Here is a 217,236-nt window from a genome sequence, read left to right on the forward strand (position 1 = left end):
CAGTGCTTCAGGATTTTTTCCTAGTTGGGAAGCACGACCTAGCCTCTTCCCAAGTCAAAATAAGCCCACCCCATCAGTAAGTGTGATTTTGAAATGTTATATCTTGAGATCACACTGGTGATACAGAAGCTTTCATTGGACAAAACATCATTAGTTTTGCATATATTACTGATTTTATGATATGAAAGATGGTCAGTGGAGCACAACTTTCAGAAGGTTACATCAGAGAAGAAATGTTGAACTTACAAAGCACAAACTCAGCAGGATGCATTTCAGCAATCTTCAGGATGTAACATAAGAGGCTGTGTCAAATCCAGGCTCAGTAGCCTCTAGAGTGCAAGCATAGCAAGTGATGAAGCAGTAGATGCGAGGATATCCCCATCCATTTTTAAACACTGCACGTTATTGCTCTCTACATTTTAGGAAACACATTTATAAACAGCAGTATTCATTCCACATTATTTAAACAGGGACATTTATGAATCTGCCAAATACTCCTTTAAGATACTATAGTAAGGAGTTTTTAAAAGATCTATTGGACAGGGAATGATTCAAAGTATGAAGTGAACGACTTACTGAGAATCCCATACCTCTCCTAAACCATACTATCTGAGCAGTTTCTGGGATAAGACCCAGAAAATATCCATGAGCTCCTGTATAATGCAAACAGCACTAATAGAGTAACTTAACTAAAAATGCACTGTTTTACATTACACCTCTCATGCAAGAAAGCCTTTGTGCACGTGAATCAAGCACTGAAAAAAAATACTTCTCTTCATACATGTCCACAAATGAGCAAATATACCTGCATGAACACACATTCTGTCATCCAAAGGAAAGCACTAGAAGAACATTATTTTAACATGAAAATGAAAGTTAATGTTCTTACTAGTTCCAGAACTCAAAATTGACTGATCCCAGGCAAAATGAGAGTTAAGACATTTTAGACAAAATCCAGTTGATAGTTTTGAGTTCTGTCTGCATGAAGAAACTCAAACTATTTTTTTTCTCTATCACCACCATTCATATCTTTCAAAGAGTGTCTTTTAAGATTTCTGGGAGCTTAACAACAGAGAAATACATGCTTCTTCCTGATTACCAAAAAGAAAAATAGGGAGCAGGCTGTCATTCAAGTCTTGATATAGCTATAAAACAATTATTGAGCCCATTTTACATAAAAATATTCTTGTATATCAGTTCAAAGTGTTTCATTAGTAAACTGAGAAGATCCAAGACACCATTCACTCCAGGACCAAGGTAAACTCAATTTGTTTACACTGAAAATATTCCAGTAGAAAGGAAAATGTAGCATATAAAGAAAGAAAAGGAAATAGTAACTTATGCACAAATGTTTATCTGGAAAAGATGTATTAGCTGAATTAAAGAAAGTGCCCTGGGAGAAGGAGACACAAAGACAATCAACTGAAAAACAAACATCACAAATCAAACATTCACCTGAGCTTAATTTTTTTTTTTTCAATTCTGATAACTGTTTTAGAAGACCTAAACTATGTCATGTGCAGTTTACACAGCCTCTTTGAGGTTACAGAATTAGAATTGACAGGTTATACTGTTCCTATATGGGAGTTCTCAGGTTCTTGCATTCTTTCCTATTGTGCAAATACTGCACATGAACTTTAAAACTAAGTGATAGGAGAGACATTTTTCTGAACTTCCAAAGTTCTGTGATTTCAGGTAGTTGGTTACAGCTATGGTCTGTAATCAATCTAGGACCTGCAGCTTAAATCCCAAAGTTATAATCATAAATAAAAGTCCTGACAATGCTATCATTGCCAATATCAGATTTATCAAAAATAAGCAAAGTTATCTAAATTAAATGGTATTATATACATACTGGTCTCCTCAGTGTGCATGACTAAATTAGACAAAGCTATTTGTTGCCTTAGTACTGTATTCAGCATGACATAGCTTATTAATACAGAGCAGGATTTCCATCTTTTCCACTAATTGCTCCTAGAAATTTAAATCTAATAAGTGAGCTAGCAAGCCCAACTTTTTTTTTTTTTTTTTTAAATTTGGAACCCAAAATACAGACTTCTAAGAAATTCAGGTTGAATTCTGAGACAGTTTTTTTTTTTTTACTATAGAGTGCCTGTGAAAATGCTATTGAGTACACTGGACTTTTCTAATTTAATTATTTCACTACACATTCACATAAAGTGATACAGACTAGTATTAATAACAGCATTTAATACATATAACAAGATAAATACATGAATACAACATATTGCTCTGGAGTTATTGCTATTAGGTGATTTTCTAACACTGAAAGTGATTTTGCTCCTCTTTGGCATGCACAGTGCCACAGCAAGTCCAACCAATTAACCATCTCTGCTGACAAGCAGAAAGTCTCCATGCCTATTATCCTCTGCTAGCTTTTCCAACCACTTAATTTATTAATTCTTGGGGATGTTTTAGTTCATTTACATAAATACATCCTCCCCTCCTATTATGCTATTACACGCACTAGATTTTTTTTCTACAAAGCACTACTGAGAATTGTTAACAGCCAGCAGATAGAGTTCATAATGCCTTTCCATACCATCCAAACACAGTCAGTCTCACAGCACCCTCTTCTAACAACTTCCTTAATCAGATTTACGTTTGCATTCACACTGAAAGGACAGCAAGCCACTGCTTGTCACCCAAGACACACAACCAGCTAAGGAGAGGAGGGTCTCAAAATGGAGAGTGCTTGCATTCTTTGTCTCTGGGTATAGGTAGGCAACAAAACACTCTGCCATTATGGAGCTGATACTAAAGGTACCAGCAGAACACAGTTGTGAAATCTGGGAAACCAAGACAATTATGGAAAAAGCTGGGGACCCATGAAAAAGGTTGTTTGCATCTGACTGGTTTCCAGACCTTCCCTTCATGAGACTACAGTGCTATGAGGAGATATACTGGAGCACCACGACCACACTCTTGACTTTGCATTTTGTATCAGAAGAAAGCCAGAGGCAAAACCCTAAAACAAGGGTTCAATTGCAAATGACAGACCTGAGGTCACATTCTGCAGAAATTTTACCTGTACTGCTCTATTGGAGGTCCCTTACTTCAAGTACCTATAGATAAGTTTTACTTATTTTCTCACCCAATATCCCCATAGTTTTGCAGCATTTGTATTCCTCTAGCTTTTCACATAACTTCTGTATTTATTGCCTTCTACTATACACACAAAGGTAGTGCAAATAGTGTGAAGTAAAATATTTGACTTAATTCAGTACATTTTTCACCCTGTCATTTCCTGGTAGTTACTGACAGCATTCATAGAGCTGCCTGCAGACACCCCTCCTGTGTCCATGTGTAGGTCCTTTGCTTGCTTTCCCATACTGAAGTCTTTAAGGATCACAGTTTTCCAGTTTGAATATTTTTACCCAAAATAAAAACCAGAGCATGCTACTAAGGATTTTCTGATGTATGCATCTGCCTTGCTTGTTCCCTCTTTCATAGGATTAAACTATGAATGAATATAGTTGCCTGGCTGATTTGTCTTTTCTTCCACTACTTCTAAAAATAGCACCCAGAAGATAGCAAAGGAATTGGGAATTTACACAAGGACAGGATACCTCTTGGGCTTTTTAATCCTTTAAGCATTATTTAGCAGCGATTACAGATTTGAGACTGACATCTCAATACAATGAAACTCTCAATTTATCCATGCTATCAGCAAGGCTCCAGTTATTGAACAATTCTATAGCTATGGAGTTTGTTGCCGTTAATCACTATTCTATAGGATAGAATTAATTCAATCTCAGCTTCTGTTGTTTCAAACAGATGTTTCTAGCCACACAATGACAAAGATCTACTTAAATACATGAGCAGAGTATAAATAATGTCTTCCTGAGTCTGCAGAACAACCTGAAAAAAAGTTAATGGAGGTCTGTTTCACCCTAATCATCTCAAACAGTTGTCAAGCCTGGAACTAAAAGATAAGTTAAAATGTTGCCTTCAATAATAATTCCTATATGGAGAATTTCAGCAGAAGCATCCAGCTTTTGTTCTTAACCTCCAGTCCAAAGCTGCCCATTTGGTGGAAAAATTAATAAAAAAATTAATATCCTAAAGGAATTCATTCCCATTATGAAACACTTTCATATTTAACTTCAAATGTCTCTTGACTTTAATTAAGCTACTGTAGATCCCATTTCTTTTGTTACTTTAGTGCTATAGCAAACTCTGTATAAAACATAGGTCCAACTTGCTAAACAGCTTTTAGCCTTCTGGGCACCAGGCTCCTGTGTATATGTGCTACAGCAAAACACAGCTTCACCAATCAGCAAAAGACTGGCTTTGGTAGGAATTATTTGCACTACCTTACTGAAACCTCTAAGAATACAAGACATTAATCATGCTCTTTTCCAGCTGAACCTGGTGACTGCTACTGGTATCAGCAGTTCAGAATAAGATTTAACCCATCATTTGCTCTATAGGCACACTCTGTGACAGGTGCAGCTGATGAACTGGATTGTAATGTCTACTTGTGCCAGCCAATTGGAGATCTACACAACACAAATCATGCCAACAAAGCAGCAAAGTAGCATGGATGTCTGCTCCACACTTTGGAGTCTTGCACTTCATTCATAGCTCTGACTAATGCACATCAGGCATCCAAAAGACAATATACATACATGAAAAATGTAAAGACTGAAGCCTTAAGGCTCATGAGGTTCTGTTAGAAATACACTTCTCTAGAAGTAGAGTAGTGGAGGACTACAGTTGACTATGGAAGCAGCTTTATACAGCTAAGACTTCACACGTACTTCCCACAGCAACAGTTAATTAGAACAAAGAACAAAATGCAAGAGAGTAAAATAGGAGTTTATGAACATAGAAAATACCCTAAAACCAGACATGGAAAAGTCTTGGCCCAAAGATACAGCCCATCCACCCAAACCACCTTATCTTGTGGAGAGAATGGACCACTGAGTTTTGGGGCACTATGCTTTGTTTATAACATTTTATGCAGTTTTTCAGGTCATTAAGGACACTATCAAGGTCTTTCACTGTAGGAATACACAATTCCCACTGAAGTAACTTCACTGAGAAGAGAGTGAACTGTACAGTCTCAGAAATATGCCAAGCCTTTAGCACATGTTCCTTATTCAGTACCAAGCTACATACAGTAAATACTGCAGAGGGCATAGGACTCCTGACCAGCTCCTTTCTGAACCCCATCCTGCAGCTGCATTAAAGGGGAGAAATTTCAGCAGAATCAGCAACAAGTTTGATTTTGTATTGGTGCAATATTCACCAAGTGCCTTTAGTGCATAGTGTAACAGGCAGCTCTGTTGCCAGTGACCTTAATACTACTGATTTCCATGCAGTTTGTTGAGTAAGCACTGCATAAGTGAGCAAGTGAGAAGCACATCCACTGAATAAAGATAACACCACATCAATATGTCATTGTTAAGCTTACGTTAATCCAAAAATATTTGTTAAACTAAAAGAAATTTCTTTCATTTGCACTATGTGAACCCTCTTCCATTTCAGCATTAAGGCAAATAATCTCTACAGAGCAAGCTCATGATCAAAGACTGCAGAATCATACAAGCAACAAGGAAGCTAAGTTTGCATATATGCTTAATTATAGTTCACTGAGTATTAGGGACTGTCTTGAAGAGCATTTCCTTCACAGAGCCAAAGATTTGCTATCAATACCTGAACAGATGACTTTCAGCATGCAAGTGCTGATTTCAACAACTCTAATGTAATCACAAAAAAATCTTTTGTGCACATTACTATTCCCAGGTTGTAATTTGTATACACAGAACTAATGGTCTAATGTGACCTAAATAGGGAATGCCACTTTCTGTTTGTTGAAAATGCAAATAGTTAAGGACCTTGAAAATAGTGGTTGCAGAGGTCACCTCACTGATCTGTTATCAAAGCTTGCATAATTAAGTGGATGCCACAGCCATTAACTTGCATATGGGTTTGTATATGTCAGAGCAAGCCAGCTTAATCTAAAGGTGAATTCAATAATGTTATGCTGAATTGCAGTCCACAAAGCCTATGATTAAGGGTCAGCACACCTGGCTTCTGATTTGATGTCAGCTGCTAACCTTTCTTTGACCTTACTCCCTGCAGACTTTAACTGACTATCACTATGGATATTTTACAATGTCATTCTGCTGATTCTCACAATGCAGCATGAAATATCACATAGCCTCACCTTTACTAAGTTAATTTCAAGACCTTCTCAGTGTTCACAGAAAACTAGCAATTTCCTAAAACAGCAGTGAGTTGTCATCTCACATAGGGAGGACTTGAAAAGAAATTACAGGAAAGCTTATTTTTCCTTTTTCAAAATAACCAATATATCCATTAGCCAGTGTGATCTGTAGAATTTGCATGCTTTTCATATCAGCACTGGTGACTAAAATTCATTCTTCCTTAGTGTAGCAGTGTGAAACAAACAGCAGAAAATTTTGCTTACACTATGTAGGATATCATTCACACCACCTGAGATTTCCTACTTTACTGACTTTTCTTGTTCTTCCATTTATTCATTTCCCTATATTTGGCAGGTTAGCATCTCATTTTTTTGTTGATAAGCTGAAGCTTCATGCCCTTGAGTAGGACAGCCCAAAAACAAACCAAGTCTGTTGTGACCTACAGCTGTCTGCATGTAAAAGAAAAAAAACTCTCAACTTGGCTTTTCATTTGCATCAGAAAATCTGTTCATTAGGAACCATTCCTAATCTTAAATGGTTCTCTAAGCTCCATACCGACTGATTCTCCTCAAAAGCAAACAAAAAAAATTTACAATTCAGGGAGATCAAAAGGTGGATAATTACACTCATACACCACATTATTATATCATTTCCAAAAACACACAGGGATCATTAGGATTTACTCCATATCAGAAAAAGACACGTGGAGAATTTGATACCTGTGTATTTCAGGAATACTGACCAGTTAGAATACTGGATGGAATAGTCTACAGAATACTCAACTGTTATTTCACGTGAACAATATACTATAGGCTGATTTACAGGAAAAAATGAAGTATTCCAAATATAGTAACATTCATACACAGGCATTTTGTTTATGTTTAGGTTCACAAAAGCATCAAGAAGTATCTTTTGCATTAAAATACACAAAATGAAATGTTTCTTTTAGATTACCAGTTATCAAATCCCACCTTTCCTGCACATACAGGGAAACAGGGCTTAATTATGGAAGCTGGCAGCCTCATAAAATGTATTAACAGTACCAGGAGACTGTGAACCCATTTGATGTTCCTAATCCAATGAAGCAGTATAACAATTCTACCTCCACTTACAGTGTACATATCATAATCTACAAACAACTACATGCTACATCACTGTATAACAGACAAAGCCTATTGGGAAGCAGCTGAAACTAGTATGAATTTAGAGCTATACCATCTACAGCAGCAGCTGCAAATCCTAAGCAAGGACTGGGGTTGCTGTTTGCATGACAGACACAGTGAGGCTTTATGTCTTGGAATCTGGATGTTTTGTTTGGAGGCCGTTCATAACTGCTTTTCCAGTTACAGTTAGGCCCACTAAGAAAGGCATTATTTCCACACCTCACTGGAGGAGGGCTCATACCTCCTAGCTCTGTGTAATTGTTTTGCAAGCCCTACCGGCACATACAGGTGAAATTACTGATCTTCTCTATCATAGTTCTGCACCCAGCAGGTAAAGGGGAGTAGTCTCCAACAAGGGATAAAGAAACAGCTGAGGCAGAAAAGGGATCAAGCATCTGAGGGCTGGCACAGCTGCAGCCAGAGGGGGAAAGTGAGGCTTCCCAATTCCTCAGGCTGAGCACCTCACAGTCCCCAGGGTGCCCAGGTCCCTTCCCCAGCACCCTCTCCTCCCAGGGAACCCCATGATGCTCCAGCTTGACTCTCAGGGCTTACTTTCTGTGCAGTCTTTTCTTCCATCTTCACTCATTCTTCCAATCAATTCTTGCTCATCTTTATTTCCTTTTTTTCCTGTCTGTTAAAAAGAAAAGCAACTGTCAAACAGACCTAGTACAGTCCCGCAAAGCCCAACAGATACTTTTCTCTCTAATAATATTCTCAACCAAAATAGGCAAACCATAATATAAAGCCCACCTGGTTCTCAAAACAGGGCTTAACACCTGTGCTGGCTCTCTACAAAAGAGAGAATGTAGCCCTTCTTCAGTCACTTCTGCTAGATTGCCTTTGCTATCCAGTCTATCCATCTCACTAGAAAAAACTACCCAAAGCAGAGGACTTTCCATATAAGGCATAGAGAAGGTACAGACATTTGCTGGATGCCACACAACCATTCTCTCCTACATCCATATCCATAACATAAGCCTTCTAATAGCATCAGCAACTGTCTATGCACAAAGTACACACTGCATTTGCTTCCCATGCAGGTTCTCATTGGCACGTACAGCAGTCTCATTTTGCTTGTGTGGAACTTTCATATTTTTTCCACATTATGAGTCCCAACAGCCCAGATTGATAGCAGACCCAGCTGTCCTTTATAATTACATTTTAATGACTTAGGATAGTTGTTTGCATTTTGGCAACTTGTTTAATAGTGATGACATTTAAATTGTCACAACTAGACTTCAAAGTTATCAATTTATTAGATGATCAGGAAACTTCACACCCATTGTGGGTACTATTTTGGCTGCAAATTCAGTAATCCATCAGCACACTGATTTATGTAATGAAGGTTATTTCATAGGGATATGCTTTAGTTAATTCAGCCCTTACATGCAGCAACTTGCACAAATTAAGAAGGTTCTGATTACCTGTTTACTATGGCTACAGATTGACAGATACTCTAAAAGCAGACATGTTTTATCTTCTGCTACTTTCTTCATTTCAGTGTACTGAATATTCTGAAGTTGTGATTACTTCAGAGAAACTTTCCTTTCACACACCAATAGATACTCCAATACAGCATAGATTACATATGTGGAATGTTGTGTTTTTTGTTTTTTTTTTTTTTTTGCTATTTCACCTCTCCCAACCTAATACTGCATAAGAACATGTGTTTAACTTCTTATAAAACAGTAGAAATTATGAGTAGCAGACACTTAGCTCTACCAGCACATTCTCAACACATCACTTGGCTACTCCTCCCCCTCCCTGCTTCCTATTTCCAACCTAATGGTCTCAAGTCTTTCTGATGTCTTCCTGACCAGCTGCCTGGAAGAGAAACACCACATGGCACAGGCCTGTAAAGCTGTGTCCTTACTCACAAAGCTGCTGATACACTGGGTATCGTGACCACTACATGCAGGAGCCACAGGCAGCTGCAGGAAGTGGTGGTTCTGCCCATAAGCAACGCACAGTTCTGGCAGGTGCAACTGAAATGGGTTCATTGATTCAAAAATTAATGTGAGAGGCTAATGTATAGGTAGAATTGCCACACATTCATTTCTTCAGAAAATGAAATTGAATACATGTTCATATATAGCTGATGACCGATATAAACATGGGTACATCAGCCATCTCTGATGAGAGCAATGCTGACAGGAGCAGGAAGGGGAATAACACTTGCTGCCAAGCTCCCAGCATCACAAGTGCCTCCACTGCAAGGTACTATGTGCATGCAAACTCACATCCTTTGAGCTCCAACCTACTTCAGGGACATAGCCCAGTAAGAGGATCTGCCAAGTCTTCCTCAAAGAGGAACAGTGAAAAATTCTAACATACTTTTTTTTAAACACTTTTGACTGACTTTTCCTCCTTATTATGGGCATCACCTTCAAGCAAGCAATCATTAAGTAAACAGATTTAAAAGAGAAGTCATTTCAAATACAGATTTCTTCTGCTAAATTCCCTTGAGTGCTCACTCTGTAGCCCTTGGGCAAACTCCAGCAAGAATTATCTCAAGAAGAGGCCAATGCTCATTAATCAAGCAGAGGCCTGGCTGAAATATTCACAAGCAGCTGTGCAGAATGCTGAGTCACCTCATTGCAACTGATCTTGGTACTTCACAATGCCAAAAGCTGCCAGAGACCATTATTTTACAGATTGAAAGCTAGTAAAGAAAAAAATAATTAAATATATTTCTCAAGTTCATTGGACAGAAATCAAAATTAAAAAGCAATGAAGAACTAAAGTAAGTGTGACAGGTAGCAGAAAAATACATATTACACAGCTGCTGAAAGAAAAAGCTGCAAATGCCCACATGTATTTTGGTAGGGGAGGAAGAGATTCCCAGGGGAATCACCAAGGAAATCCTTAGAGTCTCCAGGAAGTAGGAGGGTTTGTCTCTCTGGAACACCTGAAAAACCTGCTCTTCTACCTAGAAAGCAAGAAGATCCCCAGAAACCTGAACAAGTTCACATCAGCACCCACACAGAAGGCCAAGCACTATCAGTATTCCCTTGCTAGAGCCCATTCCATACCAATTACATGTTCTCCATTGCAGCCTGTGCTTTGTTCTAGAGATTGCCTTTCCCTGCTTTCAAGATGGTCTGTGGAACAGGTAATACAACCCCGGGCTGCAGTGCCTATTTGCACTCAGCTGCATCACAGCAGGCCGTTTCTCAGCCTCAACTGCACGCCATGACAGGCAGGCACAGGTACAACACTGAAGTAGCTCCCACTGCTGTTCTAGGTGCAGAAGACTTCTACTCAAATTCGCTGGTTCTGCCAACAAGCAGCACTACACACTTCTGTCTCTGTCCTTAGAATGCGATGGCTACAGCAGCAGTACAACAGAAAGGGGGGGTGAAACTTGTTTGTATTTAGGTTAGTTTCAAACAACATCTACTTCCTATGAACACAGATGAGAAAGGATCGCCTCCAGTGGATTCAGTAGCTGCTGCCACTCTACTGCTGTGCACAACTTCCAGAACACTCCAAAGTTAATCAAGAAAAACCTCCCTCAGTTTGTATTTAACTTTGAAGTCTGCTGTTTCTATTTTAGAGTTGAATAAGGCCTCCTGTGCCTGAAAGTTCTTTGTTACTTCTTATCTTCCAGCTGATCAGATGAAATATATTACATTTGCCAGAATTTTTTTTTTTTTTTTGCCAGGCATGGCTGAAATCTCTCTTGACTGCAATCTGAGAGCTACAACCTACAGAAACAATGCAACTCTCTGATTTGGCAATATTCAATAGTTTTACAGTATTTGATTATAATCCTTACAATATTGCCTACGTTAAAAAGACTTAAATGGGCCATAAAATCCATTTGATCTTCATTTCAAATACCTTTCTCCTTTGTACTACAGCTTTATAGTTTCTGCTGAGTGCTTTAAAAACCTGAACTAAAGGAAAAGGAAGTGTCTGGCACTGATCTTAAATGGGGATCCTGGGCAGTGGGTTTGGGGACCCAGGTGGGGCTGGTTAGGGCAATTGAGGCTTATGGGTACACCCCCCATGACTTAAAGACAATCCTAGAAAGTTAAAAGCAAACTAAAACAAGCAAGTTAGCAATTCCCAATTCAATTGTGAATATAACACTCAAGGGATTCAAGCTTTTAAGGGAAATAGTTTTTTTTCAATGTACAAAAATCAGAAAAAAAGTCAGACTGAGTCACAAGGTAAAACTTCAGGTCACCTTTTAGAGACCAAAGGGCAGCAGCTCCTCCTCCCAATGCTTCCTGAACCTCTCTGCAGGGACACACTATGTGGATATGCTGTAGAAGTGACATTAGTATAAAAAGATAAAAGCACAAAGAACACAAGTTCTCTACCTATATCCATGAGAATACAGAGCAGAAAGAGACTTCTAAAGAGAGGCTTACTGTAATTCCTGGAGAAATTCCTTACTATCTTTGACAAATCCATCTTATAAGGAATGCCAGATAAAGCCCTTCAGTATTGCCGCCAGATTAACTCAACTTTCAGAGCCAAGAACTTGAGAGTACTGAAAATTGATGTTTCCTTGCCCTGCAGAAACACTGCTCCAGTTGTCCTTGCACAGTACAGGCCAGCAGAACACAGAACATCACCAGATTACTGATACAGCCTTGCAACAAAGCAGTTAAAAATTCTTTAAAAAAATAGAATTGGATCAGACCCCATGTTTTCATAAAAAAAAGCAAAGAAAAAAACCCATGGTATTACAAGTTTTCACAGCTACGGTATTAACAAAGATTCTCTACTAGTAGCAGAATATAGCTTCATTTTGCAATTCATAGCAACTATAAACAACAAGGTGCAAGTTACCTTGCACCTGAAAAAGAACTACTCAATAGAATACTTTCTACATATAGTATTATTACAGTAAACAACATACAGGCTGTTTTGTTATAATGATTGTTAAAAGTCCCCAGTCAAGTAAAACAAATAGAAGTATCTACATATTCATTTGCAGCATTTGAGCAGACCAATACAATGAGAAAAGCATTACAACAAAGTAAGATGACAGAAGGAGCAGCAGAAAAGAAAGGCGCTAAGAAGGAAAGAAAGAAGACTGCTTACTCATATCAGAAAATTCTGTTTGCAAAGGAAAACTTCACCAAAAAGGGATCTCCAAAAAGAGACCCTTCCCCAGTAGGGGTCAGCCCTTAAATGAGGTCTAAGAGAGGTACAGCCAGGCTCCACCCCTTTCACTCACTCAGCTGAACTGCCTTCACCTGTGCTCCCAGGGCTGACTGGGTCCTTTCCCCAAGTGCTCAACAGTTACTGTACACTCATTGCTTATTTTTAAATCAATTTTAAGGGATAGCAGTTTTCTGTCTTACTGTTCTATAACCAACAAGTATTTGCGTTACAGATTGTTTTCCCCAGCTACCTTAAGTTATATTCTCTTTGGTTTTGATACCTTTTTTTTTGAAAACTCTTTAGTTGAGTAGAGAGAGCACCTGGTACCATCCTCCTGGCATATTTTACACATTTATTTCCTTAGCATTGTCTTTTGGTTTATTCTGTTCTTCATAGGTGACATACAACAAGTTAGGACTTTGAGAATGAAAATGCTTCGGTTTAACTGGTTCCTCAATGTAGCGTAGAACTATCAGGTTAAACAGGAGGTGACTAGATGACAAAAGCCCCTTTGGCTATAAGCATTATGAAAACTTTCTGATGTTAGTCCATTTTTTCCAGGCCATGTTCAGATTAATAGACTACTTTACTTTTTAACAAATGTTTCTTCTTTTCCTTCGGGAAGAATACATGAACAAGAACCTGCAGGATGATTCATTTTAACACTACACTCTGGAAACAAAGAATCTACAGCCTTCAGTATGAAGGTTCTGTTAGTGATGTGACAACTGAACTTGGATAAGGTACATGACAAACTAAAGAAAAGTTAGTATGAGTGGGCTGTGTGACAAATACAAAGTTAATTTCACATCGAAGACTCAAAGAAATTAAGCCCCGAATTCATACAAAAAATGTACTATCAGGTATTTCAATATCTATCTCTCTGAATGACTTGCTTCCACAATTTCCAAAGCATTATGTTATTTTCAGAGTTAGAATGGTAGCAGAGGTAAAACAGTTGTATATAAACTAATTATGTATTTAAATCAATCCTGAAATCATCAATATTATGTTAGTTTTCAGACAGATGCATCACATCCTCATGTATCAAACTTTGGGTTACTATTTCTCCTTCTGTTTGTAAATATCTGTATAGTAACCGTTGAGTCACACCACTGATTGAGCACCTGGGCAAAGGACCCAGTCAGCCCTGGGAGTACAGGTGAAGGCAATTCAGCTGTGTGACCAGAAGGGGTGGAGCCTGAGTGCACCTCTCTAAGAGCTCATTTAAGGGCTGACTGCCCCTAGGGAGGAATCTCTTTCTAGAGATCTGTCCTTGGTGAAGCTTTTCCCTGCATACTTAGATACGGGTAAGCAATCTTCTTTCCTTCCTTTATAGCACCTTTTTATTGTGCCACTCCCTCTGTTATCACACCTTTTCTATAGTATTGACCTGTCCAATTGCTACAATGCCACTACATACTGACTGCCCAGGAAATCCATACCTCCTTTCCCATAACTACACTTATGCATTCTTCTAACGTTTCTGAGCTAGTCCTACCTAGTTTCTTCATAATTAACATCAACGGTGTTTCAATTATGCTGCTGTCAAATTTCCAGCATTAATTAAAAAAAACAAAAAAACTTAAATACGGATTTAATCAGTATCCATGCATTCCATAGCAAGCTGTTCCTTCCCATTTATTTCATGATGAAAAACCTCTGCATGTATCTCAGAAAAATGAGGCCTGTTTTACTGACTCTAAAACCTGTTTAAACCTTGTGCCATGAAGCAAGAGAAAGATTTCAATGTCACTTTTTTATTACTGGTCAACACATGACTAAGCTGTATGTTTACAGTGATAATAGGTGTAATATAAATATTTACATGGATTATATAGCTAGCAGTAAGGCGTAAGCAGCCTTAACTGAATGCGTCACTGCTGTGCTAACTGTACGTGGGACATGAAAATGCTATTTTTATTTTTTATTTTCTTTCAAAGTATTGAATTCTCTTCTTAATCAGCTCAGGTGTATATAGGAAACAGAACCTATACTGTTAATAGCTGCTTAATTAGACAGTGAAATTGTTGTACGTGTTGTACTTTTTAGGTGCCGGCTCTTCAGCCTAGCTAAATTGCTCTTCTTACTCAAAAATGTCTTTCAGGGCATCTTAAGAAAAACTGGGTGATCTCACGTATAGGAAATCTATGAGCATGGCTAAATAAATCAATGTAATCATGTTTTAAAACTAACCATACAAAAGTTGTGGAGTGTAAAACAGTATTTTCTATTTTTTTAATAAGAAAAACAACTTTCAGACAAAAAGGTGGAAGAAATCCATGAGGTAAATAATAGCATGAGATCAGAGAAAGAGAGAAACAGGCTATTTATGTAAGTAAAAAGCATAAGTTCTGTGAGTTTTTTAGTAAAGTTTTTGAAAATGTGGAGGGGGGAAAAAAAAAAAGCTTAATGCAGTATTGTAATCCTGCACAAAGTACAAGAACACACACAGCCCATGAGTCGCAGCACCTGAATGCATCATTCACTTTAGCCTACAATTGTTCCTGTGACTCCTATTATTTGGGTTTTATAAAAAATATAAGACAGAAAATATACGATTGAACAGGTTAACACAGGATGTTAAGAATGTAGGGCTTCCAGGTCCCAGAAAGCTATGACCTCAAGTCTCGTGCATCCAGTAATAAGATCTGAGCCTACACTCAGGCAGTAAATACTGCGTGGTCAAGAATACAAACTGGAGTTATAGCTGCATGAAACTAGAGTAGGCTATTACAGAAAATGGTGCCAATCATAGAAAACCTGGTGTATGTTAGAAAATCTATCGTTCTGGCATTCCTAACTCCCACATCCTGTGATTTCTATGAATTATGACGATTAGCATTAATTGAGGTAACAGATCTCAATGTGCCAAAACTGAAGAGCTTAGCATAAGGTGTCTGGATGGTGGCACTGGACTTGCCCTCCTCTTTTGGCTTCTGCTCACTCCTGGAAGAGAGCAGAATGCTGCAGTTGCTTGTTTTGGCACGGCCTGCTCCTTTAACTCCATCCCCACCCTGTTTCTAGGAATTCAGCCCCTTTCACGCCTGCCAGCCTGCTGAGCTGTGCGCTGTTTTTGGAAGGGCCGATTACAATCTGCACGTAAATTCAGTGACGTACTCGTGTGAATGGCCAACGTGTTCTATGAAACCTGCCGCAGAGCTGACAGCAAAGCAGGGCCGTTTACAAGTAGCTTTGGCTACGGTCTTGGTATGACTCACTTCTCGTACTTGTGCCACCGGCCCGCCAGCCGCCGTGACAACGTCCTTCGCGGTGCCCGTTTCGCTCGGCGGTTCCCGCTGAGAGCGCGGCCGGCGGGAACGGTGCTTAACGCAGCGACTCGCACGGCGCACCGCTTCGACCGCTGTGTTCCTCTCAGAATCCCTGGCGCCTGACTAAAAAGCTGAAGGAGCCGAACTGTTACACTCGCATAACTCATTACGGGCCGTCGCGTCGCCGCCCCTCAGCCCATCCGCGCCCTTTCGGCTCTACGTTAAGGGCAGCGCGCAGAGCACGGCCGCGCTTTCCCGCCGCGGGGCGGAGCCGCTCTCGCGCGTGCGCGGCTGAAGGGAGCGCGGCGGGCGGGACTCGAATCCCCGGCCTGGAGGCCGCGTCACGTGGTGCGGCGCCGGGGTCGGGGCCGCCGCTGCGCAGAGAACGTGAGTGCTGGGGCGGGGCGGCACGGGGGGAGGGGGCGCCCGCGCCGCCGTCTGGTGGCGGACGAATCCCGCCGCCCCCCCGCGCACTGCGGCTCTCGGCCGCTCGCAGGAGGGGCGGCGCGGCGCTGCTTCCCAGCCGCCTTCTCGCTCTTCCTCCTCCTCCAGCCCCGAGGAGCCGTCGGCGTTTGCGCCCCGCCGTACGGGGCCCGCCGGCCCGCCCGGCCGTGCTTGGCAGCGTCGGCTCCTTTCCCCTCCCGGCCCGCCGGGTTCCCCCTGCGGCCGGGGCGGCCGCCGCGCGCTGCCTCACCCGCTGTTGGCGGGCAGCGAAGTGAGTTCCGGCCTCTGCGTTCTGCTCCGCAGCGGCTCCTCCTCGGTGGGCTTTTGTTCAGGGCAGCGCTGCGGCCGTGTCAGCCCTGATAGCGCTTATCGGCGGCACGCAGCTCCTGCGCTCGTCTTGGCGAAATGTATAGAAATAACGAAATGACTTCTTACTTTTTACCAGAACTGCATCCGCTTTTTTTTTTTTGTTGTTCCTTAAAGCAGTGAGATGGTTAAGAAAAGTAACGACAGCCTGGATGCTCAACCCAGAAGGGCTTTCGTGCTGGAGGAGGTGGGGAAATGCTGGTTGTTTCATTTTAATTACGTCGAAGAGTTCTTAGGTAAACACGGGAGGATGATCCTCTGCTGTGGTGATGCAGTTGTAGGATTATACTGGTGTGAGAATTGCAGTCAAGTGCAAACAACGTGCAATCTTAGTGGAAGCAATTAAACGTCTGTGAAATTAAGAATCAAGCTGGGGCCTATTCTGAAATCTACTTTGTTTTGATTTGGAACTATAGATATCCATATATATTTACAGCTGGTGTTCCTTCAGCAGTCCAGTCGCACAGCTGGCAATGTTTACAAAAGCTCACTTCACTTACGTACCTTATGAACGTTTAGATGTATCTTAGCTGTTAGAAGGGTAATTACTTACTACCAGTTAAGAGACAGGATAGTAAAAACATTTATCACATCTTGTATTGCTTTGTTCCACAAAAGTGGAAAGGAACTTAATATATCCATTGTTTCCCCCCAGAAGGATATCTTGCTGGTATGTGGTTCTGACTGGCTTGTCACAGAGGTCCAAAAAGAGCTGATGTTTCGGAGATTATCTGCTGATTTGTTTTTCTTCCTTGATCAAAAATGCTTCATCTGTTTGACCACATATGGCATATAAATTTAGGAATACAAAGAAAATGGTTTCTGTGTTGCTTTTAGTATTTCTATGTGATGAAACCAACAGTAGCACGTGACTGTCACGTGGCTCCTGAATGAATTTGGCACAGATTTTTTCCAGTGAAGGAAAACACCGAGTTCATTAATTTCTAATGAATGTGAATTCTAAGGAGAGATACTAAAAGGTAGCCTTCCATAAAAATCTGTGAAGGTTTCTGCTAGAGTGTCTGCTCTACACTACAATTGTAGCAGAATATCTATTACATGAATTTATATAAGCCAAAACGGCTCTTTTTGATGGTAAGCCTGACTTGAATAATCTGCACCCATGAGAAGAGCGTGTGTGTGTAAATGCTCTTCTCTGTACGTATAAATATACCCACACAAAGGCAATACATAATAGAAATATTAGGTTGTTCCAACTGGGGAGCTGATTTATACTGCACTACAAGAAGTGAAGTGACTTTTGTCTCCAGAGAAGGAAATAGTGGGTCTTATTAATGTACACCTTACCAGTAAATCCTTTTCACCATAGATCTGGCCTTGGTCTTGAGGCACAAGAGCATAGTGCCTCTTCCCACGGTGACTGCCTATGAAAGCGAATGTACAGACAGAAGGATCAGGAAGGAATGATTTCAGTGGTAGACACAGAGTTTTATGCAGTCATTGTATTCAGCGTTTCAAAGCTTCTTGTAGCTGACCTTTTCCTTGCATACATATTAAATAAAAGCAGGATGGTTCACTATGCTTAAGATGTTTGTGCTTTTTCTTGCATTTTGTTTCGTTTTGTTTATTCTGCTTCCTTGGTCCCCTTCAAAGTCTGAGGCCAATGTAAGTGCATTTTGCTGATGCTTCCTTTGAGGAACTCCTTTTGCCTTAAAACCAGTTTCTGTTCTGTTCTTTGCTTGAATACAAGGCTTTGTACTGAGTTTGTATCTTCATAGATGAATAGTGTGGGTCTGCTGGGCTTTATCTGCAGTCTGAAACAGTTTATGCTCAGGATCTGATGTTTGCTCTTTTCATCCTTTACATGTTTCTAGCGGTGTGGCTTTGGTTTTGTGTTTTGACCTAGCTTCAGTCTGGATCTGTGGGCTGAATGCTCAGGTTTTTCTTTTGGAGTGCGTCTCCTTCTCCTGCTTTAGTTTCATCTGAAAAGAGAAGAAAACACTGTGGCCACTCCAGAGAACTGCAGTGACATCAGTGGGAGTGATGGAGAGTTTCACTTCAAAATCACACTCCCAATCTAAAGTGAATTGCTAACCCTGGGGTATCTTCTGTCAGCAGGGTGTTGTATAGTGCTAAGGTTCCTCCGTACAAATGGGTCTTGGAAAGCATGAGGAGAACTAAACAGTGCTAGAGAGAAGGTTGCTGACAGACCTTCCTGGTGGGATGTGCCATGCAGGTAGATGACAGCTGTGCTTACCCTCAGTGGAAATGAGATGCATTTCTCTTGTTAGTTTTTATAAACTAAGATCCGGGCTTACCTCGCAGTGCGGTTCTTGAGGAGCAGGGCGATGGGCTGGGTTTTGTTCACGTCAACATGCATCACAATTTTAGAGTGAACTTTTAGAAGTTTAGAGGGAAATGAGGGTTTAAGGAGAATCTTCAAACTATAGCTGTAGTAGGAAAAGACAGTAATGTTTCATTTGAACTACAATTTACTAAAATATTTACTTATTGGCATGACTTTCCAGTAATCCGAACTCATAATATTTTATGGCTGCCAAGCCAGCCAGAGAGTTTGTCACAGTAAAAATGAAAGCTTATGTGCTTTGCACTTGATTAGTACTGAAACACTAGATTCCGAGGATGTTTAGTTCAGACCTTTTTCTTGAGTAGGTGACAAAAATGCAGACACGTGGCAGCCGAGGAGCAACACAAACGTCCTCTTCAGGTCCCTGCTGGAAATTTGTACATTTTGAAGTGGGTGGCATATTTAAAAAAAAAAATAAATAAATAAATGTTTCATTGTTTTAAGTCTTGTTAGGCTTCTAGAGAGCAGAGTAGAGGCTGAGAAAGAATGTTCAAACAGCTGAAAGCTCTCTATATTTTAAGTGAATTACATTAACTAATTAAATAACTAATTTGTTTCCTTTCTTTATATATTTGTCCTTTATAATCAGATGTGTGATGTGTTTTTGGCACCCGTTCCTGGTTGCTCCCAATAATAGGAAGGATTTACAGTACCTAGCATTACTGCAGTTGTGGGGTAAAGTCTTCCCACTCTCACATGGTTATGGTGCAGAAATGTGCTGCCTGCAGGTTGTTTTTCCTTGGTGTGTATATGTTAAAAGTATGAAAACTGGAAAATAAAGACTGTCAGAGCGAAAGCTTTAAGAAGTGAGAGTATGTACTATTTGGCAATCTGAACAATGTGGTATGGCAAGAAGTTGGGGTTTCCACGTAGCCTGTGTTTAAATTGGGTTGGCTTTTAAATTCTAATAGTTTTTGTCAGCTGTTTTGTGGTGGGGAAAAATATAGCTGTGTCAGTGGCAAAAAAGAAAAGTCAAAGGTTTGGGCTCATGAACGTAAGAATATTTGGAAATGGTGATACCAACATTGTGACCTGACATGTTTTGAATGATGACATTACTTAGATAATCAAAAGTTTCAGTTACTTCTTTGAAATATAATTTTGACATTAAAACAAAAAACAACAACAACAACAACAAAACTGTCAAAGACTAACATTTGATTATCATTTACAACAACCATTTTGTAAGAGGTTTTAGCTCAGCTGTGTAGTTAAATTAGGAGGATTAGAATCTGTTTCTTAAAGGTCCCAGCACAGCTGAGTTCTGTACTTATGGGCCTGGAACAGAGTGGGTTTCTGCTGCTGCTGCACTCTGCCTCAGACCAAACTTAGACCATGGGAAAAATGTAGTGAATTTCCTTTTGTTGTAGCAGATGAGTTTATTGTGTTCTGTTCTGTTGGAGTTGCTTTGAGAATACAAGCATGTTCTTCATCAAGTGCTATGCTGAACATAAATGCAATTTAACAAGAAATCCAGAGATTACAGCATCGTAAATTTGATTTGATCAGTTGTTTAATGCCACTTATTGTCAAGTGTGAACTGCCATAGTGGTATCTGCTGCTTTTGCTGATGTTTAAGGAGAGTCTGGGCTGTAGGTGGACTTTTCTTCGGCTCAGCCCTCTGCAGGTTTTGTTCCTTTTGCTCATGCAAGATCACACAGTTCAGAGGTGATTTCCCTGACTTTTCCATGTGTTTGCTTACTTTGGTGCAGTCCCATCAATTTATTAATGATACTCTGAATACCTAATGAGAACTGCTTGCAGAGAGCAGCTGTCTGTAGAAATGCAGGATCTAGAATCCCAATAGGCATCACATGGAATGTTAAGCTTTGCATTTTGAGCTGTTGTCCTGATGATGAAGGTATCCACTCTGCCATCTCTGTGTCACTTTGTGCTGTATTCTCTCTGTGCAGGTGCCTCCCGCCTCTATGGACCTGCAGAAGTTACTTTGGAGTGCTTTCTCAGCTTGCCATCGCAACCCTGTTTCTAGCTAGATCTACTACTCTATATCTCTTTTTTTTGTCCTACATTTTATCTGTCGTAAATAGAACAGAGAAGAGATGAATATTTTGATGCAGTTTTCTGTTGGTTTTCTTTTTTTTTGGTATTGTTCTAACATATGCTTTCCTCCTACAACATTTTCCCCACTGCAAGCTTTGAAACTAAAATTTTAATTTTAATCTATAAAAGCAAGAGCCATTTTCAAAGTGCGTGTGTAGAAGCCCTTAGTTGTGTCTCTTACTTGTTGAAACAGCAGCTTGGAATTTTCATTCTCGACTTACTCTGAGTATGTGGAGAAGTTGGGGAAAAAATCCTGAAAGCAATACATGTAGCAAAGATGAGAGGCCTGAGAACCAAGTCTCTATCCAGGTTTCTTTTGTTGCTTTTCAAAGGTTTTCTGCCTGAAAGTTTAATGACTGTAAGTGAATCAGGATATTAGTGAGAAGATGCCTAGAACACTCAGGAATTTTATATAAGAAATAGTCTGTCCAGGGCCATGGGAGGGAGGTTGCAGACTCCTGCTTCTCATTATGCTTGTCTGGATTATCCATAGAAGTCCTTTTTTTTTTTTTTTTTTTCTTAGACCAGATTAAAATTGTCTTTTTTTCTCATTTCAGTTGCTCAGCTTGAAGAATTTGCTTTGTTGTTGTTGTTGTTGTTATTGTTTTAAAAGAGCCTAAAAACATGATAGTATGTGTATTATAATGCATTATATTGTTTTTTTCTTTCAGTGTTTCCAAAACGTGTATGGTGTTGGATTTGAACAAGAATAGAAGTAGAGTGAACTTCACATTTCTTTGAGTAAGAAGCAATAATGCATCGAAGGCAGGGAAGAGTCAATGCTGGACTGCTTTTGCTGCTTTACCAGATTTCTCAAGTTGGACTTCAGAACATTCCTTCTGTTACCCTCGCAGTGCTCGTACTGAATGTTTTTTTCTTCCTGAATCCCGTGAGGCCGCTGCATGAGGCGTGTATCAGTGTGAGGGAAGCTTTCTACAGACAGAATTGGCAGCGTTTACTGCTTTCACCTGTCCACCATGTTGATGACTGGCATTTATATTATAACATGATTTCCATGCTTTGGAAGGGAATAATGTTGGAAAGGAAACTTGGGTGTGTGTGGTTTGCGTACATAATTGCAGTATTTTCAGTGCTGACTGGAGTTGTCTATGTGCTGCTGGAACTCATGCTTGTGAAGATTCTGAACGATCCTTCGTATGAAATGAGTTGTGCTGTAGGCTTCTCGGGTAAGTTGGTCCAATTTAAATGCAAAAATAAGTAACTATGGATAAAATATAATGTTTGTTGAATGAAGTAAATGGACAGGTGTACATCCAGATGCATCTGTGTACGTTATGTCACTGAAGTAATCACTTCTGAAATTTAAAGCATGTACTCCTTGTGTGTTGAGTTCTTGTGAGCAGCAGCCTATGTGCACGTGCTCTGTTCAGCCAGTAGGTTAAAGTAGCTCTGACAGACTTACTGTCTGTAGTTGATCTTCCTAAACCTTCAGCATTCTCAACATGACCTTCAACATATGTAATTTCAGTCAGAGCAAGTGTCATACATGTGGAGCAGATGTTAAAAAAGAAATGAGTATTTTCCTGGCAATAACTGTTTAAGAGCCAGATTGTATGCATATTTATGACCCATTCATTTTTCATCTCGTAAGAGTTTTAGAATGCCTGAATTTATTTCCTTATTTTGCAACTGGATGAAATGGACCAGGCTCTTTTTCCCATAGCAGGAACCTGACAGTACAGCAGACCTTTCAATAGGTAGTTACACCTCAAAAATAATAATAAAAATTGAAGCTATACATAGAATATTCTGGTGAGCCAAGGGAGGATTGGATAGAGAAAACTCCTCAACTGTGTGCTGCTATCAAATATTTCTGCTCTCAAGTAAATGTATAGTTTCTGAATAAGGTCTGTCAGCAGCAATAAATGTAAGCATGAGGTGTTCGAAGGAACATTTGTCTGTGTTATGCTAAAATAAGAATACTTACCTCACTGGACAGAAAAAGGAGTTTTGCTGTCTTGTGTTCTTCATGATGTTAGAAGAGGGGGAAACCTTTGTCATGTTTTTTAATTTAGTATATCTTGGTTCATGTTCAACTTGACTGTCTTTTCCATACTTAAGTATGCCACTTTCCCAATTTTTTTTTTCAAGTGATTGCATTTTCTCCTGAGAATTTCATAACCTTTCTTGGATGTTCTGATAAATAATGCAAATTCATTCTGTCATATTGGCTTTTTATTTGCATGATAAAACAGTTGCAATCAATTAGAAATAAATTATTGTGATTAAAGGCGGTTTATCTTTTTTTTTTTTTTTTTTTTTGCAGAAACAAGTGATTCTGGAGTATATGTAAGATGATTTTTCCATTAATTCAGAATTTTTGAGCGTATTGCTGAGCTTCACACATGCATTTGTCTTGTCAGTTGTGGCTTTTCTCAGCTCAGTGAATGTTTTGAGTTTGTTAAGTTTGTCCATTATTATGACTGGAGCTCCCATTTTCAAATTGTTGTATTTTGAACAGCTACAATAAATAGCTGTTTTTAATTTAAAAAGGAGCTTTGAATTGGCTACATTACACAAATATGTAATTTCAATCCTTAAGTGACTGAAAAGTATCCCTGAAAAACAACAAAACCAAAAATAACCATTGTTCTGACATGCAACAATATTGCTTTCTGGTGCTGTGAAACTGCATGATGTGATATTCCAGTTTTAATAGCTGTCATTTCAGCAGTTAAGTCATAATAATTATTAATTTCTTTATTATCTGGACACAAATGCTTCTCTCCTGATGTTATTTATTCTTGTTTGCAGGAGTCTTGTTTGCTCTGAAAGTTCTTAACAACCATTACAACCCAGGAAGAGTTAGCAGTGTCCTTGGATTGCAGATATCCAGCAAGTATGCTTGTTGGGCGGAGCTGGTGGCAATTCATTTCATTTCCCCTGGGTAAGTTCATGTAGTACTTCAAAGTTGGTAGATGAGATTTGGGTTACCTGAAGTAGTTTGAAATGTCTATGAGGGAGGTGTAAGGAGCGTGAGCTAGTACCCAAACTGTGTTGGGGCTACAGTTCGGTACTGAGGCTTTTTCCTTAACACCACTGTCAAAATGAAGAACTGGAGTATTGTGTCTCAAAAGTATGGCAAAGTTTTGGAATGAAGATGTGAAGTTCGTGGGCACTGGGAAGGGATATTCACTTTATGCGAAATAGCTGAACCTGGGATAGCGTTCTGCTGCTTTGCTTTTTATTTTTCTCCTGGTACCTTCTGTCAATTTCTTCTAGGCACTGCTCTAGTTTACCATTAAACTGTCATCCAGTATTTTATTTGCTTTTTCTCTCTTTTTTTTTTTTTTTTTTTTTTTTAAATCTAGGGTTATCTGGATAAAATTCATAGTTCACTGTCCTGCAGTCTTGCTGATTGCCTCCCTTAGTTTTCCTTTGTGCTCAGCTATGCCAGCACAATTTTTCCTTTGTCTGCAGTTAATTTCTGGAGTTGTAGTTGCAAATCATCTATTCTCTTACATAATATTTTATAATTTATAACTGTCAATGGTATTGGAGAATGTATGTGAAAGAAACCCACAAAATTTACTAACTGCCAAATTGCAGTTCATAAACAATTTGCTGCTTTTCAGAAAGATTAAAGAGAGGAACAAGACTGACATACTAATCATCAGATGCTATGATGTGGCAGGTAGAACGTTTCCCAGACCAGAATGAAAATTCAAATTCTACTTATTTTAAGCAGTATTTATACTGCTTTATCTTTTACTGCCTGACTGACTGAAACAAGGAATCTCAAGTTTAAAAGACAAAAGAACAGCGGAGCTGTTTTTTTGTTTTTTCAAATGTGATTTGAATTGTCAGCTAAGAGATCACTTGCATGATATTAAACCTCAGAAGTTTTGGTGTATTCATTTTGTTCTTCTGATAAACAAAATGTTGTTTTAGCAATAGATAGTTTTTACTTGATACATTAATAGTAAAAAATGTTATTTAAAGAACAGTGGAAAAAAAAAGTGAAAATTATCTGAAGTGAAACCACGAGCATATCACATACCCAACTGGTGGAAGAAGAATCATGAGTTTAGTGGTTGGATGCAGTTGGGTTTTTAATTTTTTTTCCCAGTTGTGTTATTGCAGATGTATTCTGGAGGTAGAAAGTAAATATAAGGTATAGAAATAATGTTAAAAATGTCTTCATAATTTGCATAGAAGCTTAGGCTGCTGCCTTGTCTTAGGTATCAGAATTGAATGTAATTAGGGGTTGCTTAGACAATTTCACAGCACTTACATATTAACAGAGGCCACAGAAAGCAAGGAGCAGGCTACAGAAATTAATGTCTCAGAACATAATATGTTTAATTAGTAACTGGCAAGTGCCTTGAAATGAACCACAGTAATTGGCTCTCGGGGCAGTACTGCTACATCCTCTTCTGCATGCTCAAGGCATGTTACAATTTTTGAGGTGCCTGATTAAATGGTGTTCTTTTGTAGATCAGGGTGTGACATTTTGTTCTGAATAATAAGAGGTCAGTAGGGGCAGGGTTCTGTCCCACCAGACACAAGGTGTGTTTGTGCAGTCTTTAGTGGAATGATATATCACAGGGTCATCCATAACCAATGAAGTATTGAGAATTAATACAGAGCCTGTTGAAAACTATTTTTTCCTTCCAGGTCTGTGACAGCTATTGTAGTTCAGAAAATATACATTTCTTAGTTAAAAATTTACTAAATTAGTTCTAACCTTTAGTTCTGTTCTACATTTCTGTTTGTAATTGTTTCTAAATAAATGTTGGACTGAGCCAATTTAATAGACTTATTTTTGGCAAGTTAAGGTGCTCGTTAGAGTTAATACAAAAAAAAAAAAAAAAGAGATGACCTTGCAAACTGGGAACCAGCCCAGCTGGAGAACAGCAGCACAGGAGTGAATCTACATTCTGTCACAGAGATGCAGATCTCTGTAATACACATTCATAGCTGACAATTGAAAACAAAATCGCAGCATACAACTATGAGTATTAGTTGCTTCCTTTCTCATGGGGTCAAGGATCTGCAGGAACACAGCTTCAAAGCAAATCACAGTCAGAAGAAGTCAACATAATACAATTGTTGAGCTCTCCATTAAAAGGAAACAAATAAAATCTTTGTATATTTGAAAATACTGGAATATATTTTGACAAATTTTGTTTGAAATTTTAATTTTTTTCTTCCACTTTCACCTCTCTGTTTTAACTCTGGTGCAGCCTCTAGCATGACTACAAATATTTTGCTTTGTTCTGTTATTTTTCACCACAAGAGATCTTTTCTTATGTTCCTATTTTCTTATCTAGTCTGCTTCTTTAATTGTGGATGTGTTTAATGCTTAAGGATATCACTGAGTCATTGCTGGTTATTGATTGGGTTTACTGTTGATCTGTGTTGCTGATGAGAATGTTCCTCATGAACAAGAGAGCATGGAAGAGAAACAAACAAAACCGCACATGCACCCAAAAAAGCACAAGAAATTTGACAGGGATGACATTAGTGGTGAAAACCATGCTCTAACATCTTGTTTTGTCAATTTTTTACTTTTCTCTGTATTACATAGTAACAAATTTCCACTTTCCAGTCAAAGATGAAGTGCTGCACACGAGTGTGTAAAACAAGTTAGCTTTTACTTATTCAATGAGTTTGATCTAATCTGCATTCGGGTAGTTTCATTAGCACTGGAAAATTGACTGTGTGCCTTTCTTTCTAAGCAAGTGTCTTAGTTTCATCTGGTATAGAATCGTTTACTTCAGTGTCTGATATGATACTCTGTTTTTGGTTCTAGGAGAAAAATGTGCTGCTAACATAGTCATGTTTATAGTTGCCTGCTAAGCCAAGGCCATTTGCAGTGAAGGGCCCAAGGAGCTGGGAGGGAATGGAATTAGGACAGCTGTCTTGAGCTGACCAAAGGGATATTCCATACCATATGACATCAAGCAGAAGGAGTTTTGAAGGAGGTGAGAGTTCATCTCTCACTCTCTTCAGCTGCTCAGGGGTTTAGCTGGGGATCAGTCAGGGGATGGTGAGCAATTACTTGTGCATCACTTGTTGTATGCTTTCAGATGTACATATATAGCCATAACTACTTTCCTTTTCCTTTTCTCTTCCACAGTGAATAGTTTTATCTCAGCTCATGAGTTCTACTTTGTTTTTCCCTTCTTCTCTTCCCCATCCCACTGGGAAGGGGAGGAGTGAGTGAACACCTGTAAGGTGCTGAACCATTCACTGGGTTAAATCACTACAGCAAGATTAAATTTTGAAGCAGAGGCTGTAAACTCATGTGCATGTGACAACATGCTTGAGTTAATTTTGAAATAAATTGTTATTATAAATAATAAGGTTCATCCCATTATCTGAAAATATCCATTATTTTTTTTCAAAATAAAGTTGGTCTGGATTTTTGTAGTGTGTCCCATTATTTATTTCTTTGTTGAGTGAACGTATACTTCTTAGTGTAGCATCAGAGTAGGAGATGCATGAAAATAAGTTCTTGTCACAGAAGGCTGCAGCAGTGGCTAAGGACATGCCTTTGATGCTAAATAAGTGGCTTTATTCTGTGCATGAATGATAATTCCAACCAGTCTTTCAGGTTTGCTGTTAGGAGGAAATTACAGACGTGAAGTGATACAGGCTTCCTTGTTCTTCTTTCGTGTGCTCTGTCAGGTGAGTGATGCCACAGAGTGGAAACTAGTCAGGATAAATGTGCCAGCAGCGAGGAGATAACTTGGATTCTGCATGAGAATACTGGGACAGTATTCATTTTAAAAGATAATATTGTGAGAGGCTTGTAAGCATTGTGTCAGAACTGGATAGCTGAAGAGTAAATGTTGTCATATGGTTTTCATTTTAATGACACTGATTTTCATGGCAACTACACAGACAAATGAAGAAGTATAATTAATTCTGTTTGGAAGATTTTTCTTGAGTAAAGTGCACATCAACTTGATGGCAAATTTCTTCAGGAAATGGCATTTAGACATATTGCATAATCATCATTAGTATGAAGTGAATGGTTTAAATAGTATCTCTGGGGAGATCCACATTTTCTAACAAAAATTACATGAGGCTTCATTTGAATTTCTTTGTATCAAAGAGAATATTAGTTAATATTGATAAAAGCTTGTTGACATTTAGAGGGAAAAAAATGTGTTTTAAAAAGCCAAGAGCCCCATTTTTATTTCCATTCAAATTTCAGTTTGTATTTATACAAAGTGAAGTTGTAACACAAAATAAATCTGTCAGTTTTTCTGAACCAGAAGGAGAAAAGACAATAGTTTATCTTGTTCCTGCAATCAGGAGAATATTTTTGTCTAACAGTATAATAAGTCAACTTATAAAAATAGACATTGAAGTCAACAATATTCCCATGTTCTTGGGAATAATGTGAAAATACTCTTTTGGAATCATATGACAGCAGAGGTTGCTTTATGGCTGATAATATATCCAAAATTATATTCGTTATTCAAAAAGTAGAACATAGGAGTACCCTCAATTTTCTGAATTTGATATGAGAGCAGTGGAATTTATAATACAAGTGAAAGGAGTGTGTTTGGAGAAGACCTTCCTACAACTTTTGTGCTTTTAATAAATTGTATTTGTGTCTTTCAGCCAAAATGGCATTTAATTCTACAATGTGCCTATAGTTCTGCCATGTGAAAACAGTTACAATTTTGTCATTAATTTCAATGTCAGCAGATAAAACTTGTAGAAAGAAGAAATATATTATGCAAATTTCTTAAAAAGGCAATCTACTTGTAGTGGAAATGCTGAGTCAAAGCTTGAAGCAGTGATTGAGCACCTGGTGGGCAGGCAGAGCCAACCCAGGGGAGCTCAGGTGCATGCAATGTACCAGAGTGATTGGAAGGGGAGGAGCCAGAATCCACCCCTTCCCAGACCTCATTTAAGAGTTGGCAGTGGGGACAAGAAGGTCTTGCTGGAGATCCCTCCTAACCTGAGGTCTTCTAAAAGTAAGCAGCTTTTCTTCCTTTGTTTCTGTGTCGATGGCTGCTGCGTTTGTTTCCTGTTAGCGTTTTGTTTCCTGTTGTTGTTCTTTTTGCTCCGTCTGCAGAAACTGAATTTCCATCTGAGTAGGTTTTGTTTTACTTTCATACAGTGCTTCTGTATATTTCCAGTAGAATACTTGTCTTTCCTGTAGTGGCCCATTGATCTGTGTTTTACCATCTGACTCACTGTGTGTGTTGGGCTCTGTCCTGAAGCTCTCTTACTAGCTGGTCCCTTCCAGTTTGTACAGGCACTGATTTCTGTGATGCATCCGGAACTCCCTACTTGTCTTTACTGTATCCTATCCTGTCTTTTTCTGTCACTGTGTCTGGGTTGCTTTAAGTTGTAATGCTGTCTCTTGTAACTCTTGCAGCCTCTCTCAGCTTGTTGTTATTCACAAATAATATTTGATACTGAAAATATGGAAATCCATTCAATTCATCTCCTTAGTTTGGTAACAAATCACTGATAAGCATTAAGCCAGGTTTTCTATTTGGTTGTGTATCTGCTTAGTGTAGTTCATACTGCTCAGGGTTTTAAACCTTCTTTGAGAAATGCTGTGAAGCAGTGCTGTGTTCCTACAACATGCCATCTGCTGTTTCTCATTCTGGGGAGGCCTTTTACCTCCTTGATAAAGGAGGAACTTGGTTAATTTGTGGTATTTCTTTGTGACCATTTTCTGCTTTTGATGTTCCTACCTACTTGAGTATAGAAAATCTTTACCTGGTGTATTAGCTTCTGCAGATTCACAGTAGAGCCTATTTAAACTCTTTCAGTGAACTCCTAAGTTGAGTGCAGAGAATTGGTTTGTAAACTTATCGAAACACAGTATTTATGGAGATACTTGGAGCAAATCTCTGGATTTACCCCATACGTAATGCTTCTGTGTTGAAGACTTCAGTCTTTTCATTCTATATACAAATGGGCAATGAACGTATTTTTAAAGTAAACAGGTATGTTTAGGAAATAATATGGATTTCAGTTTTTTTACTTGCTGCTCTTTTAATTTTGAATGCACTGTAGTACAAACATTTCAGAACAGGTCTGCATTTAGGGATTGTAGAATAATATGAGTTGCGAGGGACCCTTAATGGCCATCTAGTGCACCCTCCTCCAATGAATGCAGATACCTATGCCTCTATCAGGTGCTCCTGAGCCTGGTGTGACCTGGCCTTGGACATCTCCAGGGATGGGACTTCCATTTCATAGTAGGATTGAACTGATAGTACAGTGAAAAAGTGCTGTACTTATGCTTTCATTTGAAACCGTAGTGAGTTTTGGTAGCTCCTACTAGGATGTTTCAATGTAATTTGATGGATCTAAGTTTTACAGATTAAAATGAGTTTTCTGCCTTAGGAAGACTTCACTTTAAATGCTTGTAGGGAATCAATATTCTGTCCTTTACACAAGCAATTGAAGTGATCTCTCCTGTTAGCTTCCAGCTTCTTCAAGATATGTTGCATATTTGTCTGTAAGTGTATACGCACTGATGTTAGGATATTTCTAAGGAAAGAAAGAAAACACTGCACTTCAGTTCAAATTGATACGTTGCTCAGTTCAATTTGATCATGTACAATGTTTTCTTAGAAATCATGAAATGAGGAAATTAATTTTGGTAAGGATTTCTGTAAGTTGGAATTCTATAAACTGCACATCTGGGTTTAAAAGAATAATTAACACTCATTAAAAAATAGATTGATAGAAGTCAGAGCAGAAATTAATAAGCATTTGCATTACCCTATGTCATTGTCACTTTTCTATGCTTGGTCACATAAGGACTTCCTGGATTACGATGCCTGCACTTCAGGTTTCCTACCCAAGAAGCCTGTCTTTCTATCGCTCATGAGATTTTATTTTTTTTCCCATAGGACTTCTTTTGCTGGCCATCTGGCAGGGATTCTTGTTGGACTGATGTACACAATGGGTCCTCTGAAAAAGATCATGAAAGCCTGTGCAGGTAGCCTGTTTTGGTTTGTAAAATCTGCATGAGACATTGGTGCTCTGAAAAATCAGTACATCTTGTGTACGATTGCAGATGTCTGTGCAGTTCCAGCAGATTTTTAGGGAACTAAAAATAGAGTGAAGAAGAGCAGAAGAAAAGCTCACCTTCTTGTTTTACTCCTTCTTATCCATATTAAAGGTGTCTTTCAGGTGTAATGTTTTTGCTGCAAGGAATACATTTTTACCATTCTTTTAAAACTATGTATTTGAGGTAAAATGTTCCATGTAAGATGTCATTCTAAATGGAGTGCAAAGCAATAGAGATATGCCAGAACACAGTATATTTCTGTGTTGGTTTTCTGTTGCTTGTATTGCTTCATGTGGAAATCTTCAAATTTAGAAAAAGTTGAGGGATGCTTGAGAAAGTGTTACAAGGTTCCTTGAGCTTTGTGACACTGAATTGATACAGGTTTTTATGCTGTGGAAACAGTTTTATGAGGTGGTAACTTTCAATGTATTTATATACTAACATCTATTTTTAAATACAGCTGTGCTAACTGTTATGTGAGCATGCCTTTAAACTTCAGTTTTACTTAGAAGTCTACCTGTTGCAACCGTGTGCTAGGCTTGGTTGTCACAGTACCTGTCTGTTACCTCATAGGTAGGGTAACTTAAGACTTTATTCTAATTGTATATGTGTTATTCTTCTTTCTAGGTGGCTTTTCTTCATTCACAGACCCTGATAGGCCAAGGAACTACTACTCAGGTTATTCAGGTAAATGTTCTCATCCGCTTACCTAAAAATTTATTTTGGTTTTACAAATACGAGTGTAATTTTTGCTAGTAATAGAAAACATGCAGAAGAGCTGACCAAATGGAAAATTTTGCCCTTGAGTATTTCAAAAGTATTTGATTTGTAATTCCTAATAACCAAATATCCCAGTGTATTTTCCTTACAAATAACGGCAAGGGTAGTTGTAACTTAGATGTTTATTTATCCAGGATTTTTATTAATCCAGTTCTCAAATTAAAGGTATAACGTTTGACCTAAAGACCAATAAAAAATAAAATAAATTGTTCAATAAAATAAGATGTAGACATAGGAGATGTATGGTGCATGAGCTACCTGCTTCCAGCTGGCATTCTCAGACCAGCTATGAATGTTCACCTAGGTACAGTTTCTGTTCATCTGCATTACTCTGTGTTCTGTGTTAATAGTGACCAAACCTTCCTTCAGTACACCAGTATAGCAGCATGTGTGGAAAATCAAATGGTTGATATTGGAAAAGACAATTTAATTTGCTAATGAAGATAAGAACTTGCACTTGATATTTAAATTCTCTAATCTGTTGCAGCCATCGTACAGACACCAGATGCTCAGGGTGGGGGTTAAAGACAAACTTTGTGAAACAGATCTTGAACTGTTCTGTACTTCTTTTCCAGCTCTTCCTAACCAGCAACAGTATTTCACGTAGTATAGAATGACACAGGGGACTACATAGCACCTGAGAAGAAGTTGTAGGGCACTGGCAAAAAGGAAGTCTGGTTCTTGTTGTATGGCTTGAGCAGTCCCCATAGCAACCAAAGTGGTGCTGCTTTGAGTTGGTGTTCATGGAAGGGAACTGAAGGAGTGAGGTTAATATGAATTATCCCATCTTCCAAGCTTGGCTTTAGATATAACAATTTTTTTTAGTAAATTCTCTTCTGTAAACTGAATTATAAAATAAGCATATTTATATATATATATTTTTTTCCCTATGTATATTCTTCATAATTATCTTTCATCCTACTTACAGGAGTCTTCAAGGAAGAGTTCACCTTTTGCTTGTTGTATGATATAGTAATACATTTGGCCATATAGTAATACACTCTCTGTAGTGTTGCAGGTTCACCATATACATACAGTACAACCTTATTTTTTTTTGTATTGCTGAATTATTGCTGCCCAACTTTAAATATTAATTGAAATAAAAAATGGATAATCAGAATGGATTTATGAAACAGTACAAAGAAAGAGCTTTAGAAGGAAAAAAAAATATTTCAGCTGTAATTTTAACACAGTAATTGGTGACTGAATTAGGTTTACTCCAAAGACAGTTCATGAATAAAATATTAGGATGCTTATTGGGATTAATAGGAACACCTTGAACATGTCGATGTTACTCAATTGTTTCTCATCATAAAACAGAAGATTACAGCTTTGTCAGCACTTACAATTCGAGGACAGTGTACAGTATCACATTTACCATATTTTACGGTCAACTTAAAAGACAGCATCCTTCTTTTATCAGATAAAACCAGGATTTTTATAGTCTTCATGCAGGCAGTTTTGAAGCCTCCAGAAAATAAATTTGTAGCTGAGAAGACATTCATTCAGATTAACATAATGTAGAGGGGAATAAGAGGAATGCATAAAGATTGCATCCAAAATGTGTGTGTCAACTAAGTGGTATCTTGCAGTTGGTTTTATGTTTTTCTGCAGAATTGTCTCTTAAATCTAGCCACTGTGACTGAAAAGCTTTTCAAGCTTGTTAAAAATGACTAATTTATAGAGATTTAAAAATACATGTTCATCATTTTCTAAGCGGAGGAATAGCAGATAATTGAAAAATGGCAGAAGTTCAGGTTGCAGGAGGACAACACCAAATCTTTGCTGCACTTTTATGAAAATTTATCCCAATGTCAGTTGTTGTTGTCTGTTCCCAAAAGAGCAGGATTGCATTTTTATGTCCACCTATATTGTGTGTATGCTCATATAAAACCATGTGCACACACGCGTATGAAATCAATTTCATCTCAGTTTGTAGTCTGTGCTTGTTAAGTCTTCCTTATAGAAATTCCACGTGGAATCTGTAACTAGCGAGGTAATATGTGACTATTACTGAAGCTAATTATCTGAAGATAAAAAGAGCTGGCATGCTGTACTTGTTTAATGCAGAAATATTTCCATTATTTCTTTCATTTTGTGCTTTGGTTCTTCCAAATCTAATGTCTGGTTGTCTGGAAGAGAAGTGAAATTATCCGAAGTTTTATATTCTGAAAATACATTTGGAAAACAAATTGCTCATTAGTTTTTCTCAGGTTGGGTTTTCTGTGTTCAGGCAGGATTAGGTTCTGTTAAATCAAGCCTCATTCCATTCTTCAGCCAGGTTGTTTTCTTCTCTTTTAAATCGCACGTTTGGATGGATGATGATTTTTCCATGCTTGTTTTTGACTGACTTTGTTCATGGACGGAAATGTTTGGTACAGGAAAATACAGTGGTTGCAGATGAGATCTGCAGGCTGTGTTGGCTTTTTTTAGAGCAGGCATAGCACAGTACTGTACATATTCCCACAAAAGAAATGCAGAATTCTTTAGATGTGTTCTAGGTTCAAATGTGATTTGCACTTAGGATGACACGTTGTTTATGGGGTGAGGTGAGGCACACATGGAAAAGCCTGAAGCCCATGTGGTTGTCTTGTTGCTGTTGGGTGATTGAAGGCCCAGGACTGGAAGTTACGTGCTGGGGGGAGCTGATGAAAACTATTTCCATTTATTTGAAACGTGAAATAATGGTAATGCTATGACATCTGTAACAATGCTGCAAAGCTGGAGATCCTTGCTATATCTTCAGTGTTACTGTTTTTCTCACCCCGCTTCTCCTGACTCCTAATCATATTTTTTTCTTTTCCAAATTAAACTGATTTGTGGAAGAAAGACAATGTAAAGGTAACATCTGCTTTCACTCCTCTCCCACTGTGTAGCAGCTGATTATTTTCTTTGGTTTCACTTTACAGAGTATTACAGATATCCAGATGATCAATACAGAACACCAAGGAACTATTATGATTATACAGGTGGGCTCAGTGAAGAGGAACAGCTTGAAAGGGCAGTGCTAAACAGTCTGAATGAAAGAAGTAAGAATTTCATTACATGTCATCTTTCAGATCATGGTTTGTGTTGAGATGGGAGGAATAGGAAGGCTGTGTTGTCCAAATCCTGAACGTAAATAATGAACATCTCTTCAGAAATGACCAGATGTTTCCAGGTAGAATTTTCAGAGAACAAACGTGAGGATGCAGCGTCATTCTCACATAACTGCGTGTGTTAGTAATTACGTATTGTTAATTGCTGCTACTACAGGAAAAGAAATGCTTTTATGACAAACAAACCTTTAAATAAACAAAGTTGCTGTGCCAAAGACAAACAAACCACCTCTCATTCTCAACTGTAATATGAAGCAGTATAACAGAGGAACATTGATGTTGCTGATATTTAAACTTCCTGCTGATTGTTTTATATATGTATTGGAGGAGTAGTGTAACAATTTCTTGATGTTGTTCTCTTTCACCGTGAAGAAAGTTTATACGAGAGCTAGCTGAAAGATGGGGGGAAAAGTAATTTAGGAATAAAAATGCTTTTTGTTTTAATTGCAATTTATCAGTTGAATTAATATAGAATATATTAATTGAGATATATTTTACTTTTGTTATAATTCAAATAAGTCAAGAGGGAAAGAAAAACCATCTTGGGATATACTTCTCAGCTTCTGAAAACAGACGTGAAGGAAATATGCCTAGTAGGCTAACAGTACATTATTGGAGCATCGTGTGTAAAATTTACATCAGTTGTGCTCATAAAAAGACTTCTTTATGGCTGTTAGAAATTTCAGGCAAAATAGGAAAATGAATAGCTTCACAAATCATCATCACTAACTCACAACTGCTGTGATGCTATTTGTTATGAAGAACATCACTTATCTACAACATTTTCAACAAGGCAGCAGACAAGGCAACATTGTGCTATGGAAAGGCTTTTTCAGCTTGAATATTTGGTTAACTTCTTTAAGTAAAGGCAGCTTTTTGCTTTGTTGCATCAGTTGTGGGAAGTCAGCTTGGAGACAGACGTTCAGTCTTGGAGGAATAGTAGTAATAAAAGTATTTTTTTTCTAGTTGTCTTTGCTTTTGTGTGCTCACCTTTGTTCTCTCATGGAATTTGCTCCTAACTGCCCGTGAATACTGTAAAACCAGGAACTTGAAAAAACAGGAAAACCCACTCTGACTTCTGCAGCAAAATTGTCACTGATACGGTTAGAAATTACAGTAATCTGAGCAGTTCCCTTAAAACCACACTGCACTGAAAATCTTGGTACTTGGTGAGGGGTTTATCTTTCAAGGAAATGAATAAAATAGCATCTGGTTCATCTGTTCTGTCAGCACAAGTCGATATGTTTGATATCATTGTTGTCTTAGGAATTTTAAAAATAAAACACCAAATAATATCAGTATTTTGTCCTACATAAATATAAGTTTTTGGGAAGGAATATGCCTAAAATAAGCTTTATTAGAAGGGACACTTTTTCCTGGTGTTTTAGATGATGTTTTACAACATTTTTTAACTGATTGAGAAAAATCTTTTAGAAAATTTCAAGATCAGTATTTTGCCATGTGTTATGCTGCAAGAGTATGAGGCATGTTTGTGGTCATTTGGTTTTTTAAACCATCAAGGGAATACACCAGATCTTTTTTTTTTTTTTTGCTTATTTTTCCAAGCAGTCAGTGTACAGAGTCCTGCTCTTACGGGTCCTTTGGTCTGTAACAGCTGAGTGCCTGTGGCTGCTGAGTTTTTGGAGCATAGTCATGTAATGGCTGCGTTGTGACTTGGGGTGAAGGGTGGTTTAGATGCAGCCTTGAAACAATTGGCTCTCATTTTGAAGCCTTAAGTCACGCTATAGAAGAAAAAGCTGTAAGTTTTTATTGGAGTCTCAAGTATCCAAAGATGTCAAATTCTGAGCTGACTGTGGAAGGGATTTGCACATAGGAGCTGATATTACAATAAAAGAAAGTGATGATATTTTCACTGCCATAGAATGAAATGATGTAATAACAAGGACAAAATTGATCATATAAATTATTGGACATATTGCATCTCAGTCTTTCATACATCAATGTGGAACACCTGCACCTTTCTTCTGTAGCCTTTAAATTATTTATGTTACTGTAGGTGAGTGTTCTTTCTGTTCGTATTTTGGAGTTCCATGCAGCATTTGGACAAAGATAAGAGGAAATGTATTCTTATTTGGAGGATGCTCTATGAAACCTGAGAAAGAATTAACTTACCATCTCTAGCTAACTGGATAGCTGGTGTGCCAAGTTACAGGTTTAACTACAGTTTGAGACAGCAGCACTTCTGATGTCTGTGGTCATGTTTGTTTTCCGTGCTGGTTAGAGCTTTTGGACCATGCAGATAAGTGGGAACATGTATCATATTGTGTGGTGTTTGCAGTGACGTTCCTACAGATGTTGTTTTCAGTGCTTTTGAGCAGTGTTTTAGCTTTGCATCGCTTTTCCCTACTTGCCGTTTCAGTTTGGAAAATATTTGAGAGCTCAATTTTAAAAATATTTCATAAAACAAGTTACTTGATGTTCATCTTACCTACAGATACAGGTCATATTTCCAAAATAAAGTAATACAGGGTTTGTAATTGATTGTACCTGCACTAGAATGGCACAAAGGGTGAGATGAATTTTTTGTGCTAATGAGCAAATAGAATATTCTTCCATGTCAGTATGAAAAGTAATTAGCTTCAGTGAGTACTGCCCTTTCAACAGAAGATGCTTGCGTGACGTTCGCTGTAGCCTGCAATTATATGGATGATGAAACAGGTACTTAACGCAACTAAAAATTACATGAAATAATGTGAAGCAGACACGTAAATGGATGTAAACACAGGTACCAAGACCAAAATTCAGGGTATTCTTCTGATTCATCATCTTTTCCAGCTGTGACATTTAAACCATCATAGTTGCTCTGTAACTTGGCTGAACAAAGGACAGTGGTAATTTTTTTCTTAGTTAGACATATGCCTTTACGAGGGTTTTTAGGCCACAAAATGTATCATTAGATTTGGAATGTAGATGTGTTCTAGCAAATTGCTGTGTTAGTATCCTGCCAGGCTAGTACAGCCATCTGTGGCACAGTCCAGAATGTCCTGTTATTGTCCACAACTGCAGACTAATTTGTATCAAGGTGTTCATCAAGTTCATTCCCAGTAATTTTTTATATAATCCCACCATGCATGAGTTATCTAAGCCCAGCATAAAGGCACTGCATTTCTGCTTGCTCTATAGCTGAGCTGTATGGTTTTACTGTGGAGCTAGAGTGCATGGCTTTCTGTTCTGGTTTAATCCTCATATTAGCAGCTGTCTTTAATGTAACCCCAGTATGCCCTATCTCTTCTCTGTTGTTTCCTTTATATTCTGCTTGGAAGAATATCTTGATTGGTGTGGGATGTGGGTTTGCATTTTTGTGGTGGTGGGCGCTGGGTTGTTTTTGTGAGCTGAACTTCCAAGTTTGTGGTTTTCAGTCTCAAGAATGTTAAGAATCTCTTGCAAATTTGTGTCTCTGCACAAAGGAATTTTCCTCTTAAGTTATTAAACGTGTAGGTGATGGTCTTTGTATTCTGTGGTTAAAGTGAAATGCCTATAAGTATGTGTATGTAGATAGTCCTCTTATGTTACAAAACACATTTCTAGATGTGCGTTTCTTTTATTCTGATTTAAATTAAGAAAGAGTTTGTGGCCCAGCACAGGCTCACCTTAGGTACATCTGCCATGTGGTTATGAAGTATGTAGGCTTGTCAGTTCTCTGAATTTTAGTTTAGAGTTCCTATTTCTGTTTCCTTGAATTGAGATGGGACGTTTTAATAGTACCCTATGAAATGTGCTAAGTCCATTGAAGATTGCAAGAATTATGAAGCAGAAATGCTGTATAATTCCATCTTTCTTCAGAGTTATCTTCCCCATTTGTTACTGCAGGAATGCTAGTCATTGTATTTGACTTGACTGATGGCTTTCTGTAGAAATGTCTTTAAATTATATGTTCAAATGTTCAATGCATGATACCAGACTGAAATAGATTTCAAAATACCCATGCTAAGATTGGTGTCTTGATTCTTTAAGTCCAACTTTTTGTTCTTTAGGTGCTGTTTGGTCTTAGGTGCCCAGCAATGTGTTCTGGATGGAAAGTTCTCCTGCTTCTAACACAGCTTTCTCAGCAGCTTCCTGGAACTGCATCTGTGGTCTGTGTTCCTGACCACCAGTGCTCTGCTGGGGCAGATCTCCAGGAAACTGATTTTGCTCGCTTCTCTCTAATTTGCCCTGGATGCAGTGCTGTGCTAAGGTTACTAATTGCAGTATTTGACATCTGGGGATGACGACACTCGTGGTGCAGCTCATCCTGTGTTCCTTTCATCAAACCTTGATACTGTAGCTGGTATTTCTGGAAATGCTGCCTTGTGTGGCTGACTTCCTTTGGACTTTAGGCAACAAGTTGACAGTGACAGGGTAGTGTCCAGGTTCTGGTTATTGCTACAAAAGATTTGATCATATAGAAATCTCAGTAACTTATCTTTGCACTTAATATATATACTATTTCTGACACAAAGTAGCAATATAGGTCTTCATGCTAAAAAGTATACAGAATACTGCCTTTTTCTCTGGTATATGAGAACGTTTTTGAACTAATGCGACTTTCTTCTGGATTCTTTCCTTCACACAAGTTTTGACTGACAAGGAAAACAGCAAGAAAACATTTTATTAAAGAAATAGTTAAACCTTTGTGGCTAGAAATGTTTTCCTTACATTCATGCTACTTCTGTTACGAAAGCTGGATCTACATATGGAGATAGTCTGTTCTTGGCATTTTGATCCAAGACTCAGTGATACAAATGTGAGCTTTTTTATTGACTTCAGTGGTCTCTGGACTCTTTTTTCTTTATTAACTTTTTTGTAGAGGAAGAAATGTTCCTTCCTTCCACAGTGGGTTTGGCAGGGTCACCTTGCTGGAGAACAGGCCCTTCTGCTGAACAGCTGTGGATGTAATTAGAAGAAGCTGTGTGGGGCTACATAAAAGTGCTTTCTTCCACTCTGGAGAAAGTGGGAGTTGCTGCATAGTGGCTTCAGTCGTCATTGGTGTTTCAATCCATCTGTCTGGGATTCTTGTTCTTGGCTCTGGGAAGAGGATATTGTTTAGAATTTCTTTGTTGGGTCTTAGTTATGCATGCAGAAATGCGCTAGAAGAAGAACAGTTTTTTTTCCAAACATGATTTTAAGTATATTAAATTTCTTGAGAACATGAATGAACCTAGTTTACCACTAAAAGCTTCTCCAGACTAAGATCTGTGGATAATCCTAATCTTGGAGTTACCCATTAATCTACTATTTTATTCTTGTTATTTTAACATTGGATTAATTCTACAGATGAGTGTAACTTTGCACTTTGTTGGGACTGTCTCAAAAATGCTCTCAATCTTTTCCTGATGTCTGACTACATAAATAAGTATTTTCTAGTAGTTTTGTGGAAAGCATAAATCTCCTTTTGTCTTGTTGGCCAAAATCCCAGTGATGTCCTTACAGTCCTAAGACTGGTTTGCATCTCTTCTATATTTTTTTTCTATTGAGAGTCTGTACCTTGCATTTAAAAAAAAAAAACAAAAAAAAAAAACAAAAGCACAAGTATCTATATAGGTATATATAGGTATAGATCACATAGGTATCTCTATACTTGTTACATGTATAGTAACTACACAAACATTCCCTGCTGTTCCTGCTGTTGTCAGTGTGCAGCAGCATACAAAACAACTTTCTCTTTGATATTCAATCTTCCTGATGCTTTTGGAAGCTCTTGAAAATCCTGCTGCCTTACCTAAAACTGAGGCCATTACCTCAGAGAGCAGGAGATTTGAGGCAGTATTTCTGTGGTAGGTACAAAAGGTAGAATGAAAACTCTACATGGTGATTCTTATTTTTCTTCCTTATACCACATTTAATGCAGAGGAGAAAAATGAACACTTCAGACATCTTATGGCTTTTTATTATTATTATACTGACAGGATGTCATGTTTCAAGTTGTACTTAGATCTGATTTCGTTTAGAGAATAATGTGTAGGTGAACAGTAACCAAATGGCCTCTTGCACTGTCAGCTGGCCCATTGGGTTTGGCTTTGCTGCTAGAGGCAGCTGCTGCACACCTTGATCAACACCTCCAGAGTTTGTGGGAAATCTGTGTGCTCTCTTGTGGAGTGGTCTGGTTGCTTTGTGTTTGCAGTGTGTGTGGTTGGAGGTTCACATTCACGTATCATTCAACGGATAAATGTTCTTCTGAATAACTAGAAATTGTGATATGGGCTATTCCTTGTCCAGTACAGTAGTGTCCATTGACATGTATTCAGGGAAAATAATTAGCCTGCACTAACTGTGCTTCCTATAAACCTTGCAGTTCCTCAGCAAGTTCTTCCTTTCTTGCACAAATCTCAGTCACAGGAAAACAAAGATAAGGCAGATATAGTGATCCTTAAGCCTTGTGGAAGCATATATTAAGGTGTCAGAGTCATAGACTACCCTGATTCAGAAGGGACCCACAAGGATCCTCAAGTCCAACCCTGGTTCCGCACAGGACCACCCAAACCCTATCTCTGAGAGCAATACAGATTTAGTTAGACTAGTTGCACTTACAGTCATTCTGTTCTATTTTTGGTCCTATAACTGTAAACTTCAGCAACAAAAAAAACTCTCAGAGTAAGAGTATTCTCCTTATGCACAGAAGACAATTCTCATTCACAGTAAAATTAATTTTGAAATATGGTATGCAAGGGTTTAGTGCTGTGCTCTAATTTCTGTGCTATATCCTTTGTTTTGTCTCTCTGCTGTTACTGTGATTTTTTTAAATACTATAAATGCAGTCTTGAAGCCCATTAGTCTTGAAGTTTTTTGCTGATGTGTCAAAAAAAGATTACATTCTCTTGTGCAGTTGTGGCCTAATTACCATTTCTGAACAACGTGGCCTATAAATATTTTGGTTAGGTAAAGTTACTTCATTAATATTTCTGTTGTAATTAAAAGGGGTGGCAGAACTATTTTGGGTAATGGGGTAATTTAGGTATATGCAGTTATATATTTATGTTCCTATTTTAAAACTCACTGAAACATCTTCACTCATCAGCGTGTTGTTTGATGTACAAAAATATCTTCTCAGGAAGGTTTTGAAATACGTTGCTCTTCTTATTTTGGTGTCAGCAGATAAAGGAGTGTTTTGCATCCTTGTTATAAAATCTTGTTCTGTTTCTAGTGGTTATTGGAGCTCTTTATATTTAATGAATTGAGCGGATACTGGGGCACTCTGCCAGAACTTGTCTTAATTTGCAAATGGTATCTGCTTTCTAAAGTAAAACCTGGCCACAGGTGCTACATAGAAAAATCCACAACTTCATGAGACTCCTTGGTATTTCATGGACAGTGGCATGATGGAAGATACTTTTTTTTTAATTGAAATGTTTTCATGATGATTTAAAAAAAAAAAACAAAAATCAGCATTACGGTGCTGTTTTGATGCTGTACAGTACAGCAATTTGAAGGATTTACAGTCATGACTGTATTACTCTTCATATGTCAAAAGTCATAATTTAAGACTGATCAGTCTTAACTTACTGATTATTTTCTATTTAACCCAGGTGTAACATAGCAATTAAAAAAAGAACCAAGAATTGCAATGATTGATCTTTATGAAACTTTCATGCACTGACATAAACATCACTACTGAGAATACTGTAACAAATTCAGTGTTTAGTGGTTTACTTGCAGATAAAATAGTATTCCAGTATGTTTCACAATATGAGGCATTCACAAATGTTGGTGTTAAAAGATTTGTTGGGCATTCTTGGGCCTTTTTTCCCCTTTGTACTATTGTGGAAGGGTCTGATGTCTGCTTACCATTTTGCTTCCTGCTTTTCAATGTGGAGTTATGGGGCTTTTTCACTTCAGGAAGAATGTTCATTGGGTGATGGAACATTTCAAGATCATGTCTCTCAGTTTGTGCTCATAGGATACAGTTAAACAACGGTGTTTTTGTTTCCAAACACACATTCTATGTATAAGGAAGTAAAATGAGGGAAAATAAATATAGTGAATGAACATTCAAAAAAAAAAAAAAAGCTGAATCTTTTTAATTAATGAAACCCATTCTGCTCATGCTGCACGTCAAGTGCACTGATTTGTTGTAGACAATGGGATTACTCTTGGATTTAAAGTGAAAAACAGAACTAACCAGTGATGGGACCTGTGCTAAGCTGTAGGGTTTCCAGTGCACATCAGGTTTATGTAGTACTCTGATCATTATCTTCTAATTCCCATCTGCACTTGCTGCCACACATGTATATTCATAATTGTCACAGCATTAAGATAGCCATTGAAATGCATTCAAAATGAGATAACAGTAGTTCCTCACTTAAATTTGATGAATTTCCTAGCATGGCATGCTGTTTTGCTATGGAGAATAATGCATCTACATGGGGTAAGTGATGGTAAGTTCCAGGGAGTTCATGTCACATTTGTCAAACAATGAAGTACCCTTTCCAGACACACAAACAGCTTAAATTTATTTTCGGGTTTGTCTCTGGTAGTTAAAACAGAGGGACAAACTGAAGATAAAATACTAAAATACACATTAATTTTGTGTATTAATGGATTTAAAAAATACTTTCACACAATGCTTCTCGTTTCCTAAATGCTGATGCTGTTGTTGCTGCATGCCAGTGTTTGGGCAGCTATTGTTATCTCTGGATACATTTTCCCACAGCTTCCCTACTTGGCAAGTGCAAAAGAAATTCTGACCACGTGTTGGTATTTTTCACAAAATGCTGCATTAGGTGAGTGCTCTACAAATTAAAATGCTCTGCTAAATGAATAAGAAATTAGAAGAACCCCTTTGTAAATTGGACTTTCTGTTAAAACCCAGTGTAAACAGGTCTCACCTGCTCACTCCAAACTGCAATTAAAAATCTATTTTGAAAATGAGCGTGATAGCGTACTTGCCTTTGGTTTTCAGCACTTGTACTGATATGAGATCCTGAGGTGGAGGTTTAAGAAATACCAGCTATCACAAAGACTTTTGCATTATCTTTAAGGCTAATTAGTTTATCCTGAACACTCTTCATTAGCTCAGAGAATGTTTTTGTTTCCCAAGGCCCATTGGTTGAGGCTGTGTGCAACCACAACCTTTTAATCTTCTCTTTGCTCTGTAACTTAATGTGAATTTGGAGCAGTTGCTTTGCTTTGTTTTCCATTGCGTGCATTGTTTTCTCTTGTGATGCCAGAGCAGAGAACCTTCCTTCAGTCTTGGTGAGATATTTCCGTTCACTTTAACTTACAGTTCTCTCTAGCTGACGTGCCAACTTTAGTTTATTTCCAAAACTGCTTGCTGCCAACTGAATATGGAGCCGTTTGTGCATCTGGTATGGGTCAGCATGTTGGACTGCTATTATATATCAAATACAGAAGCTTGTTTTGCCAGAAGTAGCTAGTGAGGATGTCTAAATATTTTAACAATCTGGAGTTTACTGTATGAAGTAGAGATTGTGAAAAATGCGTACTCCCAAGTTAATACACACTAGACTTCTGGGTGTGGGAATGTTCTTGCTGTTATTTTCCATTTCAGAGTTTTAAGAGGATTTGTTGGAAATGGATAGTCCTGAAGCCATTGGAATTGAAAACATTCAATGCCTTGCTTCCTTTGTGTTGTGATGTTTTGGATTACAGGGTATATGTGCATTTTTTTCAAATTACAGAACAAAATAACAATTGTTTTTCATTGTCTTTTAGGTTTTGGTGGAGAAACATACAATAATGAGCGGCGACCCTACGGTTTTTGGTTCCCCCCTGAGCACCATTCAGAAGAGGAAATGCGAAGGCAGAGGCTTCGTAGATTTTGGAGACAATGACAGTGGTAGGCGTTGATGTAAACTGTGAAGTGATATTCAGAATTAACAAAATATTTGCAATTTTATTTATTTGGGTTTCTTTTTTCTTTTTTACTACTATTTGCAAAACTGCAGAAGATTTTGTGCGCTTAGGCTCAAAAATTGGATAAAAATGAGTTGGGAATTAAAATGTGATCTTTGTCATTCCATTTTGATGCATCTTAAAGATGAGAGAGAACTGTTTTTTACCAAACTTTTTTTCCCTGAAGTTCTGTGTAGCCTGGCTCTTTGACTGCTAGTATTCTCAGACAACAGGTTTTCTTCATCCATTACAAAGGAAAAAAAACACAAAAAACAATAAACCCTTTTAAAACGTAATTTTAAAACTATGCAATTCTTTTTTTTACTTATTTTTGGTATGAGATGAACAACTCTTCTGGGATTGGGATGTCAATTGTCACTTGAAAAGACTGCCATGAGGACAACGGCTGGATCGCACGAGTCTAGGCTTGGACTTTTCATGGAAAGGAAGATGCATAAGCCATACAAGGAATAGATTTAGTTGTTAACTTATACTTTTTTAGAAATACCTGTCTTCCTTTTTAAGAGGATTTGGAAATTATATTGAATTATATTGTGCATAAGCTGTTTATAGAGCTATAGAAATTCAGCTGTTCAACTCTATATGTATCTCATTTGAGGTCCAGTCAGCAGAGGTAATAGTTTGCAGACTGGTGGAGGTCTTGCCTTAATACAGTGAACTTGGAATTCTTCATTTTCTATAACGCGTTCCTGGACTCAATTCCGGAATAGCTGACAGCAGAGCTGGGAGCTTGGCTGTCCCTGTGCACAGGTCATCTATTCACTGCCCTGCTGGTGGCATATCTGTCTGTTCAGAGATGTTAACTAACAAACCTAATGCTTTTTTTGAGGATCGTTCTGAAAAACCATTCATTGCCTAGACTTATTTTTCTTGTTTATGGGAAAAAAATCTTCTGAAAGATACTCCTATAACTATTTTAGACCTGAAGAGATGTGACTGAACAAAAATGATTTAATTTTTGTCTTTTGGCACAGAATTGTTTGCAACTCTTTAGCACTCACTTAACGTGGTGCTAGGATGAGCAGTTTAATGATTTCTTTTCAGAGAGATGATCACCAACCTGTGTTACATGAAGTCTGTCTCTATGAAGTTACAGATCGAGTGTAAAAGAGGGAAAAAAAATTACGTGGTTTAAATAGAATTGATTATGTGGTTTAAATAGAGTATACCTCCTGCTATTAATGTATGTTGGGGAAGTTTATATTTGCTGCAAAACACGTAAGCTGTTCTCCCACTAATGTGCCATTCTCTTTCACCTTCCTACCTATTCCTGGTTGTACGCCCAGCAGCTGCACACTGTTATACTGGATATAAGGTTCAAGGGTCTGAGATCCCAAAGGCATGAATGAACTTTGGATGTAATTGTTTAGGTGATATAAAAACGCTGTTGATATTATGCACAGTGTTTTCTGTCAGATTCTAAAACAAAGGATAAGTAATGGTGAATTATTGTGTTCTTTGTCTTGGTTTTTTTCCTGATGTGTGTGCCTTGGTTGTTTTTCAGTATATTCAGTAGCTGCAGAATAAAAAAGCAGATACTCATACCTTACTGTAGGCTAACTTTCTGATATTTAGTTAAATATCAAAAAAAATGCATAGTTTGCACATTTTGCTCAGTGTGTAATGATGTGTAAAGGAGGAAGTAGGAGAACTGTTTCCTCAGACAAAATGTAACACACTGGTCAAATGCTTGTGCAATTTACTGTCTATTATTTTAATTAAAAGCACTGCACTTCAGTAGTTAGTTGGAAGAAGTAAAGCAAAAACCAAGATGAAGAATGTGATTACAACCACGTGAGTAACACAGGACGTTCCTCATGCTTACATTTTGTTGAATGTTTGCCATTAAATTCTTAAGAAAACCTCTCAGTACTAATAGCTGTTCAGCTGTTTTCATTTTTTGTGTAAAAAAATTGAAATAAAGTTTGTTTATATTTCATGGTGTCTGTTTCTCATTATATTAATTAAAGCATATATTTCAAATAGAGCTGCCATAATACTGTTAGAAGTGAAGAATGGTGATACTGAGGGGGCAGATTAATTGTGTTGGGACTATTCCTGCTTCTTTTGAACTTAGTGAAAGTTTGGGGATTGGATTACTGGAAAGTTCCCATATTAACAGTGTTTTGGAAACTTTTAGAGTGATTCCCTAGCAGGGACTTACATCCACTGAGGCTGGTAGATGAAAGTCACAGGTGAATTCCTAACATTCACGTGTACTGCTGTCTCTTCAAGGGCTGAAATTCAGGACAGCGTATGCGAATGGATAATTCTACACTGATTATTTTTTGTTCAGTGGCTGACAATTTCTACATAAGATTAGGATTTAAAAGAAAAGAACAGTTCTGATTAAAAAAAAAACAACGAAAACCCCACAAGCACACAGCAACAACAAACAACACAAAGCACCAACACTTTTGACACCTAAAGTTTGTTTCCTTTGTTTCAGATGCTGTGTTTTCTTGTAAATATTTCACGCTTTTTCCAACCTCAGTCATCAGCTACCATGTAAGAAATCTTACACCATTAATCAATCCCAATCAGCAGGCTTGTTAACAGGCCTCTTCTTGAAACCTAATAATTCAGTGACCTAGCATCTTACTGCTTATAAATATGGGTATATTTCAGTCCCAAATTAAGATGTGATTAAAAAGCAGTGTTTAACTTAAAGTTTTTTTTTCCCCCCGCTTCTGTTTTGTCTTTAAGCAAAGGCAAAGCATATATTTGTGTGAGTTGTTTTTTCCAAGCAGCACTGCTTCTCCTCAGGGTGAAAGTGCCCTAAAATACGCTGTCAAAATGGTACATCACCACAGCAGGAGAGATTGTTCTAGAGTGTCACTGCTGATACTGTTCTCAATACAGGCTGCAAATTAGGTCAAAATCTACCTTGCTTCCCTTCTGTTGTTGTCACCTTAAATCAGGTAAGTGGATGTTAATGATTTTCAGCTTTCAGTTGTAGCAGAACTGTTTATAAAGGAAACGTACTCTTCCTAAAGGGTATAAATCTTGTATCTCATGTAAGTTAGCTCAGAGGTGAGAAAGTTGAGAATGGGAACTTTCAGTAACATTTCATCTAGTGTGGGTATTTTTATTTATATTCACCTGTGTCATCTGAAGATTAGAGCAATAGGGGTTAGTAAGACACAAGATTGAGATACTGCTAACAGTCTTCTGCTGTATGAGAACAGAGTTAAGTTCATGTCTTTTGTTTGTTTTTACAAGAAGAAATTGTGTAATGTGCAGCAAATGAATGTGAGTGAAGGCTTTCTAACTAGTGGAGCTTTGTAATAAGCTAACGTATATTCTGCAGTCACCTTCTGTAGTTTTTATGGGGCAGGTTAGACAAATATCTGAGTTTAACATTTACTGTTTACTTGCTCTTGCGTTATTGGAGGATGTTTGATTAAGTCCGTCACCAAAGCATTCATTACAAAGATCGTTTCAGAGGCGTTGATGGGAAGACCAGCAATTTGTCTTTTCCCTCTGTATGTAGTGATCTAAGGAATGGTTCCTAAATCTGTACAATTTTAATGAGTGTGGGGTGACCTTTTTTGCTGATTCCTTAAAACCAGTTCCAGTGTATACATCCAGCATCTGAGAACGCTGTTATGTTCTTTTGTCTGATCAACAGGTGGACCGAGTGCAACTCATCTGGTTTTGGTAAAATTTTGTTCATTTGCATTGGAGCAAATTGTAATTCAGCAGTGTCTGACAGTCTTTGAAACACACGGTGTGCAGAGGTCGGACTTCCCACTGCCAACTCTGCCTGGAGTTTTGAAGAACTGAAGTCAGAGTGGCTGTTGTGGAAAAATGGCTTGAGTATCTGAAACAGTGATATTTGTTGTAACTGCATGGAAGACTAAATTCTGTAGAAGATCTTGATTTTTTTTTTTTTTTTTTTGTAGCAAAGTTTTATTTTACCAAGCTGAACACGATGTAGTTTTGGGGCTTGAATACTTTATTCTAAATCTTTCTGTAAATGATGAGGTGGTAGTGCATGGTGGTGGTTCTCTGCTTGGCATCCCTAACCAGAGGAGTTGATTTGTGTCAGGCTGTGTATGTTTCTTTAGAAATCAGTATTAATTTTTCTTTTGCATCGTCTTTTGCTTCACTTATAGCTGTGGAAAACAAAGCATTTAACAGACTTGTTTCCTACTGAGAAGCAGCCAAGCACTGTGCTGGTTGAAAAGGTGAGATTTGCTCAGAGGTGTTCTTAGATGCTGAAGGCTGTCTACATTGTGCTAGGGAACCATGTGTTTATATAAATTCCAGAGTGATGTGGAGCTGTTTTTCCATTTAACACTTACAGAATTTCACCTCTAATTGAACTTCCAATACCTTTTGGACCCTCTAGATGAAGTGGATAGAAAGGTACAAACACAGCAATATCTGTTTGAACGTTGTGGACAGGATTCCCCTGCTTTGCTTGTTTTCCAGCTGGTTGTGGTGGGCAGAACTTCAAACATTTACTTTTTTAAAATGCTGATTTTTGAAATAGTATCCAGCCATGAAATAGATGCTCATTCTGGGGAAGTAATTCCCTTACTTGCTGAAGTTTTTACCAAAACAATTGTGTAACAGTTTTTATCATTTCAGAGGCAAGGCAGATCCTTTCCTGACTGTTCTTCACAACTGATTTTTGAGTAATCCTTTTTCTTGCAAACAGCTGTTCCCCGTTACTTTTAATTGACCCATCTTCCCTGTGATTTTGAATGATTTTTTTTTTCTTTCTTGCCCAGACAGCTGATTCCAGAGGGCATGTAAAGCACTAAACAGAAGTCCTCATTTGCAGCCTTTCTTTAAAGTGTGGCAGACTAAATTCAATTAAAAGTTATTTTGGGATTGCTTGTGCAAGATCTTACAAGACCAGGCTTCAGTCTGTAGAGTGATCTCATTTACAGCAGTCTGCATGGAACTCCAGAAAGAAAACTGCCCGAATGGACTTGGTTTGTTTCCTGAATTTGGATACTGGCAGTACTTACAGAATTGATGAGGGTTAATGATACAGTCTCATGCTAGATTGCTTGCAATCATAGTAAACCGACTATGTTCAGCTGTATGTTGAAGTGGAAAGTGATGGAATCAGATCAACTCTGTTTTCCCCTCAATTACTCAAGTACTTGTGTACCTTAATGCTGTTTTCAAAATAAGATAGAAGTGTAGACTACCAGATTTTTTTGACTGTTTTAATACTTGTTGTTGTTTCACTGGTGCTTACAATACAGCCAAAGGAAGAAAGAGTTGTTTTGGTTAAGAGTTTATCTGGAAAAATTCCTGGAAGGCTTTTGCCTGAATTTGTTGCATGTTATAAATGTGGTTCTGGGAATAACTCTCTAAGTTGTTTTCTGATCTGGAAATACTCTACTGTTGCTCCATTCCCTCTCACTGATAGCCTGATGAAGCTCTATCTGCTGTTGCTGCCCTGTGCCAGTAAGTTCTCAGTGAGTTTTTCAGGAAGAACAGCTGTGCTGTCACTGCTTGCTCAGGCTCACATCAGTCATGTGCCTAGGAACAAGTTCCATATAGGCAACTTCGTTGGCACTTCCACACATCCATAGTTGAACTACTGAATGCAATAGGACATTTGTATTCCCCAAGGGCTGGGGCTTCCATCCAGATGGAATCCTGAATGGCTGTAATGCCAACAACCAGAAAGCCCAGCCAGCAGAATACTTCGGTGTTGCTATTAATATCTTCCTTCCGCGTAGGAAAATCTTTGCTGCTTTGTGGGGCATACACAAAATTCAGACTTCTTGAATGCAATGGTGCTTGGGCCATAAGGACTAGCACAGGGATATTGCCTTAAAACTGTTCTAACGCTTAAGAATTATTTCAGCTATACCTTTTTACATTTAATTTCGTAATTAGATCCCATATGAATAATTTACCTAATTATTTTTTGTGTACACTCACTGGACAAATGATTGCAGAATTAGAGTACATCTGCTTTGTAATTTAGTATGTCTTATTTGCTTAATAATATTAAGCGCTTCATCTGCAACTTCATTTTGAATTAAATCTGATATTTGACAAATGCCTCTGTCAGCTAAATGCAAGACAGAAACCTACGTAGCTATTAGACATTCAAAGCTATCAGTGGTAGATTAAATGTACATCTCCAATGCTTTCATAGGAAACAGATGTAGCTGACAGGTGCAAAAACTTTGTTTCAAAATAGTAGAATGCAATTGTTTTAGATCATTTAAAATTGAACATGACCAAAACAGTAGAGTACCTTGAAATGGCTGATTTAGATGCTGGGTGCTGTCCTTGTGCTATAATGGCCTCATGCAGTAGTACAGGCTGGGAGGGGAGAGGAGAGGCTAAAAAGTCACCAGCAGAATAGGTCCCAGGGGTGCTGGTCACAGCCAGCTGAACAGGAGCTGCAGTGTGCCCAGGTGGGCAAGGAGGCCAACAGCATATGGCCTGCATCAGGGAGTGGTCAGCAGGAGCAGTGAGGGGATTGTTCTCTTGTATGCAGTGGTGGTGAGACTGTACCTTAAGTGCTGCATTCAGTTTGACCTCTCAGCACAAGAAAGTTATTGAGCTGCTGGAACACGTTCAGAGAAGAGCAACAAAGCTGGTGAAGAAACTAGAAAATGACACATGAGGGAGTGGGTGAGGGAACTGGGCTGTGTGGGCTGGAGAAGAGAAATTCTTCCAGATGTCCGGTGGTAAGGCAATGGAAGGGACGGCCCAGGGCAGTGGTGGAATTGCCCCAGATATTTTTAAGAGATGTGTGGATGTGGTGCTAAGGGACATGGTTTTAGTGGTGAGCTTTTAGTGTTAGGTTGATGGTTGGATTTCATGTTAAGGGTTTTTTTTCCAAACTAAATAATTCTATGATTGTAGATTATCGTTTTTTGATCCTTACAGATGTTTTTAAGACTTTTCTGCATACTTGCTTCAAGTTGGATGAACAGCAGTCCAACTCCCTTTCCTTCCATCTTATGTTTTCATCAAAGACAAAGTTTTCAGTGGTGTACTATATAAGGATTTCTTCATTATTTTACCTAAATGCAGATATTACCACAAGCCACACTGTAAATACTCGTAACAAAATGCCAGAGAGTGTCTAACCTGAAAAGAAGCTGCACGTGTGTAACAGAGAAGGTGGTGAATGCTGTCTTGTGAGACCTAAATGTGGAATCCTCTAAGTCCAAGAAGGAAATAGGGACCTCACTGAGAAAAACAAATAGGGTATTCAGCTACTACTGAACATAAGCTGAAACTGATTTGGTGTGGTTTTAGATTAGGCCTTGGAAATCCAGGCTGCACACCTCAAAGGGGAGGTGAGACATGGTGCTCCCCTTTACGTGCTGCTTTCCTCTCACCACAACAAATGCTGAGGTTCCTCAACACCTTGGAGGGTCACAACCCCACTCCTTACTTCACAACCAGAAAGCTGGTATTGTGCATGTGGGATGCTCTCTGAAGCAGGAAAAAATTAAATTTGAAAAATCAGTCCCTTCTCAAAAAAAAAAAAAAAAAAGATATGTTATATTTGAAAGGAAGAACATGCAGCTATGGTCACTGAGCAGTGAACTGAGGGTTCTGTGCCAGTGAGAAGATAGGATTCCAAAGGGAAATGTGTCCCATGACAGGTGGCTACAGGGATGTGTCCCAAGTAGGCTCTGTTTCCTGGGTGAGAGTGTAGGAGCCAACCATGTCAGCACAGCAGATCAGTATGGCTTGGTGGTTTTGTCAGAAAGCAATCTGATGTTTTTACACTTGAGTGGAGTTACTCTGACTGCTTTATTTTCCCTTGGCTGAGGCTGGACTGTGTTTTTCCTGCTTTTTGGCTTTGTGCATCCACATTGGAAGCTGGCTGATCAGATGATTGCGGTGGCTTTAGAGGGAGTTCTCCTTTAATTGTTGGGTCTTTTGGATTTGCATCTCAGTCTGAAAATCCTTCTGCTTGTGTTCTCTTAGTGAACACACTGAAATTAAAAGTGCTGGAAAAATGTTTTATTCTTCCCTAGTAAGTGGTAAAAGGAGCATTTTTGGTCCTTCTGGACAAGATGAATTCTCCATGTGCCATCAGTGGCTTTTCAGTAGTTTCATCAACATTTAAATGTGCTGAATGAAAAAGGAATAGGTCCTTTTTTTTTTCCAGAAAGTGACTTGTGCTTAAGCTTATAAAATTTTTCATTATCAATGCTTTCAGTAATAAAAAGTGTATCTAGATAGAGTCATTCTATAATACTCTGAAAGGTGATGAATTTTCCTGTGGTGTATTTCCAAAAATAATAATTTTAAAAAAGCCTCCCCCCAAAACGATAGTTAATAACATTTTACAAATGCTTCTTATATTCCTCACTTAGGTTCATCAGCATGCTACGATTTCTTTTCAATTAGCATTAAAAACTGCTTTGTTGTCTCCTGCTACTTGGATTAAAGCTTAATAATTTTACTTACTTCTTCTCATGAAATTCATCACTAATATAAATATAGCTTTTTAAGGCTTCATTATCTCATCTAATTTTATTTTCTTGCAAATCCATTTGACAACAGATTATGTAACTTATTGTTACTTATGAAATCTCAATTAAGTTCTTTCACAGTTTTGTTAGGTACTGCAGCAGTAAGACTTTGATCTTTGTTGCTTTTATTATGTGTAATCATGTGGTTTTAACAATTACATTTTCCCCTTCCCTCAGAAACAGCATGGGAAAGTTTCTTTTAGCTTGGGAAATTCAGCTGTAGGACTTCAAGACATTTGACTCTTTGCATATCTGTACCTATGTACTTTTTAAGAGACAGTTCTTTATAATATGCCATATTCTAAATGCCACTTTTAACAGGAAATCTACTGTCTTGCATAATCATGCACTGTATTCTTGGTATTCCAGACTGAATTCAACCCTGCATGTTCAGCTTGTTACCTGTATGTTATGGTAGCAGACTCCAGTAGTTTATACTGGATTTTACTACCTGTAGATATGTGCACATGGGTGGATGAAACTGAATAGATGCATCTTTCCATCTTATATATCCACTCAAGCAAAAAGAGTTACACATTTTAAAACATATTTACACATTAAATACTATTTAAGTCTTTAGCATGTTTTTTGTTTTACTCTAGCTATTAATTTGTTTCACTTGTTAATCATGCTTCAGGCATACCTGACATCTACTGATTTTTTTCCTCTGCTCTTGTCCTTCTTTAAGAGTTCCTGACAAAGGAGCTGATGCAAACTGCAAGTCAGGCATCACTGTTGTTAGCCAGAAGCTGTATTCATTAGCAAAAAACTGACAAGTTCCCCGCTGACCCTGGCATTCAATGAATGGTGCTGATCTGAAGTCTTCTAAGCAGCTTCCTGGTGACATAAGGGACTGCCCACCTCCCTGATCACCAGATCCAGTGTGCTGGAAGGAACAATGAAAAAACTTGTTAACTGTGTGTGAAAAACATGTAAGTGAAGTTAATTTTTCTTTTCCTTTAACTGCTTTCAATTTTTTTGTCAGTCACCTTCCACTGTTGGATAAAATCTCTAATCTCTCATTTTTGTAGTACTTCACAAGCTGAAGAAAAGAGTAATCCAAATGGATTCTAAATGATGTTCTTCAATCTAATGCTTCTAATGTGACTAGAGGACAGCACTGAAAAGACCTGGACTTCTAATCCACAGAATCATAGAATGTTTGGAGTTGAAAGAGACCTCAAAGATTTAACTCCACTCCCCCCTGCTATGGGCACAGATATGTTCCAGCATACCAGGTTGCTCAAAGCCCCATCCAGCCTGGCCTTTCAACATTTCCTGGGATGGTGCATCCACAGCTCCTCGGGGCAGCCTGTTCTGGTCCCTCACCACCCTCTGAGTAAGGAGTTTCTTCCTTGTATCTAAATCTACCTTTTTTTAATTTAAAACCATTATTCCTTGTCCTTGCTACACTGTCCTGAAGTGTCTTTGTACATGAGAATTCCATTGTTTATGGGACAAGCACACAAAAATCTTGGCAATTTTAAGGAACGTACAGCTCAAAGCTATGACTTTAGCATAATATATATACAGTTACAGACAGGTTTTGAAACTGACCCTCGTTTTGTGAAGTTTTTTTCTGAATTTTTCTTTGTACCATTTGCTAGACATTTGTTAGCTTGCTTTTGCTTCAGAGCTGAACTGTTTGAATCTTTAGAACACCAAAGCTGTATGAAAGAAATCATGTGCCCAGAAACTTACCATCAGAAAAGAATATCCTATCCAAAGACTTCTCCAGTTCATTGGGCAGGGAGGAATTGACTGATCTTGGCTGTGAACTGCTACTGCTTGAGCTGGAGCCTCACATACAGCACATCTGCTTATGTATGGTTGTATTTCTTCTTCAGAAAGTGGTGTCATTGGCAAGGGAGCAGCACTTGACAACCAGTAGGACTTATCGTTTCGGCTGGCGTAGTAACAAACTTGGTTGATGTTACAGTAAGCAAAGGGCATGGTATTAAACACAGGAAGACAAGATCCTGCCAGACCTGAAAATAGTAAGAATGGAAAACAACAACAAAAAGATGAAAACTTGAAAATTTTGTCACTTCTTTTTAGGTATGTTGATAACAATCTTCTGACCAACATTGCAGCAAAACGACAGGTCTTGACAGAGGTTATGTCTTCAAGTATTTTAAACCTCCCAGGCTTCCTACAAGAAGTTATATTATATTATAATATTAGTTATATTGTAAACAAACTATTTTTAACCAATCTGAACCTTCTTTTCTTCAATAACGTTGAATAGTGTTGCAATCTAGCATTTAAACGTGATGCAGTTTCTTACCATGGGAAACAAGTATAACAAATTTTGTAGCTGTGCCAACACTGAAAAATAAATTGGGCAGGAGGTGGCAGCTGGCTTAAGAGGAGATCAAAACTCATCAGAAGCAGTAGGGGAAAAAAAAGCTAATTCTGATAGATAGAAAACTTTTGTGAAGTATGACAACCTTTGCTACCAGTGCATTAAGCTGAAATCTCAGCAGTTGTTTAACTTCGTTCTGACAAAGTTTCACAGACTCTCAAAGTGAAACTCTCCTAGAATTCAATTAAGAATAGTTTTGTGATGACCTATGTAGTTAACACTGCAGTTCTCTTGTGTCCTGATCTTTGTATGAGGTAGTATTTTTCTCATGCCCAAAAATACTAATGTCTTTTTTTTAACAGAAGTGATGTTTCTATACAGAAGCCAATTTTGTTTACCACTGGTAATATTCCATACTAGTAATAATACATGATCTAGAATACCCTGAGTATGAAAAATGCCTGAGAAAAGAACCCACTGCTCACAGGGAACAAGGACTTTATTTTATTTGGATCATATTCTTACTGTTTTTATAAGACATTTTGTTACCAACTGTGGTTATCCTAGGGATTGCCAAACATCTAATAGTGAAAGTGACACTGCTATAGTAAAATAAATAAATAAGAAATGTTCTTTTAACTCTTAAATATTTTTTTGTTCAGCCAGTAAGGATGATCTTTTCTCCTAGTAGATTCTTTAGCTCTTGCAGAACAAGATTACAACAATTTAGAAAATTACTTCTATATGAACTACAGCCAATCAGTTTTTTAGGTATATTTAGTTAACCCTAGTCTGAATTGTTTATGCAGAAGAAATGTCTCAAAATTCCAGAAATAACTATCCTTGGCAGACATCTGGTTTTTTTTGAAAGCAAAGAGATAAAAAATTAGACTCGAGAACAAAATTCTGCTGTATATGATAAATAATTTTATTTGCAAAGTTTATTTATGCTAACTACAACCATCTAACCTAAGCAGCTATTTTTCCCAAGATGCTCCTGATCTAGGAGAATCTCTCCAGTGAGCCCAAAGACAGCCCCAAATGGCTAGCCAGGATGGGTGAAGCAAACCACTACTAATTTTGGAATGGTTCCGTGTTGCAGAAAATAATTAATTTTTTTACTGTGCTCTATTTGAGTTGTCTTCCACTGTGTAGATCATACCATCCCTAGATCTTATCCAGAGAGAAATTATCATATTACTACAATACATACCAAGATCTTGGTTATGAGCTTTCTCTTGTCCTTCCAGGTACAGCAGACTATAGCCAGTCCATAATTTTGGCATCCCCTGTGGACAAAGTGGTTCTCTGTCTGACTGACTATGAAGGACGAGCAAGAATCCACTTGAAGATCTAATATGGGGCCCTGGTGGTCCTGGGATACCAGTCTGGCCAGGTGGACCTTTTTGTACATAGAAGAAAAGGTAAAGTGAATTTGTTTGCAGGAATATGTAGCTAGAATGTTTCTCTTTTACTGTATTTTAGTGTTCAACAAGGGGTTTCTGGCTGAATCTAATACTAATTTCAGAGATTGTCACGGGCAATAGAGACACCAGTAGACTCATGTTATCCTTGTTATCAGAGAGAAAAGAACTAAATTGTACAGAATGTTTCACAGCTGGCTTTTCTACTGTGTCTGTCTTGTACTGCATGGATCTTTGCCTAGGAAGAAATGATCTGAGGTGGTCAATGATCTTCCAGACTTAGTCATGTGGATTGCTTTGTCTGGACTGAACTGAAATCCCTGCAGTAACAGTCTGTGCATTTTCCTCACATGTTAAGCTGGTAACTTATTAGACAGTTGTCACAGCAGAAATACAATTTCAATTTCTCGGACAATTGCGCTCGTAGCCCTGACTCAGAGTTGCATACCTACTGATAAATGACATTTAAGCATGTGTGGTTGATTGCCTGATTGATCACAGATGCTAAGATAAATATTCTTTCAAGAGGCATTTCTTGTGTTATGGTGATAACCAGAAATGTCACTATCAGTGCTTGAACTGAGGCAGAAAGAAGTGTCAGTTTCTTGGATTAGAGGTGGATGTGTCAATGTGTGAACTAGTGGAGTAAGGAGAACCTACTCTGTGCATCCTGCATATCTCCCCCCAAAAAATAATGTGACTGGGTAGCTGCAGCAATAGCATGGATAGGAAATCCAACACTTCTTGAGCTGCAACTCCTGCTGAGTCTTTAGAAGTTTTCTTAATTGGAGCCACCACTATCAAAGAACATCAGCGAAGTTATTTTCAAAATGAAGTTGACGTATCTGCTTATCCCATTCCATGGCAGTACATGGACAAGAAAAAGAAACCATTTTTACCTTGTGGTCCAGCGTATCCTTGCTCTCCCACATGCCCTTGGTCACCTGGTGGTCCAGGTGCTCCTGGTAAGCCATCTTGACCTGGCAGGCCACATGACCCTTCTTCACCTTTCCTTCCTAATAAATATGAAGTATGTACTCTCCCTTAATATAACTCCTTTTAATGTTAGTATGTTGTTCAAACATAAACAGTATGCAAAAGGTCAGTAAAGTGTTATAACTCTTACTGGCAGGCCTTCATCTTTTAGGACTTGATTCAAAGCCTTTAAACTTACTGAACTTCCTGTGAAGCAATGCATGTATTCAAGTATTAATAGAAAAGAAAGAGACAGTTGAACTGGATTACATCCAGTGGGGAAGAGCAAAGGCTTTTCTATATTTCTCACATACAAAAACATTTGTACTCATTAGCAGATAATAAAGCGTGGTCAAACAGTAATAGATACCTCATACGTAGGGCACAGGTAACAATACTCCTCTGACTACTTTAAATGCAGTCTCAACTTGTCAGATGTTGTTGCAATTGACAGTGTTTTTCCAATTTTTGTGAAAAACTGTTTTCTATCACAGGAGTTGGTTATAATTAATAGTGCATGCTTTATTCCTTGCACACTATACTATTTAACCTGCAGACTGGTTTTTGAAGCTGCTATACAGCATTTAACCATTCCCCATGTTACCTTTTTGTTATGAAAATTGGAAACAATTGAACAGCTTTTCAATTTCTGTGTCATGGCTGTTTTACCAAGGTTCAAGTGCACGGAAGTTTTAGTAATATACCCTGATTCTGCCAGTAAAATCTCTGTTTCTGATCTATGTAGCTTTCTCAGCAGGGACGTTTCAAATTCTGCTGTGTTAATGAAAGAAAAAGCATTACTAAGTGGTTTTCGTACAAACCAGTGCAAATACATATCATTGCACTGTCTGATTTTACAGAAACTGTTTTAAGGATGTATAGAATGAAAACAGCAATTCAACTTAGAAACACCTTCTGGTTGGCAAATCAATTAAGCTGTATAAAATGATATAGTTCACTGAAAACTGCCTTATGCTCACTTTCATGAGAGCAATGACCCCTGCAGGGAATCTATTGGGAGCACATGATGGATTTTTTTCCCCTCTTGGAGACATGGTATGTTCAGTGCAGTTACAACAGCAAACTTGCCCAAGTAAAAAAAAAGTCTCAAACTGTAGGGGGGATTCTACTACCTAAATTGCGGGCATTACATTTAGATACAACCTATACTGAAGACACCACACAGATTTGCTACAGTTTTTCTGTGGAGATGGTAACTGTTGGAATCATTGGTACATCTTTTTAGGACTTTGGTTAGTGTAGCATGGTTTATGAATCTGTGTTTTTCTAAAATTTAAAGATGTGTTTAACATCTGAATATAACCTGTCTGGGCCAAACCACCAGTTAATATTAAATGGTAGTGGGGGTTCTAGGCACTGCTTTTTATTTGTTGGTAAAAGGAAAAATACCATCTGAAGAATTTGTTTTTCTTAGCAGTTTGTGATGTTTTGCTTTCTGTGGCCTAGGAAAAGAGGAATGTAGTGTAGGCAGACTCAAGTAGCCTGGTTTAGCCATGTTGGTCTATCATACTCAGCATTAACCAACACACTACCTCTTTCTGCAGACCATTTAAACCTTACCTTTTAAGGATAAAAGGTAGAGAAGGTGCAGTGACCCTTTCCAATTCCCCATCTAAATAGCTGAAAATAGGCGTCTAAGATTTTAAAACACAAGCTTACCTGGGGGTCCAGGGTGACCTATTGGCCCTGGTAATCCAACTGAACCATCATCTCCTCTATGTCCTGCTTCCCCAGGAGGCCCTGGGATTGCAGGACACGAGTCATCCGTTTTTCCTGGTTCACCAGGATCACCTATTGTGTGCAATATGAAAGTAAATTAGACTAAATGACATTAAAATGACAACTACAAAAAAAAAGTAATAGCTCCCATGTAAAAAATCAACATACCTGTTAGTTGTTTTTGATATTCAAGTGCATGCTTTAATATTCTAAAACATTGACCTATGCTCCCTGCTTTTAATTTTAGTCTTTAAAGAATGGCATTTAACAGCATAGCATGGCAAACGTGTTAGCAGGTGTATGCTAACTGATATGTTTCAAATATTTGGTGTGCAGTTTGTCTTAATGTGACCCAAACTGATCTGAGTTGAAGTATCAAGTCTACTTAACTTCAGCTCAAATACCTTAGCACATGTAAACATTTACAGTACTTTGCTTATTCTGTGACTGTAAAACCCTCAACAAGGAGGCAAGAGGAAGAGAGCTCACTCTTCTAGCCCACAATCTCCATTTATAGTAGTAAGAAAGAATTGACACGTTTATCTATTGAAAGTTACCAGAAGCTATTGGCTATAGCTCCTGGTATTTTGGAACAAAATCAGTTGTGTTGGTTTAGGCAGATTAAGAGCTCAGTTTCTATCCATACTGATTCAGTCTAGGATTCCAGGTTTTGGTTAGAAAGTATCTAGTGTGGTATACCCCTCCAAAAAAAAAAAAAGTACAACTAAAAATGTGTTTAATTTGAAGCAAAGGTATTTTGCATGTTTAACTGACATCATGGCACAAGGCTTCTTCTCAGTGTAGTATTATCACGATATACTTGGAAGCACAAACTGTTTATGTGAAAAATCTATTAGCACTATGTTGTTGTGGCATTATCTACTCTTCCTAGCAGCCAAGCCAAAAAATACTTTCTTATAAGCGTATAACACACCTATACACAAGGAAATCCTTATGAACTATAACCAATAGTCATCAACTTACCTATGAACCCTGAGGGATGTGAAAAATGGAATGCAGATTTCAGCCATTGCAGTGCAAGTGGAATCAAATTTCAGACATGCAAATAGAGTAAAGAGTGGAATGAGAACTGAAATCATTTATATGAGGTGACAAATACAAAATTCAGAAATCTTTACACAGCTCAAAATAAAGAATGAAATGAGAACTGAAATCACTTATATGAAGTAACAAATTCAGAAGTCTTTACATAGCTCAAATGAAAAATCATTTAGATTTTTTTTGAGTTTGCTTAAATTGTATATATACAAATAAAAATTAGTAAGATTGTTTTATGTATGAATACAAAGATCACAAGTTTCAATTGAGTGGCAATGAGGAACAAGACTGTAAGTACCCGTGGGACCTTTAGGACCAGGTTTTCCTTGAAAACCTTGGTCTCCTGGTTGTCCTACAGCACCAGGTGGACCCCGCGAGCCATGGATTCCCATTGGACCTGGAAAGAAAACAGTTGTGCAGATGTGTAGTTGCATTCCAAGGTGAACATATAAATAAGATGTCTGGCTGCTTGAGTAACAAAAAAATGCTTGAGACAGCTCAACTCTGTTGTCTTGAAAAAAGTAATGCACCCTTTATCTCCCTAGTCTTGAAGTGAAGTAAAGTTTGACTTTCCTTCTAGCAGAGATTGGAAGGGATTTGTGTAAGTAGGGTTTCTTTGTGTGGAGGAAGCAGAATATTTAGAACCTGCTTTTGAACTTTTAAGGAATCTGTTGAGAGCCCTAAACTACTGCTATGGGAAAGCTGTGAGACACCTAGTTCAGACACATTTGCAGCTAGATTTCTCTAGACCCCTGTAAACAGAGACAAGGCTTGCTTTATCTTGGAGACTCAGGTTTTAGTTCAGAATCAAAGGTTGGTAGGGGAGTCTTTCAGAAAGTTGCTGGAAATAATCTATATGAATCTGGCTACTCTAGCCTTTTTCCACTGCTCTATCTTATCTGTAGGTAAAAGGGCAGAGCTAAGAAATTTCCAGTATACCCTTGGCTACAGCAGAGTCTCCAATGGCAATCCCAAGGCTTCATGTATAAGGCTCAGTTGCACAGAGCTGGCTATAAATACACCTGCTAGTTAAAAACATCTCAGATCATACCCTTTGGACCTTCTCTTCCTTGATTTCCTGGAAGACCTCTGGCTCCTTGTAGCCCTCGGTGCCCAGGAATGCCTGGTGCCCCTTGAATACCGATGTCACCTGGATCTCCTCGCACAAAGACAGTCTCTCCAGGAGGACCAGGATTCCCAGGCTGACCTTTGGTAAAACATAAAAATAAATTCTTACATACACAAAGCATAAACATCTAATAACAGTTACTTTCCACTGCTATCTACATTTATTTTTATTTTTTTCCACTGGAATATAGGACAATCCTTGTGTGTTTTTAGAAATATTGGCATTGGTCTTTCTCCAAAGTGCTGTAAAGAAAACATAATACAAATAGCTCCCAATACTGGATTCTGTTCCAACAAAAGGTGGCAAGTTGATACCTATATTGAGATGATGTTTATTTTTCTCTATTATAGTGTCACTTATCCTTCCATCTCTTCTCCTATTTTAGAATAGGAAGTAAGGCTTTGGACTAGGTAAGGAATGGGTCAGAAGAACTGAAAAAAGCACTACTTGAGGACCATGGTCTATAGGAAGAAGTGAGGTCTGTATAAATTCTTACAAATGAGTTGCCAGTTTTAGCTTTTGCAAGGCTGGATTTAGGCCGGAAAGTTTTTCACAACATATGTGAAAAATAGGCGGGCCTCATAACATAGAACAATGACTTCTATGCTTTTTCCTTGAAAGAGATGCCAGTAATCTTACTGGTTTGCTTCTGTGGAAATCAAGATATGCTGTAGCAATAGGACTTCTATGGAGTTACAAAAACACACCAGAAAACTGAATGTGGAGATCTGTATTCTTGCTCTGGGGATCTATCCAGTGTTCACTTCTGTTTATTCACTGAAGCATTGATTAATTTCTTTGTTCCTCATGTGCTTTTATATGTTTATCCACAGGAAACAAATCAGTGACTCGTAACAGACTGAGGGGCTTTTTACATTAATAAATATGAAATTTTTGGCTTTAAGTACCTCTGATGCCATCTAAACCAGGTGGTCCTTGATCACCTGGAAGACCAGGAGGAGCGCTACTGGGAGATGGTCCCCTAGGTCCAATGGGTCCAACAGGTCCTCTTCTACCTACAGATCATGTTAAAACAATCACACAACAGCAAGGGTTTCTTTTAAGATTACAGAGATAAGTTACTAACCAAAGGAATGATGATATGTGATGTCAGAGACATAGAAGTTGTGTATGCTCTCACTTGTGTATTGAATATACCTGTGATTGGGAAGACATTTTGTGTCAGAAAATATTTTATCTTCACGAACTTTTAATGCTTTCTATTGAATCTACTTAACTAAAGAGCACACTTACATATGGGCATATTGCCACAAATAAGCTTTGCTCTTGAGTGCTAACAATCAAGGAAATGATAAAAATGTAAGATAATGGAGGACTAAAAAATCACTCTGCCTAGCAGCAGGATAAGTAGTCCCAGATTGTACCTAACAAAAATGAGTTCAGCCTTTTTCTAAAAATTTTAGTGAACAAAATAAAGTTTCTGGACGTAAACCTATTTTTTTCATGTGTAATCTGAATTTTTGCAAATTAAGTGCCCTCATATGCGGCAGGCAGGAAAGGTTGTTACCATCCTCTGCATAACACTTCTGTAAACTAGCAGGTGATGTGCATGTGTTGTACTCTGCTGCCTTATCTTTTCTAAATAATAATTTGGTTTCTTCTATTCTGTGTTTTGACTCCACCCTTCCATTTACTCTTAAATTACTTTATACAAAATAAACTTTAAAATAAAATTGTCAAAGCAGTTATGCTATGGGAGTTATGCTATGTGAGGCCTTGACAATTTCATGTCAAGCAGTGTAATATATCTTAGAATGAAACTTGTCTCTTTTTTTCAACCATTCTGTTCACAAACAGATTGAATTAAGAAAAATGACTGTATTCACTTTGTCAGAATTCATATCAGTTAGATTTTTTTTGATACCATGCCAAGGTTTGGTAGAACAAAACTGATGTTTTTCATCATGGAATTGTGGAAGCTGGAATGGGGCTCTGGAGATTTTCTAGTCCCACTCCTTCCTCAAAGCAGGGTTGGCTAGAGCAGCCTTCACAGGACTGTGTCCAGCTAGGTTCTGAATGTGTCTTTTGCACAATTTTTTCTTATTTCCATGCAATTCCTCCATCACCAAGCTCTTGAATACTCATAGCAGACTTGTGATACAGTTCCATCTTGCATTTACATTGGAATAGATTTGCTTTATTTCTCTGACTACCAGCTGTTCTGCACTCTTTCTTTAGGTACTTTTTTTTCCCTGGGAGGCAGCTCCACCTAGCAGTTTCCTGAGTCTGTCCAAGTCAATCATCTTTTGTTCTCCTTCTTTCCTCTCCTGTAATATAAATGCTCCTAATAGGAATTACATTAGTGAGACAATCTCCTTGCATGTATTTGTGTTCGTGCTAATCAGGGGAAGAGCTTGTATGAGCTTCACTTCATCTCTGCAAGGCACCACTGAGGAGAAAATCTTTTCTTACCTGGGAATCCTGGGAATCCCCTTTCTCCAGGGGTGCCTGGAATGGAAATACCAGGCCATCCAGGTTCACCTCTCTCTCCTTTTGGTCCAGGTTCTCCTGAGTATCCTGGGCGCCCTGTTTCACTTTGACCTTTATAGGAAAAGAGTTATGTACATAAAGCCTACAGTGACTACAAATACAGTTGTGCAGAACAGAAACACCATGTGCAGATGTTCCTCTATGCAAGGATTGCCTAGCATTGTTTTGCTGGTTTTCTCTTGGCCAAGATGGAGTTTTGTTGAATCTAGTCCTTATTCATCTATTTCAAAGAAAGTAATATTTGCTTTATGGCTCTTCTTCAGGATTTATTTTATATAGCATCATTGTTACCTATAATTTGAAATATAAATGGGTTACAGAGTCCTACATTTTAGTTTTCTCTTAGTATAAAGCCATAAGTATTTTCTGTTCTACGTGGCTATTTCCATTCTTTACCTGGAGCTCCTGCAGAACCTTTTTGACCTTTTAGTCCATGCAAGCCATCCAGTCCAGGCAGTCCAGGAAGACCTAAAGAGGTATGACAGGAATGAAGGGGTACCACAGCAATTAAAAGTTATATATTTTTTGCTGATATGTTCTGGACCAAAGCAGGACATTTCCTGAGTTTGATTCCTATTGGCAACTGAAGGAATCACATTTCACCTCAGTGCAATCATCATGGAAAGGAAAGAGTAAAAAGCCTGAAAATAAGCACCCATATATCAAAACAATCAGAAAACATACACTTTTATCCTATTTCTATACTGCAGCTAGCAGCATGAAACTCCTGTAAACTGGAACTTCTTTACATCTTCTTTCCAAATATAAATTCAATTTAACCTAGCTGCATGAAAAAGAAGCAAAATTTTTACCTGTCTTATTTTTTTCTGGTCCTGCAGATTTCACACAGGAAATCATGCTGCTTTATATCATGCTACTGCAAAAGTTCTTCAAACAGCACAAAGTCTTTGAAAACAACAGAATTTAGACATCTGTAATTAAGGTTTGGGTATGTGATAGCATTCAGCATCTTTGTTGCTATCAGTGTTAACTAGATGAGCAGATCATAAGCTGACTATTTGTACTAGTTGAAAATATTTTTTTCATTATGATCAGAGCTTTTTTGAAAATTGATAAAAACACAGTGAGTAAAGAATACAGATAGCATCTTAATCTTTTTGTTTCATTATTGACCGAATTTGAGATTGTTAACTTCTTGCAGCGGAAGGTAAAAAATCTCCATGTCATCAGCATTTTATTGTTTCCTAAGTTGCATATATGAAGTCTCAAATAAGAAGATGTACACTTATCAAATACAACCTGCAGACTTGTCTTACAATGCCACGCTGTCTCAACTTCAAACCATAAATATCTGTAGGTGCACTTCACTTAATCTTAGTTAATTCATGGTTCATTGACAGGCACTCTCATAAACTGTCAAAAAGTTGAAATTTTATTTTGTGCAAACACTGCTGAAGGCCAGTCAAGTTATTTGCCTGTTTTATTGTAAATTCTGTAGAACTGAGTAAAAAAGTCTGATTAAAAGTCCTTTCTCATCCTGATTACTATAGTGTTGTTTCTTGAGAAATAAATGATGTCATAATGCTCTTATCCAGGCAAAACCAGAATTTGAAACTGCACTACTATTTAAACCTGGAGCTATCATAAATTAGAAAACACAGTGAAATCAATTGTATCCTGTAAGTTTCTAACTTAAAATTGCTGAATACTGTGATCTTTGATGTTTTCTTATTATACTTTGCTTTTTGTTTAAAACTTATGGGGCGAGGGAGAAAGTAGGGGGATCCTATCAGCTGGATATTCACCTGAGAAATGAGAGTGCAATATTTAGGTCTCTTAATCATGCTAAGGATGTACCTGGTGATAGGAACTGATTAGACAATGGGTTTCAAATACTTCAGACAGGAATAGAATTGGGATGCTTTTCCCTCCAGAGCAGGACAGCCTAGAGTGAATATTGGTCTTCAAGCAATTGGACAGTACTGTTAGAATTCCTGACAGTTTTCCACCTCTACTGATTCATCTCCCTATAAGGTACGACTCTCAATCCTGTTTCAGTGGTGTTTTTTTTTCTGCAACTCTGAATTATATTTTTCTGTCTGCTTTTTCCTGTTTAGCCACTTCCTGGCTTAGAGGATGGAGGTTCTGTTTCAGTTCCTGTGTCTGATCCCAGCATGTCCCACAGCACACACATCTGCTGTATATCCAGAGCATGAATCATAGAATTTATTGCTTTACTATAGACATACAAATGGAATTATCTCTAAATTTCTAAGACAGTCAAATGTTTCAGGGACAATTCACCACAGGAACAGTGTCAGGAATGCCCTTCATCAAATAGTTCACCTGCCAAAAGTGAACATCCTTAGTTCAAGTAGGTCACCAGGGTTCTTAAACACACCATAAATAATAATCCATATCTTTGTTCTCAGAAAGAACGTTCAATTACTTTTGTAAACTTTAACAAAGGAGTGGGGAAGAAAACAAAACAAGCAAACACCAGTCTGGAAAAATTTAAGTTCAGAAGGTTTAAAAACCTGCGAGACATGGGTAATGCAATCCATTTATTAGTATGGGATACTACTAATCCCACCTGTAGTACATCCTGTGCCCTTAATCCATTGCTCTTTAACTTTTCATGAAATTTTAACTTTCAATCCTGTCTTCTGTAGCCTGTTTTTATCTTGAGGACGTTCCCATTTTTCAAATTTATGTGAGAATTGTATTTCAATCTGGGGGATTTAATAGCAGTGTTTTAAAACAATTATGAACTACTAACGCCGTTTGGAACCCAGGCCACCATTTAAAATTTTTTGATCTTTAGTTTTATTCAGTCACGATGGATGGCTTGGCTTACTTGCTTTCCAGGGAATTTCTGGCACCTTTGCCAACAATCCATTATAATATCAGCACTTGTATTTCTAGCTTTTTGGATTGCCGTTGTTGCACACTTCTAGGTGCAGCTGAATTGGCTGACCTATGTATGAACCACCACTTCTGCATTTTACAGCCCAAATCAACTTTTACTTACACAAGTAATTCTGCTCGTGTTCTTAATATTGCTTGCTTTGTAAAGGATTACTCATACAAGTAAGGCTTGCCATACTGAACCCTTAACCTGTAAAACTATGTCTGTAATAAAAAAAAATGTTATGCTTTGGTAGAAGCCCTTTAACTAAATGTTTTAATCTAAAAGCTCTTCAGGCACAAGACAATTAATATAAATGAGAGACAATTATACTAACAAGGCTGTGTCCTTAACAGTGAACAGCCAATTAACCATTTCACTTCTAATACTCCCCATATTAATAAAAATAGCGTATGATCTATGTTTTCTAGTTGAAGTGGAATACCTATTTTATTCAGTTTTCATTACTGAGTATAATTTCAAAGGTATTTTTGACTTTAATGGCAATATTTGGGATTCTAAGGCAGGCAACTTGTTGTCTAATTAATTTCTATTTGGAACAAAACTTTTCCCTCTGCAGCATGTGTTTATTTATGTTTCCTTTGCAGGACTTGGGATAACTTCCATACAACAGAAAAGTCTCTGAGCTCTTATGGCAGGAAGAGTCCATCCATTACCAAGAAGTTTACAGCTTTTTTCTCTCAATTTAGATATCCCTGTGATTGCAGACTTTTGCCTTATAGAAAATATGGTTTGCAGCAATTAAATGCCCCTTTGCAGATTAAACACTAGCAAGAAATCTGTCACAACAGTTTAAACCAGCTCTGCAAATAATCAAAAATTTCCATTTTTCACTTAATTTTCCAGTATTTTGAAGGAAACCTCAATATCATCTTAGCCTGAATTTGTAGTGAATCTGTTTAGCCATTTATCAGTCTCATGTTATTTCTGTGTATCTGTATAAGCATCACTAATGTTCCTCTTGCTCTGAAATTGGTTATGAACTAAATTATTACATAGTGCAGAGAATGTGCAAAGTTGATTATCTTTCTTTATAATGTATTACTGTAATCTATAACTTCAATATTAATATTTACTATCCTCAGAATGACATAATGGTCTGCCACAGAAAACACTGTATAGATGAATGTCTGTTCAATCTAGAACTAATGACCATTGTGAAAAGCATAATATAGAATCTGGGGAAACCTTTTCTATGTAAAATCCCCCCCCCAAAAAAAAAACAAATAAACAGTTTTTAGGAAATCAAAAGAAAACCAAATTATCTTATGATTACAATTTGATGTAGACAAAACTGCCCACAGCAGTTTGCTGTTTTTGTTAGAGTAACAGTGGCACTCCATGGTGAAAAGGCAGAACACAACTGAAGCAAAAGCGGAACACCTGAACCAATGCAAACACCTTTTTCTTTCCTTAACTCCCACTATTGGTTTCATCAGCAGAGCCAGAATCTGTTTCTACTTTCTTCCTTATTCATTTTAATGTTCAGTCTAATTTTGTGAGGCCACATCTGTTTTTTTTTTAAAGGTCCCCAAAACTGGCTTAATATTTTTAGTTATTTAGGGGAATGCAGAACCAAAACATGCTTGTGTTAGACCTTTTCCATTTTCATGCTAAAAGAGTAGCAATATACGATCCTGTCCTATAACCAATAGGTTCTGTATGCTATTTACCTTTTCTACCTTGTGACCCAGTTAATCCTTGCAGCCCTGGAGGTCCCAAAATCCCATGTTTCCCTTTTTCTCCAGGTTCTCCTGGCAATCCTGGAGGACCTGTAGCTCCTGAGGAAAAGAAAATATGTATCCTTGACTACAAAGTCATTAAATGAAGATTTTTTTTCCTTAAACTATTCAGCACGCTACATTGTTCACAGGTACCTGAAAGCATGTGGGAATATCTGAATAACTGATGGATCTTGCTCTCAGGCTCTGAGCAAACTCTACTGGCACTGTCCAGATATACTGAAAGACCCTTCAGTACAAACTTCCATACCACCTATAGCCTCCTCCTGCCTCTTCAGCTGTGCTTTCTTGATCCCTACCTCTTTTGAGCCCTTATGTCATGCCATTTTTTTTTTTTTTTTTTTAAACATTGGCTTTACCTGGAAATCCAGGTATTCCTGGGTATCCAGGCTCGCCCTTGGATCCTGGTCTTCCAGGTTGTCCTTGGATACCTGGTGAACCTTTCTCACCTGGGAATCCACAGAATCCTTAAAAAACAAAATAATAATAAAATCTTGAAGTCTCATGTATCAAGTTACCCAATTCTTCATCTTGTGGTATGCTAAAAAAAAAATAATATCTAAATGTTTGGTAAGATTTTCCTGAAATAGAAAAGCGTTTTCTCCTATTGTATAAGATTGTTATATCTATTTAGCAGCAATAAGTTATGCAGCTCTCTCTGATATCTGAAAGAGTAGAAACGGTGAGTAAGAAGCAGACAAGTATTCTGGAAGGTTTCAGGATATTCATCAGTGTTGTACTAGACCATACCAGACTACACCTCTTATGTTTGTGATAGCTGTGTTACACATTGTGGTGCTTCTCCATTCCCTGGGTTTATAACTCTGGAAAATATGCTTTGTACAGAAAGCAGGGCTCTCTCTCCACTAACAAAGCTTATAGAAAGTTTCTCATGTTCAACTTTTTTTTTTTTTTTTAAATTAGAAAGAAGTTACCTGGTAATCCTAGATCTCCAGGAGACCCTTTTCGACCTTGTGTACCAAGCAGAAGAGTTGGGTCACCTCTCTTTCCTGTTAAGGTACAGTGACTTTCATGTGGTACAAATATTTTCATCTATGAAAACAATGCTGAACAGTTTTGTAAAATCAGATCATTTACTTATACATTATGTATCTGTTATTATTAGTTATGATTATTAGTTATAACTATAAAAGGGAATGAGAGAACACAATGAAAAATGCTTTGGCAAATGGAAATTATCTGACAGCTCAGCCTATCTTGAAGTACAAATTCATTTGTGTTTGATAATTGCTGCCAATGTTCATGTAAATTTCCCACTATGGGAAAGGAAAAAAAAAGAGAACTTTTCCAATACTGACAGCATATACTGAATATGAAAGATATTTCCCTATAATACTTTATTAAAAACAAAGAGCTCCTTACATATGTTTGTGAGGATTTGCATAATCAATGCAGCATGAGTCCATTTATAAACACCATTTAATGGGGTCTTTAAGCTAGCACAGTTACTTCTGTGCTAAAACTCACATTTAGCACAGTTCTATCCTTGCAATTCTGTAATATCTGTACAGATTGTTCTTTTTTTGGGGGGGGCGGAGTGGAGAAATGAGTGATATAAAAGTAATTGTGAATCCCTCTGTACTATTTTTAAAAACTACATATCTGTCTAATAACAAATAATTGCAATTTGTCTTATTTGATTTGACTAGTATTGAAGATGCACATATGTTTTTACTTGCCTTTTTATGGACTTTTGAAACTCTATGAAACTTGACATAGATTTATCTTCTAAATTAATGAACTATCTTATAATGAACAAGCTGTTAAAGAAGTAACGTGTCGAAATGCAAGTTTTGCCTTTCAGGCATGTCAGATTTCTCTCTAATTATATTTATGTTTGAATTATGTTCACTTCTGTCTTCTATTCCTGTGTCTAGTAATTCCTTTCCATATATCAAAGCATATATATCACAACAGTATGTTTTTTTTCAAAAGCATATTTATATCAACTCATTACCTTTAGGTCCTTTGGGGCCTGTCATTCCTGGGTTTCCAGACATTCCTGGTAAGCCAGCATCACCCTGAATTTTTTTTTTTTTAAGAGCAAACAACAAAAAAAAAGTTTGGCTTGATGTATGACACATGTAATAAGAATTATCTGTAAGAACATTTAGTTCTTTTACACTGGTAAACAGATTGGGAATCAATATGAACAGCAAAACTGTATCTTAAACTCAACAGAAAAGCATCCTGTCTTCATTACATGTCTAACACTGACCATTAACACTTCCAAAAAACTGTACATTAGAATTACTAACAATTTTGAAATTGTTTATGCTAATGCTTGGCTTTGCTTTAACATCTTAAATTCCCCACAGGTGGTTTGAGTAATTTAATTTAAAAGGTTCTGCAATGGTGTACCAAATATCATTGTACTTTACCCCCACTTTACTACAAACATTAACCAGAAATCTGTCATGATGTAACAATCAAAATATAAGGATCTATTTATTTTTCCTTTTAAATAATCAGTAAAACAGATTCTCTCTTCAAAGAAACATAATAAAGGGCAAGACAAGCGAAGATATGTCCTTGTACCAAACAGCAACTTCAAGTACAATATGAGTATCCACTGTCTTATTTCTTGGAGTTGGGAGAAATATACATAAAGTCCAGGACTGTCATTTCACTGTCACTGTCACAGACCAGTCACTGTCACTTCAATTTACCTGGTCACCTGGTAGTCCTTTGAGACCTGTAATTCCTTTAGAGCCCTTCAGTCCTGGGAAACCACGGGATCCTGGAAATCCCATCAGTCCAATGTCACCATGGTCACCTGGAAGTCCTGGGGCACCGTTGTGCCCTGGAAATCCTGGGGCACCTCTGAAACCTGTATTTCCTTTTTCACCTGAAGTTAATTGCAGAATAAGATAATGACAAATATAGTCAAACCATATTTTGAATATGGCTCTGCTTTCACACTTTGTATATTGCCTTAGTAACTGCTCAAAGAAACTAGCCTGCTAGGGTCAGAGTCTATAAAAACAGTAAGGTAGCTAGATACTACTGCAACTGTAAATCCAAACCTACGAAAAACATCAGTCAATTATGTAATGTACAATGTATGTTTGTGTGCACAGCTTTATTTTATGAACTTACCTCTTTCACCTCTAAATCCATTTTCACCAGGAAACCCTGGTTCCCCCTTTTGTCCTTTCTCAAGCCGAATGTTAATGCTGCCACCATCTCCTGGAAGCCCTCTTTCACCTTTGAGCCAAATATACGTAATATAAGTAAATCCTTTTGTGTTACAGGACCTAAAAATTAATTTTAGCAAAGTCTTCTTTACTTCTGAAAGCCTTTGAATACTAATGCAGACTCCAGTTATTTGAGAAGGCTCACAGCTAATTTTCTTTTGCTTGTTTTTTAGTTAAATCAGTAGTAATACAGCTCATGTTAAATCAGAATTATTCCCTACTTGTCTGAAATAAGGAAGATGGCAAATATACTGTCTATTCTACAACGTACTGTCTGTGACCAAGTACACTTTGGAGATTGCTGTTCTTTCTCCTGCATTAATATGCAGATAATATGACATAAAATTTGAAAAATCTAAAAGTTTCAGATATGTACAGGAGAAAATTCAAGGCTTGTTTATATGAGTTATCTTTATGTATCATTTGATTTACTGCTGTGAATGAATCTTTGACATTAATTTTTCTCCAGTCAGTTTTCATGCACACATAAGGACGAAGAGTGGATTTAGTATCTCTGAGAACAAGTTAAAAAAACACTTACAAAAACAGAAAATATAAATCTATACTAAACATGGTCTTAACAAATACTAGTCGTAGTAGTAACAAAATTATAGAGTGAAGCAGATTTGTACAAACCTTTCATTCCCATATCCCCACATTCTCCACTAGGCCCAGGTGGACCCATGTTTCCTTCTTCCCCTTTTACACCAGAGATTCCCATTGGGCCTTGTGTTCCTGGGAGTCCAGGGAATCCTTGGGGTCCTTGAATCCCTTTGCTTCCTGGTAATATTAAATATTTTATTTACAGACTCACTCTGCTATATTGTTGCCATCACATTCTAAAGAAGAGTATAAAGCAAAAGGTAGAAGGTTTACAAGGATTCCTTAGGAAATCAGCAAAGCTAGAGAGCCAATAATTGGAGCATAGCTTTGTGCCAAGATTAAACTTGTCAGGAAATCTAGATTGCCTTGAAACAAACATATTTCCCTTCCCAGCCACCATCTTCATACTTAGCATACTTAGTATGCCTACTACTACAGAAGCTAACCCTCAAGGTAACTGATACTGCAAGTTGGACTACTTATGTTTTTTTTCCTTTGCTTTTAATATTCTGTGACATCTAGCCTTATTTTAAATCTAATTTTACCTTTTAATCTGCACTTGTCTAACTAGGTTAGTCTCGCCTTAGTGCACTTAGAATTCTGGACTGAGTATTTTTCTGTGAATGGTAAACAACATTTTGATCTAAAATGAATGTAAATTTGTTATTTTCATACCAAAGTAGTTTTCAGGGTTTTGGTTTTTTTTGGCACAATTTCTCACATTTTCAGAAGGGCTAGACATAATGTGAAACTATTTATTCACTCACTTATGAGAATATGTTCTAGATACAGAATACAGTCCCAGACTGCATTAGTAAAGGAGATAGTCTGCATGCAATAAAAACATTGTTCTCATTATGACATATTTAGCAACAAACTATCAAAAATAGCAAATTATACACCAAAATATGTCAGTGTTGTTTAACAAACAAGGTGCCACAATGCATCAAAGTGCATCTTTCCTCTACTCCTTTGTTTTTATTTTAATAGAAAGAGCGAAGGATGCTATTATTACTGCCTCTACCTTGCTGCAGGGTCTTATTCTAGAAGCTGGAAAGGGAAGAGGATGCAAAGTGTCTCATATCTTCAAAAGCAGTTGAGATAGCTTCCCAAACGAGAAATGTTATGGATGAAGTGATGTGCGGATGTTTAACGTACCTGTTTGACCTGGGAAGCCAGGCTGTCCTTTATTGCCTGGAAGTCCTGGAATGCCTCGGGACCCTGGAGGACCTGGGGGGCCCTGTGAGCCAGGAGAGCCCTTGAGACCTTTGGTTCCAGGTGGTCCAGCTAGGCCCCTGTCTCCCTTCTGACCTTTATAGCCTGGTAAGCCTGTGAAGAAAATATTTACTCTATAAGCATAAATGCTTGTAGAAAGAATTCAGCAATTGTATTTTAACAGTATAACTCTAGAGTATAAATTTGAAATCATCAAACATGGCAAAATGACTTAGAAACTTTGCCACCATGCCGGAGTCCTGCCTTTGCCTAAATTTTCACTTGGAATATTTTGTTTTCTTATACTTTTTAGGAAAGAGAGATAGAGCTAGAAGCTCCCTGCGAAAAATCTCAACTTTTTGAGAATTTTGAGTATTTTGAGAATGCCAAGATCCCTAAGGACTTTTGACACACGTCTACTAGTTCACCTTAACTAGCACTTCAGCTTAAGGGTGAAGAAGATAACTTTATCTCAGCAATGCCAGGAGCTCAGCTAAGCTACTCAGGACAACAGAATAAAAGTCAATTAACTTTTCTGTTTATTATTTGACAGTGAACACATTAATATTTGGCTAGTTAAGGTATTTAATAAAGTAAAAAGTTAAAAGTATTTATGAGAAAGAAAGAAAAGTTGTGAGAAATCTGAGATGAACATTATACACTCCTTGAATTACAGGAAATGTACAAAATAATGTACACACCCACTGATGAGCAGCTGTCAGGGAAGTATTTGTCATGCTAGTCACAAAAATCATGTTAAATCCACTACAAAAGATGTGTAAAGCTTACAAAAGTGAGGCAACCTGATGAATGTCAAATACCTTGAGAACCTGGCAGGCCTATGACACCTCTGAGTCCAGGTGGCCCTGGTAATCTTGTGTCACATGGTGGACCAGGGGTGCCTGGACAGCCTGGTGCTCCGATATCACCTTCTGGGCCCCTAAAACCTTTAGCACCTGGAAATCCTGGGGTCCCAGGGTGCCCTGGAAACAAACAAAAATAAAAACACTGTAAAGTCTTTCAATTCCATTACTTGTTATCCATAATAATTTCTACTTTAATTTTGAAATAATATGTTGTTATTGGAATCTCTTACTTATCCTACAGCTTTTGCACAGTTTGTGTAAAGTGATGTTTATCTGCAATTTAGAATAGGCTGCTGTGGAGTGCTTCTTTCTTTAAGAGTAAATACTAATTCAGCTCTCACCTACAGGTGAGTAGGGCCTTTATGCTGCAAAAGCTATCTGTCTGATGTGTAGAGTAGTATGAAGGGAGCTTACTGGCATGCAGCAGCAACATGGTCACCATTATGAATGCAGGTAAGAATAAGGTATCAGTGCTGATCTTACACAGACTTTTATATTTGAATACATGGAAATGCTTCAGAAAAACTCTTTCATACCTTGAAGCCCAGGAATGCCTGGATCACCCCTTGCTCCTTGTGCACCAGGAGGTCCTGGCAGTCCCCTGTTGCCTGGGATTCCTGGAGGGCCATATGTAGTATCACCTGGAACACCCTTCTGGCCATCTATGCCAGGTGGACCTGGAGCACCATTTTTACCATCAATGGTAGGTCCTCTTTCACCTTCTTCACCAGGATCACCAGCTGTGCCTCGAAAGCCTGTTGGTAAGATTTTTAAATTCAGATAGGGCAGAAGTAGTATATTTTTTAATTCTAACACTCTGGAATATTATAAATCATATTTAACCAGAATTACATTATCACTTTGCCAGGAAAAGTAATATTACATAGTAATTTTCAGATTTCTCAGAAAGGGACAATGCTTTTCTCAAGGGCAGCATCTATCTTGTGTACTGTCATTCTTATCAAGATCAATTCCTTTGCTATAACGGCTCTAGTTAGTCTCAGTTTTCTATGAGAATTTATATAAACCAAAATCATTTCCTCCCTGTACATTGAACTTTGGGTTGCTGCAGTACTTGCTGGAGGAAAGAGTGAACATTGGTAAATATGCCCCTTCTATTAGCTTTACTTGAAATATACTTCTGTTTTACACAGTAGCTACTTTACCCTGTCTGTATGTATTACAGCTTGACCAACAGCTATCCTCAACTGAGAAAAGTAAATTCACCTTCTGGTCCAGGGATTCCTGCTCCTGGCCTGCCTTGCTGGCCTTTTGGCCCATCAAAGCCACTTCGTCCAGGAAGACCAGGGAGTCCTTTTAAACCCTTTGGCCCTGGAAACAGGAAGAAAAGATGTAAAAATCCAATAGAACTCTAAAATTTGTAATCTAAGGGAACAGTATTTTGTTTCTATCTTGTGCTAAAATATGTACTTGGAAAACAAGAAGACTCATAAACCTTTCAAGCAAAAGTTGCCAACCAAGTCACAAACAAATCTATGGCTTCTGTTTTTTCAAATGGACTTGTACCCTATTACATTAACAGCAGACTTCAAATTACCCAAGTAACTTGTGTAGGAAAATAATATATAATATTTTAATAGCACAGGACATCAACCTAGTGAGTTACAGTTGTCAATGCAAATTCTTCTGTGCTATACACTTCTGGAATGGCACAGTTGAACTCAATATGCTAATCTGTGTTGTCTCATATCATTTCCTGTGTGCAGTTAGTTACCATTCACTGTACTCACATCAGGGAGTTGTGTGCTGAAGTGATAGCTTGAAAATCCAGTATCCCTGTTTGTTCTGATCATGATTTTCTGTGGTGTCTCAAATGGTTTAAAGTTATCAAAAGCAACACTTGGCCAGTTCCTGGATGAGTTATTTGAATTTAAATTAAGTTGAACAAGGAAAGTAATAAGGGCTCAAGTGCAACATGTTCTGAACTATGTCATCTTAGAAATTACAGCCTTGAAGCATATTTTTGCCTGGTATACATTTTTTCCTGTTATCTAGATGCGGATATTCCAAGTTCTATTGAGTCTAGCCTTTATTCACTTATGTGTCTCATGTCGTTTAAGTGAAGCAGGACAGAGTTTCAAGGTACCTTCATTTAGTTGCTCCTATGAAAACAGTCTGGATACCTTTTGATCATGCAAACTGGAGCTTTCCAGCCCTTGGTTGTAATAGATAACTATGTATCTGTACATTTGCAGTTCTACATTTTGAGATATGTATCTGCTGAAAAACTAGAGTGCTTAGTGTATCTTTGTAGGATAGCTTCTTTGTTTTTTTAATTACAAACTCCATTTTTAGTTAAAAACTCAATTTCAACTAAAGATAAGATTCCTCCATCTGTAAACATACCTTGAACACCTTTAAAACCTGGGGGACCTGGGTTTCCAGGGTATGGTGATGTTATACACACAGTGTCACCTGAAGCAAAGAGAAGAAAGAAAATGGCCTATTTGATTTTAAAATAAATGTAGTCTGGACATTTACAGAAACATTTCTGTGGTACTAGCCAAGTGAGCAAAGGTAAAGAGAGAGGGTTTTTTTTACGTACATCACTACTGCCATATTATTAAGGTATGATGAAGAATCTTAGTGCATTTTTCTTGCCAATTATTTTGTACAGAATATTGTTAATGATTCTAATCATTACAACACAGTTGTATTCTGTAGGCAGATTTTTGTTTTTCACTTTTGTATTGGCAGAAAGGTTTCTTTACACTAGCCTCTATTGTAAGAAAGAAATTATATGTACGTTTGATTTATACATATTGATATCAGTGAAGATTTCTTTGGTAGGGAACACACAAACAGACCATGTCTTAAGTATGAGTTGTCTTTCCTGTTCCTTTAGAAAGAAGCATGGTCCTGTAAATCCTTATAAATAGGAGTATTCTTCACTCCAGAAAGTAATTCCTCTGGTAGTGTACAAGTAGCACACTGCAGGCTCAAGCCCCCTTTAGATTCATATTCTTACCAGTACTTGCTGGTAAGTATGTGACCACTGAGCTTACCAAAATATTTAGCTGTAAATGACTTACACTGTATATAATGCATCTGAAACTGTAATGGATGGTACCAAACATGTATTTAGTTGCTTAGTTCTTAATGTAAATATTTAAAATTACCTTTCTGACCCTTTGGACCAGGCAGCCCAATGTTACCATCATCACCAAAGTCTCCAGGGGTACCTCTGACTCCTGGAGGGCCAGGAAACCCCAAACCAGGCAATCCCATTGGTCCTCTTACTCCGGGGAGTCCTGGAACTCCAGGAAATCCTTTATCACCTGGTACTGGTACTCCAGAATCACCCTAAAAGAAAACAGCTGTTGACAAGAAATAGCATGGCCTAACTCCTTTCCTCTCTTTGATTATCGAAAGCCACAGTAGAAAATTATCTGAGAAAACACTGTTCTACAGTCAAGAAACTACATGGGCGACGTTATTAGTTTAAATAATGAAAAACAATAGGAACAGAAGGTAGACTTATTCTTCCTAATCCCATGATATTGATCCAGTATATGCATTAGATATATCCAGAAGTAACAAAATAAGCAGTAGTACTTCCAAAGAAATTTTTTCAGTGATACTATGATTTTTAATCTAGGCTAATAGAAAATGATAAAAGTGATTAATCTGCTATGAATTTGGAGTAAGATTACACTTTTCATTAAGATATAGTCCCTTCTTAAGACAAAATGTTAATCCATGTAGAAAAAAATCCTGAGAAAGTCAAACGTACCTCGGCTCCTTTTTCCCCAGGCAATCCTAAATCCCCATCTCTGCCATCATTACCTTTTTGGCCTGGAAATCCTGGAACCCCAGTAGGACCTCTTTCACCTTTTATTCCTTAAAATAATTTAAAAAAGGAAGTATAGTATATACAGTGTGTTTTCCTTTTTATTATCTGCTTAGGTAAATACTGGATAACCATTCATTCTATCCAGCTCTGTGTGATATTTTTCACTTCTTGAATTTAGATTTCCTGAATGTGGTAGTTTGGGTTTAGGAAGGCAGCACGTAGTTGGATGCCTCATGAAACAAATTTGTTTCTTTAAAAGATGTGTTTACAGGCATCACTAGAATGTGCTTCTGTGCATATTATATACAGACTGAAAACACTGCACTATTTGAAATCAGTTTTATCCTTGATTTCAGTCAATTCAGGATATAGTAATGCCATACAATGCAGAATAATTGTACCAATGTTTCTGAAAGGTCTTCACTGTTTTCTTACTTTTCCCCCTAGATTTCTCTTCTACTGACATTTATGAAAATGCAATTTTTGAATAAAAGACAATAAAACTATTCTAACCCAGGGATTAATTTTGCTACATCAAGAAATTCTTTGTAAGCAAACAGCAAATGTTTTGCCCTGCTCTAATGTCTGTAAATAAAGAGAGACCATCCTTAGCTAAACTAACCTTCTCAAACAATAAGATGGATGTCGTCTTTTCTGAATAATTAAAGTATAATTTGTAACTCAGCTTTATCATCAGATTACTGTAATTTGTTTGTCTGTCTTTTCTGGTTTTGCAGATCATACCGTAACTGACATATGATTCTTCAGGAGGTGACTTTTATATAATAATATTTCTTCTTACTTTCACAATAATTGTTTTTGCAATACAGGCCTCTGTAAGACCTTGGTTAGCAATCACAAGACATTGAAAAAGCATGAGTAATAACAAGTTTTTAAATTAATAACAACCTGTTTTTTGGCTCAACTATAAAGTAAAAAGTGTAAAAAAAATTGCATTGACCTTGTGTTGAGTAAGAAGAAAATGAAAGAGTTTTTATCAAGAAAGCAGTCTGGATATACATGACCTCTAGGCCTCTATAACTTGCCAAATTAATGACTTGAAGATTAGATTAATGTGTTTGTCTTGCTCTACTGCCTAAGTATTGTATAGGAAACAAAAAGGCTAAAGATAAAATATATATTTACCTTTTATTGAAACTCTTCCTTGGTCACCCTTCTCTCCTTTTTCACCATGTTGTCCCCCAGGACCAGGTGTCCCCTTACCAATGACAATCCAGATCCCAAAAAAGAAAAGAAAAAAAGAAAAAAGAAGGAAAGTTGTAAGTTAATCTCCAGAAAAGAAGTAATGAGGGAATTGAAAGGAAATCGGATATTCTCTTGTTCTTGCATTGTTTTTGCCCCAAAAAAAGGCCAATTAATGTAAGACACCGATAACAAAAACTGTTGTATCTTTTTTGATATCAGTAAAGGGTGACCTCATTGCAGCCTTTCAGTACCTAAAGGGAGCCTACAAAGAGGAGGGGAATCAACTCTTTGAAAGGGTGAGTGACAGCAGGACAAGGGGAAATGGTTTTAAGCTGAGGGAAGGGAGATTTAGGTTGGACGTCAGGGGGAAATTCTTTACAGAAGGAGTGGTGAGGTACTGGAACAGGCTGCCCAGAGAGGTTGTGGATGCCTCGTCCCTGGAGGTGTTCAAAGCCAGATTGGATGGGGCCCTGGGCAGTCTGGTCTAGCACTAGGTGGAATGGTTGGTGGCCCTGCGTGTGGCAGGGGGGTTGGAGATTCATGATCCTTGAGGTCCCTTCCAACCCTGGCAATTCTGTGATTCTGATTCTGTGATTCTGTACGTGAATGGTGCTTGGCCTTTTCATTCAGCCTGACTGCCAAATGCATGAAGATACTCCTATGAATGTAAGTACCGATAGCCCATGTTTCATTCAGCTGTGAACATAAGTGTGAAAATACTAAAATGCAAACAGTTCACAAACTCTTCCTATTGCAGACTTTGTCCCATGATCCACCAAGTCTACAGAGGAAGTGAATTTCTCTAGAATGTTGTGACTGCTGGATGAGGTTACCCTCCCAGAACTGAATGCAGCAGTAAGTGATTTTTTCTTTTTTAACTAAATGAAAGCCCAGAAGGCTGTCAGTATAACATTTTATCTGCATCTAGTTTAATACCTGGTATCTTTTAACACACTATGACTTGATAGGTTTAGAAGTAGGAAAAAAATGCTTTTCTGTATTTTTACTCTGATTTGTGCTCTCAGTTCTCCAATCTAGTTTGCACGTCATGCGTGTGTGATTCTGACCTTGAAACAATATATGTAAATGTAAAATATATGTAAATGTAAAATTTGGTAACATGAAAAACTGATGTTATATCCTGATGACAAATAATTCTAGTCCACAAAACCTTTACCACTAAAAAATTCATTCAGTTTTCTTTCATGAAGAATTTGAAATGAAATTGTTATATCGCAAGGAAGCTATTCAAACAAACTAGAAGTCTTTATTTTGAGGATTATCATAGTTTTTCTTTCTAAGGACTGGGCAAAATGTTGATTCCACTTTAGCTTAATAGCCAAGAAGCACATCACAAAGAGACAAGGTTTGCCTATAGTGGCTGATCCAAGTGAGGAACAAACTTCAGCTGAGTAGTGACTGAAAATAGGAGATTGAAAAGTAACACAGAAGAATGAAGGGATAAACACAACAACAAAAAAATAGCACTGCCTTTCAGACTTCATGGGAGTGAAAGACTATATTTTGTTAGGCTGCTGCATGAAATAAATTAAGCACAACAAGTTAAGCATTTCAATTAATTTCTAAAAAAAGAAAAAAAAAAGGAACAAAGAAAATGACTTGAAATGCTTGAATAAAAACACACAGATGTTGACATAAAATACATCTCAGCCTGATGACATCATGCAATTTTGTCTTGATAAAATTTTGCTGAAAACACTTCCATTTAAACTAACTGAGAAAATCATCTTCAGTTAACTGATGCATCCATATTAAAAAAAAAAACAAACAACAAACACTGGGTGTTTACAACTAAAAGTTGTAACAACAACAAAAAAAATAATACATGAACAGACACTATCTTTACTAAGCCTCCTGATGACACTGTCTACACAGAATTGAGTTCCGTCCATCAGTATATAACTTCTCCCACTGCTGCAAGGGAAATCAGATAAAAACTAATAAAATGCATCCTCCTACAAGACTGAAAATAGCAGAAGTAAATAAAACTTTTACATTGCTTTCCAGGCCAGTTCCTTCACCACTCCTCTAAAATGCCTCCTGTGTGAGTGTTCAGTTAATGTTATTTACTTAGTGAAGCTCGTGAAAACTACTCACAGGGAGCCCTGGTGATCCCACTGCACCAGAAAAGCCTGAATCACCCTTTTCTCCATGTCTTCCAGGGTAACCCATTTGTCCTTTCTTCCCTTGAGTACCTGGAGGTCCTTGTATACCACGGGGACCAGGAGGACCAGCAGTACATGAGCAGAGGCCTTGATTTCCTATAAATGTATCAAAATTACATTGAAACAGCTGCATAATACATTTTAAAAATACTGTCCTTTTTCTTTCATGTATGTGTAGTGCACAGACCATTTTATATCTCATTACGCCCTTCAGAAGAGTAAAGCTTATCAATATATTTTTGCAGTGCTGAATAATTGCTGTAGTGTTATGACTCTAACTTAAAAGCTGCAATACCAACAGCCATCTAACTATACGTTTTGATGCTTCTGATTATCCAACTTGCCATAAATTTCTGTTTGCAAATTTAGGACTGAAGTGATAATTTGGCAAAGGCCTCATATTCAAATTATTGCTGTCCAGGTATACCTACCTTTTTCTCCTTTTTCACCTTTTCTACCTGGAAGGCCTATCTGACCTTTTGCTCCAGGTTCTCCAGGAATCCCTCTCTCAGTACAAATTACACCTTTGAAAAAAAAAACAAAGCTTAGGTCATGTGTTCTCTCCCTTATGTCATTATCCTTGCATGAAAATCTAGAGATCTTACAAAATACTTCACAAGTTATTGCTTACAGATCACACTACACAAGTAAGTCTGGCTAGATTTGATGTCGCAAGTGTTCTTTTCATTGCTACTACTTTTTTCTTATTCCACTGTAAAATTTTACAACTTGTTTCTTTACTAAAGGATTGTAATTTGGGTTTCCCCCCCAGTCTACTGTGTTTTTAACTTCAGCTGATACATCTTTAGGAACTTTACTTATGTTTTATTTTGTGGATTTAAGTCACCCAGGAAGTTAAAATGTTGACATCTTCCTGACTGACAATTAATGGGAAACACATTTCCTACATCACATGTAAAATTTAATATTTCTATCAAAAGGCAGCTCTCAGATTTTTGTAGAACCAACAAAAGCAATGCATCTATGAATGATATTCTCACAACATAAATTGCTGTTGAACGTACTAGGTAGTCCAGGTAAGCCTTGTCTTCCTGGCTGTCCTGGTAGTCCAGGTGGTCCAGGAAATCCAGGTCTTCCTGGAATTGCTTCACCTGTTCCAGGTGAACCAGGGTCACCTTGAAAACCTTGAGGTCCTGGTGCCCCACTTATTCCTGGCAGGCCAGGCAGACCTGTAAAGTAATGACACAGACAATTCAGAATGGTCGTGCAGAAGAGACCCTGTACAATAAATAAGACTTAAATCTAAATATTTATGTTTTCTTTCCTAGGAAAAAAAGTGGCTTCTGCTTTGTACCTTCAAATCCCTCTTCTCCTTCTCATTATCTCCTGTGCAGACATCATAGTTTATTTAGTTGGTCCTTATACAGAGCAAAGTTGTCTATATCACTCTCCTTTACAACTTTCTGAAGTTGGGAACAGGATTTCTGAGCACAGTGTTACAGATACAGTACACCATGGATATACAGTACATGGCAGAATTTTCTGCTTTGCCTTCTGTTCATTTTCTAGCAATTCCTAATGATCTATTTGGAACATTCTAGTTCTTTTTTGAGTATGATTAAGTATTGGGATAATATATTTTTTTTTCACCGTCTGTAGACCCAAAATCCATATTGTTGGTGACTTGCATGAAACAAGAACAAAGAGTTTTCTTTTAGTTTTCTCTTACTATAGAGTTCTTATTTTATTCCCAAAATCTCTTACTTGTTCCATCATCTCCTGGTCTTCCTAGCAGACCCACAGGGCCAGAAGGTCCAACTGACCCCATGTCACCCGCAGGACCTGGAAATCCAGGATCTCCTGGTGGGCCTGCACAGAATTATGAAGAGTTATGAAATGAACATCTCATGCAATTGACAGTTTAAATAAAACTGCAACTGAAATTACAATTCAAGAACAACAAAGTAAGACAGTGATCTCTCCTTCTTTATCTGTTATAAAACTGCTATAAAACAGTTTTAAATGTGTGACAAATTTTGAAGTGGGAGGATTTGGTTACTTTTCTATGGATTCCTGCCCATTTCACAGACACACAAATTTTGTCACTCAGTAGTAGTATCTTTGCTAAACATTTCAGAACACTGAGAGAAGTGCTTGTCCCAAATAAATACATGTAGCATTTAAAATAGACGTGCATCTGGTGTGTATCTGACTGTGCTCGCAAGCAGGTCATTTCAGGATCATCCTACCGGAAATTACCCAAATTTTAAAAAGTTTATTTTCAAAATTGCTATCATAAATACATATGTTTTTGTAATTAATTAGTGATAAAGAAAACTTAAATCAGAAATGAAGGGCTAAATGAAATTGAATGAATAATGAAAATAACAAAAAGCAAAATGTTGGCATTCTGTTTTCAAACAATTCTGATAAATGACATTTTCTCTGAAGAATATAAGAATACTTCAGTATCTACTCACATATCATGCACATAATTAACATTAAAAATTACTTAAGATTCTAGAATTAAGCATGGGCTTAAACCCCTTTGCTGCATGAGCTGGAAAAGCATAGAAACCAATGGAAGACAATTTCAGTTGATTTTTGTTGAAGCTCCTATCTAGTGGGGAGGTTCTGCTGAACCGTGATTATGTTGTGATTTATTTTGCTGTTCATAATCAGCACTTGTGCACTAGAAATACAGTTTATGGGAAGTTCTTTGTTAAAATGTTCCTCCCATACAGGTTCTCTTTGAGATGCCAAAACAAATTGCTTCCATGCAGCATGCTTGGCTGCTCCCCACTGTCTCCTGCTGTGTAGGAAGTAAGAACTTCCACACATTATTGCCAATTAGATAATAAAGATGTGAAAAAGAGAGAAGATTTAAAATCACAGCCTTAGGTTTTGGTAGGAAGGCAATAAGATTGAGTGGTATTCTATTGAGAGTACTAATTGTAGGCAAGTAGGGAAAAGATGCCAGGAAGTTGGAGGAAGGAAAAGATGATACATATGTTCCTTCCTGCAAGTGATTACCAGCTGGTGTTAACTGATAATACACACCAGATACAATTGCAGATGTTAGGCATAGCCAGGCAAATTGGGAATGTGTATTTTAAAATCTTAACATTATAGATTGTATTAATGAGCGATAATATACTGCTAAGGTGGAAATAAAGTATGTTGATAATCTTTTTTGCAGCCAACTGTAGTTTGGCTGTGCTTTTTTATACAAATAATGTAAATTTGTTGCTTCTAGGAATCATAGGAACTAGTACATTTACAGATTATGTAGCATGCACAGCAGCTTCAGTACTTTCTAAAATCTTTGGTTCTTCTGGATGTGTTGTACAACAACAGAAGACATGCTCTCACTGTCTAGAAAATCTAGATTTTTTAACAGATCATCTTGCACTGCCATATACATACAATTTAGCTCGAGAAATGTATAAAAACTGGTTTCTCTGCATCTGTCTATAATAGATTTGTAAGAAAAAAATGCATATTTGGGAAATAGTGGGGGAAATTATGGCTTATGAAACTCTGAAATATTCTATCTTTTTATGTTTGCAGTACTGGATAAAACAGTGACACAAAATGAGAATAACCTGGAAATGCAGTGTTCAGTGACTTCAGTGGACTTCAGTGATGAAATCCTGATGGAATTAGCTTTCCCCAAACTCATGAACCAGGATTTCACCCCTGCTGTGCACTAAGAGGCTTAACTGAAGTCTAAAATATGTGTGTTTTGGCAATTCTGAACACAGGATTTCTGAACTACAATGTGAAGCCTGATTTTCTTGTTTGTCTCCATTACCCAGCATGGGCTTATTTTTCAGAGCGCTTTCCTAAATAAGCCATGGCCCAATAACTAGGGACAGTCTAGCAGATCTAACTGTGGCTGTATGCATAAAGATCTTTCAAGTAACATTTAATTTGAAATAAGTATATTTAACGTAGTTCCATTAAGATCAGTGAGGCATAAACAAAACTAGAAGATAATGTTCAGGATTTGTCCCTAGCGATTACTTTCTAACACCTTAGCAAAATAGGTCTTTATAAACTTTATACGGCAGAAACAGTAATTAATACTAGCTTTAACCTTTCACAGGAAGCAGTGGAGTTCCAATAGCTCCAGGAGGACCTGGGGGCCCTTTTTCTCCAAGATCCCCCTGTAAGAATCCAACAGCAAATTTCACTGGTAGACATAAACATGCAATGCCCTAGCATGCAACTAAAAATTTCAAAAATGTTGAAGTATGAAAAGAATGTAACATCTTCATATCACCTGGGCAACAAGATATAAAATAATTATCTTTCAGAATACCAGTGACTTCACATACCTATCACACTTATCTATTTGGCATTTTAGAACTTGCAACTTCTTGCATCTGACTCAACTTTACAATATATGACAGAATTCAAACGCAGTATAATCTCACCGTGTTTGAGATGTTTTGATTTAACAATCAAGATGTAAATATTAAAATTTAAAATTCTATATTAGAATTTAGAAATTACTTTTATGATGACAGATAAGCACTAAGAAAAGAGGTTTGAATTTGACAGATATTACCAATGATAAAAGATGCTCAAAGTTTTAATAAGAAATTTAAAACATCTGGATCAGGGAAACATAAGTGTCTACTATCTGCAAGGAAAATCACTTCTGCTTGGAGGATTTCTAAATTAGCCTGGATTCTGATATTTAGAATTGCAGCTGAAGTGGACTTTAAGGAAGCCTTTTATGTGGCAAATTGTATTATACTTTTTGCTTTGGTGTAGATTAGGAATTGACCCTTCTGTCTGCAGCAAATGGGAACTGAGAAAATAAGAATGTGAATCTGGGAACTGCATAGTTATGTAGCATTCCTCAGGCTGGAGCTCAGGGCATTTTAGGACATGGGCAAGGAGAACTGAGACTGCAAGACTAGGTGCACATCCTTGTATAAGTAAAACCAAGCAGTCTATGCCTCCCTATGTACTTCCCCTTTTTTAAAATTGTATTTCTATGATTTTTATACAGTACTGGCGGTGTCAGTTGTTGGCTTCTTAAACTTTTAGCCTTTTGTCTGAGCTTTTCCATTTGACTGTATCTTACTGAAAGAGATAACATAACTGTGTACTTTTGGGCTATTTTAAACAGGAATGTATACTTGTCTTCCCTAATAGTATTAAAAAAAAAAAAGTCTTTTTTTGTAGCAGGAAAGGGAAATTAAAACCTAAAAATTTCCTCCTCTGATAAGCTTGTGAAACATTTTGAGATTTAAAAATTAATGTAATGATGATAAAAGTAACAAAGATTTGTACAATGGGTGCATATTACCCATGTCTTGCATGACTCGCATGCTTAGCATAGGCAAAAGACAAGAAAGAATTGAAGAGTTGCTAAGCCAAGATCAAAAATGTCAGTTCTTGGCTGATATCCCCATTAAGCATTAAACACTATTCTGGAAGTTTCAATAGCCAGCTTTCTATTGTTCTAAACTGCCTATAAAGACCATTCATTATTTCAATAAAACTCACACAAACTAGTCCATCAATTTGACTCAAAGTTTGCAGCCTCATTTTGTGCCATGGTCCAAATTTTACAGGATCATACAGCTACCTAAATAGCAGGTTCCTTTATCTGTATACTACTCTCAGGATCTTAACCATAAACAACTTTCATAGCACTATAATTCATGGATTAGATGGCTACACAGGTACAGTTAAGGGTATAAATAACCTAAACTGCTGCTAAAACTAGAGTTGTATAAAAATCAATCCATGGAATTCTCAGTCCCGCATGCATCAAGCTGAAATCTTTACTCTTTGCTATTTATTACCTTTGTTACGAGTGTCTTGAAGACAGTAAATCTTAGAAGCAATTATGTTTGTAGAAAAGGTGATGATCTAATAAGTGGGTAGATTTAGGGAATCATTAGCATTTATATAGGGAAGTGTGTATGTGTTATATGTGTTGTATGTGTTTTATTCGTTGTTCTTTGTTTGTTTGTTTGTTTGATTTTTACCTTGATGCCTGGATATCCAGGTCTCCCAGGAAAACCAGCAACACCCATTTCTCCCTGGAAAGGATCATAAACACTGTCTGTTTATACATTAATATAATTAATTGAAAAAAAGTCAATGAAACAGTTATGCAATACTGTTAACTTATAATAGCTTTCACAGTTGTTTGTTTTATTCCAGAGAAATTCACTGGTTTTGTACAAGAGATTACATGTTTCATAGAATCTCCTCTGTAATTATTTTTTTAATTTAAAAATCTATACCAGTTATTTATATAGCAGTCAGTTGGTTCAGTGTAGCTGAGGCACTGAACTAGCTGGAACACGTACTAGAAAATTCTGTTTAATACAGTTGAAATTGGCTTGCTGCCTACTTGAATTATATCAGTTGAGTCACAGCCTGAACCACTGATTGAGCACTTGGACAAAGGACCCAGTCAGCCTTGGGAGTACAGGTGAAGGCAATTCACGAGTGTGACCAGAAGGGGTGAAACCTGGCTGCACCTCTCTAAGAGCTCATTTTAGGGCTGACTGCCATGAAGGAAGGGTCTCTAGTTGCAGGTCCCTTCCTTGTAGAGTCTTCTGTGTGAGCCTAGATCTTCAGAGTTGGGTGAGCAGTCTCTTTTTCACTTTGTAACACCTTTTACATCATGCTAGTCCCTTTGTTATTATACCTCCTGTATCACCATTGCAACGCGTTGATCTTTCTGATTGTCACACTGCTGAACAACCCTCTTTTATTTACTATTACTTCATGAAAATCAGCTGCTTATCAGTTCCTCTTTTATGATTTTCTGATGTATTTATTCATCCTGTATTCAAACCCTTTAGATCAACAGCGGTGAAAAACAGAGTAAAAAGCCATTTTGCAGATGAAAGTCACCTGAAACGTAATTTGAGATGCAAGTATCTACAAATTAATGTGGTTCAGGAATATAATGATCGTTACCTTAACTAGATTTGGAAGTAAGCTGGAGAGAGGGAAAAGACACACATCTGTATAACTACACCTGTTATGCTTCAATTCAAGAAGATGTTAGAAGCTCATAACTGCCCCTGGCATTTTTTTGAGATGGAAGGCTAAACAAAGCACGCATTTAACACAAAATGACAGAAACAAGAGCATGGCAACGAAAGTTACCGTGCTGTGTAACTTTTCTATCATGCAATCTGCATGCCCACTGGCTTCCTTTCCTACTTATGACTTTGGCTCCAAATTCAGTCAAATTTTAGAGGGTAGCAGAAACTCAGCAACACAGTTCATAGAACTTTTGTGGCAACAGGAGGAAAAGGAAGTTAGGTGATGTGAGCTATCAAGCATGAGGAAATTGCAAATCTGCACAAATCAACAGAAAATCAAACCTCACTGATGTTGCTGTAAAGTGAGCTGCTGTAATTTGTCATCTTACCTTTATTCCAGGAAAGCCTGCAGGTCCGTCAGAACCAGGGCTACCCTGATAAAAACAATGTGAGTTAAAACAATAAAAACTTATTCAAGTTAGACCTGTATGGTATTGCTAAGCAGTTAATATTCCTTACATATTTACTACTTGGGATCATATCTACCAATAGCTAACACTCGTGAAGTTTTTGCAAATATTTTATGAGAAGTGGGCATGAATTTTGAACTATTGCTCAAAGTAAACCAGATGAGTATTTATTTATTTTTATTGTATTACAGCAAATATAGTAATGAATATATTGCTCCATGTATGTACTGTTATGCATGTCATGAACAAGCTGCTGACAAAAAAGCTGCCATTGTCAGGTATGGAATAGATTAAAATTGGTACATTAGAACTGAGCTACTTCTAAGAATTTATACAGCACTAAATATTTAAAAGGTAACCATACAGATTTGCTTTATTTCCAAGCAAGGAAAGAGCGTGTGTACAAGTCTGTGACACAGTGACTCCCAGAGCAGAACTGCAAAATATTCTATATAGAAAGTACAACAAATTAGTTTAAAAGAAACCTTGAAATCTTGTTTGGAAATGCACAGTTAAATCACTAGATATTTTCTGAGGGTAATTGTAGTGAACTTGTGAACTTCCTTACCCGCAATCCAGGGAATCCAGGAATGCCTTTTTCACCCTTTTCTCCTTTACCAGGTACTCCCTGTAGTATTCAAAACATTCTGTTTGTTTAAACTGATAAAGTTTGCCATAAGTTTTATTCTATGTGCATGTCTATTATGTTTGTATATTACAGATCTTGTTTCGCTTAGTAGGGTCAAACACTGGGGGCTTACTTCATCAAGCACTACTAGCAGTGCCTACATATCTTCAGTTATTCAAGAAAGCTGTTATGATCTCTGCTCCAACTGGAAACAATACTGACCTTTCACAACCAGGCAACATTCAGTAGGTAGGTATAAAACAGGTTTTCCATAGAGTTTTGAAATATTTTTGCTTTCATATTGTTATAGGCGGTAATTAAGTTCCAATGCACAAGTGCTGTTATTTCTTCTATCATCTTGTGCTTTGAAAGATTAACTTAATAACAACAGAAGCAACACGGAAGAAGAAAATCACATTACTTACTTTAGGTCCATGTGGCCCCCTGTATCCTGGTATCCCAGGTAGTCCTTTTTGGCCCTACACATACAGGAAAAGTGTTTACTATGCAGGACATACTGATGTGTTGTTTAACATTTCAAAGTCCTAGTCTGAATTACTGGGGATTTTCCCCTGAGTGTACAAGGCAGTTGAAAATAAGAAAAATCATTAAGTGCTGATTTTTTTTCTTCTGTTAACACTGTCAAACTAGCACAATGACTGTGGATTGAGTTAGATATATCTTTTCATTTGTAGAGATTTACTAACTGGGGCTTTGTTCCTACAAATGTATGTGAAAATAGTTATTTTTTTGTCTGTGGTTCGAATAGTTTGAAACAAGGATTTACATGTATAAATTCATGCTTTTGCACACAGCCTCAATCTGAATGGGATGCATGATAGATTACATAAACATGCCACTAGTCACACAAAACAGTAACGTGGAGTTTATGTACGTTCTTGTGGTTCTTTCCCTCACCCTTGTATGGCTGTACATAGTGGCCATTTCCATAATGAAAGCCTGAGATTCAGTACTTGAAGGCTATCAGCTCCCTGGATTGATGCTGCAGGGCTGGCAATGCCAAAATTTGTGTTGTCATTTCTGTATTTTTGCAAATCAGGCTTGAGAAACACAGGGATTACACTATAGGTTTCTCCATAACATAAGTTTCATAACTCTTTTATCAAAAATTATCACACTTTGAAGTATACGATTCTGGCTACTGTGGGTGTGTCACTGAAGAAATACAGTAAACAGGATCTTGCATTAAAAACAGACAACAAAACCACTTATTTTGTCTATCAATAGAGCACAGAGTAGAAAGATTAGGGTTGACTGTTCAAAACATTACGCTGGAGAAATCTTAAAAAGAAAAAATGCTAAAGATCTGAAAAATAGAAGTCATACTGAAAAGCCACATAAGATACTAAATTAATGATGAAAATTAATGAACACTAAAGTAAAAGATTTGTCTTGTTTATTTCATCCTTAGCAAAAATGGTATCGCTTGCCAATTCAAGCACAGTTAAATGTGAAAACAGATTAAAACCTTTTCTCCTTTGAACAGCTGAGCTCCAGGAGGTCCAACTAACAGTGGTGACCCAGGTGGTCCGGGAAGTCCAACATCACCCTGTGGAAACCAGAGGAACAACAGAAAGATGTTCTGTTCCATGCAGCATTTCAGTGAGATATGGACCGTTTTTCTGTTGCGCTACAGCAGTATGTATTTTTGTCCCTGCTGAGCAAGTACTTGTACTAATACTTATATAGAATCTTGTTTTTGTAAGATAAACTTTCTGTTCTTTATACTATAGAATTATATTTATTTCTTTTCCTTACCGGCTCTCCTTTTTGTCCATCCACTCCAATACCTGGATTTCCCTAATTGACAGAAGAATGTATATAGTTTGAAGATTATTAGAAAATGTTGATATGAGAATTTAATCAAGTAACTTTAAATCAAGTAAATTTAGTAACAAGTAGTCATAAAGGACATTTCAAATATTTGAGTAAATTAACCTATTATTTCACTAAATACTTCAGGAAAAGACATTGCCTACCTGTTCACCTGGCAAACCAGGGTAACCTGGAATACCCTTTAAAAGAGAACGAGAACAAGTTAAGGTGATGTGTCTGATTTAGAGACAGAACTTTGAGAATTACCTCCACTTGTCAAAACCACCTAGATGCAGAATTTCCTCGAGTTCTACCTATCAAAAGTGCAATTTACTTAGCATGGCCACTGCTTTCAGCAGGACTGAACTCTGGATCTACATCTGCCTGGTTTCACAAAGTGGCCTCAGGGAAGGGGAATAAGGAGAAGTCATCCTGGCAGTCCATGGGAACACTGCTGGTGCTGTGTTTTCACAGGTATGGGAAGAAGCAACATATGCTCTAATTCTAACTAAGGCAAAAATCTCTATTTACTGTATGCCTCAAAAATTACATGTAGGCTTTGATTCACATTAAGGCAATTTCTAAAATCGGTGTGCATATCCTGAAAATGAAAGACTGAGAAACTGTGGTAATCTTACAGGCATGCCTGGTTGGCCTGGGTATCCAGGTGGGCCTGTTGTACCTGTCGATCCTCTAGGTCCCTGAAAAAAGACAACAAATGGCCTGTTTCTGAAGATATCAAGAGATTACAATTTTTTTTTTTTTCGTACAAAACTAGTTTATCTGAATGCCTGCACCACTTGAACTCAGTTTACTGGTATTTCACTTATATATGCCTCTCTTATAGCTTATTACCATACCAGAAAACTCACAGCCATTACAGCAGTTCGGTTTCTGGATAACTGTGTACTGATACTGTTCAATGCAGTTATATTTTATGAATGAATTGAAAGAATACTTTATTAGTAACTGTACTACAGTATGGGGACTTTAAGAATTTCATCAGCTAATATCTTTTTGACCAGCAATATGAACTGAAGTCATACAAGTCTGTAAGAGCCCAGTGGTGAAATTAAACTCTCTTCTTCTTAAAGGCTTTTACAGGAAAAAAAAAAAAAAAGGTAGTTGTTATATATTCTAGGGAGACTCAGCAGATACTGTTGAAGAAGCTGTCAAATCTCTACATATTTACTGACAAATCTTGAATTTCACAGGACAAATATTCTGTGTTTCTGAATACATAAGGAGCAATGACTGCTTGATGCAGAGTCACTGCCTGCATGCAAACCACAATGCAGGTCGGTTTGCAGTCTGTTTCTGTGCCTTTCTGCAGCAAAGAACTGGTTATGGAGGCAGATAATGGGAACTTCATTTTTGTTGGCCTTTATCCTGGAATTTTGCTAGTAAGGCAGGCAGGGAGAAACCGTAATATTACCTTATTTTATGAAGAATTAAAACTAGAAAGATCTCCTAGACAAAAAGCAAGTATAGAACCCACTGGCTGTACTTACAGGCATGCCACGGGGGCCAGGATCACCTCTGTCTCCCTGTAAAGACAGAAATTTAGCAAAGGATACATCAGAAGCTTTGATTTTAAATAGTTGTTGGAATTTTCTAGTGTTATATCTGTTAAGACTTCAAGCTGTCTGTTCTAGTTGTATATTTGCTTTTAATTTTTTAATGCACCAAGTTTTATTAAACAGTGAGGACATATGAGAACAATTAAATTAGCTATATGTTTTTCCTACAAAATATTATTTTTTCTCAATCAGACACTTACTGGGGGTCCTTTTCCAAAATACGAAACATACACTGAATTTCCTTTTTCTCCTTTTTGCCCTGGGTTTCCCTATGAAGAAAAAAAAGTATATTAAAACATTGTGATCCACTTATTGATATCCTATGCTTCTACATAGACTGAATGATAATTTCTTAGATTGTACTACTAGTGCCCATGTATTGCTAGGTAATCCACTAGAATCAGCATAACTGCATTAGCATATTGTAGTTCTTTTGTCTAATAAGATCCTTATATGTGAAGATGCCTTCTTTACAGTTGAGCAAAACAGCTCCTCACAGGCTCTGAGTCCTGCTCTGACATGTTCCTTAGCTCTTCAGTATTTCAATATTCCACCATCTTCACAAATCTTGCCTGTAGTATCAACACATCAATATGCCTACCTTTCCTTTCCATGAGTTAGCAGCTTTAAGTATTACACACTCCACCTTCTCCAGAAGTTCATAGTATGATGTAGAACAACCTAGTACAATTCTGCATACAATTAAAAAGCTGAAAGTATCAACTGTGACATAGATTTCAACCTATTAGTAAAAATATTTCACAGTCTATCACTATTAATAAATCTGATGCATACAGGCCCTGCTTATTTTAAAAAATTAAATTCCTTTGTGCTTCTTTTTGTGGAGTCCTTTATATAACTTTGCCTATCATAGGGCCCTCAAAACCTCAGTCTGACTTAGCAGAAAAAGTTAATTACTTTAGTAAATTTTAAATTGTTGAATTGATGTCTAAAAGCATGATACATAAGAACACAAGAACACACATTAAGATATTTCAGAAATATTCTCATTTGAAATCCTGACGCACAGGGTATAACTTAACTGAAGCCTGCAACAGCTATTGATTTCAATAAACTGGGGTACTGTTTTGGAATTTAACCACTTTAAAACTTCACTGATTTCTTGATATTATAACACCAGCTATTCAAATCCTGAAGTCAGAATGAAACTGAGAAAGTAGTTATTCCTGGTATGATGCGGTAAGAGCTACAGCTGCCTGCAGCTGGATATACCTACAGTAAACTTGATACAGTTTACAAGTCAGACAGGAGCTGCTAGGAAACACATTAAGCATACAAAAAGTTATATTTGTACATTGTTATTTTACATGTGAATTTGTGTAGTAAGAGAGATTTATTAGATTCAATTACATGACTAAAGTAAAGGCTTTCAAATAGAAACTAATTTCTAATTCATTAGTGAGGCAAATGAAGTAAAGGGGAGGAATATGCACACTTAGAAAAATTATGCAGGAAAATATTACAAATAAGAAGAAACTTAAAAATGTTAGTAATATAAGTCAGCATTTGGTGCAACAAATTGATTTAAAAATAGGCAACCCATGTAGAGGTTATAGCAGCATTCTTGCACACAAGCAAATATGTTTACTATGTCTTGTTTTTCTGAGTAGCTAAATTAATTTGCACTGGATTTTTGTGTAGATATCCAAGGCTACATGCCTATTGTAGCCTTTCTTTGTATGTTGCAAATACTAGGCCTGACAAAGAGCATGCTCCTGGAACTGGGAGGACGTATGCTGCAATTTGTCCCATGTCTCATTTTTATTTTACATTATTCAGCTAAATATTAAAGGTAGAACTCCACTTTGGCAGCCATAAAATGTAAGAAAAAAAGATAAACTTAATATCTTGAAACTAAGCCATTTTACCATTTAGAGGGTAATAGGTTGCCATGAGAGGTATAACCTAATGATCTATACCACAGGAGGTGTAATAAATTAGTAAGTATTTTATCTGGTTTTATGACAGCATCTATTACACATCCAAGACTTGAGTTGTATGCTTTTTGTATTTGCTGTATTTTGATAGTGTCTTCTCACTCTCCATCATTGATTGCCTATGATTGAATCAGCATCTCATTTAGCTTCTATTAGACACAATTGTCTTTTCATGTACATTGTAGTTGTTTAATTTTTTTATTTAGAAAATTCCAGGGAAGGTCTTAGATCAACTAATAAGTTATTACTAATCATCGACAACTAAAAATTGTTTCCACAAGAAGTCAAAGACTGGGGAAAAGAACAGTTCAACACAATTTCTTTGCAGCTATGGTAATGCATATCCCTTACTGATACTAATTTGTGTTTTATTTTCATTAGAAGCACTGCTAAGCTAATTATTTAAATACTTTTAAAAATGCTTTCAATTTTAACAGGAAAAATAAACAATATCAAAATGATCATTTAAAATATTTTAGCTGAAATTATCTCTGTGTTTATAGATAAACAGTAAGGCGAGTTTAAGTATGCACAGAGCAATCATGAGAAGCTATTCAAAAAGTGGCATATGAAACTAATGCCATTGTTTTGGAAGAGACTTGCTAATATATTTGTGTGATACTTCACTAAAAATCTTCATGTTACAGAAATTGATGAAACTTGTTGAAAATTCCAGTTGTTGCTAATTCATCTCAGGTATGTTCCTACTAGTCAGGCTTTTAAGTTTCAAGTAATGATAAATTATATGTTGGTTTCAAGCTACCTCTATAATATGCTCTTAGATTTGGTGTGGTTATGCACTGGTGAAACAAAGCAGAATTTAACTCTCCAGTTATACACATATACTTAATGGCCATATGAACTTCACATTCAAACTCAATCATACTCTGCAAAGTGTTCTTCAATCACATTAACCTTAGCAAAAACAGAAGGTGCTTGGAACTTCACTGTGAAGTGTAAAGCTAGTGCAATAGTCTAAAAATCCTTTCATTTAAGACACTGTCAGCTTGAAGGGAAAATGTAGATATATATTATTACTAGACAATAGCAATGTCTTCAACATACATAAGGACCTCTTGGTCCAATATATCCATTTTCGCCTGGAAATCCTGGATCTCCTCTTGAGCCATTGCAGCCATCTACACCGTGCTTGCCCCTGGGTCCTTCACTTCCTGGTAATCCCTGAAAGGCAGTTTAACATTTATTAGAGATGCACCATAGAAAATTACATAGAAAATTAGTTTTTAAATTAATGAAACAGTTCAGAAACAAATATCACAGAGCTGAAGACCATCTCACAATGGTCCCAGCTTTACATCCCTGCACTAGAAATATCTTCTATTGTGATCAGTATTTATTTCTGATGTGAAGAATTGCAACCATGTATTTTTAATATGTTTTTCTTTGATACATAGTAAATATACTGGGGGCAGCACTGAGTAGAGGGCCAGACTGAGCTCTCATTTGAGTCAGTAATGGGCTATTTTCTCAGGAAAAGCAGATTGGCTCTCTAGCTATAATCTTTCTTATGGCTGTAATGAAAAGCTGTTTTCTCTTTACTGCTTCTGAAGGACATACGGGAAGATCATCTAAAGCAGCCTTGTAGTTTTTAATTAATGAGATAAAATGGTAGAACACAACTTGACTCAAGCACACAGTAATCACAGAGAAAGACTGTACGTTCCAGAATTGAGAAAGTTTCCAAATAACAAAAATTAACCAATGTACAGATAAGGCATAGTTCTACTTCAAATTAGATACTAGATAAAGAAGCAATTTTTTTTATTCTGAAAAATCATCAGGAAAGCATCCTGTCCACTTGCCAGAGATGTTCTTGTCCGTTTAACTTTCTTTAATTTAAAGCTCTTCACCGCAATTTGAGGATACACTTTTTGGTTATCTGTTTCTCAGGAGCATTTTGTTCCTTGTGCAAAATTTTGGCCCTATGAATTCTGCATTATGTAGACATTCTGGACAAAGTCCCACTGTCAAATGTGGACAATAGATGCTAAGATACCCACTCCATTTCTGGTTCTGTTTTTGCTTTCAAAATTCAACATTTTAACTTTATTTGATCTGTATGAAACCAATAACAGGAATAAATAAATAAATAAATAAATAAAGTTTTTTTTCAATATACTGCATCTAAGAGATACTCTTTGTTTGGTTTTTTTACCACACTGATTTCCACACTAAAAACCACATTCACAAACATGTACAATCACATGCTTCTACACTTAGGACTGACTTCTTCAGTCCTAATTCACGCAAAAGTCAATGGTTGCTTATTTTTTTTTCTTCCTGCAAAAGAACTACAGGCAAAATAATTTTTAAAATTGAATAAAAAAACAATACATGATTTGAGACAACTTTCAGAGATGTGAAGAATGCATCAAAATATATTCTGCTGTAGAGCCTAAGACAATAAATTTTTAATCCTAGCACTGGACACATGCTGCAAGGACTAAAGCTTGTCTCTACCTTCACTGCCCCACTTCCCCATGAAAATGATGTGACTATTTTCCAGGGATTTTGTGGAGTTTTTTATAAATCATAAACACAGTTGAAATTAGCTAATTTATATTTTTTGCAATACAAATAATTATGTAGTTGGCACAATAACTACAGGTATAAAAACAAACAACATATTAAGTGTTTTATTCTATTAGAAGACTTGTTTTGACTTTAAAGAAACTGTATTTTTTATAAAGCAATATTCATTCAATACGTACAGGAACACCATCTAAACCAGGAAATCCTGGGACTCCAGTTGGGCCCTAAAAACAGATAACATGAAAAAACAAAGCTGCTGAGGTCATTAACCCTTAAAAAGAATGAAAAATAAGAATACATAATACTATATAGTGACAAACAAGCATACTCTTGTTTGAAAAATAAATTAAAACCATAATTTTATCAGAAATAAATATCTGACGAAAGTTAATGGGTTCAGTAAGAAACTAAGGTCAATAGCTACTCGTGGTAAAAGGACAAATGTCAAATTTCTAATTTCACTGATTCTCCAGTGACTAGAAAAGTATAGAGAAGTTGCCTATAACTTAATATATTATTCTATGCATAATTTTTACAACCCTGGCCCTATTTTGATGATAGAAGGAGCAGTTTCTATTTACAGAACTTATATTTCACGTATATTAGACATTTGCTTTAAAGATCTCAGTTATCCACTGAGATTAGTGAAATTAGATAATTAAAATTAATATAAAATAGCAAGAGCTAATTACAGGGATTGTACAGCTACGTAAGACATAAACTTGAACTGCAAGTTTTAATCTTGAAGTGGTAATAATGGCACTATAATACTCCTTGCAGCTCCACATTCCTCCCACAGTCTTCTCCTAGTTTAAGGAGGATTACATGGTATAAATTAATCAGAGACTGGTCCCTGTTGTTTTTTGTTCCCTGATTATTCTAATTTTGCAACCCAAAGGAAAAAAACAAACAAACACTGAAACACGTTTTCTAAAGAAAGCTGTAATTGATTTCTGGGTGAGCTAGAGGATAGTTCAGCAAATGCTTTCTAATCATGAAAACAGGTTCATTTCATTGACTAATACTTTACATTATATAATGCACACACCCAATAGAGCTGCCTGTGATGTTTCCTACCTTATCACCTTTTTCTCCAGCTGGCCCAGGCTGCCCATTCTCACCTCTCTGTCCTTTTTCCCCTGGCAGACCAGCTGGTCCTATAGATCCCAAGGATCCAATTGGTCCTTGAGCTCCCAGCTCACCAGGTTGACCCTGAAAAGAGTCCAAAGAGGTAAGTGAATACTACTGTAAACCTTGAAGTAGGTAGTGTATTAGAGATGGTTGTACAGATAAAACAAGTCTTAAAATGTATACGTATTTATTATTCAAAACAGCTTGCTGTACAGGCAGCAGATCTATTCCATGTGTTAGATGCTATTAAACACAACTTTAAATATTAACAATTCGATTAAGGCAGTAATTTCTTTTCATCTTCAGCAGGTCTCCAGCAGTCAAGCTGACTATAATAAATTCCAAGTCCTCCTGGCTCTATCAATGTAAGTAACGCTTGTAAGAATAAGGCTCCATGTTTCTGCCACCAGGAAAGACGTGGTGGCTCATTTTAGAGAAAAGGCCATTGTAGACATTAGAACAAATCAAGAGAATTCCCTTTTTCTTGTAATTATATTACATTCTTATTATCTTAAGTTTTCCTAGGTCATGTATCTTCTGTCATCACTCTCAGATTTTAGTGCCTTTTAATGGAAAAGGTGTGAGGTTTCATATAGGAAAAAAAAAACATTAGCTGTTATCAAACACACAGAGTATCAATTTGAATAGATTGTGTTGAAAGGATTTAGGAGGCTTTAGAATGTCATTTATCTATATGTCACTCTGAATTCTGCATCTGCACCTACAACACAATACAGTTTGTCTTTATGCATTTCTACAAAGCTTTCCAAGATCACCCTTATTGTCAAGTAAGAATACTTTGTGACAAAGAACAAGTGGATTTTTCAATCTATAGTATTGGTGTGGATTTGTTTGGGTTTGGTAGCAGTTTTTGTCCTGTATTGCTAAATTATGATTAAATCATAGATTTTAGATATCAGCTGTCTACACTTTACCCTACAAAGCTTACATTACACCACACTATCAAAAAAGAGAGCAATATGGAGCCAAATGCCTGTCAGAGAAAGTGTGTCTTAAACACCACAGGAGGGCAGTAAAGGATATTTCAGTACAATGTCCATTCACAGAAATGACAGGCCATACATTACTTTCTATGAATGGATTCAAGAAAAAGAACAGAAATCAAAAATGACTGTAGACATATTCATTAGCTCCAAGTATCAAATTATGCTGAAATGATAGAACTAAATTCCATTCTATCGAGTGTAAACATTTCAACAGACTGAATCTGTCTAAACAAAATATTTTCTCAAAAATTGGAAGCAGAGCCTTAAATTTTTTTTTTTTTTTCTTTTCTTTAAAGCTGAAGGTCCTACTAGAAGAGCAGAGGACTACCTGGAAAAGAATCCTTGTTCAACTCATTTTCCATTTGCCTGTACTAGCACCCCCACTTAAATCTTATTGTTGCTTCCAGTGAAGTCACTAGCAAAATTTTCAGGGCAAAATCAGCATTCTGTCTTCAGCAACAATTATAGTTTTCTTGATAGTATAATTTAAAGTGTAAAACACTACAGAAATTCATGGCTACTAGTAGGAAAATGTGCTGATTCTGCATCCTTTTTAACACTGAATGGATAGTTAGAATTCCGGGTGTTATTTGAGTATTTGCTGGTATGAACAATTGCAGCTTATCTACTGGCAGAGCTTTCTACCTCCTCTGTTGAAAAAATGATTTTATTAATTGATGGACTTTTAAAGAAGCTATTACAGACTCTAATAGCTTGATTTAAAAAAGACTGGACAACCATTTTGATTAAAGATTCATTTTGAATATTAGAAAAGTGAAACAAATTAGGCAAATAAAATAATAAAATGCAAATATTTGAACTACCCACTCCTGGAAGCAGCACTTTTTTCTTAGTACATGGAACTAGCTGTTGCCATGCAAAATATAAGTCACCAGTGGAAGGGGAGGGGAAGACAAGATAATTCTCAGTAATGCTCAAATGCCTTGATGTTAACAAAGCATCTTCTTGACAAATTTCTGCAGTGACTTTAATATTTTTATTGATGTGTACACTCTGCATCCAATAGCTGACAGCGAATTTTTTTTTCCAATTATGGACATGCGGCCCTTCGTGCTGATAAAAATGTCTTTAGTTGCTACTCTGTTAATTTAATTGACTCCACGGTTTGTGTCTTCAGCAGGAGGTAGTGAAGTCATAAAACAGAATCACTGAATCCAGAATTCACAATAGGTTTGACAGCTGATACAACTTTAGAATGCCATGTGAAGCTGGTGGATTGTCTCTCTTTCTTTCAGCTCAAAGACTGATAATGACTGGGAGCTTTGTTAAGACCAAACTGATACCATGTCATAACATCTATTATCACATCTATTATTTGTGCCCATCCAATGTGACTACCACAGCACTGCAGTCTCAGGACAGCTGTACAAATAAAGAGGATGAAGGTAGTCATGTCATGTTCATGTAGAAATGACAAATTAGCTCAGTTAAAATGGACTGAATATTATGCCTCCTCTGCCATCTAATGTCAATAAATTCATTTAGGTTTTCATGGCCTTGCTAACTGTCTAGGTAAAGAACCACCCATGTCAAAACTATGGTCTGTCATTTTAGCATATCCTGGGCTTGATCTGCAGTAAGAAACTTCTGACAAAACAAGACCACTTTTCTTGGATCAAGTATGTTTCCTGCAACTAAGACTGCAAATAATTCAGAATTGCGCAGCAAAGCACTTACTATAATTTAGAAAAGACAATGGTCAAGATTCTTCGGAATGACTTCTTTTGCTTGCCTGAGACATTGAAGAACACCTGATTTTTAGAGCACTCTGGGCATTAATTCCTTGAAAAATTGACATTTTAGAGTAGTCTTAATTGGAAATAAAGCAAACAAACAAACAACTTGTTGATGTTATCAGAGTGAATTCTATGCCTCACTTCTCATTATTAGTGAAGTCAAAAGACCACCAGTTATTAGCTTTGATTAGAACAGTACCTATGTGATATGCAGTGTGGAAGCATTGGGGATTCATGAAATGCATTTACTTTCTGCTCATATACGCAAAACCAAAAACTCACAGCAACTGCACAGAGTCAGACCATAGGCAAATAACGTAGTACTCTTTTCATTCTTCACTTGACTCTGGTATGTAACCAGTACTTATTGTTTCACCAGGGATAGGATGGAGAAAGGGAGGGAGGGAAACAGAATAGTCTAGAGTGGAGGAGTGCACACAAAGCCATTTGCAGACAGATGTTTTCTTTTGTAATTTGCTTGTTGAGGTGGAAGCATCTGCAGCTACTCTTAAGCTCCACCCATGCTCTCTCCCTTTTTGGAACTCAAGCCATAGCTTTCAGGCCTTGTAGGAGTTTAGGAGTATTCTGGGAGGTTTTTACTCCCTCACGCTACTTGTGTAGTACAGGGACCAAAACCATTTCTACTGTAAGTTAAGACTTCCGAATCAACTTTCTAACTGCTAACATGATCAAGACAATATTTCAAGAAAAATCTTTATTTGATTGAAAAATATATGGAATGGAATTAATTGTGAGTTTGCTCAGAAACAACAGATGAGATAGTGACTTTTAAGTATGATGTAGCTTCTTTTTATAGTCATATTTTGAGCCAATTAAATTCAGTAGTAACCTGTAGTGATTGACTTGTCTCAGCATCTTGATCATGCTGCAATCTTTTAGGATATTCTGTGTTCTTTTATAATATTTTGTGATGATCCAATATGCTATGGGAATGTAGTAGTTGGGAATGGATCTGCAGACGTCCTTTCTAGCTCCTACAATTCTGTGATTTTGTGTGCAACCTACTCTAGGGAACCTGCTTTAGCAGCGGAGTTGGACTAGATTAACTCCAGTGCTCCATTCCAACCCCTATGACTGTAATCTTCACAGTGATGTTTTGTTGAAATACAACAAATCACAGTGAAAAGCTAAAAAAAAAAAACCTCAACATGTACTTTGTTTTTCTTTTTTTTTAACGTGAAAAACCATGAAAAGAGGCATCCAATAAGCCAGTGGGTGTCACTATTGCATAAAAGAAATACTAAATGAAAAACATTGGTGCTGAAATGCTAAGATTGTTAACAGTTGAAAGCAAAGAGTTACAAATAGAGTATTTTAGACTACAAATCATTAACATCAAATTAGCTAATAAAACAAAATTAACTTTTGCTCTAATGTTCAAGATCAAGTTGGATGGAGCTCTGAACATGCTAATATACTGAAAGGTATTTCTGGCCTTGGCAACTGAGGTTGGAAATAAATGAGTTTTAGGGTCCCTTCCAACCCAAACCATTCTATGATTCATTTTTTTTAAGTGGTTCACTTATTGGTAATATTTGGTTGATCCAAATCTATGAAAAAAAATAAAAATTGTAGAGTTTTATAATACCTCAAATTGTCTTTATCAGTAAGGAAAAGGTCAACAATCTGAAACTGATAAAAAAACACTACTTATAGTATGGTGGGTCAGGAGAACAAAAACAAATAAGGAAATAAAGTCCTCAAGAATAAAAGAAAAGATAATTTATGAAGTTTAAAATTTTTGGAAAAAAATAGAAACATACCTAATATGAATAATGCTATTTTGCAGATACTGTGGACGTATTTTTTTGTACAAAGAACAGTCACAAGTAGCCTTCATTGTGAGGAGAGCAAAGTGATCCTTTTCTATTCTGCGTTCTGGTGAGTAGGTTCCTACTATCTCAGGAATCTTCTATTTTAAAACTATAGTGCAGCTGATATACTGAGAAAAAAATGATCAACAAGTATTAAGCAAAAAAGTGAGACAGATCTGGGTTTCCACAAATGCTAGCATGTATCTCTGATAATGGATTCGACTAAGCACATATATTTTGAGATCAAATCAATGGATTTTATATATTTGCTTCATCAGTATGCAGCTTGAAAATTCAAATATAACTTCTAGACACTCTATGTGAATGACAGACTGCCATTATTTATGCTATGTATATCCATCAAAACACTATGTAAAAAAATGTGGTTTTAAAAATACCCCTTAGGCACAAAAAACTCAGAATTTCCTGTTTCCAGTTAGCAAATCTTACATATGTTTATGCTGCTGTAAATTGGACTTGGTTAACCCGCAGGATCTACAAAGGAAACATGATAACCCACAGGATCCATTAGGGAGATGTGACAAGAATAGCAACATCAGGGGACAGACCTACCATAGAATTAGATTTCACCATCAGTATCTTACAGTCTTGAAATACTCATGAGCTGACTTTTTGACTTTGGCAACAAATTTAGTATTCCTCAGAAATGCTTATTTCCTATACCTCATATGCAAGAAAATGTGAGACCTTCTTAGATACCCGCTTACTAAGTTCCCTCTTAAACTACTATGAATATAGGCCAGTTGCTTCATCTACAGAAGAACAAACGTTGGTCTTGCTGAGTTATATTTGTTGTTCTCTTGGCTCCAGGCATTTCACATGACCTCATGGAAGCTTGATCAGGTTGGGTCATGAATAGATGCTTGCTTTCTAAATCTACTTAACTCTATAAACAAAGCCAAAGGAATTGAATGGGATCAAACTCTGGGGTTGGCACAGGACAGGTTTACGAGTGGTCAGTGCTAACAGCAAACTTTTTTTTCTTTTCAACTATCAAATTTTTTTTTAGAGCAGCCAGCATTTTTTAGGCCTCTGATGCAATTCTGCAAGAATTATGTAGGACGTAACTTCCCATGGTAGAGAAAGAGGGGCAAATGAAGGAAGAGTTTCACTTGGACGTATCAGGAACAAATTAAAATCAAGAATTTTATGGAATAAAAAAAAGAATATTAAAAAAATACCAATGAAGTTGCCATTTGCCTCTAATAAAATACATTGATGTCTGCTGCTTCCTTAAAGACTACACATCTTGATTGGGAGAGAAAAGGAAGAAGAAATTCCAAGTTGATCAGGACTGACCAAAAATTGGCTATTTTCTTAGTCTTTTCTTCCAACTTGCCCACTTTGCTCATGTATAGTCATGGCACTTTGTTTCTCTTATTCCTATGGTCACCATATCTCTAGCTGAAACCTCAATTATCTTGTTCTCTCACAACGTAGAAGACTTTCTATTTTGACATTTAGAAGCTTTTTAAAGAGGCACAATAGCAATGTCTCAGTTCCTATTGTATTCAAATTTTGGCTGCACCTTTTCTTTTCTTTTTTTTAACATTTAACTAATCATACTTCTGCATTAAAAAAAAAATGGGTAGAAAGAAAGCTTATTGTGTACGGTGCCAAAGACCATAGGGCAACATTTTAGGTCCTACTTTCCTCTGGAAACTTCAGAAAATAACACAGTCCTGATAGCCATTCCTCAATTCAGACACCTAAATACATTCAGGAGTTTAATTTTAGGCATCTGTTCTCTTATTATCCAAATTGTTAGCTATGTTAGGAGAGAGCTGAGGGCTACTGTTAGGTCATAAAAGAACTTAAATGGTTTTATCTTTACAAAACGTAAATACGTGTCAATTTGCATTGGTGATTGTAAACAAACAAAGTTGATTTATATCAGCTCTAAAACTCATATTCTACTTCAGTTTTAGTAGAAATCTATTCATTGACTACCAGTCTATTCCAAACATAGAAACAATGTATTTGTTCATTTTAGTAGCTAAACTTCCAATGGGTAATGCTTTCACTGAAAGGCTAAAAAGAAAAGTAACATTCTAAAATCTGCATAATGGCAATGTCATCAAATACCCTTCATAGCGTCAACAATAATCCCTCAAATGAAACTTGCCACGATATTTTTTTTCACAGTTTGCTGACAAAGTGAAACCCTTAACAGATGGGCACACCTTAATCATGAAACTAGACAACAGCTTTTTATAAACACATAGAAAGATATTCTAACTTCTTTAAAAATACTCTTTTCATCAGCACGTGGAGAAGGACATAGAGAATGACCACTAGCAATGCATGAAAGAAGCTGTTTAGACTCCTATTCAGACATCAATCTATCACTTGTAAGTTGGCCCTATGATGTCTGTCTAGCAAAAAATCTGCATGATGATACTGTCATCATCTTTTTGATGGCTTCAGCCAGTTGTATTATAAATAACACATTTGACTTCATAGTTTCTACACAGCACACTTTTAAAGGGGGATAAAGCATTGTATACTAATTATAAGCCACCTTTAAACCTGGTTAACAGACACTTTCCCTTGAAACTGTACCTCTACTTGGAAGTACTCATCCAACAACAAAGATGAAGAATAACAGACGAGTGAGTATTCATGTTCCAGCTAGTCTAAAGAAGGATTTTTTTTTCAGGCCTTGGAAGAGTTTGGATAAGATGATTAATCATAATAGGTTTGACCTCGTGTGATCCTAATATATGTGATAATTACATATGTTACAATAATGAGACAATTTGCCTTTGCTCCCATATGACTCTTAGATTGCAATGTTTAACAGAACATCATGAAAAGAATGTCGTACATCTCTCTCCTTGATGCAAAAGAATTCAAAAATAAATAACAAGCAACAAAACAGAACTGAAGGTGGTGTAGGCTACACATGCCAATGTAATTCAGTACACATACTGTATATGTAGCTCACTTAGACGCTGCCAATCTCCTTCAGTGTTTGCAAAAGCCCCCCATATGGCAGTTCCTTTAGCACAGCTGAATGAAGATCTGCTAACTCTAGAAGTTGCTGTAAGGCTGGCTTTCCAGCTGGTCTGGATGGGATTATTGTTCCATTGCCTTTTGCCCAGCAAATCCATGAATTTCCTTTAATATTTTTGTATCTTCTGCAAATGTTTGCTGAGGAGGCTAGCTCACCCTTATTTTTGACATCTAGCTTGTTCTAAATAAGTAAAAAAAAGAAAAAAAAATACAGCACTAAGAAACCGAATGCACACTGTTGATTTTCCCTCTACTTCTTTATAGAGAAAGATTATTTAATAAACAGAACACTTCTGAAATTTTAGACTTGCATACTGTGCAATGCCAAAGGCTTTCAATGATCATTCACTTCTTGCAATTTAAAAACAAGACTAAGATTAGACTCAAATGCCTGGGAGCAGAGCTCAGACTGAGAAGAAGATAAAGCATGATGTTTTGCTTTCTAGGAAACTAACAATAAGATAAATAAGTTTTTTATTTTGTAATGACTAGTATCTACAAAGGCTAGGAAAACAAAGTTTGTGTGTCAAAGTGTAAAGGCAGAACACAGCAGAGCTTAGAAATCAACTGGATTGTAGACTGAGAAAAAGATTAAATAATCCTATATAAAAGAGTCAATCACTGTGCATTAGAAAATACTTGCAACAATCTATCTGAAGTGATGCTTACTTAAGTTATTTTTCACATAATGGCTTTATCAGCTATACCTCAACTTCTTACTTACCTATGACTAGAAATCATTGTATGGCATATAAATTCATGTTACACTGGAGGGACCGTACTTGTCAGTGTGTGTATTTCATAGCTGTTTTAGGGAATGGTACAATTCTGGTTTAAATTTGCATAATGATGTTGAATTTATTTCATACTGTTTATTTTTCCATTGCACTTCTGTTAGCCACTTTGATCTAGACCTTTAAGCATTTAGAAAACTAACTGCAGATGCATAAGTCATGGTTCTTTTTACCTGTGGAGAAATACAAAACCCTAGTCACTATGGTATTGACTGATTATAGTCAATGTAATTCAGGTACGTAATTCAGAATCTCTAAGCTAGTGAGAGAATTAGAATCAGGGGAAATTTCATCATCTTTTCCTTTTCCTCTAGTTTCAAAGTTTAATTGCTTTTAAATGATACTTCAGATCAGGTTTTTGGTATCTAAATCAGCCTATTCAGTAGCACTGTGAGACACTGCAATGCTGCTAGTCAAAATACTCTCCCTGGGATGTCCCTTTGTTAACAGTGTTACAGAGATAGACACATCCTAGGCCCCTATTATGAAAATTCTACAGTATGGGGTACTCTTGTATAGACATAATCCTGAGGATTAGGATAGGATCCAAGGACACCAGGGCAGCAATCATGACACAGCAAAGCGTGCAGCTGACTGCAGAAGCACAGTAAGGGAAAGGTGTGCCTTATTTTTGTGGCTTCTCAGGCTGTGCAAACAGGGCACAAGGCTCCACTACTTAAGTTTTTTAAGATCAAAACTTAAGCACTTGTGCTTTGAAAGAAAACTATTTCATTCATGGTCAATTTTTCAGTTGTTCACTAATCAGAGAATGTATCTATATAAGTCTTTTCCTTGTTTAACATTGTAATTATTTTTACTAGCTATATGTAGCTATATATTTTAAGAAAAAATGGCTAAGATAACAAACTAGTTATCACTGGACCACATTTCATCTAACAAATAAAAATATCCACACACTTTTAAGAGATGACCTTTAAAAATTGGAAATCACCTACTAAGTATCAAAAGAGAGGATGTGCAAGTTACTAATTTTAGTGTACAATATGAAAATGTCTAGACTTCATTTCATTTTTATTTATTTATATACTGATTATTAATAAGGCAAAGACCATTCAGATTTTTTTATACATAGTGCATTAAGTTAGTAAAATAAAAACCCTGCAAGCTTTTTTCAGAATCACCTAACCAAAATAAGAAAAAATTTCCCACAAAACCAGTAAATGGCATAGGCATTCTCTTTTAACAAGTTCTTAGGAGAAAACAAGCACAGATTTCTAAACTTAACACATCTAAAGAATGGTCTTTGTCTAACTAACAGGCAGATCTCAAAGAATCCTTACCAAAATGAAAAGGCAACGAGATTATTACAAACTTGGTTGCAATCAAAGCTGTTCAGATTCTTCTTTCAATGACAATTGTACTTCATACCAGTGATAGAATTATGCTAGCTTGCTGTATTCAGACTTGTTTATGATCACCAGCCACAATGACTTCAGAATAGCAACATGCACAAAATGAACAGTATTTGCAACAGCAGTTCTCATTAGTTCTATTTATCACTTACTCTTGATCCTTTTTCCGGAAAGCACCGACAAACTGAACAATCCTGTCCCCCACATGGGTCAATATAGGCATATCCTCCCTGAAAATTAAAAGGTTATGAATTTATTAACATACAACTGACAGTAGTCATTTTATCATAAGACATAGCACTTTATTTTAAACATATATTTTTTAATGCCTGGGTTTTCCTATAAGGGTAAAATACTAGGAAGAAATTGCTGTGTAAGCAAGCCTGTCCAGCTCTAAAGTACAGAACAAAATTTGTGGATTCTCTGTTAAAATGTTACTAAAAATAAGAATCTACTATTTATTCTGATTTAAATAAGTGATAAAGATTTTGATTTGTACACATATTGTCCAATTAGACAATTTTAAGGCAAAAAATTTGGCTGCTGCTGTACATTTTGTTATACCCACCAGGCAATATCCTGCTGTAGAAGAATCTTGACAGTAAACATCAGAATAAATTGTAGCTCTTCAACTTAATGCAGAAAAGCAAGGATGCTTTTGATTTTGCAGAAGATTTGTTATTTTAGGGGAATGATGCCCACACTTAAGCTGGTGAACCTACTGCTTTACTTAAGCAACTATAATTCCCACACGTGCTGCAATTAGGGACAAGGCATTGGTCTGTGCTGCATCCCAAATTCTGTGGCTTCATTTGGAAAGAAAAATAGATGTATAGGTATAGTCAGGTCTATATTAGACTTTTATACACCCTGCGTTCAAGCAGAGGGTAACTCTGGGACCACAGGGCTCAAGACATGCACTCCTGAATTCAGGATGTGGCTAGATGGCTGGCTGAAAGACCATGGCAAACACAGCAGTTACACAATTGATGTTCGAGGTAGGGTCTGGCACTGCAAAACACTACTAGAGTCTAAAAGGTTTTCTTACACAACAAGCTTCTTTTACATTCAGAAGTCACTGGGCAAGGTGAAAGTCTCAGAGGGATGTTAATATCAGAAGCATGTGATCCACATCTGATCATTTCTAACACTTTATATTAGTGACACGAAAGAAGCAGCAGATCTTTGAAATTTTTCTTCTCGGAAGACTGACAAATGGTGAAGCCTCACCACCTTCAGAGGTAATCCACAAGTTACATTTGTCTGTAAGTATCATAGGAACCTTTCCCAATGTTTCATTAATAGAATACATAAGTCAGTATTACATATAAAATCCTCCTGAAGTTCTTGGACCTCTCATTAGCACAAACATGCTGGCAAAGTAGAAACAATAAGCAAAATATTAATTAATTAATTTAATACTACTGCTGTACAAGGTGAAAGATATTACCTACAATCTATGTTGATCAGTACTAAATATTAGTAAGTAAGTAATATAAGTAAGTAAATAGGCTGCATTTAGAAATATTTCAACTGTCATAATTTTAATTTGTAACAATTTTGAATTTATAAACTATCCCATTAGGAGACTGTTTAACTAAGATTACACAACAGAAGACAAAACAGGCTGAATACAATCCATACAATCCTTTAATTTTTGTCTATGAAATGGAAAGAAGTACTATATACACCGTATTGTTATGCATTGTATATCATTAGTTTACTTAGTTCTTTGCATCAAAATCTTCTCTTGTTGTCTTCTTAGCACCAAAGGAAGAGACTTCCTTTTCATCAAATTGAAATGAAGAAAAAAAGCATATTTTAGGAGAAATTAAAGTAACACAAAATGTAATCTCATTAGATTTATTGTCATAACTGAAGATTTTTATCATTCTTTTACATTTCCCAATGTGTAATATCAAATATATGCCAATTATACACACCACATGCACTTACAAACTTACTCAAGTGGTTAGAATGTTTATTAAGTCACATTATTCAATAACATTAAGTGTTTAAGTGGTGAGTGTGGCTCTGAACAGGATGGCAAGGACTTAAAAGATTTAAAAACAACTTAGGTAAACAAGTAAACAGTGATAACATGAAAAATATTTGCTTAGTTTGGATTTGTCTTTTATCAAGGTCAAAAGCATTTTGTTACTCATTTTAACGATCAACAGAACACAATAGGTTTGTACTTCTGTTTTTCAAGGAGAAAACACTGATAAATATTAGATAACAAGGAAAAATTCTGTTCCTTTTTTTCTACAATATTTTTAGAATATCTGGTACTCCCAAGCCTCAGAACAAGGTGGTATGATAGCCTCTCTCACAGACTGTTTCTCTTTCACAACTTCCCATGAAATTACCAACCTACTTTATGCTAGTCTTTAACCTAGTTGTTAACAACTTGACTCCACTGGAATGTCAATGGAATGCAAATTTGTAATAACATGTAAGCCGTTTCCCTTTGTTCTATTTTTTAAAAAAATAATTCTATCTTAATATTTAAACCAAAAAAGGGTGACTAGAAAAAAAAAAAATAAACAAGAAAAGTTTTTAATATTTATTTGCAGGAAACAAAGAGGAGGAACTCAAAAAAGTTTCACTGAGGGCATTACAAAGATGAGGTAAATACAGTACTGAGAGGAAAATATGGTAGATATTAAGACTGTATTATATGTGAAGTTTTTACTTCAAAGAGGTGAAAAGTACAGATGGATAGAGGTCAGTTGTAGCATACAGAATAAGCACGATACACGCTATAGGGCTGTGAAGATTATCGCAGGTCTGGAGCGACTCTCTTAGGAAGACACTGAGGGAGGTGGGCTTGTTTAGCTTGGAGAAGAGAAGGCTCTGGGGAAACCTTGTTTTAGCCTTCCAATACTTGAAGAGAGCTTAGAAACAAGAGGGGAGAGCAGCTCTTAAAAAGAGGGAAAATTTAGGCAAGATCTCAGGCAGAAATTCTTTACTCAGAGAGTGGTAAGGTACTGGAACCATCTGCTCAGAAAAGCTGTGGATGCCCCATCCCTGGAGGTGTTCAAGGCCAGGTTGGATGGGGCTGTGGCAACCCTGCGAATGGCGTGGGGTTGGAACTAGATGGTCTTTAAGATCCCTTCCAACCCAAACTATTCTATTATTCTGACAATGTAGGCCACTAAAGTGACTTGATGGGAAAGGATACAGAATCAGCACATTGCAATGTTTTTTCAAATGCAGCTTTTAAAAAGCACTTAAAGATGCCAAAGTTAGAATGTAGGAGAATAAAAGGAGAAAATCACAAAATAGTTAAGCTGAGAAATCTAAAGGAGAGAATTGCAGAAATACTGAAAGAAACATCACCATTTTCCCACAGAGCTGTAGGTCATTTTGGTGTATACAGTATTCTTTTAACTATACCAGCTTATTTACCAACTGTTCAAAGTATAAATTGTCACTTACCCCATCAATTTCTTGTGCTGAAAAAACGATCAGCAGCCACCTGATTTAAGAGATGGAGAAAGCTAGTTTACAACTAAATTTCCAATATCCAACCTTCACAAAAACGTTACCTCTGAAAATAGAAAGTGTATACACATGGTTGGGGTGATTATTTGGTAAACGTGTATTTTTAAAGGAAGTGCATCATCACAAAATGGTCAATGCACCCTATGTAATTTTATCCTTTTAGATGCATGGGACTGAGTATTAACAAATAGAGATGAGTAAGCAATGCAAAATGATTCTGGGGCAGGCATGAGTATGAGTTTGACATCATTTTCACTTCTACAAATAAGTTATTATTTGATTATAGGAACATCTTTCCTTCTAAAACAGATTCAGAATTAGAGTTCCTGTTTTCTACTGTTTAAATAGCGTAGTACCTGAAATTTAAACGGTCTCAATTTACACACAAATAAAAATCTAATACAGTAAATTACCTGATATGCTTATCAAGTTTATGACAGACTACAGATCATTTAACTGGTGATTACTGTTCAATTGACAGCTAAGAATGTATCATAGTGATTCTAGTTAAAGATTTTAGTGATCTGTAAAACTTACCAGGCAGTTCTGATAAGCCACTTAATTCGTTCAAATGAATCCTTTGTTAACGCCATTTACACTGATTGATGGACATGCAGCACTTTTTTCTCTGTTTTATAAACAAACCAGCAGCTCTCCTGTTTTCTTCTGTTTGTGAATGGTCTATAGACACCACTCCATTCTGTTGTTGTTTTCTCCTCTGAACCTGTTTCACATATATAGCTGATATCCAATTTTACACAAAAAATTACTGGAAAACCAAAATATGTCACTCATTTAAATATATCAGAATGCACAGCTTTATATTGTCACTACATTATACTGTCCCTTTACAAGCAGCCTTTTATCAGCTATCCATTTATTTTGAGAGATCCATATACAGATCAACAAGGGAAGGGTACAAGATTTCACTCCAGAAAAAAAGTAAGTCTTCTTCCATAGTAATGAACAAAAAGCATCCTGCATAATTATTTTTTAAAAAACACTCATACCCACTGATTCTGCTAAAAACTTTAGAAATAAGATGTGACACATTTCCACAAGGATCTAATGAACTTCAAAAGTGTATATATTTCTATATATATTGTCTGCACTTTCATGACCAGATTTAGCAGTATCTTCTGCAAATTGGGCTGGAGTAGGCATCTGTATGTGAGAGGCTGGGCTTTTCCTATGGTCCCACCGATTTTCAGTCTTTTTTCGGAGCTGTCTTCTAAATCTGGGGAGGTTAATTTTGAGGACATTGAACACTGCCTAAACAGACACTTCCTTTGGAGAAGTCCCCTGAGTAAGAAAAGGCAATCAGTTACTGAGAAGGGAGCAAGGATCTGAACCTGCAACAAGAGGCTGCTCTCTTTTAGCTGCTCAATAGCTGTATGTTCTTTGTAAAAGCAGTGAGTTTGCAAATACTGAAACATTACTTTCTTGCTTTCTATAATTCAGTGTAACAGCTCTCTAACTAGAACTAATCTGTGGATAATATGGACTCCTATGTGTATGCACAGTATATCCACATCCCATAGTATGAAAAAGAGATTTTGTAAACAACCAGGCACTAACTAATGAATGAACAGCCTAAGGCAACCAGTCCGTGCTGCAAGATTACACTCTACATGTACTGAGCAGCTCTCCATTCATCTGCTAAATTCGTACTCTCTTTCTGTGCTCCAGTTTTCTATCTGGAACCCCAAAGTGTGATATGCAAGTGTCACCAAAACCCAACTCATGTAATTCTCAAAAACCTGGGGCAAGGGAAGATGGAGAAAGCTTGCACTGTAATGTAACTGTGATTTTTTAGTCTCCAGAAAACAACCAAGAAGGAAGACAATTTTATAGTTATGGACTCTGATGAGATACGACCTCAGCTCCCTTGTGAGCATTTTCCCATTTTCACTTGAAAGCTGACTTATTTTTCAGAAGTTTCCACATGGATTTTCACCATTTAAAAACTGACTCAGTAGCTTTGTATTATGGCGAAATTTCATTCACTAGATCCTCTGCATATATTTATGTATTTCTTTTCATAATGTTTTTTCTGCTTTCTTCTACTTCTGTTTCTTCCAATTCTTTTTTCCTTGTATTCAAGAGCCTCCCTCTCCTCTTTAACCAGACCTACACTGCTCATCCTGTGCATGAACTTGTGCTATTTCTGAGTACTGACAGCTCTCTTCCACTGTCCTCTCATTTGCTTTTCCCTGACCTTTCTGTCCCAGACAACATCGTATCTTCTGACTTCTGTGAGACTCTATACTACCTTCTCTGACTAATACCAGGTTAAATGTAAAGTGATATATTCAGGCATTTGTAAAGCGGAGGTGCCTTTGGCTTATGAACAAGTCCAGGCCACATTTTTATCCTTATGACGTTTTTTTTTTTCTTTCTTTTTTTTTTTTCTTAACCTATTTCCATATAACATTCCTGCATGAAAAGCATAGCACAGTTGACAGGTTTAGTAATCTCACATATAAAAATGGGAAAATTTACTAATTCCTTCCCTGAGATATGATTTTCTCACTGTGTTCACCACCTATCTGGCTTGCAAAACATCTTATTTTTTCCTCCCAGTTTATCTGTACCTGCCAGCTTGCTCTCACTATGCTTGGGATTTGAGAATGAAGGTGACTGCATCTGTTGTGATGCACAAGGTCTCTGGCATTCTGCTCTGTTCCTCCAGCACCAGCAGCAGAGACACATTTCTGCTGCTAGTCTCAAACTCTTGGGAGAAGCAGCTTCAATAACTGGCTTTCATGGCAGACTTCACAGAGGCTGACAGTACCTTCTCTGAATGGAGATCTGGTTCTGCTGCCCTCATGCCCACACAAGCAGCTGTTCTGCAGAACTTAGTGGACGCTTTGTGCTCCTGAAAGACTCTGGATTTCTATCTCACCAGTAGTCCTAATCAACTTTTATGTACCTACTGTTATATAGCGAGGCTTTTATGTATCGCTTGCAGTGCTTTTTGAGGCCTCTGATGCAGGATGCCCTGTACAGTACTCAAGAACACCACAAGTAAGTGTGATGGCTGTGGCCTTGCCAGCTCTTCTCTAGTTCGCTATCTCTGAACAGCACTCAGGTCGGATGCCACATTGTACACGCAGCATTTTTGTCAATATTTAAAATATGATAAAGTTTCCATCTTGCCAACACTCTACAAATCACTTATCAATTGAGAAAACCTTTCCATTACTGTAAGAGAAAGCCCGGGAAGAAACACTTCTCACTGGCTCACGTTCATGCAGCGTATTTCTCTCGTTAGCCGCCTCACCAGCAGCACTTCCTCACGGAGGAAGGCGGCAGCGCCGTCGGAGGGCGAACACTCCCGCAGGGCAGCAGCAGCGGCCGGCGGCGGTGCCCGGGCGCGGCGCCGAGTCCCGCGGTGCCGCCGCTCCGCTTCGCGCTTTCCCCTCCGCCCGCGCTCCTGCCCCGCTGCCACCTGCCCTCCCCTGCGGGGCGCTACGGCGACCCCGCTCCGGTCCCGCGCCCGCCGCCACGGCGAAGCGAGGAGGGGAGACGAGGCGCGGTGCCCCGAGCCGCCCGCCGTGCCCCGCGGCAAGCTGACTGCTCGGCGCGCTGCCCGGCGCTGCGGGGTGCCGCGGCCAGGCGGGACGGCCTCAGGTAGGGCCGCCCGGGGCCGCCCCTCCGCCGCTCACCTCAGTTCCAGGCGGGGAAGCCCCGGGCTCCTCGCTCGCGCTGCGCCCGCTCAGGGCGGGCGGACGGACGGACGACGGCTGCCCGCGGTGCCCCGGGCTGGAGACACGCGGGGCGGGGGTGGGGGGGCAGGAGAGGGGCGGCCCGAACGGCCCCGCCCCGGCCAGCCCCGTGCCCGTCCCCACCCCAGGGAGCGGGGAGCGGCGAGGAGGGTGCGAGGCGGCAGCCCCGGGGCCAAAAGCCGCGGGCGGGCCGGGGCCGGAGTTCGGGTGCGGGGCCGGAGTTCGGGTGCGGGGCCGAGCTCCGCGGGACGCCGCGCGAGCAGCGGGATGGCGGGCGGGGGCTGCCCGCCGCGCCTGGCGCTGCTGCTGCTGCTCGCCCTGCCGTGGCCGGGCCGCGCGGCGGCTGAGGTGAGTGCGCGGGACGGGGCGGTGGCGCGAGCTCCCGCGGAGCAGAGCGGTGCCCCTCGGCATCGCAGCGGTCGCGAGGGAGAACGTGTTGCGCGGTGAAATGATGCACCGCAGCCGCGCGAGGCGCGTCTCGCCCTGAGCATCGCCCTCAGTACCGTTACCTCGCACGGCGGCTGGGGCCGACGGGGCTCTCGGTCGCGGCCTCTCCCGGGCGCGAAGCAGCGGTCGTCCCGGAGCCGCAGCCGGGCACGGCCCGCTCCGCCCCGCCGCCCGACGGCTCCCTGCGGCGCTCCCCGGGGCTCGCGGCGGGCGCGGGGCGCCGTGTGGGTGGGGCGGCCCCGAGGGAACCGCGAGGCAGCGCCTTCCGTCTGCAGCACCTGCGAATGCTCTGCTGCGAACTCGCCTTAGAGCGCGGTTTGTCGCTGAGCTCTGATGCACCTGCACCACTGTCGGTCCGTTTGTTCTCCTTCAGTCCTCGCTGAGCCTTTCTCCTCTGTTGGGCTGTAAGACTTAGATAGGTGTTCCCAACCGGAGATGAGCGGGTAGCTATAGGGCAAACAGGGCAGTGTGGCATTTCAGGTACATGTCCTCCAGAAATCTGCTGGTTACAGAAGATTTCAAGTTCTCTTTTTGCCAAACAATTTTCAACAGTATTGATTTCTCCCTGCATGTGGAAACACTGTCAGTCACCTTTATAAGAAAACATTCAGATGATCTACTCAGCTGCTGCTAGATAGAGCCAATTGTTGCTTCTGATGTAAAGATTAACCAAAGCAAAGTAATTAGTAATGATATTTCTTTTAAGATGTTGCAGCTATTCCATTCACTTAGCGTGGGTAAGGAGAAACAGAACGAGCACCTCGATACCATGTGTTCTTTCATGGTACTCTGTAATTAACTCTCAGACAAGTTTAGTCATTTAACAATGATCCAATTGTTTTGTTTATGAAGGAATTAAAATACCTCTTGGTTCTTATGTAGAACAGACGCACTGGATATTTTTGCCATTTCAGTAAATTACTAATTTTGTACAAAGTTTTTTCAGGTCTGGGTAGAAAGCAAGATGAATAAACTGAGCGTCTCTCTGTCTTTCACCTAGTTTGCTCTTCTTGATTCCATTCTCCTCCTTTGCTGGTACCTCTCATGACCCTAACTGCTCCTAGGACGTGAATATCATCATATACGCTTCTGGATGGCTTGTAAGAGCATAGGCTGCCTACCAGGAACTCCTCCCACTGCACACACTTTCTCTAAGCTTTTATTCTGGCTACGTAGATCTGTGTTGGGTTTTTATCTACCAGGGAAGGGAAAAGGAGGTGTACTGTGCAGAGATCACATATTTCTAAGTAAAGCACTTCACCATTTTCTAGCAGGCACAGTATTATTCTGGAGTATTTGCCAGTCTTTCAGCCTTTTCGCCAAGGGTAAATCATGAAGCTCCCAGCTTTCTGGAACACTGTCCCAAGCAGATCCTTGTTTACACTTCCATCTTAAGGGCTGGATATGGGATGGTAAGAAGTGTCTGCACTTCAAGGTTTCTACCAGTTTTGCGATTTAAGTAAAGCTTGACTGCAAGGTACTGATTCAGTGATGCCCTGACAATTCAGGGGATTTCAGATGTTGTCTAAGATCAGTTAAAACTAGATTTACAACAGAAAACCGAGATCAGTTTATAATTCAGCTGTCACAGTTTCTGGGTTGGGTATTTTGGTACAAAGATGCTGATATTTTCAGAGGGAAAATTCTGTTCTAAGAATTTTTTTTCTAGATGATGGAGGAAATTAGTATTTTAAAACAAGCAGTTTCATTTGACCTCCTAGTTTATGGCTAATGCTAACTGGTATAAAGTGATCTATTATCGTAGCTGAATCACTGCATCTGGAATGGAGTGTTTTTACAAAGAAAGAGTGTTTATGTTTTAAAATTGTCTACGCATTCATACAAAATAAATTGATATCTGACAAGTAATTATTACTTTTGCTGCGTGCATATGTTGTAAGATGTCTTAAGATAGGCACATTTTTAGTGTATGTTTTTTAATAACTCAATAAGTAATTTATTCCCAAATACAAGAAATAAAATTATTAATTCATGCCTGCTGCTGTTTATATGGTACGATATAAAAATTTATATTTTGGTCTTCACAATCATGACTTCTCTGTCCCTAGCAGCTTGAATTTTCTGGCACATAGTAGGGAGTATTATTATCTGCATTCCTGGCCACTGGCATGCTCTAATCACATCTTCTGAAAACTCAGCAGAAGTAGCATCTTCCCATGTCAAAGGCTTTCAGCTTATTTAATGTATTCCTTCACTCCAAATACTGATGTTATAATCCTTCGGATTTTCCCACTGTTCTTATAAATACTTTAGAATAATAGGAGAAAAACAAATCATTTTTTACTCAGGGAACAAGATCTTTCTAATTCCTCTAATATATTTTATTCCTCTCAGAAAAAAAATGAAGAGATTTTATTTTCCACTATTTCATTTTAACAGCAGCTGAAGCTGGTACTATCTTGACAGAAGTGTATAATCCAATTCTCTCTGTTGATACCATTCATGCTTTTCTTTCATGGTTTAGAGTGATGAATATCTTGAAATGAAACATGAATCTAAACAGTGTTCCTTGAAATTTGCTGTAGCAAATAACACTAATAAGAAAAATACATTGGTCAAAGTCATTAATTCTGAATCAGTGCTGCTTCTTAGTGGCATCGTTCATTTTTATGATAACACTGTGTCGTTCAGGAGAAAAGAAGGTTTCTACTTGAACAACATTAATTGGTTGCAAGATGCTCATCACCTCACATTACCTGTATTTTTATTGTAACACAATTATTGTATTAGCTCACAGGATGAAGGCAAGTTTTGTGTATTTTGTACTTACAGCAATCATTATTCTTTGCATTTTTTTTCACCGTTGCAAGGGAGGACAGAGAGCAAATTTAGTGACTACAAAGCTTGAGAAGATCCTTTTTTCCATCCTCTTTCTCCCTTTTGTTTGCAACCTGTGACCAGGCACAATCTGTATACTCCACAGTTAAATTTCTTTTTTCCATGGTTAGAATTCACAGGCAAATACTTGTAAGCTTTTCTACTTCTTGCAATATTTTTTATCTGTTTGTTTGATTGCTTTCCTAATTATATGCAAACAGTATTACTATCAGAAATAGATCTTGATGTATGGTTCTGGGAGTGAACAATACAATGTTCTAGCTCAGACATGAGCATCTCTAAGCCTGCTAAGAATGGGATGCAGGCTGACTGGCTTTGTGTAGCTGGGGATCAGAATGCTAGAAGGACAAAGCAGTGTCACGGTGAGAGTGTTCCTTTTCTACCTCCTTTGGAAGCACCCAGGCTCTCTGTTGCACAGAGCAGCTGAGAGGGGAAGACATGCACCTGAATATACAAAAGAGAGTTCACTGAGCATGTTAGAAAAACAAGTTCTTTGTGAAGTGCTCTCTTTGACTTGGTTCATATGATCCCAAGGCTGAAGTCAATGGGGGTGTTACTTTGATAATTGGGCCTAATTTATACTAGACTATTCTGATCCTGATTGCATCTGTAATTAGTTGTTACGCAGCCATCATCTCCATAGAGAAACAGGCCAGTGTCAGAGTGCTGCCGAGCTGTTTTTCTCACTGGGCCGCGATCAGAGTTAGCATAAATTGGCACAGTTGCCTTCATGTTAGTGCATCAAAACTGGAGAAGTTCTGCTCACTTACGCCACGTGTGAGCTTGCTCTGTTGGCCAAGAAAAGTGAAGTGTTCTGTTTAGAGCTGTATGCCTCAGCATACAGTTGAAAGATGCTGAACCTCACGAGGGGTTCCTTGTAAAACACTTATGAAACATGAACTGCTAACACTTACTGTGTTGCTTTTTCTAACAAATCTGCAAAGCAAGTACACAAACAAACAAAACTGTATAATTCAAGTTATATTGCTGACTGAATAATATTAAAATGATCAAAGTAAGCAGGTAAACTGGTTCTTTCTTCATTGCTTTGCATTTCTTATAGAAGTAACAGCATTTTATTTTGAGGTCTTTGCTAGTCATCTGTTCAGCAATACCTAGAGCTGGTTTATCATAACAGGTCTGTGAAACAAAATACTTTGCTATTAAGGGCAGCTAGTATGGGATGTCCGGTCATCTGTTTTACTGTCACATTCTCACCCTGCTGCCTAACAAAGTAACAGTAGAAGGCTCAGTGTGTTGGCATGGATTACAGGAGCCTAGGAGGAAGGTGAAATACAAAAAGGCTTTTTTCTTCTTAACTGTTTACAGGCCCTGCCTCTCTTGTGCACAGAAAAGTTTCTATTTTGCCACACCGAGTATTCTTAGCTTTATTTTCTTTGCTTATCCTCTATTTTAACTTAGCAGTTTTATGGTAGAATACGAGACTCACAGGTTTAGAGGTGTTCCATTTGGCTTGGTTCAGTGAAGGCTTTTTAATTGGGGCTTTAAGCTGCATTTTTTCCACAATTTGTTTTGGAGGAAGCTGCAAGAAAAAGCAACCTTTCTTGTGTGTGGGTTTTTGTTTTTTGTGTTTTAAATCTGTGAAATCACAAAGCCTTTTAAAAAGGAAAAACCAAAGCATGTGCAAAGCTTTCTGTGAGCAAGCCACTGTTGCTTTCATAGCTATTTGCACCACTTAACAGAAGATGCACACCAGGAATTCTATGAATATACAAATATACAGGCCTGAGGAGACAACATTTATGGTGAATACCATTCCCACACTTAACAGCTGGGAAGAAATACAGTGTGTGATATAACACTGATCATATTAAAATAGCTAGTTAAATTATCTGAATTATTTATTAGATTACTTATTTGAGATGACTCTCTCTTAGAAAGGAAGAACACGGATGAATAAGCTATTCAACACCCTTAAGATTTTGCTGCACAGAAAATTCTGTGACTTGAGTTGCCTAATCTTTTTTTCCCCATGGAAAAAAAGAATATTTGTTTGTGTTGTCCCTTTGTTCCGTTCAAGATTAGAAGAAAAAAAAAAAAACACAAAACAACAAAGCACAGGGATGGCGTTTATGCGACAGCCTGGGAAGGTTTTACCAGTTTGAATATAATATGAGCAGTTAGCTCCAGTTTCTGATTGGCCTCATCACACTCTAGGGAAATTGTGAAGTAAGATGTTGGTCACTGGAAGTATCAAAAATTCCTGCGTTCTAGCAGAAAAAAAGAAAACTGAGATTCTTTCTATTTAAAGAGGGAATAATTTTGTATCCTCTTCATAGAGCAAAAGCAACACAGGAAAAAAACCAACCCACTATAGATTAATTGGGCAGTTTCAATTGCACCCAAAATGTTACAGAGACACTGCGTAATTGAGGCAGCTTCTACAGCACAGGCCTCAGTGGTCATCACTGAGCTCACAAATTTTGACTGGTAAAAACTCACTGGTGCTTTTCTTCTAAATGACAACATTTTACTTGTTTTACACTGAATAGAGAAATATAGTAGAAAATTTGCAGGTATTTTAAGTGATTTATTTTCAAACACGTAATTTACCTCACTTAAACACAGACAAAAGATACCAGAAGTGTAATGAAAATTTTGTATCCGTTTCACTGTTCCATGTAAAGCTTTTGTTGTTGGCTTGTTTCTTGTGATAAATATGAATATTTATAATGAATGTATTTGGCCAACTGTATAAAACTGTCATTAAGCAAAGTTCTTATGCAACGTTTTTTTTAGTTTTAAAAGGGATTCAGTTTTCAAAACTGTTTAAAAAATTCTGAAGTGAAAAGAGTTTTCATACACATGTGCCCATAATATCATAGAAAGTTGCCTGATTGTTAATTTACAGCAGCATCTCCTGTTTATCCATATCAGTGTTTTAACATAAGTTTTCAGTTGGCTTTCAAATGCAATTATGAACATATCTTTGTATTATATAAAAGAACAGATCCTTCCTGAAAGAATTCCAGACAGCTTTAAATTGAGAACAGAAAGTAAAGAGGTTCTTATCAAATACAGATAGGTGCATGTTGGATGTTCATTGATCACAATTGTGTATTTGTTAATTATACACAAAATAATGCTTTTCTGAAATGATATTAACATATTTTTCTGTGATCATAAATGCTTAGGACTTCCCTTTTGTACCTCATACTGACAGCCACCCAACGTTCTAAGGTCCATTATACTGAGAAGGAGTATTGATTCAGTAACTATTCCCTGTGCAAAGTTCCCAAAACAAGTGTTTAATGGAGCTTATTTAATAACAGTGACTGTGGTTTCAGTTGTCTTCCACAGCATCCCCTGAGGTCAGCTCTCCCTGCATAAAATATTATTGAGTTGTTTATTAATTGAAGTTGCAGCTTTATTTCTTTGTAATGGAATGTGAAAAACAATATAATTTTTTCAGGTTCGAGGCATTCGTCTGGTAGGCAAAATGCTATGAATTCTGATAGCATTCATTACTGCTAACAGGAATCTTCTAAGGTAGGAATGTCTGGCTGCCTTTCAGTTCACAAGTGACTACACAATATTTCAGGGTTTGGGAACTGACATATTTTCCTTCATCTGATCATCTCCTATTTCTGTTCTATGTTGTCTATACTTATTGAAGTCTTAATAATTTGGTTTTGTTGTACTGGTGCAGCAATCACTAAAAAAACACAAAGTTCTTCGTGGTCTTTGATAATTTTAATGAATTCATGTTTGATGCTTAGAATGCATGAAAAACTTTTAGTATACAGATAGCAATTGTGAGAGTGGTATTTTGTTTTGAATAGCAGTGTTTTGGAGCGAGCGGACTTCATTCTCCAGAACCTTGTAGGCTACATGATGATTTACATTTGTACAGCATGAGGAACACACTGCCAAGGTCACGTATCTACTAACCGTGCCTAGATAGAATTACTAACTGTGTTAGTCTAGCTAAGTATTTTAATACAAGCGCATCTTAGACTCAGAAAAAAGATTGTTCTTATATAGCTTTTCCAGTAAGAACTTTATTCTGGACAGCTGTGTTCTCAGAGTGTCTGCTTGGGCAGGTTAGGAGAAATTGTTAAAAATGTGATTGTGTCCAAGCCAGAAGCTTTACCTAATGCATAGTTCTCTTCAGAAAGTGCTGTGTCTCTGAGCAGCGTACATCCCCCAGCACAAGTCTGTTGTGCAGATAATTGCTAAAGCAAAATTTCCCACTTAATACAAACATTTTACAACCATTTTTATTAGATGTAACAAAAAACACATGGTAGAGATCATCAGAGAAATGGGCCTTTTGTAGTTTTAAACGTTATGAACATCAACTATTTAAGCAGTATTATTCTGTATGCTCAGTTGTGGTTTATAGACACAGCTGGAATGTGTAAAGTGATTGCTTTGCACTGAGACAGCTCAAGAGGAATCTCTGTGTGTCAGCAGTCTTGAAAATTCATAATCAGGGCTCTTTAAGGAGTTGGCTCACTGATACATAATTTTTAATTACTATTAAATCTAAGAGAATCTAAGAAGAAATCTAAGAGAAAATATATAGAAAACTGGAAACTAGCAGATAATTTATTGCTACTTAAAAAGGATTATTATGATGACCTGCAAAATTATAGACAGCTCAGGATACTGTTATTGAGCAGAAAAGTTGGGAAAGCAAATGAAAAATAAAAGGCAAATAAAGAAGAGGAGAAGAAAAAGTATTATCACTCAAAAAAAAAAAAAAAAAATTTTGTCCAACAAACCTGGTTTCATGTTTCAGTGGTTTCAGTGGTGTTCTTCTTTAGAGATCCTTGAAGTTAGAAGATAAAAACCCGATGACAGGATAGCTGAGATACGAATAAAAATGAAATTTAAATAAAAATCAGACTACAGTTTTAATAATGAGCATGATAAGCTGCTAGAGCCACCAGTGAAGGAAAGTGAGATCTTCACTACACACTTGAGAAAAGACACCTGGGCTATTTTTACTGTCTGGTGTAATTAAGGATGTCATTTGCACTGCTCTTAATTCATGTTGAAATTCCTCACGTTGAACAGTCATCTTTAATTTGCATTAACCAGGACTTACCTCTGGAACCAGGGGTGTTCACTCATGAAATTAAGGACCAGTTGGGCCCAAAATACAAATTTAAGCCTTTCTTCAACAGAATTACTATATTCCTAAGGAACACGTTTAATTTCATCTCACTCTGAATGCCTTTATTACTCATCTTGTGTGGTTTTGATAGAGACTTCATCTGAAGTCTACTTACAGTACATGATACCTGATCTTGCCACAACACACTTTGCTGCATCTTTATTTTTTGGTGCAGGTTTGCTTATTTGTGTTGTGTTTTTTTGTTTTTGTTTTTTTTCTTTTTAAATATATGTATATATTTAAATTATAGCTGACCTACTCAACTCTTCTCCAGATCTAGAAAAACAAACACTCTGCCTCCTCTGTCATCCTAGATGTCTTTATAGAATGGCATGTAAGGAGAAATATTGGCTCATCATGCTTTCCTCAACAACACAGTGTTTTTCTGCATGTTTTGTTGTTGTTGGCATTGTTTGTTTGTTCATTGTTTTTTAACATTTTGATTCACTGCTTAATTCATTTGATTTGTTGTTCATAGAGGGACTTTGCTTTGTTCTTTGGCCTAGATTTTTGGATTGGAAATCTAGTTCCATCTTCCTGTCTACTTGTTTGAAATAAATTGAGTCAATTACTACAAGTTACGGAACTGAAAAACATGCAGCCAACATGTGGCTGCAGTAATGCATGTACTTATGAAGACGTTGTGAGAAATAATGTTTTAATAACTAATATTAAATGCCTCCATTGTATAACTTGACTATGTACTATAGTTGTGTTATGATCCTTTGATAAAGAAGCTGCAGGCATCTTATAAGGCTGTGAAGACATCCAGGCAACATCAGTGGTGTAAGTGAGCAATGATTTCTTGGTTCACAGCTCCTTTACAGAAGGCGTAATCCAATCTTATGTAAAAATCATATGCCAAAACATTTAGTGTTATCCAGCTGTCTGTCTGTGTAATGTAAAATCATCTTTGGTCTTTTCAGTTTAGCTTAAAGTTATATGTGTTCAAAAAGAGACCTAAATTGATCTGAAAGCTAGCTAACGGCAAATCAAGCACATTCTAGGCATTCTCACTTTTTGAAGAAGAAAGGCTCTTTTTCTTCAAAGAGTTGAATAACATTGATTAGTTATGTAGCATCATAAACTTTTGCATGTTCCTGCATTTCATAATCTGTGATTATAAGTTGAAAGAAAAAGTTTCTTCTCTACCCATACATACTATTTTTCCACAGATTGTATCCATTGTGGAAGAATAATTTCTCTTGCTTATTTTTCTCCATGTCCTGAAAACTCTATTTTGCGTATAAGTTCTGTAATAAACCTGCTTTTGATATTACTTTTGTGATTAGAAATAAGGTGCAACTTCACTGAGGTCTATAGAGATATAATAGCAAGTAGCCAATACTGGCAATAATAGAAAGTGATGTCTATTTGTCAGGAAAGCTCAGTGTGGTCAGTAAGGATGTGCTCCTGGTTACACTGAATAAGTCAGGAGAAATTGGAATACTTCAGGCACTTTTTCTGAGTAAGCAGCACCTTTCCTGGGCTGATGTGTCTACTAAACTTGTAAGCTACAACTTTGCTTTAGCAATTGAGTTTGCTGAGTAATTGGTCTCATAGGTTTTGCAGTTAATTTACAACTTGCATATGCAAGCCTTAAGGATGTGGTAGCTTGAGTCACTCACCAGCTCTGTACAGCAGTAACGTGTGGGGCCTGTATTTGAAAACTACCTTTATTGCTGTATGTTTACATCTTTCCTTTGTAAGATGAACACTGATCAGGTTCCAGTTTTATACTGCTTATCAGACATGTACCAAAAATGTGTCAGTAAGATGTACTATTTTGAAGAAAATAATTATTGGTGTTGGAAGGCACTGATATTGAATAGGAAACAAGAATGTTGATTGTCATGTAGACTGTTTTCAGTTCATTTTGAGATGTCTGTAACTTTATACTTGTGTATTTATACTTAAAGTGTCCTTCAAGATTTAAATAGAAATTTTATATCATACTATCTTAAAGGCTTTAATCCCATTAGAAATAGAATTATTCAATTTTTTCTGAATTTTATGCAACTTGTAAAAATGCTCTTAAAACCGATACAGGATATTTGTTACTTTCCTATTGTTTGGACCTGTACCATAGTATAAGTAATTGTGATAAATATATGTATTAAAATGAGACGGTAACCTGAAAAATAACCTTCTTTCTAAAGGGATACTACTGAAAAAGTCATTCAGCAAAAGCTTCAAAAGCAAAGGAAAGAGTTTAAGCATACAAAGAAAGACAATAAATACAGTGTACTCTACCTCTGTATGAGATACATAGCTTCAATAATCCTAACAATGTTTTAATATGTAAAAAAATTACATTAAGATTATTTTACTACACTGAGATAGGATATGTCTACCTGAGCATTGAGAAGTCTTCTGCAGAGTCATCCCAGATGGACTAGGCTAGCTCAGGTCCTGACTGCATGATAGCTGTAGCAGAAACAGGGCATAGGGAGGTTAACTCATAGTCCCCAGGGGATCTCAGATGTGTTTTGCAGCTCTGCTTGAGCTCCCAGCTCAAACTGAGTACGTGAGTAGTTATACTTTCTATCAAGTTACTTACACTGCACTGAGCAATAATGAACTATATTCTTCTGTTGGGAATTGCCACTCTTCATGAACATTTTTTTAAGTTATTATCTTAAAAACAAACAAAAAAAACAGTTCTCATTTATCCTTCACCAAGAAACACGATGAGGAAAATGATTTTGTTATATAAATTGTCTTTTTTTTTCCAGAACTGTGTATGCAAAGGTAAAAGCCCCTGCTTTTGTGATAGCGTGAAAGGCAATAAGGTAAGAGCAAATATATATTACCTAGGATTAGTTTATAGTGGAAAATGAATAATGCATTAGTTGAGTTGATACAGCAAGTGAATTTATTTTGTGCTGGTATTCTGTCAGTGAGGTCTATGGTGAATTGTAAAGGCAATACGTTATCCCACCAAAAAAAGGTTAAAATAATCTGGACACTGATTAAGAATTTAAAATATATTTATTAATCAATTTATATTTATTAATGTTAATTAATTAATACTTGTTTACAGTTTTGTGTGATGTTTGGTTAGGTTCCTGTTATAAATTCCTAGCAAATGCTTTCAGTTCTCACTATCTTGGCAGCATCAGCTCTCCTGTTGCAAATTTCATAATGGCATCTTGTTCATTGTACCCTTTTTCTACCTCTGGACCTTGCCTACCTGCACCCACCACTGACCTCACCTTTTCCAGTTCCTGAAGGGAAGATTCATGCTCTGGTATCAAACAGAGAAATCTGCAGACCGAGATGAGTTTCTGGGTCCTGATCACAAACACCTTGTCAGGAACAGGACAACAGTGTCAAGTCTATCAAAAGCAACAGAACTGCAACTCTGCCTGTTGCCAATAGTAGCTTGGCAGAGGCTCAGTGTGCTTTAGACAAACCTGAATTACACAAATGCCAAAAATTCTTTCAAACTCTTTCTTGTAGTTTGAAAAACAACTGATTCACAATGAAAGGGGCATTATTAGAGAAGTCATGGTTGTACTTCAGGGTAACTGTGGGACACAGTGTTTGCTGTACTAAACCTTAACAATAAGTTTCAGATGTGTACATGCCATGATCTCAATATACACTTAGGGTTGTGATTGTTCCCACTGATCGATACATCTGGTTCGTAAAGAATTACTCTTGACTTCTGTAATTGTGTATGAAGTATGTCATACTGCTATTCTTACCCTTAGGAAGCTTAGTTTTGGTGGTGGAGAGAAGTTCTCTCATAATAAAATGTGAAAAGTAAGAAAAAAAAAATAATAAGCTGGCCACTAAGAGAGAAATATTGATGAGTGAACACCCACTTGTCTTCATCAGTTCCCTTTTAAATCTACTGAGCAATTAGTAGGTAACACTGCTGAAGCTAAGGACAATTTACATTCATTGGTACATTTTCACAACTGTTCAACATTAATTCTCCAACCTGAAAGATCTTGATATTTTTGATCTGTCAAGAAGAAAGTGTGGGTAAAACTGCAGGTGCAGAATGGAGATGAGTGGTGAGGCAAACACATTTCTCCTCTGCAGCTGATGTGCATCCCACACCTCGCTGCAGTGTGTTGTTCAGTAGTTTCAGAATTACTTTCGTTTTGTATGGGATAGTACCGCACCCCCTCCAGTGGCACATCTTGGTACAACATTTCCTTTTTGCCTTTCTTGGGGCGGCACTGACTGAAAAAAATGATTTGTTTTAAAAAGCTGTTCCTGTTTGTGATACGGATCTCAGAGACGCTTTGTAATGCCATCTTCATCCTTTATGTGTGATTAAATATTCTGGGATTATTTTCTGTGTTTATATATATATATACATTCACAATTCAGATGATATTTAAAATCTGAGGTTTTGAGAGGTGAGAATTGGTGGAGAGACAAGCCAAGGTATTTTCAGGTCCTCAAGTCTTTTTTTGCAGGCTGTCTTGTACATTGAATACTAAGATACCAGTAAGATAACTTATGCACAGCAGAATTGCAAATGCTTTTTGTATGCAAGTCCCCTCTGATAAAATAGTAGGAAAATAGACTCCAAAGGAGTTGATAACCCCATCCTCTCTCTTCCATCTCACACTGTGATATAAACAGTCCTGAATAATTAACTCTTCAATGAAGTCATACAATCATAGAGTGGTTAGAAGAAGTAAAAGGGATCATGCTAAACTGCTTCTATCTAAAGAGTTGAATCTTTTCTATGAGTCCCTAGGCTTTTATTTTAACTGGGATAAAACTTGCATGTTTGTTATATTTAACTAAAAAACTGAGAGTGCCATTCCTTATCTAAGTTCACCTTCCTTTTTCTACTTGGCTAACTTCAGTCTTCTGTGTTTCCTTCACATGGTTTGATTATTTGGACTTAGCCTTTAAAAAAGGACATAAAAATATAAAAATATAATTGGATGGCTTAATCTTTGAGACACAGTAAAATGTTAAAATGCTGTAACTTAAACTTATTTTTATTCTATCTGAACAGTTTTACTACATTTTCACTTTCACTGATTCTTCCTGTGGCTTTCACGAAGAAAGGTATTGATGGTGTGGAACTGGCCTTGCTGTGTAACAGCAGTCATTGTGTTTGTCAATCAGAAATTAGGAGTGCTATGGTGATTTCAAATCTGTGTTTCTTGTTCAGGCTAAACATGGGAAAGAAATATTAAGAAGAAATATGTATCAACTACTTTCCTAAACTTTTCATGCTGCCAGTTAAATTCTGTACTCTGTGAAAACTTGAATACTCATGTCTTCTGATATCTTCATAATTAGCATGTTCCTTTAGTGATATTATGCAGGCTAGGCAGAGCTCAGGTCAGTATGGGCAAGGGTAATCTATCTGCCACGGTAGTAGACACGAATGTAGAAGTTCAGAGGTACTAAAAATAATGAATGTCTTACAAATCAGTTATCAAAAAGAGAAATCAGCAATATTGTTAAGACTTCTTAACATTTACAGGGTGAAAAAGGCTTCCCTGGTGTTCCGGGACCACCTGGTCATAGAGGCTTTCCAGGTCCAGAAGGGCCTCCAGGGCCACAGGGACCAAAGGTAGGTTTCAGTGGTGAGAGAAAGACACTAGGTTTGTGCTTGAATGTGGAACTAAGATATGCCTGGAAAAATAACTATTTTAAAAAAGAACAGGAAAAACAACAACAACAAAACCATGTGTTCAGGAATCTCCCATTTAGTGATTGATGTTATGTGGTCAGAAGCTGCAATGTTCAGGTTTGAATGACTAGAAGTAGGTCATATGAATATAAGTTTTTGTGCTAAAGCACTTGGACTGACCTGCCAGAGGCAAGGAACATATATCTAAATATGTTTCAGTAGCATAACTGCAATTTTGTCTAAACTGTGTTCTGACATCTGTTGCTAGAAAGAGTGGAAACAAGCTGTTACTGAGGCAAATAATGGAAAATAGATTTAAGAAAAATTGAAGCAAAATATGTTTTTTCAGTTAAATCTTGTTCTGTCTAGGAAATGCCTTATATTTACCTGAACTCTGGGGAGAATGACTTTGATGACTTAGTCTTACTTGCCAACATGCCAAAAATTCAGTCAAAGTATGAATTTTCAGTAATTTTTGAATGAGCCAGAAAAAAAGAAATTGCTGATTAAATAAAAAAATAAAAAAATCCAAACATATTATTTATATTTGTCTTGACATTCCTGCTGTCATCAATAAAATCACTCTTTGCTGAATAAGCTATTTGTAAGTATGGCCTAAACTCTGACATAGTGTAAGTTAGGAAGAAAGACTGACAGCACTGCCATAGTCACGCTACAACTAGGGCCTCCATCCTGTGGCTTCCCCCTTTATCTACACCTTTAAATAAATGTTTCTTTATAATTTTAATTTGTTTGGGTGTTGTTGCATTATTTTCTGATTTCTCTCTTCTATTTTGCTGAACTATACTTATGGGAAATCTTGTAGATGTTGATGAGCTGTTTATGTAAACTCATTGAATACAAAAAAAGTATTCAGTCATGCACTTCCCTTGTAATAAGTGATAATAACTTCTGCAGAATAGCAAAAAGTAAGAATTATTTATCTAGTGAGGACATCTCTGTTTGCCTGAATATCATATATTGTAGTATATTTGTGTTAGCTTTTACTAATCCAATGCACGTGATTTTTATCTTAAATCAACTGTCGGGCAGGATTTTGAGAGCTCTGTGGTTCTGTACATTCCCCATTTCCTTTCAAGGTAGAGTAAAAGTTGTCTCATCAATAATGCTCTAAATATCTTGCAGTAATTCTAGCAGTTTCTGTCTAGATTGTGCTGTGACAGGTTCTGCTGTCTTTCTTTCAGCACACTCTCTGTGTAGCTCTCTTTCAACCTGCTCCTAGGTTTCCTTTCTAGACAAAACAGTGCAGGTTAGAGTGGCTGGTACCTGAATACAGCCAATCATTACATTGACATCATTAATGCCTAGGAGGTGGAAAACTCTTGAATACTGATGAGGCTTCCAGCTCTTTCCTCACAGAGAGGTCCTCACAGTTTGAACAGATCTATAGGAACTGCTTTCTTAAGATGCTGACAGTTATTTTTTGAGCTATGATGAGGTATATCTCCTATAAACACTGAAAGGTAGGGCAGAATGACACCGCGTATAGAAGCTGGATTAAATGTTTGTTTCTTTTAGTGTTTGTAGTAGATAAATCCTATATATATTTATATAGTTGCATATGCACACATTGGTACTAATATTAAAAAATATTGTATACCCTGTTTTGCATTTGCTCTATTATACTGAAATATGAAGTTGTTCATTTCTGGTTTAGGGTTCACCAGGGCCTATGGGCTTAGCAGGACCCAAAGGTATACGAGTAAGTACTTTTGTTTTAAACAAGCTTGTATGTATTAAATATCCTGTTTAAAGCTAACAGTAATTTGTGAAAAATGAATTTATATGACAGAAGGAAGGGATGGTATCCAAAGTGATCTGGACAAGCTTGAAAAGCGGGTTCACGTGAACCTTAGAGGTTCAGCAAGGCCAAGTGCAAGGTACCACACCTTGGTCGGTGCAATCCCAGATGCATCTGCAGACTGGGAGAAGAACTTATGGAGAATAGCCCTGCAGTAAAGGACTTGGGTGCTCTGATAGACGAGAAGCTGGGCATGAGCCATCAGTGTGTGCTCGCAGCTCAGAAGATCAACTGTATCCTGAACTGCATCAAAAGAGGGGTGGTCAGCAGTAGGAGGGGAAGTGATTTTCCCACCCACTCTGCCCTTATGAGGCCCCATCTGGAGTACTGAGTCCAGGCCTGGGGCCACAAGCAGAAGACATAGAGCTTTTGGACCAGGTCCAGAAGAGGGCAACAAAGGTGATCAGAGGGCTGCTGGTTGAGGGAGCTGGGCTTGTTCAGCCTGGAAAAGAGAAGGCATCAGAGAGACCTCATGATGGCCTTGCAGCACTTAAAGAGCGCTTATAACTACGAGGGAGACCAACTGTTTACAAGTGCAGGTAGTGATAGGACAAGGGGGAATAACTTTAGAGGAGAGATTTAGGTTACACAGAAATTCTTTACCCAGATTGTGGTGAGACACTGGCATATGCTGCCTGGAGGAGCTGTGTGTGTGCCGCATCCCTGAAGGTGTTCAAGGCCAGGCTGAGTGGGTCCCTGGGCAGCCTGGTCTAGTGGATAGCAACCCTGCTCATGGTGACAACCCAAGCCATTCTATGCCTTCAAAGTATTTTTAAAATTTATGTCGTGGAATGTATCATTCTATTTATGAATATGACAAAAAGGAAAACTGCATGATAAGATCTTCTTTAATATTAGTGATGTTGTTCTACTGTTTTTGTATGATTAGGGAGTCCCAGGAATACCTGGATTTTCAGGTCCCCCAGGCCTTCCAGTAAGTAAAAATGAATCTGACTTATCAAGTTTTTCTCTTAAAATACTCTTCAGTACTCGAGTAGTCTCAACCCAGCATACTCACTCCAGTGTCAACATCTGAGTTGTCTGTCAATTAACCTCATCTTAGCATTAGCAATTCTTACTCACTGTAATGATTTCAGTCCGCTTTGTAATCTACGAAGTCTTGTGAAACACTGTTCCAAACTGTTTCAGTGTTGCTGTAGGGTAATATGAATGTGCAAAAACAAAGTTTGTGTCAATTTTGCACATGTTTTTTAGGGTGAACCAGGAATTGCTGGCCACCCTGGGCGCTCAGGTGTTCCAGGTTGCAACGGCACAAAGGTACAAACCAAGCTGGTTGTGATTGTGATTGGCTATGTTTGGGAATGGCCAAAGCATTCTTATTTTTTCCCCCAGTATACAACGATTTTGGTTTGTTTTGGTTTGTGATTTTATAGACTAGAAAAAAAATTGAATCATGACTGTTAATAATGGAAGGAAAAGCACTGTCTTTATGCATAAGAATAATTAAATAAAAGTTAGTTCTGTGCTGTTAAGAATTATGTTTGTTATTTTGACAGAAAAAAATCATTTTGCTTAAAGTCCAGAAGATGTAATCAGCTTTGCTCAACCAGTCCTTCTTTTAGCATGGGTAATGGAAGAGGAAATTCGTTCATTTTGATTTACCTGTATCTAGCTTGCAGCTGGCAATTCATAAATCCCAAGGGCAACTAATAGAAAAAATTTAATATTAAGAAAGAATTCAATCTGAAAGAGGGAGTCAGAAGAATGCCTTTTATGGAAAATCATACCTTTTATAGAAAAACAGAAAACTGGTCTGACATAGCTAATAAATCCTGATATCTGGCCTATAAGGTCAGGCTATGCCACTTCTTTTAATGTGATAGTAATCCAAATCATAATTATAGTGTGGTAACATAAAAAAAACTCTTTGTATCTTTTGCCATAATAATAATAATATGATGCATTAACGATTGCTCTTAATTTCAGGGTGATCGAGGTTTCCCAGGTCCTCCAGGTAGAAGAGGTGCTCCAGGCGTTCCAGTAGGTGTCTGTGAAGTTCATGATTGTATACATTTTTACTGCATACAGACACTCAGTGAAGGAGTTTTGTGTAAAGCCTTGTATTAGCTGGTATTGACAACATTTGAAATATATAGGTATTCCCAATTTATTAACAATGAATAAAGTGCTGTAAAGAAATAAAGTTTAAAAGTGATGCTTAATCTGCTACATGTTAGGCCTCAACTTTTTAGGCAGTGAATGTGTGAATTCATTATCTGATATTAGCTCTAGAATGACTTAAGGCATACTCATGAAAATTTAACATTTACATCTCTAAAGGTGTACAGGATGTGTTTAAATAGATTCCATTTTCATTTCATGCCTAAATACCACTGAGGATACAGCTTACTTAAGCCAATAACAGAACTAGGAATTAAAGCCAAGACTTTTATTGTGGCTGCATTGTTTTTACCCTTTTTTTTTTTCTATGTAGAAATTTGTTTTTTATAAAAGCTTACAGACAACAAATAAGAAAGGAATGCTACCTGTCAAGTTCTAGTGGCTTCAAATCAGATAATTTCTAAACATGATCTTTATTGTGCCAACTCTCCTGTTGCTTTATATGAAATTTTTTTAAGATCTGACCTCAAGACTGTTCTGTTTGCATGTGTAGAATTGCAACAGTGTGTCTGGACTACTTTTTGATAGTATGTAATTTTTTTCCTAGGTTGAAATCAGGTGCAGCAAATGTGTACCTGGCTATAGACTGTGTTTGTGAAAATAAACCACTTTAAGAGCACTGAGTTTAATGAATATTTATAACGTGTCCTTTCACCGTTGTTGCTTGCTTTTCTGTTTTAGTAATGTGATTGTTCATCTCTGTAGGGTATTGCTGGCATCAAAGGAGATAAGGTCAGTCATTTACACCATATTATCTGAAATACCTGTTGGAAATCAAGACTTAATATTCGCATTTGCTACTGAAAATGAATATTTGATGTCATCATTCACAGAAAACAGGTTTATTTTCCAGAATACAACAAATATTTGTGCATGGTCTGTACTCATTCTGAGAAACAAAATTATATATATTTTTTTTCAATTCCTTTAACTACAGTTGTTGCTTGTTCAGAATTTGTCTTTCAAGTATGCAAAGAATTAAGTCCCTCCTCAAATAGCTTATGGAATTCATATAGAAACCTACAGCTGCACTAGGGAGTAGTTAAAGATGAAAAAAAGTACAGAAAAATTGAAAAAAAAAAAAAAATGTTCAGGACTGTGGATAAGAAAACAAAGTAGATCTAAAATGATGACTACTCCTAATACAGAGAACTTGGATGCCTGAAAAAGTTATATTCTGTTTAATTAAATCATTTTTTAAGATATAAATGTCCACTACAGATAGTTCTCATCGTCTTGCAGTTCTGATATTGCTTATTTCCCCACATACTCTGTTAGAAGATTTGAACCCTAAGATCCATGAAAAAATTCTGCAAGCATATTTTTCTGTCTGATTTCTGTTGGATTGTCCAGGGGTGCCCTGCAGATGGATATGACCAAGGATATGGTGCAAAAGGTGATCCTGGATTGCCAGGAATGCCTGGGCTTCAGGTAATGAATAGTTAACTCTTACTGTGAGATCTAAGCACATATATACCTATAGTTGTATGTATATACGTGTGTCCATATAATAGATTATTTTTATGTACTATTTATAGATCTGTAGTATTTTTTACAATTACTCATTTCTAAACCAGAAAATGACCATATTTAAGAATTTTTAACTTCATATAATCTGACAAATATAGTTTATCAGAAGCTTTTTTTCTGACTTTTCAACAGAGTACAGCAGAATAGTAGTAATTATTTTGTCATCAGAACCAGCAGTCTTCATTATCTATTAGTTAAATAGAAATGAGAAAGTCAGGTTGCACACAAGAAAAATTACTTTAGAAATGGTGAAAAGTTCCCCATGAAGTAAAATTGGTTCAACTTCTCCAGAGTTGTTAACAAAAAACAATGTGATCCATATTTTTTCTAAAAAACATCAAGATTAATAGAAGAAAGCAGAGTAGACATTTATTTTGACTGTTAGTATAAATGAAGAACATTGAGTTAAACTGAAAAGCAGTATTTTAAATTTCCCATTTCTTCAAAAATGAATCTTTAAAATATAGGATTTATTGCACAGAATATTTCAAAGCTTGCAGGCTTACTTTGTCTAACAGTAGGGCTACATGGATAATTAGAATGTCCTGTTGCATTAAACAGGACTTATACCCTAGAGTAGTTCAGTTTTAGAACAGATATGTATTCTATGTTTCAAAACACAGTTACACTTCTACATTCTCTTGAGACATAAAAAGGAAATCAAGAGACAGTGTTGCTCCTCTGTTATTCAGTTGGATGAACTTAGCATTATGATTTTCTCACCATCTTGCCAGGACATTTATTCCTGTTATGTTTGGTTTGTTGTTTTTTGTTTGTTTTAATGTGCAGGGTGCTCAGGGTGTTCAAGGATATCCTGGGGAAACTGGACCACGGGGCCTTCCAGGAACTTCCGTGAGTATGATCTTAAATATCACATGTTACTTTAACCTTTGATTTTTAAAGTAATCTATGGACTTACCTGACGCTCAGATTTGTTTGAGAGTTAGAGACTTGAATTTGTGAAATCCATACCTTTCTGCATACATCTGATTTTTTTTTTTTTTTTTCTGTTTATGTTTGAGAACATGGAAATTATCATGCATTAGACATGACTTTGTCTAAGTAAGCATAAATTTTTATTTTAAAACAACTACCCATAAATTAACATCAAACTCTAATGTAAATAACTATAACAGAGGTATGTGTGTGCAGTCAGACCGTGTAATCTCTACTGTATCTTCACCTCACAACAAATGCCAGTGGTAATGGTGAGAAAAGAAATGAAAAAAAGTAATATAACTCAGGTGAAAGCTGGGCACTTCAGGGCTCCTATATTGGTGTGAATATCATATTTTTTTTTACATAGTGGGTTGTTTTTTCCTCTTTTTTTTTGTAGGGAGTACCAGGGAGACCAGGACCTCCTGGACCTAAGGTAGTCTCAGATTGGTAATGAAAATGAAAACTTTCTAATATGTGTAGCATCTATTTGCATATTCTATGGGTGTTAATAAAATAAATTTTGTAAAAAGCTCCAAACTGTTTGTTTTTATAGGGTCTTATGGGAATGAAAGTAATAGGAACCAAAGGAAGAAAGGTATTTGCATGCAATGCTTAAAATGTTTTTAAGTTTTGTTTCTATTATACTATGGTGAAATGTTTGGAAAAGTAGGTACTGTGAATAAAAATTCTCAGTGTATGTGTGGAAGTCTTTTACTGGAAGATGGAAACATGGCATTATATAAGGACAAACTCTTTTTTCATAAAAGTTGAAGAAACAAACTTATGGTAGAAGAGTAGAAACCCAAGAGGAGATAGCAGTTAATATTTACTAACACATCACATTTATATATCATTTATATTCCTAACTGCTTATCCAAGCATGTAAACACTGGTAAATTTAGAGCATCTGTAGACTCACAATCTCTTATGGCCAACATCTTTTTTGTTTCAGCCCTTGTGATGCTAGAAAACCTCCTAGATTTTGAGGAAAAAAGTGGATGATTCATCTTGGTCTTACTTTGCCATAAAAATTACACTCATAGAAATGACAAAGAATATGACCTCAGCCTGCAGTTGGAGGACCAGTGTAGTCAGTCTGAAAGCCCTTACAGCATCATTTTAAGAACGTGGGTCATCTTAGAGTTAGGCTAATGGATCCACACGGGTTCAGCTGTGGTCTGAAACATCACTGACAGTGGGATTGATTTTAATTTTGTAATTACTACTAGGAGCATGCTAGAAGTTTCCTGGCATAATGTTTAGAAATACGATTGATTATTAAGGAAGCATTCCTTGCTGTTACAGTGCAAGTACTTGCAAAGGCTTTTCCTTGGCTTAAAATTGCTTAAAATCATGGATAATGTTTTGTTGAGCTCTGTGGGAAAGAGAGGAATTTCCCTGTTTTAAAAGATCCTCTGTGCAAAGTATACTGTGATATTAGTGTTTAGATCAAGAGCACAAAAACTGATTTTACCTGTCAGTAATATAATATCTTCTTGTAGTATGGGACTACAATTTTGAGGATGTCACCAAAGACACTTCATATATTTTTATTGACTGTCTTGATTAAATTGGGAGAAAATGATGATAATTGTAAGGAGATACTTTAAATAAATTTAGAGATAAAATGGTATTAAAAATACTCTTCATGCTAATTCTAGATTCTTTGGAAGAAGACAGTATGCATGCACATTCTTAAATTTCTCACCTAGGAGTGACTGTAATAGTAGTTTTGTTTTCTGTATGCCTTTTCATTGGGAGATAAAAAGCAAGCAAACAGAAATGTTGATGGTGTTAACAAGTAATTGTAAAGACAGAAAAAAAATCACAGTGTCAAATGTATAGCAGTAGTAATTTGAAACAAACAGACAAACAAAAAATTTGTAATTGCTTCATTTTTCCCTTTTTTTTTTCTTTTTTAAGGGAGACACTGGATTAACTGGACCCCCTGGACCACCAGGAACTGTTATTGTTACATTAAGTGGACCAGATAACATGACGGTATAAAACAGACTGTGTTCAGATAAACCATTTTACTGTTTTGTACTTTGTGCAAAGGCATCCTTATCTTCACTGTCCTGGTAACATTTCTTTTCACCCATTCTCGCTTTGTAGGTATGGTTAGGTACTAAGCTTTACTTACAATGTGTCTGTTCAGTTTTTCAAATATCCTTGAGAGTAGGCTGGTGACTACATCAGCTGGTTCCCTCAGGATTCTGAGATACACCTCATCAAGATCCATAGTCATAAAGATGTTCAGGCTCCTCAGGCGATCGCAAACCTAATCTGCACTTACAGAGTGAGAGGCAGTGCTCCCCAGGTTCCCACCATCTGAACCATCTGCTTGAGGGCTGTGTGTAGAGCACTCTCTAGTGAAGACTGACACAAAAAAGTAATTGAATCCCTCAGTTTTATCATCATCTGCTGTTACCAGCCTGTCTGTGTTGCTCACTAGGGAGGGTATGTCCTCTTGGACCTTTCTTTTCCAGATGGTATACCTGTAGAAGCCTTTCTTAAGCTTCTTTGTGTCCCTACCTATAGGTAGGGGTGCTGTTAGTAAGTTGGTTTTTCATTTAGTTATTTAAGTAGAGCTATCTATGCTTAAGTGGTCTTGTCAGTGATGTGAGGCTTTCCTATTTGTTACGCTAGAATGTTTTGGTAAGCCCAGAAACACCTCAGTGATCATATTAAATTTGGAATTAATTTATACTTTTTCTCTATAATAGGACTTGAAAGGAGAGAAAGGAGAAAAAGGATCAAGAGGACTTCCAGGGCCAATGGGATTTACAGTAAGAGACTACAGTAAATCCCATAAATTTAGACATTCAGACAGCATCACCTAGTAAAGGCGGTTCTTTAGAGTCCAGTATTATGCTACTTATTCTGACCTTTAATGAATATCTATTAATGTTATTTTACTTGCACTTCATCTTTACACTATTTAAAGATTTAAAAAAAAAAAAAAAAAGATAAATATGTATTTAATTTAGAAAATGTGACTTAAAAACATGTATTTTGAGGGTGTTTTTGTTGTAGGGGCCAACTGGTGATTCTCAGAGTGAAAAGGGTGACCGAGGAGAACCTGGAGCACAGGTATGTGAAAAAGGCAAGATATGTTAATCTTCCTTGAAAAGCAGTTTTGTTCTATTTCTTTTCAGGGAAAAGCTGTTACTCTTCTGCTTTCCAGTTTTCAAATCAGATTTTCTAAGATGCAAAAACTCTTTCATCCAGTAAACCAGACTAGAGATATTTTAAAATTTTCTTAATTTTTTATTCTTTTTTTTTTTTTTCTTTGTAGGGTAAACCTGGTAAAGAAGGTGCTCCGGGTGTACCTGGATTACCGGTAATGAAGGAAACCTTCAAAATGTTTTTTAAGTAACAGTCATCTGTTTAGCACACATCTTCTTGTCACAGCCTTTGCAAAATATGTTTGAGAATGCTGATTTGCATGCATTGTTAAACATTTCCTGTCACTAAACTGGCCGTAGAACATACCACGTATCTATAGATGTGTGCAGGAGAGAGTCATTCTCCTACTAAAATATTATCCTCATTGTGTCAAAACAACCATAGCACTCAGTCTAAACATTCCAGTCTGACAAAAAAACTTGGAATGACAGATTGCAAGACTTCAATGTCTTATCACTCAGCTAACACGAATAATACCTTCTGTCATCATGAAGACAGGTCATTGTTGTTCTCTTCCTATTTCTGCATTACAAACAAGAAGTGCATTCAACTGCATCTGCTCTGGCAAAATCCTTTTTCCTTACATATCTACGCTTGCAGAAAGCCTTAGCTGCAGTCTGTGTTATTTTCCCTCCTGGTCTTGCTCACACCTCTTAGTGGTAGAGATCAGCATTATCACAGATATTGGAGAAGATCTGAAAGATGAAGTTGCTGTAAGTGGGAATATCACACTGTGTTCGGTTTATCCTCTTTCAGAAACATCAGTTTGTGGAGGAAGGACAAATTAGAACCTCATACACTTGTGCTGTTTGGAGGGGCTTTACCTTAGGATTGGTAGAATATGCCATTATAATGGGGGTTTGCATGTCAGACCTGTAGTATTGCTTGCAGGCAAGGAACTTTACCCTAACCCAAGTCTTTCACTTAGATTTCTCCCCCTGAGCAAGTCTCATTCACATTGCCATTACCATGAAAAAAGAAAAAAAATCAAATTCATATCTTACTGATGACAGTGCTAAGAGATTATTTCTCATAAAATTGTTTATCACTTGCAGGGACAACATGGTGAACAGGGCAAACCAGGACTGGCTGGCAGACAAGGAGCTAAGGTATTGGCTAATGCGTTTGTTTTGTTTTTGAGGATGAGGATAAGGTATGTTTGAATGTTAGTATGTTGTCTTCATTATGATTTACTTTACTTGTGATGTAGATGACAATAATATGTAGAATACAGAATGAATCAACTTTAATAGATGATGTGCATGAACTAGTGCCCATCCTTGCCTGCTGCTGTGTTTCTGTAGTTTTTGGAGTATGTAACTGAACAGTGGTGTTGGGAACAGAAACAGTTCGGGAATAGAAGTCCTTTAATGTTATAAACAAAGTACTGAGTGGCAGAGAATACCAAATGTCAAGTATTGTTTTTAATAAATAAACTTAACCAATTTCTGTCCTTTAATGAAGGGTGTAAAAGGAAACACTGGTCCACCTGGAGCTTGTGGTCAAGTAAGTGTAAACTACCTTCATCATAATATTTGTCTAAACCACTAGAATAAGAATAAGCCCAATTGATTTCGTATGGCAATTTCAGATGCCTCATGATGCTCTTACTGGAATATGTCATTCTAGAAGGTACTGATATTGTTGGGTGTTTCACAGAGATGGCATCTTCCTTCATGTAGAACTGGATGCAAAACAGCATCTCATTAGACTTCAGTCATTTCCACTCCGTTGGCCTTCTTAAAGGCCCCGTGTGCATGTAATGGTAACTTTTCTGTTCAAAAAGAAATAACTTTTAAATAAGCTGAATAATTTGTGATGATGGCGGAGCTGTAAAAATGCCTACTGCTTCTCAAAAAGTTAATTAAAAAAAACCTGTGAATTTTAGTTTTAAGCAGTTTTTTTGTTGTTTGTTCTAAAATCGGTGTATTAGTAGTCCATCTACATTTCAATGTAATATTTTTGTATCAAGGCAAAACTCTTACTGCAATCTTATTTTTGGGTAGTAATGTCCATGCAAAATAATTCAGAAAAGAGCCAAAAAATTATAGTTACAAAAAAGCAGACCTGATTCTGCTGTTCACTTAAAGAAATTCTGAAATAAAGAACTAAGAATATACTAAGAATATTACAAATACTAATTTTAAATGAATAACTTCTATATGCATTTGTGACTTAACTGGATGATTTTGTCTACTTTCATGTATGATTACTTAGGAGAGTAGCCTAGATGTTGATAGTGCTGCTTTTAGGCAGTAGAATACACTGACTCCTGAAGATTTGTGTCAAGAATATTTTCATGCTACTGTAATATTCATGATTGCATCTTCAACTGGTACCTTACCTGTATAGTTGCATTCACAGACAGAGGAGTTCTCTGAGGGTTAAGGAACTTGGTTGGAATTCCCAGCTCCCTCTATTTCTACAAGTCTTTTGGCTTTAGCTGTGTGTTAAAAATTGTACTTCAATTTCTGTCTGCTTATGAGTAATTAGCATGTGATTAGAAAGGTCTCATGGTGTCAGAACGTCAATATGATGAATGAAATCATAACATTGTTCTAACTATGGTCAGTAACTAAATGGTCAGTATGACGCACTGTGCTTTTCTCTTCACTTTTATTATTTTTACTTTTCTTACAATCTCTTTATTAAGACAGAGTATTATGATGTGGTTGGTGAAAAAGGAGATGAAGGACCTCCAGGACCTCCAGGACCTAAAGGGCAACGTGGCATGCCTGGTTAGTAGCCCATTCAGACTAGAATCTTTTGGAAAGGGTTGTTTACTCAAAGGGCTTGCTGCAGGCTAGATTTTTGAGTATCCAGCTATTTGCTTCTGCCTTTCCAAGAGTATTTCCAAATGACTCCTATGAAATTGCAGAGCTGAAATTCCTTTTAAAAATATTGAAATTGGCATACTTCATTGTACAGATAATTGAGTTCAGCACCTAAACTCACTTATATTCTGTATAATGACCTCAGTGGATAATTCATCAGAGCATTGTTTATGTATGCCATAGACAAACCATCAGGGCTGTAAGTCTTCTGGTGAAGGTTCTGCTACTCTTTTTTGGCTTTCACAGATAGTATTTCCCATTTTTAATTGCCTATCACCCTAAAATAATAATTTTTTTTCTTTCATTTATTTTGGCCATGCTGTAAAATTAAAATGTATTGAATTATTTGAACCAGATTTTAGTGAGAATTGGCAGTGTACAGCAGTTGCATGAATGGTATAATTGCTACACAGGCAAAACCAAACTCTTAAAAGATAAAATGAGAATAGAATGCAGAAGTCCAAAGATTGTAGTCAATGTTACTGAGTAGTGCCTTGTAGATCATACAGCTTTTTAATTAAAGTTCTAAACACATTATTTTGCAGGGCCACAGGGTCCTCCTGGAGATGCTGGTAGACCAGGTATATGTAATAATTCAGTATCTTGCTATTATATCCCAGTCAGCTTTGTGAATATCTTAATTTTGGAAGACTTTGAACATAACTCTAGGTGGCAAAAATACGTCACGCGAAAGTTTTGATGGGACAAATATTTAAAGAGAAATTAAAGAACATTTAAAAATAGATTTACCCTGTCATTGTAATTATTTAATAAATCACAGCATAAAAAAAGATTCATGATATGGACTCTGAGAGTGTTTTTGTCTTGTTCAACCTGCAAACTTTACTTTGCTTTGAAGTTCCATTTCTTGTTTATTTTTATATTTATTCCTCTTTTATTAGGTGTGTCAAGACCTGGTCTGAGAGGTCCCCCAGGATTTCCTGGGCCAAAAGGAGCGAAAGGAGAAAAAGGACAGGTGGGCTTGTGTATTATAGGCCCTCCAGGACTGCCTGGGATTACTGGCAGAATTGGTTCTGTTGGGTTGCCAGGTCCTCCGGGAGAACCAGGTGACATTTTGTTATTGTATTTACAGTGTACAACAACAAACCTAGAGTCATCGCAATATCTAATTAATTAGATTATATAAATACTTAAGAATGGAGTGTATATTGAGTTATACAACATAATTTTTCTTCTGAAATTTCTTAGACTATTCATTAAAAAGCATGCAAAGCAAAGATCTGTGCTTCATTGCTAATGAAATTCTGGGGAGAAGGAATTGTGACTTCCTAGAATAAAAATTTCTTACTGTTTTTTGTATAACTGTGACTAAAAATCTACTATATAATCACAGGAAGGACTAATGAGAGAAAACTTGTTTTTAAGATGAACTTTTCCAAAAACTGCAGAATTTCTGTAAAACCATCTTTGCAAAGGGCTGTTCTAAAAGTTAGAGAGATCACATAGATACCTACATGGGTCTTACAGGGTGTTGGAGCTGATTTGAAGTTCTGGCAACATGAAAACAAAATAGTAGCAAAGCAATAGATGAAGCAATTGAGTAGATGCAGTTTACAACACTTTAGTACGTGTATTAACCAGGAGAACATCTTTAAGAACCAACAACGTTTCCTTTATATATGTGGCTTACACAAGTTCTTTTCTGATGTAATGCTTCTCTTTTCTCTCTTATCCTGCAAATGTACTGCTCAGTGTATCTTCTGTTTTTTTCCAAAGTGATAGTAAATACAGCAGAATAATTATGACAAATATACTTGAACAGCATTAATTATCTACAAGTAAAATAAAAGTTTTCTTTCCAGTTCTGGAAAAGTAAGAGCTATGTTTCTGTTGATTCAAATAAAATGTAAATATTCCCCCCAGAAGGGATTGTGCTTTTTAAAGGCACCTCCCTGGCTGGACAGATGGATCCAGCAGCAGTCTGATGAGATTTACTTTAGCTTTACCATACTTATCCTCATGTATTTGAAGTTAAAACACTTGTCCAGGGATGAGCTGGTGTCAGTATTTATTTAAGAGAGAAATACCTAGACCTTTTTTCTGCTTTAGCAAATGGATAATTGTCTGATGTATTGGTGTCATGCTTGTTTCATTAACAGGTAGAGTAACTTTTAGAACAGGCCTACCAGGACTCCCTGGACAGCCAGGGTGTGCAGGACCTCCAGGACCTCCAGGAGACATGGGCATGAAAGGTCAGTGATTGTGTTTGCTGGCTGCAATTGATTTTTGAGAGAAGGTTCCTTCTGCAGTTATCACCACAGGAGCTGCTGAATTTGTATACCTCTTCCCAGTCATTAAAGTGGTCCTATGAAGCCATATTAACTTGAAACCTGTGTTACTTTCTTCTTTTGAAAAAAAATTGGCTAGAGTGTAACCAAACAGCTTACTGTAACTAGAATTGAAAAAAATCAAGAGATTTAAAGTAGATGTTTCTATGTTGTCATTTAAATGTTGTCAGTTCTGATTCATTGTCTGACAACAGGTAATCTTGTAGTGATTGAAAGTGACCTTCCACTGAAGTTAAGGTCACATTTCCTGCAACTGCTCTTTGACCAGGATATATTGGCCACCCTCTGCAACAAATTATATAATAGATCGGTTGAGCTTAGGAGTTACTTGCTGTTGAACAACTAACTTATTTTATTCCTTCTAGGTGATGAAGCTTGCGTGTGTACTGATTGCAGCTATATTCCGGGAACACCTGGTCTTCCTGGTTCTCCTGGGCTACGTGGCCAGGATGGCATCCCTGGTAAATGATCTCAGTGTTCCTCATGGGATAATAGAAAATGCTAGTACTTTTAACATGAGAATCAGGACTGGTATGAGCATGTCTGCAGCATGTAATATTCTGGGTCCCTGAAATAGCCCTGAAGTTGTGATAAGTGTGCATAGTGCAGCTCCATTTGCTGATGTGAGCCTGTGCCCTAAAAGCATTTATGCTTGAGCACTGAGCTTAGGTGCTGTTTGAAGCCTGTGGTTATGCACTCAGTGTGAATGGCAGTAACATTCAGTGCTGAGTGTGATTATCAGAGCTTGTCAAAATCCATCTCCTTGTTTTCTTTTTCCTTTGCAAAATATGCTGTTTCTTTTGCAGGTAGAGAAGGAACACCAGGTCCCAAAGGAGCTCCAGGTTCTCCGGGTGCACCAGGGTTTCCAGGAGCTCAAGTAAGACTTGCATTTTTCAGATTATTTTTCAGATCCCATAATAATTTCATATAAATGTTGCAGCTGGTGTTACATGCTGTTACACTACGTGATTTCAACAGTTTTCTGTTGTGGCCTTGCCTTGAATGTTGTGCGCAATTCTGGGCTCTCTAATAGCAAAAGGATATTAAGATGCTTGAAACTGACCAGAGGAAGGCAACAAAGCTGGTTAAAGGGCTAGAAGACATGTCCTGTGAGGAGAAGCTGAGGACACTAAGGTGTCTAGTCTGGTGAAGAGGAGGCCAAGATTCTGTTCATCTACTTAATGCTATAGTCATGGCAGTGGCTGTTAGGCATGTACAATTTTGTCTGTATATGTCAACTGTATATTTTGCCTGCTGTGACTTTTTTCAGATCTCTCACTTCTCCTGTGTCCAGCATATCTTGGCAAGTCCAGATTTGCCAAAGCCCCAGCTGTACTGAGAAACTCATAATGCCCCATTTACTGGTACAAAGGACATTCTTTCTTGGGAACCTTGCTGAAGAGGGTTGGCAGGCACTTGCCACAGACACAGCAGTTGGTTGTTCTAACTTGTGCCTGTAGTAATACAGTAGACATTATCCAATACAAAACTGTCATGCACAAATATATATGGTGGTGGCATACAGATGTATAATTGAAAGAGCCTGCTAAAGTTTTTTTTTTCCGGCTCCCTAGATTTCATGAGACAAAGGTCAGTAGATCTCAGTGTGCTTTCAACTTGTCATTGTACCCTGAGGGGTCAAGAAAAGAGCACTGAAATTAGCTGCAGATAGCCAAGTATGGCAGTTATAGTGTTCCTAGGGAGAGAGTCCCACGAGGAGAAGAAATCTCAGATTTTAAGATATTTTCTTGTACTCTTATTTGTGCCACTGATTGAAGTGTGCACTTTCAGTTAATAGAGATGAGAATAAGGAGAATCATTCTCAGATATTCAATTAAAATACCACTAAAAAACAAACAAGCAAACAAACAAACAAAACAAAAAAACACTTGACATGTCTAGCACTGAAATTTTCTGGTTGCTCTTTTCCCAGGGACCTCCAGGTTCTAAAGGAGATCAAGGACGTAAGGGCTCAAAAGGTGAGCCAGGGTATGTGTATCCAGAGGGACCAAAAGGGGAGCAAGGAGATCCAGGACCCAGGGGAGACAAAGGAAGAAAAGGATCAAGTGGATTTCTGGGAAGACCCGGCTCTAAAGGTCACAAAGGTTCCAAAGGTGAAGAGGTGAGTATGCACTATCTATCTGTAGTGAATACAGAATTCATGAGAAGCTTAGTCAATTACTTTATCTTATGTAATGATCTGTTTTACCTATTGTGATATTTCAGCTGAATAGCTTCTCCTTGACTTAGAGGTGCTATGCTTATCTGTAGCAACCAATCCCAAGTGAAAACAAAAGAATGACAGTAAATATTCTTGTGTAATACCAGAGATAAATGAGGCTGGTGTGGATGTATGCTGCTGAAAAACCTCAGCACTATCTTAGATTTCTGTGATAAATGAAACAAAGAGGGAAAAAAAAAAAAGGTTTTTTTTGTCTACTCACAATGCTTGAAATAAAAAGTCCAAATGATTCTTGTTTGGTCTTTAGGAGTTAATCTCCAGTCAGGGCTGAGAAAAACCACAAAAGCTATGAGAATTACTTTAAGACTAGAATTGCTGGGACAGAGCTCTTTGTTCAGAAGAAAGAAACTAGCAATTATTATTGTGCTGTGTTGACTGAGAAACTGTAAAAGCAATTCAGATATCACTCTAAACTTCACCTCATTGTATTCAAGGAGAATCGATGTTGAAATTTTGTTTTTCCCCGAATATTGCTTTGAAAAATAAAAAGTAATAGTTCAGTGTAGTGCCACAGTGATTGAAAATTGAGCTGGTTTGTACTATTTCACTTTTAATAAAAAGGATAAATGAATGCCCTATGCTTGTAACACTAATACTAAAATTCATAGTTTCTTGATCACAATTAATTCAGTCATAAAAGTCCTCTTCATTTAACAGAGTTGCTCTGCTGCTGAAATAATGTGATATCACAGTCACAGAGAACCAGCCATTCTGTTTTGAAAGTTAGCATGAAAAGCAAGTAATTTGTGGAATACAGACATGTGTAACCATTAATAGGGATTGGCTGGTTCAAAAGGAGATAGAGGACAGCCTGGATTGCCTGGTAACCCTGGTTTTCCTGGAGAGATGGGGCTTCCTGGACTGCCAGGATATGGACCACAAGGAATAAGAGGTGTCAAAGGCTCTAAAGGATTGCCTGGTCCACGTGGATTGCCTGGAGAAGCTGGTTTGTAACAATATTTTATTATTCTTTACCCATGTTAAAGATTTCAATTGCAGTGAGAGACTGAAGACAAAGATATAAATTATGAAACACAGGAAGTTTTTCTTAGGATGAGATTTGTGTTGTTCCAGCTTCAGTCCCACAGATAACAATAGCAAAACTCTTAGGGTCATAAGACAGCTGAGGTTGGAAGGGACCCTATCAGGTCAATTGGTCCAAAATCCTGCTCAGAGAAGGATTAGAACAAGTTCCTCAAAGGGTTATCCAGTCAAGCCTTGAAAACTTCCAAGGAATAAGACTGCACGTTTTTCAGCAGGTTCCAGTGCTGTTCCAGACTGTCTTAATCATAAAAAAGATCCCTTAGTTATATAGTTATTGGTGTGAGCTAAGTCGTCAAGGAAAATAGGAAGGATTGAATCAGTGCCAGAATCATCAGTGTGTTTATTTAAAGGCAAGTATAATCTGGAAGAACTTGAAGTTGGACAGGGGAGATGTACTCAAGATAGGATTAAGTCACTTCTTAAACAGAATTTTTGAATTTTAGATCCTTGTGATTCTGAAGCTTAGTGCTTGTAACTGCAGTGATACACTGGATGCTGTATGCCTCAACTGTTGACTCATTTAAGATGGGAATTTGTTTTCCAAAGAGATGCAATTATCAGAGTACATCTGTCTGAGCCTTTGTCACTCTTTCTGGGTTTGTCATATTGTTCCACATATCAAGAAATCTACATAAATCTCTATTGGAGACATTGCTGGATGTGAGGTTTTTTGGTTTGTTTCTTTTCACCTGATCTGAGGGCAGTCGTTGGTGTTGATATTAACTTTTATTTCCTACTTGAAATCATTTTGTGCTCTTTTTTCTGGTTTTCCACCAGACTGCAGGAGGACTGAGAGGAAGTCATGAGGTGGGCGTAGTGTCAATAAAATTATTCCCCTGTATTAAGTCACGATTTCAAGGTTATTCAAAATCTGTTGGAGCTTCAGAAGTATGGGAACTGCAGAAGAAGACTGTGTTTTTAACAGAGTAGATTCCTTGCTATTATTTTAAATGCCTAACGTTTCCAAACTATGAGACTTTGATAATGTATTTCCTGAAGGTCTGAAAGGAGAAACCAGTAGGATAGCTCCATTGCCTGCATTGCCAGGGCCTCAAGGACCAGATGGCTTACCCGGGCCCCCAGGAGTGCCTGGTGAGTATGTTTACTCTACATAATGTCAAAATCAGAAATGATCTGATTGGAATTTCTCTACCATCTCTAGCTGGATAAAACTGTTGGGTTATTTTGAGAGAACTGTATGGATTTATGTGGTACAGAGACTAAGGAATAAGCTATATCCTTGTCTTTTGACAAAATTAGGGGAAGTGGACATAAAAATGAACAGAAAAGGCACGTGGGGCCATGAACACATTGTGCAGTACAGTGGAGGGTCTAAGCAGTGCTATATTCTGTTTTCCAAGAAACAGAAACTTCAGGTGTGTATGCTGCACCTCATATATCCTAAAAGGCACCTCTGATGTAATTTTGGAAAGTCTAATCTAAAATACACTGCAACTCCTGCAGTCCTCAAAAGAGAAGAATTAAAATTAGTTTAAAGCATTCTTAAGCCCTCAGTAGTGACAGTAAAATAAAAAATAAAAAAAAAAATCTCATACAGTAGTGGTAGCTTGCTCAAATAATTATATTACTAAGTTTCCAGGGTCTTTTTTTCTTTATTAACCATTGTTCTAATATACTGTGAGTGAGTTTCCTTTATGTGTGGGCTTGGGGCTTGGGTTTAGAGGGGTGCTTTTCTGACAGCTGGTCTAAATATTGCAGTGAGACTGAAGCTAACTGTAAGGCCTCTTTGATTTGATGTTATAGAACAGTAGTCCTTAAATCTGCCCTGAATAGCACAGAAAAATCTATTATCAGTTTTATGGTAGCTTCTGTTCATGCACTTAGTTCTGCTTTGAGCCTAAGCCCTACGATGTGTTGCTTGAACACCTCAGCAAGTGGAAGATTTGTATCTGTACGTAGTTGTTCAAAAAAGTTGAAATTGGGAGTATTGCATAAAGACTTAACTCACAGACTCACGTCTGCTTTGATGTTGTGAACACAAAGATCACAATTATTATTGAAAGTGATGTGGAGGATAAATAATGTCAAAGATCTAACAAAATATGATCTACAGAGATGTTCTAATTAATAATGATAAGCTAGAAAACACCAAGTTATTACATGATAAAGTTCTGTGGTAAGATGCATCACAGTTTATGTATTTTCTTTGAACAGGTAGGGTTGGAACAAGTGGTCAGCCAGGTGATGAGGGGCATCCAGGGCCAACGGGTGACACAGGCTTTCCAGGGCTTGGTTTTCCTGGAAATCCGGGCCCAAAAGGTAAAACACATTTTTTGATCTTAAAACCAACAACAAAAACAACAAAAAACACTAAAAAACAAACAAACACACACACACACACACACACACACACACACACACACACACACACACACACACAAAGATACAAACAGAAAAAAGGTAAATGGTGAAAAAAGTTAAATCTGAATTGAAATAGATTTTTTTAAAAAATGAATGAACGTTAGGTGATTTTTAGCACTCTTGTAATTTACTGCCTTCAAGTTGCAGTAGTTGCAACACTGCCTTCAGATTGCAAATTTGAAGTATTTCAGAGATGTATTAAAGCTGTCAGTAGGAAGATATTTTAAAAGATGATTCTAAAGAATTGATGATTCCTGGATTATTGGCCTAGTAAATAGTTCTGAGTGCCACAGTCACTTCAGATGGCTTCTGTTTACCTGCATGTGTGTTATAGAGCTGAAAAAGTAGCAGTACTTTAATTTTAATCAGTGTTGATTCAGTACAGTGTTGTATCTGGTCTGTTCTGGAAGAAATAGAAAGCATTTTGAATACCATGAATTTGGCCCCTCCTTGTGCGCAGTCGCGCCCCTCTTTATTATATGCCTTTGGATACTAGAAATATTATGAACTGCTCTCGTAGTCCCGTCAGGAAACATACAAACAAAAAGTAGAAAGCTCTGATATTAAAATTACTACAATGTAGCTTGTTGAAGAGAATAGTGGGAACTGGCGCCCCAATGGGTTCACACCAGGAACTTACTTAATGCTTGAAACGAGTAACTGAGCAGTGTTACAATGAGTACCGAGTGAATACTTAGTGAATAAAACTGTGTGGCAGATGCATGTTGGGGTGTAACTTAGTGAAAGAAATGCTTAACGGCATACATACAAATATCCATTTGTAAAATAAGTTGATAAACACAGCATTTGTACTGACATTTCATTTCATTTGCAGGAGATAAAGGACTTCCTGGAAGCAGAGGGGCACCAGGTTGTGAAGGAAAGATTGGAGAGCCAGGCCGAGCTGGAAATCTAGGACAACCAGGAGAAAAGGTTCGAGTAGAAATACAGCACAGCCTTTTCCATAGGTCCCATTCGTTAAATGTGACACTGCACAAATAAATTAGGAAGTGTAAGGAAAATAAGAACTCCTGTATTTAGTCACCTGTGATGCACAATCGATCAAATGAAATCTCTTCTAAGAGAGATGTAAAGTAAAATTTTAACGAAAGCTGCAGGATTTCAGATCTCCAGATGTTTGGGATGTTTCGGTACTTCTGTTTTCAGAGCACAGTAAGGTTATTGCATTGCTTTCAGCAAAATAAATAATAAATAAATGCCACAGCTTCTGAAAAGATGGCTATTCAGAAATATATGATGGCATATGTAATTGTAGGACACTTGACTAATCTGTAATCAGGATCCAGATGTGAACAAAATAATAACACTTCACTGTTTTGAAAAGATGGCATTTCTTCTTTTGTGTGTGTTCATATAACAGTCTTTTATGGTTTTTTTTTTGTTGTTGTTTGTTTGTTTTTTTAATATGACAAAGAATGAGGGTTTAAATTATTTCTGTTTGTTTGTTTAATTATTATTTATGCTGTGCTTCATACCACAGAACAACTTATTTAAAGTGATCTTTCTGATCCAAATATGTAATCAGTTCTACTAATGAGCTTTAGGAACATACTGGTTTGCTCATAACCCTAACAGCCAGCACTTTGGTCAGCCAGTAAGAACAAACAGTTCAACTTTTCCTTTCAGGGAAGAGTGTTGACACGTTTGTCATAAAAAAGCAGTATTCATGGAAAACAATGTTCAGAAGAATTACAAGGGAAAAAGAAGAAAACCATGAATATTGTGAATGTTTTAGGTGCTGATTTTGATTACTTAAATAAATATCCTAATGAAAAAATGACTGACATGTAAAATAAAGGAAAAAAATTATATTCAGATGTAGGTCCAACATTTTTCAGATAAAGCAAGCATCATAACACAGTAACAGCCAAACAGAGGAAATTGCCTTTTTATGCTTAGTAGCAATTTCTTAGAGGTAAGAGGTAAGAGTTCAAAAGCTATTTAGACAAATTAATATATTGGTATGGAATCTGCAGCTGGTCAATAAGAAATATCCAGTATTCTACTGATTGGAGACAGTATATATGGTAAAGTGAAAGATCCCCAAGAAAAAATAACGATTAATAAAAAAAAAAAATCTAGCTGATCAGAAAATATTTTGGCAGATTTGCAAAATGCAGTACACAGTGATTGTCCATATTTCTGTGTTGCAGGGTGACCCAGGCATGATTATTCCTGGAGAGCCAGGCAAACTAGGTTCACCAGGAGGTCGTGGCATTCCTGGCCCAAAAGGTGATACTGGATTTCCAGGACTTCCAGGCTTACCAGGGCATGCTGGACGTGATGGCAATAGTGGCCTAAGAGGTACTGTGGTCAAATGAGCATGAGGAATACTACAAGTTACATCCATATTTTAAGGAAAGGGAAGCCAAGTCACATGTTTCAGTGTTCACTGAAAGCTTCAAGCTACTATCTAAATTGTTGTGATAACAGTCTCCTTTCTTTTAGGAGATCCAGGCTCATCTGGTGTTCCTGGGGATCCAGGTTTTCCAGGGAAGCCTGCTGAATGTCTTATTGGCCTGCCAGGTTTGCCAGGTGCCCAGGGAGCTACTGGCCCACCAGGTAAGGTGCTTCAAATCAAACAAACTTTTTGGCTGAGTGGTTCTGGGTTTTATTTCTGCCTGCCAATGTCCGGAGAGACCTGAAGTTGTTTATGGATATTGATTATGAGATAATCTGCAAGAAAATGAGATCTCATTTAAAAAGAATTACTATCTGCAGATTAGAGGAAGCACACAACTGACTAAGATAGATTAAGAGTCAGATTGCATTATATAGTCCAAAAAGTGATCATGAACTGATGCAAATTTCACAGGTAAAAGTCTGTTTCACTCTTCTGTCTCATATGGGATTGAACTTCGTGCAATGTTGTTGATAAAGAAGCAAAACAGAGGAAGAGTCTCAACTGTAGGGAAAACCAGTTCAGGGACTCAGAGCATCTGCATCTACTGTGTATGATTTCCATTCCAAGAGAGACACACTCAGACACTCAGCTCAGTTATTCTCCTGTATGTGAACTCAAAAATTGTTTTTTGTCATGGTGGGAAATCACTCCCCACTGTTTTTGGAGGATGAATGTAGAATTGGTATTTTATGTTTGTCTAATATGTCCTGTGTGTTTTCACATGTATATCTTCTGTATAGTTGTCAGAGTTCAAGAAGAGCTCTGTACTTTCGATGGCATGAAGGTTAATTTTCCAGTAAGACATACCTTACACCATCATGCATTTTTTCTTAGGAAGAAGAGGTTCATTAGGTTCAAAAGGCAAACTAGGTCCTCCTGGTTTGGGTATCCCAGGAATTGATGGAAAGCCTGGGGAACCTGGATTAATAGGTCTCCTGGGAAACACAGGATTACCTGGTCTCAAGGGACAGTCTGGAAGGCCAGGAGTCTTCGGTGTGCCAGGTAAGGTCTCTGCAAATACGTGTTTTTGACAGAAAGCTAGTCAGTCTCTGCAAAAAGATTTCAGTCATGGTGACATGTAATTAACTCTAAGTTGAAAATACAGAAATAGTTTACATTAGCAGTTTTCATATACAGGCCTGTATGATCTTATGTGGAAGGCAAATCAATTATCATTTTCTTAACGATTAGGATATCTAGAAGCTGTTATGAACTGGTACCAAATTTTCTACAGCGCTCTTTAGAGAATAGGTTACTTCACATTGTTTTCTGTATGGCAATGTCTGAAACAGAACACTAGCTACTTAACATTCAGAGTCTTCCCAGCGTAATGAAAGTGTAAATAATGTAATAGCTCTTACTCAGCATCCCTTTTCAAATGGATAGCTTATTAATGCTACCTTTCTTCTTTTTTCTGGGGAAAAAAAGAAGAAAAAGCTCAGGTTTTGAGTCTCTCAGAGTTATGACTCAAACTGTCACAGAGCTGACTTAAGTAGGTAATCCTTATAGGGTGAGTTGTTTAGTTGGGTTATTTTTTTCAGAAATATGTTTGTACTTGGTACGTAGAATAAAAGAAATCACGTATATAATGCAGCTTTTTTAACAAAGATTTTTCGGTACTCTTAAATCCTTTGTTATACTGTTGCAAGGAGATGGTACATACATTTTCATATATACAACTGTAAAAATAATGATGAACATACAGGGCAAACCTAGACTTCTAATACTATTTGAGATAAGCTGTCATGTCCTGGCTGGCTCCCAGCTCCTGAACCAGAAAGGAATGTCTTTACCACGCATCCTGTGACCAGATGTCACAGCCCAATACAGATATCAGGTATATTACAGTCACTCTCAATTATTTCATTAATTGGTAAAAGTTATTGCAGCTGATAGTAACCCCTCAAACTACCCAGGTTGATGTGTATGTAAGTGCTGTTTCAGTTGTTAAAAGCTGGTGAACTTGCTTCTACAGTTATGTTCTAGAAATGGAGAAAAGATTAAAAGAATCAATCAACCATTTAAATTGCAGACACATGCATAACTTTCTAAAGTAATGTTCTATGTTCCTGATCAGTATTAATAAATACATATCTATTGTTTCATTTCCACAGGCCCGAGAGGAGAGCCAGGTATAATGGGCCCATTAGGAATTCCTGGACCCCCTGGCAGGATTGGAAGTCCAGGCAACCCTGGTATCAGAGGCAAGTGACAAAATTACGTGCCTTCATTATTCCTTAAGAATACAGGAGCTTAACCAGAATTTCTTCATGTCTTGGTAAATCTTTGACTTCTGGATCCTTGCAGTCTACCAACAGAACAATAGTGTTTTCTTTTTAGCAGTACTGAATTGTCACCTTTCCTACTTCACTGGTATTTGTAAAAATGGTTAATGATTTGCTACAGAACTTCTTGCTCTGTTTTTGTTTTTGTTTCTGCTTTTTCTGTCTCATTCATGTTCAATATATTATCTTTAGAAAATATATTTTCTTTCAGGTTCTTTTGGCTCCCCAGGGCTAAAAGGAAGAAAAGGGTTTCCTGGAGCACAAGGTGAACCAGGTGACAAAGGTTTTCCTGGACCATCTGAAACCTTGGTTGTGATTGGAAATAAAGGAGAACAAGGCTCAAAAGGTACACATTCACTTTTTCATCATTCAAAACTAGTTAGGGTTGTCTGTGTTGCAGTTTCAGTGGATTCTGACATATGGAAGACAGTACCTTTACTACTCAAAGTATTCACACAGCTTTCTAATAATTATCGCCGAACACTCTAACTGCCTTTTCTTGTGAGATAGCTGGATATTACATTGAATATTTATCTTCATTTTAACAAGTCCATCCTTAATAATCCTCACATTGTAATGTTAAATCAGTAATACAAAGTGATTGTAAGAGGTTTATATAAATAAATCCTGTGTGTCTTTACACACATAGTAGCCTTTGAGCAGAAACAAGTATGCTTACCAGCTGAATACCATATCGTAAAGGAGTTGACTCTGCTTAGATATATTTGACTGTCAGAGGATTTATTTTCTATGTAATATTAGTAGAGACTCGACATATGAGTTGTGCATGCTCAACTAGTGCTGTCTGGCTGTAGACCTTTTCATGTGGTAGATTTCAGAAACTTCCTTTTGTCTCCGTCTGGGAAATAGAGAAGGCATGGACTGTGAGCTTGTCTCTTGCTTGTGTTTGTCAATAACATATTTTACTCCATTGCAGTTTCATTATTTTATAAGAGTTAGAAAACTCACATTCTAAAATGCTGTTCTGCAATTTTTTTTTTAAATGAAACCATTTTAGGAGTCCAAGGAAGAATGGGCCTAAAAGGAGAAAAAGGAGATGCAGGTGTCCAAGGTGCCCCAGGTCTTACTGGATCTGAAGGAGTACCTGGTGTACCAGGTATGGAGTACGTATGTTGAAAATTACCATGTCACATGAAGGGTAAGATAATATTATTTTGAAAGTTGCTGGGTCTTCAGTGAAAATAAGTCTTAAAAAAAATTCAGTGTAAATTATAAACCTATCTTTCACAGTTTGCTCTGACATCACCAGGCCCTCATACATAATGATACACGTTGACCTTGAGTGAGAAATGAATATGGTGGGTTTTTTTCCTAAAATAATGCTAATAGAAAATTTTACTTCTGTGTATTTTTGGTTCTTTAAGATAATTTATTTCTAGAAATAGCAATACTGTAATTAGATGCATAGAAATTTTGACAATTACGAAATGAGAAATAATTTTAGTCTTGTAATTAAAACAGCTCCTGTCATGATGAGATTAACCAGTATCATCACTGATATGTCCTTTGTAGTTGTTGCAGTGTAGCCATCACATGAAAAGCTGCAAATACTTTAGTACTCTCTGACTTTTTATGGGAGAAAATCAGACCCGGCATGCCTAAATATTCAGAGATTACTAATACCCTGGAATTTAGACATTTGGGCATTCTAGATGAACCTCTACTTTGCAATTGTTAGACTGAATGTTAATTTAGCTAAATTAATCCAAAGTGATTGTGACACACCCAGAAATCAGTCTGAACTCATGTGAACCATGGAAGGAAAGTCCAACACGTGAACAGAGATTACTGATCTTGATAAAATGTTCAAAGGGTCAGTTGCCATTCCAAAATGCTGTGATGAGTCACAAACCTTAATATGTCAGTGTCGATATTTAAGATATTTGAGTTTTTTTCTTTGATAACAATATTGGTAATTTTATGTGCTTCCAGAGTAGTAGGAAGAATTAAAATCTACTGTTTGTTGATTTATAAAATGGTAAGATACCATGCAATGTGTGCAGTAAAAGATTCTGTATTAATCTCAGTTCTACTAGACAGTTAGCATCTAAGTAGGGCCTGTGAAGATAACACTTATTTTTTCATCTTGCAGGTGTCAAAGGATTTATGGGTCTTCCAGGGATTCCTGGAGGACAAGGATTTCCTGGTGCACCAGGAAACAAAGGGAACATGGGAATTCCAGGTTATTTTCTCTTAAGTCATGTTGAAAATTGGTAGAACTGTACAGAAGTATTCGCGCAGATCTGAGCAGTTACTGTAAGCGCAGACAATACTTACTCAAGTTGAGGTTTATTCTCTGCAGTATTTGTAGACTTCAAATACCCCAGCATTTGCCTGAATTACAGAAAGGAGTTCTCTTTCTTGAATTTTAGAGTGGGATGTTAATGTATTGTAACTGACTATCTCTGTCTATAGCTTTATAATAACTTCTTAAATAATAATTTCAGGGCATTAATTATTCAGCTCATGGTAATGTATAGTGGCCTAATCTGGTTTTGTAACCAAATGTCTGGCTAGTGGTCATAAGACTTACAAGTTTCAACTATTGGAATTAGAAATAATGAATTAAACACAAATTATTTAATTCATATACTGTTAAATGTAACAAACTTTTTTTTTAGCATGTTTGGTAGTGATTAAGATCAGTAATTGTACAAAATACTTTATTTCTGATAAAGAATGAATATCTGAATATACAAGCAGTAGTTACCAAAGCATGAAATGTGATATGTGATTATGATCCTTTTAAGAATGCTGTTATTATCTGTATATTTCCAGGTCAAAAAGGGCAGAAGGGATCTCCAGGCTTTCCAGGAACTTCAGGTGACCCTGGTCCAACAGGCTATGGTGGCTTTCCAGGTGAAAAAGGAGACCCTGGGCACCCATCTCCTGGACTCCCAGGAGAACCTGGTCCAAAGGTATAGAAGCAGTAGAAACATTGTCATATTAAACAAAAAGCAGAGCCCTTGACAACAGGAACAGAAAAATGTGTAAGCAAGAGTTGTAAAATTTTCAGGAGAGAAGTAGATTATATGCTTATGATGATACATACGAAAATCCTGTTGAAAAACAAGAATTGCAGAGAAATAGTCTTAGAAAATGAAAAAATTGTGTACTCTAAAACTATCTTGGTTTTTGAAAGCCTGTTGATACCATTTTTTTTAGCAATATGTATTGTTAGATATGAGTTACACCAAGTGGATGCAATTTTGCTTCACATGTTTTGTTTGTTGAACAATTGTGAATCTTTACATGTGAGATTACCCAAAAGATGTGGTTGATGATGTAAGCTGTATTATACCTCCTGTAATTTGTCCAGATTATCAGTTTACTTTCTTTATTAGCTGGGTTATCAAGAAAGAGGTTGTTGTTCTGCAAGTCCGTTGGAATTCAAGATAAAATGTGCATTTTACTATTTTGTATACCTATATATTACGTGTACAATGTATTTTTGGCTCAAAAGAACAACTGTTAGAATGAAATTAGAAAAAAATCTATGGAAAAACATCTAATGAAGTTAATTTGTAAGTTTAAAAATAAGCATGATTTTTCTATTCTTCAAATACAGAATGTAATGTCATTCTTTACCTGTTTGTATGCAACTGCTATTTCTTAGGGAGATCCAGGGGCTCCTGGGGCTTTGGGCAGGAAAGGAGAAAAAGGATCCCAAGGTCAGCCAGGACATAAAGGAGCACCAGGACTACCCGGGTTCAGAGGAGAAACAGGAGTTGCTGGAAACCCAGGTATGTTTTGTTTTGGAGAGGGATTAAATGCTGATATCCAGTAGAAGAGAATTTCTGAATAAGCTACGCAGGGTGTCTGTGGGGTGGCACTTTTACATTCAGCTGTCATAAACCTCAGCAACTCCTTTATAGTCAGCACAGCCAGGCTAACAGCCAGGCTAACTAAATTCCAAGCCTCTTTTACTCTCCCAAACTCTTTCTTACAGGGAAACTTGGACTTCCTGGAGATGTTGGTGTTAAAGGACAGCAGGGCCACCCAGGACAACAGGGTGTTACCGGTCCTCCTGGTATGGTATATAGCATCTCTCCCAAATTGCTGCCCTCTGGTTTATTATTTTCTTTGTAATGAGACAGTTGATATTATTATGAGCTTTTAGAATTTACCTGATATAGTTACATTCTCTGTTAATATTGGTATGAGGCTTTGTTTGTCTTCTCCAATTTCAGCTGAGCTCTTTAACAGCCTATTTTCAATGTTCTCAGTTCAGCTCAGGGAATGTTTTAATTTCACTTCTGTACTGTGAAACCTTTTCCTTGATGCTCTTTTTCTTTTTTCATTCCAAAAGTCTCAAGATGTGATAGCAATAGATATCATTAGATACCTATAGATAAATATCTAGATGGCAATAGATAGCATAGATAGTAGGAAACGCTTGTTTTACCTGCTGAAAGAGAATAATAAACTAAGACATAGCTAGACATGAAGGAGAAAGTAAAGTGGTGAGGAAAGAGGTGGAAGAGAGCATGGCAGTCATTTCTCAGAGCAGCAGAAAATATTGAACCATTTAAAAAAATGCATAAGGGGAGTGTGTAAGTATGTGGCAGAAGAAGTTTGTAATGTAGACTTCACTAAAGTCAGTGTCAGTCCCTGTCTTCAAAAAAGGGCATTGAATGTTCTCATATGCAGATCTTCATCTAAATTGTGTTGTTCTTGTTGTTCTGACTTATCAGCACTTAGCAAAGATCAGAATCTACTCCCAGAAAACTTGATTTTGTAATAAAGCTAGGAAAAGAAAGCATGCTTTTTGTATGGATTTCCACAGATTCCATGTTAGTAGTGGGAATTGTGGCAGTTCTAAATCCACTGAAGTCCAGTGAACTCAAAACAAAAGATGTTCTGCTTTTGACAAATGTTTATATAGCAGATGGTTACCTCTATCCTTGAGCTAGCTGCACTAACAATTTTTTTATAAAAGAAATTGAGACCTTCTCTCTTTTCTGTGCAAAATAATAGAAGTAAAAATGATACTGTTGTCCTTTTTAATTCATAGGTGCTGCTGGATACCCTGGAGAAAATGGACTTGCTGGTGAAAGAGGTAATCAGGGTCAGGATGGTATGCCGGGTGCCCCAGGAGTAAAGGGAGAACCAGGTAACTGCAGTGAAATACTTGCATTATATTTTAAAAATTACTTTTTTTCTCTAGCTAAACTGACAAGAATTTTTTATGGAAAGATTAATAAGAAAATTCTGTGGAGCCAAAGAGGACTTTATGGACAGAAGGCTTTTAATTTTACATATTTATTGACTTTCTATGTAATTGTAGTACATGCTATTAATGAAATGCATGTCACTCATCTATTATGCATGTGATTTGTCATAATTTCCCCTTGAAATGTTAATTCCTGCAACAGTCTAAGTATTGCTGTTATTGATTATTACGTGTTTCACCTGAGAAAACCTAGGAGAACCAAGATCCCTTTAAAGAAAGGGTCTCAGCTTTCACACAAAAAGGATGAAAGAAATCAGTGTGTAAAAGCTTTCAATTGAATGTCATTCCTGATATCATCAGTGTCCACAGATAGATACAATCCTGTGCTGAATTCTGACAAAATGTTCTCATGTTTTATAGTCAAAATGTTTTTATATATTAATATCTTAAAGATAAAATAAAATCCTGAGAAGGCATTCCTAATAAGCCTTTTCACAGAATCACAGACTTGTAGGGATTGGACAGGACCTCTGGAGATCATCCAGTTCAATCGTGCTGCTAAAGCACATTCCCTAGAGTAAGTTAACAGGAAAGCATCCTGGCAAGTTTTGAATATTTCCGGAGAAGGAAGTTCCACTGCCTCTTTGGGCAGCCTGTTCCAGTGCTCTGTCACCTCAAAGTAAACAATTTTTTCTTCATGTTCAGATGGAACTTCCTGTGCTCCAAACTGCGCTTGTTGCCCTGACAAAAGATTCTGGCCCCATCCTCTTGACACCTGCACTTTAGATATTTGTGTGTTTTTTCATATTCAGTTTTGAGTAATCACTGTTAAAGTATTTTCATTTTTATAACTATGTATGTTCTTTTATTTTTCTTTTTAACTAATGCAAATTGTTACTTGGCTTTTTCCACTTGAAAATAAGTTTTGTCTTTTATTTATTATAGACTCTGCGTCATATACAACTGGTAAAAAAGAATTCCTACTGTAAAGAAAAGCTTACAAATATCATTTGTATTTCAGGATAGAACCAATTCAAAATATAAAGTATCAGTTATTGGATATATAACGAAAACCTATGTTTTGATTCAGTGAATTTTTAAGTGAAATATGAAGTGCTAGACAGCGATATTTTTGAGCAATTACTCTGGTCTATTAAGTATAATGTGACCTAATGTTTTGTAGGAGCACCAGGGAGAGGAATCCCTGGCATTCAAGGTGTTCCTGGTCGTAGAGGTGAGTTTTTTGTTGTTGGTTTTGTTTTTTTTTTTTTCCAGAAAGTAGGAGCTTCTTTTTTTCATACTAGAGTCTTCATTTTTAAGATGCTTTTAGATGTTTAAAATGGCACATACAAGGGCTGCTCTGAAAGTAATGCCTCTTCTTTTATTATGCTGTCCCACAACATTGGGGCAGATGTTGGTGATACAGCTGTAGAGACTGAACTTTCTTGCCATGCAACAGATGGCAGCAGAGGGGCAATCTGGCAGAATGGTGTCTGACGTGGAATTGTGTATGAAGCAAATGTGTGTAATTGAATTCCTCCATACAAATAAAAATTGCACCCGATGGCATTCATTTATGTTTGCTGAATGTTTCTGGAGACCAAACAGTGGATGTGAGTGCAATGAGGTGGTGGGTGGTGTGTTTCAGCAGTGGTGACAGTGACATGAAAGACAAGTCACATTCTGAACAGCCATGCACAGCAGTCAAACCATGAAATGAATAGTGTCTTGATCCGTTCATCCTTGCGAGTCAGTGGATTATGACAGGAAACTCCGTAAAAAGCTGAATATCAGATTCAGTGTGTTGGAAATGATGATGGCATATCACATAGTTTGCTCCAGGTCGGTCCCATGAACATTCACACAGGAACAGGAAGAACATTATTGTATTGTATGCAGTTCTGTCAGGATCTGTTGAACCAATGTGTGGCTGAAGGTGACAGTTTCCTGAATTACATCATTACTGGTAATGAGATGTGGTGTTACCGTTGCAAGCTGGAGTCAAAACAGCAGTCCACAGAGTGACAATATGTTAATTCCTCCTCAAAGGAAAAGTTCAAAATGCAGCCATCAGCAGGTAACTGGAAGGTAACTTGATATGCACTGACTTTTGGTACAGGAGAGGGCTTGTATACTTCTGGATTTCCTGGAACCTGGGCAAGCTATCAACTCTGACTGCTACATCAGAATGCTGACTAAATTGAAGGTTTGAACTTCCAGACAGTCAGGCCAAAGAAGAATACAACCTATCTTCCCCAATGTGATAGTGCTAGGCTCCATACCAGTTTGAAGACCACAGAACACACTACGAATCTTCGCTGCACTGTCCTACCACACCCACCATATGGTCCAGATCTGGCACCTTCTGACTTCCATTCAGTCAGGATGATGAAAGATGATGAAAGATGTGGGCAACATTTTCTCACCAGTGATGCCATCATAGCAGCTGTGAAACAGTGGGTCAACTCCACTGGTGCAGATTTTTACAAGCTTGGCATGCAGACTCTTGTTCATTACTGGCAAAATGTACAACTAATGGTGGAGACTGTGTTGAAAAATAGTGTAACTGAGAATTTGCTCTATCAACTAGTGTTACTGTGCTCTTGGTTTTATCTGAAATTTAATTTAATAGGATTTGACAGTTCTGATGTTTGAACTAGCATTGCTTCTACTGCTATATCAAGAAATATTCCCCAGTCTGATCTTTCTACCCTTTCTTCAAGTTTCTTCCTTTGTATGAGCAAACTCTGAAGTGAAGTTTTGAAAGAAAAGTGGGTGTACACTACCTTGCGTTGTGCCTTCATGCAACCATTTTGCTTTACAGTAGCAAGATGGAATGGGGACATACATATACTAAAACCAAAGGCTGAATTCCACCTTTGCAGTATGGTAAATGCATATATTCTGTGTAGTCCTATTTCTGAAAGTTGTCATACCATCTCACCATCATGCCAATTTTCCTCAAATGTATTATTTATACTCTACAGGAGTCAAAGGGGACATGGGGCTGCCTGGTTTTCCTGGGCCACCAGGTATGAAAGGTCATCAGGGTGACCAAGGACCCATTGGACCTCCTGGCTTAATGGGATTACCTGGATTTCAAGGAGCAACGGGCATGGCAATTACTGGCCCAAAAGGCAATAGAGGCATTCCTGGTGCAGATGGAAGACCAGGTATATTGTTATAACTCCTTATTTATCTGAAATGATGTACTTACAATTGAAAGCAGAATTCAGCCTGTCCAAAACTCAAGATTGGAGGGAATTATTCCCCAGAGAGCTTCATAATTAAACAGGTAGTTCCTTTACAAATTGATGCAGCGTTACAGCTGCAAACACCAGAATGGTCCATGCAGTATTATGTAAGTTTTACCCTCCACTCAATTTTGCTTTCTTCCTTTGCAAGCTGTATGGTGTCTGAAATCTGACTTCAAAGAAGTGAGATACCATGCATGTTATTCCAGACATAACTACAACTGAAGGATATAAAAAAAAAAAAAAAAAAAACTGTAGTGCTACAGAGGATCGCAAGAACTCATGTCTGATCTCAGATTAAATTAAGAGGCTAGAGAAAAATTAATTTTAGTTATTCATTCATTCTTTTTTTTTTTTTTTTAATAAATGGTCATATTTCCTTGGGAATCACTGAGACAATAAACATTAAGTACCATTATAGAGCTGCATTGTTTGTAATGTATGTGAAATGGTGTTGGTGGTGCTTTTTACATATTCTGTTTCTGTACAGGTATTCCTGGTTTTCAAGGGCTGCCTGGTCTTCCCACTATGAGCATAAAAGGAAGCAAAGGTGTTAGAGGAGCAGATGGCATACCAGGACCAATGGGCCCAGCTGGTGACAGTGGTCCTCCAGGTCCAAAAGTCAGTGAAAGGAATGCTACATGTTTCTTTTATACTGAAAACATTGAAAACGGTGTTTCAATTGTAAATTTCATTCTTACCATGAAAATAACACCCAAAGTGAAAGAAATAAATATGTAATGAAGATACTAAAATGGATATTAAAAACAGTTGCCATAGAATTAAGCAGACCAAAAAGGAATCATTGAATATTTCTGACATGTTGTTTCTTTGGCCATTAGGTATTACAGAATAACATGAACAATGATATGACTGTTTCTAACATGCTGAAAAATTGAGCAAATTATTTTAGTTGTAGGATGTTCTGTGTACATAGCACTTAAAATATTTTTGAACAAAGAAGAAATGTTCTTCATTGCATGGAGATGTTGCTTTACCTTTATTATTGATGATATCTGATTTGCAGGGAGTAGAAGGTCGACCAGGTTATCCTGGTGCTAGAGGCGATCCTGGCTTTCTTGGATTTCCAGGTGTAAAAGGTATTCATGTATTTATTATGTACACTTCTATGTGACAAACAGAAAAATTTCCATATTGTGTTGAAACAGTATGTGTTAATAGCACCTACCAGGTCAGATCGTAGAGACATGGAGTTTTTCCATCAAGAGCAGAATGTATGTCAGCTATGAAAGAAAGCATTCACTAAGAGAGCTTTTTTTTTTTTTAGTTAGATGCTCTGAGTATGTTCAAAATGCTGTTAAAGTGAGGAACGGCTACGACTTCAGTTGTCTCCATTTCAGGCAACTTAAAAATATTTGTCTTACTAATGATGTGTAAGGACATTGGAACTGGATTTGCTAATTAGAAATGCCACACCACCCCTAAAAGACGTGATTTTTGGCAACCTCTTAGCTATAAACTCAAGAGTATTTAATCATAATTATGATATAAAGCACTAGGTTGTTTGCTTGCCATAGAACAGTCTCGATTAGGATCTCATTCACCAGTTTATCAGCAGACAAACTATAAAATGTATTAGACTTATTCATTTTATATTCCCAAGGGTTAGTCAGATAAGCTGCTGGCTAAGAATTCTTTTAAGACTTTGTGTGTGTGGGGGGGGGGGGGGGAATCTGATTTAGGCTTGCATCATTCCAATATGTTCATTTTCGATTACCTAATACAAAATACACAATTGTCATTTATTTGTTAAACCTTCTGCTTTGTGTTCCATGCTGTATATGTTATGTTTATGGTTCTAATTTTAAAAATCACTGTACAGAGAATAATTATACTTTCTCATTTCTTCACATTGTCAGTCATATCTCCTGGCTCAATAAAAGGTTTCCTTTATTATTATTTACAGCAGAACTGTTAGGGAATATTGTGGATGTAACCTCATATTTTACACTGTGAAAGGAATTAAGTTTCAAACTTTTGAAGAACTTCATAATCCTCCTAACAGCCATCAATATAACTGACAATTGGAAGGGAGTTGAACTGTATTACAGGGATATGGAAACAAATTATTAACAGATCACACTTAACCTATAAATTCCAGAGTAACAAAAGACATGTAGAAGTGCACGCTCCTATTTCAGATGAGGCTGCTGACTTTGTTACTCTTCAGAAAGGTTGCATGGATCACGCAAGACTCATAAATGAGGTGGTGGACGTCTGACAGTTGATGTGACCTTTCAAACCAGAAAAAAAAAAAAAAAAAACAAACAACATATTTCCAATCTCTTTCTTCAGGAGAAAAGGGTAATCAAGGACCACCTGGACCACAAGGGGCAGAAGGACCAAGGGGACCAAAGGGCCAACCTGGTAACTATTGTTACAGCTTTTATTCTAATACCAGCTAACTTAGCTTGATTTTGTTTTGTTTTGTTTTGTTTTGCTTGTTTTTAACATAAGAGTTCTTCATTACATTTTTCTTCTAGGTCCACCTGGTGTCTCTGGGAGAATATTCTCTGTCCCAGGGAGCAAGGGGCCTCCTGGACTGCCAGGAATCCCAGGAACACCAGGTGATCAAGGAATTCAAGGGATTCCTGGATTACAAGGTAGTTTATAATTTTATCTCTGAACATGTTTGTGTGTCTCATATGATGGAACACTTCAGTTTGGCAGGAAAACATACAGATGGATAGAAAATTTAAATTTTTTAAAATACTTCTCAGAATTTAAAAATAGCTCTTGTTATTTTTATTATTGCCTTGTTAACAACCTTGTGTTTGTAACCTGGCCCATTCCATCTGCTCACCACACCTGCAGTCAAAGTAGTTTTTTGCAAGTTTTTCCCTCAATATAAGGCTATTCAACAAAAATGGTATTAAAAAAAACTTCAGTCAAAACAGTCATTGTTTTTGTATGTGCAGAACCATTTTCAAGAGCTTTTCTCATTTCTGAAGTAACACAGGTAACAAGTACTGTAGGTGTACTACAAAGTGATTGTTTCTATCACAGTCTGGAGGTGGGAAGATAAAGGTGACTATTTTTCTATCAGAAGTGAAGCCTGCCATGGCTGTGAGGAATGTGGGAACAAGAAGCAAGTGGGATGAGGTGGATGTTTGCTCAACCACTGTTCTCATACCACAGCTTTCCACACCAGGAGGGAACTTCTCAGAGTCTTGGACCTGCTGGAAAGCATGACTGACTCAGGAATAACAAAATTCCTTCTGGCATAACAAAGCAGGCATTAAATAATTGTTCTTTTACACCTTCCTTAAATTTGTTTTACAAAGGAACTACATTATTTATGGTATTATGAACTGTGAACGGCATGATTATGGCCTGTTATGTTTTTGAAATATTCCTATAGTTTAACACATGCTAAAAGTAAAAGTTGTTTGCGGTGATTTATGTACAAGTTTTTATGAAAATAATATTTTTCTAAATCTATTCAGTACTTCCTTGTTATCTTCCTGATGTGAAATATGCTGATAGTAATACTATGGACAGACCCAACGTTTGTGAACTTTTTGCTGCTGTTTTTATTCTAACAGTTACATTCACACAGGGATTTTAACTTCATTTATTAGCATTTATTAAAGTTTCTCATAATACTGCTATACTAATCTGCTTTTTCTTGATTACTGTTTAGGACCTAAAGGAGTAAAAGGTCTACCAGGAAGTTTTGGTCGTCCAGGTCAACCAGGACGGCCTGGTCCAAAAGGAGACAGGGGATTTCCAGGACAAAGAGGTACAGGAAAGCAGACATCTGTTTGACTACTACTGAAATTATAAATAAGCTGTATTCCCAATTTTCATCAAGTCTTCTTTTGGCATATATTGAGATTCTGTAACAGTTGCAGTAGCCCACGCTTAGCTTTTAACAGATTCATGTTCACTACAGAAATAGTAGTTTACAACGTTTATAAAAGTGTGCCTTGACTGTGCTCCTCTGTTACTAACTACATTTACTCACCTACTTGTAAATCTGTTCAAATCAGTATGCCTTTACATGACATCAACTTGAATATTTAAACTGAATATTTTTATTGAGTCACCATAAAATTAAAATAATTTAAACTTTAAAAAAAAAAAAAAAAAAAAAAAAGTTGTTTCCACTTTGCCACAAATTGATGTAAAGTAAAGCTAGGTCCAAGAAGGAAAGCTATGTGAGCTAGGTCCAAAGGAACTAATGTATCTAGTAAAAACTGTTATTCATTTTTAATTTAATTTTTTTTTGTTTAGTTTCAAGTGGTTTCACTAATTCAAGTAAAGTAGAAATTTGAAGAACGTGATAATATTTTTTTTTCACCTTCACAGGGCAACCTGGATTGATTGGCTTCCCTGGCCTACAGGGATTGCCTGGATCACCAGGTACTACCACCACTGGTCCAACAAGAAGAGGTTTTATCTTCACTCGACATAGTCAATCAACAAAGATTCCTTCATGCCCACCTGGGACATCACAAATCTACATTGGCTATTCACTGCTTTTTGTACAAGGAAATGAACGAGCACATGGACAAGACCTTGGTACTATATTAGTAAAATGTTCATATCACCTTCTGTAGAGTACAGTAATGCTAAGCTGTCTTCACGAAACCAAACTTGTTGTGTCTGAGATGAACATTGGCTTCAACCATCAGTGGTCTGCTGCTCTGAGTCAATTTCAGTAATCACAGTTTGAAAGACAACTTTCCTTCCTGTATTCCTATACTTCCTTTTGCCCTCCATACATTTTTTTTCAGGAGCAATTTGGTTACTTCTGAATAGATGCCTGCTGTAAATGTCAGTAGCATCTGTGTAGGGCTGATAGTAATATTACAAGATTTAGGATAACACAATGTTTTGTGGGTGCCAGATTGAATGCTATTGAGTGTCAGAAATGACCCCCTAAGCTTGTATTTAATCCCTGCCGTTGTGTCAAGGACTGATATCATTCAGTAAGACAGTATTTTTAACAGATTTTGTTCTTGGCCCTTGACTTTTAAATACTTACTTTGATCTATGTGATAAGTATTTTGATTTCATGCAATTTCACTGTATAGACACTGAACTCTTTATAGTCATCAATTTTTTTAATTTTTCACTGGTCTCCTTTGTCGTGCTGAATATAGTCTCCTATTTGTCACAAATTTTTCTCTTCTGTACTTTAGGAACAGCTGGTAGCTGCTTGCAGAGATTTACAACCATGCCATTCTTATTCTGCAACACCAATGATGTGTGCAGTTTTGCTTCTCGCAATGACTATTCATACTGGCTGTCAACTGCAACAGCAATGCCAGTAGACATGGCACCAATTTCTGGTAAAGCACTAGAGCCCCATATAAGCAGGTAAGAGTACAAGAATTTTAGTTTTTCTGGCCAGCAGCCACACAGAGTTTAAGTTATTTTGAACAATAAATCTTAGAGAAGGACCTTTACCTCAGTAAATAGAAGCACTTTTTATAATTGCTTGATTTTTTTTATTTTTTTAATTACTCATCTGAATATATCAGATATTCAGGATACTCTAGAAAAGTTAAGAATATAGGTAAAGTACTGCCACAGGCTTAATTAGTATAGCTGACTTGAGAAAAGGGAATACAGTTCTACTGTTTGTAATGACATAGATATGTATATATACATATGCACATACATATTTTTTAATACTAATGTTATATGTGTTAGAAGCAGGCTAAGGTGGCACAATGACAGTTTCAGTGTTTGTAATACAGTACAAGTCAATTTCTGTTTCCAATTACATATAATATATTTACTGTAGTTGTTGAAGAACATTATAAACTGGATCTGAAGGTTCTCTGCTATAAAACACCCTCGTATAAATGTGAACCTTTTCAGTTGCTTTAGGATGCCTGAAAAAGATAAAGAACCTCTTAAGGGGGAAAGCTTTAAAAGACCAAGAGCAAGAAAACAAAAAATAGGAAGGCAAGCTTTCAGCTCTTCCTTCTAGCCTGCTCTACACAGTTGTTGCAATCTAGTAGCTCAGCTTCATACTTTTTTCATTTAGGAAATAAAGTATTGTTTAAATTTAAATTTAATATTAGCAAATAAAGGTACAGAACTTTGATCTAAACCGTAGCAACGTAAAATAATGAGCACATGATGAAAGTAAAATTCAGTGTGTTACTTTGGTAAAGGCGGTATTAGGAAGGTCAAATGCTCTGGGATTCATTCTTACCTTTTACCAACTTCTGTCTAATAGATATTGCAAAAAGGGTATTTGGATTACCTTCAATTTACTAATGTCCTCATTCAACAGCAGAAATGTATGTGAGGTACAATATTTCTAGTGAGCCCTAGATTTGGGTAGCTAGTATCATAGCAGATGCAGTTTTTGGTCTGCTTACATATTTTCCCTCATTCTGCTGAAGGCATGCGTGCTTCTTCTTACAGATGCATTGTCTGTGAAGGACCTGCAATGGTAATAGCAGTTCACAGCCAAACAACTGCAGTTCCTGCATGTCCAGGAGGCTGGATATCTCTCTGGAAGGGCTTTTCTTTTGTTATGGTAAAGATAAAAACACTGGCAATATTCATTTTCCTTCATCTCACTTTCAGTGGCATTTTCATCTATGTTTGTGTCTTAATAATGGCTAATTTTTTTCTTTGCCTGAATGAGACAATAATTCTATTAACTCTTACTTAACGACAAAAGCATAGAAACAACTATTCTGATCTGTCAGGAAAAAAGTGGCAGAAGGAAAGGGGGAAGTAATTAAAGGAAAACAACTGGATTTTAGTCTCACAAAAATAACTGCACACTCAGGTGTTCTGCTGAGCTCTTAGAAGGACAGGTTTGGGGCCTGCAGTGGTTGAAGCAGTCCTGACCACAGATGCACAGAAATAAGCTACCTGCTACTATGCCTGGCAGTTCTTTTATAATTCAAACTTTGGGCAAGCTTCATAGAAAGCTAAAATCAAAACAAATGCAGTACATTCTCTACAAAGGACTGCTTCAGCAATTTTGGTGCCATAACGAGATATTAGTGAAGAAAGCTAATAATGTGCTTGCAAGGTGAGAACAGAGAATGGGAATAAGGGGTGTGTCTATACCAGGGGAGTGGCACTTCACCTTTGTTATCCATGACTGAGGCATACCATAGGGATACCAGCAAATAGGGTAAGAGACAGAAATAAAAATCTCTCTTGAAAGGTCTGATTGGTTTGGTTTTGTTTGTTTGTTGCATGATGGGAAGTCCTTTTAGTGTGGAATTTGTTGTCGCTCCTGTCATTTGGCCCTAAGTTATAATAAACTTCTTTGGGAAAAAAAAAAAAATTCTCAGCTTCTGGCTAAATTACAGTCTTTTCAAACATCATCAAATATAAATGTATTTTTCCAGCAAATATTCTGTCAAAAATTATTTTAGAGCACTTTCTACAAGGATTGTCCAACATTAGAGAATGAAAATGCCTTCTTTGATTTTTTTTTTTTTTGTGTGTGTGTGTGTGTGTGTGTGTGTGTGTGTGTGTGTTTGGAGAAGGAATCAATTTAACAAAAAAATATGAATGGGAGCACACGCACAAGATGAAATTTAATTTATTTGTAATTCAGTTACTGTAGCCCTCAAATGGATGGAAGCCAGTTACTTTATAGTGATTGTACTTGTTACATTTTTATGGCTTTTCTTAGAGCAGAAAAAGACCTTTGCAAGAACTAAGAAATAGCATAACTATGCTTGAATTTTCATAAAGTTTCTGTACTTCATTGTGAGTCTGATAAAACTAATCTATGCTAATTTTTGTCTTGTCCAAGATATGGCACAGAACATATGATAAACTTCAGAGATTTCTTTGCCTGCAGTTTACTAAAAGCTGATGTAAAAGTTCTCCTTTAAAAAAGTTATTATTGGTTGTTACAGTATACAAGTGCTGGCTCAGAAGCTTCTGGCCAAGCATTGGCATCTCCTGGATCTTGTCTAGAAGAATTTCGAGCCATCCCATTCATAGAGTGCCATGGCAGGGGAACGTGCAACTACTACACAAACTCCTACAGCTTCTGGTTGGCATCGCTAAATCCGAGAAGAATGTTCAGGTAAACTGTACTTTCTCAGCAGCCCCAGCCCCACTTCCTTCACCTATGTGCACTGCATCCATGCTGCAGATGGCTTAGAAGCTACTAACTGCCTACATAACAAGCAAGGTCTCCCCTAGTAATTCCCATCAGATTAGACCTCCCCATTTGTCAGGTTTATGGTCATTCCATAACACAAAGAGACCTAACATCTGATTCATAGTCATAGAATGGCTTGGCATGGAAGGGACCATAAAGACCATCTTGTTCCAGCTCTCCTGTCGTGGGTAAGGACACTTCCCACTACATCAGATTGCTCAAAGCCCTATCCAGCCTGGCCTTGAACATTTCTAGGAATGGGGCATCCATGTCTTCTGTAAGCAACCTGTTCTGATGCCTCACTACCGTCATAGTGCAGAATTTCTTCCTTATATCTAACCTAAATCTACCATTTTTCAGTTTAAAGCCCTTACCCTTGTTGGGATCCCCAGGGGTGAACCCAAAACTTGAGGTGGAGTCTGTAGAGGGCAGAGCAGAAGGAGATGAGCACCTGCCTCACCCTGCTGTTCACACTTGCTTTGATGTAGCCATTGTTACAGTTGGCTTTCTGGCCTGCAAGCACGTGACGCCAGGTCACATTGAGGTTTTCCTCAACCAACAACTTCAAGTCCTCCTCCTCAGGGCTCCTCTCAATTTATTTTCTACCCAGCCTGGATTTCTGCTTAGGATTGTCCCGACCCATCTGCCAGATCTTGAAGTTAGCCTTTTTGAACTTCGTTCCATATACAGTTTCATCACCTCTCCCTGGTTTTTAACAACAACAACAACAAAAAGTAAATGTTTTCTTTCTTTTAGGAAACCTATGCCACAGACATTGAAAGCAGGAGAACTAGAAAACATCATCAGCCGTTGTCAGGTCTGCATGAAGAGACCAGTCTAAATAATGGCCAGTCTTGACAGAGCATGAAACCCTGCTTTTATTGCAAAGAATTGCTTAAATATGGAGAGCTATAATTTATTAAAGTCCAACTGCACCTGGAAAGAAAACTATGATTGCCAGTGCAGCACTGTGGTGAGGTAGGGCAACAGTTTGACTTTTGTCTTTGGCAAATGACAAAGCACTTTGTTGGAGTAGGCTTGTAATGACACAGTTCTGGAGAAGACCCTGCAGACTGTCATCTCTAAGCTGCATCTTCATGAAAAAATCTGTGGCATTGCCAAATCTTTAATGAAGGACATTAATGCTGCCTTGTGTCATGTGCTTTTCAAATGGCAAGACAAACAAAATGCTCTAATATCAGCTTACAGATGATCAGTGTTCAAAGCAGGTATAATTTAAGATGAAAATCTGGCACTTACAAGAGACAGGGTTCAATATGAAATATTTTCAGTGCACTTTTAAATACATATTGATTAATTTTAGGGTTGGTTTGGTTTGGTTTTTTTTTGTTTAATAAACAAGCATTTCCCCACTTAGCTCACCTTTCCATGGCTGGGAAACAGGCATACAGTCTTATTTGTGTCACTGCAATAATAATGACTTTCAACTAGCCAGAAAGGAAGCTACACTGTGCATAGACACTACAGGGCTGATGCACACTGGCTGTGTTCTCTTGAGTGACTTCAGCTAAGTGCTGCCTAATTGAAAGTGTAAGAAAACCTTCTTTAGACACCATGCTTTTGACATAGATTATGGGATCTTAAAAATTCTTCAGAACTTGACAGTATTGAGCCTTTATTTTGTTCCCATGTTTTTGCCTCTACTAAAGAACAAACATTTAGCATATCATAATTTAAGAAATCAGCAGAATTTACAATGACTCTGTGGTTCAGGAGCTCCCACAGCATTATTGGGTTATTACAGAGCCTCCAGGGAGTAATCTGTATTTCATTTTCTTAATATTCAATTCAGAAATATTTATCACAAATTATATACTATTTTGAAATATTGAGCACAAACACTCCTTCAAATTTCATTTATTCCATCCAGTTAAATTCATGCATCCAAAACTGAAACAAGATTTATACTTAAATTGTACCACTGAGCACTGACTTAACAAGAGAACCCAACTGCAAATGAACATGAATACTTGAAAAGCACTTTCATTTACTCATATAACTTATATAAAATTGTAGCTCTGATTTTTTAAAAAATATTTGTAACATTGCACTTGCAAGGCTATTTAAAATTGTAATGTTAACATTTAAAATGTTAATATTTTAATACTTGCACAAATTATCAGAATTCCAGTATTTAGTTTTATAGTAGAAGCCTAATTCATCTGAAGAGTTCTGTAAATATACCATTTTAAATGTAAGGCAAAGCAATACACTGAAATAGCCAAGACTTCTCCTTTAGATCTTTTTTAAGCCAGTGAAAGTTTGTATTGTTTCTGTTGAAATACTTGCATTATGTTTGTCTGTTTGAAATTTTCAGTGTTAATCTAACTATGAAACAGTTTCATCTGTGTTTCATGTCATTATCTTCTGAAGGAGGTGACTTGAAGATACCATTTCCATGAACTAAATGAATATTTTAAAAGTATTGTTAGCTTGAACAGTTGTATGTTTGCAGGGTATAATTGTGAATTTGCAGGTTTTTATGAAGAATCTCTATGCAAATGCACTACTGATAAGAAGGTATCAATGTCAAGTTAATATTTAGTCTTTCATTTAAATAAGGTTTGGTGATGGAGGTGTTTTAAGACAATCCCTTGTGAGATTTTTTACTATAAGCTCTGAAATTTCTTTAAATACTCAAAATCTATGCCCTATGCTTTTTAAGACTTTTTTATTTAAGGCTCAGTGCAGTCACACAAAGCCATTGTATACTGTGTATAACTGATGACTCAAGACACAACTGTAAAGCTTACTAGCAAAATACAGGATATGAGTAAATGTGTAACACTAAAGATTGCTGGAAATGTTCAGTAGAGGGTAAAGTATAAAGAGAAGGGATTGTGGTTACAAAGTCAGAAGTATGTTACAATGTGTTATGTCTGATAGAATCACAAAATGAAAGGGACCTTAAAGATCATTCTGTTTCACCTCTCCTGCCCTGGGCAGGGACACCTTCCATTAGATCATGTTGCCCAAAGCTACATCCAACCTGGCCTTGAACACCTCCATGAACGGAGCATCCACAGCTTTTCTGGGCAACCTGTTCTGGTGCCTCACCACCCTTGCAGTGAAGAATTTCTTCCTAATCCCTAATCTAAATCTGCCTTCTTTTAGTTTAAAACCGTTGCCCTCTGTCCTTTTGCTACGCTCCCTAAGAAAGAGTCTATTCCCCTCTTTCCTGCAGGCCCCCTTTAAGTACTAGAAGAGTAGTTATAAGGTCTCCTCAGAGTCTTCTCTTTTTATTTGGGTTAAGTAACTTCAGCTTTCCCAGCCTGACTTTATAGCAGAGGTGCTCCAGCCCTCTGATGGTTATTGTGGCCCTCCTCTAACCCACTCAAACAGGTCCATGTCTTTCTTATGCTGGAGGCCCTGGAGCCAAATGCAGTGCTCCAGGGAATTTACGCTTTGTTCCCCGTTTTGAATTCTGCTGTACCCTTATCGTGTGACCTTCAACAAGTTACTAAAAGTAAAGATTTTCATAAATAGCTTTAGATTTTGAGTGCTCCAATTTGGGCTTTTTCAAAAGCATGCATCACTCACAGCTGCAGGGACGCATATCAAGCCCAGCTGATACGAGCTGGACACCGAAATCCAAAGAAAAACTTGAAGAAAGTTGATCTTAATCTCTCTGGTTGTTGTGAGAATTAGTTAACTCGTCTGCAGATAATTTTAGAGCCTTAACAGGAAAGTGCTGAACAGGTGCAAAGTGTTAATATATTGTACAGAAAGAATGAAAAATGAGAAATAATGAGAAAACAATAGGAGAAAGGAAAAAAAAAAAAAGGAAAAAAACAAAGAAAAGAAACCTTCTACTAAATACAACCAAATAAAATATTTTGACTAAACAAAAGACCTATTTCATTTGTGGGGTTATTTGTTTTTCGTTCCTCTCCCTACGAATGATCTTTTCCACTACCTATACATGACATTAAGTATATATATATCGATAGTGTCAGCTGAAAGTGTGGTGAGGAAGCTGAGGAAGCCCTGCTTGCTCCCTGGAATGCAGGCCTGCGTCCAGGCTCCAGCCCACACCCCAGGACCTGAGCCCTGCTGTACACGTGGAATCACTGGTGAAGAAATTTCTAGCGTGCTTCATAGTTTGAAAGGCAAAATCCATCTCGGTAGTGTGTAAATGTTACAGAGACTGGAGAAGTGGTGGAAGAGAGGAGGACTCCCACCAGCAGGCAGCTGGGGATTGCGCCTGCTGAGGGGTGCTCAGGAAAGCAGCTCCTTCCAAGGAGGCCGAATGGAGCATCGTGTACCTGCAGAGAAACAATCTAAAATTTTATAAGCTGTGTCGTTTTTATTTTTACCTTCTAACGGATCGTATTTCAGCTCGTTTGCCTCTGTGAAGCGGTGCTTTTGGCATTTGTAAGGACTGAATTAGCAAGCTGCGCTGACCTCGGATCAATATTCACTTCAGCACTTCTGCCTCTGCCGCTCGTTTTGCCCTCTAAAACATAACTGTGGACATTAAAAAAAAAAAAAAATACAGTGAAAATAGGAGCTTTTTTTATCCTGTTCAAAAAAAAAAAAATTATTTGCGCTACATAACAGCACTTTTCACTTCGCTGCTCCTGGGCTGCCGGAGGGCGGCGGGGCGGGGGGTCGCGGTGCTGCATGGAAGCGTGTCGGGAAACGAGCGTTGTGCTGCGTGCTGTTCGGGTGCATCTTACATCGCGCTGCCGAGTTTTGCACGGTGCTAATGACGTAAGGTCGCAGCCTTAATACGGCCTTTGCGAAGCTTAAACACGGGCTGGAAGTTCTGAAGTACGCGGTTCCCTGTAAACACCAGCTGGGCACCACCAGCGCGCATGCGCAGCGCCCGCCTTCCCTCACTAAAAATGGGCGCCCTGCGGCGGGGCCGCACGTGAGGCGCCGGGGGGAGCCGCTTCCGCCCTACTTCCGTCACGTGACGCGCGATCCGCGGCCGGCAGTCTTTACGGCAGCCCGATGGGGTCAGCCCGCCCGGTGGCGGCGCCTCACCTGAAGGTGTCTGAGGGCGCGTCGCGCCGCTGAACGCTTCCCCCACTCGCCGGACGCAGCGCCGGAGCGCGGCAGCAGCGGCCTGGCCGGGGCAACAGGCGGGCCGGGCAGGGCCGAGCGCCTTACGCCGCGTCTGGGTGAGTGCGCGCTGCTGGGCCCGGAGAGAGCGGTGCCGTGCCGTGCCGTGCCCCTGCCGCCTCCCGGCTGCCCGCGCCGGGCCGTGCCCCCCTCTCCCCGCAGGGTCCTGGATCTACGGCCGTGTCACCGTGCTGTGTTCTCCAGCGTTTCCGGTATGTTTCTGTTAAGGGAAAAAGGGTTGGTTTCTTTTTCTTTTTTTTTTTTTTTTTTTTTTTTTGCGTTGAAACCTGCCGGGGGTTTCAGGAGGCTCCGGAGCCACAGAGGAACTGCCGGCAGCGGGGGGGGAACCGGGAGCGGGGCCGCGCTCAGCGTTCCGTGGCCGCGCTGTGCGGGATGAAGGATCGCCGGAGTTCGCACCTATCTGGTGCGACTGCACCTTGTCACTTCCCGACGTCGTCTTTCAGAGCCACTTAATGCCCTTTCAGAGCCACTTGATTCTGTAAATACAAGTTTTTAAATCCTCGTTGTGATTTTTTTAGCGTCTTCTGAAACCTGTCTAATGGCTGTGACAGAAAGCAGTGTGGCTGGTTACGTTCCTGTTGAACGGTTGGGTGTTTGTTGACGAGCTCCCTTTGAAGTTCTGCTGCCGAAATGTCACCGTTTGTGGTTTTGCTGTTCTCTTGCGGGGGAAAAAAAATAAATAGGTTAAAAACTGAAATCAGCTTGACAGAAAAAAAAAAAAAAATCAGCGTTGGTAAGTAGGTAAGAGTAGGAAGATGTTGAGGTTCTGTATGTATTCCTCAGCAATTACCACCCAGCACTATTTAGTTTATATTTTATGTAGAATGACTGTTCTGATTTGTCATTTTTCGCGTGCGCTTCATCTGACAGCCGGGAAGCAGCAGTCGTGCTGACTTACACACAGATCAATGCTGAACTTCAGGGGAGCTGTGGTGTACAACAAACAGTGCTGCAGCGTAGTGGTACCTGATGGCAAACATCAGAGCTGTCCCGGTGCTTCAGAATAAGGAAGTAAACAAGCTGAGGAACATCTGTAGTCTGGTCTTGTGAGAGGCAGCTGTTCTGTGTGCTGCCTCCAATAGACGTAATGGGGACTGTAAGGTCTTCTTAAAATTGGATCTTTGATGCTGGCATCATGATTGTCTGAATGCTGTTGATCTGGAAGTGCTTTATTGATTGTAGGCCCTGTTTGGGAAGAAAAAGTACCTTTTGGAAAGTGGAAATATTGAAACATTGCAGTCTTTACCTGTCGCTGGCTGATCCAGCCAACGCCTCATGACAGAGACAAATGTAGTTTGCAAGTCTGAAGGACAGGGCCAAAAAAAAAAAAAAAAAAAAGATGAAATCTAAGAATGGTGAAGTGACAGAGCTGCTTATGCACCTCTTGAGCTCCTTTAAACAGCATGTGTGCATTTTGAAGTGTTTAGCAAAGTAGGTTGTTCCAATTTCTTTCATTTGATAGATACAAACATTAAGAATGAAGGGGTAAATAACAGCAGGACAGGGAGAAATGGTTTTGAGTTGAGGGAGGGGAGATTTAGGTTGGATGTCAGGGGGAAATTCTTTACAGAGAGAGCGGTGAGGTGCTGGAACAGGCTGCCCAGAGAGGTTGTGGATGCCCCTTCCCTGGAAGTGTTCAAGGCCAGATTAGATGGGGCCCTGGGCAGCCTGCTCTAGCATTAAATGGGGAGGTTGGAGATTCATAATCAGATTCATAATTCTGTAATTCTACGCGATTAAATCTATGTGTGATTTCAGGCACTTCATTTAAGGATAGATATATCTAAGTTTAAATAGAATGAAGACCTTCTCCTTGATGCCCAGTTCTGCAGTATGCTGAAATGAGTGAGCCTTTGAGATGGATAAATGTATTTCATTTGATCTGCGGTGACTTCAAGTCTTGAAAGTAACATCAAAGATCCCAGGACAGATTGCTAAGTGGATCATGTCTTTAATATGCATGTATTTAATGCAGTCTTACTTAGACCATATCCTTCTGTGTGCTTAATTCTGCTGCCTGAAGATCACTGTCAGTTTGAGGTTTTATTGATGGGGAAGTATTGTTTCTGTGTGATATTGTCAAGTATTAGTCTAATTACATGGCAACGAATAAAGCACTTGTCTGGTTTCTTTGCATGAAAATAGAACGTGCAAAACAGATGGAGGTGCCATCTGACAGGATCACAGAGGCTATTTCCTTGGGTGGGTCCTGAGAGCAGATGCTCTTTAGTGAAGCACTGAGGGAAGAACCCAGGTTGTGTTTGTGCACAAGTGTTCACGTTATATAGGGTTGACTGTGGTGGAATGCTGATGGTGGTATGCAGCTCCCAGACAGGAGGTGCTGTGCGTGGGTTCGTGCTGGTTGGTTGGTGGTGTGATTTGTGTTCTGTTTCACCTGCACAGAAACATTTTGTAGTCAGGGTTCTGTGTGTTCAGCTTTTTAAGGCACGTGCACAGCGCAGATGTAGCCCTGATGTCAAAAATAGCAAAAGAATGTTGCTGTAATTATATTGGCAAAAAATGCCCTTTTGCAGGAATAGATTGCTTCACATAGGGAACCACTTCAGGCAGTACCAGTAAGAGATTTCTTGCTGGAATAAGCTGTTTCCCGTAAATGGTTTTCCCGTACTAACTGTATTTATGTATTGTGTGTGTGCATAGATGTATACAAATAAATATTCTTGTTAACCCTAAAGGTAAAAGTAACTGATGTCTTGGTCTGAGCTGAGCTGCAGCTGAGGCCTCCAGCTGTTGAATAGCTGAGGTTTCTCACAAGTGAGGCTTCTTGCAGCTCGCAGTTTCCTCTGGGAGCTGCTCTGCAACCTCATTCAAACTGTGTCTCCAGGGTTTCTTTCTTAACCCAAGCTACAGCTGCTGTCTCTATCAGAGCTATTGGTGAGGTCCCTCAGCCACTGCCCCGGTGAAAATGTTCTGTCAACCATTTGAATTCCCTCTCTAGCCCATAGTTTCCACCAGTGGTCCCTTTCCTGCCGCTCTGCATACGTAGCTCTAGGATTTCTTTTTCTCTCAGTCTTAAACCAGGCAGAGGTCCCTTTAGTTGCTTTCCATTGCTTTTGTACATTACTATTACAGCTCGTGGTTTCCTTTTGGCAGAATGAGTGGGGCTGCGTTCCCGTCACCAGCTGCTGAGATGGCAGAAATCAATCGTCTTCAGTATGAGATGGAGTACACCGAAGGGATCAGCCAGCGCATGAGGGTCCCAGAGAAACTCAAAGTGGCTCCTCAGAATGCTGACCTTGAGAAGAGCGTCCCAGAAGGATTTCCAAATGCCAGTGTAACTATGCAGGTTCCAGAGCGGATTGTAGTTGCAGGTATGTCTGCATCTCACTATGGTAAAAAGAGGCCAACATTTAAATCCCCCAAATTTCAGAAAAGACGGAATTATATATTTAAAGAAAAACTTATAAAATACTTTCCAATTCTCAAACAGTTGTTGCTCATCAACTTTGGCCTAGGAAGTACATCAGTCTTTGAAAATGCTTCATGAATAGTTTTGGTGTAACTTGTATTAGAAATAGTTAACAAAAGAAACTTGCTTTCTATTGACAACTGATGTTCTTGCAGGTAATAGTGAAGACATTCCACTTTCCAGACCTCCAGACCTCGACCTTCTTCAGTCTACTCCATTCAAACCACTGGCATTGAAAACTCCTCCCCGTGTTATTTCTCTCAGTGATCGACCACTAGATTTTTTGGACTTAGAAAAACCTCCACAACAGACCCCTCAAAATGAAGAGGCTAGTACTTATTTTGCTTTTTACCTGGTTGGGATTTTTTTTTTTCCTAAAGCAAAATGACACAAAGAAAGATTTCTCTGCTGTAGTGCAGGTCTATCTGGTGCAAGCTAAGTTAGGAAAATACAAAATATTTTTATAAGCACTCTAGTTCTAACTGTGACCTTTAAGTTCTACATTTAAATGACAAAATGACTAGAGGTTTTAATTTGCAATTCTGTTATTGGAACACATAGTGAGATGCATAGTGAAAGTCTGTGACAAATGATATAATGCACAGAATTAGTGAGTTTTAACAAAAATCTAAAAACATACTTTAAAGAAGTATATGGCAGTGGCTTGCAGGTGAATGGCGTGTAATTGACATCTTACAAACTGGAAAATATTAGTGAAGTTGTGTATTCTGTAGACTTGTTCATACTTGTGGCATTGGGTTGTATGGATAGATAACGAAAGGATGGCAATGAGTCTGGAACTTGGTTTTACATGTACCAGCATCAGATCCTCTCATCTGATGTCTTCTTCCTAATCACTGAGAAACCCATGTGAACATAGAGTGGCTTGGGTTGGAAGGGACTTAAAGATCATCTAGTTCCAAATCCTCTGCCATGAGGTGGTTGCCACCACCAAATCAGGCTGCCCAGGGCTCCATCTAACCTGGTTTTGAACAAGGATGGGGCACCTGCAGTCTCTCTGGACAGCCTGTTCCTGTGCTTCACCAGTCCCTGCGTAAAGTATTTCTTCCTAACATGTAACCTAAATTTCCTCTCTTAGTTTAAAGTGGTTCCCTTTTTGTCTTATCGCTATCAGGCCATATAAAAAGATAGTCTCCATCCTGCTTATAAGCTCCCCCAAAGTACTGGAAGACCTCACTAAGATTTCCCTGGAGTCTTCTCCAAGCTAAACAAGCCCACCTCCCTCAACCTTTCCTTATGACAGAGGTGCTCTGGCCTTGTTGTCTTTGTGGCCCTCCTCTGGGCTGCTTCAGCAGCTCCAGTTTGCCTTTGAGGACTGGACTAACTTAACTTTCCAGTGCTAAGTTTTTAAATCTCTCCTGGGATTTCCTGTCTTTTATCTACTTCTTGCTCCCCTCTTGTGCAGGTTCGTTCAGTGGGAAGGCTGAAGAGAGAACGTTCCATGAGTGAAAATGCCACTCGACAGAATGGCCAGCTGGCCAGAAATGATTCCATGTGAGTAAAGCAAGAGGGTACAGGGACACATCTATAGTTTTACTACATAACTCTTTTGTTCTTTATCTCCTCATGCTTTTTTTTTTTTTAATAAGTAATGTTTTTGTGTGCTGTAGTAAGTATATAATTTTGAATGCTAAAAAGGTAGCATTTTTCTTAATTTCTATGCTTCTGATACAGTGAGGGTTTTTCTTGGAGTTCAGAGGTGGGAGTGTTTCTGGGCACATGGTTGTTTCATGAGTTATTGTGAATTGCTGCATTAGGAGATTTTCCAGTTTCTGAACTGGTGTAATTTTTTTTTTTCCTGAATTTTCAGGTTATTTCAAAGAAATTGAGTTATTTGTGTGCATTAAAACATTCCCAGTTATTGCTGTTGGTATTACATAATGGTTTTAATTAATAGACAAAGAAATATGGTTATTTCTCATGAATATGAGAGTAAGTCATTTTTCACTGGTATCTGTATACTTTGTGGATTGTGATCTGTGAGTAAGTATTGTCATCTTCTGAGACAAAAATGGCAAGTAGCATTTAGAACTGGAAACTTCATTTACTGATACCATCAGAGGTAGCAGTTCTTATGGTACTTTCTGAAGACATGCATGTCTATATATATTCCGATTAGATACAATAGCCATTTGATTACTCTCAGTATATTCTGAGTGATGGCATCCTTCCACCTGGCAAATTTTTTTTTGCAGTGTAACACTTTACACTTAGGTGTAATCTTCCTGTATATGTATGTATTGATCAAAACAATTCCTAATATAGCTACCATAAGAATTGTTGCTTTAATGAAAGGATCTGAGATGTGAGACCTAACAATGGGATTCATCTGTGTTGGACAAATGAAGACTCAGTAGCACGATATTGCTAAACCACCTTAAATTTAGTTTAGGAAATAAGCACATGACCTACTTAGGTTCTACTTATTTTTAGTGTAAAAAAGAAAAAAAAAAAAAGTTAAATAAACTCTGTCCTAGTAATGCCTGCTTCTTGTATTTACAGCAGGAGTACCAAGAGGTGCTCTATATACTATGTATCTATCTACCTGTGAGTTAATTTGTCTAAAATAGGTGAAATGTATTCAGATGCCTATTTCAGATGCCTATTACAGTTTTCCTTCTCTTCCTCCAGATCTTCATGGAAATACTGTTGCTTATCTTCCTTTTCTTAATCAGGCTTTTGATTTGTACAAGCTCATAGATCTCACATATCTAGGTACTTAATCTACTGAATTTTAAGTTCACTGAGCTGGCAAACTTGAATTCACATCCATAAGCACCTGATCAGCTCAGTCTCCAGATGTTTTAGCAGCCTACTAAGTGTCCAATTTCCCTTTGACATTGGTCATCCAGTTAAAATATGTTGGTCTGGATATGCTAGAACTTTGCCACAGGAATGGCCTTCAAATGCCTGTTTGATAGTTTGCATAAAGTGCATGCAGGGATGGATGGTCTTCATGTGGTGGAAGTTGCTTGTGAAAAAGTTTAGCACTGTGATGTTACTTTTTCAATCCTTGTTGGAGGAAAAGCAGATGGTGTATGAATTCTTGCGATTTCTTGAAATCACTTTATCCATGCTCCCAACGTTTGTTTGCTCTCCTTAAAGTCACGGTCTGTGTCTGCCTAGCCAGCAATCTAGAAAACTAGTAAGAACAGCTCTGACTGGATGTATCTGATCCCTGTGAGATTTCTCATGTCTGAATTTCTTCAATTCAGAAATTTTAAATTTGCAAAACTCACCCGTGTGCTTTACTATATGTAGAATTACTGGTTTAAAACTATCTAAATGTTATTTGCCAACATAATTGCTTGATCTATTAGCAGTCCTTCAAAGAGGCTTGGCAGTGCAATACAAACCTGATATCCTGTAGATTTAAGAGGGATGTGATGAGTGAATTAAGTCACTGCTAATTTGCACGACTCAGTTTATCGTATGCAAGAGCCAGGAAATCGTGACACATCTGGAGATGAGTTTTCCTGTCTTGATGCTTGTGCTAGCACCTGCATAATGTTAAATCAAGTTATTTTACTAAGCTTTTCAGTCTTCTGGAAAAATAATATAAACTTAGACAAGATTCTGAATCAGTCTGTTTTGTTTCTATGAAGAGTAACAACTAACTGATATTAAGCCTGTTGTATCTGTGCTTTTTACTGATTATTTGGAAGAACCTGAATTTCTTCACTGCAGCATTCTACATTTGCTGGCCTGCAGAAAACATATTTTTTTTCTTATCCTCTCAAATATTTATCTTATGACAGAAGTTATGCTGGGCCTAGCATATAGATCATCTGTTTTGATATCACTGAGATTCCTAGGAATTGCTGCTTCTTTTGTCATCATTGCTGCTTTTGACTCAGTGTGGTCCAGAAAAAGAAATCACTTTCAAAATGCTGTGGATTCATAGCAATTCTGAGTCTGCCATTTCTGCCTCATTTAGCTTGTTTCAATCTGCAGATGGAGAATACAGACCTGGCTAATGCTCAGGAGAATGTTCTATCAATACATATTATGGAAATACTGTGTTCAAGGTGAAATTCTGCATTTGTGTGAGCCGTGCCTTTTGCACCCAGTACAAAAGGCTTGATATCTCTTGACTCTTTTCCTTATCACTTAGGCCCATGGGACATATATTGCAAACAGCAAAAGAAAAATGTAAGCTTTGTGGAAATAGAAGTGGTGATTCTGTGAACAAAACTAATAAGATAGCATTCTGTTTTCACTGTGGTAGCCACTTAGAGATACTGCTGATGTGGATGTGTTCTGATGTTGTTCGAGATAGGCAATACAAGCAAATAAACCTGTTTGGTGTTAATTATGCTGCCTCAGATGGTACTGATTATCACATAGCTTGCTATTTCTTTTACAGATTCCTGGTAAATGTGATCAATTTCTTCTAAATTTCATTCCCTTATTGATAATAAGCCATTTAAATAGAGAAATTATACTACAGAAAACTTAAGTGTACACCTGTTGTGTCTCATGTAGCTTCAACGTTTAATTTCCTTACCTCCTAGAAATAATATTTTTCCAATGTTGTACAAATACATAAGAAACTAGCTGCTCTTGAAGTTCTTATCTTCAGTGGTGTTGGCTGATAATATTATCTTTGCTCTAATTATTGCAATGGTACAATGCTGCTTCATCAAAACTGGCTTGACTTTTAAGTTGATTTCATGTTTAGGTAGTTCTGCAATAAAAAGTACTGCAACAAAGATCAGCACCTTATTTCCATGGGTTTTTTTGGAGTCTAGTTCACATCTTCATAGGAAACACAGTGCCATCTTTTACATCCAGTTTCAAAGTATGTCAAATACTTAATTCTCATAAAAGTTGTTTTTTTCTTTTGTCTATTTTCCTGATAGATGAGATAGCACTGAGTAGACTCCCCATTTAAAAGGCACATTAGATACTGTTGTGTAAAAACTTTATCTACTTAGGAGGGAGTATAATACTCAAGTTTTAATCTGCAACAGTACTGTCTTCAGACAAAATATTCACATGTACTGTGCAAAATTCCATTTCCTGACCTATAAAAGTGACAAAATCAAATGTTCTGGAATAGATTGAGGCAAAGGAATTGGCTCCTTACCACTGTGTTCTCTGTATGATATAGATAACTTTTTTTCCCCTCATTTCTTGATTTCTTTTTTTTTTTCCCACTCTCTCTTGTCATCCATTTGCATGCATTTCCAACAATTTGTTGGGAGTTTGGCTTTGTTTGAGATAGTAATTCTCAAGTGCTGAAAAAAAAGTTGAGACTAACAAGTGGGCATCTCCTTGCACAATAACTTTCTATCTATTTAGCAATATTAACGGGTATTTAAATGGTTTTTTTATAAAGGATGCTTACTTAAGAGATTACAATTATTATTCAAGGTGGCACAGATCAGATACTGTCCCAAGAAATAAAATGCCACGGTTCCAGTCACCTCTTTCGACTAAGGATTGCACGTAAGCCAACATGTTACCTGGTATATGAAAATCAGGAGTGTGTTTAATTATATAGCTCTCTGCAATACTAATTGTCAGACTAAGTATCTGTAACTTAGAATATAAAATTGAAACAACCTTTGCTACACTGAATATGTGGTTTCTATTTCTGTTGCATGCTTTCCCAGGCTTTCCCAAATCACTTACCTGTATGAGAAACATAGGGAGAAATAAATGGTGGAGAAGGAAAGGTAGAGCTTCAACTAACAATTGATTTATTTAAAAAAAAAAAAAGAGGGGAAAAGAAAAAAGCTTTAGTCTTGTAGTCTTGTTCTTTGGTTGTGATTACCTGGAGAAATGAAGCTTTTTCTTGTTCATTGCTAGTCAGTGTTGAATGCAAAGGTTCCACTGTGAATCATGAGTCAACAAACCGCTGAGATTGGATCAAAATTGGTAGATCATGTGATTTTGGTTTTTTTTTTCTTCTGCTCCTGCCTTTCCCTTTGAGCTCTCTAAGGAGATGTGCTTTTCTATTTCATAGCTTGAGAAATCCTGTTCTTCATGCAAGTTATGGTGTAAAAGGTTGTGGTATGCACGTCTTTAATGATAATACAGTCTGTGGCTGAATCTAAACTAACATCTAATTTAAATCTATTTACCCTTATTTGATATTCCTAGAGCTAAGACAAAGAAACTCTGTGTATTTCTCACACTTTTTTTGAAGGCTTTGGGGACATTTCTGGGAAGGTAGACTGCTACTGAACTCTTCATAGTAATTTCTGTAATTCACTGTTGTTTGGTTGTGGTCCAAATCCTGAAATTTACTTGTTTTTAACCAGAAAGCGCTGAAAGAATGACTGGGACTGAATGTGAAAACTGTTCAGAAATTTTAAATGAAATTGTATTGAAGACTAAGAACATTCCTCTACCAATTGAAAAGATAAGGGTGTAGCTACAATTTCTGATAAGTAGCCTTGTTCAGTGTTAGAGAATTATTTTTGTGTTATCTTGGCTGGCTTGTGTATCAGATGTTACTTAACTAAATTGCTTCTCCATGGTGTCTGATGTAGTCCAAGGGACTACTGCATGCTTATAGATGAGTAATCCTGAAACAGGAGCACAGAGGAAGAACTCAGCTTCTTCATTTGCTCCCTGCATTCCATGTTCACTAACTCTGAGATTTGAGCCCTTTATTTAAGTATTTTTGCTTTCAGAAAGGAAGAAAGGTCTCTCCTAAACTGTGTACTTCAGAAGGATAACAAAATTAGCAGTGGTCCTTATGGAGAAAATTTGAATAATTTAATGTAGCTGTGCGGTTTATTTCATGTCCAGGAGGAAATATATTCAAATTAAGAAATGATTTTTTTTCTCTAGTAAAAAGAGCTCTTGAATGAAGTAACCTCTTGAAGCTGCCTATAAACCAATGACCGTAGAGTATTTCAGTGAATTAGGAACTACCTGGTTCTGCAGTTTTCTTTTTTCCTTTCCCCTTACTGTAAACTTTCTACGTGTGACTTTTTCTTCTAGAGAATTTTGTGTTCAGTAGTTGGTTGTTTTTTGTAATTTTGCAGTATCTACACAATACTCTGCAAAAAACATTACTAGGGTTATTTACAATAAAAGTATTCTGGACAGTGTGAATTCTACAATATTTTATGGTTTTCCATGTGTTTATATACTGTCACTTTTTTAAAGCTCTCATTCAGCCTAATATCTGAGATGATGAACAAGGAAAATTAGCTTTAATATATTAATTAATATATTAATAATATTTAAAGACATGTTATGACTTCAAGCCTTGGGCTCTTTTTTCTTTCTTTCAAGCTGGTAAATCCATACAGGAATAGAAAATCTCATGAATTTACTTCGGTGACAATATTTCCCTGCTTCAAATGATTTTTCTACTGACTATTGGGATTTCCAATGCAATTGAAGAAATAAATTTGTAGCTGTGACCACTACTATTGATGGCAAAATAGAAATCATCATAAATACGAAAGTTAGATCAATTCTACAACTCATAGAGAAAAATAAAATATAGAAATAAATGTTTATTATTTTTTTTACTTTTGGCTACACTTACTCTGCAGCAACATGAGAAGGTATTTGCACTTTAGCTGATAAATAATGACTAATATGAGTCAAGCACCAGCCACTGCTGTCTTTGCATGTCTCTAGAAGCTTGGGATGGCTTTAACTGTTCTGTGGTTGCAGTGACATCAGCATAACATGCTTTGAATCTCTTTTCAATTGAATTTTCTTTCTTACTTAGTTTTGTAGTCTTGCTGCCAGCCAGTCACAAAGCAGCTCTGTTCAAAACAGAGCATTAAAGGGCTGTGACCCACCTAGAAATTATCCACATTTCAAACCCATTTCCAATTGCTCAACCACTCAGGCTTTGATTAATTTCATAAAAATGCCAACAAAAGTGAAGAGATTGGTATTGTGACTCTGGTCACTTTCCCACTTCTATTTTGCATCAACAGTTAAAGGAGTGTTGAAATAAGAATGTTAATCTTGAAATAGAAACTATCCCAAGATTTAAAGGGTACAGTGACTCACGTCTTGTATGTATGTGTTAATGTAAATGAGAAAGCTAACAAAAGGGACTTCCTCTTTTTTTTTTTAAAAAAAAAAAAACACCTCAATTAAGAATCCCTGATTAAAATAAAAGAAAACCTTGATGTTTGAAGGGCAATGTGGATAATGTCAGGTTAAACTTGAAGAAAAATGACTTAATGAAATGCCGTTTATAAAAATTTGCTTCTGTCTGGTAAATGTAAAGTTTGTATAATGCTTTAAACCAAAGTGCTCATCCTTGCCTTTCAATCCTCTGTATTTTTTATAAGGGTTTTATTTATTTTTTTCATCATGGCCAAAAACTCAGTAACTTGTAACTGTAACTTATCCTTGGGATATGAATTCTGTGCTGAAAGGCTAGCAATAGCCTTCAAACATTGTTCACGTGCAAATCAAAATGCTATCTTGATCTTTAGTCAGAACATGAAGAAAAAAATTTTAAAGAGTCTGTGAGGTTCTCCTTGCTGAGAAAACTTGTGCTTTTAAAAATACTCTCTCATTAGTGTCAATAAGGATTTGACTGCTGATTTTGCCAGGCACAGAATTGGCTGGACAAGAACTTTCTAAAACTATCCAGTGTAGCCCTTCAGATCTCATATGTGAACATAGCTCACAATTCCTTACACCTGGAATTTGGGGATGCCACCTTATAATGCTGAGAGAAGGGTAAACTGAAAGCGAGCAATAAACATTTTGGAATGGGTACTATCTGAAAAGTTTTGTTTTGTTTTTTTAATTAAAAATCTGACTATAGTATTTCTTTCTTCATTTATTATGCTTGTATGAACAGTGTGACACCATCAGTGCAACAGGCTCGTGTCTGTCCTCCCAATATGTTGCCTGAAGACGGAACTAATCTTTACTCTGCTCGTGGCATTTTATCGTTTATCCAGTCTTCCACACGTAGGGCTTACCAGCAGGTCTTGGATGTGCTGGATGAAAATCGCAGGTGATTGGTTGTCACTGATTCTGCCAGCTTCTGCTGCTTTCATTTTTTTTCTCCTTTTAGTGGAGTGTGGTTTATGTTTACAAAATAATGAGATGAAATTATTTGCTTTTGCTTTCCTTTGCATTCACTATTCGTAAGCAATTTAATTGTCCAAAATTCACATTTCAAAATGCTTCTGTTTATTGAAATACAGCATTAAGATTTCCTTCCAAACAAAAATTGTAAGAGCTAATCTGCGACTGGTAGGGATTTAATTTTTCCAAGTTGTCAGGTTTTTTTCTTCAATTAATGCTTGATCTTGAATCTTGAACCTGCAAATATATTAACCTTATCTACTACTTTTACTTTGAGTAATGGTGCAAATCAATAAGATTGGGTTGATGTTGCCATAAATCATTTAAGCAAATGTACAGCAACTGGATAGGTTACTGTGCAAGGTACTGGATGCAGGTGCTGTTTTTGATAATGTGTTGAGACTTCAGGCTCTGTCGGTTTATGTAATGAATTCTTATCTCTGGTTGATATGTGACCACTTCACTGTGTCACATGTAACCGCACGTTGATGGTGACCACTTCACTGGAATCACTGGATGTTGTGAGGGAAAAAAAAAAAGCAATATATACAGAGTTGGTTGCTCCTTCAATTTATAATTTTTTTATTTCTATGAGTAAGCTGATACTTTGAGAGCTGATGAGCCCAAAGAAGCCTTGTTGTGATCAGTGTAGTTCCATTCTTTCCAGTGGAGTTTTGCCCACTTGATGTGTCCCTGTACTGTTTTGATTTGACACTTCCGAGCACAACTAGAATGGCATGTTTATCACTGCAGAAGCATTTATAAAGACTAAAAATGATGAAATTTTCTTAGCAGAAGCAATTTTAATTTCAATACTGTATAGGTGTGTCACAGAGGCTCAGATAAGAATTACTGCTATTTGGTAGTTCTTGCAAAGAGGTTAAATTAGAGAAGCTAACTGCCAGGGATGCTGGGATGAACTGCTCATTCCTCCTGCAGTCCTTAAGCAGGCCTGTGCTCAGAAGTTCTTTCAAATTCCTTATCTGCCTCTGGTTTTGCTGTAGTACCAGTAGCACTCCTAATATTTTATAAAGTGAAGTGATTTGCTTTCTAGTTGTTTTGGTAAGGAAGTATGACTATCAAGCCAATCTTATTGAGAATGCCTGTTTTCACAGTTGTACCTCTTGTAGCTCACCATGTTTACTGACAGGACAGTGCATCAATGCCCATATTAACATTACCAAATCACACAGAACTCCAGTCTTGCTGATCTTTATGCCTCTAACCTGGAACTTGGGAAAAATAAATAAATCAAGCAAAATACAGTTGGGTGCTTAACCCCATCTTAATCCCATGAAATTCCAAATTGTAGAGGTTAAAATGTCAATGCGTGTCCATTTGGTCAGTAGTTGTTTGTTGTTTTGTTTTTGTTCTTTCAATCTTGTCAATATCAAAAGATTAGATAGAGTAACAGACTTCGGTGTTTTATTTTCCTAACAAAATTAAAGCTCCCAGACAAAGAGGAATTCTTCTGTCTGAGAGTAACAGTACTGTATATTGTGCCAAAAGTCCTTGTTAAAATATGGACTGAAATTCTGGCGCTTTCCCCAGTCTGCAGAGAAGCTAAAAAGATTTTTCCTGCTTTTCATTAGGCATGTTCTTGCCCACATTTCCTTGGATTTTGCATGTATATGTATAAATACTAATAAATACACTTTTAGCTTCAGTCATCAAAATAATTCTAGGGTTCTAAATGCTTCTAAATCTACATTACTCTTCCTGGTTTGGGTTCATTTTTTGAGGCACTCCTACTAGCCTTCTGAAAAGAAACAGGAAACTGGTGTTACTCACCTGTCAAGTAGTCTTACCCCCCAAAATGAATTTATCAGTTAAGGTAAAAGTGTATTCTTAGTGGTTGGTTTTGTTTTGATACCCACTGTTATTCTACAGCCAATGTAGGAATGTGAAATTTGGATGATTCACTTGCATGGTTGTAAAATATTGTTCATTTTAAACTGTTTCAAACTGCTGTCTGTTCTTTTGCTCTGTGTAATGTGTTCTATCTCAAACCTTAACTATTTTAAATTTTATGTTAATTATGAGATCTTTTAAAATGAACGAGGTCTGACTTGTGCTATTCACTGGAAATATTTTTCACTTATTTCGTGGCTTGCTTTTCTTTTTACAAAACATTTGCAAAATTATCTTGCAATTCAATGAAACTGCTAATGGTAGGTGCTGATTACACTGCTGCAGCTAATGAATTATGCCTAGTTTGGTTGGCATTGCTCGCATGATAGATTCTTCAGATGGGCAACGTCATAATGATCACCGTTTACGCTGTCTGTTTACTCTTGCACTTCCTTCAGCTTGGACAAGGACAATAGGTCAGTTTTGCTTTCCAGTTCTAACCCTTTTTCAACTTCTGTGAGACCAAAAAGTAGTTTTTTAAAGGCTCATATGCTGCAGGCAACCAAAAAAGCTGCATTTAAGGATATTTTAGTAATATTTTAAATAAAATGCAGGGGGAAAAAAAATCAATCAATTTTTAAAATATTTGTACTTTATCTAAGCTATTCTTTACCTCTTGAACCAAGGACTTAACTATTTAGAAAGAAAAAGTATAGAAATTCATTGCTATCTCTTTTTTTTTTTTTTTTTAGATAAGTACTTTCTAAAAAGCCACTGTCCTCATTAAGTGCCAAACCTCACCCGTGTAGTAATTTCCTGAAGTGTTATAAGATCACATTTTATTTTTAGGAAGCTAATGACAATCTTCATGATAGAAATAACACAGGGTGCAAGTTAAGTACAAGTCTTTACACATGAGTTTAGATGAGGGTAATATAGTTCAGAAGCAAATGAAACAGATGTGAAGTAGCCTTGCTTTGTTGAAGTAATTGCTTGTAGTACTGAGGTGAGCAGGGAGAGCAGTTTTGCCTACTCACTGATGCTTCAGTGCACAAATCCTTTCTGTACTTCAGAAACTGAGCTTCTTACCCAGTTCACCTCCAGATCATGTCCATAAAGTCCTAGTGCACGTCCTTACAGCTGTTCTGAGATTTCCAGAGAAGTTTCAAAGTACAGTGAGAAGTCAACATAGCTGCTGCCCCTACTGAACAAAGGATTGCTGGCCTCAGTCATGTGTGTATGCACACAAGTGATGTAAGCTGGACCCAGGTACCTAGATTATCCACACCTCTTGTTTTCCTCTCAGGCCATTTGATTGCATCATTACTGTGGTATTTCCATTGCATGCTCTGCTCTAAGCAGCAAAAGATAGACCAGATTCATTTGGCCAGTGCATTATTACCTGTTTTACCACTGTTATTAAAATCCATTACTGTGCATTCCCTTTGTGTTTTAGGCTGCCATTGTATTTGTAGTGAAATATGTAAGTGTTGAGCATACCTAAATTATGGCTGTTTCTGATCATGTTTTAGTATTTAGGTTGGAACTGCCAGAAGCAGCCAGAAGACCAAAAGTTTTAGGTTTTGGTTTTGTTGTGTTTTTGGTTTTTTTTATCTATTTGCAGAATGTCATGCCTTTACAACTAGAGGAGAGTTGAGCTATTACACACTGTATTTACCTGAAAACTTACTGCTGAGTTTGAGGGTGAGGCAATATCACTGATTTAGATATCACTGTTATCTAAATAGTGACTTTTTTGTTGCTGTTGTTGCCGATTTTCTGAAATTGAGCAAGTAAAAAGGGTGGGAGAGGCAGGGGAACATTGTGGTGATCCTCCTGGGCTCACCAATAAAGAAAGAAGAATGTGAACTGCAGAGAAAAGGAGGAAAACAACAAAGCCAACATGCTAGCAATGAGATTAAAGGCTTGTCTCCAGTTTAGTTCAGGTTCCTGGTTTGGATGGCACCTGCAGGACTGTAGTTTTGTTGTTTGCTGTAGTCCTCAGTTGCTTCCAGACCCCAGGCTTTTTTTTTTTTTTTTTTGTAAGGACACTACAGGTTATGTAGCATTGATTAGTTCTGCAGCTGTAAAACCTTAAGTTTACCACAAACTGCCACAGAGAACTAGATTTCAGAGAGCATTTGAGAACTGTTGGTCTCATGACACAACATCAAGCTGCTGTTGGCATATTTGTTTATCACAGTTGACTTTTGTTCACAGAGGAATTCTGTAACCTGTTCTATAAACTGCTTTATGCTGAATTTCTTATGTTTTCTCCAAGCATTTAGTTATAGCATCTGCCCAGCAAGACTTGAGGCTAACGGAATTATTTCTCCCATTAAGAAATAGGAATACCATTTTTGAGAACTTGAGGAAGAATATTATTTTATTATAGGTGCTGGGATTGGGAGCTTCTGTTTTGTAAGGTGCATCACGCTGGCTTTTGCTTGTCTGCCTTTCATTTTTCGCTTGCAGGACTTCATTTTTAGTTTTATGACATACATAGCAAAGTGCTCCCATTGCAGAAGATCTGTTTAGAGTAGGACCTAATCCCAGTGCTGTGTACTGGGAAGCTGTTTGCTAAGGCTTCCTAGACCGTCAATCTTTTAAATTCAATCACAGCGATTGTGGTGTTTTTGCACAGCATTTGGTCATTTTTAGGCCAGGCCACAGTGTTCACCTAGCTGCCTCAGCACCAGGCCTCTGACTCCCACCCATCACAGCTGTAAGGATCTTCACCCCTAGATTTTCTATCCCTTTTGCTAACTTCAGAGGCTGGTAGGTTGAGTGCACAGTACAAATACCTACTGCTGGCATTGGGAAAATGGAAGAAATTGTTCAACTGCTTGAAATCTTTTTTCAGTTTGTTATACAGCACAGCTGTGCAACTGCCTCGTTAACAGAGGTACTGAAACTCAGTGTCACTGTCATCAGAACATACAGCTGATGTTCGTGTCTTCTGAAAATTGGGGCGTGCCAACTTCTTCCTGACAAAGTGGTGCTTGTATAGCTTAAACAATTTAGAAAGCTGTAACCTTTTCTTGCCCTCTGCCTAGAAATAAAAGGAAACAAAGTTGAAAGAGCAGTAATAAAAGGGATGCTCATACCATCTACTTGAAGCTTTTAGTCACTTCTTCCTGCCTCTCCTTTATAACTGTACGTGGTCCTTAGGTCTGTAGTCCTTGTTGTCTGAGTTATATTTAGCTTAGGTGATGAAAGAAAAGCCAGAAATCCTTCTTTCCTTAGAGGGAAGAGAGAGTGATTAAAAGGCTTTTATAAGACTAGAAGGCGTCTCATCTGAGGAGAGGCTGAGGGCTCTTGGTTTATCTAGTTTGGAGAAAAGGAGTCCAAGAGGCAACCTCATTGCTTACCACAACTTCCTGAGGGGAAGCAGAGAGGGAGGTGTCAAGCTCCTTCTGGGAACTGAGGACAGGATGCATGGGAATGGCACAAACCAGGGGAGGTTCAGACTAGATGTTAGGAAAACTGCTTTACCACGAGGGCAGTCAAACAAGGGAACAGGCTTTCCTATGGAGGTGGTTAGTGCCCCATGCCTGTCAGTCTTCAGGAGGCTTTTGGACAGTGCCCTCACTGGTATGCTTTTTTGGTTAGCCATAGAGCAATCAGGCAGTTGGACTAGATGATCTTTGCAAGTCTCTTCCAACTGACGTATTCTGTTCTGTATGTGTGTAGATATTTCTTTTCCTGAGGTTTTGTTTTTTGAGAGCCTTTTTAAAAAATATGAAGTATCCCATAGTATTATAAGGTTGATAACTCCTCCCAAATCTATATTCCAGCCATTCATCTTCCACAAATGAAGCTTTTTCATAAAAAAAAAAAAAAAAAATTATCTACATAGCTGCAAACAATTAGTGTTAATTAAATTCAATAAAATAAATAGGTATTGCATAGAAATATATGATAAAGTGGAAATATTTTGATGTTCCTTTGTTCCGTGTCTCTTATCTCTGTCATTTCCTGTTTCTGTCTCCTGTTTTCTGTCTACAAAAAACTGCTGTAGGCCAGTGTTACGTGGTGGGTCAGCTGCTACCACTTCCTCTAACCCTCATCATGACAACACCAGGTAAAGATTTTGTTGTTACTGTCAGTCACGATCCACTAATTCAATGGATCACAATGTTCCTCCATATCCCCCTCCCCCACCACCTCTTGAGGTACTTTCAGGCCCTTATTCCTTACCATCCAACTTACTTGTGTAGTAGATATAACAGTGCTGCAGAAGCTGTGTGGCCAGGGGAGGATTTTAAGTTACATTAGCAATATGCTTTGAGTACCTCCTGTTTAATAGTGGTTGAGTTTCCATTGTTATTGCTAGAAAAGTTGGTCTTGCATCGTGTTATTTTTTCCAGGTGGTCTCAGTAATGTGCCTATGAGTGTTAGTGGTAGCTGGATGTGTTTTTACAGCCATTATGTTGGCAGACTGACATCACTTTGGTGGAACTGGATGTAAACTTAAAATGTGAGGTCATGATCAGGATTAAGGAAATTCCACATCACTTGTTCCCATTTCACACTACACTTTTCTGTTTTCATCAAAGTGAAGATAAGATTTATGCTTAATTAAACACTGGATTCACACAAGTGATTCTTGAGCTCTAATTTGGGAATTGATTTTTTTGTTGTTGTTGTAGTCCATGAGATTACCTTAAGGGTTTTCTCACTGGTGTAATGCTCCTGGACTTGTTTGGAAATTGGCAGAATAGCAGTGATACCTTGAACCTGTATTAAATTTTTGTGACTGGAGAGTCATGCCCATATAATTTCAATGATGAGCCCTTTTCTCTTTTCCCAAGAAATTGTGGCAGACAACTCTACTATGCAATGAGTGAGACTGTCCTTTACTTTTTTTCCCCACATAACTAAGGGAATAAAAAACACAGATTCAGTCTATTTAATGCTGCCTACACTGAAAGACCTGTAAGTAGCAAACAGCATAAATTTTAGTGAAATGAATATTTTGTCTCCTTAGAGTAAAAAATTATTAATGGCCTAAGTAAGAAATTTTTTCTTAATAAAAAGAGTTGCCAAACTTGTTTTGTTTCATACTGTGCTTTTAAAACAGTTGTGACTCTGACAAACAGTTGCTTGCTCAAATATTCCTCTAGTAAACACTGTTTTTATTCTTGTCTTCCCTGGAGAAGGTTTACCTCTTCCTGTACACCCTTCAAACCTCCAGAAACACAGATCAAAACTGAATCAATTTCCTACCTTTTATGCAGTGTTGCTCAAGGATCTCATTGTTATTTAAGTCCAAACTAATGCAATTCTCACTTAGAAACAGCAACTCTTATGTAGAAGCAACAAGTTACTGAACAGCAGGGGCAGAGAAACTTTGACGAATGGCATACTGGAGGGGCAGAGGATTATGTATGAGCTGAGGGCATTCAATAGAAGTTCACTAAAAGTGATGGAAGAACATGATGTAAAAGAAATGTCTGCATTTAAAGCGCGTTCTGCCAGTTTAAGGAGTTATGCTTTAATTCAAATGTTAGTCAGAGTTAACCATTAACTCTGTCATTAAATGCTAAATGTTCTTTAAGGTGTATTTTATTTTGCATTTGGTAGCTTTGACATGTATTTTTTTCAGTATTTGAAGCCACTGTCAGCATTTGTTCATAATGTCCTAATGAGAAAGCAAGTGGAGTCAAAGGGAGTTAATAATGGAAACTGAGATTTCAAGATAGAGAGAAACTCAGCAGTTCCATATAGCATCAGAACTTTTAGCTGTTGATTGTTGGAAAGGAAGCTGGTTAAGAGGTAGCATTTGGATGATCAGAACACATTTTATGTAGACTTTCTGCCCCCTCCCAACTATGAGAAAATGTGTGTATTGAAGTAACTTATCCTGGAGTTAGAATAAAGCTTTATCTGAATCATTACATCAAGAAAATTGAGGTGTTTTGATAATAACCCTCTTTCTGAAGCATGCAGAATTCACCAAGCGGTGATGGCACCTGACTCTTTGTTTACAGGGTTCTCTGTCCTTTACCTAAAATATCAAAGTTATTGTGACTGAGATCATTAATCTTAGTAGGTGGAATATTTAAGTAGATACTGAGCATAAGATACCCAGTTCTTTCCAAATCTTCATTTGGTTAGTTCAGATCTATTGCACATCTCTTGCGACTGTGGTGTTTTAGCTCAGGCAATCTTCAGCATTCACTAAGCAGTGGAATAACTAGAAATAGTATTCTGGGAGACCAAGTGATACTAAGAAATCTGTCTGTGTGGGGAAATTCCAGAAATATATAAATGTGGAGAACAGTGGACTCAGATTTAGCCAATCACTCACTTCACATACATCTTCATGCTTGATTCAGTCATCTTCCTATTGAAAGTACATAACTCAGTAAAAGCCAAAAAGTCTGAGAATTCTCCTGCCTGTCACCACCAAAAATACATCTACTAGAATGTTTATAAAATGCAATACTTGCTAAACTTTGTATGGACGAGGCAGCTAATTGATCTCTTTAACCTGACAGGTACAGTCTGTCCAACATGGATACCACGCTTGAGGGAACACCAGACGACATGACTGTTGTAGATGCTGCTTCCTTAAGAAGACAGGTATGTAAAGAGTAACAGTTGATAATATTAAGAAAAAGCTGTAGTGGTAAAATAGGAGAGCAGGCTGTCTGTTGTAATATTAATGGTATGGCTGCAGAGGAAGCTATATAATAGGTGTAGTGAGGTATGCTGTCTGTATCCCTCCTAGACTGCCTGCACAAATCGGTATCGTTCTGGAGGGCTGGGGAGTCCAACTCCATTTCTGCTCCTACTTAGCATGGACAGCAAGGTCTGATCACTAGTGACTGAAGATGGAAAGTTACATTATCAAGTGTTTAAAATCCATCAAGCACAGTACTAATTTTGAATGCCTATTCAAGCTTCTTGAAAGTCTGGCAACTTTATTTAAACTATTAAAAGTGTTTGTTTATTTTTAGATAATCAAACTTAATCGACGTCTCCAGCTTCTGGAAGAAGAAAACAAAGAGCGTGCTAAAAGGGAAATGATCATGTATTCAATTACTGTAGCTTTCTGGCTACTCAATAGCTGGCTTTGGTTTCGGCGCTAGACACAGCTCTGAAAGATTTAGTTGATCAAAATACCAACAAAATTTGCAAAACTCTGTTTCTGTTTCTGAATTGTATGCTGTTTTATAATTCATACACTGGAAACTTCCACCACAGGAAAAGCCTAGAGAATTGCAGTGTTAAAGGGACACCTTGTTGTTCAGTTATGCTGTATTTAATAGATTTGCATTGTGAATACTTGCAGTATCCTCCTTTGCATGCTTCAATGTAAATATGGATCAGCTGATTTTGAAATGAAGCTTGCTTTGTGCAATGTAAGGAGAGTGTCTGACAGGAGTAATCACTGGATTTTTTTGTTGTGGTTGGCAGAGAACAAATCAGATTGGGTTTGGGAAAAAATATCAACACAAAGAAATAAAAACTAGGTTTTACTGAGCTGTTAGATGCAAGTGAACATCATTGCACTAGTTCTCCTTCAGTCTAACTTGTATCAGAGGTGTGCCATATTCAAGGAGTGTGTCCTGTTTCATGAGTATGTTCCTAGTTTAAGGCTGTGTTCAGGTCAGATAATAAAAGGTCTTTGCTAACATGCAGACTGTCCAGAGGTGTGTAATATGTTTGTTTCTTTTAGCTTTAATTTTGCAGATGTTTTTTCTATAAAATACATTTTTAAGCAAGTCAATCTGAGTGATCAAAAGATGATGGAGTACAAGAGACCACTGTAGTGTATTTAATAAAACAAAGAAATAATTTAAAAATTTGTTTAATATTATTTTAAGAAAGTTTGAGGATTTGTCTGAACTAGCAGCCTGAAAAGTAAGAGCCGGTAGCAAGTGAGCACCTGATAGCTTGCTGCAGGGCTGCCTTGCCTGGCGTGCTCTGAAATTGCTCTGGGTGTGTGTGGTTGAGTATGTCTGTGTGGGAAGCAAGCCCAGTGTCCCCACATCTTGCAGTGGGGTTAAACATCTCCACTTCAGCTGAGCGATCCGCCTTGTGTCCAGGAGCTGCTGTTCTTGCCACTGCTCTGTGGGAGCTCTGAGCCGTGCACAGTGCTGCTGGAGCACCTCAGCCTTCCTGTGTGTTGGTGGCTTCCAGGCTTTGTACGGCTGCAGCTGCACCTTTCACTTGGATGTGTGGCAGCCACAGCCCCTTCCTCAAGTTAGGAATCCTCCTAACAGTATCAGTGCATGGGAGGAAGTGCAGTGACAGCAGACAGCAGTGACGTGTTTCAGAGGTGACTTTTTGTAGAACAGCTGGGACCACTGTGCAGGACAACTCCTGGGCTCTAGAAGTACACAGACTGCTGAGAGATGATGATACACAACAGCTGCAGAAAAGAATGACATGAGGCCTCCTCCAGCTGTACCCTTGACTCGCCCTGCCCAGCAGAAGCACTGCCTACTGGCCAGAAGAATCACCCAGCTCCTGTGCAGCCGTGCTATTCTTTGGGAGCAGAGCTGGGATGGGGCACGCCGGGACATAAAGTGACTGAGGAGCCCCCCTTGCTGTTGTCTGGTGCAGTGAGTGGGATATTTGCCTGGAAGACTGGAAAGATGGTAAATACATATGAAAATTCTCATTGCAGCTGCACAGTATCTGATTTTGCTGATGACTGACTGCTATTTGCACAGCATTTTTCTCTAGAATTAGCAGTTGGCTGCCCCGGATAGAGGTAAATTGGATGGCTGAAGCATTCCAACAGCTGGCAGCCAGGACAGGTTGCTCTGTGCGAGAAGCCCTGGGTGCTTCACTGTGTGCCTGTGGGGCCCCATGGATGCGTGCTGCTCTCGTCCATTCCACGTGTCAGCAGGCGCTCTGCAGGCTGTGCTGTCTGGCATCACATGGCTTCTGTGCTTTGTGTGTCAGGTTGCCTTGCCTGCTTTCCTGTGTGTTCTTCCTGAGTTTGGCTGCTTCACGTGTTGCTTTTTTGCGTTTTTTGCCATGTGGGCCTTGGCCGTGGGCTGCCTGCAGCCTGTGCTGGTGCGTGCGTGCTGCACGTGCCTGGTCCCGGAGTGAGAGCCGGCACGGAGCGCGGCCTGCGGCGGAGCTGCGGACCGTCAGCGTGAAGCGGAGCATCCTGTGTGAGCGCTCGTTAACCGGGGCTGTGCCTGCTGCATTTACGGAGTTGTACTGGCACACAAGAAACAATAAAAGTTTCTTTTACGGGCACAAAAAGGCTCTTTGTCTTCCAAATGAAACCCAAACAACAGTTCGAGTTTCGCTCTCTAAAGCATGTTTATTAACAGAGAAGCCTGCCACGTGCCGCTCACGTCGCCCATCCCCGGCTGCGGGCGGACGGAGCCGTTCCTCCTTCGCTTCCGGAACGCGCTGTTCTGCGCCGACTCGGAGCGTTTCCGCCCGGGGGACGCGTAAGCGCACGGACCTTCCGCTCCGCCACCGCCGCAATGGCCGCCGGGCTGCTGCTGCTGCGGGTCTCCCGGCGGCTGCTGGCCGCGGCCGGGACGGGGCGGCTCCTTTCGGACTCCGCGCCGCACCGCGAGAAGAAGCGCTGGCTCCGCGCCTACCTGGAGCAGCAGCGGCTGCGGGCGGCCCCGCGGCGGCGGTGAGAACCCGAGGGGCGGGCGGGGGGCGGGGGACGCTCGCGGTTGCGGAACCGCCTCGTTCTGACCCCGTTTCCTTCCTCGCCCGCAGCTCGGAGCAGCCCGGCTGGGATTACCACGCGGAGATCCAGGCGTTCGGCCACCGCCTGCGGGAAAACTTCTCGTTAGATCTCCTCAAAACCGCCTTCGTGAATTCCTGTTACATTAAAAGCGAGGAGGCGAAGCGCCGGGACCTCGGCGTAGACAAAGACGCCGTCGCCCTCAACCTCCGAGACAACGCGGAGCTTTCCGCCCGAGGGATGTCGTTTTCGCGTTCCTACCTGACGCGCAGCTTCCAGGCCGCCTACCCCCGCCTGCCCGCCCCGGGGGTGGCGGCGCTCGTTGCCTTCCTGACCGGGCGGCAGCTCGTGTCCCACGTGGCGCACAACCTGGCGCTGTCCGACCTGGCGCTCTGCGCGCAGTTCCCCGCGCCGCCGGCCGTGCTGCACGCCACGTTCTTCGCGGTGGTGGGAGCGCTGCTGGGCAGCAGCGGGCCCGAGAGAGCCGGGCTCTTCGTCAGGGTGCGCCGGCCTTTGTGGCTTTTTTGTGCCGATAGCAATAAGTGGTCATGTCGGAGGTAGGGGAGAGGGGGAGGAGGAGAAGTTAAGAAAGGCAAAAAGTATGTATTGTTCTGCACCTCAGTGACTGGAGATCCAGAGAGGTTGTTTGGTTCTTTCTCCAAAACAAAAAAGCTCAGCAGTGCAAAGATCCAAAGATCTTTTCATATGGGAACGTTCAGTTAAACTGCAGTGTAACAAAGTAGTTTGGGCGGCTGCTGTCCTTTCTCTCGCCCTTTTCACGTATTGCTAGTGTTGAAATGGAGAAGTTATTTGTTAAAATCTCATTTCCAATACAAGGCGAGGGTCTGTGTAAGAGCCAGCAGCAGTTACCAGACAAGACAGTGGCCAGAATGGGTGTAAATCACATGGAGCTGCGTGGTACCTCCAGCTTCTGGCAGACCCTGCAGATGTGCAGCCTGCTGCCTTGGTTTCCCTCCTGGGTGTTAACACCAGAACTGCCCGGCAGCACTGTGAAGCCCTCAGGCAGGTGCTGCACTTTCAGGTGGCAGCGGGTTGGCTTGGTGTGCACACTGAGCAGCTCAGCCAGCAGAGCTCAGCAACGCCTCCTGGTCCTGCTTAGCCATGCTGTAGCACGGACGTGGTTTGATCATTCATTCCAGATATCTGCTGTCAGGTGCATTAATGACTCGTATTGGATTTTTATTCATAGGCACTAGGAGCTAGAGCTGTTGTTCCCCTTTCCATTGATTTTAACTTCTAAATATTTTTCTATTTAGGATTTTTTAATTCCCCAACTGATTGGAAAAGATCTGTTTGAGGTCTGGGAAGTTGTAAATCCTATGGGCTTGCTGGTGGAAGAGTTGGCCAAGAGAAATATCTCTGCTCCAGAACCAAGAATTACCAGACAGCTGGGGGTCAACACAGTTCTGCCACTGTACTTCGTTGGGCTGTACTGGTTAGTATGGTATTTAAATGGATTCAAGTTGGGGGAGAGGGGAGGACAGAAGATGGTCCTTTTGTTCTTTACTTGTGATTTTTGGTCATGTTATTACATAAAAGAAACCATGCAGTGACTTCTGTGTAAAATCAACCATTTAAGCATTGTCAAGAGTAGAGCACAAAGACATTCTTGGACTAAAGAGCTTTGAAGTCTGAATCAGACACACACCAGAGCCAGGATGTAGGGACTTTGCCAGTAACAGAACTGAGGAGATTTGGAAGGACTGCAGCTGTATGCAGAGCTTAGAGAATGGTGAGGAGACATCAAGGGAGGTGGATTCCTTTTGAGGGATTTTGAAAATGCTTTCTTACTGGGGGAAAAGAAAAGATTGGTTGAGCTGACCAAAGTAAAGGATTTGCATGTTTTTAACAGGGCTAACAGAAACTGAACACTGTGAACAATCAGTGATGTGTTAGGAGTCTCAGTGAACAGAGTATTGTTCCTGCACGAAGAGGATGTCTTTCTGATTTGAGTTTCCATTGCTGAATATCCAGTAGCTCACCTTTGCAAGAAAAAACAGCAGAAATGTGTGCACTTGTGCCTGTATATAGAAATTACCTCAATATTGACAGGCTGGGAGAAAAAACATTTAGCAGCACTGATCCATGATGTACAACAGTGTTCAGGATTCTGACGAAAACGTTTTGTTTGCTTTTTTCCCAGTGATAAGAAGATAATAGCTGAAGGGCCTGGGGAAACGCTACTTGCTGCAGAGGAAGAAGCTGCCCGCGTGGCGCTGCGGAAGCTGTATGGGTACACTGAGAACAGGAGGCCATGGGATTACTCGAAACCCAAAGAAGGATGGACAGCTGAAAAGGCTATCACCAGTAACTAGATGATAAAAGCTATTTCCAGTTTCTCTCAAGAATGAATGGCTTCCATGCTGAACATAGACGCCTTTAGGAGAGCAAAGTTCAGTTTGATTTTCTGATCTTAAGTTTTTGGAATTTTCAAATTAAATATGGTTATAAAATAATGAAGTCTTTTGTATAGTGTTTAATGTCCAGGCATTTTCCTAAACAGTGAAAGTTCTTTTTTCTTCCTGAATTTATGTATTTTGGCTGAGAAGTTTTTCCATAAATCACCGGAGATGGTTCTTAATGATGTTTAATAGCGTGTGTCAAAATCTATAGAAAAAAGTTTCTTGAATGCCTCCTTGGGGCTGGTTTTGAGGGTATTGTTAATAAGATGAATAGAATTTAATATGCAGCGTTGGTCTGTGAGTTGCATCTGGATCCATTTGTCCTTGACCTGGTGAAAACAGAATGTGATGTCAATAGTATTGACACTGGTGGTGATGCAATTTAAGAAGAAAGTAAATGGCGGTTAGAAATTTTACTGTTTGGTTGCAGCATTTTTTAATTTTAATTTTTATTTTTTTTGCTGTGCACATTGGTTTCTATTATTGGAATACTATCTGGAAGGCAGTATTCTTAATTTTGAAATCTGTAAAGAGGAAAATAAGGATTATGAGGACTTGTGCTGAAAGAAATGAGAACACTACTGGTTGATCTATTTTTCCATTATGCTCCAGGAACTTCATTTTTCTCCACTCTTTCAGACATTTATCCGAAGCGGTCATGTGACTGAGGTATTGGATCAGTGAAATCCGTGTATGTGTTATTTGCACCCTCTGTAGCTGTCTTAAAGGTTTTCAATTACTTGAGTTATGCTTGGGTACCTCTGTAATGTAGCTGTTAAATAGGAACTCTGTGTATCAGAGGATGGCACATAGGGAGGCAGCTGCACAATCCTTGTGTATCTTGGAATTGTTTCCTTTAAACTTCAGTGAGATTATATTGCAAATTGGGACTGAGCCCTCAAAGGGGAAAGGAAAGATGCTGAATGCAGGACAGTAGTTAAAGGAAGAAGTGTTTCTACCTTATCCCATTGAAAGCACTGGTTTTATTTTGCATTTATGCGAAGGATGTGTTGCAGTGAGACTGTGGCTGCTGAGCAGGTCTGTGGTGCAGTGCAGGTGGTGTTTCCTACTGCCCTGGGAGTGAGAATGAGATCTGGCTTTGTTCTACTTGACTGAAACAGATTAATGAGTATATTCAAGAGAGAAAACTAAAGACAAGCTAAAATCACCCAACTGATTGCTATTAATGTGTGTCTTGTGTTTGTTATGACATATGTATAAAACACTTCCGTGGCTAGACAGCAACAAAACTTTTTGGCTGGATTCTGGCATAGTAAAATGAATGGGTGAAAGCCTGAATATAAAAGGAGAGCAGAAAGATCCATCAAACATAAAAAATGCATAAAATTACTTTTGTTAGGTTAAAAATTCCATCTAGGTGATCTGTTGTCACTTACATAAGCATAGCCAATAAGGTCACTATATTTCAGGGGAATAATAGCTGACTCTGAAATAACTTCTGCTATTTTTAGTTTTCAGATTAGGTATTTCTTTTACCTTTACCTATTTAAAAAGGACAGTTGTGATTTTTATTTATTTATTTATTGTACATTCTAAGTTAGATCTATCTACTATTTGAAATAGCTGTATTTTAAGAGAGAGAAAGGGCAGTGTGTTGGCAGTTTACTTTAAAAGAAAATTCGAGATCTGCTTACTGTGGTCTCACAGTTTGGAATATGAGAATAAATCCTAGGAGAAGTGGATTACTGATTAGTATGCTGGAAGGAAACTGCTTAATGTAAGAGAAATCTATGTATTGTGTATTATACATATGGAATGTTTTGAGCTCAAAGGGTGAAATCTTTTGGGGACATGGAAAAAGGATTTTATTATTATGATTATTATTTAATAAAGGTGTGAGTGGAAAATAAGGAGATTTGTAGGTAAAGGTGCCCTGTTTTCGAGGTTCTTATGGTCAGAAATGCATTTGTGGTATCTTTGCTTTACTTTCTGGCACCTCAGCGTGCATTGCTATCTCAGTGATGTTGAACAATTGGTTAGATTTACAGAATTAAATATCTTCAAAAATAAGCAGGGAAACCTACAGCTTTTTGTCTGCTAGAGACTGTGGTATTACCCAGTAATTTTTGGGATGCAAAGTACTTTGTAAGCTGCTTGCATTGGTTCTGCCCCGGGTATTGAGTACAAGTGCATTTACATGTCCCACTGATTGTTCCTTCCTCACAGAAGGCAGTATCTATCAAGCAGCATGTCAGTAACTGACTGATGGAAAAGAATCGGTTCATTCTTGCAACCCACTGCACGACTCATTTTACAGATAGTTGTTGTGATTATATTCATAAACTGACAGCAGTGGAAAAGGGTATGTTCATGGCATTCATGGAATTTTGTAATAGGTTGACATGATCTCAACAGTCAGCCAGCCTTCATTATGTCTTCCTGTGTGCTACATTTAATCTGATGCAGATATTTGTAACTGTAATTGCATTTATCCTCCTCTTAACTTGTCCAAACCATACTTGTCATAACCATAACTGTTAACTGAAAGAACACAAAAGTTGTTCTGCACTAATTTAAAATAGCCATGTGTGTACTAACAGCTACATCCTGACTAAAGTACAGTTCTATCTTCTAACCCCTTGCTTTTTCTGTTTTCTTTTATTTCCTTCTTATCTTTGTAGTGATGAGTATGAGCGTGCAAATATGCTTAGACAGACGTAAGTAGACTTAAGAAAACAAAACAAAAAAACCAAAAAAGCTATTCATTAATCCACTAAATGCATGGTCAGTTTTACTACTGATCTAGACTTAGTTTTACCAAAAATATTACATAAACAATGTGTAAATGATATTATTAGTCTACTTCTCTCCTCTTGTCCCTGGAGGAGTTCAAGAAACGTTTAGTTGTTGTACTGAGGAACATGGTTTGGTGGGAAATATTGGTCATAGGTGGATGGTTGGATGATCTTTGAGATCTTTTCCAACCTTGGTGATGCTATGATTCCATCACTGAGATCCACTGTCTTTTTCCGGAATGTGTTGTAAAATTGCCTTTCTTTTAAGAAAATTAAGGGAAGTCTTTCTGTGTTGGTCCCAGCTAAGCAAATAGGAGAAAAAACATCTTAGGATGCCTTTGTGAGCTGTTATTGTTTCTGTTCCCAGTATGTGTGTGTGCTGCTGTTCCAAGCTGTTTGGTCATGTAACTGAACACTCCATGTACATCCTTCTTTCAGCTGCAGCTTCCTCTGCTTGCAATTACTGAAGTTTTCCTATTATTTTCTGGAAAAAAAAAAAAAAAAAAAAAAGTCCAGAAATAATTGCTTGCATTTTAATTGTTGCTGTTACTTAAAGGCAGGACATTAAAATACAATCACTTTACAGGTATCTCCCTGTTAATTTGGGGTTTGAAGTTGACACTGAAAAGTTACAGCATTATTGAAATTTCTAGCACCAAGCTCTCTTACTTCTTACAATAAATCACACATTTAGATAAGCTGCTCTGGCATTCTGATGCTATAAAAAGCCATAAAGAAATAAAAAACATCAAAAGATGTGTTCTCATTCTTCCTTGGGAGGGAGGATGATGCAGTGCAGAGATGTTAGAGGAGCCCTACTTTTTCCTGTCCTTAACTTTAATAAGTTTTGTGGTAAACATTCAATAGGCTCAGAACTATTTGGTTGCTCATCTAAGGTACACTTGGCTTTGAAGTTTAACATTAAGAGATGCCTTTATTGTAGAGAAACAAGCATGCAAGGACACTTTGTTTTTTAACTTTTCAAAATGATCTCACTGATCTGATGGCACCAGTTCAGTGTGTTTATCATTTTGGCTTGCCTAAGAAATTGTTGATAAGTTAAGAAAATGAAAAGGTCACCAGTTGGTCAGTCAGCATCCAGCTGCTGTGGTGGACAGGTGCAGACTGGGAACCCAGCTAACCAGGGTGACAGAATCAGAGCACTAAGGGTGGTTGGTGGTTCTTAAATCAGGGGGTGGCAGCAGCACAGCTCAGCGTAGTGCACATAAAAACTGGGGCACTCTTGGGCCAGAGTGAAACATTATAATCCTTTTCTACGTCAATGTAAGAAATGTAAGGTTTCTACCAGTCCATGGCAATTATACTTTTGACTGTGCTTTTTTTTTTTTTTTTTTTTTTTTAAATCACTGAACTAATATTTTCATGTTCAGGTATGGTATCTGAACTGTACAGGTATGGGACGACTGTGAGGGACTGCTCAGGTCGCCAAGATAATCCATCACCATCATAGCTAAGTTTAATGATCCTTTCTCTAAACAGATGGTGCTCCAGACTGAAAGGAGTTTAGCCTTTTGCTCCCGCTGTTTCTTCTGGAAATAGCTGCAGAACCTGACTGTTCTGAGATGGAAATTAAAAATGGAGCAAGTGCTCATTGCTGCCTGTGCTCACTTGTTCTCAGACTTTATATACTTTATATAGGCAATCAAAATTAATCACATCAATCTCTTTCTGTAGCCTACAGCATAGGTGGAGGGGGAAAAGACCCCACTGCCAACTTTTCCACCTGGTAGAAAGAGGAAATGCTTCTGACCAGTGTGGGAGGTCCATGTGTAAAGGCTCTACCTTGGGCAGTTTTAAAAGCATTCTGCTTTCTCTTGCTTGCCCGCTTTCAGTGAACGATGCCACCATTCACACGGTATCAATTAAGCTATACCATCACACTGAGATGGCAGCTTTGTGGAGGCATACCCAGATCTGTGATTATGAAATAAAGCAGGGGATATTGCCTGGTCAAACAAATAACTAAGTCTAGCTATGGGAAAATCATTATGTGTTCTTTAAGGCTGAAGGAAGCGCAGTGGTAATCACTCTCCTATATTAAAACTAAAACTACACTGGGAAAAAAAAAGTAAAAAAAAAAACAAACAAAAACAACAGATTACACAAAGGTGTAATTCTGCAGTCTGCTGCAGAGTCGGAGGCAGTGCTACTTAATTAAGAAACTGCTCATATAACCGAAGAAATGTCCCAGAATTAGTGCGCTAATAGCATCGACTGGGGAAAGAGTGCCCACCACCAGAGGGCGATAACTTGTCTAAAAGTCCTGGTTTGGTCCGGGAAAGCAATTACGTTATTTTAATGATAATTTTAAAAAAAGAACGAGGAGGTACAGCTTCATCCTCGAAGTTACTGCGAACAAATATCAATGTTTAGGATTACTAAGTAACAAAATAATTTTGTAGAAATAATTCCAATGTCAGAGAATGTTTGAGGAAACGATGGGAGAAAATGATGATTTCAATTCTAATTGATAATTATTCTAACGATAATTATTCTCTTAAATTTCAATAATGGAACTGTGAATGTGTTTACAAAATGGCTTTTTAGTTCCATCAGAAATAAAACTGTTGCCTGATGTAAAACTGCATCTGAAGGTTGCTCATTCCATTACACAGACCTCCTGCATCAAGTAACAACTGTGACAATGAGCTCAGTACAACCACTTGGATAATCTGATCGTCCTTTCATCACTAGGGGGCTAATGGGCTTAGATTTGAGTGATTTAGGTATAATTTTCCATTCATTATATCATTGTACAGTTTTGCTTTTATGTTTCCTTTGCAGTGGAAATATTTGTTAAGTATTTAATTTCTACTCCAAGTATCATGAGATGTCATTGCAGCATGTTTTCGGTCAGGCAGGCATGTCTGTGCTCCCTACAAAGGCAAAAAGCACTCAGTGTGGTGGAGCAAAGCTGAGGCTGTGGATGGTGCTCCGAAGGTTCATCAATTGGTTTATAATGAGGATGAACAGAATTAAACCCTTTGGCAGGTGGGTTTGGACAGCAGTCGGTGAGGAAAGGCTGGGTGTGCAAAACAAGACTTTACTCTGACAAATGACTGCATGAGTTCATATGTTTCTTCTGCTATAAAAACTGAAACTTTCCAGTAATTACCAAAGAGCCATTCTCTTGTAATCATTGTTAAACTTAAATCTTTTTTTGTGTAGGTTTTTTGTTTTGGTTTGGTTTTTTTGTTTGTTTGTTTTTGTTGGCTGGCTTGGATGTTTCCTATTTTATTTTTTAATTATTTTCTTTTATTTAAAATGGTAACTGATTGAGCAAGCAGTGGGCTGGGCGCTGCAGGCAGGGCTCACTGCAGGGCTCACTGGCCCTGCTGCACACACATCTTTTCTATCTTCTGCCTGCATCTGTGCTCATCGCAGCGAGGCCGTTATCTGCCTGCACACACGTACATGCAGGGTGGGAAAATGTAAGCTGTAGGGTGGTTGTGGCATCAGAGCACTGTTGTAAACTGGTCAAGAATATGTTGAATATGAAAAACTGGAAAGCTGGCTCTTAAGTGGTGAAGTACAGAGGTCTGAAACAACCCTATGCGTGGAGGTTTGGGTTGTAAACGGAAACTTGTATATTCATAAAGTGGATCTTGGTAGTTCAGGAATGTTAGTGTAAACTTAGGGAGCTCTGGGGAATTATACCAATGGTGTCAGATCTCCTAACAATTACAAGAGGCTTGATTAAAAGTCATAAGCTGTAAGATATACTATACTGGCAAATAGCTTCTGAAAGACTTTTGTTTCCATATTTGTGAGGAATTATTAATAGCCAGGTTCCTTTTTGCTGCTTATTTTCTTCATCCAAAGTACCATGGGGAGCTTGCTTAGTTTCTTTCTTTTGTTTAAAAATCTCTTGTTTGCTGTAAGCAAACAGTAAGGCAGAGTTTGGATCAAAATGGATGTTATCCCAAAATTCTCAGTCACTGTGCTACTTTAGAGTACTTATTCATTCTTTTCCATTAAACATCTTGTCCACAAACTGAACCAAAAAAACAGACCGAAGCAAGGTTTTGTTCTGAACACTTTCTCTTTTCCAGTTCCCAAAACACATTAGGTAGAATGCTATGCTTTAAAAATATATATATATATATATAAATTTATTTAAGCAGATAAGCATTAAATTTTAAATTATTTTTGTTATGCCATGAAAAAAGCTTCTTTTTCATGTCAGGTCATTTAAGTCACATGCTGATGGGCATTTTTCCTTTTCCTTCTTGTCCAGTTTTTCTTATCAGCAAATACCTTCAAAATCTGCTTTCTTAATTGAAACTTGCATACATTGTTTCAAAGAGACATGCCAGTCATTGCCACTCAACTGGAGAATATATTCTTGAAATAAATGTTATTTAAGCTGCTTGCACCTCCAGCTATGACTTGCAGTATTGAAAAGAGTCAGTTCAAGGAGAAGAACTGAAGGTGCTTTTGTGCTGTACAGCAGAATGTACAAGAGGCCCAAATGTCAGGGGATTTACTTTTCATGTTAAATCAATCATTCTAAACAGCAATTTGAGGGTTTGCCCTTTTACTTTGAAACTAAATAACATAGAATCTGCTAAAATATCGTTTGTCTTAGCAGTATTGCTTCCATATATGGGTTGAGATTAGGTCTCTCCTGCAAAAAACCTCCCTTAAGAGGCTGCTTGCAGCTACCAAGGATTATCTGTATCTATCCACTCCAACTGCATTAACCTTTACTACATTCTCCAGGGGATTTTTATTTGCTGTGCATCTTGTTAGTGTACTTCTAACTTGTTAATGCTGACAGTTGCAAAGCCCTTTTCTCTTGTCCTCCTTGAATTACAGAACTGCAGTTTGGATGTGATGAATTCTCAGGGATTCGTGGAAAAAGTCTTGATAGTATCTTGGTTTTAATAATTACAGTAATAAAAAGCATTACACTAAATTTGAAGCATCAGGGTTCCTTTTATCAGTCCACTTCTAAAGTTTCTTTCATAATCTAGCTGACTGAAGAACTGAATTTTCCCATGTTTGTGTTATGTGGCTTACATTCTTTTAGTATCTATCTGAATGTCTGACCTCTGAAAGCTCCATTTCCCAAGTTTCCCTGTTTCAAGTCCATCATCATTACTCCGCACTGAGATAATATTGTTCTTTTTTGCCTTACTTCAACTCCAAATGGATGCTTATGTGACTTTTAGTCTTTTGCTTATTTACATGGATTCTTTCACTGCAGTGTACAAGGCGCCTCATTCATCAGGCAAAATAAACACACTGCTACATTGGAGTCACGTATTTACCAGTGTCGTGCTTCAGACAAAGAGAATGCGTGGTAAGTGTTTTGTGCCTTTTCTTGGCATTTTAGACTCAGCTCACTTTTTCCTTCATTTTTGACCTTTTTGACTTTTTTTATATATTCCAGTTAACTTAGCCTTCTGCTTCTTCGTAGCACCACAGGCCTACAGTTCTATGGTAATACAAGACCTGGAGAATTACCAAATGTTGGCTCTGTTTTCTGCGTGTAGATCCCAGTTGTGCACACTGCTTCAGCACCAAAGGAGGTCTACTCACAAAAGTAAAATCTGTTCTACAAATTAGTGTTCAATTGATATTTTTTGAAAGAATTGAAATTCTAGAAAAGTCTGCAGCAGAACACAGGAATTTGGTAAAGCATATGCAAGTGAGAGAAAATTGGTTGAAAATATTACTTCTCTCTGTTCTAACTTTGCATGTCTCCCAGTGAAGATGCTTGTTAAATTTCTTCTAATTCTCTTTGCCAAATCTAAGGTGCTAACTTAGACTTGGTAAAAATATAAATAAATACAAAATGCAAAATAAAAACAAACGAGACAGCACTAACTGATAGTCATTTCCACAAATTAGACTGACTAATCAATAATTTAGATTCATTAGTGGAAAGGAACAAAGACCTCTCTTCACTCCCATGGGGGTTTCACAGAAAACAGGCAGGAAATGCTCATCGTCAAGTGGAAAAGGTACTGAAGAACAGAACTTGAAAATACACTGGGCTTTAAATACAAACCTCATTCATAGCTCACAGAATAATTTATGTCATATAAAGATTAATGTGACAATTAAGTTGTTGCTGTTCATAGAGCTGGGAGAGCATTTCCTAGCTTACTAGTTTGGATAGCTGAATAATAAAGAAATTGTTGGTTTAAACAGAACCTAAACATATCTCTTTCTTCTTCAATTTTGAACCAAAAGTTAATTTGTCTTTCCATCTTCAAGACGTCTTTCAGCTCTTTCTTTCCCAGTTCACTCATTTGCTTCCTTCCAGCTTTATAGATATCACTTCCACAATCTTTTTTTCTACCCACAGGCCCAAGGCTGCCTCGTCTATTGCGTGTGCTCCCATGGGCATGCCCAGTAAGTGGATACTATGATACGGCTTATTATTACTTTTCTATTGTTTACAGGATCACATGTGAATATCATCCTCTTTCAATTTGAAGGGCCCCACCACTCCTCTGGGATGTTTCTCTGAAAGGCCATGTGACATAAATGCTTTTCAGCTGCACCTATGGTGCAGTTTATCAAGCATCACTCAACTACAGGAACTTAGGGAAAAATGGAAAATAAAAACAAGCCAAATCAAAATCAGTAGTAAGAAGATTGACTACACCCTAAAAATAAGGAAAATTGCCTGTAAGGATGAACTTAAAAACAAAATACAGTCACCTCATGTATGAGATGTTCCTTTGACAGATGATTTGCCTTCACTGCAACTGTATATAGATAGGCGTGTTCTTTCCACTGCCTAGTCTGTGATTACAAACTGGAATATGATCTCGTATGCTTAAGGCACGATGGAAATTCAAGAACTGTGTCAAACAAAGGGGTAAGGTTGAAATATTGATAACCTTTCAACATCACTGACCAAGATAGAAAGCACAAAGAGAATCAGGACTCCTGAGCTATTCATATTGTTCATTAAATTTAAAAAATAAAAAACATCTTGAACTTCGGAATGGTGGACTTTGCTGAAATGGCCCTGGCCTGGATTTCACAAGTGGGACAATCCTGTACGCAAAAATCTCCCACATCATAACAGTTCTTCACTGAATGAACTCTTACATCTTAAGACAAATTCAAAAGGGCTCCTAGTAAGTGCCACTCAGGAAGGCACAGTGTTCAATTAACCACTGTTAACAAATTCTAAATAAAACAACAGCTACTAATTCTTCTGAACAAACCTCTAGTCAGCTAAAATTAGTAACAGATTTTTTTTCTTTTTTACCCTGTTGATGGATATACAATTTTTGTGGCTTTATGAGAACAAAACCAAAGTAGAAGATGAAGAAAGCATAAGGAAAGCACTTTTATGACAGAAATGAAAATCAGTTAAATTTAAGTAGTGAATAGTGAAGAGAAAAAGAGATGTGTACAAGATAGCAGTGCTATGTGGGAGTCCATCTGAGAAATCTCAGTCCTTCCCATCGCTCAACTTCAGTTAGATTCAACTGAACTGCATGGAAATAGATTTAACTCAAGCAAAGGTTCGATATATATTCAAACATTCCATTCAAACAACTTAGAAAAATAATTTAGAAAAATTAATGGCTGTAAGAAGCTCATCTACATGATCATTTACAGCACAGCCTTCATTCTTAGTAATTATCACCAAGAAAGAAGACAAATGCAAAGAGACTTAAGGCTTTTTTCTACCTTTGATGTCAATCTCTTGCATTAACTTTAGAAAGACATTATGTTTTTACAGTCCTCTTCTTCAAACTTGTTGGATTTGTTCAGATTAGGAGAAAAAAATAGTTTACTTTGCAGCTAGCAGAGTATGTGACTTGCTATTAACTCCTGATACCTGAGCCTACACAGCTTTGATCTGTCTCACTTGGACACAGTAAAGCTTTTTGGTTAATACACAAATTAATGCATGAAGTAACAAATTGGGGAGGGAGTAGATTAAAGAATAATTGCTTTTTGATCATTTATATATGTATATAATCTTTATACTTCCCACTTTTCTGCTAGCTCTTGTTTTTGTGCCTCTTGCCCCATGCTTTCAAACTCCTCCATGTCATCCTGAGAGCCAGCACATCTGCTTTGAATTTCAGACTTCCATTCCTGTGGTGGCTTAGAATAACTCCCAAGTCAATATTACTCTAACGGATTTAGGTGTATATCATACTAGCAGAACAGGACACCGCAAAAAACTATAGACAATTGATGTGCATTACAAAAAAGCAACCAACCTGATGTGGCTGAGCCTTTCTTTTTATTGTGAGGCCTGTTTCCCACAAATAACTGTTATATGTAAATAAATGCTGGGCTATCAATCTTTTACCTTTCCTACTATGTTAGTGTCATAGCAGTGGATAAAAAATGTTGAAGGGAAATGACATTTCAAATAAACACAATTATGTAATTCAATCATATTTGTCTGACCATTTCTCACAGGTAAATTTTCTTGATTTAAGTAACTGTCAACAATCAATAGTGATTTGTCTGGATGTTACTGTGACTTTGTTTTGATCTTTTACTAAGATGTACCTATTCATCAACAAAAAGATGCTGCTTAAGTAAAATCACACAAACTTAAGATCAGTTGACTGAATTTTTAACAGAGCAAATCAGTGAATATTCCTGTCAGATAAACTTGCTGTGATTTTTCTTAGCATTTTTCAGAAAACTCTTCATATACAAATCTTGCAGTGGCAGTTTACCACAGATGCAATATACCTAATCCCAGGATTAATTTTGTATACCCATCAGTAGTGAAGCAAGATGGATTTAATAGCCCATTAGTCTTTCAGCATGATAATTTCCACATCACTTAGCCTGCTGGGTTAATTGCTTTAAAATGGATATTATTGACCTCAATCCTAGTGACAAACAGGATGTCTTATTCATCTCCCAGATGTACATTCTTAGACACTTGTTTCTTTTGGTCCTGACAATAAGTGCCCTAGATTATACACTCATAAATTATAATTTATACCATATTAGCCCATATTTAAGGGATTACAGAAGCCGTGTCTTTCAGAAATCATTAGGCTAACTTTTAAGTGTGGGTGCTGTCTTTTTTTTTTTTTTTTTTTTTTTTTTTTTTTTTTTTTTTAAATATAAACAGAAATGGTTTAAGTATAAGAAACCATTGTTTCACCTTTTGTTAATAAATTAATGTTGATGCTGAATGCTGCAGCAGGTGCAGCAGGGATTAACCACTTTCAGAAAACAGCTGGCCAGTATATTTCAAACCACAAAAGCAAAAATACAATCATTAGGAGGAGAGAATGAAGAACAAATTTGAACAGAGAATTAGGAATAAAAATTAAGGTCCTAGAGCTAAGAAACAAAAATATATCAGGTAAAAGAAAATCAAATAGTAAAGCTGAACAGTAAATTTCTTTTTTATTATTATTTGTGTGTATTATTTCTGCTCTTAGTAACTGAAAGAAAAAATACAATTCATCTGCTTTGAGGAAAGTAGCCCTAGCTGTGACCAGTCAAACATAAAAAGGGAAGAAAAGCACAAGTTACTTATTGCTTCTGGAGAGATGGAACAGGTGGAAAGCTGATGTAGCTAGTTTCCTGGTCTAACTTTGCTTTATAAGACATACAATACAGAAACTCAATACTTTTTAAAAAGTGATTTCTAATGAAACTTAATGTTTAAAATGTCATTTAGCTACTAACATAAGCCCATCTTGGTGCTGGCCACAAATAACGTCTTAACAGTTTCTTCTTGAAACAAATTAGAGCTTCCTCTAGTGTAATATGAAATTCATAAGATTCTTATTAAACTCTGTGAATGACTTAAACAGTAGTGGGATTTTTCCTGTGAGTTCTACATGTCAATGGAAATGAAAGCTTCAGTGACAATGGTATCACTTTTATTACCAACAGTTCCTATATGATATTCATGACACAAGCAAGCAGAGCTGGACATTTTCACCTCAGTTACAAAGCACCTTTGACTCTCTGTCAATGGTTTATGGGCTGGTTCTCATTGAAACGAAACTGAACTTGTATGCAGCAGCTCCCTGCTACCGCAGATCTTTTAGCCAATCACCGCCCTCTCTCCAAAGTATTTTCCAAGAAAAAGACTTTGATTTCTGACCTTTTAACCTTTTATTTTTCTTCTGATTTTAGGTAATTTGCTTTAGGCCATTGAAGCCACTGAAAAAATCTCCAGTGTTTCAAAGCATGTTTCAAAGGAGGCAACAAAATGAAAACTTCTGAATAACCAAAATATCAACATTTCAGAAAGAGGTTAGAAATTAGACAAGTGAGAATTTGGTCCTTCCAAGAATGGGTATATTCCATATTTACTTCTAAGAATGCCATTTATGCACTTGTGTCTATTTAGTGATTTTTTTAGTTTGTTTTTCACTATAAGAGGCTCCTGCCATCTGCATTAGGAATATTTCAGATCAGTGCATTACACCCTGGATGTAAGAGCTTTGGACTAGTTGATCAGCTCATGTAAATGAGCAATTCCTGAGATACCAGAGGAATGCCAAACTACTGATACTGAACACAAGTCCTGGATTATTATTATTATTATTTTAACTAAAACACAACAAACCAAGCCAAACCAACCAACCAGCCAAACAAAACTATGAGGAAAATTCAAAGTATGAGGAAAATAGAGCAAATCAGATCTTGCTCATACAGGTCACTGATAACAAATACTGATGTCAGAGGTCCAAGATCTGACCATAAATACACAGCACAGGGAACCAGTAAAGCTTACAATATTCTAATCGTGCATAGCATTGCTAGGTGTTTTTGCCAACTGAGTTACAGAACAATAAATTAGATCGATAGTTGTTTTTTTTCTTTGAAAGCGTTTTGCACTGAAGGCATTCCTTCAGACAGATTGATAACAACTTTGTGGCAGCTCTGAGCT

At 37.7% G+C, this 217,236-nt stretch overlaps 5 protein-coding genes and 4 long non-coding RNA genes across 26 annotated transcripts; 6 read left to right on the plus strand and 3 right to left on the minus strand.

Annotated features, from left to right (window-relative positions):
• Nucleotides 1–5,488: 5,488 nt before the first annotated feature.
• LOC149916600 (uncharacterized) lies at nt 5,489–12,574 on the minus strand. Its single transcript, XR_016469597.1, has 3 exons — nt 12,419–12,574; nt 11,553–11,631; nt 5,489–7,991 (listed from the first exon to the last, which is right to left on the minus strand). It is a non-coding gene; the product is annotated as an uncharacterized LOC149916600 (long non-coding RNA).
• Nucleotides 12,575–16,034: 3,460 nt separating this feature from the next.
• RHBDD1 (rhomboid domain containing 1) lies at nt 16,035–46,648 on the plus strand. 6 transcript variants are annotated; one of them, XM_090147277.1, is made up of 8 exons: nt 16,036–16,140; nt 21,625–22,140; nt 23,729–23,861; nt 30,814–30,902; nt 31,602–31,661; nt 34,664–34,723; nt 44,522–44,645; nt 45,043–46,648. In XM_090147277.1, the coding sequence occupies exons 2-7, from the start codon at nt 21,708–21,710 to the stop codon at nt 44,638–44,640; spliced, it is 894 nt and encodes a 297-aa protein (XP_090003403.1). In that variant the 5' UTR covers nt 16,036–16,140; nt 21,625–21,707; the 3' UTR covers nt 44,641–44,645; nt 45,043–46,648. The 6 variants fall into 6 exon arrangements, with proteins under 6 accessions (XP_031452220.2, XP_090003403.1, XP_090003405.1 ...); XM_031596356.2 differs by having other exon boundaries at nt 16,040–16,140; nt 34,664–34,783; nt 45,043–46,645; XM_090147276.1 differs by having other exon boundaries at nt 16,040–16,140; nt 34,664–34,783; nt 44,522–44,643; nt 45,034–46,645.
• A 5,554-nt stretch (nt 46,649–52,202) lies between these two features.
• COL4A4 (collagen type IV alpha 4 chain) lies at nt 52,203–116,143 on the minus strand. Its single transcript, XM_031596353.2, has 47 exons — nt 113,080–116,143; nt 112,477–112,516; nt 109,188–109,265; nt 99,180–99,314; nt 98,282–98,326; nt 96,615–96,731; nt 93,792–93,860; nt 93,523–93,558; nt 92,650–92,712; nt 92,176–92,211; nt 91,955–91,996; nt 91,665–91,745; nt 90,601–90,654; nt 90,116–90,175; nt 89,467–89,511; nt 88,061–88,114; nt 86,149–86,218; nt 83,814–83,918; nt 83,114–83,278; nt 82,520–82,612; nt 82,021–82,184; nt 79,843–79,915; nt 78,637–78,743; nt 78,023–78,206; nt 77,250–77,318; nt 76,110–76,214; nt 75,419–75,637; nt 74,838–74,999; nt 73,960–74,130; nt 72,835–72,978; nt 72,101–72,208; nt 71,671–71,849; nt 70,959–71,022; nt 69,916–69,990; nt 69,340–69,447; nt 68,912–69,019; nt 64,745–64,816; nt 64,271–64,399; nt 62,746–62,853; nt 61,760–61,915; nt 61,007–61,105; nt 60,634–60,642; nt 59,590–59,721; nt 57,834–57,950; nt 56,724–56,912; nt 54,907–55,193; nt 52,203–54,091 (listed from the first exon to the last, which is right to left on the minus strand). The coding sequence occupies exons 1-47, from the start codon at nt 113,133–113,135 to the stop codon at nt 53,828–53,830; spliced, it is 5,046 nt and encodes a 1,681-aa protein (XP_031452213.2). The 5' UTR covers nt 113,136–116,143; the 3' UTR covers nt 52,203–53,827.
• LOC149916601 (uncharacterized) lies at nt 79,930–91,768 on the plus strand. 5 transcript variants are annotated; one of them, XR_016469602.1, is made up of 5 exons: nt 79,930–80,198; nt 80,660–80,757; nt 89,478–89,525; nt 90,269–90,424; nt 91,683–91,768. It is a non-coding gene; the product is annotated as an uncharacterized LOC149916601 (long non-coding RNA). The 5 variants fall into 5 exon arrangements; XR_016469601.1 differs by having other exon boundaries at nt 79,930–80,757; XR_016469604.1 differs by having other exon boundaries at nt 79,930–80,757; nt 90,288–90,424.
• On the plus strand, nt 99,268–101,019 carry LOC149916602 (uncharacterized). The gene is made up of 3 exons (XR_016469605.1): nt 99,268–99,333; nt 99,540–99,598; nt 100,537–101,019. It is a non-coding gene; the product is annotated as an uncharacterized LOC149916602 (long non-coding RNA).
• Nucleotides 116,144–116,456: 313 nt separating the features above from the next.
• On the plus strand, nt 116,457–174,804 carry COL4A3 (collagen type IV alpha 3 chain). 2 transcript variants are annotated; one of them, XM_031596352.2, is made up of 52 exons: nt 116,457–116,618; nt 127,455–127,511; nt 130,187–130,276; nt 132,015–132,059; nt 133,048–133,092; nt 133,374–133,436; nt 134,106–134,159; nt 135,006–135,032; nt 135,654–135,731; nt 136,620–136,682; nt 137,167–137,202; nt 137,323–137,364; nt 138,693–138,770; nt 139,496–139,558; nt 139,806–139,862; nt 140,068–140,112; nt 141,014–141,067; nt 141,423–141,464; nt 142,612–142,696; nt 143,338–143,373; nt 143,695–143,859; nt 144,913–145,005; nt 145,467–145,562; nt 145,908–145,978; nt 147,035–147,223; nt 148,121–148,289; nt 149,387–149,479; nt 150,563–150,667; nt 151,605–151,702; nt 152,944–153,094; nt 153,239–153,352; nt 154,029–154,196; nt 155,309–155,398; nt 155,691–155,825; nt 156,498–156,596; nt 157,593–157,682; nt 158,279–158,418; nt 159,117–159,243; nt 159,450–159,530; nt 160,515–160,613; nt 161,857–161,907; nt 163,661–163,846; nt 164,418–164,548; nt 164,955–165,027; nt 166,244–166,315; nt 166,432–166,551; nt 167,592–167,690; nt 168,260–168,472; nt 169,096–169,273; nt 170,336–170,450; nt 171,802–171,974; nt 172,809–174,804. In XM_031596352.2, exons 1-52 carry the CDS (start codon nt 116,538–116,540, stop codon nt 172,891–172,893), a joined length of 5,010 nt encoding a protein of 1,669 aa, XP_031452212.2. In that variant the 5' UTR covers nt 116,457–116,537; the 3' UTR covers nt 172,894–174,804. The 2 variants fall into 2 exon arrangements, with proteins under 2 accessions (XP_031452212.2, XP_090003406.1); XM_090147280.1 differs by lacking the exon at nt 133,374–133,436.
• Nucleotides 165,621–176,861, minus strand: LOC116230813 (uncharacterized). 2 transcript variants are annotated; one of them, XR_016469598.1, is made up of 3 exons: nt 176,632–176,861; nt 176,390–176,540; nt 165,621–166,182 (listed from the first exon to the last, which is right to left on the minus strand). It is a non-coding gene; the product is annotated as an uncharacterized LOC116230813 (long non-coding RNA). The 2 variants fall into 2 exon arrangements; XR_016469599.1 differs by lacking the exon at nt 165,621–166,182 and adding an exon at nt 169,364–169,794.
• A 134-nt stretch (nt 176,862–176,995) lies between these two features.
• Nucleotides 176,996–199,310, plus strand: MFF (mitochondrial fission factor). Of its 7 annotated transcripts, none has more exons than XM_090147284.1 (9): nt 176,996–177,352; nt 180,276–180,493; nt 180,747–180,919; nt 182,018–182,106; nt 189,413–189,571; nt 191,955–191,972; nt 195,518–195,580; nt 198,000–198,084; nt 198,462–199,310. In XM_090147284.1, exons 2-9 carry the CDS (start codon nt 180,277–180,279, stop codon nt 198,591–198,593), a joined length of 936 nt encoding a protein of 311 aa, XP_090003410.1. In that variant the 5' UTR covers nt 176,996–177,352; nt 180,276; the 3' UTR covers nt 198,594–199,310. The 7 variants fall into 7 exon arrangements, with proteins under 7 accessions (XP_090003410.1, XP_031452206.1, XP_031452207.1 ...); XM_031596351.2 differs by lacking the exon at nt 191,955–191,972 and adding an exon at nt 185,989–186,063 and having other exon boundaries at nt 177,205–177,352; XM_031596347.2 differs by lacking the exons at nt 189,413–189,571; nt 191,955–191,972 and adding an exon at nt 185,989–186,063 and having other exon boundaries at nt 176,999–177,352.
• Nucleotides 199,311–200,924: 1,614 nt separating this feature from the next.
• On the plus strand, nt 200,925–204,176 carry MRPL44 (mitochondrial ribosomal protein L44). The gene is made up of 4 exons (XM_031596343.2): nt 200,925–201,115; nt 201,205–201,673; nt 202,450–202,628; nt 203,337–204,176. Exons 1-4 carry the CDS (start codon nt 200,958–200,960, stop codon nt 203,506–203,508), a joined length of 978 nt encoding a protein of 325 aa, XP_031452203.2. The 5' UTR covers nt 200,925–200,957; the 3' UTR covers nt 203,509–204,176.
• Nucleotides 204,177–217,236: the final 13,060 nt, after the last annotated feature.

The sequence above is a fragment of the Phasianus colchicus genome, chromosome 10 (assembly GCF_987193195.1).
Source record: "Phasianus colchicus chromosome 10, bPhaCol1.hap1.1, whole genome shotgun sequence".
NCBI lineage: Eukaryota > Metazoa > Chordata > Aves > Galliformes > Phasianidae > Phasianus > Phasianus colchicus.

Excerpts from the sequence above, each read along its gene's own strand:
- MFF (XM_031596351.2), top strand. The coding sequence starts at position 180,277 with ATGAGTGGGGCTGCGTTCCCGTCACCAGCTGCTGAGATGGCAGAAATC. Across the intron at positions 180,920-182,017 it reads AGACCCCTCAAAATGAAGAG|GTTCGTTCAGTGGGAAGGCT; the intron begins GCTAGTACTTAT and ends CCTCTTGTGCAG. Across the intron at positions 195,581-197,999 it reads CCTCATCATGACAACACCAG|GTACAGTCTGTCCAACATGG; the intron begins GTAAAGATTTTG and ends TTAACCTGACAG.
- RHBDD1 (XM_031596356.2), top strand. The coding sequence starts at position 21,708 with ATGCATCGAAGGCAGGGAAGAGTCAATGCTGGACTGCTTTTGCTGCTT. Across the intron at positions 22,141-23,728 it reads TTGTGCTGTAGGCTTCTCGG|GAGTCTTGTTTGCTCTGAAA; the intron begins GTAAGTTGGTCC and ends TCTTGTTTGCAG. Across the intron at positions 30,903-31,601 it reads GATCATGAAAGCCTGTGCAG|GTGGCTTTTCTTCATTCACA; the intron begins GTAGCCTGTTTT and ends TCTTCTTTCTAG.
- COL4A4 (XM_031596353.2), bottom strand. The coding sequence starts at position 113,135 with ATGGCGTTAACAAAGGATTCATTTGAACGAATTAAGTGGCTTATCAGA. Across the intron at positions 112,517-113,079 it reads TGGCTTATCAGAACTGCCTG|GTGGCTGCTGATCGTTTTTT; the intron begins GTAAGTTTTACA and ends CTCTTAAATCAG. Across the intron at positions 91,997-92,175 it reads CTGGTTTGCCAGGTGAACAG|GGAAATCCAGGTATTGGAGT; the intron begins GTAGGCAATGTC and ends TCTGTCAATTAG.
- MRPL44 (XM_031596343.2), top strand. The coding sequence starts at position 200,958 with ATGGCCGCCGGGCTGCTGCTGCTGCGGGTCTCCCGGCGGCTGCTGGCC. Across the intron at positions 201,116-201,204 it reads CGGGCGGCCCCGCGGCGGCG|CTCGGAGCAGCCCGGCTGGG; the intron begins GTGAGAACCCGA and ends CCTCGCCCGCAG. Across the intron at positions 201,674-202,449 it reads GAGCCGGGCTCTTCGTCAGG|GATTTTTTAATTCCCCAACT; the intron begins GTGCGCCGGCCT and ends TTTTCTATTTAG.
- COL4A3 (XM_031596352.2), top strand. The coding sequence starts at position 116,538 with ATGGCGGGCGGGGGCTGCCCGCCGCGCCTGGCGCTGCTGCTGCTGCTC. Across the intron at positions 130,277-132,014 it reads CAGGGCCACAGGGACCAAAG|GGTTCACCAGGGCCTATGGG; the intron begins GTAGGTTTCAGT and ends TTTCTGGTTTAG. Across the intron at positions 155,399-155,690 it reads AGGCAACCCTGGTATCAGAG|GTTCTTTTGGCTCCCCAGGG; the intron begins GCAAGTGACAAA and ends ATTTTCTTTCAG.